The sequence below is a fragment of the Panthera tigris genome, chromosome X (genome assembly GCF_018350195.1).
Source record: "Panthera tigris isolate Pti1 chromosome X, P.tigris_Pti1_mat1.1, whole genome shotgun sequence".
NCBI lineage: Eukaryota > Metazoa > Chordata > Mammalia > Carnivora > Felidae > Panthera > Panthera tigris.
In genome coordinates this window covers 12,819,878-13,108,235 of record NC_056677.1, presented here as the reverse complement: position 1 = coordinate 13,108,235, position 288,358 = coordinate 12,819,878, and the positions used below count along the sequence as shown (strand labels likewise).

General features: G+C 42.6%; 6 protein-coding genes and 1 pseudogene across 14 annotated transcripts; 2 read left to right on the top strand and 5 right to left on the bottom strand.

Annotated features, from left to right (window-relative positions):
- Positions 1-3,424: 3,424 nt before the first annotated feature.
- Positions 3,425-27,445, top strand: RBBP7 (RB binding protein 7, chromatin remodeling factor). Of its 3 annotated transcripts, none has more exons than XM_042973754.1 (12): positions 3,425-3,741; positions 4,584-4,728; positions 10,502-10,647; positions 13,846-14,019; positions 15,030-15,145; positions 19,821-19,981; positions 20,730-20,856; positions 20,979-21,056; positions 21,675-21,751; positions 23,647-23,704; positions 26,158-26,268; positions 26,998-27,445. In XM_042973754.1, exons 1-12 carry the CDS (start codon positions 3,726-3,728, stop codon positions 27,064-27,066), a joined length of 1,278 nt encoding a protein of 425 aa, XP_042829688.1. In that variant the 5' UTR covers positions 3,425-3,725; the 3' UTR covers positions 27,067-27,445. The 3 variants fall into 3 exon arrangements, with proteins under 3 accessions (XP_042829688.1, XP_042829687.1, XP_042829686.1); XM_042973753.1 differs by lacking the exon at positions 3,425-3,741 and adding an exon at positions 4,137-4,299 and having other exon boundaries at positions 13,873-14,019; XM_042973752.1 differs by lacking the exon at positions 3,425-3,741 and adding an exon at positions 4,137-4,299.
- A 1,156-nt stretch (positions 27,446-28,601) lies between these two features.
- On the bottom strand, positions 28,602-81,104 carry TXLNG (taxilin gamma). 2 transcript variants are annotated; one of them, XM_042973751.1, is made up of 11 exons: positions 80,905-81,104; positions 56,170-56,473; positions 52,799-52,890; positions 48,034-48,204; positions 46,627-46,821; positions 42,602-42,721; positions 41,036-41,110; positions 35,104-35,196; positions 32,761-32,856; positions 31,286-31,606; positions 28,602-28,748 (listed from the first exon to the last, which is right to left on the bottom strand). In XM_042973751.1, exons 1-10 carry the CDS (start codon positions 81,007-81,009, stop codon positions 31,292-31,294), a joined length of 1,566 nt encoding a protein of 521 aa, XP_042829685.1. In that variant the 5' UTR covers positions 81,010-81,104; the 3' UTR covers positions 28,602-28,748; positions 31,286-31,291. The 2 variants fall into 2 exon arrangements, with proteins under 2 accessions (XP_042829685.1, XP_042829684.1); XM_042973750.1 differs by having other exon boundaries at positions 31,312-31,606.
- A 23,279-nt stretch (positions 81,105-104,383) lies between these two features.
- Positions 104,384-135,617, bottom strand: SYAP1 (synapse associated protein 1). The gene is made up of 9 exons (XM_042974378.1): positions 135,275-135,617; positions 125,955-126,073; positions 125,114-125,180; positions 121,360-121,433; positions 116,746-116,885; positions 110,434-110,582; positions 109,044-109,102; positions 108,489-108,636; positions 104,384-106,233 (listed from the first exon to the last, which is right to left on the bottom strand). Exons 1-9 carry the CDS (start codon positions 135,465-135,467, stop codon positions 106,106-106,108), a joined length of 1,077 nt encoding a protein of 358 aa, XP_042830312.1. The 5' UTR covers positions 135,468-135,617; the 3' UTR covers positions 104,384-106,105.
- A 138-nt stretch (positions 135,618-135,755) lies between these two features.
- On the top strand, positions 135,756-240,810 carry CTPS2 (CTP synthase 2). Of its 6 annotated transcripts, none has more exons than XM_042974433.1 (20): positions 135,756-135,774; positions 136,401-136,457; positions 146,129-146,333; positions 151,954-152,124; positions 153,658-153,758; positions 165,384-165,500; positions 165,997-166,080; positions 166,963-167,043; positions 169,929-170,080; positions 174,038-174,170; positions 175,735-175,823; positions 176,996-177,090; positions 178,674-178,736; positions 179,067-179,110; positions 203,885-203,981; positions 219,951-220,006; positions 222,880-222,976; positions 228,448-228,592; positions 239,409-239,519; positions 240,591-240,810. In XM_042974433.1, exons 3-19 carry the CDS (start codon positions 146,168-146,170, stop codon positions 239,476-239,478), a joined length of 1,761 nt encoding a protein of 586 aa, XP_042830367.1. In that variant the 5' UTR covers positions 135,756-135,774; positions 136,401-136,457; positions 146,129-146,167; the 3' UTR covers positions 239,479-239,519; positions 240,591-240,810. The 6 variants fall into 6 exon arrangements, with proteins under 6 accessions (XP_042830367.1, XP_042830368.1, XP_042830365.1 ...); XM_042974434.1 differs by lacking the exon at positions 135,756-135,774 and adding an exon at positions 135,788-136,087; XM_042974431.1 differs by lacking the exon at positions 135,756-135,774 and adding an exon at positions 135,788-136,221.
- LOC102970076 lies at positions 157,759-158,955 on the bottom strand (annotated as a pseudogene).
- On the bottom strand, positions 189,365-195,106 carry S100G (S100 calcium binding protein G). Its single transcript, XM_007092266.3, has 3 exons — positions 195,075-195,106; positions 194,535-194,678; positions 189,365-189,478 (listed from the first exon to the last, which is right to left on the bottom strand). The coding sequence occupies exons 2-3, from the start codon at positions 194,667-194,669 to the stop codon at positions 189,374-189,376; spliced, it is 240 nt and encodes a 79-aa protein (XP_007092328.1). The 5' UTR covers positions 194,670-194,678; positions 195,075-195,106; the 3' UTR covers positions 189,365-189,373.
- Positions 240,811-252,076: 11,266 nt separating the features above from the next.
- On the bottom strand, positions 252,077-253,297 carry LOC102966971 (E3 ubiquitin-protein ligase SIAH1-like). The gene has a single exon (XM_007092265.3). The coding sequence runs from the start codon at positions 253,120-253,122 to the stop codon at positions 252,277-252,279; it is 846 nt and encodes a 281-aa protein (XP_007092327.2). The 5' UTR covers positions 253,123-253,297; the 3' UTR covers positions 252,077-252,276.
- Positions 253,298-288,358: the final 35,061 nt, after the last annotated feature.

Here is a 288,358-nt window from a genome sequence, read left to right as displayed (position 1 = left end):
ACCAAGAGTCAGACGCAACCGACTGAGCCACCCAGGCGCCCCTGGAGAAGTTTTTAAAATAGAGCAATATATGAATAATAAAATAACCATCATTCAAAATACCAGTAACCAAGACATGATAGTTATTAATGTTTTCTGTATCTTCTTCTGCTCCTAACAATTTGGATGAAATCGGTATTCTTTATGCTCCCTTTTGCTCGTGTGATTTTCAGATTTTTCTGTGACGAGCTTTGTTTTTGTAATAAGAAAAAAAAACAATAAAAGAATGTATAAAATAGAAGGGATATATGTACAAAAATAAAGGAATACAGAGCAGGAGCTCTGTATGTCTTATTTCAGGTATCTTCAGTTCCCAGAACAATGCATGACACACAGTAGGTATTCCACAATTTTTTTGAATGGGTAAGATTTTCACCAAAAATGAGTGAAGATTGCTTATGAACACAGAATATCCAGGTATTATTTCCCTCTCTTGTTTCTTTTGGTAAACAGTTCATTCTATCACATAGGATCAATTTTGCTGTCTTAATATAAGGCCAATTGAATTCAAATTCCAAGTCCAACACTCACTAGCTATGTGACCTTGGCGAGAAACCACCATTCTCTGCCTGAGCTTCCTCACGTGGTAAGCACTGGTCCAGGTTGAGAATATAAAAAAACACAGATCCTGCAATTTATATTTTTTAGTGTAGGGGGAATAACATATGAACAAACATTTGTCAGGTGGTGATAAGCGCTATGAGAAAAAAGAAGATAAAGGGGTTAGAATGTGATTACCTGTGGGGGTGGATGAGGGCGTGTTGCTATTTTATAAAAGCCAGGGACTGGCTAAAGGTTTCAAAAATATCCAAGTGTCCCTGTTTTTCAAACTTCAAGTTGTGACTAAGTGCGATCACAAAAATCAATGTATAGGGTGATCTGTATATTTCTCCAACAAAAGAAAATATCAGATTATATCACACATAGTAAAGGTCAGTACGGTTCTGTGTAACTCATTTCAGTTTATACACAAGTATAATAGTCTGTAAAACACTGTAAGCATGGAGAAAGTGGCAGCTGACAATACAGCCACTTTGATGTCAACAGTCTTAGAGAAAGTTACCTAAACAGAGCATCTTCAGTGAGAGAGCATACTTTGTGCATGCACCTGTTGGTGCCTTACTCATTTAGCAGACCTAGTTGAGTGGGAGACAAAGTGGGAGAAAAGATTAGGACTGGAGCTAAAAAGTTGGGGTGAAAAACAAAAGCAAAACTGAACAGTTCAGCAATTTGAAGGGAAACATTAATTACTGAGGCAAAAAGATACCTGGCCAGAAAAACAAAAGACCAAAAAAATTAGAGAAACAGAATCGACAGATTCTACTTAACAACAACAAAAAATCCAGTTAATAAAATATGTTGTACATGATACTTTGGGATTAGGTGTATGATAGTGCCTGAATATTTTCAGAAACTCCCAAAATATCTGCTTCATACTCCCCTCTCTGACCCTCAGGTGGATGGTATAAAGATTTTAAAGCCATATGGTCTGGGAAGATTTCTTTCAACCCTCTACACATGTAATAGGTTTTGGAAATCATGCCTACCCATCAGATATAAGTAAAATAGATTAAAGGAAGACTGGAAATTGTCCGCCAAGCCTTCTCTTGCCGTGCACATGAGGATGTTCCCATTGAAGCAAAGCCATAAGACAATTATTCTAGAACAAGGTGGGCAAACTAGGGTCCTCTGGCTAAATATAACCTACCACCTGCTCTAGTATGACCCACGAGCTAAGAATGATTTTTCCATGTTGATGTAGTTGAAAAATAAATCAATATTTTGTGGCACGTGAAATTGATGTGAAAATTATTTATATGAAATTTCGGTGTCTATAAAGTTTTATTGGAATAGAGCCAGGTTCATCCATATTGGCTGGGGCTGCTTTCTCACTATAAGGTGGCAGAGCTGACTGAGTAGTTGCTTCCAACGCCTGAAATATTTACTCTCCTGGCCCCTTGCAGAAAAACTTTTGCCAACCACTGTTCTAGAATATGAAAACTGTACTATTTAAACACCCTTCCAACCCTCGTCCCTTTCCAGCCGCGGCCCCCCCCTCCCCCGCCCGGCCCTGCCCCAGCTTTAGTCTCTTAGGCCCAACACGAAGGGAGAGTGTTATAATAATGAATTGTAACCTACTGGAAAGCAGAGGCACCACACAATAAATTTCTATATAAGGTAATATTACTGGTTCTGCCATCGAGTAGAGTAACGTCTGAGTGTGTTTCCCAATCAGAAAAGTGGGCATCACAGGGGCAACTGAACAATTTCGCTTGAGAATCACCATGGTCGCACTTGGAAAATATAAAGGCAGCAAATGTTCCGGGGTGCTTTTGCAGGGGGAGCCTCTCCCAGAGTCTGGATGCACACTGAGGTTCCCTATGCACGTAGGCATCTCGGCCACCTACCCCTACCCCGTACCCTGTGCTCCTGGCCCATCTGGCCTTGCAGCCCACTTTCTCCTCACCCCCGCGCCCGAACGCACTCCTCCAGGGCTACCAAGTTCCAAGGTAGAGCAGGGCTCAAAGCAAGCCATCCCGGGTCAGCTTAGGGCAGCTCTCCCCAGCTTCGCCAATCGTGGAGAGGGGTTGCCCTGGGACCCCTGCAGGTGACAAGAATGACTCAGCAGGGTCCCGGCCTGGGACGGAGACAAGAACGCCGGGGTAGGGACAAAATTCTCTGCAGTTGGAGAGGCCGCAAATCATTTTAAAGACCCAAATACGCGAACAAACGAAAATGTAATTCAAGTCAACTTCGGGCCGTTGGCGGCCTGTGCCAGCACAGGCCGCAGGTTTAGCCTAACAGGGAGGCCCGGCGGCTTCAGCAGTCGAAAACGCCCGCGGCCTCTGTAAAAGATTCCCTTCGCCTCCAACGAACCCCACCTCCACTCGACCGGGCCCCAGGAAAAGTCAGTCGGCTGGAAAGGAAACCTTTCAGGGTGCACCGAATTGCATGCCCGTGATTATCGGGGAGACTTTGAGGGCACAGTAATCTCTCGAGACTAGAAACCATTTTCCTCTCTCGCTGTGAGATTTTGCTTGGCTAAGCGGCGGCAGTCTCCCTACCCCCCTCCCACCCCATCGCTTCGGCCTCTGCAAGCAGCCACGCCCCGTGGCCTCGGGGCTCGCGGCCCCCGCGCCGCTCGCACGCCGCGCCCCCATCCGCCCCACCCCCGCGCGCCCCCATCCGCCCCCGCGCCGGGCCCTGGGAGCGCTGGGCGAGTCCTCGCGCCTGCGCTTCGCCAACTTCCTGCCGCGGAACGCCCCGCCCACCCCCAGAAGCCCGCCTCCAAACGCCGCGTGAACCCGCCTGCCGCACCTCATTGGTCAAAACCATGGAGCCGTTGGCTCCCAGGCCCGCCTCTCCACCGCCTCTCACTTTTCCCAGGGCGGATGCGCCTGCGCTCAGCTGCCTGGGCGGGCTGGGAGGCGCGGGTTGAAAAGTCTCGTTCCAAGTTTGGAGAGAGAGAGAAGAGCGCCTCAGACCTCGGTACCCGCGAGCGGGGAGGAGGCAGGAGAGAAGGACGCAGCGTCTGGGGAGCACCCAGGCTGTAAGACGGAGCTCGCGCTTCGAGAGCTAGAAGTGTGTGACGCGCCTGGGCGAGGCAGGAACGCCTGTGGTTGGGCTGCTGTTGGCTAGCGAGGGGAGTCCGAGGCGGCGGCGAGGGGCGAACGACCCGACGCAAGATGGCGAGTAAAGAGAGTAAGAGGCCCTGCGGGGCGGCGCGCGCCGGGACCGCGGGGGGCGGCGGGCGCGCGAGGCCGCGGCACGCGCCGGCGAAAGGCGCGAATTGGCGTGAGGAGCAGGGGGCGGGGCCGGGCGCGAGGCTAGGCGCGCGCCTCGAGGGGCCTACGCTGGACGGGACCGCGGCGCGGAGGGCTCCGAGCACTTCCGGAGCCGGGCGCGGGGCCGCGGGTTGGGCCCCCTTCCCTCCCCCGCCCCCCCAACTCCCCTCCCCCCTCCGGCGGCGGCGCTCCCTCCGGCGCCCTTGGCTCTCGGGCGGAGGCGGCCTCCACCGCCGGAAAGCGGGCACGGCAGCTCTTTCCACGCGCGCGCGTCGATCTCTTCAGGGTCGCGGCCCTTGTCCGGGGGATTCTGGAACACGCCGGCCTATGGCTGCTGACGCGGGCTTCGTGGGAGCGGAGGCCGCTCCTGGTGGGGGATGGAGGGAGCGGGCCGAGGGGTTTCTGCTACACGTGGATTCGGCTCCCCGGGTGGGTCGTGGAGCCCCTGTACGTACGAGTCGTCATCTTAGAACAGGTGCGGACAGCTGTAACTGGCAAAACAGAATCGTTGTCCGTGTAATTACTCAATTCTGTACACACAAGCGGTATTGACTTCTAGGTGCAAAAAATAAGCTTCCTGGTGTTAATAAATATTTTCTCCGCGTTCTGGAAGAGCAGTTAGTTTGCGTCCAAATTAGATGTAAAGCTAAAGAGTAGGTTAGGTGTGGCCATCTCGAGGTGACCTCCAGTATCTGTGTACAGATTCTGACTTCGATTTCTCTCAGCCGCTTAATTGTATGGGCTTTCTCCAAATTTCAGTGTTTGAAGATACTGTGGAGGAGCGTGTCATCAATGAAGAGTATAAAATCTGGAAGAAGAATACGCCGTTTCTGTATGACCTGGTTATGACCCATGCTCTTCAGTGGCCGAGTCTTACCGTTCAGTGGCTTCCTGAAGTGACTAAGTAAGGGTTTCTGGCAACTTTTACTTTGCGTAAATTTAGCTATTGTCCTGAATTTCCAAGTTTCAGCATTTTACACATAGAACATGAGCGTGTAATCAATTTAGCCCTTGGATGAACTGGCAGGTGATTTTTATTCTCAAAACTTGAGTGATTAGTGGGATGATTTTTGACATGTAAGCGTGGGTGTAAAAGGGGGGTAAAGAATGTGTGCGTTTAATGATATTTGTAGAAAACACCTAACATATTGTTTCTTGGGTTTCAATACAGAGCAGCATTTTGGGGGGCCCTAGACTAATGGAGTTCTTTAAAACTTTATTGAAAAATAGAATATTTACAGGAAAAGTGCACAAATCGTAAGCATACGGCTTGATGGATTTTTACAAAGCGAGCACACTCATGTAATCAGTCCCCAATATGAATAGGTTTTAATGGACAAAGGGGAAAAGAATTTAGCAACAGTTCACTGAAGAAAAGAGGTTATTGGCTAATAGCGTGGAAAACACTTTGAGGTTGTTGTTGGTCTTCGTAAGAGTGTTCTTTTCGGCTGTTTCTTAAATTTCTCTGGTAATAATTGCTGTCATTATTGAACATTTAGAATAGGGTATGGTCCATGTGAAGAGTTTTGTGTCCTGCTAATTTGGTTTAATACTCAGAACAGTACTGTGATTTTATCCTCCTTTTACTGTGGTGGAAACTGGGATAGAGCTAAGTAACATCCCCAAGATCACACAACTGGTAAGTGGTGAAGTGGGATTCTGAGCCCAATCTGGGTGCCCCAAAGTTGAGGTAACTCCTGTACTAGACTACCTTTCTCATATGCTTGCACTTTTTCTAGTAGGAATTTGGCCATGAACTTTAAAACTATTCAATTTAGGTAATGTGAGTATATGACTTAATGAGGATTGACGACACTAGTCTATGAAGGGGATTTGGTGACAAGTTATGAAAATATGAGCAAGTTAATTGTATTTAATTTTTTTAAGTTTATTTTGAGAGAGGGGGGAAAAAACATGAGTGGGGGAGGAGCAGAGAGAGAAAACTCCAAAGCAGGCTCCACACCATCAGCACAGAGCCCAGTGCAGGGCTGGAACCCACGAAACTGTTAGACCATGAGCCGAGCCGAAATCAAGAGTCTGACACTCCACCGACTGAGCCACTGAGGCACTTCAAGACCCAGTTAATCTTATAAGATAAAATAAAGGTCAGACTTCCATATGCAAACATTGTCCTACATACAGGTAGGGGCTTCCATTGGGGTTCCCAAAAATCACAGTGTAAATATACAGATGTGGGAAGAGTAGCCAAGAAATAAATAATGGAGACTTCTAAGCATTGACATAACACTTGTGAGCATCAAATACCTGAAGGTATTCAGGTTCTCCTTTAGAGTACCATGTACATTTGACTCTGTGTATTTCTGTTAAGTAAATTAAAAACTTTAACAGCTTAATTTGTATTCTCTTGGATCTTTCTGACCTACCTGAACAGTAGAAAACAGTGGGGGTGGGTGAGACTGTAAGGTTAGAGACCTGAGTTCGAATCCTGCCCCCTACTTCTTAGTACCCAAATTAGGGCAGGTTGGTCAACATCCATTCCCAAGTCGTCTGATGTGTAAATGGAGGTGCTTGAGGTTCTGACTGCCTGTATTTGAGGGCATTAAATGAGATTAGGCACTGTTAAAGTGCTGGCACAAAGTACACAGTAAGTGGTGACTGATGCTGATTTTCCCACCCCATTGTTGAGAAATAATTTATTAGAGTGTAGTAACTTTCTCCATTTGGATTTCAGTGCAAACTGCTTACTCGAGTCTTTTAAAAATGTTATCTGTGATATGTTTTGTGTAACAATTTTAAAAATGATCTCTATGTTCTGAGCCCAGATACTGCTTTTTTTTTTAAGATTTTTATTTTCTTGGGTTTTTTTATAATATAGTTTGGGGGGAGGGGCAGAGAGAGAGGGAGAGAGAATATCAAGCAGGCTCTGGGACTTCGGCACAGAGCCTGATGTGGAGCTCCCTCCCACCAGCTGTGAGATCACGATCTGAGCCAAAATCAAGAGTCAGACGCTTAACCAACTGAGCCACCCAGGTGCCCCAAGATTTTTAAGTAATCTCTACACCCAATGTGAGGCTCGAACTTACAACTCCCAAGATCGAGAGTTGCATGTCCCACTGACTAAGCCAGCTAGGCATCCTCCCAGATACTGCTTGCATATGAACACTTAGGAACAGAACAGAAAATACCTTAAATTATCTATTCCATGGTATTCTTTGCATTACAAAGAAAAGTGGGGTCTGGTTGTGGGGTGTGCAGTGGCTCTGGGAATGCAAGAAAATGCAGCCAGCCTGCCTACATTCTTGGATGTTGAGGATAGCTGTGTGGTGCTTTGCAGGATTCTGTTTGGGTATAAGGGAATGTGACTATGTTTTGTTACTATATGGAACAGTGGAAATATTGGCTGCTCTTACTGCCTGGGTCTTTGAGGAACTAGACTCTGGTCAACCTCATAAGGAAGGCCTGCCTTCTAACTACATACTTCCCAGTAACTACTTGTACTTTCTAAGCTATTGTCCTTAAACTGAGTTTGTTAGTTGTCCACATAGTGGATTTGCCTTGTAAAAATTTTCATTTAGGTATCTTTAAGAAATAATTTTAGGGGCGCCTGGGTGGCTCAGTTGGTCGGGCATCCGACTTCAGCTCAGGTCATGATCTCAGTCTGTGGGTTTGAACCCCGCGTCGGGCTCTGTGCTGACAGCTCAGAGCCTGGAGCCTGCTTCAGATTATGTGTCTCCCTCTCCCTTTGCCCCTCCCCTGCTCATGCTCTATCTCTTTCTGTCTCAAAAGTAAATAAAAACATAAAAAAAATTTTAATAAAAGAAAATAATTTTATTCTGTATCTTTTATTCTTTTTAATTTTTTTTTTAAATATTTACTTATTTTGAGACAGAGGGGGAGACACAGAATCTGAAGCAGGCTCCAGGCTCTGAGCTGTCAGCACAGAGCCTGACACAGGCCTTGAACTCAAGAATTGCGAGATCATTCCCTGAGCCGAAGTCGGACACTTAACCGACTGAGCCACCCAGGCACCTCTAACCCATATCTTTTATTAGATAATTTCTTAAACATATTGAGACTAACTTAAGTCTTTACCTAAAACGCTTTGTAATCATTCAAATTCAGATGGTACGAAGTGCATAGAGTAAAAAAAATAAATCCCCTTTCCATGTCCCCTATTCTCTTGGTCTCATTACCCAGAGCAGAGACCGTCATTTTTTTTTTTTTTAACTCTTCCCTGCCAGAATAAAATACATTATACATATCTCCCCTCCATCTTTTTTATAAATTTTTTAAAATGTTTTTATTTATTTTTGAGACCCAGAGACAGAGCATGAGCAGGGGAGGGGCAGAGAGGGGGGGGGGGGGGAGACACAGAATCTGAAGCAGGCTCCAGGCTCTGAGCTGTCAGCACAGAGCCCGAACTCGCAGACTGTGAGATGACCTGAGCTGAAGTTGGACGCTTAACCGACTGAGCCACCCAGGTGCCTCTCCCCTCCATCTTTTTTAATGTAGCAAGTTATTCACTTGACTTTTCAATTGGTGGTTTACATGGGAGACTTTTTCCTATCAGCATGCTTAAATATACTCTTGGGTTTTGGTGGGTTTTTTTTAAGTTTGTTTCTTTTTGAGACAGGGAGTGAGAGCCTGTGGGGGGTAGAGAGAATCCCAAGCAGGCTCCGCATTGACAGCACAAGGAACCGAATGAGGGGCTTGAACCCACAAACCTGGGAGATCATGACCTGAGCCGAAATCAAGAGTCTGACACCTAACTGACCACCCTGGCTCCCCAATACACTCTCTTGTTTTAAGGCCTCCACAGAATTCCATTTATGGATATACTATAATTTATGTCACCAGTGCCTTATTGATGGATATTTAGGTTGTTGTCAGTCTTTTGCCGCTAAGACAGTGCTTCTGAGAATAATAACCTTGTGACAATCTGTTATTGTTAGAGAAATTTCTTAGCAGTGAAGTCAAAGTGATCAAAAGATGCTGGCGCTGCAGAAGGACAAGGTCTTTTAACATTAGTGCTTCTGTGGCTTTAGGTGCCTCCAGCCTTGGAGGGAAACCTTGTAATATTGATTGGTTCAGGAAAATAGGTTTGTATTTTAATGATGGAGATGAAAAGATTTACAGGAAAAAAGAAAAATCCTTATATGGTTATAGTGTTAGGGAAAACCCAAATTGAATTTAGAGTCGAGGAATTTTTCAGGTCCTCCATTCCATGTTGGGACCGTGCTCCTTAGAACCTGTTATTTCTGTTTAACCCTATGAAAAGTGACTTCCTTTTATGTCAGCCTTAACATTGCTCTTTGGTGCCTCCTTTCTCCCAAGCATTTCCATTTCTTTTCGAATGGTTCTACTGAGATCTGTTGAAGTTCCCTTTTGTTTTGAATTAGTATTCCCTGTACAGAACAGATTTCGTTTTGTCTAAGTCCTCCTAAAGTACAGTTGCTTTGAGTCTGTTTTCTAGGTATGTTTTTTTTTTCATTTAAACTTAAGTGGGTGAGTGCTCCCATGCATTGCCTCTCCCTCCCCATGTAAGTTCACCTAAGATGGAACTATCTTTTTTGATAGCCATATGCTGTTCTTGGGCACTGAACATACATCAACTAAGACTCTTGTCTTTTTTCAAACAAGCTGTTATTGCTTAACCATGGTTGCTTTGTTCTGGTTTTGGAGTTGTATATGTATTTATTGTTCTTTTTTATTTTCAGCCAAATCTTAGTAAAATCTCACCATTTTAAAATTAAAAAAAAATTTTTTTAATGTTTATTTTTGAGAGAGAGAGAGAGAGAAAGACAGTGTGAGCGGGGGAGGGCAGAGAGACACAGAATCCAAAGTAGGCTCCAGGCTCTGAGCTGTCAGCGCAGGGACAGACATGGGGCTCGAACTCAAACTGTGAGATAATGACCTGAGCTGAAGTCGGACACCTAACTGAGCCACCCGGGTGCCCCTCGCCTTGTAATTTTTAAGTTATTACTGGGGCGCCTGGGTGGCGCAGTCGGTTGAGCGTCCGACTTCGGCTCAGGTCATGATCTCGCAGTCTGTGAGTTTGAGCCCCGCATCGGGCTCTGTGCTGATGGCTCAGAGCCTGGAGCCTGCTTCAGATTCTGTGTCTCCCTCTCTCTCTCTCTGACCCTCCCCCGCTCATGCTCTGTCTCTCTCTCTCTCTGTCAAAAATAAATAAAACATTAAAAACAATTTAAAAAATTAAGTTATTACTAAATTACATTCATAGAAGCAACCCTCACACCTCTTTTAAAAACCACTAAATCCTTTCAACAACTAAAATTTAGGAACAAATATAAATAGCCTAACTTGTCTAGTGTTGGGGCCCAGAGCTGTACATCTTGGTCCTCCAACATTAAGCACCGTGAACGTCAATAAAGCGTTTTCTCATTATGCCATTTGCCCTCATAACCTGTTTTTTAGGTGAAGACACTGAGGCCCACAGGAAGTTGTGATTTAAGGAATTGCATATAGCTAATTTTAGTTTGATTCAGGATTTAAACCCAGTTTTTTGGACTCGATGCTTAAACTTAACATTCTATCTTGTCTCTTACTGGAAAATTAGGAATATCTAATGTACTAAGTTGGAAGATATTTTTTAAGTGAGAAGTCATGATCATGGGTATGGAGATTGGTGATGGATTGCATTTGTTAGTAACTGGTTTCCTGTAGGATTAGTGTGACTTATTTTCTTTCCTAAACAGACCGGAAGGAAAGGATTATGCCCTTCATTGGCTAGTGCTGGGGACTCACACGTCTGATGAGCAGAATCATCTTGTGGTTGCTCGAGTCCATATTCCGAACGATGATGCACAGTTTGATGCTTCCCACTGTGACAGTGAGAAGGGTGGTAGGTATACCATATATTCTATTGGTGTCTGAGGGAGTGTGCCTTTTTCTAGTTATAGGTTATTACAGTTTTCTACTAATCTCTTTTGGCTCAGCAGTTTAACTTTTAGGACTTTATTGCATAGAACTACTTGCTCACATGTGCACAAAGATTTCATGATATAACATTATTTGCAAGATGGAAAAATTAGGATCAATTTAGCAACCCAGATGTTAGTTCATAGGGAATTGGTTAAACACATTATGGTATGTTTGAAATACCGTGCAGCAATTGTTAAGAATGAGGTAAATCTGAAATTTTACATAGACTCACAAAGAATGAAGCAAGTCTATATGCTCTTGTATGGAAAGATGTCCAAGATAAATCGAGTAACTTCTGTGTGATTATAGTACCAATTTTGGTAAAAGGAATAATATGTGTTGCGTGTGCATAGGAAAAAGCAGGCATACATACCAAACAATTAACAGTGGTTTTTCTATGGAAGCTATTGACTTCCTTTTTTACCCTGTCAAACCTATATTCCCTTGATTTGGTATTCCCACCATCACCCAAGTTTGGTCATTGTGCTAGAGGGACTCACAATACTCCATAGCAAATTATACTCATGGCTAAAATTTGTTACAGTAAAGAATACAGAGGAGAAGCAACAGGAAAAAGATACGCATCAGGGAGTCTAGGGAGGTCTGGCACAAGTCTCGTCCAGGACCGCACACAATGTACTTTCTCTCTGGCAGCAGACGACAAGGACATGTGCGGAATCTCTCTCTCCTGCCCAGAGAAACCCATTTGAGTGTCTGGATGTGAGGCTGGGGTGGGGGGCGGTTCACAGGCACATCCTGCTGGCAGCCAGTTAAGACAGCTGAAACTCAGGACCCCAGTAATGAAACCAGGTGCATATCGTCAATCTTGATGTTTGTGCACAGCGACCCTGACAGACTGGTACAGCATGGTCTGTTGCTCCAGGTGTACACCACAGAACCATCAGTCCATCAGTAACGGAAAGAACATTCTGAGGTCTGTGTTCCCAGGACTCGGCCAGGGGTCATTCATGGTCCCAGTGTCCCTCAGAGCGGCGAGGGCTCAGCAGCCAGACCTGCTGGGTTAGTGCTTTCTGCACAGCCCTAAAAGGTTTCATCTTAACATTTTAAGGAATTTGCTTTAATTTTTTTCTTATTGAAAATAAAATATTTTATAGCTAAAGTCTTGCCACCCCATACCCCTTTCCTGACCCGCTTTCCTTGAAGACTTTATCACTGTGTCCTGAAAATCAGTGTGCCATTTTTAACTGTTATTACTCATACAGTAGTAAATATGAAGGGTTTTTTTTACAGCTTGTTTCATTCGATAATGTGTGTGTGTGCCATGTAGATGCCTGTCTTCTTTGAACTGCTGTTTGATGTTCCACTGTGATTAAACCTTACTTTATTCATTGTTCAACTGGGGGCAGTTGGATTACGTGTATGTGGTATTTTGCATTTACAAATGGTGCTTTGGTGAACATCCTTGCCATGTCCCCTTATACACATGTGGGAAGATTTATCTAGTGGAGTGGAATTGCTGAGTCGTATGGTGTATTCACTGTCCACTTAAAATAGTAGAAAACTATCTTCCAAAATGATTTACTCCATTTGCCACTCCCATAATTCACAGTCCGTTTCCCTATAACTTTATGCGTTATTTCTGTAAATATTGTTATAATCAGAAATTTCTAGTGGCTTTTAATCCTGAAGTATGTGTTTATTGGACCCTTGGCTTAAGAATTAGTCCCTCTGCATAACCTATGGATATATGAAGTTACTGAAGTCACTTGTTCAGTATATTCTAACAAGTGACTGAAGTAATTCAGTTAATACTTGTTTCTGTTTTCAGTTACAGTATTTTGTAATGGATACTAGTATTAAAATAGTGGGGTTTTTTTTCAAATTTTTAAGTTTGAGAAAACAAAGCCCTGTGTTCGAAGTAAATCTTACCTAGAAATCCATTTTTTTTTTTTTTAAAAAAGGAGAGCTGTTCAGGTTGTAATAAGTAAAGGAATTGGGGGACTTGAGTGTCTTTATATAGAAGTGTTAGAGCTGTTAGAGTCCACAAAGGGAGGGGGGTTGGGTGGTGGGTTGAAAATCAAAGTTGGGGCAGGTTTGGAACAGCGTCAGGATCAGGAGGGGTGGTCTTTGCTAGGGAACATTTCTCCCATTGACACGATGGAAAGGGAAGTGCTGAGAGGGAAAGAGGCGATTGTATATGGTTGTGTGGGAGTAGCTGTGGGGAATGAGAGATGATTTTCAGCCACACAGAGTAGTAAGCTCTGTTTGCCACGGAGAAGAATGGCTGAACACCGATACTAAACCATGGGAGCCAGTGTTCATTAAGCATTCCCATATAGCAAGAGCTGGCTGAAACAGAAATGGTTTGCTGCTTTCGGTTTGTTTCCTCCAGGCCCTGGCCAGTCTGTTTTACTTGTTACCTCCCTGGCTCCATTAGGCATTTGAGTTGTGATTCCCTAACCCGAGACACAGGGTGAACAAAAAAGGAATGGACAAAGAAGTAGCAATATAGGTCAGGAAGAAATGATACAGTTATAATGAGCCTCCCAACGTTTTAAGTGTCAGCAACTATTCAAGTTTTTAATCTATGGGCACAAAAAAGAAAATGTTCTCATTTGTCCTTATCTGCTTAGATGTTCTCTACTTGTATTCTTTCTGCTATCATCTTGCTGCTTTCTCAGAGGTTCTTCTACTTTTTATGTGACTTTGTTACTTTTCCAAGGCCTTTTTAATAACTACTCAACGCTATAGTCTTATTCACACGCCAGGTAGGTTAGCCCCCTCGTTTTAGCTTTGGCACTCCACTAGCAGTTGAATTAGGTATGCTGGTGGAGCCAGCATATTTGTGTCTTAGAGTTGAGTTGGGGGTTAGCTAGTATGGATTTCTGATTTTAGGAATAATTACATCCTCTTCACAACTGAAAGAGGCCAGTTTTTAATTATTCTAAATCCAAGGTGAAACTTGCAGAAAATAGCGTTACCATTTTCCAATCCAAATGGGCTTTGAGAATAAATTAATTTCAAAGTGGCAACTGAACCCCTATTTTTGTGTTCTCTGGTTATGTTGTATTCTGTTAAAATCTGTTGGGTGTATTAAACTAAATGACTGGTGAATTTTAATCGTAAGTGTATGTTTATTTCTTTCTTCTCACATTAGAATTTGGTGGCTTTGGTTCTGTAACAGGAAAAATCGAATGTGAAATTAAAATTAACCATGAAGGAGAAGTAAACCGTGCTCGTTACATGCCGCAGAACCCTCACATCATTGCTACAAAAACACCATCTTCTGATGTGCTGGTTTTTGACTATACAAAGCACCCTGCTAAGCCAGGTATGTAGTAATGAAATCAGGCCATTGCTCCAACATTTTTGAAACTAGTGTACTCTATGGTTTTTAAAGGTTTAAACATTTTGGGACTCTATTAACCGTCCTCAAAATTCAGTTGATTGAACAGAAGGACCTCCCGGCAGGTTATGCTCCTGGCTAGGGTTTATCACCGCAGAAGATACAGAGCAAAAAGCAGGAAGAAAAGATACATATCAGGCAGAGTCCAGAGAGGTCAGGCGCAGGCTTCTGAGTCCTTCCCCACCAGGGCCATACGGAACGTGCTTTTTCTCTAGCAGCAGACCACAGGGGCATGTGATAAATGTCTCTGCTCAGGGAATCCTGTTTGAGTCTCCGGATCTGGCGTTTTTTATAGAGGTCTGGTCACATAGGCACATCCTGCTCTGACCTGCCATGCTGAGGGAAACTCGGGACCCTAGCAGTGAAGCCAGGTACATCATGAATCGCCAAACAATCCTGCAAGTCTTGACAAGCTGCTGCCGCATGCCTCACTGCCCTGGGCGTACACAACTTCATGTCAGTGATGACGATTTTTGTGAGGGTCACATTCCTAGGGGGTGGCTAAGGGTCAGTCATGGTTGCGGGCTACCCTGGATACGTGCAGGGGCTGAGCAACCAGACCTGCCGTGTTAACTCTTTCCTCACAAGAAAGTTGTAAACAATTTGATCCGTGGGAGGGTCGCTGCCACTCACATTTGAGGGAACAGCTGTAGTTTTCAGGGTTTTGTGTCGGAGCTTGTACTAGGTTTTGCAGAGGAACTAGTCATTTTATGGTCATGAGTCTTGGTTTGCATTGAGTATTTGCAATGAAGCACAGAACAGCTTTTCAGGGTGGCTGGGGGTCAGACCAAGTCCTAAGTCGTCATTCATATGTGGTGTTTTCCAGGCATTATAATGAACGTTACGGCTCATTCAGTGAGGAATGAAAATCGCTTTTACTAGTTCTGATAAACAGAAAATCACTTAGTAGTTAATGTGTTTCTTTTTCTCTTTAGACCCAAGTGGAGAATGTAATCCCGATCTTCGGTTAAGAGGCCACCAAAAGGAAGGCTATGGTCTTTCCTGGAATTCTAATTTGAGTGGACATCTCCTGAGTGCATCAGACGACCATGTGAGAAACTTACTCTTCCCAATCTCCTGTCTTTAAAGACTGTCAGGGAGAGTTCTGCACTGCAGGAGGTGTTCTAAGATAGTGCTGCTGATTATTGTGATAACATTTTTACAGGATTTAGAGCAATGGTTATCATATCGCCCTGGTGGAGCCTTGGGATTCCACAGAGCTCTTTTGAAGCAGCCTTAGACTAGAAGGAAGGTGGGCAAAAGGTGTCCCATTATTTAAAAGTATATCTAATGGAAACAGTGAAGTGTGAGACCTGACAAATAGAAATTACATTGAAAAAACTTTTTTATTTAAGAGTACATTTCAGTGGGTTTTAGTACATTCACAAAGCTGTGCAATCTTCACTACTAACTCAAACATTTTCATCGAATGTCACAAAAAGAAACTCTTGACCCATTAAGTAGTCACTCCCCACTTCCCCCAGCTCCTGCCAACCACTAATTTACTTTCTCTATAGAGTTGTCTATTTTTTTATTTTTATAATTTTTTAAATGTGTATTTATTTTTGAGAGAGAGCGTGAACAGGGGAGAGGCAGAGAGAGAGAGAGGGAGACACAGAATCCAAAGCAGGCTCCAGGCTCCAGGCTCCAAGCTGTCAGCACAGAGCCTGATGGAGGGCAGGGCTCGAACTCCCAAACCTCGAGATCATGACCTTGAGCCGAAGTCAGACACTTAAGCCACCCAGACACTGAGCCACCCAGGCACCCCCAGAGTTGTCTATTCTTGATAATTCATATAAATGGAATATGTGCTTTTTTTCTGTCTGGTTTCTTTTTTTTAGCATAAGTTTTTCAAGGTTGATCCATGTTGAAGTATAGGTCAGTACGTCGCTCCTTTTCATGGCTGAACAACCAGTTCATCAGTTGATGGACATTTGGGTTGTTTCTACTTTGGGCTTTGTTTTTTTTGTTTGTTTGTTTTGCTTTGCTTTGGGGCTATTTTGAACGATGTTGGCTGTGAACATTTTTGTACAAGTTTTTGTGTGGATGTAGGTTTTCATTACCTAGGGGTGGAAATACTGGGTCATATGGTAATTCTGTGTTTAACTTTTTGAAAAACTGCCATGCTTTCCCACGGCAGCTGCATCACCTCACATTCCTACCAGCAGTGTGTACCCCAGGGTTCCAGTTTCTTCACATCTTCCTCAGCACTTGTTATTGTCTCTTTTTTCTTAGAGCCATCCTTGTTGGTGTGAAGTGGTATCTCCTTGTGGTTTTGATTTATATTTCTCTGATGGCTAATGATTTTGAGTATCTTTTTATGTTTTTATTGGCTATTTATAGATCTTCTTTGGAGAAGTATTGTATTCAAATTCCTTGTCGAATTTTAAATTTTGTGGTTTTGTTTCGCTTTGTTTTTTTTATTAGAGAGCACAAGCGGGGTAGGGGCAGGGAGAGAGAGGGGGAGACCCAGAATCTGAAGCAGGCTCCAGGCTCCAAGCTGTCAGTGCAGAGCCTGACGTGGGGCTCGAACCCACAGAATGTGAGATCATGACCTGAGCTGAAATTGGACGCTCAACTGACTGAGTCACCCCGTGCCCCTTAAATATCGGGTTTTTTCTTTTAGTGAGTTGTCAGAATTGTTTTTATTCTGGATACCAGTTCCTTTATCAGATGAGATTTGAAAAGATTTTCTCCCACTCTGTGGCTTGTCTTTTCACTTTTTTGGTGATGTCCTCCAAAGCACAGAAATAATTTTGAGTCCAGTTTAGTTTTTATTTTTGTTACTTGTGCTTTTGGTATCCTAAGAAACCATTACATATAATCAAACATCACATAGATTTACATCTATGTTTTCTTCTAAGAATTGCATACTTTTAAATCTTGCGTATAGGTGGGTCCTTTATCCATTTTGAGTTTAGTTTTGTGTGTGGGGTAGGGGTTCATGTTCCTTTTCTGCATGTGATTATCCTGTTTTTCTGGCACTGTTTGTTGAGGAGACTAATATTTACCTATTGAGTTGTCTTGGCATCCTTCATACAAGTATCTTAAAGGTACCACACAAATGCAAAGTGATCCTGTTATTATTGTAGATCAGTGTTTGTAGCATTCTTTTTTTAAAATTTTTTTTTAATTGTTTATTTTTGAGAGAGACAGAGCACATGAGAGGCAGAGGGGCAGAGAGAGAAGGAAACACAGAATCTGAAGCAGGCTTCAGGCTCTGAGCTGTCAGCACAGAGCCCGACATGGGGCTCAAACTCACCGCGAGATCATGATCTGAGCCGAAGTCGGTGGCTTACCCAACTGAGCCACCCAGGCGCCCCCAGTGTTTGTAGCATTCTTGCCACCTGCAGCTCCATACATTCCTTCATGGAACACATACTGTAAGCAAAACGTGTTTGCTATGACTCCCCCCAGAGTTGAGAGTAGACTTCTGGAGCTTTTGAAATCTTTTATAACTTGGCCACAGGTTCTTTGCCTTCTTCCTTAGTATATCCTCCTGCCTAGAACAGGACCTGTCACATCACAGACCTTCTTTATGTTTCTACTGGTCACAATTTCTGTTGATGTTTTTCTAAATATTTAAGGCAGATAATTGGCCCAGTCAAGATTCTTTAGCTGCAGGCAATTGAAACCAACTCTGGCTGATGCAGACAGAAGAGGAATTTATCAGGAGGACATTGGGCAGGGTAGCTCACAGAATTGCTGTAATGGCTAGAAAATGGTCCAGAACAGAGAGGAGAGGTCAGATCCACAACTCAGAGATCAGGCTGGTAGATGTTATACTCCACTCCCTCTTCCCCACGCTTGCAATCCTGACAACAGATTTCCCTGTTGATGGTCACAGTTCAAAATCCTTGTCAGACTGCTGGAGCCGACATCATGTCCCAGTCACAAGGGAGGCTGGGAAGCAAGGTCTCCCTTAGTTCTCCAAAGGGAGGCTTTCCTCCCCTTCCCTCAAAGTGGGTGTGATAGAGTCTCCAAAACAGGGAGGATGGGTTATACTCAGTAACTTAATTACTAGTGCCTTTTGAAGACACTAGGCTGGGAGTTGCTAGTCATAATAAAAGCTGACATTTCCCAAGGGCTCTGCATGTATGTGCCAGGCATCTTGCTAATCTTCCCAGGATCCTTCTGAAGTGAGCAGGGGAGGATGGCAAGAGCTCTGCATGTTCCTTTCTCTTCAGTGCTTGTAAATTTTGCATCTGAGTGTGTACGTATCAACAAAGGCTAAGGTGTGTGTATTATGTAAAACTCCTTTTTTGTTCATGGGTAAATAGCTGCTACTGGGAAATAGCTTTGTTGCAGAAACTCTTTCAGATAAGAAAGTGATTTTTTTTTTTAACTTTTTTTAATGTTTATTTTTAATGTTTAATTTTTTTTTAACATTCATTTTTTTGAGGGAGACCACGCAAGCGGGGGAGGAGCAGAGACAGACTGAGACACAGAATCTGAAGCAGTCTCCAGGTTCTGCGCTGTCCGCACAGAGCCTCATGCGGGGCTGGAACCCACAAATCGTGAGATCATGACCTGAGTCGAAGTCGGATGCTTAACCGACTAAGCCACCCAGGCGCCTCCTCGAAAGTGATTTTGAAAGAGATGAATCCCATGGCGCGCCTGGGTGGCTTAGTCAGTTAAGCGGCCGACTTTGGTTCAGGTCATGATCTCGTGGTCTGTGAGTTCGAGCCCCGCGTCGGGCTCTGTGCTGACAGCTCAGAGCCTGGAGCCTGTTTCAGATTCTGTGTCTCCCTCTCTCTGACCCTCCCCCATTCATGCTCTGTCTCTGTCTCAAAAATAAATAAACGTTAAAAAAAAGAGAGAGATGAATCCCATACCAGTGTCAGTGGTATTACTGCAAATATACCTTAATGGACTTACCTTTGTCTTAAATTGTTTGGATGATAATCATTGCCCTATATAGCTTACAATGTTTTTTTCATAAACAGTAAGTCTTTCCTCTTTGTGATGGTTGTCAATAGAAGACTCCACTCCCAGAGCCTGCTGATCTGTGATCTTTGAGGCCTGTGGCCTCTCCTTGGGTTCTGCTGATATTTTGAGGAGTACACTGTGGGGATCTGTCTGCAGGCCCTAAGGTTTGGCCCCTCAAAGTAGCTTAGTTGGGGTTTCTGGGCTATCCACCTGTCTCACTTTCTAATGTGCTGTAGTGGTTTCTGCTGTGAAGTGAGACTTAGCCTCTCTGCTTTTTTAAGAGGCATGTTTTAGTTTTAATTCCCAGTCTCCCAACCTTGCTTGAATTTTTAGGATGTGAATTTCTGTTCAGTAGATGTGGAATGTTGGGCTCTCAGTGTTGCATTGTGTAATCTAGATGAATTTTAGACACTTGACTTTTAGATACTTGACTGTATCTAGGTGGAAACTCAAATGTGATTGTCTCTTGCTGCCATCATGCTCGGTTTCCCCGTCCCTGTTACCGTTTCCTTTCCTTGCCCCTGCATCTCAGATCATGGAAGCTATACTACAACCATACACTCTTCTGTTTCTGAAGCTTTACTTTTATTTACATTTCCTCTCCCTTGTGTTTATTTCTACCTCTTATATAGTTAAATAGTTTTCTTAAAGTTTATTTAAATAATCTCTACACCCAGCGTGGGGCTCGAACTCATGACCGTGAGATCAAGAGTCGCATGTTCTTCCAACGGAGCCAGCCAGGCGCCTATAGTTAAATAATTTTTTAACGAAGGTTATTTGTTTTTTCCTTCCTTTAGACTGTCTGTCTGTGGGATATAAATGCAGGACCAAAGGAAGGCAAGATTGTGGACGCTAAAGCCATCTTTACTGGCCACTCAGCTGTCGTAGAGGATGTGGCCTGGCATCTGCTACACGAGTCATTATTTGGATCTGTTGCTGATGATCAGAAACTTATGATGTAAGGTGGAAGGTTCAGTGGGGTCTTCGTATATGGGTGTCCTGTATGAGACCATCAGTGATTCTGGTGGCATGTGGTTTGATTTTTTTTTTTTTTAAGCTCTATACTGGCGTTAAAAACTTGAGTGAGGTAGAATTGACATACAAGAAGCCATATAATGGCTGTTTTTGCATAAAAGTTACTGTGCTATATGAATGAACATAATTTTTATTTGAAAAAAGAAAATGTAAATGTGAAGAAACATGTTTGGTTAGTGGTAAATATCAAAATTGGGAGTCAAGGTGACTTTGAAGATGAGCGCTAAGAATGATTGCATCAGGTCACAGCACAGGGCTGCGCTCAGTCACCTGTCATGTGTTTTATCTCGTAAATTAATATCTGAGGCTAATATGGCCAGATAGTAAAATTTGACAAGGCTAGGTTGTAGGAATCAAATTATTACATCATTCTCTACGGAGTAGTTGGCATATGCTTGAAATAGTTGGTAATTAAGACAGGAATCTAATCAACACGAAACCAGGAATGATAGCCCTAGTTTATTTTCCGTAGGTTTAGAATATGTCCTTTAGTGGTTGGAAGTCCGATGGCAGCTCTGTATGTGGTTGGGTTGTGTCTAAAGGGGCGAGCATAGCGGAGATAGGGTGGTGTGGAGCAGTGTGGACCTGGAAACGAGTGTGAGCGTGTGACAAGCTGGGGAGGGTCGGGTGGCTTCCTCTTGTGCTGTGTGCCTCGTACCTTTGTGTTGTAGATGGGACACCAGGTCCAATACCACCTCCAAGCCGAGCCACCTCGTGGACGCTCACACTGCCGAGGTCAATTGTCTGTCGTTCAATCCCTACAGCGAGTTCATTCTCGCAACTGGCTCTGCGGATAAGGTTTCTAAGTTTTTGTATATTTGGTGTTTATGGACCCAGTTGCCTTGTTCTATAATCAGATACTCTAAAATTCTTCTGTGAAGTGGAGAAATGAATTCCTTTTCATTTATTTTTTTCTTCAGACTGTAGCTTTATGGGATCTGCGTAATTTAAAATTAAAACTCCATACCTTTGAATCTCATAAAGATGAAATTTTCCAGGTACGTGACAGTTTTCTGGTGTCTCTGTCAGGTTTTTACTAACTTTTGGATGGGGGATATTTAAAATTTTTTGCTTTTATAGCAGACATGGTATGTATATATATTTTTAAGTTCCTCTTCTAGGTTAACTAGTGGGAAGTACCTGGGAGCTCTGTGAGATTATTACTTTAGAAGTAGAAAAGACCTTGCAAAACAGGATCAGTTTAAAAATTGAAACCCAAGGATTCTTCAGTTAAGGTATCCAGTGTGGGTGGGTCCTCTAGTGGAAAAAAAAAAAAAAAAAACCAAAACCTTGTATGTGGTTTCAAATGGAGATTTGGATAGGCTTAAGATGCACTTCATTGAAAAGTTTACAAGATTCTGGGATGGTTATGGGGCCGAATAAGTTTATGGGGATTTCTAGCTGAGGTCCCCTGTATTGGGAAGTGTGGTCCTCCTCGGGGGGCAGGCTAGGGAGATGGGCCATTTAAGAGCACTTGAAAGGCTAGGACAAGGAAGGAGGGCCGCAGGCCACAGAGAGTATTGCAGAACAGAACATGGGAAAATCTCAAGGATTAGAAACTATCCACAAATGTAGGAACAGATGATTCTTTACACTTTCAAATCTGTATTACTTAGGTCCACTGGTCTCCACATAACGAAACTATTCTGGCTTCAAGTGGTACTGATCGCCGCCTGAACGTGTGGGATTTAAGGTAACTCACAATCTGGTGACGAGAAACTGCAGAAGTATGTTAATCTGGCAGATGATGTAATAATAAACTAGAGAGTAGTTTGCTAACCCCGGTTTAATAAGCCAAATATATTAAAGCAACTTTCATGTACCTTCCTTAAGAGTCTTTCTTCTGTGAAATAGAAATGAATCAGCAAATGGACTGCAAACTAGATTGATAAGATCAGTTTTTTTTCTGTTGATATTCAGGCATGAAGTTGGGGGAGTGTGTGGTTTTAATATCCAGATAATTGTATTGTGGACACTCTTGCTGTAGAAAGGGGGTGTGGATTAAGTTCTTCTGAGAGAGATAAAGAGCGAGCGGGGGAGGGGCAGAGAGATGCGGGGAGAGAGAATCCCAGGCAGGCTCCGTGCTGTCAGCGCAGAGATCATGACATGAGCCGAGATCAAGAGTTGGACTTTCAACTGAACCACCCAGGCTCTAGTTTCTCCCAGTGTTTAAAGTTCCTTGATTTTTGAGTAGCTATTCTAAGAATTTCAGATTCCTTTATTTTTTTTGTCTGAACCTTTAGACCCATTAATAAAGGTGTTCAGTTATATATATTTCTAAGATGTCCTTATCCTAAGTTTAAATCATTAAATTACCAAAAGATAACTTGTTTTCTACCTTCACTTAAATGTATTGCTTTGAAGTGGACTAAGTTTTTAGTTTATTAAAACTCAGGCCACCTTAATTACAGAGACAGGCAGGTCCTTCAGTGTAGAGGACATAAACACTGTGGAATACAGTGCTCGTATTCTAAACATCTAATGTTCTGTGTTCATGTGCAACAAACTCTGGCCATGATAGAATCTTGGAAATGTAGACGATCTTTAAAGCAGATATTTGACTATGTTCAGTTTTATTTGAAAACAATTTTAGTAGTAAAATTAGAAACTTAAAACTAGTGGTTGTATGGAGCGATGCAGCTGAATTGTCCCTATAGGTGCCCGTAATAAATTTGCAGGCATTATAAAATTTCTTCTTAAAATTCTTTCATGACTTGCATACTGTTAAAATTACATTAGATAAAATTATGGATTAAAATGGTCAGCGTTAGGGACACCTGGGTGGCTCAGTCGGTTGAGCGTCCGACTCTTGATTTCAGCTCGGGTCATGATTCTGGGGTCGTGAGATCGAGCCCCATATTGGGCTCTGCATTGTCAGCATGGAGCCTGCTTGGGATTCTCTCTCCTCTGTCTCTATCCCTTCCCTGTTCGTTCATTCTCTCTCTCATTTAAAACAAAACAAAACAAAAAAGGTCAGTGTTAGCGATTGGTACTCCTGACTGGAGGATAAACAGAATTGTCTAGCAGTCCCATGTGTTTGGTTTGAGTTTAATGGGAAGAAAAAGAAAGTATCACTTGGAAGGTTGTGTATTTCGGCTGCTTTGCAGCGGTTATTACTAGCTAAGTCCACGTTGGGGCTAGATACCAGGGCTGATATTTGGTGTGTAAAGAGATTTCACTGTTGGGCCTGCTGGCAAATTCTACAAATGGAATTTAAGAGAAGGAAAAAAAAAAAAACAAACAGCCTTCCCTTGACTGATGTGTTGTTTCACCTTTTAAATCCAATGCAGTAAACAACCACAGTTAAGACTAATGAATTGTATTTATTTGAATATTGAATTGTAAATTAACTTTTACTAGCCATTTCATTGTGGGGTCTTCAGTTACGAACAGCTCTTAAATCATTTACAGGAAGTAAGCATCCCATCCTTCCACCAGTAGTTAGTAGAGAAACCGTCATGGATACGGTATAGAAGTTGTTTCTAGCGTGTGTTTTAAGATGTGTTTTGTGGGCTGATGCTGGTTTTGCAAACATTCTTCCCATTACAAGAATTCCAATAACGAGAGCATTATATTCTTTCTTAATAGCAAAATTGGAGAAGAACAATCAGCAGAAGACGCAGAAGATGGGCCTCCAGAACTCCTGGTATGTTTTGGCTTTGTTATGCAAGATGAAATGTTATGTGCAGATTGGACAATTTGTTATTGATCCATGTATCTGGAAAATAAGTCAGAACTTCAAGCGCTAGCTCTTGAAGATGATTTCAAATTGGAGGTCTTAAAGGTTATTGTGATTGGGTTTTGACATTTATTGAAACTAGTAAATAGAGCACAGTAGGTTTTTACGAATGTTTCACTAAGAACCAGTTGGGTTCCTGGGAAATAGTGTAATTTCTCACTGATTCCCGATGGTAATATTTCTGAGGGTTTTTTTGGGGGGTGTGGGGGGGTAGGTATTGATACTCAGCAGTACTTCCCACCAACCATATAGACATGTTTTAGTGACCTGAGTTTTTGAGGTCCCTGCCCAGAAAATGAAGACATTCTCGATCTTGTTGGTGCCAACATGGTCTACCATCTCTCTCCTACTCCTAATTGAATCACTTACATCTCCTTGGCCCTTGGGAGGTTTCTGTGGTGTGTCTGTCTTGTCGGTCTTCGTCCTTTAAGTCCCTTTCCTACTAAGCATGGCCAGACTTCACAGTGGTTCGTCCTCGCTCTGAATCCACGTTCGTTTCCACCAGTTACTTGGCACATAGTCACTCATTCCTCTGTAACGTGTTTTTAGTTCCTAGGCCAGTACTCAGTTTTAGTATACTTGTGCTTTGCCCACCACTTTTAAAAGAAGATGCTCACTAAACCTCCATGTTGCACGGACGTCCAAGATCCCCTTACTCCTTGTCCGATGTGTTCCCATGCCCACCAGCAATGGCAGAAAGTGGCAAAGGGTATAAGGAGACTCTCACGTGCTAGCATGTTCTGTGTCCTGCTGATTAAAGGATAGCATTTCTTAACAAACTGTTGTCCTAGACAGATGATAACACCTAAATGGTTTATTCTGTATTGAGTGGCTTAATCTAAAGTCTGTCTTGGGATGCATGGCTTCGTGGTTTTAAAGTATTTTCTAGCTGAGTCGTTGCTACAAGATGTTTTCGCCCAGCTGTTTGTACTTAATTTTGGTAAAACCTTCATTGAGATACAGTTCACCTATTTAAACTGTGTAATTCAATGGTTTTTAGTATGTTCACAGAATCGTCCAACCATTGCCACAAATCAGTTTTAGATCATTTCCCTTTCAAAAAGGAACTCTGTCCACTCCCGGTCTGCTCCTTTCCTCAGCCCTTGGCAACCAGTGATCTACTTTGTGTCTCTAGATTTGCCTGTTCTGGACATTTCCTAGAAATGGAATATAACGTCTTTTGTGACTGATTCGTGCACTTAGTATGTTTTCAAGATTTCCAGCTATTTTTGGATACCCTGTATCTTCTGGTTCTAGAACAATTTTGTAGTTCTTGAGGAAATCACTAGGATTTTGCTCCTTTGACAAGAGAGCCTGAAATCAAGGGACATTTACTTGTGGTAAACTGGATACTATAATTTTAGTGTAACAGGATCTTGATTTGAGGACTCCTTCTGTATTCCAAGCCTGTGGTCTGAACATACTTTCTCTTATGTCCCCCTTAACGTGATTTTGAAAAGCTGTTTTTTTCCTATTGTTTTTAAACTGAAAAAATTATTAGGTAAAATAGTTACCTTGCTTGTAACCTCATTGTCAAACGAGTCAAATCAGACTTGTCGGGAACTGTGACTTCTTTGTTCAAAATCGTGTATTCGTACTGTCCTTGTGAGAATGGGTTCTTCTGATTCTTCTGAGGTAAGGAAAGCCCAGTACTCTCTCATGAGGCTGTGTCTTGTAGGAAGTGAGCCTCTGCCCCCTTCACTTCATAGCAAAGCTCTCTGCCTGGCCTTTCTGGGGCTTTGCTTTTAGAGCTCCCCCCCCTCCGGCCCGGGTTGTTGATGGTGGTGGTTCTTAATCCCCACCTTGAGTGATGCGCCATGGAAAGATTGAGGGTGGCTGGGAGGTGTGCCTTTCTTTTAGCAAGGGGAGAAGGGGCACCTGGGGGGACCTACAGAGAAGAACCAGGAGACTCCTCAGGTGGGCCAGTTTTAAGAATGTCTGTAATAGAACATTATGGAAATTTATCGCCTTAAATATTGGTACCTAACTACATACATTTGATAATGAGGCTGAATTAACGTTAGATGTATTAGGTATGGAAATGGCAGTGCAGTTGTGTAGGAAAATACCCTTACTTTTGGGTGATGTGTGGCGAATTATTTAGGGGTGGTTCAGCAGGTGCGTCTGTGTAGGGAAACACACGTATTAACATTAGTATTTGGGAAATGTAGGTGGAGGGTGTCCAGGCATTCACTGTTAGGTTCTGTCACCTTTTCTGAGGGTTTGGAAATTAGCAAAATAAGTGGAGGGTGGGTTTACTAAGCCTGTAAACCCCTCCCTCTAAACCTCCGTTGCAAGACTGATGCTCTGGAAACTTAAGATATGAAACAAAGGCTTTATTTTTCAACTCTTGTTAACAGTTTATTCATGGAGGACACACCGCCAAGATATCAGATTTTAGTTGGAACCCCAATGAACCTTGGGTCATTTGCTCGGTGTCCGAGGATAACATCATGCAGATATGGCAGATGGTGAGCTAAAATGTTTATTTTTCCTGAATGAAAAGGAGAGAGAAACTATTTACTCAAAGTATTTCTATTGTAAGTTGTGCATATCACACCAAATACAGAAAGGAAACAATCTTAAAAGACTTTTGTCCGTTTTAACAACAGTCTTTAGTTCAGTTATGTACCTGTCAGGTCAGGAGAAACCCGTGTGTGTGTCCCCCCCCCCCCCCCCCCCCCCCCCCCCCAGCTGTGGACACGGCATCTGGTCGCTCTGCACGACTGTTGCCCACTTCACCTGGGCTCTTGGCATCACTGCTGGATGTCCGATGTCTGCTGTCGTCATAGGCAGCATTTGCAGGGTACTGAGTTAGTTCTCTGGTGAGGAGTACTAAGTACCTGACCTTTCTAAGGCGCTGTTAACCAGCCAAATCTCTTAACTTCGGGGCTACTGCTTCATCCAAATGATGCTTGAAATACTTTTGGAAAACACTTGTTACGACAGGAATAAGCAGTACGTGGACAGCTAGGTATGGCGGTGCGATTTACACACTGGCGAATAAGAACACCACCTCAGCGTGTCCTCATTAAAGTGTGGGGGGAAAACCTCTAAATTAACCTTAAAACTTCCAACACTGAAACCCATTGACCGGCGAATCCTAAAGTGTAGACAGAATTATCTCATGCTGTTTTAGACAATTTTATAAAAACGATGAGGCGTTTTTACCTATGCTTTTATTTGGTTGTCCTCTCCAGGCTGAAAATATTTACAATGACGAAGAGTCAGATGTCACAACATCGGAACTGGAGGGGCAAGGATCTTAAAACCCAAAGTACAAGAAACGTTTCTATTGAATGTAATGCTACACAAATGCTTGGTTTATCAAGCGCCAAAAAGGCATTGTATAGTAGGACATGTAAGTGGGATGGCATACGGCGTTCTTTACCTTCTGATTCTAGCACTTTCAAGTGAGCTATTGCGTACTGTATCATATTGTAGCTTTTAGGGAAGAAAGTTAGGTTAAGAAAGAACATCACCGTTTTAAAATGCAAGTAGCAGGGTACTGCCTTTGATTCAACTATTTTAAGTCCTTGTTTTCTCAAACTAAGTGCTTGCTGTTCCCAGATATGCAAGAATAACTTTTACACTTTTTCCCTCCAACACTTGTTGATTGGCTTTGCAGAAATAAAGTTTTAAAATAAAGTCTGTTTTATTCTTTTAGAACCTGGGTAGGAGAGTATGTATGTGTGTGTCCGGTCTTGTGAGAAAGCTGGTACGTATGTGCCTTGAACTGACTTTCTCTCCAGGGTACGTGGACAATGTCCTACTGCAAAGGTAGGGAGAAGGTAGGTGTGTTCGTGGTCGATAGACTTGTAAACCCAGAACTACCCTGATCTTCCACGTCTCCCCACCCCCTCCCCCACGAAAGCTTGATTGCTTACATGGCAGGGGTCAGCAAAGCGGACAAACCCAGGTTCGCCCCCCAACCTGTTGTGTAAGACTTGCCAGCTAGGAATGGTTTTTACACCTCCTTTTTCTTAAATGTTTATTTTAGAGAGAGAGGGAGAGAGGGAGACACAGAATCCGAAGCAGGCTCCAGGTTCCGAGCTGTCAGCATAGAGCCCGACGTGGGGTCAAACCCACCAACCGTGAGATCATGACCCGAGCCGAAGTCGGACACTTAAGCAACTGGACCACCCAGCGCCCTACACTTAATTTTACAAGGTTGTTTAGAAGAACGAAAACTGACTTTTACAAAGACTTTGTGGCCCGTTAAGTCTAAAATAATTACTACACCTGACTTGTTTGCTGGCTCCTCTTCTCTCTGTATGTGCTTAAGTACTTTTTTGCTCGTCTTGATAAATTAGGTAGTTCCTGGGGCACCTGGGTGGCTCAGTCGGTTAAGCGTCTGACTTTGGCTCAGGTCATGATCTCACAGCTCGTGGGTTCAAGCCCCATGTCGGGCTCTGTGCCGACAGCTCAGAGCCTGCTTCGGCTTCTGTGTCTCCCTCTCTCTCTGCCCTTCTCCCGCTCATGCTGACTCTGTCAAAAATTCAAGTTCCTTCTCTGCCTGTTACACCTAATTCTCTTGTTCAAATAGGTACACCCTGGAATGTTCTAGGAGCAGTCAAGGCTTGGAGAAATGCACCGTTTTGTTTTTTTGGGGCTCAACAGCAGCTAAACTTCTAGGATTTTTCTAGAGTCAAAGCTAAGGTACACACGGAGGCCTGCCACACGAAGTGAGGCTTCCACCCAGTCTCCATCCCTCCCAAGGCCTGAGAAACCAACTATGTACAGCTGTCTTTGGAATTCTCAGACACATTGTTAGACACATGGGGAACAAAAGACAGAGAAGCCGTTAAATTTATCATACATATTTACTTCATCTATACAGAATCGAGTAGATAAAATCAGATTCACATTAGTGAAAAATCTCTACAAAATGTCTTTGAAAAGCAAAACAAGACTGCCTCTGAACAATTCGTATCCTCATGAAAGACGTGGGCTGTAAAAAATAAAGCAGTGTGTTTAGCACAAACTAGAAGATCTCTGCATCTTTTTTTTTTTCACAGTTATTTCCATCTACAGTCTGAAAGAGGTAGATTTTTCTGCAACACCTGAGAATTGAATTGTGATAACCAGGTGTAATAAAGGCAGTTGCATACATAACTAAAAAAACACTGGTCTCAAGACTAAGAAATGTACTCCTAACAAGTCTGAGGGTGAAATGGTCCATGATCCAAGTATTCTCTACTCCTTGGAGTCTACCGCCACTAGAAATAATACACAGCAAGATCCCAGGATGGTGCCACAGATGCAACTGAAGTGAATTCGACACTTAAACCTTTTCTGGACCAGCCTAAGAGCATTACAGTGTTCTAGAATATGGTGGACACAGGGTGTGCTACAAAGCCACAACACTGAGCTGGTGAGGTGACAGCTTGGGGGTGGGGAGGAGATCTCCTCAGAGGGTCCCATTTGTTTTGATTCACAGGGTAAGGGGGGGGGGGCAAGATTCTGAAAGGACACCTAGTGCATCCCAAGCAGAATCTACCTCCCTGAAATACCGTGATCGCATCTAGCTACAAATACATAGTAAGCCAAAAGCAGCAGGCCAAGTACTGTTAATCACATTGCTTTATAAAGCCCTTGAAAATATGCAACAGGTCCAAGATTTACATCTTCCACATAGGACAAGCACCACAAAGAAACGTGGTGGGCTACACAAATGGCTTCAACAGTAAGAGCTGTACATCCAGCAGAGTTCTTGTGAAACATCATTAGTACTAATTTCAAAGTAGATTATATTTGATATATACCTTCATTTCCTCTAGGGGAAACGAGTCCAACATTTCATCTAGTAGCAGAAAGGAGTATTTATAAGAAGAGGCCGTTGGAGGAGGGGTATTTGTTTTTGCTTCCGACTCCTTTTGACAGTAATGACAGAATGTGCTCTGTGCTTTTCTTTTCCTCCGCTGTCTGACCCCTTGATTTCGTATGACCGAGGGTGGAAGCTTCCTTTAGACAACTTTCGATTCTCTGAACCCAGTTTAGACTAGGACTGTGACAGGACTTTACAATTTTAAAGAGACAACCTTTTTAACTAGACAGAACAAACTTCATTCAGTCCAGTGAGCAATTTCAGTTTGATAGTTGTGCTCAGTGGAATGTGCTTAGAGCATCCATTCTAGTAGAGCCTTTTTATTTCATAAAGTATTTTCAATGCAAATCAGAGCAAAGTCCAAGCTTTCACGGTGCGACCCGACCTCTCATTTGCATAACTCAGCCACACTCAACATGATTAAGAACAAAGGAAAGCCGAACAAATTCAGAAGTGACATGCTTCAGAGGGCAAGTTCCCCCAGTCCAAGCCAATTGCAGAGACCTAGATTAATTAATACTGGCTTTTCTCTTAAAAGACAGTAAGAAAAGGGGGTGGTAGAGCCACACACCAAAAGCCTAAGTAATGGATCCTGACTACTTAAAACTCTGCCAAGTCTTCCCACAGTTAAAAATGGGAGTTCCAGTCTTTTCTGTTTTGGAAATAAAATGTTTCGGTCAGCATGATCCACAATTAAAATTCCCTTTTTAAAAACCTGGAGAACTGCTGTTGGGATTCACGCAACTAGCTGAACACCAAATTTCAAGTAGCCAGAAGGCAGCAGAGGAGGGGCTTCCGCTTGATGAAAGCTACACGCGAATTGAACCCTCCCCGGCTTAAAATGACAACTACCAGTGGCTGCTTTCTGCGGGAAGTGGAGGATGTGCACCCAAATCCCAAACAAAGCCAACAAACGACCATATTCCACGGCGGTCCAAGTGTCTAGGTGGTCCAAGTTCAAACACTGGTTCTAGTTCTAACCTGAAACCGAAGCAGTAGGATTGTTTTTAGTCACAAGATTAAGCCTGTTTGTCCGATGATTTGCCTGTATATACTATTTTAAAAGTGACCCCTTTATGTACATAATCTGCCGAAACTTTGAATAATTTGAGGCTTGCAGCCAGGTCAATTTGTCAAGTGATATAAATATTATCAAAAAGCTAATCTGAATCAAAGATGCTATGCTGGTTTCTGACCCAACCCTACTTTATTTTTACTTGGCATTTAAATGGACCGTTAAGACAAAGCTAATCGTCTTGATTTCTTTTTGAGTAATATTAATCGGGGGGCCAGGATGTTTAAATGAATATGGTTTTCACACCAAGGAACCATTATCAGAACAAAGTTCCCTTGTAATGATCGGTCCCATCTCGAGTGAAATGAGAGTAATTCTGTGCAAGGAATAGGGAAGATAGGACAAAGCAATGGTCACATGCGTTCCAATGGAGGGAAATGAGGCAGATGTGCAACACGGCTGAGGAAAACGTATCGAAGGAAAACTATTCAAAACTGCTAAGCAGCCTCCTGTACCACGTAAGTCCAGTAGTTCTAAGAAAATACAGATATGGTAGAAAAAGTAAGAAAATTTTCACCACAAAACCAATAGTTACTACTAACAGAAAGTTATACACAAAATATAGCTCTCGATACAGTGATCATACTTCATTTCAGTCGACGGACTCGATACCTGGCCCGGCGGACACGGCCGTTCTCTCCTTCGCCGCCTTGGGCGCGGCCTCCGGGGAGACTCCCGGGGCGCTTGCAGAAGCAGTGTTCGGCTCCTTGGGGGACACCGGGGCAGCGCAGGGCCGCGTCCCAGGCAGTGCTAGGTCCGCACCTGCAGCCCTCCCCGAGACCTGCTCCTTCAAGACTTCCACCTTCTCGTTGAGCTCGTTCCGTTCCGTTTGAAGAGCCCTGCACAGCTTCTCTAACCGGTCCAGTTTTATCTGAAAGGCCTTGTACTCTTTATCACGGACAGTTTTCTGTAAGGAAAAAGGATCCCTGTGACCTCGTGGAGTACAGTTTACGGGATACAAAATGTGAACAAATCGGGAGTCCCGTCAGAAACTACTTGTTTAATCCCCCTCTTGCACGGGCTCCATTTCCTCAAGCACCGCCTAACCGTCTAGCCAGCTTCACTACATACCTAGCTACACGCACCAAATGTATTTAACACGGTCAACGTTATCCTAGGGTCCCGAGATATCCAAAATCCACTTTTTACGACATTTTGCGGGGCGCCTGGTGTGTAGCTCAGTCGGTTGAGCATCAGGCTCCGGCTCCGGTCGTGATCTTGCTGTTCCCGAGTTCGAGCCCTGTGGCCGGCTCTGTGCTGACAACTCGGAGCCCGGAGCCCGTTTCGGATTCTGTGTCTCCCTCTCTCTCTCTCTCCCTCTCTCTGCCCCTCCCCCGCTCACGCTCTGTCTCTCAAAAATAAACACTGAAAAAATTTTAAAAAACAAAAAAACATTTTGTAGCGATCAACAATTAAGGGAATTCAAGATACTCCTCACAAAGCTAAAGATAAAAAAAGTTAAGGGCCTGATTAAAAACAGAAAATGACTCATTTCTACATACATTTCTTTTGTTAGATGAGAACAAGATTCAAGGTCGGAAAAAAAGCAGAAAGAAAGGCACTGGAGTTGTTCTCTGTACTCTACTCCCACACCAGGAGAACCGATCGGTGCTTCTGGAGGTGGGCCCTGCACCGGCAGCCTCAGGAGACTGGTTCGAAAGGCTGATTCCTTAAGCTAGTGAACCGAACTCTGGGTGGAACCCAGCCATCTTGGTCTTAAGACCAAGCTTGTTAACAAGCTGGAATCTGAGGCAAGTTCCAGTGTGAGAACTGACTCCCGTAGAAGAAAGCGAAATCCACATGCCTTCCGGCGATCTCCAGCAGAAGCCTGGACCGACTGAGCGGGTAGTAGGAAATCTGTTAAGGCCTCCCTCGGGCCCCCCACCTACAACCCCGAAAGATGCACTTGCAGATTTTGCGAAGCCGTCCCCCCGCCCCCGGTTCTGGCCAGAGCCCTCGACTCCGGCCGTGGTGTCCCCACACGCCCCCTGCCCTGTTAGGACTGAGCTCCACGAGTCCCCGTGACTACAAACACCCCTTACTCACGGGAAACCACCTCACCTCTTCAGCCATTTGCAGAAGCGCTTTGTTGTTGTTTTCCCATTTGGTGCGCCATATTATTGTTTCTTTTTCCAGTTTTTTAATTTTCTTTGTCATCTGGCAATCAACACAATTGCAAATGTAAATTCTAAGTTCCATTTCTCAGCCGTACACCCTGTCCCGCCACAGAAAAGTTTGTTCCGTTCCGCCCCGCCCCCGTCACTGCACCTGCCTTGCCCAGCTGACAGCTGTGCCTGTCCGTTGGCGGCAGAGCTGATCTCAGAAGCATCTAGGGCGGCAGCAGCGGGAACCAAAGTAGGGGTTTCACATTATGAGACAAACAAATCTAATCTCCTCGATTTCAGAGGCAGCAGCACATGGAGGAAGCGGTCAGACACCACACTGAATTCTCGGCTTAGGCTGGAGTGCGTCCCTCAATCCGGCTGAGAGACCTCCTCCCCAGACTGTACAAAAACATGTCCACGTTAGGAGTCTTCTGTTCATTAAACTAATTCATGATTCTTGGAAGCACAGGGGTTTCTACAGCTCCCCGCAAAGAAGAATTAGCGACGTACCGCAAGCCCCAAGACCGTATCAGTTTTGGAACTATCGGCAGCGTAACTTCGCGAGCACTCCAGTGAGAGAGAAGGATGAAAGTAGTTCATCCTTAGCTCTGAGCATCCTCACACCTCACGAGACTGTTCGACTTCAGGTTTTGCTAACAATAAAATGGCTCCAAAAACTAGAGGGACGTTTTTAAACTTGCACTACAAGAACCCAGTTTTCAGAAATTCACGAGAGTTATCTGCGCCTGTCAATGAGTCCCGTTTTCGAGATTCCTTCATGCCCTGTTGACCGTGCCCCAGCCCCGACCCCAGTGAGGCACTGAGCCAGGCGCCGTTAAGGGAAACGAGGGTACGACAGAGCCAATGCCCGGGGCGGTGGGTTGTCACCCACAAAACGAACACCACGCAGAGTGGGACAAAGGCCATGCGACGAGCTCGTGGAAGACCGGGGTCGAGTGCTGACCGACAGCGATCTCCAAGCCACGAGCGGCGAGGACAGCGACTGGAGAGCCCGTCTTAAACGGTTCTGCCCCAACAGCGTGCTCGGGCGCACGCTGTGCAGAAAGAGCACCCCTCAACTTGAGCCCCAGCTGGGAGGACTGGCAGGCAGAACTGATCCACCGCTCACCAAATTCCCTAGATTACCGGGTCTAAAAATACCCGAAGGCGGTAATTTGAGCGCTTAACATGGCCAAGTACTGTCGGAATTACTCGGCTTTACAGAGGATAGGGATTTTTGTTATTTTTAATGAGGAAGGCACAGCAAGGTTAAACCACCTGTCCAGTCACATTACACGGGACCGGGACGCTGCCTGGAGCACACACTCCCCGCCACTGCACACGGTCCAGTCACAGTCATGACACACCCACCGAATGCTCACAAAGTGCCAGGCGCCGCCGTACTTGTCTCCAACCCGCCACTCTTTTCTAAGGACCCATTTTAAGGGGAATATGCCACGAAAAAGGAGAATGAGTGGACAGATTTAGGGATATGTGTGTACATATTCTGGTTCTCAGCTTGGTATCAAGGATATCGCTTTCCTTAATGTGGGCAGGAAAATTAAACAGAAGCCGAAGACCGAAAGGGTTTGGACGAAGGAGAAAGAATTCATTGGGGGTATAGTTAAAAGAAAGCGAAAAGCTAAAAATGTAGAAAACACTGGGGCGCCTGGCCGGCTCAGCTGGTGGAGTGTGCGACTCTTGATGTTGGGGTTGTGAGTTCAAGCCTCATGTTGGGTGTGGAGATTACTTAAAATAGATAATTAAATTTTTTAAAAAGGTGGAAACACTGATATATATATATATATATATATTGATTACACACATATATATATAAATAAAAATATACATAAATGTGTTTGCCTCTCTGTGTATATATGTAAATAAAAAAATATATATAGATATAAAATCAACCAACCAAAATGTGTTCTGGGCTTGGATGTCTTTAAAAAATCTCCAAAAACACAGAGCTTTGTGAAGGAGGGGTGGGGTGTCACCTGAGTGAATAAAACAAGACGCAACAACAAAAAAAAGAAACCATTTATGTGTAATGACAAATTGTATTTGACAGAGGAATTCACTTTAATAAAGCTAGTACTTAAGAGCACAGAGCTCACTAGCTACACGGACTACCACTCCAAGGGCAAAACGACCACACAGGATGCCACTAGAGGATAAGAACAGGGCAAATGAAGACTGTACCAGAACAACATCAGCTCGTCCAGGCAGCGATCATGCTTAACATAGCTTCTTCTACTAATTCCCTTTTACGTAATATTCTACTAAAATACGCAAATACCTTTTCCATCTCCTGCCGGAAGGTTGTAAACAGTTCATTGCTTTTTGCCATGGTAGTCTGGAATTCTTCAAACTTATCCATATAAAGAGAAAGCTACAGAAAAAAAGTATGAAATATTCTGAGTTCCAGGTAAACCATTTGAAATCCCAAAAGACTTTCCAAAAGAACATTCTATGTTTAAGCATTACTTGTTATAAGTGACAGAAGGAAGAGCAGACACAAAGCAGCCCTCGGGTGCTGGACAGAGACAGCTCAAGTTCCATAACCCACTGAGATCCACTGAAACTTAGCAAGTTTCGTGGACTTAAACATCTTTAGAAGTAAATGTTTAAAATGTACAAATATTTACTAGCTCCAATCCACCAATTATAATAAAAACTCCTGTGGTTGGTAGAACTGCAAATTTCATACAACTAACTGTTCCCGAACTACTCCCTCTCCTTAGATTTGAAAAACTGTCCTGGGAAAAAGAGCATTCTTTTAGAACATCACCTGCACAGTTCTTACTGTGCTTGGGATCAATACAGTTCTTGGTATCAAGGACAGCTCTTTCCAGGGGCGCCTGGGTGGCTCAGCTGGTTAAGCAACCGACCCTCGGTTTCGGCGCAGGTCATGATCTCGTGGCTCTTGAGATCGAGTCCCGTGTGTGGCTCCACATTGACAGTACAGAGCCTGCTTGGGATCCTCTCTCCCTCTCTCTCTGCCCCTCCCCCGCTCATGCTCTCATTCTCTCAAAGTAAATAAATAAACGTTAAAAAAAAAAAAAAAGGTGGGCACCTGGGTGTCTCAGTCGGTTGAGTATCCGACTTCAGCTCAGGTCATGATCTCACCATTTGAGTTCAAGCCCCACATCGGGCTCACTGCTGTCAGCCTGTCAGCACAGAGCCCGCTTCTATCTGCCCCTCTCCCGCTTATGCTCTCCCCCCAAATAAATAAATATTAAAAAAAAAAAAAAAAAAGGGTAACTCTTTCCTTAACATATACAGGAAAATGAAACAGAAGGTGAAGCACTGGTTTGGTGGGGAAAGAAAGAATTCAGTGGGATGGGGTTTTTTGACTTACTTGATTTTGACCGGTTTGGGTCTTGAGGACCATGGCTCAAAGTACACTTTAAATACTAGAAACTACCCTGCTTGTAAGGACCATAATAATGTCCCTATTGCATTGTATAATCTCAAAAAGCTTAAAATGCATGTTCACAGCTTTTTTAAAATTCTATTTGGTTTTTTATTTTATTTTTATTTGAGAGAGAGAGAGAGAGGGAGGAAAAAGGGCAGAGGGAGGGGTGGGGGGGGTGGGAGGAGAGGGGAAGGGGGAGGGAGAGAATATCTTAAGCACACCCCATGCTCAGCACGGAGCCCAACGCAGGGCTCAATCCCCTGATCCTGAGATCACCACCTGAGCCAAAATCAAGAGTTGGGTGCTCAACCGATGCCACCCAAGCACCCCCACAGCCACTGTTACTGAAGATGCAACATCCAGGTAGACTGTCCCATCCGAGAGCTCAATGCTGGCCCACACTGGGTAGTTAGTAAGTGGCAACTACCATCACACCTGGCCTTACATGCCTGGATTACAGAACAATGGGTCAACAAACACCAATTCGACTCTATCCTCAACAAATGCTGGAAACTGACATGGTAAGAACACAGAATGAGACCAACTCTTGGAAAGGACAGCCACATTTAGGGACTAGGAAAAGGAAGACGTGACAGCAAAGGAAACTAATAATCAGATAACACGACCCAGGGTGACACAGACCGCAAACAGAAGTTACAATGAGAACAGTCCAACAGAATCAGAGCTGCCTGGGAGCTTCACAGAAGGGTCCTCTGGTGCTTTGCAGGGACTCCCACACTCAAGTCTATTTTCCAGGGGCGCCTGGATGGCTCACTCAGTTGAGCGTCTCACTTTGGCTCAGGTCACGATCTTGCAGTTCTAGAGTTCGAGCCATGAGTCAGGCTCTCTGCCATCAGTGCAAAGCCTGCTTTGGATCCTGTGTCCCTCTCTCTGCCCCTCCCCTGCTCGCTCGCTCTCTCTCTCTCTCTCCCTCAAAAACAAATATTAAAAAAAAATTTTCAAGTCTATTTTCCAAAGCTGTACACAGATAGACTTTATATACCTTTTTCATATCAATTCTCTTCTCCGCTTACATGGACAGCAGAGTTTATGGAGCTAATAAGGGGTTCAAATTTCCTAAAAGCAATCTACCACAATCCTAAGTTATAGTGGGAAGTTCAAAAGACTTCTTGAATTTTCACTCTAAAGTTAGTCTAACTTCATAGGAAATGAGTATCAATCACCACACTGTAAAACAGGCCCGAAGACAAAAAGCACTGAAAAAGAGGTGGTCATAAAGATTCACAGCAGTCTCAATGTATCAATGCATTTTGGAACTAATTTAGAGTCCTTACATTAAAACAGGTTTATTATATAATAAACTTTTAAAATAGGTAATACTTTTTTCAACTGAATATAATCTAGTTACTTGGAAAAGGGTGAACTACAGGTAAATACCTAATTTCACCTGTCCACATAAAGACACAGGAAGTCTTTTCTCTTTTCTTTGAGTGGGGAGGCAGCGTCTGCTAGCCTTACTCCACAGAAGACAAACACCAAGAAAGGTGTGCATTAGGACAAAACTAAGGGGTCTGGGTTGGAAAATAGGGAAGCAACATAGAAATGCCTCGGCCCACATGGTTTCATGGATGAATTCCACCAAACGCTTAAAGAAGAGCGAAGGCCAATTCTTCTCAAACTCTTCCAGAAAACGGAAGAAAAGGGACACTCCCCAACTTTTTTTTTATGTAAGGTCCGCATTTATCCTGAAATCAAAGCCAGATACGAATACTATAAGAAAACTACAGGCCAAAATCCCTGACGGATAAACTTGCAAAAATTCTCAACAATCAACAAAATACTAGCAAACCAAATCGAAAAGCACATTAAAAAGATCACATACCATAAATCAAATGGGATTCGTCCTAGTGATGATGCAAGGATGGCTCAACATACACAAATCAATAAACGTGGTATTTCACATTAACAGAATAAAGGAGAAAAACCATATGATCATCTCAATAGATACAGAGAAAACATCTCACGAAATACGACACCCACTGATGATATAAACAGTCAACAAATGGGGTACAGAACGAACATACTGCAACGTAATAAAGGCCATATGTGATAGACCCACAGCTAAAGGTTTAAAGCTTTCCTTCTAAGATCAGAATAAGACAAGGATGCCCACTCTCACCACTTCTATTTAACACAGTACTAGAATTCCTAGCCAAAGTAATTAGGCAAGAAAAATAAAAGGCATCCGAATCAGAAAGGAAGAAGTAAAATTATATGTTTTCTGATGACACAATCTTATGCACAGAAAATCCTGAAGACTCCACCAAAAAACTGTTACCAAAAAGAAAAAAAACAACCAGAACTCCTATTTACAATAGCATCAAAATCAAGAAAATACTTAGAAATAAATTTAACCAAGGATATGAAAGATCTACCTGCTGAAAACTAAGACACTGATGAAAAAACTTGAAGAACACAAAATGGAAAGATACCCTGTGTTCATGGATATGGATCAAAAGTCAGTATAATTAAAGTATCCATACTACCCAAAGCCATCTACATTTAATCCTTATCAAAATCACAATGGCATTTTTACAGAAATAGAAAAAATAATCCTAAAATTTGAATGGAACCACAAAAGAGCCAGAATAACCAAAGCAATCTTGAGAAACAACAAAGCTGGACAGAGAGGCATCACGCTCCCTGACTTCAAAGTATACTACAAGCTAAGTAATCAAAACAGTATGCTACTGGCATAAAATGAGAGACATAGACCAATGGAACAGAGCTGAAAGCCCAGAAATAAACCCATACAAATATGGTCAACTAATATTTGACAAGGGAGCCAAGAATACCCAATGGGGAAAGGACAGTCTCTTCAATAAATAGCATTGGGAAAACTGGACCCCTATCTTACACTACTCACAAAAATTAAGGACTTAAACATAAGACCCAAAACCATAAAACTCCTGGAAGAAAACATAGGTTGAAAAAACTCTTCAACAATAGTCTTGTAAATTTTGGTTATGATACCAAAAGCACAAGCAACACAAGGAAAAATTAGTAAGTGAAGACTACACTGAACTAAAAAAGCTTCTGCACAGCAAAAGAAACAATCAACAAAATGAAAAGGCAACCTATGGAATGGGAAAAAATATCTGCAAACCACATACCCAATAAGAGTTAGTATACAAAATAAGGGAATTCATATAACTTGATAGCAAAAAACAAATATAGTCCAATTTAAACATGGGCAGAGGGCCTGTATAGACATTTTTCCAAAGACGACACACAGATGGCCAACAGGAACATGAAAAGGTGCTCCAACATCACGATTCATCAGGGAAACGCACATCGACACCACAATGAGATGTCATCTCACACCCGTCAGGATGGCTATTATAAAACAGACAAGAGATAATAAACACTGGCGAGGGTATGAAGTAAAAGGGAATTCCTGTGCACTGCTGGTGGGGATGTAAATGGGTGCAGCCACCATTAAATCAGTACAGAGGTTCCTCAAAAAATTAAAAATACAACATATGACCTAGGAATCCTACATCCAGGTATACTGTATATCCAAAGGAGATGAAATCACTATCTCAAACAGATCTATGCACTGCCGTGTTCACTGCAGCATTATTCAAAATAGCCAAGATAAAGAAACAACCTAAGTGCCCACAAAGAGATGAATAAAGAAAACGTGGTACATATACACAATAGAGTATTAATCAGCCACTTAAAAAAAAGAAACGTTGCCATTTGTGATAATATGGATGGGCCTTCAGGGCATTATGCTAGGTGAAATAAGCCAGACGGAGAAAAAACACTGTATGATCTCAGTTACATACAGAATCTAAAAAAGCTGAACTCCAACAGAAAGTGGAATAGTGTTGTCAGGGGCTGACGGGAGGGGGATACCTGAATATGATGGTCAAAGGGCAAAAACTTTCAATTAGGAGATGAGTAAGTTCTGAGGATCTAATGTACAGCATGGTGACTCTGCTTAACAATAACGTTATCATATACTTGAAAAGAAAAAAGCAGGGGGGACCCGGGTGGCTCAGTCGGTTAAGCCTCCGACTTCAGCTCAGGTCATGATCTCGCCCTTCATGGGTTCAAGCCCTGTGTTGGGCTCTGTGCTGACAGCTCAGAGCCTGGAGCCTGCTTCTGAATCTGTGTCTCCTTCTGTCTCTGCCTCTCCCCTGCTCGTGCTCGCTCTCTCTCAAAAATAAACAAACAATAAAAAAGAAAAAGAAAAGAAAGAAAAGTAGGAAGGACCCCCATGAAAACCACCACCTCCACAGCTCTATCTAGGAGTAGAACTGTATGGTGGTTGACAGTTTTTAAAACTGCCTGTCACGTGCTCACTGCACAAAATTCTAAAGATTTTAGGTTCAACTATATGAAATTGCCATTTTTGTAGGTCAAAGAAGTACCAGCAATTTTGTATAATTCATCTTAATACAAAAGAGCTACAATCTGAAGATTTCTCAGGTTTTCTTTAGTTGGAAATCAGCAGACACACATGGGAACAGACTGGGAAAGGGAGGAAATACCTGGGCTACTGGAAAGGGGGCACTGCAGACAGCATCACCAATTGTCCCCGTCTGCCTGAGACCTAAGTGTTTCCAGGGACACGGGACTCTGAATGCTAAAACCAGGAAAGTCCTGGGCAAGTCAGGATGAGCTGGTCACCCTAAGCAAAGAGGAAAACTCCAGGAGGGACACGTGATCTACTCTCAGTTCTGGCTGGGAATAAGCACGAGCATCTTAGAGAAAATTCAAGATACGTATCAAATGAACCACAGATTTTTCTTACAAACGCCGCTACCCCCTGCTGTCAAGTTACCTGCTGTTTTAGTTGTACTTCTTGCTGTTTCATTTGTTCATATTTGTGCCTTGATTCTGTTGCTTCTTTTAATAACTAGAAAACAGAAACATTCTGGCAGAATACTAATAGTAATTACAAATATGACTATTATGTCAAATGATCAGAGTGTGGCTTAGTCCTTCCACTCATTTTTTTAGCAAAAACTACAAGCCTATAGATAAACTTTGTTACATCAACTGCTCATTACCTATCGTCTTCAATCTGTTCCCCTTGTTAACACTAAGGAATGTCGGAATCATCTTTTACTGCTTAGAAAGAGTACCGCTAGAGGCCTAATAATAGGTTTACAAAACTCAGGGTTAAATTGTTATGTTTCAGGTGAAAAGACAAGTCTGGTATTAGAAAACAGGGCTCAGAATCTTGACATTTATCTAAGTGACTTAGAAAACCACTGTACTCCTTGAGAACCAAGATGAAGCAGAGCGAAAGGGTATGGAGCAAAGCAGTGAAATCAGAGACCAGTTTCTGATCACTTTTTAAAAAGCAGGGGAGAAGTGGATGAGCGCTTTAATTTATATACTTGAGTTTTCAGGAAAATTATATAGCGAAGTTGCATAGTCAACAACTGTTGAAATTCAGTCCCTGAAGTAAAATGTCACACATAGTCCAAATAAGCCTGGAAAAGATATTAAACCAATTACAAAGTATAAACGTGCAACGTAGGCATGTGCGTGTGTGAATGTACAAAATTCATACTCCTGCTTTGGAAATGACAACCGTTTCTTCCATCACGCACAGGACAGCATTATCAGTTCACACAGAAGGACCGTGCTGTATGAAAAATCTCTCTCTCCTAAGCCTAGGCTCACACTCAACATGGTAAGTTCACACCATGAGGGGCACTGACGAACCAAGTCTTCAGAGTAGGCTCGCCTCAATGCCTACGGTACTTCCGCAGAAGCTGGATGGAACAGTCCTCACTGCCATAATCATCTCCCAGTTGGTTGGTTGGTTTGTTTTGGTTAAGCACATAGAGTCGAATTTGTGTGTGTTAAATGTACATACCCAGTGAGATTCCATGGTATTCATAATTACTGACGGGAAATATAGTCTGAACATACACTCTGGGAACGATGCGGAGTGATTAGGTAGAGAGAATTCTGTTAAAATTTTATCAGAATATTATGCCAGAATAAGTAGACAAATAGTTTCCCTACTTTCAAGTTATTTATTTAAAGACAAAATATAACAATATATGAGACTAGTGTTCGGTAAGCTTGATATTAAACTGAACCGCTAAATACTGGTATAATTCTGGAACTTGGTGACTATTATTCTAAGCATGGAAAAGTCAAATGAGTGCAGGTCTTTCCACTAGTTGGTCTAAACTCTTCAGTGTATCTTCTGTATAAAAAATGGAAATAAAAAGCCAAATGCGTTCTGAGACACACATGCCCTTCTCAATCTAGAACAAAAAACCAGTTAGCATGACCCGGGTGCCGTATTAAATGTCGAATAAGTTTCAATGCTTCAAATGGCTTTGGTCCAATTTCGACAAATTTTTTGTTAAGAAAGAGAACTTACAAACTCTCTCTCTCTTTGATGTTTTTCATCAGCTTCTTTTATTAGCTGTGTCGTCTGCTGAAGCTTGGCATCCACAAGCTGCTGCTGTAACTCCTTATGTTTGAACACTTTATCAATATGCTATGGGAGAAGTAAGATTTCTTCCATCACTTAATGAAACAGGAACACAACGATGGGGCAACAACACAAGTTACGATACCACGCTCACGATCACCCTGCTCTTCCACCACAGCTGAGGACACCGGGTCCACGCGCTTGGAGAAGCGTGTGCCTTACGTCACACTGCAGACCCTCCCACACTTGCAGGAAAGGTGCCTTCTGGCTACTACCCTGTACCCCTTCCCTTTTGGAGTTGGGCTGTCGAGGAGCCTCATCAGCCACACACCTGTACTTCCTATTTCTGCCCTACGATGAAAACGAGGCTCAAAGTGTATCAAGAAAAATACGGATAAAGAGATCAAACTGTTAACGCCGTGCATCGTACACATAATTCCTAGGTATTTTTCTCCGCAAATCTTAAATTTCCCCAAATTTCTCAGATGGAGGCAGCACGCTGTGACGCGGCCCCGGTCAAATTCTGGCTAGTGTGTGGCCCTGGACAAATCTCTCCGTTGCCGAATCTCTGTTCCCTCCTCTAAGCGGGGAGAACCACACTCTGCGGCAGAATTATAAGACCCGGTGCAATGGTTACACTACGTAAGGTGCTTGGTGCCTAGCACATACTAAAATTTGGTAAAAGGTTGCTATGGTTTCCAAATGAAATCGTCAGGTGGTTATTTATGTACAATAAAGTCATCAGAACATCCCTTCTCAGATGCAGAAAGAGTAACTCCTCCTGACCAAAGAACATCCGATTATATTCAAAATAAGGAAGTCTCACACATAATGTGATTTAAACATACAGAATTTTCAAGTGTTCTACATCTATAATGTGGCAGACTGTCATATTAAACAAAACTAAAAGAATAATTTTAAGAAAATTGAGGAGTTTATAATCTAATTCAAAATTTATTCTCTAAGACAAAAAAGTTCCTTCGATAAACCCCTTAAAAGGAAAAAGAGTTGGGGCGCCTGGGTGGCTCAGTCAGTTAAGCATTGGACTTTGGCTCAGGTCATGATCTCGCGGTTCTTGGGTTCGAGCCCCGCATCGGGCTCTGTGCTAACAACTCAGAGCCTGGAGTCTGCTTCTGATTTGGTCTCTCCGTCTCTCTCTCTGCTCCTCCCCCGCTTGCAGTCTGCCCCCCTCTCTCTCTCCCTCAAAAAATAAACATTAAAAAAAAATTTTTTTAAGTAAAAAAATTTTTACAAAAAGGAAAAAGAGTGAAAAGGAAATCTTCATGTTACAGACTTGAGACCTATCAACCAGTGAAACAGACTTTATTTAGACCTTGATTCAAATAGCTTAAAAGGGGGGCGCCTGGGTGGCTCGGTCGGTTAAGCGTCCGACTTTGGCTCAGGTCATGATCTCGCGGTCCGTGAGTTCGAGCCTCGCGTCGGGCTCTGTGCTGACAGCTCAGAGCCTGGAGCCTGTTTCAGATTCTGTGTCTCCCTTTCTCTGTGACCCTACCCCGTTCATGCTCTGTCTCTCTCTGTCTCAAAAATAAATAAACGTTTAAAAAAAAAAAAATTAAATAGCTTAAAAGGGGGGTGGGGGGCATGGGGGAACCACAGAAATTGAATAATGACTCAATATTAAATGTTAAGTAATTGTTTTAATTCTCTTAGGTATGAAAATGATATTGTGGTTGTGCTTGAAAAAAGCATCCCATGGGGCATCTGGCTGGCTCAGTCGGTTGAGCATCCGACTTCAACTCAGGTCACGATCTCACACTTGGTGGGTTTGAGCCCTGCTTTGGGCTCTATGCCGGCAGCTCAGAGCCTGGAGCCTGCTGTCTCCTCCTCTCTCTGCCCCTGCCCTGCTCGCAACTCTGTCTCTCTCAAAAATAAACAAACATTGGGGCGCCTGGGTGGCGCAGTCGGTTGAGCGTCCGACTTCAGCCAGGTCACGATCTCGCGGTCCGTGAGTTCGAGCCCCGCGTCAGGCTCTGGGCTGATGGCTCGGAGCCTGGAGCCTGTTTCCGATTCTGTGTCTCCCTCTCTCTCTGCCCCTCCCCCGTTCATGCTCTGTCTCTCTCTCTGTCCCAAAAATAAATAAAAAACGTTGAAAAAAAAATAAAAATAAATAAAAATAAAAAAATAAACAAACATTAAAAAAAATAAAAAAAAATAAAAAGCATCCCTTGTCTTTTTTGAGGTACACTGTCAAATACATATGAATGGAATAAACAGGACACCTTGAAGTTGTGTCAAAATAATCCAGGGCAAGGTGATGGGAATAAAGCTGAAACTATGGTTTCACCTGCTGAAACCAGGTAATATACTCTCTACCGTTAAGTGTGTAATTCTCCATTAACAACAACAACAACAACAACAACAAAAAGCAAAAGGCAGAGAGAGTGATTAAAAAGAAATTCTTTTAGGGGTGCCTGGGTGGCTCAGTAGGTTAAACATCTGACTTCGGCTCAGGTCGTGATCTCACATCTTGTGACCTTGAGCCCCACATCGGGCTCTGTGCTGTCACCACTGAGCCTGCGTTGGATCCTCTCTCTCTCTGCCTCTCCCCTGCTTGTACTCTCTCAAAAATAAACATTTAAAAAAGAAAAAAAAAAAAAAAAAACAGAAACAAAAATCTTTTAAATAACAGCTTCTGAAGGGCTGAAAGTAAGTTAATATGATCTAAAGTTTTGCCTTCAAAACTGGATAAAGTGACCCACAGAGGTGCTCATCTTATTGTTTAATGTTAATCAGCTATTTTAATCTACTTGTTTGTGTAGGGTTAGTTACAACACACACAGAAGCACATTTCCCTAACTTCAAAGGCTTTTCAAAGGCTTTTTAAAAGCCTGATGCCTCTAGTCCTGCCCATTTGACCTCCAAAAGTAAGGAACCTTAGAAAACAGGCCATCGCCTATTTGCTTTTAACACAGACAGCACCTCTGAACTTCCCGACTAGCTTGAAAAAGTCTTAGCTGGAGGCCAATGATCAAGATCGGCAGGCATGGATCCTTCCAGTCAATTTTTTACTTTAATGGGTAGGAGAGTTGAGAAATAGGTTCTTTCTTATCCTCTCACATAGTATAAAGCCCCCATTTGAAAAGAAATGTGAGCGGTGCCTGGGTGGCTCAGTGGGTTAAGCGTCCGACTTTGGCTCAGGTCATGGTCTCACAATTCATGGGTTCGAGCCCTACGTCGGGCTCTGTGCTGACAGCTCAGAGCCTGGAGCCGGCTTCAGATTCTGTCTGTCTCTCTCTCTGCCCCTCCCCCCTCACACTCTCTCCACAAGAATGTTAAAAAAATTTTTAATAAAATAGAATAAGTAAAATAAAAAGAAATGTGAGGGGCGCCTGGGTGGCTCAGTCAGTTGAGCGTCCGACTTTGGCTCAGGTCATGATCTCGTGGTCTGTGAATTCAAGCCCCGCGTCGGGCTCTGTGCTGACAGCTCAGGGCCTGGAGCTTGTTTTGGATTCTGTCTCCCTCTCTCTCTGCGCGTCCCCCGCTCACGCTCTCTCTCTCTCTCCCTTCAAAAATAAATAAAACATTAAAAAAAAAAAAAAAAGAAATGTGAAACACAGGTGTAATACGGTGGTAATATAGACTGTCCAGATTGTCACATTTATCTAAGTTACAGCATATTTGGAGGCCAAATATTTATTATTAGTCTAGATAAGGGGAAAAACCTGCATGCTAAAAACACAATCTTCTACTATTACATGGAAGTCAAGTAGTACTTAACACGTCTCCAAGAAATTGCCTCACCTCCCCGAATCCATGGACTCTCCACTATCTAAGTGATGGTCCCCAAGACTCCTGTTCCCATGGTGGTTGAGCTTCTCCCATGAAATGTCCGGCTCCCCCTATGCATACAGAAGTCCCTAAACCTCCTGTGATGGCAGTTTTCCTTCAGTCGTGAATGGTGAAAACTCCTTGCTGATAATGAGCTGTCTACACCCAGAAAATGGCTTTACCTCCTCTCTCAGTGCATACTGTTCAATGAGCTTCTTAAGCTTCTCTCCCAGTTCGATGTTTTCCTGGCGGAGCTTGGCGTTGTGTATGTCATGTTGTTCGAGCTGTGCTTGGATTTCATTTAAAGTAATTTGGAAGTGTGCGGTGGCTTCCTTACGTCTTTCTTCCTCCTCTCGTGCCTGCTGCATGTTTTCTTCCTTATTATCCAAAATAAGTTCTGTTAATGGTATAGACCTATAGAGAAGATGCTCATAAAAGAAGCTGCTGCCACGGGGGTTCATTTATTGCTACCCTGAAGTATTCCTTCCCTGTATTTGTGACCAGAATGTTCTCAAGTAATAAGCCAGCAGCTTTGCCTGAGTAGATAGAATAATTCGCTGTACTGAAAGGTAAGTAAGGAGCTGCTTCCCCACACAGCCAGCTCCCTCCACCCTCCCGGCCAGTTACACAGCAGTATCTGAAACCAGCCTGCCGAAAGACTCCTCCTTGCAGCTCACTTTCTTGGTTACACTACTCCCTAGAAGCCAAGGGACAAAAGAAACCTGTATCTTAAAAAGCTTACTTTCAACACTTGCTAAGATACAAGTGTTAAAAGACTTCTATATGTCTAAACAGCTATCAGTCCAATCAAAATGTTGATCTGCTACAAGAAAAACATACCTCCTTTAATGATTATGTAAATACAAGGATTCAAAGGCCAAAAAAACTAACAGCTCCCACAGTAGGTGAAGATCCATTTCCTGAGTGCAACTATATTCTAAGGCCTTGGGCATTTGCTGTGCTGGGGCAGTTTGATGAGAGATCGTGCTTAGTCAAAATCGTACCAAAGCTGTACATGAGGGCAGGCCTGCCTCTCCATGTCTCTGGCTCTTTTTCCTTCTTCCCCTGCTGGCACCAATTCATCTTTGGGTACCTGCTCCGTCTTCCTTTATATTCAGCCAAGATTTGAGCGCTATTCTAAAAGTACTTAGCAGCTGGGTGGGGGGGAAGCAAAGGTGGTTTGGCAATGTAGCTGATTAATAGCCCTTAAGGAGCTTGGCAGGTGTTTTCCCTTCCCAGGCTCAGTCTCTGCCTCAACTCTGTTTCTCCTCAGCTTCTCATTTCACTTCAACTTTTCATACGTGGTAATTAACTACATCAGTGCTCAGCAGAAAACTTGCAGCTCTGAGCTTCCTAGGCCAGGACTCCAGGCAGGAAAGCTGTCGTCTAAATATCAATCTCAATTAGATTCCCCATGACCAGGTATGAGGTTCATTAAGAAGCATCAGGCCAAGCAAAACAGTAGAATGTGGCTGGTATCTGTCTCCAGGCAGAGAGAAGCATTTATTTTAAATATGTACACAGTAATTATAAAGCAAGCTACGTCAGGGTCAGTACCCCTTGAAAAACAGAAAACTTAACCAACTAACCTTTAATGTCTTATTGTGACGCTGAAGTTCCCGGCAAAGAGACTCTAGTTTGCTTCTTGCCAAGATAGCCTTGCTGTGCTCACTCTGCAAATGAACTTTCTCTTTCACGATCTGGGCTTGTTTCTTCTGCAAAATCTTCATTTGCTTCTGAACATTCCTGCTTTCCTCCAGCTAAAATTAATAAGCACTTTACAATTAGGAAGTACAATGAAAACCTTTGATTTATGGCTGGAGGAAATACAGTAAGAACTATGGAACACATTTTCAAACACCAAATATTGTAGTACAAGATTTTCTTTAAATTATTTTTGTGTCATGCTACTCTGCCAACCTTGTCTCTCTTCCAGTTGTGATAGGAGAGTAAGCAAATAATTTAGGGTAGGGAAAAAAATACATCTTTTTTTTTTTTTTTTTAAGTAAACTCTCCCCCCAACATGGGGACTCAAAGTCACAACCCCGAGATCAAGAGTCTTAGGCTCCACCCACTGGGCCAGCCAGGCACCCCTTAATCTAATTTTATTAAAAATTTTTAAATGTTTTTGGAAAAACTTTAGAAACCAACACCATCGAGTTTTACTTTTCTGAAAAATACACACGAGCTACTCTACTGAAATGGTTACCCAAATTAGAACAAGCAGCACTCAGGATTTTTTGTGAGTGAGAGGGGAACTGCTGCAATTTTAGGTTTGGAGCAAATGAGTCTATTTCAAGGTTCAATCAACACTAACAGATAAGACAGCAGCCTTACGAACCTTTCACAGAAGGAAATAATGCAGTCAATTTCAAGAGCAAGAGCGACACCTTGTGGCCTATCAAAACATACCAAGCATCCTTACAGGCCATAGGCTTACAGCTATTAAAAACAACCTTAGAGAAATTCCTCCAGGAAAAATAATTTTCTTTTTGTAAAATACTTTTGCAAAGTAGATGGACTGTGGGCTGTGACAGTTCCAAGAAGCTTCCAGTCTGCACACACTATCTGTAACTCCACCGTGAGCTGGAAACTCCCCCTGCCCTCCCGGACTCAAGGTAATCACAATCCTGAATCCTGGGCTCACAATTCCTTTGCTCTCCCCTCTTTATCTCATCTGTGTGTGGTCCTTAAAGAATCGTTTTGACTTTGTTGTGGCTAGTACAACTGATGTGAATTTTTCATTTTCTTGAATTTAAATTAATTTAAGCTTAAATAGCTACACGTAGCTAATGGCTGCCCCATTTTGGGCAGCACAGCTGTAGATTAGATTGCTGGAACTCATCCAAATTGTCTGCCAGCTCAGGGAGCAGCAAACCTTTTCTGTAAATGGCCAAAAGTAAGTATTTTAGGCTTTGTGGGCCACATACTGTGTCTGTTGTGTCATTTTCTTTTTTTAAACACTTTAAAAATGTAAAACCATTCTTAGCTGTGGGCAGTACAAAAACCGGCCTTGCCAGATTTGGCCCACTGGTCACATTCCACTTAAAAATATACCACACACAACATATTCGATCCATTCTCAAGGCAATGGGCATTTGGGTTGTTTCCAGACTTTATTACTTACAATGATATGAACACTGCCCTATGTGTTTCCTGGTAGACACATGCAAGAATTTCTCTGGGTGCAAACCCAGGAGTGGGACTGCTAGGCAGTGATTAATGGTCTATTTCACAAGACAATGCCAAACTGTTTTCCAGAGTGGCTGGCAAATTTATTCTCCCATCAGCGATTTATAAGAGGTTCATGTAGATATAGATGCACATCCTCTCCAAAACTAAGTACAACCAGAATTCTTAAATTTATGCCACTACAATGGACATAAAATTGCATCTCACTGTGGTCCAGATTTGCATTTCCCTGATCACTAATAAAGTTGAACATCTCTTTATATGTTTATGTACCTTTATGTTAAGGCAGATCTTTGAATCTTCATGTTTTTCCATTTCTACAAAATGCCTCTTAAATGTCTCTTGCCCAGTTTTCCATCGGGTTATTTGTCCTTTTTGTATTCATTTGTAGGTATTCCTTAGATAGCCTTGAAACTACATATTCTGTTTGTTGGAAATATATTCTTCCCAATTTTTTAATGTCTTTTGCTGAACAGTAAGTTAATTTTAACACAGCCAATTTTTGCAATCCTGTCTCTGATAGTGCTTTTTGTAAGAAATCCTTCTGTTAACTCCAATTTAGAAAAATATTCGCTTATTATCTAAATAAATCTAAATATCTAAAATTATTCAAGCTTAATTTTTGGCATTTAAAATCCTTAACCCATTTGGAACTAATCATCGTGTATGGTGTCTAAGAACCTAATTTCTTTCCCATAAGAATATACACTTTTTTTTTAAGTAATCTCTATACCCAATGTGGGGCTCAAACTCACCGCTCCAAGATCAAGAGTCACATGCCCGATGGACTGAGCCAGCCAGGCAACCGAGGATATATACTTTTTAAATTCCATCTACTTCAGGAGGATGGCGATTCTCCCCCAAATGCACCAACAGATTCCATGAAATGCTCTTCAAAATCCCCAACTGGTGTTTCTTCCCCCAATTTTCCCCAATAAGTTGAACTTAGAATTTTATATAAAGAGCCAAGAGTAGCCAAGATACTTCTGGCAAAAAGAGTAATAAGAAGGATACATACAACACCTATGCCACCAGATATCAAGATTTATTATCCCACTATAATAATCTACACAAACTGACTAAGGAATGGGAAAGAACAGCACTATAACAAGTACTTAAGAAGCGTGTTGTAAGGGGCGCCTGGGTGGCTCAGTCGGTTAAGCGTCTGACTTCGGCTCAGGTCATGATCCCACAGTTCGTGAGTTCCAGCCCCGCATCGGGCTCTATGCTGACAGCTCAGAGCCTGGAGCCTGCTTCAGATCCTGTGTCTTCCTCTCTGTCTGTCTGTCTGTCTCTCTCTCAAAAAAAGAATCGTGTTACCAGCCTAAGGCTATCCACACTTAGCAAGTGAAATGTGAGGATTTCGTGAACCTATGCTATCTGGTAAATGTGGAGGCCACAAGGTCTCCCCAGTGGACAATATCGATTGCAGTGCAACACGCCACTCTACCTGCTCTGCCTTTTCTACTCATCCATGCCACGGGCACCAGTGATGGCAGATAATGCCACCCCCTAAAGGGCAGAGGACAGTGATGGCAAAAGGTAAGGTCTCTAAATAATCCTTAGGAAAAGGCTACTCCATTCACGGTCTCACTGCTATATAGCCTATATACCTTTTAAAAGAAATGAGTGTTGTTTCAACAAATAAAACTTCAGTACATTTTCTGTAAACAGTACACATCTCGTCCTTCATAAATTCAGCACAAATCTAAGTCAGGTTACTCACTAGGCCAATCTCCAATGTGTTACGCATCCTGAAATGAATGCAGCTATCATTACTGGTACTTACAAAAATAACCATACCCACCTCCACACACACAAAAGCCACAAATAAAAACACCATAGACCCCTGCTACTTGAAGTGTGATCTCAGGGTTAACGGCATTAACATCATCACCAGCTGGGAGTTTGTTAAAATACAGACTCTCAGGCCCAAACCTGGACCCAGTGAATCAGAATGTGCCTTTTAACAGAAGTTCCAATGACATGCGTGAATCTGAGAAGGACTGCCGTAGGCGACTATTTGTCCTTTCTTCTTCTAACTTATTCACAGCAATCTGCCATCGTCACAATACTGGGGCAAGTAGCTAACCCTCTACACTGCTTTTTCTCTTTTCCCTTTTTTGACCTTGTCTTCTTTTCCCATCACTTCTCGCAACCAACAGCGACTGTCTTCTGCAGACGGAAGCGTTCCTTTCCTGAAGCCAGCAATCTGAACACACTGTGTTTTCTGCCATCTTTGCATCTGTGACTGTTCTGGGCCATTTATACTGTCACACAAGGTTTCCTGTTGCTCTGAATAGAAGGTGCTAGGCTGCCGAATGCCAGCTACGTGGGGGAATACACACACCCCTTTATAAATCAAGGGAGAGTAACTAGAATTCTTTGAGTAATAAAACAATTCGTTTTTAGAGCTGGTCAATGACAAAAAGTACTATTTATGACATGTAACAACTGCTTTAACAACAGATGAAAATGCATAAAAACTGTCAACAGTTCACACTAGTTTTACAAAAGGCATTACTTTTAGCATTTATATTACAACTACTCACTCTAAAAGTTTCCCACAACCCTTACTTCAAAGGGTTCTGACTTCCCTATTCTTCAACTTAAACAGGATGGCAGGGTTTTCATGTTGAGACTTCTTTCAAAAATTTAAAAAAAGAACTAATGCTACTTGAAATAACATAGGCACAGAACAAATGAGGTCAGTGTCTTTCGAAGATGGAAAAAGAAATCTCTGGCACACAGATGTGAAATAAAGATTTCCTGAGACAGTATTGTTTTAGTAGACTATTTCATCTAATTCACAATTTCATTTACAATGGGTAGAGCCTTTATCTCTAGAATTCCCTTGGGAAAAGTTAAGTACAGGAACCACTACACCCCAACTAGCATCTAAAGCATCACAACACAGTGCTTCTAAGTCAGCCTTTTCATTCCTAAAACTGAGTTTTAAAAAATCTATGCTGTATCTTAGCATTACAATGTTCTATATGTATCACCTTATAAAATGAAGTCATACAAGCAACAAAAAGCCCCAAGAAACGACAGTCTCCTCTCCAATTTTGGAATACAATATGTTACATCTAAAGCTACATCAAGTACGTACATATTTTACTGTATTTCATATGAACCTTACTACCTTTATTTAATACTCACAAGATCAGCATATTTCTTACAGAGAGCTGCCAGTTTCTCTTCTGGAGTTGAAAGGGTGTTTAGGGCTTGCATCAATAATAAAACTTCTTTTCCTGATGATTAACAAGATAAGAAATAAGTCCCAGAAGAGTGAGATCAAACTTAACCTGTAAATTCTATGGAGCACTTCCTATGTTCTGATAGCCATAGTGAAATAATTTGTACCTACAACTAGAAGTAAGATTTACCAGCTAAATTAAGAAAGTTATTTTTAAGTTCTGGATTAGCACACAACCCCCACCTACCCCAAATTTCTTCATTCACTAATACCACTAGCTATTTTTAAGAACTCTTGCTGAAGGCTTAAAAATTCCCTTGCTTAACCATTGGTGTCCAAGTTAAGACAAAGGACAAGTTACAAAGGGCAGAATATTTTTAAAAGCTTCCTCACCAAGTACAAATATAGAAGCAAGTTCAAAAGAAATTTCAGTTGGTACCTTCTATCTCAGATGCACATAATCACTTGTGACATATCTTTTCCATGAGTAATTAAAATAACTTCTGATGATTTAGTAAAAGCACATTCCATGTGTTAACCAAGTTTAGTGTATATAAAAGAATGTCATCATAACTTCTTTTCCCCATGAGAGGCACTAAAAACAGTAATTTTAAAACTTTTTGGCAGGGAGAAGCAGGTGGCTGAGATAGAGGACAAATGGTCTTTCAAAATAAGTGGCAATGTTTTATTTTTAAAATCTTTTTTTTAATGTTTATTTATTTTTGAGAGAGAGAGAGACAGAGCATGAGTGGGAGAGGAGCAGAGAGAGAGGGAGACACAAAATCCAAAGCAGGGTCCAGGCTCTGAGCTGTCAGCACAGAGCCCGACACGGGGCTCGAACCCATGAACCATGAGATCATGACCTGAGCCGAAGTCGGATGCTTAACCGACTGACCCACCCAGGCTCCCCTGTAATGTTTTATTTTTTAAAAAACCATTCTTATTTTTAAAAATGTTTTCTCTTATATGTAGGATATTTCATTTAGAAATATATATGTGTGTGTGTTTTTTTTAAGTTCATTTTATTTGAGAGAGAGAGCGAGCAAGCGAGCGAGCATGTATATGTGCTCACGGGAGGAGCAGTAAGAGGGGGAGAGAGAGAATCCCAAGCAGTCTCTGCACTGTCAGCACAGAGCCCGATGTGGGGCTTCAACTCATGAACCATGAGATCATGACCTGAGCTGAAATCAAGAGTCCTATGCTTAACCAACTGAGCCACCCAGGAGCCCCTAGAAATATATATTAAAATGACTCTGTTATGTGGTACATAGACTGCTATGAAGAAAAAATGACTTTGGGGCACCTGGGTGGCTCAGTCGGTTGAGCGTCCAAGTTCAGCTCAGGTCATGATCTCACAGTCTGTGAGTTCAAACCCCACGTCAGGCTCTGTGCTGACAGCTCAGAGCCTGGAGCCTGCTTCAGAATCTGTGATTCCCTCTCTCTGTCCCTCCCCTGCTCACGGTCTGTCTCTCTCTCTCTCTCTCTCTCTCTCAGAAATAAACAAACATTAAAAAAAATTTTTTTTAAAGAAAAAATGACTTCAAAATGGAACACCTTCCTATCCACAATACCAAAACCTCTCCTTCACAGCCCAAGGCCAGTAAGAATTTTAAGAGATGGCTAAACATGATTATTAAATAGGATTAGAAGTAGCCATAATATAACCTGCAATTTTTAATCAAGATTTAAAAACCCATACTCCATCTGGGTTTTCTTATTTTTTGGTTTTTTTGAGATAAAATCCACATACCATAAAAACCACCCCTTTATTTTTTAAACCAATCTCTCCACTCAACATGAGGCTCAAACTCACAACAATGAGATCAAGAGTCACATGCTCTACCGACTGAGCCAGTCAGGCACCCCAAAATTCACCGTTTTAAAAGTGTACAACTGAGTGCATTCACAAAGTTGTGCAACCATCACCACTGCTTAATTCCAGAACATTTTCATCACCCCAAAAAGCAGCCCCATATCCATTAACAGTCATTCCCTCTCGCTCCCACTCTAAGACCCTGGCAACCACTATTCCACTTTCTGTCTCCACAGACTTGCCAATTTTGAACATTTCATATAAAATGGAAACCTATTATATGGACTTTTGTGTCCGGTTCCTTTCATTTAGCACATTTTCGAGATTCACCCATGTAGGATGTTATCAGTACTTCATTCCTTTTTAGAACTGAATAATATTCCCCTGTACAGATTCACATTTTGTTTATCCATTCATCAGCTGGTGGATAACGGTATTGTTTCAACTTTTTGGCTATTATGAAAAAAGCTGCCATGAATCCTCGTGTACACATTTTTGTATGGACATGTGCTTTCAACCTTTTTGGGTACATACTTAAATGTAGAATTCTGGGTCACATGGTAACATTATGTGTAACTTTTTAAGACTCCATCTGCTTTCACACAAATAATTGGGGCTGCCAATTTTGAAGAAATTTATTTGTAAGGAATTAAAATTATTTGTCTTTCTATAATAATTTTTAGGTTTTCCAAGTTGGCAGAAAATGGATTTAATAAGGATAATTCAGGGCACCTGGGTGGCTCAGTTGGTTAAGTGTCCAACTCTTGATTTCAGCTCAGGTCATGATCTCATGGTTTTTTGAGTTTGAGCCCTGGATAGGCTTCGTGCTGACAGTACAGAGCCTGCCTGAGATTCTCCCTTTTTCTCTGCCCCTCCCTCCCTCTCTCACTCTTTCTCTCTCTAAATAAATAAACTTAAAAAATATATAAGGATAATTCTATGGAGAAAACCATACAAATCTAACAGTATTAATCTTAGGTATAGTAAGTATAAAAAACTTAGGGGCAATAAGTAAAGCTAAAATAAAAGGGGATTTCGGATTTCCTAACAAGATTTGATGCATTACCTTTTTAGTCCTAAATCTCAAACACAGCAGGAAAAAGAAAACATACCCTTGAAAGCCAGTCTTAACCCACTTTCTGAACTCCAGACATTATGTTTTCTCTAAAGTTTTAGGAGGAGTTTTCAAACAAATCAAATAAATATACAGTTTTCACAGTAAATTCCAGTCAGACTCCATTACAGATGCAAAAAGGCAAGTCAAACACTACCTCTGTCAAGTTGGCCCCAAATTTTGTCAAGAAAGCCTATTCTTGATTATTTAGGGAAAACAACTTCCTGCTCTTTGTCTCCTACACAAAAGGCAGCAGATACAGACTGACTCCACTGCAGACAAGAGTTGTGTTAGCTAAACAACATGTGTCTCAACACCGGCCATGTTCAAGATCACCTGCACTGAAGAAAGCAGAAGTAAAAAGAGCAGCATGTGAAAATGCCCAATCACTGAGCACAGATTATTACCTAATGTTTTCTCTTTGTTTCTGTTGCATTCTGAATCTTGCTGACCGTCAGGGGGATCTGTTCGAGCCTCTCGCCCAGGAATTTCCTCCCTCGATTCTTGTGTACAGTATGCTGGGCTCATCAAACTCCTGTTCCTTGTAATAAAATCACTGCCTTCATCCTCTTCCAATGAATGCTTGTTACTCGTACCACCACAATTTGAGTCTTGATGTTGAAGAATATCATTTGATTGAGAGTTGCGCAACATGTCTGCTTTTATCCCTAACCCACACATTCCAGCTTCTTCCATTGTGCCAATCACAAACTAGACGGAAGGAGGAAAAAAGATGGAAGAGGGGTTATATCAAATGTAATCAATGTTTACATCTAACGACATACCATAGGTTGACAGCTTTTTTTGTTTCTTACTGATTTGTAAAACTGATATAAACATGGTAATTTCTTTTTTTAATTTTTTTTTTATGTTTATTTATTTTTGAGACAGAGAGAGACAGAGCATGAACGGGGGAGGGTCAGAGAGAGGGAGACACAGAATCTGAAACAGGCTCCAGGCTCTGAGCTGTCAGCACAGAGCCCGATGCGGGGCTCGAACTCACGGACTGCGAGACCATGACCTGAGCCGAAGTCAGCCGCTTAACCGGCTGAGCCACCCAGGCGCCCCAAACATGGTAATTTCTAAGTTTCATAGACAGGTGATGTAACTATAAAGTATAAGAAAATTAAAGTAAATCACACAACTAAGTGGTACCAAAAGAAGTGAGAAATGACATTTAGTTGTAAATCTAAACTTAGCTCCATATAAAAATTCACTACTTAAAATAATTAGCATCTTAGAAGTGAAATTCTCCCAAGTTAGTGACCATTAATTATCCTGGTCTTATCCTTGATGAGATGGTGCAGCAGAGATGGCTCACCAGCTATCCAGCAAACACCCATGCTCCTCCAATATCCTGTGGAGCTGGCACTACTAGACAAATGTCCGCCTGGGACTACGTTGCCCAGGCCCCCATATGTAAGTGGAACTCCCATGTGAAGTTCCCACCAATAGAATATAAGACCAAGTAAAGACTGTCCCTTCTGCAACAAGACTTTTATTCTTAGAAGCACACATTCTTTCCCCATCATCTCTTCCCCACTCTGGCTGAATGCAGAGGTCTCCTACGCCCTGACAGATGGCACAGCCATAGGATGAAATAAGTGACAGTCTAGGCCCCTAAGTCCCATGTACTTACAAGGGAAGGCTGCCCTTCTTACAAAGAACACCCACACTGGATTAGAGGAGCATAAAAATAAATTTCTCTCACATTAAGCCACAGAAATTTTGAGAATAATGTTTTAAGCAACTATCCCTGCCCTAACAAATATAGACAGTAGGCATGGGAGAGAAGGCAGTATTCTAGTATTTTATTCTCAAATCAGTAAAATTTACCTTACTCTCTCTTCTATCCTATTGTTAACCCCATTCATTTATGGGATTCTCCCTCACCCCTTAACACTACTTGGTCATATGATGTGGCACAAATTTGAATTCTATACATTTCCTCTCTGTATGAAGGAGGGCATCTTCCTTTTTTTGAATAATACAATTGAGGGGGTAGCTGTCTAGTGTGTTTCTCTTATCACAAGTGGACAAAGGTTTACCTTCCAGTTAACAGGAGAGCAGAGACTTGTTATTTCAAGTTACAATAGTATTTCCAACTGAACAATTAAAAACAATTTTTTTAAGTTTATGCATTTTGAGAGAGAGAGAGAAAATGTGTGCCCGTGGGGAGGGGCAGAGAGAGAGAGGGAGAGAATACCAAGCAGACTCCCCACTGTCAGCTGTCCACGTGGAGCTGACGGAAGGCTCAAACCCAGGAACCCTGAGATCACGACCTGAGCCGAAATCACGAGTCAGACACGTGACCAACTGAGCCATCCAGGCGCCCCTAAAAATAATTTTAAGTATCAAAGTAGCAGGGGATAGGGAGATTATGGGAACTAAATCTTTTGTAACGTTGATCAATCAGGTACTGTGCTTTTGGAAGAACAAATTGGTATAGTCACTTTGAAAAACTGGCAAAACGGGTACCTTTCAACCCAGTTAATTCTACTCCTAGGATTTTACCCAAGTGTGTACACGTGTGCAGCCAAAGGCCAAGAAAGTTTAAAACAGTGCTATTTGTAATTGCCTCAACATGGAATCAATCCAAATTTTTTATCAACAGAAGGGATACACTGTACTATGCTCACGCCATCCAGCACCAGAACTACTTCTAGATGCAGTGACACAGGTAAGTCGCGTAGACCGAATGCTGTGCAGAAATCCATACTATAGTAAACCGTTTATATATAAAGTTCAAAAACAGGCAAGGTTAATCATTTGTGCTGGAAATCAAGTGGTTACCTTTGGGAGTAAGCTCTTCTGCGGTGCTTGGTAATATTCTATTTCTTGATCCAGATGGGGTAACACAGATGTTCACTTTATGAAAATACATTACACCTAAACATTTACAATTTGTGTACTTTATTGAAGTGAAACATACCTTCAGAAAAGTTTATTTTAAAAGGTGCAATTTAGGGACACCTGGGTGGCTCAGTTGGCTAAGCATCCAACTTCGGCTCAGGTCATGATCTCACGGTTTGTGAGTTCAAGCCCCGCGTCGGACTCTGTGTTAATAGCTCAGAGCCTGGATCCTGCTTCTGATTCTGTGTATCTCCCCCCTCCTCTCTTTTTCTCTCTCTGTCCCTCTCCCACTCGAACTCTCTCTCTCTCTCTCTCAAAAATAAACATTTAAAAAAAAATTTTAGAAGTGCAATTTGTATACTGTTCAAGAGTTATGAAGAACCAAAACATTTTCCTCTTGACAAAAAGATTAGAAACGTGCTTTAATCAAAAAGAATGAAATCTTGCCATTTGCAACAACATGGATGGAACTAGAGGATATTATGCTAAGCGAAATTAGAGAAAGACAAATATCATAGGACTTCACTCATATGTGGAATTTAAGATGCAAAACAGATGAACATAAGGGAAGGGAAGCAAAAATAATATAAAAATGAGGACAAAAGATAAGAGACTCAAATACAGAGAACAAACTGAGGGTTGCTGGAGGGGTTGTGGGTGGGGGGATGTGCTAAATGGGTAAGGGGCATTAAGGAAGACACTTGTTGGGATAAGCACTGGGTATTTATTACACATAGGGAATCAATCACTGGAATCTACTCCTGAAATCATTATTGTACTATATGCTAACTAACTTGGATGTAAATTTAAAAACAAATAAATAAAATTGAAAAAAAAAGCAATGTGTTGCTTTCCATGATACTTTAAAAATAATGTACACATAATACTTTCATTTCTTAAAAAAAATTAATGCATTAAGGGGAAATGGGTTGTCTATTTTCAGAGTTATGGTTTGAAACCACACTCTAAGCCTAAATGCTTAGAAATACTGCAAAGACTCATATTCTTTTAAAAAAGGTTTAAAATTCACTTCCATGCATAATGCATTCTGGAGAATGACGTTTCTCAAGTGTAACCCATAGGTATTAAATTTAAACTTAGAAGACATTCATGAAGTTTCAAGAAACATCTTTTGTTAAATTTCATTACTGCAGAAACCTGTAAAGCCACAAATCTGCCCAAATAACATACTACAGAAGTATTACTATCAAACGGAAATGTAAAGTGTTCATTTTAATGACACATTATACATAGAACTACTATTTCCACCTCTACTTTATATCAAATACTGAATTGCCATATACTATTGGGCACATGGATAATGTTAACAGATACTCTCTACACAAAAGCAGTACAGAGGAAAAATGAGTGCTATTAATATCATCTTTCCCAACTTTTAAAAAATAATTTTAAACCTGAAAACTATTAGCGTAAGAATGGGTTCAAGAAATCACAATATTGGTTTTATTTATTTTTTTAATATATGAAATTTATTGTCAAATTGGTTTCCATACAACACCCAGTGCTCATCCCAAAAGATGCCCTCTTCAATACCCATCACCTACCTTCCCCTCCCTCCCACCCCCCGTCAACCCTCAGTTTGTTCTCAGTTTTTAAGAGTCTCTTATGCTTTGGCCACAATATTGGTTTTAAATACTGATGAAAGTCTGTTAAAAGATAACTAAAATAGGGGCGCCTGGGTGGCTCAGTTGGTTGAGTGTCCGACTTCGGCTCAGGTCATGATCTCACGGTTCGTGAGTTCGAGCCCCGCGTCAGGCTCTGTGCTGACAGCTCAGAGCCTGGAGCCTGCTTCAGATTCTGTGTCTCCCTCTCTCTCTGCCCCTCCCCGACTCATGCTCGCTCGCTCTGTCAAAAATGAATAAACGTTAAAAAAAAAAATGTGTAAAAGATAACTAAAATGGAAGACTGCTATATCTCTAACACGATAGAATTTCTCAGAAGTGTAATAATAATAAAATCCACATAGTACCAGAAAATGTTTTGTTAAGCCACACCAAAAATATGAGCAAGCAATTTGTTCAAAGAAGCGGGGGCAGGAATAATTTTCACCAAGGAAAACCTGAGGCCTCTTCTAGGATCAATTTTAATAAGGGTACCTGAGGAATGGAACTTGTCAATTTCTAGTGTTTCAGTCCTATTAGTGATTTTGCATAACCTTTATTGAGATATAATTCACATATATTTCACCAATTTAAAGTGTACAATTCACTGGTGTTTAGTATATTCATAGAGTTGTGCAACCATCACTACAATCAATCTTAGAATACTTTTGTCACCTCAAAAAGAAACCCTCCCATTACCCCCAGCCTTAGGCAACTAATGCATGGTGTCTCTACAGATGTGGTTATTCTGAACAGTTCACATAAATAGAATCACATAATATGTGACCTTTTGTGTCTGGCTTCTTTCACAAAGCATTTCAAGGTTCATCCATGTTGTAGTATGTTATCTCTACTTCATTTTTCTTCATTGCCAAATAATATTCCATATAGTTTGGATATTCCACATTTATCCATTCATCAGTTGACAGGACATCTGGATTATTTCCAACTCTTGGCTATTATGAATAATTCTGTTACGAACATTAATGTACAAGTCTTTATGTGGACATACGTTTACATTTCTCCAGGGTATATACCTGGGAGTGGAACTGCTAGGGTCATATGGTCACTCTGTTTAATCTTTTGAGGAACTGTGACACTTTTTCTAAGTGCACCATTTTATATTCCCACCAGCAGTGTGTAAGGGTTCCATTATTTCTACATCCTCGCCAACACTTGTTATTGTCTGTCCTTTTGACTATAGCCACTATAGTGTGAAGGTATCTCATCTAATGACTGATGTTGAGAATCTTCTCATGTAGTTATTGGCCATCTGTATACCTCCTTTAGACAAATGTTTATTCAGATCCTTCACCCATTTTTTTACCTGAGTTATCTGTAATTTTATTATTGAGTTGTAAGAGTTCTTTATATAGGAAAGACACAAGTCCCTTATCAGAGGTATGATTTGGAAGTATCTTCTATTACTGTTCTCTCGATTTTGGAGAAAAGGTGCAATATATTCACCAATTTCAAAATGTCATCAATGTAATTAAAAGTTACTCTGGCTTTCAGATTAAAAGCAATTACAACTATCAGAGACAGAAAAAGGTTTAAAGACTAGAAAGGCCAAAATGTTTACCTAACTCAAAATAATAGCCGGCGGCACTGAGCATAAATAAGGATGCAGATCTGCAGAGCACACAACCATCACATTCCACAGTGTCCTATTTCAACATTCTCTATTTTTAGTTAATACTACGTTGTTGTTTTTTTTGTTTTTCCAGACACGCCCCCTTCACCTCTCAACTGTCACACGTATTACATTATCACTTATTTGGTATGCATATCCTCCTGTAGACAGCAAAAGCTTATGCATAAAAGGTACTCAATTGCCAATTGATGGAGAGCACAAGGAGCCAAAATGGCTACTGAAAACAAGCCATGGAGAGTACCTAAACATTACTACACAGCTTAGAGAAAAATACCACTATTACTACTTTATCTTTAGAAGCAACACGGTATTACATGACAAAACTGGTGCAACTAATTTTGATATATTTTTCACATGTGCTAATGAAAGACTGACTTTGGCTCTAAAGATCTTTTTTGTTTATAAATAAGCCCAGGTCCAGCTGGACTCTTGAAATAGCAGGCCCCAATTTTTCTACCGTAAGGACTATTTGTTCAAGAACTTACTTGGGGTTCTGCACTAGGCCATGGTATGAAGCAAATTCTTAGGCCAACTACTTTATTTATATTGTAAATTATGTCTCAGCCCTCATCTGCTTAAGCAGAGACCTCTATACCATACAGCAAATACAAATTCCTACTCTGCTCTAATACCTATTCTGGATGCCTTTCCTTGAGTATCATCTCCTGTATAATCAATAGCAGCAGCAGCTAGTACTTATACAGCAAATACTACATCTTGGCACTACTGTAAGCACTTTCCTATATTAACTACCTTAATCCTCACAATAATGTCACAAGAGAAGTACTATTATCTCCATTTTACAAATGAGCAAACTGACATGATAAAGTATCGTGCCAAAGGTTACAATTAGTAAATAGCAGGGCAAAGATGTGAACCCTGGCAATCTGGTTTCTGAGCCCACGTGTTTAATCACAATGATATACTGCTTCATGACTACCCTATACAAACACCCTTATCCTGGCCTAGCCATCTTACAGAAATGTATTTAATAATGGGTAAAGATGCTCCCCAAATACTATGTATATAAAAAATTGCAAAACAGTACACACCAATTTTACATACATGCGTGTACATTTATGTATGTGTATACATACACAAAGAAAGTATTGGGAGGAGGAGCACCTGGCTGGCACAGTTAGTAGAGCATGCGACTCTTGATCTCAGGGTTTAAGTTCAAGCCTCATGTTGGGTGTAGAGATTACTTAAAAATAAAATTAAAAGAAAAAAAAAAGAAAGTGCCGGGAGGAAATACATCTATATATTAATAATGGTTATTTTTAAATAGTATAATTATGGGTAGTGCTTCTTTTTCCTTCACTATATTTTCTAGTATTACTACAGCCAATTTTTATTCCCATTGGAATTGAAAAAAATTCAAAAACTACTCATGCTAATAACATGGGAAGCATCACAGAACATATGTAAATGTTATTAAAACTTCTACACAAGTCATTTAAGATAAAAATTAATTTTGGGGGCGCATGGCTGACTTAGTCGGTTAAGTGTCCAACTTCAGCTCAGGTCATGATCTCATGGTTCACGGGTTCGAATCCTGCATCGGGCTCTACGCTGACAACACGTAGCCTGCTTCAGATCCTTTGCCTCCCTCTCTCTGCCCCTCCCCAGTTCATGCATGCATGTGTGCACTGTCTCTTTCAAAAATAGACATTGGGATGCCTGGGTGGCTCAGTAGGTTGAGCGTCCAACTTTGGCTCAGGTCAGGATCTCACACAGTTTGTGGGTTTGAGGCCCACGTCAGGCTCTGTGCCGACAGCTCAGAGTCCGCTGTGGATCCTCTGTCCAGCTCTCTCTATGCCCCTACCCCACTCTCTCTCTAAAAATAAATAAACTTTTAAAAATAAATAGGGGCGCCTGGTGGCTCAGTTGGTTTAAGCGTCCAACTTCAGCTCAGGTCATGAACTCGCGGTTCGGGAGATCAAGCCCTGCATCAGGCTCTGTGCTAAGAGCTCAAAGCCTGGAGCCTGCTTCGGATTCTGTGTCTCCCTCTCGCTCTGTTCCTCACCTGCTTGCACTCTGTCTCTCTCTCAAAAACAAAGATTAAAAAAAAAATTTTTTTAATAAACATTAAAAAAGTAATTTTTATTTAACACAAATGGATACTCAAAGAATGCTAAGACCCACAACCCAACAAAAATGGGCAAACAATATGAAGCAAAAAAATCACAGAAAAGAAAATACAAGTGGCTAGTAAACATATGCTTAGCTTTACTCACAATGAGAGAAGTACAACTTAAAACTATCAGATAATGGGGCGCCTGAGTGGCTCAATCAGTCAAGCGTCTGACACTTGATTTCAGCTCAGGTCACAATCTCACGGTTCATGGGATCGAGCCCCTCGTCAACTCTGCATGGACAGTGTGGAGCCTGCTAGAAATTATCTCTCTGTGCCTCCCCCACTCACACTTGCTCTCTCTCAAAATAAATACACATTTTTAAAAAATCTATCAGATGGCATTATTCACATCAAAAACATTGACCACACAATGTGGGAGAGGGTGTGGGGTACTGTCAAGCATTCCTGGTTGGGGGACAAACTGGTTTAACCACTAAGGAGTCCAATTCAGGGCAGGGATTGTGTGAGAAGGGGCACAAGGAAACTTTCTGGGGTGATGGGGATGCTCTATAACTTGACTAGGATTTGGGTTACAGAGTTGCATGCATTTGTTAAAACCCAGCATGTACACCCCTAACATGGCTTCATGGGTGAAGAGACCAATAGATGGATAGATAAATGAAAAAGCTAGTAAACTATCAATGGAAGAATCTAGATGGTGGCAATATGGTTGATAGCATCAAATTCTTTCAACTTTATGTTTGAAATTTTCCGTAATAAAATGTTGAGGAAAAACTTATGCCACATAGCTTTGACCCACCAAACTCATTTCTTCTCAATTTCTCCTATGGACAAACCAATACATCTGTGAAATAATATAAACTTACGTAGCAGTATTTATAGTAACCAAAAAAAATCAGAAATACCCTAAATGTCCATTAATAATGAACTGGACAGTAGTAACTTTGTATGGTGACAGATGGCAAACTGCAGTGGGCATTATGTAATGTACATAAATGCTGAATCACTACATGGCACAGCTGACACTAATATCGCATGTGAACTATACTTAAATCAATAGGGGCACCTGGGTGGCTCAGTTGGTTTAAGCATCTGCCTTCAGCTCAGGACATGATCTCACCATTGGTGAGTTCAAGCCCTGCATTGGGCTCTCTGCCATCAGTGTGGGACCCACTTCAGATTCTCTGTCCCCTCTCTTGATGCCCCTCCCCTGTTCACGTGTGTGTGCACGCTCTCTCTCAAATAAACTTTAAAAATAAAGTAAAATAAAATGAAATAAAGTAAAATAAGATAAAATGACTACATACACCCTACCAAAATAACGGACTGGATAGATCAATGCGGTACATCCATACAGCAGAGTACTATTGCATCTATTTAAAAAAACAATAAGGTAGTTACATAATTACTGATCTGTAAGGATAAGCTGAAAAGGGAAAAAGAAAAATGCCCTGTACTATGTACTGTATGCCACAATTTGGGTGTGGGGGGGGGGAGGGGTGGTGGTGGTGGTGGTGGTGGTGGTATAAGTTTATGATTGAGAATCATATACAATCTCTGGAAGGATACAAAGAAACATACTAATGGAGAGATGGCGAGAAACTGATGGGGTGGGGCTGGAGGGGAACACAAGGCTTTTACAGCAGGTCTATTTTTATCTTTCAAGTTAGGGATCATGAGTTACCTTCATAACAGTTTGTTGTTTTTTTTAAAAAAATACCAAGATGAATACAGTTCTCTAACATAGTACCTATCATTAAGAAAAATGAGGAGGAAATGTTTATTGAAATTCCAATCTCAAATGAAAATGAAACCAACAGTAAGTAGTTTCAAGATAAATTTCTATACGAACTTTTCCCTGAAAATCATCAAACATGAGCTATCACATTTTTGTTTTATGAGTCTACAGTCATAAGCAGCACACACAGCTCTTGCAGCTTGAAAGACACTTGAGAGAGCACGTCCATTCGGCCAGAGCAGTGTTTACTGGAGCCCTAAACCCTAGCAATCCTCCACCCCAGCCAGTCCCCTCCTGTCAAAGGATACATTTCTCAACCTTCCTTCCATTGTCTAAATACTTGGAGCTAAGATGACTCCTTAAGTGAAGAAGAGATGCCTTCAAAATGATAGCCACCAGTTCACCAATCATTAATTGTAGGAGCAAAGAATCGCTATTGCTAAAAATTTTTGCAAACATGCATACACTGTATTCATCTACTATGTGTAAAAGCTTTTTCCATCAATACATTTGAAACTGAGATCACATGGGAATTAAAAGCCTGAAGAAAAAAATATTTAAATAAATTTCTTTCCCTTATACTCTGTGAATAATAATAAAGAGAAAGGTGAACGATTTTCAAATTTAAAACTTTCAGTTATGCTCTTTCAAATATTGCTAAAGCTAAAGAACCAGATTTCTTTGGCTTATTTTGTTTCAAGCGCTTAAATGTTTTTTAGTAATGGCTGTTCTTTTAATAAGACTGGTCTAAATAAAAAACTAAAAAGCCAACACCCACATTCACTTCCTAATTATTTCAACTACCATTTGCTTAAATGAGATCGAATGCCTTCAACCAGTGCTAGGCATGTGCTGAAAGCAGAAATCACTCAGTCATTGCCACTGAGGGCTAGGGTGGCCCTTCAGAGGGAGCAGGTGGGAAAGACTGCACATGTATATATTTTCCTGAGGAGAGATCTTAGCTAGCTTCAAGTTCCCAAACAGTCGTGGAAAAATTTATCAAGTAGGCAAAGTGAACCTTCAGAACCTGCAAGCCCCTTACCCCCATTTAACCTTCCCCTCTGACAGGCGGGGCTTATTTTCCCCAATAAGGAAAATGAAACTTAGGGAGTTAAAGTAACTTGCCCACGATCATATTAAAGTCAATAAAAGGAGCTCACAAAATTCAAAACCAGGTCAAACTCAAGAGCCTATGTTTTCTCCATTACACAACTCCCCTCATTTCATACATTAGCCTTGAAAAATGAAAGGTCAAACACATCTCTCATGCAGTTTATAAAATAAGCCTAACAAATTAAATGGATGTCTAAAAATATATGGCATGTTAGATATACTAGGATGAATTTAGGAAAACACTGGGAAAAAGCTTTAAGATTTCTAGCAGTGATTAACTCTGGGACTTAGGGAGGGGACACAGGCCTAAGTCAGAGGTAGGGATATCTTTTTTTTTTTTTTTTTTTAATTTAATTTTTTAAAATTTACATCCAAATTAGTTAGCATATAGTGCAACAATGATTTCAGGAGTAGATTCCTTAGTGCCCCTTACCTATTTAGCCCATCCCCCCTCCCACACCCCCTCCAGTAACCCTCAGTTTGTTCTCAATGAGTCTCTTCTGTTTTGTCCCTCTCACTGTTTTTATATTATTTTTGTTTCCCTTCCCTTATGTTCATCTGTTTTGTCTCTTAAAGTCCTCACATGAAGTCATATTTTTGTCTTTCTCTAATTTCACTTAGCATAATACCCTCCAGTTCCATCCACGTAGTTGCAAATGGCAAGACTTCATTCTTTTTGATCGCCGAGTAATACTCCATTATATATATGTACCACATCTTCTTTATCCATTCATCCATCGATGGACATTTGGGCTCTTTCCATATTTTGGCTATTGCTGATAGTGCTGCTATAAACATGGGGATGCATGAGTCCCTTCGAAACAGCACACCTGTATCCCATGGATAAATGCCTAATAGTGCAATTGCTGGGTCGTTGGGTTCTATTTTTAGTTTTTTGAGGAACCTCCATACTGTTTTCCAGAGTGGCTGCACCAGCTTGCATTCCCAGGAGGTAAGGATATCTTTAAATAATTTTAAGTGATTATTTAAGGCATTAAGGTTTTTGTTATTTTACTTTTTTGTGTCTTAGGATAAACTAAATTATGTCTAAAAATCTCTTCAACCCTAGGTTTCTAATAATTTGCCCTAAGAGTGTCAACTGCCAAACAGGAATGTGAGGACAAGAGTACATACTTACCAGGCTCAGGGCAGGCCAGCAAAGGAAGGACTGCAGGAGGAAATCCAGAAACGTACCAAAGATACTCTGTATCTCTCCAGACATCCACTATCAGCCTTGGTTGGTTTTTAAAATATGAACCTCCTTCCTAAACATATCCATTCTGAGAAGCTTTTACATTTCCAAATACAAATTTTACAAACTTATTAAAAATGTACATTTTCATGTGCTTTTTAATTTTCTTAAATAGGTGGATGGAGTTGGTGGGGGTTTCATGTACTTTTCTAAATTAGAAAAGTGATTTTGGCTTTATATAAGTCATTTAAAATAGTTAATATAGTAAAGCTATTTTAGTCTTTAAAAGAATTATTCTGGATAGCAAACTTTTCCACACAGTTAACACTGTATCAATCATTCATCTCAAAATTCTGTTTCAATCATCTTGGACCAAAGCCTTTAAGATATGCATTAGATAACTCGATACCTCCTTTAGTAGATTTACTGTGTTAGAACAAAGAAATGAAATGAAAGAGTTTTAATTTTTAACAGATAAAAGGATATATTACCGTGTACTAGAATATAAGCATATTTTGGTGTACGTCTCTGTAGTATGCCTATATTCTTTAAGACGATAAACTCCTAATATGTCAAAATACAAACTCCCACAGATGAGTCCTTATTTTTATCTCAGGCATGAAATACTTGTCTGAGAATTCCTAATTATATAGCACTGTCTTCCAAAACAGACCATGCAGAACCATATGTGGGAATTCACTATATTTTTTTAAATGGTGTCATTTCAAATTGGTAAAGAAAATAAAATGATTGGGTTGCCTGGGTAGCTCAGTTAGTTAAGACCTCAGCTCAGGTCATGATCTCACCATTAGTGAAATCGAGTCCCGCTTTGGATCCTCTTATCCTCCTCTCTCTCTGCCCCTCCCCCCACTCTCTAGTGTGCATGTGCGCTCTCTCTTAAAAAATAAATAAATAAATAAATAAATAAAACAAACAAAACAAATTTCACCAATAAAATCACTTGAAAAGAAAGGAAAAGAAAAGAAAAGAAGTGATTTCCGATATTTTCCAAACCATTTGGGAGAAAAAGAATGATATCCTGTAGCATCCCTCCAGATGCACCAAGACTGAAAAAAATGAAAACCACAAAGCACTAGAAGTCCTAAGTGAAATTTTTTTCCATAATCTTGGCATGGGAAAGCCCTTTCTAAATAAATCAAGAAGCACAAAAGTTATTTTATTTTTTTAAAGGAGAGGAAGATCAATCTACTAAATAGTAACTGAAAACATTGGACCAGCCAAAAGGCCACATTTGTACAGGCTTCAAATGAGTCAGAGACCCAATTTGCAAGAGTTTGTGAACAAGCAGATCACAGTTAAAGAACATATTTAACCTCATTCAAGATCAAAGAAATGCAAATAAATAATCTTTAACCTACCACAAAACAAACCTTCACGTGGGCAAACATGTCCCTCAGTACAGTCCTGGGGAGTCTAAATTAGCAGAGTATTCATTTTGTAGGGGTATTTAGCAGTATCTACCAATGTCTGAGTACATATTCACTTTCACCTAGTGATTCCATGGCTAGTTTATTCAAGAGACATTCTCACTCAAAGGCAAAAAAGGCTATTCACCAAATTACTGACTCTTACCATGCAAAACCACCTGTCTACCAGTAAGGAATTGGTTAAATAAATAATGCTCATCCATACAAGGTAGAACTGCACAGCTTTTCAAAAGAAAAGGCAGATCCGCATCAATATGCACAGATCTTCAGGGGCGCCTGGGTGGCTCAGTTGGTTAAGCATCTGACTCTTGACTTTGTCTCAAGTCATGATCTCATGGTAATGAGACTGAGCCCCACGACTAGCTCCACGGAAGATTCTCTCTCTCCCTCTCTCTCATGCTCTAAAATAAAGGAGTAAGTAAATAAAATATGGACAGATCTCCAAGGTATAACTAAGGAAAAAGACAAACATCTAGTGCAGGATGAATGTCTCAGTATAAATTTAAGAAGTATTCATATACAAGCCAGTATATTGGTAAAAATTTTCTGAGGATATCCTCAAAATTGTTCACAATGGATGGGGGTTTAGAAGCTGGAAAAGAAGGAAGGCTTACTTTTAATTTTGTACTTTTTGGTTCTATTTTATTTTTTATTATGTGAATGTAGTAATTTCAGTAAAAAAAAAAAACAACTTTGAAGTTGACTGATTTAATTTTGATTAATTTTGGGGTGACATCACAGTATTATACCTATTATTCTACCAATACACCCCCAAGATTAGGTCTAAAGATGGCAAGAGTTCCTGTTTCATGTCATCTTTTCCCTTCACCCTGCTCTACACCTCTGGGTCTGTCCCATCTTTATACACACATCTTCTACTGGATTATAGAAGATCTACTAAGCATGAGGCTGGGTAGCAGTTCTCATTTACTTCCTTCTTAAAACAATTCTGAAAATTGGAATATCTCATTTAAACTTGGCCTCAATTTATAACTATGGCTAGGATATCTGCCAAATCACTTTATAAGTTAAAAAAAAAAAAAAAAAACTGAAGGGAGTGCCTGGGTGGTTCAGTCAGTTAAGCGTCCGACTTCAGCTCAGGTCATGATCTCACAGTTCGTGAGTTCGAGCCCCGTGTCAGGCTCTGCACTGAGCGCTCAGAGCCTGGAGCCTGCTTTGGATTCTGTGTCTCTCTCTCTCTCTCTGTCTCTGTCTCTCTCTGCCCTTCCCTTGCTCGTGCTCTCTCTCTCAAAAATAAACAAACATTTAAAAAATTAAAAAAAAAAAGTAGAACTACCATATGATCCAGCTATTTCACTTCTGTGTATTTATCTCAAGAAAATGAAAATACAAATTTGAAAAGATATATGCATCCCTATGTTCACTGCATTATTTACAATAGCCAAGATAAGTAAACAATCTAAGTGTCCATCAGTGGAGGAATGGATACAGAAGATGTGGTATATACACAATGCAGTTATTATTCAGCCATAAAAAAGAATGAAATCTTTCCATTTGCAACAACATGGATGGACCTAGAGGGTATTATGTTAAGTGAAATAAGTCAGAGAAAGACAAAAACCCTATGATTTCACTTATATGTGGAATCGAAAAAACAAAACTCATAGATACAGAGAACAGATCAGTGGTTATTAGAGAGGAAGGGAGTTGGAGGTGGGCAAAAGGGTAAAGGAGGTCAACTGTATGGTGACAGATGGTAAATAGATTTATTGTAACAATCACTTCGTAGTGTATGCAAATGCTGAATTATTACATTGTACATCTAAAACTAATATGTGATATTACCATTTTACCTCAATTAAAATAAACTGAAAAAATCTAAGTCTACTGTTTGAGATACATGAAATTTACAAAACAGGGTTAACATAATATACATAAGGCTAAGGAAAGAATAAACCTAACATTTACTAATTGTTATACGCTAGACATTTTAAGTACATTATTTACTTTAACCTTACAGTTCTAAGATAGTGAGAACATCACCCCATTATACAGATAAACTAGGGAGAAAAGTAGGAAGAGGGGAAAAGCCCGTTATTTGAGACCTGCATTTACTGAGCTTGGAAGTAATGCCTCTATGGGGGGTGTCCTAAAGAATCACATTTGAAGTTAAGAATCATGACGAATACCCAAGTGTTCACGGACAGATAAATGAAATGTGGCATATAATACATACATTAGAATATTATTTAGCCTTAAACAGGAAAATTTTGACACATGCTAGAACATGGATGAACCTTGAAAATACCATGTTAAGGCGGGGCACCTGGCTGCCTCAGGTGGAAGAGCATGCAACTCTTGATGTAGGTGTTAGGAGTTTGAGCCCCAAATTGGGTGTAGACATTACTTAAATAAACTTACAAAAAAAGAATCATCTTAAGTGAAAAAAAGCCAGACACAAAAAGACAAACACTGTATGATTCCATTTATATGACATACTGACAGTAGTCAAATACACAGAGAAAGAAAATAGAATAATGGTTGCCAGGGTCTGGGTCAGGGGGAATGGAATACAGAATTTCAGTTTGGGAAGATGAAAAAGTTCTGGAGATGGATGATTGTGTTGTTTGCACAACACCGTTAACGTAATTGATATAATTTATGCCACTGAACTGTATGGTTAAAATGGTAAATTTTAGGGGCGCCTGGGTGGCTCAGTCAGTTAAGCGTCCGACTCTTGCTTTCAGCTCAGGATCTCACCAGGATCTGGTTCATGAGATCCAGTCCCTGCTCTTGTCCCTACTCTTAGCGAGGAGCCTGCCTGGTGTTCTCGCGTGTGCACTCTCTCTCTCTCTCTCTCTCTGCCTCTCCCCCACATGCGCACACATGCACTCTCTCAAAATAAACATTAAAAAATGGTAAATTTTATGTTATGTATATTTTAGCCCCCCCCCCCCGCGCGTGCACACACACACTCACGAATCATGATGAATGTATTTTGGTTTAGAATGTTCTTTAAGCCTTTAGCAAATAAAACCTAACTTTATATTGGCCATTAGGAATTGTAAAAAAAAAAAATTCTGGTTGCTAAGGATTACTGAATTGCCCCCTTAGCAAGATAAAGCACTTGAGTCAGTAATAATTGGGATTCCACATTCCTAGAACAGGTCTTAGGAAAAGGCCCAGGAAAAATAAACCTATTCTCTTCTGACAGAATTGTCTTGGGAAACAACAAGGAAAAGCAGAGCCCACTTCCAATAAAACTCATGGACAGTGGTTCTCAAAGTATGGTCCCCATGAACCCTTCACGGTAGTGTGCAAGCTCAAACATAATTTTCATAGTAATATGGAGATATTATTTGTCTTTTGGTGTTAACATTTGCACTAATGGTACAAAAGCAGTAAATAATACCAGTGCTGCCTTCTTAGAACAAAGTCAACGTAGCGGCATCAAACTCTTAAGTCATCATTTTCTTCAACACCGTGTACTCAAAGTTGTGTGTGGGGGGGGGGGGGCGACTAAAAATGCCCTTGAGGAAACAGTAAAAATTACGAATTTTTATTAAATCTCAACCAATGGCTACACATCTTTTTATCTCTGTGTGGCAACACATAAAGTACACATAAAGCACTTCTGCTGCGCACCAAAGCATGAGTGGATCTTGAAGAAAACCACTAATGTGGTTGCTTGAATTATAAGCCCAACCAGCAGCTTTTTTCATCACCTTTTTTTTCAAAGATAACCAACCCGTGCTTGTTTATTCAGACTTGGGTATTTGGCAGATGTAGTCTCCAAAATATATACACTGAGCTTGTTACTTCAAGGCAAACAACTGACAGTATTTATTGCCAGTGATAACAATTGAGTTTTTAAGCAAAATTGAGAATTTCTGAAAACTATGTGCTACCATAAGTTTGACAGCTTCCCAATACTTAAGACTTTACTGTACAACATAGGGAATGTAGTCAATAATATTGTAGTAACACTGTACGGTGACATATGGAGGCTACACTTAAGGTCATAAGCACTAAGTAATGTATAGAATTATTAAATCACTATGCTGTACACCTGAAACTAATATAACATTGTTAAAAAAAGACTCTGCGGAGGACATCAGTGGTGATATTAACAGGATTTTGATATTATATAACAAAATGTGTCAACATTTGGAAAATCAACACAATTGGTAAACCAATTTTTTTTAATGTTTATTTTTGAGACAGAGAGAGACAAAGCATGAGTGGGGGAGGGGCAGAGAAGAATGCCATTCTTCTCACTTTAATTCCCTTGATCTATTTCACCCATTACCCCACCCACATCCCCTCTGGCAACACCAGTTTGTTCTCTGTATTTAGGAGTCTGTTCTTTTACTTTGGAAAATCAATAATTTTTAATTTTCAAAAAACATTAGGTTAATATGTGGTAGGCAGCTTCTGACATGGTTCCCAATGATCCCAGTGATCCTCCTCATATTCACAACCTTGTATAATCCCCTCCCCTCGAATGTGGCTAGACCTAGTGACTAACTTCTAATGAAGAATCTGGCAAAAGTGAGGGGATGTCACTTGTATGGTTATGTGACAAAAGACTGCAACTTCCTTCTCTTGTGCTGACATTCTTGCTCATTCTGATGAAACCAGCAGCCATGTTGTGAGATGCAGATGGAAAGGCCCATGTGGCAAGGAACCAAGGGAGGCCTCGATCCAACAGCTCATGAGGAATTGAATCCTGCCAACAATTACAATGAGTGAACTAGGACATGGATCCATCCCCATTAAGCCTTCAGATGACAATAGTCCACAAGATCCTAAAGCAGAGGACCCAGCTAAGCCACACCCACACCCCTGACCTATAGAAACAGTGAGATCATAAATGTTGTTTCAAGCACTAAGTTATACAACAATAGATAACTGGTACAACATTAGTTCATTTTAAATGAATAATAATTTAAAATTTGTTTTAGTATCTAATATGTGAAATACTAGCTGTAACCCACAAAAACAAAAGCACCTTGGGGTTCTCAAAAAAGATTCTGAAACCAAAAAGTTTGAGAACTGCTGTCCTGGCTGTGGCAGAACAGGAAGAGAGACAGACTAAAAGCCCAGCTTGGCCAAACCATGGTCTAAGGGAGGTCCTTATCTTGGCACCCTTAACCAAACAGATCCATCTCTAGAGAACATGGCCACAGGACCTAGTGTGAACAGGGAGAGGAGTGCCATTTCCTCTGGCTCATTCAGAAACCTCTCCAACAGTACTTGATACGCTTCACCTCATTTAATCCTCAGAACTGTCTTACAGGCAGGTATGATGAACAAATAGGCTCACTTGATAAGGCAATTTTAGCTAGTTTGTGTTCAGTCATGAACCTAGGGCTTGGAAAGCAGAGACTGAATTCTTAGTTTTCTCTGTATCATTCCAGAGAATACGTTCTTCCAAGGTTATATTAAAAAATAAACGTGGGGGGGGGGGGGCGCGCGCACCTGGGTGGCTCAGTAGGTTGAGTGTCCGACTTTGGCTCAGGTCATGACTCATGGTTCCTGAGTTCCAGCCCCACATGGGCTCCCTGCTGTCAGCGTGGGGCCTGCTTCGGATCCTCTGTCCCCCCCACTGCTCACACTCTCTCAAAAATAAATTTAAAAAACATTAAAACAAAAATTAATATGTTGAGGCACATGGGTGGTGCAGTCAGTTGAGCATCCAACTTTAGCTCAGGTCATGAGCTCATGGTTCATGAGTTCGAGCCCTGCGATGCTGTCAGCATGGAACCTGCTTCATATCCTCTGTCCCCCTCTCTGCCCCTCCCCTGCTTGCTCTCTCTCAAAAGTAAGTATTAAAAAAAAAAAGGGGGGGAAGACTTCCCAATTCAAAAAATAAAATAAATGTGGTGATGGTCACACAACTCTGTGAATACACTAAAAATCACTGAACTGTATCGTTTAAGTGGGTGAATTGTATGGTATGTGAGTTATACCTCAATAAAGTAGTTACCCAAATAATGAATAAATTAAAACATAAATAAAGCCAGAGAAATAAGAGTTCTGAGGAGGGATAAAAATTGGAGGTAGTAAGTGCTAGTTGTCCCAACTCCTAATTTTTGGCAGCAAAAGGCTCCAGGATGATCTGTTGCAATATGTTTGGAGGACGGAGAGCACATGGAGGCATTAATAGTAAATGAGAAAGAGGGAAACCAGTGCTGAAGTTAGGATGAGGGAACCTGATTTCCCCCACTGGTGAAGAAGCCAAGAGTGAGCAAACAGATCCGGAAAAGGTCTAAGTTGCGACACAGCTTCTGTAGCCTTATGGCCTCCCTGGCAGTAGTGTTACCATCTCCAGTGGTAGGTGCTAACATCTATATTAGAATGTGCACATCATTTGCCTTTTAAAACAAGGATGATGGCATTAGATTTCACGTGTAACTTCTATGGCTATTTATTTTATAAAAATAAAGGGTGCTAGACTCTGATTTGTAAAATCACTTCTAGCTCTAAAACTGTAACCCAATGATAATCTGCAATCTGAGAGATACCTGCATTAACTTAAACACCTATCTAGGAAGCTAAAGTATCAGGAAACCCAAAAATTTTAATGCCCAAAGCTACTGAAATATGCTTGGACTTGACCGATTTTGCAGAGGGGAAGGGCCTGGGTCACAAAATTAGCATCTTCAAGCCACAGACTCCTGAGATGTAAAATGATCTCCTACTTTTATGAGTTACCTAAATGGAACACCCCATCCCAATTTCATGAAGTCACACTTCACCAGCTCCACATTTACCAACTATGATGCACCTCTGAACATCAAGCTATTTCTTTTTTCCTGTCCTACTTACCCAGACCACTTTAGTTCTTTGTTAACACTGTGTTGTGTGGACTTTAAGACAGGTAATTTAGGGGAGCCTGGGTGGCTCAGTCAGTTAAGCACCAGACTCTTGATTTCGGCTCATGTCATGATCTCACAGTTTGTGAGATCTGCGCTGAGCACAGAGCCTGCTTGGGATTCTCTCTCCCTCCCTCTCTCTCTGCCACTCCCCTGCTCATGTGTGCGCAGTCATTCTCTTTCAAAATAAACATTAAAAAAAAAAAAAAAGATAGGTTTTTAAAAAAAGGACTTTCTAAACCCTCTTTTCATTTGTCCAAATTACATTTAGAGGTGTTTCTGCGGGGAATTAAAGCATTCTTTATCATTTATCTTAAAGTCGACCATGAAACAAAAGCTATGAAACCTGTAAGGCTCAAAACTCCCCTCAAAACTTCCTAGATTACAATAGCTTTTCTATACCCCCAAAGATCCGACCCACCCTTTATAATCTGTTTTCATTTAGCAAAAATTATTTCTCTTTTCACCCACCACCAAGTTTTGCTTACATTTAACAAGGTGGATGTTTGTATTGACCATCGAGAAATGCGCTGAAAACACAAGACACATGGCATATGAGTGATAATTAGTTTAAAACCAAGCAAAAAAGAATTGAGGGAAGGGAAAAGGACTGGGAAGGGGAGGAAAAGGTAAAGGAGTTTCTTTGGGATATTAGATTAAAACTTGCTAGGTAAGCAGAAACTGTCCATGCAGTAGGGCCTATCAGTTGCACAATTATATATCAACGCTGGGCCAACTTCACCAACTCTGTGCTATGTTATTTAGGCAAGTTTTTTTGTTTTTTGACTGAGCCTCAGATGTCGTATCTATACACCTGGGGATACCACCTACTCTGCAGACACTAGAATGGAAGCACATTTTAATTCCCAGCACACTGCAGGAAACAGTGAGGACTCAAATTTCTTTCCTTTGAAACACACCTCTCTGTAAAGTGTTAAAATCTGAACAGAACATCTATTGAAAAATCTATTTAGTGAATCCTTCTGTGAAGAATTCCACACAAAAGCAAATCATACACACCCTGTTTCATGACATCTAGATTTGACATATACATTCCTCCATAAAATTTCTCTAATCAACTGTATGGTGCTAGAGGGCATTATGGTAAGTGAAGTAAGTCAAAGACAAATACCATGACTTCATTGTATGTGGAATCTAAAAAAAAATAAATAAAAAGCACGAACATATCCATAAATACAGAGACCTGAGGACTGCCAGAGGGGAGGGGGGTGGGGATGGGCAAAATGGGTGAAGGGGAGTGAGAGGTACAAGCTTCTAGTTATGGAATGAATACGTCACCAGAATGAAAGGTACAGCATAAGGAATACAGTCAAAGGTATTATAACAGCACTGTATGGTGACAGAGGGTAGCTTCACTTGTGGTGAACACAACATCAAGTACAGACTTGCTGAATCACTAAGTTGTACACCTGAAACTAATGTAACATTGTGTGTCAACTATACTTCAATTGAGAAAAAAAATTCTCTAGTCATGACCGATATAAATGAAACACATAATATACAAAACATCTTCCAGTAACAGTAAACAAATGTGGCATATTAAGATCTAAAAACATGGTATTAGTAAAGGAATGTGTTATATCTGGTCTGCTCTCATTACTGCTGCCTCTTTGGTTCCCCTTGAAAACGAAATTTACCGAAGTTTGATGACAGACAACAATGTTGTCAATAGAAGATCACTTCGATTCTTATTATTTAATCTCTGTGCCAAAAGAGTGGATATTCAAATCCACAACTGGGGAGAAAAAACAAAATAGTGAAATGGTTTCTTCCTACCCCACACTCTTGCTACACCCTGACTGGACTTTTCCTCATTTCATCTATCACAGAGAGATTCTGGGAAGAGAGAAGAATACAAAGGTTGGAAGATGGATTTACAAAATTAATAGCACACTAAAAGCAAGAGGAATGGATCTTTCATATATTCTCCCTGCCAGATCAAATAAAATTCTACATGCCCAGTCCCAGGACTGTGCTGAACACTCTCCATCAACTGTTACTCTTCACAACAATCCTATATGGTAGGTGTTAGCATCATCATCACTTTACATATGATGCAATGGAGGCTCAGAAAGATTGAGAAACTCACCCAAGCTTGCACAGCTAGTAAATGGCAGAGTCAAGAGTCTTGACTCCAAAATCCATACTATTCACCTGATAGTACAGTACTTATTACCACAGTCTAGATGAAAGGGTATTGGGTTCCAGACTCGGCTTCATCCCTTGGGCAAATTATTAGACCTTGCTGAGTAGTTTGTCATCTTTAAATGAGGGCAACGACAGCTGCCCAGCCTTCTCCATAGCATCCAGTAATGCTGAAAGAGTTAACGTATGTGCAAATATGCTGTAAAAATTATGGGGCACTATGTAGGTGTAAGATTTTGCTAATTTGAGCCTTGGTTACCTATCTTTATCCTTCCAAATGGTTTACTGACCTAAAAATAAGTTTAACAGTAGTTAAATAATTTTTAATATTCCCAAGCAAAAATTTAGTACTGGGAAAAAAAAAAAAAAAACCTACCTTAGACATTCTGGAAAAATGCAAAACTACAGAGACAGTGAAAAGATCAGTGGCTGCCAGTAGTCTGGAGGGAATAGAGGGAGGGATAAACAGCGGATTTTCAGGGCAGTGAAAACTATTCCATAGAATACTATAATGGTAGATACATGACATTATACATTTGTCCAAACTCTCTGAATGTATAACCCGAAGAATGAACCCCAATGCAAATTATGGACTTTAGTTAATAGCGATGTATCAAAATTGACTCACCAATTCTAACAAAAGCACCATACTACTGCAAGATGTAAATAATAGGGGTAACGGGCTGTGTGAGGGAATGTATGGGAACTCTGTAATTTATGCTCGATTTTTCTGTAACCTAAAACTGCTCAAAAAGAGTATGAATTTTTTAAAAATTCAACCTTCTAAAACAAATACTATATAGAAATTTAGAAAGTAATGATCTTGGTGTTCTAAAAAATGCCTGGAGAAAACCGCCAGAAGACTAGCAGAATGGACTCTCCGGAGCCAAGCGTAGACAAGAGGCCCACGGAAGAGGGTAAAAAATGCCTGGAATACATGACCGCGTATATCCTATCTTTTCAGACCAATGCTGTCAAACACAATTTTATGCCATGATGTAAATATTTTTGATCTGCTCTAATACAGTAGCCACTAGCCACACTGGCTACTAAACACTTGAAATGTAGCTAGTATGGATGAGGAATGGAATATTTAATTTTATTCAATTTCAATTAATATTTAAACCACCACATGCAGCTAGTGACTATCATCATGTCAGACAGCACTTTAGACAATTCAAGAGATCCCTAGAAATGTACGAGTATTAACTTCAGAAGAAAAGAGTTACCTCAAGAGACTATTCAATGAATGTAGTTATGAAACAATGACACAATTAACTGAGCTGGTGAAGGACTAAGTAGATGGTTCAAACAACTAGGAACCAATAAAGCCCATCTGCGATTGTTTTTCACTTTAAGTCCCATAATGTAACCAAAGTGACCACTTTTCCTTTAATTCTTTCAATATTTTGAAAACATGCCAATTAGTTAAACATCATTTGTGCTTCCTGAAAATAGAGTACAAGTCAAGTTATAATTAGGAATATATTTTTCAAGTTGATAACCCAGAGAAAATAAAAAAAATTAAGGGTCATAAACAAGTGATTTTTGCAGACACAAGATAGTCACCTAGTTTTTTTTAAACGAAAATTCAAAAACTAATACTTAATCATGTATTTCAATTCCATGTCATAGTCAAGTGGAAATCAAAAGGAAAAATGATGCCCAGAAAAACATGAGCAAAAAAAAAAAAAAAAGGTACATGAGATAAGTAAACAAAAATGAGACAGTACAGACACACATGACTATTCATATCCAGCTGTAACCCAGAGTGCTGCCTCAAAGGGTCGTTACCTCTTATCTTGGTCATTTAAAATGCTAGTTGATTAAACCTCAGTTCCTAATTCAGACTTCTGGTCCTTATCCCAGTGGCATAAAAGGGAACTTATGTCCTCAACTGTAGTGGCTTTTTAATCGGAGTCCTCCCCTGGGAGGCCTATGAAATCAAACACTGAGATTGGCTCCCCACTCTCAGGGAATAAATGAAGTGTCCAAAGTGACAGTTCTGAATCCCTAGAGTACATTCGGTCCACAGCTTCTCTTTCATTCCTTCAAGTACTGGATCTTTATTTTACAGTACAAAGAGAGGGAGAGAAAAAGAAGTAACTGAGAAGTAGTAACACCCTTATGCAGAAAGACATGAAAATACCCGACCTTAGAAACAGGCCCCCCAAAGCCAATTCTTGACACTTTGCTCAGATGTAAACCAAACCTTTGTTCTTTTTCAAGATGGTAAATTCGCATTAGAAAAATATTTCGTAATTTCACACAGGGGTGATTTTTGAGAGTATTCAAACACATAACTAAGTAATATTAAACAGCCCCGAGTGATCAAGCAGGACGTCCAACAGGTTGAACGTTTCGATATGTTCCACTGTAAGGAAAAAGAGACAGGGTTTTCACCTTTCCAGCGCCTTACCCTGCGGATTTCCACTCCTGGGTCCTGAAAGCCCTGTACCCCATTTGTTGTGCAATCTTTTTCGAACTCCACCCACTGACTCCAGAACAAGTGGAATTCTCCCATTCTGAAGGTCTCGATTTTCCTGTATCCAGGGAGACACTGAAAACTCCTTGACGTGAGTCAAGTAAGGCAAGGGGAACGGTCCAGCCTGCCTCCCAGATTAACAGAGACCAAAGGCCAGGGTGGGGGAGGCGGTCAAGTTTCCGTTCACCCCCCCAAAAAAAAGAAAAAGAAAAAAAGGAAAGAAAAAAAAAAGGAGGGGAAATAAAGAGCAAGAAGGAGGAGGGAGGCTAAAATGGGAAGACCGGCTATCACGCGATGCTGCCCCCAACTCTGCGGGACCCAGGTCCTCCAGCATCGTCTTCCCATCGCCGGCCCCACGTGTAACCAGGCCGGTGGCGCCCAGAGATGAGCCCCAGGGCCGGGAGCCGAACGGTCCTCCCAGCCCCGCGGCGCTCGCCCGCCCGCGCAGTGGCGGGGAGCGCAGAGGGGGCGGGGGAAGGGGGGCGCAGTGCAACCCCGGCTCCCGCGCGGTTATCTTACTGCGCAACAGCCTCGCCCGCGCCGCCCCGGCGCACCCCGCAGCGCGCCCTGCGCACCTGCCCGGTAAGAGCAGGACCGGTCACTGACCCGGGCAGCCCCCCGACGGCGGCGCCCAGCGCGGGGAACACAGGGAGCACCGAGAACACGCCGAGGGCGGGGGCTGGGAGAAGGAACACCTGGCGACCGGGGCTCCCCGGCGCCGGCCGCACGTGGCTGTCACACCTGGTGCGCCCCCGCCTCGCACCCCCTCCCCCTCACACGGGGCTGCGCCCCCTGCCCTCTCCCCGCGTCTGCCACGCGTCTCGAAACCCCAACCGTCGCTTCCTCCCACCCCATCCATCCCGGTCCCAGTCCCCCCCCACCTGCTCCCACTGTCGTCACCCCCGGGAGGGAAAAGGGCCGGATGTTCGTCCCGTGGCTAAAGGTAACCGGAGAGAGCGAAGATGTGGACCCCGAAAGAGCTAGCCCGAGCATTTCCCCTGCCGGCAACAACGCGGACGCCTCCCACACTGACCTTCTGCCGCGGGCTGCGTCGCCGTCCGCCCCGTCCGGTTTCAATAGCCTCTTCGGCGCCGCCGCCTCTTCCCCGCGCTGCCTCCTCTACTCGCGTCGCCATGAGGTGACGGCAGCAGCCAAACAAGCGGCCCGACAAGGGGCACGGAACCTTTCAGGGCCCCCGCGCCCCGCCCCTGAACCCCCACGGCCAATCGCCGCATGAAAGCTTGCCACGTGACCGGAGGAGGTTGGCCCCCGAGGGGATGGAGCGGGATGGGGGTGGGGAGCATTGAAGCCTGGGCTGGGCTTTTGCAGGGCCGAAGGGCGAACACAGGCCGCGCGAGCCTGCGCAGACAGGGAGAGGGACTCTGAAGCGGACTGCAAGTCCCAGCAGGCCGCGCGGCCACGGCTCACAGACCCAGCTCAGGATTGGAGCATAAGGCGGCATTCTGAAACGGGGAGACTATCCTCTGAGCTGCACATGCAGCCTACTGGGACTTGTAGTTTTCTGGAATCGATGAATCGGTACCGGAAGGTACTCTTTATTATCCTGAGGGAAAAGTTTAGAAATATTGCAGTGTTTGGGAGGGAGCTGAGTGGGCATACGTTGTTGTGTTTTTATTTCTGTTGCTCCTCTTCGGAATTGATGCTAAATTATTTAGGGATAAGGGGAAATCGTGACCTTCGCGGCGGGAGAGATGGACTAGCTTTCAGAATTTGAGGTCTCTGGCTGGGACACCTGCCCCGAGTCCTGCTCTTCTACCAGAGCTGTTTACCTGTCCCGAGCTGCGGGGTGGGTGCTGTGTCCTATTCACCTTGACTGAACCGCCCGGTCTTCTAACACAGTTCTCCATACTTAATACATGTTGAATGTATCCTATTTTCTCCGCTAGTCGTTTCGTTACTGAAATTTTTAAACGGAGTTTGCGGAATCGATTTTATTTTCTTGACAGGATTGGGGCGGGAGGTGCAGTTTTGCTCAGAAATATTCCCTGTTTCCATCTGATGGAACCAGATCTCTAAGGACCGAGTCGCTGAAAGTCACAGACCTCATGAAATTCTGATAATTAACTCATTATGAAAATTTGTGTAAATCCTTTACCATTTTTTATTAGAGTTGAATACAAAACAGTGGTATCAGACGCTAAAAATTTAATAATAGACCTGAGAGTAAATTTCAATATTGTGGAAATTCCATCTATGAATTTTAATTATTTCTGTAAATTTGGGGAAAAGTACCTGTATTTTCTTTCATGGGCAGAACACCTCAGTCCAGCTTTGAGATTTCAAAACTAGAGCAGTAGATAATGAACTCATACCCAGATTCTATATAAAGCTGATGGTCTCAGCCACCATGCCTCACCTTCTTAAAGGTAAAATTCCCAGCAAGATGCATAATAAATGTGTGGGTAATGCTTTTTCAAACCTGTTCAGGGAATGGAATGTTAAAATGCACAGTAGTTAAATTATGGTACAATAGAACACCATGCAGCTACTAAGAATGATCAACATTTTTAAAATATGACCTAGAAAATATACATAGCATAGTGAGCTTTAAAAAAAAAAAAAAAAAAAAAAATTCCAGGAGCGCCTGGGTGGCTCAGTCAGTTAAGGTGCCAGCTCTTGATTTCCGTTCAGGTCGTGACCTCAAATTTCTTGAGATAGAGCTCTGCTTGGGATTCTTTCTCTCCCTCTTTCTGCCTCTCTCCTGCTTGCGCTGTCTCTAAATAAATAAACAAACTTAAAAAAATTATTTTTTAAAAATAAAATAAAAATTCCAGGGGCGCCTGGCTGGCTAAGTCAGTAGAACATGCAACTGTTGACCTCCAGATTGTGAGTTCAAACCCCATGTTGGCTGTAAAGCTTACTTAAAAAAAAAAAAAAAAAAAAAAAAAAAACCATTCCAGGGGTGCCTGGGTGGCTCAGTTGGTTAAGCATCTGACTCGTGATTTCGGCTCATGTCATGATCTCACAGTTTGTGGGGGCCAGCCCCACGTGGGGCTCTGCGATGACAGTGCAGAGCCTACTTGGGATTCTCTCTCTCCCTCTCTCTCTGCCCTTCCCCCTACTTGTGCACACACACTCTCTCTCTCTCTCTCTCAAATAAATAAACATTTTTTAAAATTCCATTTGGGAGGGATGGGAGATGGGCAAAAGGAGTGAAGGGGAGTGAGAGGTACAGGCTTTCAGTCGTGGAATGAATTAAGTCACAGGAATGAAAGGTACAGCATAGGAATATAGTCATTGGTATTGTAACAGCACTGTATGGTGACTTGTGGTGAGCATAGCATAAATGTATAGACTTGTCAAATCATTCTATTGTACACCTGAAACTAATATAACATTGTGTGTCAGTGATACTTCAATAAAAAAATCCATTTGTGTAGAATTGCCTGTATGTTTATAAACAGATATTTAGAAGGATATTGACCGAAATGTTAATAATGTGTTTCCCTGGGTGGTGAGATTTGGGAGTATGTTTACCTCATGGTTTTCCGTATTGTTTGAGTATAAGTATGTATGGGGGGAAAGTCAGTAATTATCTTTGTTAAGAAAACAAGGGGCACCTGGGTGGCTCAGTCAGTTAGGTGTCTGACCTCGGCTCAGGTCATGATCTCACAGTTCGGGAGTTCAAGCCCTACATCAGGTTCTCTGCTGTCAGCACAGAGCCTGCTAGGAATCTTCAGTCTCCCCCTCTCTGCCCCTCCCTGCCCCTCCCTCTCTCTCTCTCTCTCTCTCTCTTTCAAAAATAAATAAACATTAAAAAGAAAGAAAGAAAACAAAAGAACTAACTTACCTCAAGTCTTAAAAGATGAAAAATACTGTATTTATTTTATTTATACATGTTCTTATTTCAAAAGGGATTTAGGTTGCTTGTAAACATATACACCATATGCCACAACACACGTGTGTATGTAGATGTATAGATCTATATCATGTTATTCATTCATTCGTAAGTATAAAAGGGGGGGAGGGAAATGAGAGTGAAAGTAGGAAAGGAAAAAGAAGATGAAGTCATGGGTGACTTGAATCCATAGAACACATGCCTTGAGGTCTTGTACACAAGCTGGAGGTGAGCCAAATTTTTATTCTGAGCTTCTTGACAGCTGAAAAAAGAGGAAAACACAATTTACAGAGTGATTCACAACACTGTAACATAAAAACAAAGTGGTTGCTCAAGAGAAACATAGCTATTACTGCTCCTGAGAGAAATGTGAATTTTAGAGGACCTATAACATCTTTAATGTAGGCAATGGTGGTTTTTAAATCTGTTCACAGTTCTTTGATGCTCCTTTCTTCAAAAGGTGGAGTTTGATTCCCCTCCTCTTGGGTGTGGGCCAGGCTTAGTAAGTGGCTTCTAAGGAATATAGCATAGCAGAGGTGATGCATAGCTTTCAACACTGGTGAGACAAATAGCTTCTGCCTGGCCCTTTAGGTCTTGGATCGTTCTCATATTCCTTGGGTCAGACTAACCTGATTGTTTTTCATATACCCTTTCTTTGTTTTGATTTTTATCTTAAATGTCTTCCAAAGGGTCACTGGCAAGCCTTAGTCGAAAGCTCTATAAAGCACTTTGCTGGGATCCATTGTTGGGGTTATATTTTAGGTTTTCAGGGGCCATCATTTTTTTCTTTCTGAGTCTTAAAAAGATACCCCGTAGTCTGTCTTCATTAATTATTTTCACATTTGCTCAAGGAATTGTCATCTGTTAAGAATTGTGCCTACCTTTGGGCACCTGGGTGGCTCAGTCGGTTGGGTGTCCGACTTCAGCTCAGGTCGTGGTCTCACAGCTCACGAGTTCGAGCCCTGCATCGGGCTCTGTGCTGACAGCTCAGAGCCTGGAGCCTGTTTTGGATTCTGTATCTGCCTCTCTCTCTGCCCCTCCCCTGTTTGTGCTCTGTCTCTCTCTCTCTCTCTCTCTCTCTCTCTCTCTCTCTCTCTCAAAAATAAATAAACATTAAAAAAGAGAAGAAGAAGAATAGAAACCTAGAAAAGGGAGAGTCAGGAAAGCCTGGCTCATAAAACCATCTAGGCAATGTTTGGGGGGGAGAGAGAATCCTAGTCAAAAAAGAAAAGAGAACTTCAAAAATAATGGCCCTATTCACAAGCCTAACTCCTAGTGTGGGGATGGTGGCCCCATCATCCAAATGTCTTTGAACAGGGAAAACTGTGTTGATGTCTTGCCAAACAACTTTACCATTAGAATCTGGCTCCCTCTGTGGATCTGACTACAGAGAGTGAATGTAAATATGTGTGCATTTCCATTCACTGAACCACTTCCCTTGCTTATTGTTAATAAAGGGACATTTTGACTTTGTAAATCAGGCCCAAGAGCTGTGTTCTGGAAAGAACGTATTGCGAGTGGTCCCTCCGGGAAGCCTCTCTGGTGCCCAGAGTGTCTTAGATGCACCACGTTATCCATCCCTATCAGGCTGTACTACTCATCCCGAGTCAGCCCCACTCTGCGGTATAAAGGCTTAATTGACTCTTTCCCGCAACCAGGTGATAAATGAAGTGAGGGTGAGGACTGTGCCCATCAAACTCCTGTATTACCAGTGCCCAGTAGAATGTCACACTGAGAGAAAGCTCCCATTACATACTTGAGAAAAAGAGCCTCTGAATAGATAAAATGTCCTGATCCCTCATTTTTCTGAACCTGTACAGATGAAGACCAAACCCTCAATCCCCCAAAGTGGTATTCCTTTGTGCAACCTCTTGGGGAGTCTCCTGGTAGCAACACTTCCCCCACCGCCCACCACTACACTGAGAAGACGTCAGCAAGCCGCAGGACCAAGATCGGCCCAGAATAAACTTGGTGGCAATAGAAAGTTTTCATTCATCGAGTAAACATTTGAGCACCTACCACATTCTGAGCTCTTTATTAGACACTGGGCATACCACAGTTTAGGATAAGGGCTCCCAGGCCAATACTAGACAGTGACATACACAAATGATGTAATTCATAAGATACAGGTATTGCAAAGGAACTTCTTGAGGGTTATTTTCTACTGCTGGTGAAAAGATCTAAGGAAGGTTTAAGGTAACATCTAAGCTGTGTCTTAAAGGGTCAACGGGAGTTAAATTAACCATGCCAGTTTAACTAGTCCACCTCAGTATTTTCAGAGAAAGAAAAGCTCCTAGTAGCCTATAAAGCCACCAAGAGTATTACTTCATCAACAGTTAAATTTCTTGTGGCACCTGGGTGGCTCAGTTGGTTAAGCGTCCAACTTGGGCTCAGGTCATGATCTCATGGTTTGTGAGTTCGAGCCCCGCGTCGAGCTCTGTGCTGAGAGCTCAGAGCCTGGAGCCTGCTGTGGATTCTGTGTCTCCCTCTCTGTTCCTTCCCCGCTCACAGTCTGTCTGTCTCTCTCTCAAAAATAAATAAAGATTAAAAAAAAAAGAGTTAAATTTCATGTTTGTTGGATACTACTGGGGCTGGAGGCAGTGGAAGGAGTATCTGCCTTGTCATAGAACAGAGAGCTTATTGTTTAATTCGATTACCCAATAGCATCCTTGCGAGCTAACCCTGATTTTGGTGCTTATAGGAATTTGGCCAATTGCAGGATTTGCTATACACTTCCACATTGCTGGCAGACGCTAAAAGATTTAGGCAATGATTTTACTTTATACCCGGATTGCTCAAGCATATTGATGGCAGGTCACGGAGTGTACTATCAGACCGGCACACACTGGGGAGCCAGCTCCAGCAGGAGGTGGATACTTCCAAAATTCTTATCATGTCTGGAATATTGGGAGAGTACATGCGTTTCAAGAACTCAAATACGTATATTGCACATTTGAGTATAGGCATTCATGAATTTTTGTTCTGATTTCCCCAAGTCTGAGCTTTAATTATATACTTTCAAAGAAATGGAAACTATGTATATAAAGACAATAAAGAGCACAAAACATTCATGGGTTAGGCTCTATTAAAAGTCACCATATAGAGGAGCCCACTGGCTCGGTCAGTGGAGCGTGTGACTTTTGATCTCAGGATAGTAAGTTCAAGCCCCACATTGGGTATAGAGATTACTTAAGACAAAATCTTTTTAAAAATCCCTGTATAAATATCAACTTTTCCTTGAGAAAATATTCTACCTGAAATATTATCTCTTTTCAATGTTTTCCAGAGTTGGTCTAAGAGCCCCAATTTAAAATTTTCCTTGGATGATAAATTACATATTCCAGGTCTCCCTCCAAGATCTAATTTGGAGAAGAGTGGCATCTTTAGGAATATTTGTCTTTCCATGCATGAATACAGTATATCTTCCCATTTATTTAAGTGTTCTTTAATATCTCTTTACATCGCATATACGTCTTTTGTCAGATTTTTTCCTAGCTTCCTTATATTGTTTGTTGCTAAGTGGTAAAATAAAAGTAAATGAAATATTTCAGACATAACAACAAACTGTAAAGCAAATATCACTGTCTGCAGGTGATGCATCAGTCCTCTTTTGCCAAAAGAATGTAACAATGTAACCAAACCCAAGTTCACCTGCCGGATGCACAAAGAGTCACTGAGATATGGAGTGTGCAGCAAGGAAAGGGTTTGAGAGGTAGCCAAATGAGACAGGAGAGCAAGACTCAAATACACCTCCCTAAAGGAGAGTCAGGGGAATTTAAAGGGCAATGAAAAAGTTGCAGCTGTACTTTATTAAAAAAAACTTTTTAGTGTTCATTTAAGTAATCTCTACACCCAACATGGGGCTTGAACTTACAGCCCAGAGATCAAGAGTCGCACGCTCCAGCAACTGAGCCAGCCAAGTGACCCTCGATTGATGTCTTCAGAGCAGCTCTCCTGAATAGTAGTTTCAGGTTTGTCAGAGCCTTGCTGGTCCAAGCAGTGTTCTTTTTGGTGCTCTCCTTGCTGAGGGTGGAGGGAACCTGCGTGAGGAAGCCACAGCTTAATTCCCTTTAGTGTCACTCAAGAATGGGTGGTCAGCAGCACCTCATAAGGTCCTATCTAACGAGGTTGGAGCCGGTCCTCTGGGCACTTTCTCTTCCAGGTTTTTAATAGCACCAAGTCTCCAGGATTCAGGCAGTACAAGGGCCCATATGCGGGGCTCATCGACCTGCTGGAAGCAAACCTATTGAACATATCTGATATATATATATATATATATTTTTAGAGACAGAGAGTATGAGTGAGGAAGGGGGCAGAGGGAGAGAGAGAGAATCTTAAGCAGGCTGCATGCTCAGCACCGAGCCTGACACGGGGCTCAATCCCACAAGCCTGGGATCACAACCTGAGCCGGAATCAAGAGTCTGATGCTCAACTGACTGAGCCACCCAGGTGCTCCAGGATATATCTGATAGTATCCGATTCCCTAAGGTGAGCCCCATCGGGAACTCCTAAGTCATGAAAGGGGTGTAGAAACAGTCTTCTATGTAAAATTTCAGAGGAGCTTAAACCAAGCCGACTTCTACAGGCCACTCTTAGCTGGAGCAGAGCAGCGGGCAAGGCTTTTTCCCAATTTGAGTTGGTGTCCTGGCATCTTGACCAAAGTTCATTTTTGTTTTGTTTTGTTTTTCCAGTTGGTTGGGGTTTTTAGGAAGGATGTAATATCCACTGGGTGCCCCAGGCATTGGACATTGCTTGTGTGACTTGGGCCACAATTGCCACTCCATTGTCCCTCTCAACTATTAGCAGCAATCCAAACCTGGGAATGATTCTGCTTAACAGTGTTTGACAACTTCTGAGGCCTTCTCTGAACAGCAGCGAAAAGCTTTAACCCAACTTGTAAAGTTGTCTACAAACTCTAACAAATATAAAAATTACCTGTTTTGGGTGTGCCTGGCTGGCTCAGTCACTAGAACATGCAACTTGATCTCGGGGTCATGAGTTCAAGCCCCATGTTGGGCATAGAGTTTACTTTTAAACAAAATTACCTGTTTTTGGCATCATGGTCTAGTCTGTCAGTCTTCTCCAGGTTTGGTGCCTCTAAGTTATATACCTTTTAGAACTGGTGGGGGCCCAGTCTTAGGATTACTTTTAACATAAATGTCTTATTTCAGAATTGTTCTTTGAAGATTGGGACCCACCAAATACTTCTGGATCCACTGAAGAGTAGCATCTCACCCATGATGGGTTTTGGTGAATATGGCAACCAGGATAAGGATTCATTATATTTCCAGCTGTCTTTAGTGCCAGCATCGTATCCAAATCCCCATTCTTTAGCTCTCCTGAGATTCTCCCAGGAATATTGGGGCGGATACTTAATTAAGTCTCTGTCCAGTACTAACGCCATTATAGATGGTTTTGGAATCTTTGTACAGACTGCCAGGTTGGCGCATTGGTCTCCTTGATTATTCCCTTGAGCAGTCAAACAATTTGGGGTGTCCTTGGCATTGGACCATAGCTGATGGGTCACCACTCCATCTAGCTCTTTGTTGTCCCTAATCCATAAAACTGCTCCCATCCATGATTATCTCAAGGTCTGGAATTTCCAGTGGCGGACCCATCAAATCAGGACACAGGAATAAACTTGTTCCAGCGATCTGAGTGGCCCACGCAGCAACAGGCAAACATGGGCTAGTGTGACCATTTTCTCTGAAGTTTACCTCAAGTTTTCTAGCCTCAGTTTGCAGGTCTTCTGGAAAAAAGGGCTAGCTTAGTTCTCAATGATTTCAAGACAATGGGAGAAAATTAGAAACCTCAGTTTAATCAGAGACCTAATAAAGACAACACATACAAATTTTGTTTTTCTAGACAGATTAAAGATAATGGCCTTGGCTTACAATTCAGACAAATAATCTCAAAAAACTGTCATTTTAACAGAGAAGAAAACCAAATCCCAATCTCATACAGTGTACTGGATATTAAAACTCTTATTCCAAGATGAATTTTTAACAACTTTCTGCCATCTCTTTTTTCCCTCCGTGTCTCCTCCCATGTTGACACACAGTTACTTTGACGAGAATGTCCAGGGCACTGCATGGATCTGAGTTGTGGATGCTGTCAGGGACTGCCTTGGCTGAAGACTGCTGCCTCATGAAGGCCATGCCCTCTTCCCAGGTGGTCACATCCAATGACTGGAAGGCCATGGCTTCTTCTCAGGTGGTCACATCCAATGACTGGAAGGCCATGGCTTCTTCGCAGGTGGTCATATCCAATGACTGGAAGCCCAACCCTTTTGCCCCCATTTTGGATGGTTCTGAAGGGTAGTCCAACTTTTGCAACTGCTGAGAATCAGCTAAGCCTTCTGTTAATGTTTCATCACTGCTCAACTTTCACCTCATCTTGCCCTTTTACTCTCCCTTCTCTTCCCCAGGTGTTGATCACTCCCTAAGAAACTTTCCTCCATGCTCATTCTCTATAAGCTTAGTCCAAGCGGTGTACAAAATTCCTTACCAAAGATTCCCTTCTCACAAGCCTTCTACAACTTTCCTTTTTTATGTTTAGATTTTGCTCTAAGTTTTCCCTCTTTAACCAGTCTCACTTTCCTTTCATACAGAGTTGTTTCCCTTACTACTTCGTCTTAGATGACCCAAAAAACTTCATGAAGCAGTAGACACAAAGCTCTAAGTTTTTTTTTTTCCTTTTCTGACAAATTTTGCAATGGAGATAACATGAACTTTTACATTGATTTAAATTTTTTTTTTCTTATTTTAGAGAGAGAGGGATAGAGAGGGCAAGTAGGGGAGAGGGGCAGAGGGGAAAACAGAGAGAATTTTAAGCAGGCTCCATGCTCAGTGAGGAGCCAGAGGTGGGGCTCTATCCAACAATCCTGGGATCATGACCTGAACCAAAATCAAGAGTTGGACGCTCAAACGACTGAGCCACCCAGGCACCCCATGAACTTTTACATTTAATGCTGATAATTCTAAATATATGTCCATTTTAATTAAACTAACAACCTTAAATTAGCTTTAATGCCAAGTGTTTCCCAAGATCATGTGAACTTGAAAACTATCTGAGTTTTAAAATTCCCAATTCTTGGGGTGCCTGGGTGGCTCAGTCGGTTGAGCATCTGACTTTGACTCAGGTCATGATCTCATGGTCCATGGGTTTGAGCCCCGCATCAGGCTCTGTGCTGACAGCCCAGAGCCTGGAGCCTGCTTCAGATTCTGTGTCTCCCTCTCTCTCTCTGCCCCTCCCCTGCTCATGCTCACTCACACGTGCTCTCTCTCTCCTTCAAAAAATAAACATTAAAAAAATGTTTTTAAATTCCCAATTCTTACAAGTATTTGCCTTTAAACCAACTAAATAGAGCTCTTTTACAAATTAATTTTAGCGATACCATCAGGAGGTAGAGAAAAAGATCTCACATTTACGATATACATGGACACATATACGGATACACAAGATGCAAACAAAATCTTAAAGGCCCAATTTCTCAGTATCTCTCTCTTCCAAAACAAATCTAGTTGCAAGATGGTATTATAATTTATGGATCTGTTAATTGGTCATTTTTCTCCAGAGTCTAGCAAATATCTAGCCAAGCAGCATTGCAAAAAAACAAAAAAACAAAAAACAAAACAAAACAAAGCAAAACGGTTGCCCAATTTTGGAGAATGCAGCCCAAAGGGCTGCATGCAGGGATCAAATTGTCATTTCCCATTTTCCAATTACACCATGGCCAGTTTTATGCAAAGACACCAAAAGATGCAGCAAGAAACAAACCAAATAAAGTCCAGAGTAGCTCTATGAGCATTGGTTCCTCCCTGAAAAGTTGGCATGTCACTGAACCAAATGGCTTCCTCTCTAGCCTTAAAAAAATTTTTTTTAAATAAATGTTTATTTTTGAGAGTGAGAATGAGTTGGGGGGGGGGGGTGTGGGAGGGGCAGAGAGAGAGAGAGGGAAGCAGGTTCTGAGCTGTCAGCGTGGGGCCGGAACTCATGAACTGCGAGATCATGACCCGAGCCCAAGTCAGATGCTTAACCGATTGAGCCACCCAGGCGCCCCTCTAGCCTTTTTTTTAAGCATACAAGAAAAGGAGGCTAGGAGAATCAAACCCCTTATGTGGAGGCAAGCAAATGAGAGGAAGAAGACTGAGAGAGCCAAGCCAAACGGGAGGAAGAAGCTCCTGTCACACAAAGTACTCACCAAGAGAAGTCTGTCCAGACCAAACCTCAAAACCATTTCCAAACCGCAAGACTTAGATTAGGTGCTTCGGGTCAGCCGTGCTCAATCGGGGTGGGGCCCTGGGGACAGTCCCGAGGACAAAGATCTAGGCAGCTGCTGAGACTCTTCACCAGACTCCTGTTACCGGCGGGGGGCCCCGAGGAACCATGGGCACGGAACTCCCCACTGGCTTGCCAAATTTGTAACCAAACCCAAGCTCCTTTGCCTGACGCACAGCAAAGCCGATCAGAGACATTGAGTATGCAGCAGGAAAGGGGCTTATTCGAGAGCCGACCAAAGGACAAGAGAGTTAGCCTCAAATCCGCCTCCCTGACGGAGGAGACTCGGAAATTTAAAAGCAAAAGAGGGGTACAGTGGGTTAAGCGGCTGACTCTTGATTTTGGCTTGGGTCATGGTCTCGCAGTGAATTCGAGCCCCGGTCAGGCTCTGCGCTGGGATTCTCTCTCTCTCTCTGCCCCTCCCCTGCTCTCATGTGTGCCCACGCTCTCTCAGAAATAAATAAACTTAAAAAAAAATAAAGGCAAAGGAAAAAGTTCTGGGTAAAAAGCTGCACCTGTGCTTATTAGTCTGCAGCTGCAGTGCGTCCCATTAGCCACATTCGGTTACCAATTTCAACAAGACAGTTATGTCACAGATCAAATTTAATGTGAAGATGATTCATCCACATATTGGAGAGGGAAAAGGGAACCCTGAGGTCGCACTTGCCGGAAACAGCTATTGCTCCTAGGACTGGAGGAAACAGAGAAGTGGGAAGTACTGGGGTGACCAGCGTGGAGGGGGGTCCGCACCTCCGATGAGGGGGGCACTGTCGATACCGGGGTCTCTCAGGGAAAAGCTGCAAATGGGAATTAGCTGCTCCCGTTGAAACTAACGGCAGCCAGGTGAAATCGATGGGGACAAAGCTAGAAACAGGTCCTCTCTCCAGCACGCCCTGGAGGGGCGGGTGTGAAGTTCTGAGAGGGGAGCTTAAGGCTCAGCACAGGTCGTCAACTTCTGGCTGCCCGGGGTCCTGGAGGCCCTCGGCTCAAGGTGGCTATAGTGGTGTCAGTGGCTGGATCATGGGGAAGACTAGGGAGGGGAGTCCTGGCAGAGGGGTCTGAGTGACCCAAAGGGCAGAGGGACATATTCACAGTGTCATTATCAATGCTAAATTTCTTTTTCTTTTAACTTTTTAATGTTTATTTATTTTTGAGAGGAGAGAGCGAGTGAGCAGGGGAGGGGCAGAGACAGAGGAAGACACAGAATTCGAAGCAGGCTCCAGGCTCCAGCTGTCAGCACAGAGCCCGATGTGGGGTTTGAACTCGCAAACCGCGAGATCATGACCTGAAGTCAGATGCTTAACCGACTGAGCCACCCAGGCGCCCCATCAATGCTAAATTTCTAACAATTTTTCATCTAATCCAATGTCCAGTCCGTTTTCAAATTTACTGTCTCATTTTTTTTTAATTTTTTTAACGTTTATTTTTTATTTTTGAGACAGAGAGAGACAGAGCATGAACGGGGGAGGGTCATAGAGAGGGAGACACACAATCTGAAACGGGCTCCAGGCTCTGAGCTGTCAGCACAGAGCCCGACACGGGGCTCGAACTCACACTGTCTCATTTTAGATATATGATACACAATTAATATCTAATACACATATTAGATATAAAATACATACATAATGTATCTGCTATATATTTTTAAATTTATTGAGGTGAAATTTGTATAAAAGTAGCCATTTTATTATGATTTTTTTGTTTAAATTCAACTTAGTTAACATACAGTAGTCTTGGGTTTAGGAGTAGAACAAAAGTAGCCATTTTACAGTGAACAATTCAGTGGCATTTGATACATACACAACGTCATGTCACCACCACCTCTATCTAGTTCCAAAACATTCCCATCATCCCTGTAGTCATTAAGCAATTTCTCCCCATTCCCTCCCCCAATGAGCAATCCTTGTTCTGTCTCTATGGATTTACCTATTCTGAATATTTCATATAAATGCAATCACACATGGGGTGCCTAGTGGTCTCAGTGAGTTAAGCATCTGACTCTTGATTTTGGCTCAGGTCATGATCTCACGGTTTGTGGGTTTGAGCCCCGCATCGGTCTCTGTGCTGAGCAGCACCCGCTTGGGATTCTCTGTCTGCCTCTCTCTCTCTCTCTCTCAAAAATAAATGGATAAACATTAAAAATAAATAAATAAATAAATAAATGCAATCATACGTGACCTTTTGTCTGACTTCTTTCACTTAGCATGATGTTATATAGATATCTATACATCTATATATATCTCAATACCTTTAATACCCTGAAAGAAAATTTTTTCCCACCAAGAATCATATACCCAGCCAAAGCATAGATAGGGAATGAACTCAAGAGTGGCTATGTAACCTGCTTTGGCTATTGGAAAGTAGGTAGAATAGACAATATCACTTCTGAGCAGAAGCTTAAGGGTCATCTCTGGTTAGCTACATTGTCTTTTCCTCCAGTTTGACATTGATGTCCCAGCCAGGGGCCTCTCCATCCCCTTGGTCCTGGGAAGGAGAGGCACAGACCTACAGCCAACCCATGAGGGACACATAACACACCTGAGAAAGGTTTGTTGTTGAAGACCAGACAGGTGTTGGGATCATTTGTTACCAAAGCGTAACTTAACCTTGGGTAACATACAAAGGGGTAACTCAGAAAAAAGAAAAATATGAAATCCAGAAAAAGGGACCCGATCGAGCAAACCAGAGAAAGGAGGCCTTGACTGGAAAGAATGAACAGTCCAGATCAGAACAGAAGGGAGTAGGTTTCCTGGAGGGATGTCTCCTGAATCAGATAAAATGACTCAATTACCTGAGGTGTTATAATGTATTGAAAAGAGACTGCATTGAATGTATTCGTAGCAGAGACTCTAGAAGAGAACTGGGTCATAGAGGTATAGAAAATTAAGCACATAGGGGCGCCTGGGTGGCTCAGTCGGTTAAGCGTCCGACTTCGGCTCAGGTCACGATCTCACGGTATGTGAGTTCGAGCCCCGCGTCGGGCTCTGTGCTGACTGCTCAGAGCCTGGAGCCTGTTTCAGATTCTGTGTCTCCCTCTCTCTCTGACCCTCCCCTGTTCATGCTCTGTCTCTCTCTGTCTCAAAAATAAATAAATGTTAAAAAAAAAATTAAAAAAAAAAAAAGAAAATTAAGCACATAAAAACATAAGGCAATAGTTAACTCAGAGACAAAAAAAGTTGAAGAAAACTACTATTTCATAGGGCACTATATGACTAAGTTGTAAATAATATTCACATGGAAATAATGTAAAAAGGAGATTAACAAAATTAAAACACAGTTATGTTTTTATGGGGAAGTGCGTGTGCATGTGTGTGCTTCAAGTTTCTTTAATTGTTTCATAATCTTCTCTCCATTTTGTTTTCTCTTTCTGGACTTCCTCAAGCTAGAGGTTGTACATTCTGGAATGATCCCCTAATCTTTACCTTTTCTCTTCTATTTTTCTGCCACTTATTTTGCTCTGCTTTCTAGAAGATCATCTCAACTTTGTTTTCTAATACTTTAGTGAAGTTTTGACCTATGCCATCATATTTTAATTCTCTAGACCTATTTCCTGCTCTCTGAATGCTCTTTTTCTATAGCATACTGTTATTTTTTCATGGATGCAATACTTTCCAATATCTCATTTAAGATATGAGAGTTTCTGTTTGTTTTAGGTTCATTATAGTTTCCCATCAACCTTTCTTCTAATGGTTTCAGCATCATTGGTGATTATTAACTAAACCCTTACTTCATTTGGCACCTTTTGTATTTATTAGCTGGAGGGTTTTTTTTTTTTTTTTTTATAAAAGAGAACTTTCCCTCATCAATTCTTTGTGTCACTGACTCTTCTTCAAAACTCCATCTATGTCCTGAATATAGTAACCAAAGGGCAAAGAATAGCCAAGACAATTCTTGAAGAATAAATAGTTTGTCTAATCAAAAGAAACCTGGGCTCTTGGAGAATTGCCTGATTCTATATCTGAGTCAGGACATATAAAAGACGAGTATGAAACATCTTGTGTACGTGTGCATGCCTGTGTGTGGCTGTGCGTGTGTGTGAGTGTGTGTATCCAGCAAAACAATGAAGCTATATCAAAAGCTACTAACTTGAGTCAAAAGGGCTCCGGGGCCTACTCGTAGAAGCACCTATTGAACTAAGATAAGAATTTACAAATCAGCGAAGAGAAAAACTGTAATGAATAGACACACATCAAATATATTTAAACCCATAAGTTCATACGGATACTTAACTGACCCCTGGTCTAGAACCTCAATTATCCAAGTTGAGGTTTTTGTAATTCTTTGACTTTTCTTTCTTGGTCTCAAGGAGGTACCTGTAGCACCAGCCATCACATACAGGTTCCAGGGAGCAAGAAGGAAGAAAGAAGGAGGTTGATTCAACTTTTCTGAGGATTCCCCTAAAGACTTTTACTTGCTTCTCATTGGCCACTCTCACTGGCTAGGAATGCTGTTCTCCCATTTCTTTCTTTCTTTCTTTCTTTCTTTCTTTCTTTCTTTCTTTCTTTCTTTCTTTCTTTCTTTCTTTCCCCCAAAGCTTATTTATTTATTTTTGAGGGGGCGGGGTAGGGGCAGAGAGAGAGAGAGGGAGACAGAATCCCAAGCAGGCTCCACACTGATGTGGGGTTCAAACTCACCAGCTGTGAGATCATGACTTGAGCCAAATCAAGTCTAACTGACTGAGCCACCCAGGCATGCCCCTATCCCATTTCTAATTCCTAATATTATTTGTGCCTTCTTTTTCATCTTGATCAAATCTTTCAAAAAAATTGTTTAGCTTCTCTGATTCTTTGTCTTGTGCTCCTGCTGCTTATTATTCTTCCCTTCTAATTTCTTTGTCTTCGCTTATTATGAAATCATTTTATTTTTCTATTTTGTCTTACTATGCCCAACACAGACATTTCTGAAAATCTAGACAAAAACAGAGAGTTTTTAAAAAGGCACAACCAGCCTTAACATTTTGGTGTAAGAATCATTTTGGTGTAAGCATTTTTCTATGCACATACATGCGCAATGCACACATACACGTGCGTTTTGGGGGAAGAAAAAAATGTAACCTTATTAAATATATTTTTGTTATTTGCCTTTTATATTTCATCTAACATACTGTGAACATTCTTTCCTGTCAAATACAGACCTCCGACACCATTTTCTTAGGCAGTGAACAAAACGCTTTATCCCAGAGAAATCACACCCAGAGCCTCCATGAACAAACAGATGCAATAGGGTCTGGGCCGACTAGGGAGGGGGCCTTTCTCTGCCAAGCAGGCATCAGCCAATCTGGGGAGCGTTAATCTCCAGGGCGATGACTCAACTTTGATTTGCATCACCATAGTGCACCGCAGGCAATATATTTTCCAGTTAAAAGCCAAAGGTTTCCTTTAAACCTATTATTTCAAAGAATGAGACTTTTCTTTACCCAAATGGCAGGAAGAGCTGCTGCGGGCTCTCGAGCTGGTTTTAACTTCACCCTCAGAGCACCAGGAGTGACAGCACCTGGCAATCCTCTCTCTAATGGTGCCGCTCTACTCCTGCTTCTCTTCCGATAGTACAAATCTTTTGACTTTCGTTAAATATCTCTGTGGATTGGAAACAAGCTTGAGTATCGATCTTTTTTGAGCCCTTGTACGTGCTGGGCTGATATTTGTGTATAATGGTCGATCTTGTAGCCACGTACTTTTTACGCGGTTGTGATTTCCTATCTTTCTTTTTCTGTCTCTCCTAAATTGTGAGAGGGCCCTCATTTTTCTAGTTCTGTAGTATCTGATTTTCATGGTGGTTGTCTTTGTTGTTGTTTTTTACTGTTTACTGTGTTTCAAGATTATGCAGACGAAGTCATTCTGCTCTTTTGGGTCTTGCTTTTTCTGCTCAAACATTTTGAGATTCATGGATTCGTTCACATTCCCAGGTGTAGCTGTTATTTATTCATGTTCTTTGCTGTGGACTCTGGTGTATATTTCCATTCTGTGTTGATGGTCCTTTGGGTTGAGGGCAGCCTGAGGCTCCTAGAACAAACACTATTATGGGTATTTTGGCACATGTCACATTGGATATATCCTGCCATTTATCTTCCATTTTACTAAGTAATGGTAACTTTCTTCACAAGTAGTTATATCATTTTATACTCCCCGGGAGGGGACTTGCTGGTCAAAGAGAAGTGCGTATTCAACTTTGCATTTAAGTAATGCCAAGTTTTGCTTTCCCTCAAAGAGATTGTACCAGTGGACACGCTCGCCAGCAGTATATCGACCGTCCAGTTGTTTGACACGCTCCCCAACTTGCTATTTTAAGACTTATACATTTTTGAGCATCTGGTGGGTGTGAAATCCATCACTTAAAATGTTTGCACATCGTTCCATTATATGGATGAGCCGTCACTTGTTCAAACGAAGATTCTGATGTAGAACATATAGGTAGTTTCCAATTTTCCTCTTTTATAGCCAAAGCAGCACTTGTCCAATTTGTCAGGATAAATTCCAAGAGTGAAAATGCTGGACTAAATGTTCTGCACTTTTAACATTTTGATCCATATCATCCAACTGCCATTCTGACGGATTTTACAATTTTGCATTCTCATCTACAGTATTTGCATTCCTTTCTCCCCATACCCTGGTCAAAAGTGGCTTTAAAAAAAAGATCAGGGGGGCCTGCGTGACTCAGTCCGTTGAGCGTCCAACTCCGGCTCAGGTCACGATCTCACGATCTCACAGTTCGTGAGTTCGAGCCCCCGCATCGAGCCCTGCACTGACAGCTCAGAGCCTGGAGCCTGCTTCAGGTTCTGTGTCTCCCACTCTCTCTGCCCCTCCCCCCGCTTACGCTCTGTTTCTCAAAAATAACTAAAACATTGAAAAAAAACTTCTCTTTATAATCTAATCTTAATTTTAGAAGTCAAATGATAAAGGCTTTCAGGACAGCAGACCCCTGACTTGCCCTTCCCTATCCCCACTTCCCAGGAGTCATCATTTTTTTTTCCATTTATTTGTTTTCCCCCAGGGGCCATCATTTTAAACCCTTAGCAGTTTCATCTGTTTGCTTCTGTAGCTCATAATATGCTCATACCACCCTTTCTTGATTTTTCAGTTGTAAATTGTGGGAAAGGTCTCTCTAGTCGCCTATGCCGATACCAATTTTCCCTGTCTTTAGAGGGGGCACACCGTTGGGAATTCTGAGCCTTTCAGGGTTCTGAAACATCAGAATGTCTTCCTCATCATCTGGTTACTGTTGCCTGCTTTCCTGTTTTTGTTACTATGAATTTATACCTTTTCTTTTTACTGCGTTACTGTCATTTAGTGGGATTTGTGGATGGGGTGGAGCTAAACGCATATACTTAGTCTACCATATTCAATCTCAAAGCCCAAGATATCGTAGATTTCAGAAAACTAAAAACCACTTTGAAAACAGAATTAAAATCGTATCTATTTTACAAAGGGTAAAAATAGGGTAACATTTAGGACACGGGATGGACTTTGAAAACCATTCCATGGCTGGCTCTGTCAGTAGAGCATGTGACTCTTGATCTCAGGGTTGTTAAGTTTGAGCCCCACACTGGGTGCAGAGATTTCTTTAAAAAATGAAAAAACAAAAACCAAACAAAAACAGGAAACAGGCAATTCTACCCTTTCATTTTTCTAAGGAAGTAACTCAGCGCCCCCCTGGTTATTTTGCCCGAGCAAATCTTTTTCCCCCTAGGCCCAGAGCTTTGCAAATCGGGCTGCTCATCGGAAAGACTCAGGGAGTTCATTAAAACAAAACAAAACAAAACAAAACAAAACAAAACAAAACAAAACACCTACGCCCAGGCTACATCCGGAACCAGTTAGTCTCTCTGGGGGTGGAGGTTGGGCATCAGCATTTTTCAAGCTCCCAGGTAGTTCTCAAGTTCAGGGTCACTGCCCTAGGCCAATAAATCTACTGGCTCAGCCGGTTCTAAAAGTGTGGTACTTCGGACTCTTAAGACGTGCATCCCAGGTTCTTGTTAGGAAATTACTTTGTGTGTTGTCAGATTTAATAGTGTCTCTTTTCATGCCTTAATTTCACAAGCACGTGTTCTGTTAGTTCAATTACCAAAGGACACTAATCTTTCTGGTGGCATTTTTTTTTTTTTTTTTTTAAGTAAACTCTACACCCAATGTGGGGCTTGAACTCACGATGCCGAGATCAAGGGCCACATGCTCCAACTGAGCCAGCCAGGCAGGTGCCCTAATGTATCTTCTGCCACACTCTTTCGGTAGTGGGGTACGCAGTTCTCACATCACATTTATAGCCTACAGTGTCTTCATGAAAGAGTTAATATTGTTGAATGATGTGGCCATTTTGCTGCATCTGGATTTTTGCGCTAAGTGATGGCAGAGAATAATATTATGTTCTTAATGGCTATTTTCATGATTATCATGTGGATGCATCAGTAGTAGTCACCAAAATCCTCTATTACGTTGAACTGATCTGTTCTATTAGGTCACAGGCTTTTTTATTTTCTTTTTTAAGTAAGCTCTAGGGCCAAAGTGGGAAGCGAACTCATGACCCCAAGAGTCGCATGCTCTCCCCGACTGAGCCCGCTGGATGCCCCTGTTAGGTCACGGGCTTAATTTTTTCCCTCAGCTTTTTTAAAAAAAAAAATTTTTTTTAACGTTTATTTATTTTTGAGACAGAGAGAGACAGAGCATGAACAGGGGAGGGGCAGAGAGAGAGGGAGACACAGAATCTGAAACAGGCTCCAGGCTCTGAGCTGTCAGCACAGAGCCCGACGCGGGGCTCGAACTCACGGACTGTGAGATCATGACCTGAGCCGAAGTCAGACACTCAACCGACTAAGCCACCCAGGCACCCCAAGATCTGAGTGGGTTAGAATGATTTTTTATTATGAAGGACAACCCACTGCACTTGAGTAGAAGTCTACAGTGAAAGCAAAATGTGTTCTTAAAACTCAGTACTTTCTCAAGGAAGTTTTAATTTTTTTTCCTAATGTTTATTTTGGAGAGGGAGATGAGGGCGTGCGGCAGAGAGGGAGGGAGACACAGAATCCAAAGCAGGCTCCAGGCTGTTGGCACAGAGCTTGATGCTGGGCTTGAACTCACGAACCATGAGATCATGATCTGAGCTGAAGTCGGACTTTTAACCGACTGAGCCACCCAGGCGCCCCGTAGCAGTTTTAATCCTAACACAAGCTTACGTACCAGATAACTTTGAAATAACCGCATGTGATTAAAGCTTCATGAATATATATTTGTCATCTGTCATGACTCATTAGTTTTCTAAGCACCATCTTTTTCGGGTATTGTAACATGCATTTTGTAATTTTATTTTCCTATCAACATAGTCTGGAGATAATCATTTATTAAAAAGGACTGTTTCCCCCTCAATAAAACTGATTATATAAACGGTACCCAAATTTCTGCCACTTATATTTTTAAAAGCTGAAAAATAAATTTGCTAAAATTAAATGCACCTAATTTTCACAGGTGAAAAAGGTTTATCTTTACTTTAAAATGGAGGGAAAAATCTCACTATTACTGGAAAGAACTCCATAAAATTATTTAAATTATATTGGGGCACCTGGGTGGCTCAGTCGGTTGGGCGGCCGACTTCGGCTCAGGTCATGATCTCGCGGTCCGTGAGTTCCAGCCCTGCATTGGGCTCTGTGCTGACAGCTCAGAGCCTGGAGCCTGTTTCAGATTCTGTGTCTCCCTCTCTCTGACCCTCCCCCATTCATGCTCCGTCTCTCTCTGTCTCAAAAATAAATAAACGTAAAAAAAAAAATAAAAAAAAAATTATAGCAGCACATTCACAGTCCTGATTTTTATACCAAAGCTGTCAAGGAGGGAAATGAAATACTGCAAGGTAGATGTGATCATGAGGGGTTTTTGTTGTTGTTTTGTAAACCTTTAAAATGTCCTAAAAATCCTATTTGTAATAGTTTGAGCATGAAAAACCATCTTGGTTACTGCAGGGCATCTGAAAGCACTGTGAGTCACAAGTATAATTGCTGCTTTATTTCCTAAAAGATAAGGTTCTTTGGTTTAACTTTTCAAAAATTACAAATGGAGATTTCCCACTTTGTAGAAGTTACCACTCTTGCACAAATGGAGTTCCGACCTTGTAACTGAGTTGGCTGCGGCAACGGTTTTCACCCGCTTGCCATAAACTGCTGGGACTACAAATAAACACAGTGCAAATTTCTACACAGTAACACTCATGTACCGAAAATTGGCTTTAAAGACATAGGTTGATACTCTACTACCCTTTCGACTATTTTTACTTGATTTCATGTGCATAAACATGCCATACACGGCGCCACCCATCATCCTTTTTAGCCTTCAGGGGACATGAGCCCTCTGATATCGCTCAAGAACCTCAGAGAAAACTCATCAACGTGTGAAACAGTTCGCAGAGAGCCCGATCTCTGCACTTTGTAGTGTTGTCATTTTCCTCTGGAATGTGTGATATTAGAGATATCTGACTGGACAGGAGTAGTCCTGGTCCCCCTGGAAACCTGGAACAGCAGAGGGGTCTGTAACACCAGCTAGAAAGATACCATCATCCAAGGACACTAGTGGAAAGGGAAAAGTAAAAAGCACCAACAACCTTGGCTGCCCTGAGTGCCTTAGTACGTTAGTCCAATGTGCCTCAAACTGTAAAGTTCATCCTTTTTCTCCCCAAAGACTTATTTTTAAGTAATCTCTACACTCAGTGTGGGGCTGGAACTCACAACCCTGAGATCAAGAGTCGCACGCCCCACTGACTGAAATAGCCAGGCGCCCCTGTAAAGCCCATTCTAATCCCTGAGGATCTTGGTAACGTGCAACCTGGGGCAGCAAATCTGTGGCCGGGCCCGAGACCCTGCAATCCTAGCAAACTCCCAGGGCAGGCCACTGCTGGCTCCTGAGCCGCACTCTGAGTAGTGAGGTATAATCCCCACGAAGAAGTAGGTTTCCATGTCAGCGTTCTAAGAAGCTTGCGTGTTCTTATGCTCAGTATGGCTTGTTGGCTACCCCCAAGGCATGCAATAAATACAAATCTTTCACTAAACACAGTTACAAATTATTTCTCCCTTTAAAAGAATATACTTCAGGGGCACCTGGGTGGCTCAGTCGGTTGAGCGTCCGACTTCAGCTCAGATCATGATCTCACGGTTCCTGAGTTCGAGCCCCACATCAGGCTCGCTGCTGTCAGCACAGAGCCTGCTTGGGATCCTCTCTCCCCCTCTCTCTGCTCCTCCCCCGCAAGCACTCTCTCAAAAATATTAAAAAAAAAAAAAAAAAAAAAGGAATACACTTCAGTTACCTGTGTCATTTATAAAAGCATAAGTTTACTCCTATTTGAATCATAAAAATAGAGCATAACTGTATTTTTATGCTGTGTATAAAATCATTTTATCCTTTTATTTTCATAGAGCAGTGGTAGTTAGGTTGTTTTTAAATGCAATAAGAGTATAATGTAAAGTTGACAGTAATAACTGTAACATGTCTATTGTCATTTTAAGTTTTTTTTACTTTCTCTGAAAGCTTTTTTTCTGTTTATTCAACAATATGAATTCTAGTGCATATAAGAGCTAAGTGCTATCATATTCTGATCTGCTTACATCCAGGATTTTTAGCTACTTAAAGGCATTTTACATGTTTCTTGCCCTCCAGAAAACTTGATTAAAAACAAACAAACCAAATTTTCCCCTCAATAGGGTTATTTTAGAAGTTGCCAATCACAGTCTCTGAACCCGAACTCAGTAATCAGCAACTGTGACACCGCAGTGGAAATCCCTCGATAGTGGGGTCAGTGGTTTCGTAGAGTACATGCGTCTATTGCTATAATCCAAGGGATCCTACCGAGACAGTCTGGTTCACTCACAAGCGTGTACACCAAGCTCCAAACAAGAGCAAAGCTCTTGGACCCAGTTCTCTCATTGACTATATCTTTGCCAGAGGACCAGGGACTAATTTTTATGGTGTCCACAATATAAATATGTACACTTTTCCTATAAAGGATTGTCATAATCCTCTTCCCTTGTATGAAATAAAGGTTCCTTGCAAAATATAAAAGTTTCAGGAAGTAAATGCCTTGGAAGTGTTGTGACATTAAGCCACCTTGTTCTTTTAAAATAACCATATTCTATGAACACGGGCCTGCTGGTGTGCTGGGATTGAGCAGTGAAGTTCCCTAAGTTGTACTCAGAGGAACACACTTTTATAAAGACTGACAGTTTAATTAAGACAAACAAAGCTGAAACATTTATATGTGGTGATGATTTTCACAAAAACAAGAGACTGTAAGGTGAATGGGCTTCTTGAAGATCATTAATATAAAAAGGACGAAATGCCCCGCTTTCTACAAAAACCGTGATGTGAAATTTAGGAAAGCAAAAATATTAAGTGTGGTATAGTTAAACAAACAAACAAACAATACAATAAGAAAGAAAGAAAAGGCCCCAGAGGGAAAAAAAAAATGTTTTTGCACAGTATTTCTCAATGTCAAATTGTGTGATGTTTATACCGTTAAAATTAACAATTATCTTATCCTTAGGTTTCTAGATGGAATTTTAGAAAATAGCAAGAAAATAGTCTTGAAAGTGCTTCTTTTTAAGTTCTTTGGTACAATTTGGTCATTTTGATAGTTATCAATCCGTTAAGTACTGTAACATACATGTAGCAATGAAAATGCAACAAGAAGTACAAATGTTTAGAAAACCACAATTGAAGAATAAATTATAATTCTGACCTCACGGAAAAGCGTTTCTGTGGCAAAGATACCATCCTGACTACATGAACATCTCTAACTAGATTTATATTAAAGAAATATTACATAAAACATCTTTTTGAATATTAGAATAACTGTCCTATGTTTTTTTTTAAAAGCAGAAAAGGCAAATTTCAGCTTGAAAAAAGAATAATTTTGAATTTCATAAAGTTATACCAATCTTCTCTGCCTTCTAATTCAGTGAGCGTCATCATCTAGAATTTAATGTCAGTTACAGAATGTTAAGGATTATTCTTTTATTTCAGGAAAGAGCTAATTTTCCTCCTGCAGCATTTTCTCTATTTCCTTATCCCAGTTTTCATCTCGTTTCTCTGATTCTGTCACCACTTCATATTCTTGCAATTCCTGTTGTAGTTCTTTTTCCCAATCTGCAGACTCCTCTGAAAGAAACAATTGAGAAGGTAAAGATTCATAAGGCCAGTTTTAACAATTCGGTCGCGTATAATTACCTGTGGAAGTCCCTGCCATGGTAACGTTTAACGTCTCAGGTTTCCTCACTGCGTGTGCTCAGAAAAGTGGACCAAATTTTAACAATAACCAAAGGGAAATAGGATTAGAAAGATAAACTTGTTAAGAGCCCTAAGTTCAGGTGTTATTTTGCTTTACTAAAACCTCTGCTTTTCCTTATATTTAAGTGGATAATTGATAATTAATATGCGGTTGCAAATTGAGTTTTACTGCTATCAATGACGACGATGGCAGAAAAAACAGCTAATGTTTCTTGAGCACTCAGGGCCAGGCACTGTACTAACTGCTTTCTACATACCACTTTTTTTCTTTCACCCTGAGAACAATCCAGGGACTAGATATACTGCTGCACATTTTACATGGTGGAAAACAGAGGCTTAGAGAGGTTAAGTGGCTTGCCTAAGAACACACAGTTTGATAGCAACAGACATACAGACGGAGGCAGATCCGGAGGCTTCAGTCTCTGTGAAAGCACGTTAGCAGTGGTCTCCCTAGATCGGCAACAATTACCAGAACCTGAAGTCAGGAGGTCTCCTGCTGAAGCCTGGCCCCTCACACTGGGTTTACTCCTCTTCCGAGCCAACATTCAGAACTGCAACTTTCTGCTTGGACATTCAGTATAGGTGTAGGGGTGTGTGGGTGTGTGTGTGTGTGTGTGTGTGTGTGTGTGTGTGTACGTACATGCATGTATGTATGTAGACGAGAAGGCATCTGCTATGTTGTGTTAAAAAACAGAAAACAAACCAGCTATTTAAAAAGCAAGGCTAAAATTGATTTCATTTTTAAGTGATCTCCTATGGCCAACATGGAGCTTGAACTCACAACCCTGAGATCAAGGGTCACATGCTCCAGTGACTGAGCCAGCCAGGTGCCCCCATTTTTATTTTTTAAAAACAAACCTTAAACTTAGTAGCTATAGGGAAAAGAAAAACCAAAACCAAATTTTTAATTTTTTTGGCAGCAGGACCTCAAGGGAAAGGACACAGTATGCTGCTTACCGGGTGCCAGACTCCATGTTGGTGGGGTACCGTGGGGATAACAAGAACAAGGTGTAACTCCCTTGAAGAACTTACAGTTTAGGTGCGGGGGCAAGATAATGAATATGTATAAGAATATTACGTGGTCCAAATTAAAAGTCGGGCAGGAATTCAGTGAAAGAACAGATTGCTCACAGCAGCCAGCCAGCACCTAATGAATCCTGCTGCAGGGAGACTTCCAGTTTCCTGTGGGGCCTCTGCTACCAGCCATCGCCGGCAAAAAGGGAAGCGGTGCACAGCCTGCCCTGGGACTGCCTACAACACGCGGGGCTCGTGGGGCTCTTGCGCCTGTCCTTGTGAGGGGTCCGGCAGCCAGCTTTATCAGAAAACAGATGGGGGTGGGAGGGGTCTGAGGCACCTAGTGAGCCCGAGTTTTCACTTCCCCTCTGGCCTTCTCTTTCCCCCAGAAGCTCTTCCCTCCTCCTCCCTTCCCAAGCCTCTCCCCCAGAGTCCCTCCGTGGTGCGCAAACAGGGTTCCAGTTCACCTCTGGGAGGCTACTTTTCTCACGGGTGCTCTCTGTACAACCGGGTGAATAGCTGACTCTCTGGGTGCATTTGAAACCTCAGAAGGCTTCATAAACACTCTTAATGTGATGATGATTAACCTGAGCCTTTGCTTTTCATCCAGTAGAAAGCCAGTCGTTCGCCCTGATGTGCCAAAGAAAGCAGCCTCCCCTCCTTCTACTTGTACTTTGTCTCGAAATTCTTTTTGTTTTTTGAAAGCAGCCTGCTCCTTCCCAGAAGCAATGCTCTTGTGGCACACAGCAGTGAGGAAAAGAATCTTCTATATGTAAGTATAAGCCCAAGCAGAAGGCTGGAGGGCAGTGTCTCTAAGTGAAAGGGCATGCACTGTCGCCTGTTGCTGTCCCCATGTTCTTGGGGCTCAGGTGCCTTGGACCAATCATATAACCTCTCTGGGCTCAGTTTCTCCTCTCTACACTCCGGTGCATGCTTCAGGCAGGGGAATGTGAGGTCTGGTCACACTTGCCAGAAGCTACCTTCTAACGGCAAACAGAGAAGCAATTCTGATGCAGAAGTTACAGTATGTCTGTAGATCTGCTTCAGAATGACATTTTCTACAACCAGCTTTGGAACTGGAAAAGAGCACAGCTATTTGCTTTGTTTGGTACCTTCTACTACGGCTGTCTCCTCCTCTTTTTTGTCAAGAACCAGTTGCTCCATTTCCTTCCTTAGATCCTCCTGATTTAAGTTACAGCTATCAAAGGCATCGCTGACAAACTCAGAAACCCCTGGGCTGGTAGAAATCTCCTCTTCATCCTGAAATGCAACAAACGAGCTTAGAATGGTTTTCTACGTGGCATTTAGCACAACATCACTTTCATGTCCTTCCTCCACTAGTCGGATGCTCGCTGTTCTCCGGCCTTCTACCCTACACGGCTGCGTGGGCACCAGATGAGCTACCACCTGAATCCACTGTGCTCTCCCTCAGTTCGGGCCACTCCAGTCATTAGGTCCAATTCCTGAGAGCACATCTAGAATGACTGATGCCAAGGAACCGCCTTCGGTCTCAGCTACATGTCCCTAACTGTACAACTGCTGGAACCCTCTTCAAAACAGCTAAGACCCGTATTCATAAGTAGTTTCAAATGGGATCTGAGACAGTTAACACAGAGTTACTTCACTTCCAGACATCAACTACTAGGTACAATGTAAAACTGTATTACCTCTTGAGTTTTAAGCTGAGATTTGATTACGACAGGCGGTGTTTTGGGCCGTACTGCCTCTAAGAAGTGAGAATAAAAGAGATAAAAATGGCTTGATTCAATTCTGAATACATATTATAGTAACAACTAAAGTAGCCACAAATATGACGATACTAAATAATTTTCATAAATGAGCTTTTATGTTATGCTTTTAAGAAAAAGCTAGGTGACACCATCTCAACCTCTTTCTTTTGGGGATATTTTTACAGGTCATCCTATTTGATGCACCTCTTTTAAGATTTCCAAGCAAGAAATAAATTTTGACCTCAGTGTTAGCCGAAGTCAAATTCAGGAAGAGTTATACTTCTTCTTTTAGGATAATGAGAATTCAGTCATTTATCAGATTTTCCTTTTGTCATGAATGCTAGAAAGCACAAAGCAAAGTGCAATGCTCAGTCACAGCATTTTCTACCTTGTGAACCTTACTAGGTGTATAGTCTTTATCGAACCCTGTCTTAAGCCTGTTTTGTTACACAGGCAGTATTTGGTTACATGGCATTTCCCAATAAAATTAGTGAAAACAAAAAGCAAAGAATAATACACAACTGGGATTCTTTATATGCAAAATGCCAAATTGTGCTGTGTAGAGCAACCTCATTCCATTTCCCTGACCCTAAATGCAGTGTCAAGTTCTTTTCTAGTGGTCTGTACAGCCTGTGCCTTAGGATACATGGTTTTGCTTAATTATTTAAAATTCTATGAACAGGTAAGTCTCTAGTTGTAATTAGCACCTATACACAGGTGTTCATTAAACGTGACAAATGTGACATAAAATACCATTCTTATTTTAATTGCTATTACAGATCTTCAATTGTTGCTAATATTTTAAAACACTTCCCCAGCAATGAGGGGTCAATTGTCCCAAGAGTGCAATGTGCAACGGGATGGTTCCTCGGTCTGAGTCAGACACTGGCAACCTGGAGTGGAATGGAGCTCTACAGATTACAGTACTAGGAGAACACCAGCTTGAACAGAAGGCAGAAAAACCAAGAAAAGCGATGGCCTGAATCGGTGGAGGACACAGGGTATGAAATGCTATGCGGTAAAGGGCCAAGAAAGAGATGGAAAGAGGACTAGTGACTAAGGGAGAAATAAAAAGGAAGAGATAAAAAACCCGAAGAACAAGAAAAAGAAAGCGAAGGAAAGGAGAGCTTGGGGGAAGACGTAGGAGCAGGGTCAGAGAGAGGGCAAGGAGAATGACTCTTTCCTCGGGAAAGGAAAGAATTTTCCAGAAGATGACAATGACATTTTTGGTATACACAAGATGACAAGCTCATGAGAGTCTCTGAGTTAAAAATATTTTTACAGTAACTCTTTGTTTTACACCGAGTCAAGTCTTCTCCCAGCATACCTGTCATTGGCAAGTCTTCGTCTCTGCCGTGGCTCTTCTCCTCCTTCCCGGCGGCCTGCTGCTGGGCGGCCAGGGCGGTGAGCTGGGCTGACTGCTTTATCAGGGAGACGCGGTAAAAGTAGTTCCTCCAAAACACTTCTTCCCTCACGCTTTTCAAGACAGACAATGACACATTTGAGAATGCACGCAACACATACAAACACATGCAGGGGATATTTGTTTCAGCAGAGGTGGGAAGAGATGTTTAGGGGCGTTACTTGTCTGCATGTGAAAATCACCTGGCAGGGGGTGCTGGTGACCAAGTCTTGTAAGGTAAGGGTCCACGTGGGGGTGGCATGGAATGGGGAGTGACAGCCTGAGCTGGGAGAGGAGTATGTCTGAGCAGGGAAGGGGGTGGTGGTGAAAATGGAAGACTGGTTACACGCAGGGGGTTGATCAATTAAGTAAAAATATTAAGGATAGTCGGAACCAAGTTTCTCACAGTCAGGAAAGGGAATGAGAAACATTGAAAGAGAAAGTTCTAGAGTGATCCCTGTTGTGAGGTAGCACTATGAATACACAGTTTTCATTTAGTAGAGATGCAAATGAGTATATGTGTATATACATGAGCACACAAATATTCCCCAGCTCTGTCCACTGAGTGAACCAAGGAGTAGTGACACCTCAATAGAAATGAGCATGCCTAAGTGCTCAGATCTTGGTGTCTATACACCATTTTCCACTAAAATGAATCAGAGTTTTTTGGGTAAATAGCCAATTCCAGGGTTACAGCAGGGAAAGAACAAGATGAGCCTAGACTACTTCATACCAGAAAGTAAGAAAGCACTCAAAAAATGAGGATGAGTCAAAAAGACACAGAAACCAACTTGAATGGGCTCCCACTGGCCAAGTTGGTGATAATTTGAGCATCAAAATAAATAATGATAGCAACAGATTATATCCATTGCATAAAACAGGACCATGAGTCTATATAGATACAAATAAATACATGAATACATTCAAAGTCTGATGAGGAATGCAGTATTTTTAAAGAGTTTCAAAGTACCTCCCCAGAAAATACTTAGTGATTTCAAAGAGGAAAGAAATAACTTTATAGTCAAGAAGTCTGGCAGAAACCACCTTCATCTAGTGACCAAAGTGTAGACAGTAATGGGACAAAATGGCAGCGTGCACCACTTGATAGGATGCAATAGATTGAAGGAGACCAATGAGACATGAAAACTAAATGCAACAAGTGAGCCTGTACTAGATCCTTTTGCTAGTACAGAGGACACTGGGACAAATGGTAAAACTTGAATGCAGTTGGGTGCCTGGCTGGCTCAGTCGGTAGAGCATGTGACTCTTGGTCTTGGGGCTGTGAGTCCGAGCCCCATGCTGGGTGTGGAAATTACTTAAAAAAAAAAAAAGAAAAGAAAAGAAAAAGGTAGATGGTGCCTGGGTGGCTCAGTTGGTTAAGCACCCGAATCTTGATTTTGGCTCAGGTTGCTGTCTCACGCTTGTGGGATGGAGCCCCGCGTTGGGCTGTGCACTAGGCATGGAGCCTGCTTGGGATTCTCTCTCTCCCTCTCCCCCTTCCCTGCTCACTCTTTCTCTCAAAAAATACCCCCCAAAGCAAAAAAAAACAACCCCATGAAACTTGAAAGGGGTCTGAGAATCAGAAGGTAATAATGCATAAGTGACCATTTCCTGATTCAGGTGGTTACAAGGTGTTTATGCAGGAGAAGCCTTATTCGTAGGAAACAGACATTAAAGCATTCAGGAGTGATGGAGCATTAGGTCTCAAATGAGTGAGAAAAAAGTTTTCATGTTATACATCCAACCTTTCTATATAAAGGTGTGATTGTTTAAATAAAATAATAATAAACATTGATGAGTATGCTTATCTCAGAGCAATTAAAGATCTCGAGGGTGGAAGGCAGAACAAAACTCAACAAAAAAACATAAAATGCACTCCCCTCCCCACCAGGTCACTGAACCAGCAACGGCTTTGGTGACCCACGGAGTTGTGCAGGGGCACATGTACTGGAGGAGTCACGCATTTTGTGTTCCCAGAACATGTTGCTACAAGTCATAAGAGGGTGGGAGAATGTGTCTCTATCTCCCGGTTTACTAGAAGGGATGGATGCAGGGTCTTAGAATGGGGAGAAACCTGAGGAAGAAAGTATAACTGAAAAAGATTTTGAAGGAGGAGAAGAGTATCAATGAGAACTAAGAAAATTCTGAGACCCAGGCTTACGGATGAGGACAGGACCTGCCTTAGGGTTGCCACATCTGTGACTGGTGAAGCTGGGCCAGGAGACGAGCTTTTTCAGTGACTGGGGCAAAATACAAGATTGGCGACACGAGCTGGGCTAGATAAGAAGCTGACGTGCTGCTAGACGCAGCCCATCTTTTCTTTCATTAATTCCACCAATGTTCACCGAGTGCCACAGGCATCAGACCCCGTGCCAGGTGATTCAGGGACGAATAAGCCAGATTATCTGCCAACACAGATGGTCACAGGAATAATGACCTCTTACTTGTTAAGTTCCTACTCGATGCCAAGTTAGCATGTCCCAACCTCGTGTGGTCTCACAACTCTCTTTTTCTTAGAACATCTCCTGGAAGTAGTTTGGCGGGAGGGAGACCTAGCTTAACAGCAGTTGGCGCGGGGTTACAGTCAAGCACAAGTTTACCTGAGCAAACAACAGTATGCTGCAGCCGTGAGAATAGCTAACAGAACCTTAGGTGGCACTACAGAGCGACCCAAGGTACACTCTAGTGTGCTCTACTGCAGGCAGACAGCACTTTACATTCCTTTCGGAGGACTCACTTTTGGACCGGTAAGCACCTGCATGTTGCGGGGATACAGAGATGAAGACACCTGGGGAACAAAGAAAACAACTGGGGCTCTTTACCCAGTTAAGTTAAAAAATCTTCAACTGTTAACATCACGTTGAGACAGAAGGGAGCTTAGCTACCCAGGAGGTAGTGAGCTCCCTGAATATCTTCAAGGTCACTCTTAATTCTGACCTCTATGAAAAGTCCAAAATGAAACAGGTATGCCGGCAATCTACAACAGATTACGGGCAATCTTCGTTCTCTCAATAAAGCTAAGCATCTGGACTGTTTTCTTTCCCAGACCCTCTCCCTCTTGATGGACGAGGAAGTGGTCACGGAGGCACACTATAGAAACACTACGTGACCCTCTGGAGAGTCACAATGCAGATGACATATAAAGGTTCTGAGAAGCTCTGTGATAAACAAAACCACGGGAGTTAGCAACTCCCAAATGTCCACTATCTGATCACTTAGGCTTTCATGAACTATTTTCAGGCACTAGTATGCTGTGAATACCCTCTGGGAAACAATGAGCATAGGTCACAGTCCAAGGCCGGAAAGGACTTGTGATTTCTCTGCTTTGTCAGAGTAAAGACCTCAGAGGGCGTCTGTGATGCAAGAGCAGGGCTCGTCTCATGCCAGCCCTGCTGTCACAGGGAAGCGTTAACACACTAGGAGGCATTTTGAAATACAGAGCAAGTTTGTTTTGATTTGTTTTCTAAATTGTTCCCCGGTTAGTGATGGCTTCTGCTTAGAAAAAGTGTCTCAAAGGACCAAAGCAGGAGTCCTAGATTTGTGTGTGATGGCTCATGTGTTTTATTATGGAAATTTGAACAAAAACAAAAGTGGAGAGACTAGGACAAAGAAGGCCCCTGTACCTGTGACCTAACCAGCAATCACCAGCATTTTGCCAATCACACCTCATGTCTGTCCCTCTCTTTTCCACGCATGCCCTTCTCTGGGTATGGGTTGGAATATTTTAAGGCAATGCCAGATATCACATCCTTCCATCCACAAATATTTCAGTAAGCATTTCTAACGGGTAAAGACTTATAAAAAATGATAACCCTAATTTCTAAATGATCCCTAACAGAATTAGCAATAGGAAACTGGAATTATATTACTCAATAGACCATTTAACTAGCTAGCAACAAACCAGAAATACTACTTGCCAAATACCAATTCTCCCAATCTTTTCAAGACTCTAAAATTACTGTCAGCAGTAAGAAGACATCCAGAATTGTCACTAAGCAATGCTGTGGACACCTAGCCACATGCCTGCCATGCGTAACCCTGGGCCACATGCCCCACTGCCTCGGGGTCTCGGGACTGTCCTGAGAGCATTGGCAGAGAGCCCGCTGTGTGACCTAAGGTGATTTGAATGGTCTTCAAGTTGATGGAGCCTTCAGGTACAAAGCCCACCCAAACCCCAGAGCTTTGCTACTCTTCTCTCAGAAAGAGGCAGTTATTCAGAATAGGTACAACCTCGGGGTGCCTGGGTGGCTCAGTCGGTTAAGCGTCCGACTTCAGCTCAGGTCAGGATCTCGTGGTCCGTGGGTTCGAGCCCCGCATCAGGCTCTGGGCTGATGGCTCAGAGCCTGGAGCCTGCTTCCGATTCTGTGTCTCCCTCTCTCTCTGCCCCTCCCCCGTTCATGCTCTGTCTCTGTCTGTCTCAAAAATAAATGTTAAAAAAAAAAAAAAAAAGAATAGGTACAACCTCAAATTCCAAGATGAAAGAGCTTCTATCAGATATATACACATGAACAGTTCAAAAGCCAACTCTCAGGGTTTTGTGAGCATAATAGTGAAAAAAAGATCAGTTGATAATTTTTTTTATATATTCTTCACTAAAAATAGCTACTTTATCTATCCACCTATCTACCTATTTATTTTCAAGTCATCTCTACACCCAACATGGGGCTTGAACTCACAACCCAGAGATTAAGAGTCATGCCAGCCAGGTGCCCCCAAAATAGCTATTTTGGACACAGTCTAAGGATTAGATTTGTAATGAGATTTGAGCCATTCTAAAATAATAGAAAAGGAATTAAGTAAATCAAACCCCCCAGGACAGAGAGAACTGGCGAGGAAAGCACAGTGGAAGGGGAAAGGCCGATGGGCCAGCAGCAATCTACTCTGTAGACCGGAGAAAGCTGTGGTAAGCCGCCTGCAGGAAGGGCGGCTGGCGAGAACGGGCCGGTTCACCCGGGGTGCGCTCGGACAGAGCCAGGGACGGGAGGCACAGGCATCTCTGAAGGCCGGGTTCGAGACAGGAGGCATGGTGGTGAGGCCCCAGAGGAGCAGCGAGCTGGCTGACACCCTCACCGCCCCTTCCAGCTGGGGACTGTGCTTCCATGTGACAGAGAGCCACAGTTCACTGTGAGCTGAGCCACTCCACACTAAGGCAGCTGGCGTGGCTGAGACTGGTCAGGCAGGAGGTGGAGTCCTCTCAGGGAAGCCACCCTGTCCGAAAGGCCTGTGGGAACACACAGCTCTAAGTGCCCTTTCCGCAGGGTGCCTTCAGATACGAAGAAGGACGGATAAGGAAAGCCTGCAACATGAATCACAGAGCCCAAAACAAACACAAAAATTCAAGAAAAGCACCGAGACAAAAGGGTATTTCAAGAAAACTAGGTTCTCAGAGACCAGGAAGATACTGTACCCATCCAAAAAGAATAGAGTGCTATAATAATGGAAAGCTCACGGAGTAAGAAAGACCATGGACTAAAAATGCAATAGATTCAAAACAAGGAATTGGAATTAAAAAAGGTGAGCAAGAGCCCATGATGGCAGAGGGGAAGGGAGGAGACCCACCCACCGTGGGGGGCCTCTGCTGATCCCGGTCAGGGCTGTGTCCCTGAAGACATTATGCTTGCACGGGAACTGAAGGACAAGCAAGACTTTCGGAGGAGAACAAGGCCTGCGGGCAGAGGAAAACTTTGGGTGGGAAGGAGAACAAGAACACTGTTGCTAGAGAGCAGAGCCAGAGTGTAAAAAGGTGGTGGGCCAGGTCCTAATGAGCCCCGGGGACCTTAATTTTATTTGGTAGACACGGCACGTTGGTTGTTTCTATCGGAAACTGTGTTTTAGCTTCTAACTGGGGATAAAACAGCGCATCTTATCTCCACCCCAAATTTCCTGTTAGGCCCACTCTCAGTTTCGATTCTATGGCTGTGTGTGTGTGTGTGTGTGTGTGTGTGTGTGTGTGTGAGAAAGAGAGAGAGAGAGAGAGAGAGAGAGAGAGAGAGAGAGAGAGAGAGAGAGAGAGAAAGAGAGAAAGAGAGAAAGAGAGAAAGAAAGAGACAGAGAGCGCATGCACACCAGCTGAAGGGCCACAGAGCCTATTTTCATGAAGACGGAACAGGAAACTGCTCTGGCCCCCACTCCAGGATTCTGCCCCGACACTCTGCATATGACCAAGGCCACTAGAAAATGCCAATATGTGCTGTGTGAGCAGCGTAGCTCTGGCTCAGGAACACACTGCTTACTTACAGTTTAGGAACAAGGGCAAATCTCATCCTACTCAGCAGCTCGTCCTCTTGGAGCATGATCAGGGCAACAGGGTACATCTGATCAAAGTCAAAATTAAACTGCACTCCAGCTGGAGGGTCACGAAGGAAATTCCTCTTGTCCTTTGATGAAAAGGGGAAAAACATGGGGAAAAATGTAGACAGCAATTAATATGTAACAGTGCATCACCAGTTTGACAAATATTCAATTCTCCTAAAGATTTCAGCCACAAAATCCACTGAAGTATCATTAACCTGTCTGCTTGAGAGTGGAGAATGACCAATCCTGTCATGTATTTATTATTTATTTTTTAAAGTTTATTTGAGAGAGCAAGTGCACACACAGGTGCACACATGTGCACGAGAGGGAGGAGGGGTAGAGAGAGAAGGAGAGAGAATCCCAAGCAGGCTCTGCCCTGTCAGCATGGAGCCCCTGAGATCATGACCTGAGCTGAAACCAGGAGTGGGACACTTAACTGAGCCACCCAGGTGTCCCCTGTCATGTATTTTTTTAACAGTCTCCACTGAAGAGAGCCTTGTGGGAGGCCAGGAAGTTCAATCATGCAGTTAGTTGAAATTACAGAGTTTCAAATCATATGAATGTACATTTGTTCCAGCGAGTATCTTTATGTGAAAACTACTGTAAAATAATCTTAGAAAATTGGCTGCTTAAATAATCTTAGAAACTGGCTACTATCGGGGCACCTGGGTGGCTCAGTTGGTTAAGCGTCCGACTTCAGCTCAGGTCACGATCTCGTGGTCCGTGAGTTCGAGCCCCGCGTCAGGCTCTGGGCTGATGGCTCAGAGCCTGGAGCCTGCTTCCGATTCTGTGTCTCCCTCTCTCCCTGCCCCTCCCCCGTTCACGCTCTGTCTCTCTCTGTCTCAAAAATAAATAAACGTTAAAAATTAAAAAAAAAAAAAAGAAACTGGCTACTATAAGCATCAGTTTCATCATATCTTGCCCGTGTTAGATTTTAACCATATTTTTGGTTTTTGAGATGCCTACATCAATAAAGAACAAATCTGAACTTAAATAGGGTTTAGTTATTTTACCTTCTCATGTAAAAATTTCAAAGTCTAAAAAAATTGCCATATCACGTTTCACCTGGATTTCTACAGTAGCCGCTGAAGGGGCAAGTATCTCCAGTCCCATTTCTCCCACCCAGAGCAAGCAACTTTCTACCCTGTCCCAAGGAAAACATGTTTTACTGGTCACTAAAACCCTTAAATGACTCGTTTGTCGCCTTTGAGATGAAACCTAAACTTACCAGAATGGTACAGAAAGGTCTTCATGATCTGGCTCCATATCCACACCTGCACCTGCACCATGCAGTCCAGTCATATCCGAATGCTTACAAAACCCCCTACCTGAATGTCAAGCCCTGCCCCACATCCCCCAAACATCCTCACACCCTCCTCCCAAGACTTATGACTCTACTCCAACGTCATCACTTCTGGGAAGCTGCCCTGAGATCATCCTCTTCCCTCTTCAAAATCAGGGACATGCCGCTTCCCTTGGTGCTTGGGTGGGTGTCCCGCACGACAGTGTTCAGCATGGGGGCGATGCTATGTGTGACTCCACTAGCAGATGTCCAGTAAGCCTTCGGGCTCTGGAGGGCAGGTCTCAGCCACCTCCAGGCCCAGGACTAGGCTGGCCCAGGGGAGGTTCTAAACACAATTTTCTGAATTGCATTCTCACAACTACCTAATGACAGCTGTACTATCAATTTCTTTTTTATGCATGATGCCCTGAGGGGTGCCCCAGCACGAGAAACTTAAAGGTCTACTCTGCTATAGGCTCTGAATTGTCCCAACTAGTGCTTGGCAAGTAGGAGAATGTAGCAACTCTGATGGAGAGACTGCTAATCATCTCCCAGTATCCCTTCCTCCCTCCCTTCCAGGATCACAACTCTTGAGTTCCAGCTGGGCATGTGGCCACCCAGCCAGAGACTGGATTTCCCAGGCTCCCCAGCATTAGAAGTGGCCATGTGTCTAAGTTGCCAAAGGGATGTAGGCCTGAGGGATAGGTGCAATTTCTGAGTCTCATCTTCCAAATGGTCTGGTGTACCCACCATCCTCTTTCCCAGTTCCCACAGGCTGGAACACAGGCACGGTCATGAGAGCTGACTTAACCGCAGAGAAGGCAGACAACAGTCTAGGGGCTGGCATAGGATAAGATTAAGACAGGAAATACTTGGGTCTATAGATGAGTTCGTGGGAAAAGCACACCTACGTGGACCATCTACCTCTAGACTCTTACATGAGGGGGGAAGAGGGAGGGAAAGTCACAGCTTGTTTAACCTACTGTATTTTTTTATTTCTTCACTATAGCAATTTAGTCTATCTCTTAAAACATTCAGAAGCCACCATAAAGGATGTACTGAAGATGGTTCAAAGCCTCTGGGTCATGCTGGTATCTTGAGTGCTCTCTTGCAGGCATGTCTGTGTGCAATGTTCACTGCATCATCCATTCAGCAGATGCCCACTGAGTACCTGCTGTGCCCCAGGCACCGTGCCACCTGCTCAGCAGGGCACAGCACAAATGGAGTCCCTCCCTGCCTGCACAGCGTTTCCATTCCACTTGTGGGGTGGGGGAGTGGGAAGAGACAGACAAGGGTTTAGACTGCTAAGGCTATGAGATGGGGTGCCTAGTAGAGGGCTGAAAGGGTGGCGAGGGAGGTGACCTTTGAGATGAGATCTTGTGGAATGGTGTAGGGTGGGCTTCTAGGAAGAGTGGACAGCAAGCACCAGGCACTGAAGCAGGACAAAGCTTGGCTCACTTGTGTTCCAGAAAAAAACAGTGGCTGGAACACTGGGACCCAGGGCAGTGGGGCACGAGGGAGGTGAGGGATGCAAAGCCAAGGGCCTTCGAAGCCAGTGGAAGGGGTTTAGATCCTAGCCCACGCGAGACAAGATGCCATTAGAAGGCTCTATGTGGGAGAGTGACACGAAGGGATTTACATCATAAATGGGACCCCTGTGGCTGCTGTGAGCTTGTAGGGAAAGGGGTAAGGATAGGACGGCGGCTGGGACGCTGAAGGCAGGAGATGATGGCATTGGGACCGCTGTGGTGGCAGCAGCAGTGGAGAAGTGGTGTAGAGGTATATCAGGAACATAGCGTTGTCAGGTTGCAGCAGGCCCAGGCGGGGTGGGGGTGGGGTGTGACTGAAGGAAGACTCTTGGGTTAGTGACTAGAACAAACTGGTGGATGACTGGAGTCTTATTTTGAGATGGAGAAGATGAGGACAGGAACAGGTCTGGGGGACAGAGGAGCTATGAGGACTTACTTGACTGTGAGTATCTGATGTCTGCCCTCAAATGACAGTCTCACTGTCCCAATTCTCTTCTGGAGATAAGCATTATGTGATGTCAGCATCAAGTTTGGCCATAACACAGTAAACAAAACACATGGTGTTCATGCTGAACTTGTAATGGATGCTCAGGCCTTTAAAGGGCTTACTAATGGAGGGGCACCTGGGTGGCTCGGTAGGTTAAGCATCTGACTCTTGGTTTCCGCTCAGGTCATGATCTCACAGTTCATGGGATCAAGCCCCATGTGAGGCTCTGTGCTGACAGCGTGGAGCCTGCTTGGAGTCTCTGTCTCTATCTCTCTCTGTGCCCCTCCCCTGCTTGCACTTGCTCTCTCTCTCTCAAAATAAATAAACAAACTTAAAAAAAATCTTTTAAGGGGTTTACTAATGAAAAAGAAAAAATCTTAAAAATGCCCTGGGGGAGGACAATGGAAGCAAAGTAAAGCCCAGCTCTATGTCTGTTTTCTAGACTGAAGTTCCATTTATGACTTTGGTTAAAAAAAAAAAAAAAAAAAAAAAAAAAAAGAGTAGATTAAAAACAAAGCTTGAAAACCACTGATACAGTCAAAGCCCTATTTGCTGAGTCCCCTGCCAGGCAGGTTGCTAGGTGCTGAGGACAGAGATCAAAGCCAGTCTCTCCACCCACTAAGAATCCACAGCCCAGTGGAGACACATGTAAGGAGTGAGTGTCACATTTGGGAGTCACAGTCATCACGCCTGCACGACGGCAATAAAAGGCCCTACCTACCTCATAAACGTACAGTGAGGCTTAAAGGAGATAATGGGTAAGAAAGTTCTTTCTGAAAGTGTCAGGTACTGTACAACTGTTAACTGGTATCACTATGTTCCCTCTGAAATCCCAAGAGAAATCTTTGTAGGCCAGCAAAGAAAAGTTTATTTCTTTCAATTTCATTTTAAAATACATATGATAGTTAAGGAGAAAATTTAGAATACAATCTTTTCACTCAGATAAACTAGAATGATATCTAGAAACTTTGTATGATAGCATATCTCAAAAGATTATCTTAATAACATAAAAGAATCCTTTTAAGGCTGAAATAATTATTTTGTGCAACAGATCATACTTTTCTGTTAAGAAAAAAGAACTTAAGGAGAAGTTAAAACTTGGTGGGAGGGGGAACTTAGGGGGAAAAACCAGCGAAAGTTGATGTGTACAGTTCTAGTATCTCAAAACATTTTAAATACTATATAGAAGAAAAACATTCTATGGATAAAGTCATGATAGGAAGAAAGTATCTCTATACAGGGAATCACGAGGTACTTACAGCAGATAAGGCCAAGATTTGCTGTTGAATTGTTTCTTCATCATTACTATCAACCCATGGTGGCACTGCTGCTTCTAAAGGTTTTAATAATAAAGAAAAAAAGAGAAAAACATGTTACAAAGGTTACACTGCAATCGTGGTTTGAAAGAATAAGTTGCCACATAATCAATGTGGCAATTTATTAGTGAGCTCCAAGTATGAACATTCATCATAATTCCTAGACTTAAGATATGAATCTAAAGCATGTACGCATTTGGTAAAAAATTACTTGAGTTATATGGTAGAGAAATTGGACAACACCTTGACCAAGTGACCCAAATGATCATCACCAATGAAAAAGAGATGGTCATCGTAGGCCTCCAGATGGGCTATCCTGAGAAGGACACAACATCATCTATGTAGTATTCTGGCCAAGAATGCATAATCTGAATCTAATCATGAGGAAATATCAGCCAAAGCCCAACTAGGAAAGGTCTATTTAAAAAAAAAAAAGAGGAGGCCAAGGGGGCGGGGGCAGAATATCCTTTGAAAACATTAATGTCCTAAAAGACAAAGGTCCTGGATTGGTGCAGATTAAAAGAGGCTAAGACACATGAGGAAAGCTATGCTGCATGCTGTATTGAGGGAGAAAACATACAAAGGACATTACTGGGTCAATGGACAAAATTAGAATATGCACATCGTATCAGTGTTCTTTTCCTAAAGCTGGTAACTGTCTGGTCGGTGATTATGTAAGAGAATACCCCTAATTCTTAGGAAACACACATTGAGTGGAACAAAAAGACACACACATAGGGAGAAAGGGTGTAAAGGACAAGGCAGTTGGACTAAAACCAACAATCTAGGGAGAGGGGGTATGGGTGTTCTCAGTACTCTTTTTTTTTTTTTTTTAATATATGAAATTTATTGTCAAATTGGTTTCCATACAACACCCAGTGCTCATCCCAAAAGGTGCCCTCCTTAATACCCATCCCCCACCCTCCCCTCCCTCCCACCCCCCATCAACCCTCAGTTTGTTCTCAGTTTTTAACAGTCTCTTATGCTTTGGCTCTCTCCCACTCTAACCTCTTTTTTTTTTTTTCCTTCCCCTCCCCCATGGGTTTCTGTTAAGTTTCTCAGGATCCACATACGAGTGAAACCATATGGTATCTGTCTTTCTCTGTATGGCTTATTTCACTTAGCATCACACTCTCCAGTTCCATCCACGTTGCTACAGAAGGCCAGATTTCATTCTTTCTCATTGCCACGTACTCAGTACTCCCTTTATACTCGCAACTGCTCTGTAAATTGAAATTATTTCCAAATAAAAAGTTCTTTTGAAAAAGTCACTGTACTTGATTCATGACAAAAGGTGATAAGCAGTTAGGAACTGAGAAGAGGGTTGTCAGGAGTGAAAGCAAATAAACGGGCAAATCAGGAAGTAAACAACAGGGCTGGGATCTACAACAGACATGTTGTCTTTGGTGCTCACAAGAAGAAGGGGATTACAACTCATCAGGCTTATACTGTTGGGTGACAAATGCAGCCACTGAGAGGTGAGTCCCAGGGGTCTTCTGCAGAGACCTGGGAGGTGATCTTGGTCTAGGAGGAGTTCAGTGCTGGGTGTGTGTAGGGGGTGTTCAGAGGGAGCAGCAAGTAGGAAATAGTGGAGACAAAGCCAGTGAGCATCCGAACTGGGGCTACCATCTGAGCTGGGGCTGTGGAGGTGGGAGGTCAGCACAAAAGATACATGCAGGGGGTCCTAGTATTTTCAACAAAACACCCCTGCCCTTTTCTGTCATGCGGCAAAAGTCCAATGGAAGAGACATCCTATTGTGTACCAACTGATAGAAAAGTTATGTGTATGTGTGGATAGACATATGGACAGACAGACACCTGGCTCATTCTTAGGCTCATCTTAAACAAGCAAATGGTGGCAATTATAATCCAAACCCTGTTAAATATAAGATAAAATAAGCATATTTTCATACTTAAAAAAATTGGGGTAAAGCCCCTTGAAAACACTATTTGCTTTAATATTCTGGCCTCCAATTTAAGTCTATTCACCTTGGGTGGCCTCTCCTGGTACTACTTAACTCTCAGATGAGGTCCTCTCAAGGCTCAACCTACCGGTATGGATGAGACACTCCCTGCCTCCCTGTTCCTCTGAAACTGCTCTTTTTAGGGTGACCAGTAACCTCCCGGTTGTCCAACCCACGGACAGTGCTTAGTTCTTTTCTCTCTAGGCCCAGTTTCCTTCTTTGTGAAAGGGAGATAAGAGTAAGTACTTCTGAGTTTCTGTGACCGTTAAATGAACAAATGCACAAGGAACACTCACATGGTGCCTTTCCTCATGGTCCTTGTAAATGGACTTCTTAGCCGACCTAACTCTCCTTGAAATTCTCCCCTCTCTGGGCTTCTATTGCTTCTCTCTCCTAGCTGTTGTCTCTTGGTAAGTAAACGGGCACTGGTTTTGATGGCAGATTTGTTTCATCACTTACCAGCTGAGCAACCTGCAGCGAATTAACCTTGTTGACCCTACCTTTTAGTAAAGAAGATGTTGCATGTAAACATCAGGCACTCAGGAACTGTCAATTTCTCCCATTCCTTCCTTCCTGCCAACACTGTTAGATCTCTGCTCAGCTCTCTTCATGCTCAACACACTTCTCACTGAGCTCACCTACTCTCATGGTTTTTACACAAATTGACTTCTAATCTGTATCAGTAGATGGAATTCTTCATGCATGCTTCACACAGGAATCAACTGCTCCTGTTGGACCCCGTTCAGTTAATTTAGAGCAGTGCCGACCAACAGAACTTTCTGCACTGATGGAAATGTTCTAGGTTTGCACTGTCCAATATGGAAGCCACTAGCCCCTTGTGGCTATTGGGCCTTTGAAATATGACTTGTGCAACCGAGGAATGGAATTTTCCTGCATTCCCTTCCCTGCCTTTGTACATGTTCCTCTCACCTGGGGTCTAATGGGTGTCTCAAAACTGAAAGTGCCTCTGAGCCTTTCCCCTGCTCACTCAAAGTTCCTATCTCAGAGGCCCTGACCAGCTCCTACCCCAAGTCTCCAAGCCAGGATCACTTTCTCTGCTATCCTAAGGTAGGCTAATTTGTATAGATTTTTTGTCCCCAAAGCTGCTTTCCACTTTGAGTTGCCTGACCTGCCACAGGACTAACTAGCTCTTTTTGAATTTGTGGCACTGCTCAAACTGATGGAATTGTTTTACCCTTTTGCCAAATTCAAAGACAAGAGGCCGGTTTTGTGTTTGAGTACATCCAAACAGTAAAAGTAGACATTTTGAGATCCTGTAACTGCAAACATTTAAACAAGCATTTGTCAGTAATGAAATGCACTAACTTCCTCAAACACTCCATGACTTTTCATGGCCCTCTGTCACTCCTCTAGAAAGCTCTTTCGTTTTTATCTCCTGAAGAGAATGGGAAGGGAGCCAACTTCTGCTAAGTGCCAATTATGTGTATATCACACAGTGTGTTGGCCATGTTATAAAATGAGAAATGAATGCTCACTCTGTCACAGCCAGCTCCCCAGAGGGGCTGTCACCAGTTCCGTGGGAACAATTTCCTCCCTTCCTTTAAACCCCAAAGGTTTATGAGCTTGACTTCCCCACTAGTCTTTGTGCTACCTGAAGGATGGGGGCTGTTACACATTTTTGTATTCTCAGCGCCTCAGTGTGGTGTCTGGCACATTAATAGGTGCTCAATAAAATTTGGTAGGTGAGTCATGTATAAAAACCGATATCATACCTGACTTTTTGGTATGCTGTTCCTCAACAAATTTTTTCTGTTCCTTCTGAAAATCTCCTATAATGGTCTGTTAAAAAATATATAAAGAGTCAAATTACTTCGAGAAGGTTATTACATGTAAGATTTGTGAAGTCATTTGAGACATTTTATTAATTTTATTCAAATAAAAAGGTTAAAAAAGTGATACTTCACCCCTTCTCCACCAAAAGGGAAAAGCAATTCAATAGTTTTGAATTTTAAGTATACAACCTTTTTTATGATGGATTATCTTTTCAAATGCAAAGATAAAATGAGTCAAAAATTGAATTTTTGTTTTATCCCAAAAAACAATAAAAGCCAGGTCAAATCTCATCCTAACATGTAGTACACACAGCAAAGCAGCTAAATAACAAGCTATCTGAAGTTTAATTGATGGCCTCCTTAGTTCAAATAATTACCAACATAAATGAAATTCCCCAGGCCTACACCCTACCACTGCAGGAAATGAACAAACTCATTCCTTAGAGTCTGAAAATGTAATTCCTAATGGGACTTTAAAAACTTAAGTGAATGATGCCAAGGCATAAATATTTGGAAACAGTTACAGTTTAAAATTAAACTCACAATATAAAAAGTTCAGTATTATGCAAAAGTATCAGTGTATTTCAGAATATATTAAAATTAAAACCAAGGTTATTTAAATCATTGCTACTTCTTATACAAAAAGAAGAAAAAAACCTCCAAGAGTCTCAACAATTAATATTTTTATCAGAATATGATATCCAACTTGGATTAATGACGTTCATAAAAAGGGATAATTATATTTAGCTGCTAATCAATTTGAAAAGATGTTGAAATGTACCTTATCAATGATGTCATCTATCTTTCCTTCTTCTACTGATTTCTTTATTGTTTGTGCTGTTTCAGCAACTGATTCAGTTATCTTTTTTGTAGCAGCAGTTGCAAAGCTAAATAGATAGTCTGTAAAGAATAAAAGACAGTCTATGCTCCATTCAAGTACAATGGTTATTATATTTGTGATTCTTCCCTTAAAGAGCTCTCATGAGAATCTTCAACCATAGGGCATGTTTCTTGTTAACTAGGACGTGAAACGAGAACCACTGACAGTACCCCACCTTCTGGGTGGACCCGCCGGCCATCCATACCCGGCCTTTAATTCATCTCTTGCAAGGAGCGTTAAGCATACGCCTCCCTTCTCCCCCAGTAGTCTCTAGTTCTAACTTATCTCAGCAAGTAATCTCCCTTCCAACTTCACAAATAAGATCAAGGCTCCTTTTCACTTTCCTTCCTTTCTAGACCCTAAATATCCTATTTTATTTTCTCCTTCCCTCTTGTTCAAAGAAAAAATGTCCCTCCCTCCCTAGATTAACCCATCTCGTGATAAATCTGGGGGAATTTTTAATAAATAGAAATCTTGGCAAGCCCTAATATAAATATAAGTCCTTCTTAACTAATAATAATGAGCAAATACGTAGAATAAAATTAAAACCGGAACATATAAACTTTCACCTTTACAAAAGCACAAAATTAATGTTTCTAAAGACCCGAAAAGACATTATGTATCAAAGCTCTATTGCAACCGCAACATAAAGGCCTGTATGTAAACAAATATCATTTCGAAGTCCACAATGTATACAACATAGGCTGCGGGAAGCAACCTCAGGCAGGTCCTGAAGCTGGACCCGCTGGGGGATGCTCCTGGGCCACTGCCTTCCAATCTCATCTAGTGGGAGATACTCTCTAAGTTAGGGCACTCTTGCCTCTGCTACTTGCACGTGAGGAGGGGCAGGTGGGTTGACTCTTACAACACTCAGGGAGAAAACCCAGATAAGAATGGCAAAGGGAGCTTGGCACACCAGATTAAATCCTCACTGGTGGCTGGTATCACTTCCAGAGAATCAGGTAACTTGTACCACTACCTGGGAGCAGCAGTACTATCTCCCCATCTGAATGACCTTCTCTTCCACTTTCCATAGCCTTTACCATAAAGAGTCTACTTTCTCCCATTGCGTCTGGTGGCATTCACCTGTCCATGATGTCAACACCCCATTGTGACTATAAAACGGGACACTACTTGCCTATGGTCTCCTTCTCACCATTCTTCCCCCTCCTATTCTACATTCATATGATCCCAAGAAATTCTTGAGTATCTCCAAGGAGGTTTCAGATACATTATTCCTAGGTTTGAAACACCTTTATCTTCCCTCCTTTTATCTGGCTTAACTCTGCATATACCGTGCATCTCCACTTACATATCGCTTCTCAGGAAATGTTCCCTGGCTCCTTGACTGGAGTAGGAGCTCCTGAGATGTGTTCCCTCAGCACCTGTGTTGCCCAACCAACAATATTCATGACACTCTATTGATTACTTGGTGGATCTGTCTTCCCAGACAGACTCAGGGCCCATCCTAAGTTCCACTGGGGCAGGGACCAAGGCTGTCTGATTCACCACCGTATCCCCAGTGAGTGACCAATAAGTCCTTGTTGAATGGACAAATGGGGGGCAACATAGTAAGTTTTAGGGAAGGGTTTTAGGGAAGTCCCTCATTTCTGTTTGGTTATGATTAGTCTATTTACAATAAATTGGGTAGACAGCCAGATTATTTTGTAATAATATTCTTTGCAGAGAGTCAAAGAAATCTGAAGTTCTAAAAGAGCAGGGTTCCTTTTAAGATTTTCTCTCAGGAAAATGTTAAAAAAATTTTTTTGATGTTTATTTTGGAGAGAGAAATAGACAAAGCGCAAAGCGGGAGGGGCAGAGATAGAGGGAGACCAGAATCTGAAGCAGACTCCAGGCTCTGAGCTGTCAGCACAGAGACCAACACGGGGCTCGAACCTGTGAACCCCAAGATCATGACCCGAACCGAAGTTGGACACTCAACCGACTGAGCCACTTAGGCGGCCCTGAGCCACCTAGGCAGCCCTCAGGAAAATGTTTTTAATTAGAATCATCATTTTTATGGGGCGCCTGGGTGGCTCAGTCAGTTGAGCTTTCGATTCTTGGTTTCGACTTAGGTCATGATCTCATGATTCATGAGTTTGAGCCCAACATCCCGGCATCAGGCTCTGCATTGACAGTGCAGAGACTGCTTTGGATTCTCCCTCCCTCTCTCTCTGCCCCTCTCCAACACAGACATTCTCTTGCTCTCTCTCTCAAAATAAATAAAACTTAAAAAAAAAAAAAAGAATAATCATTTCTATTCCAAGGAGTACTGCCATTTAAAAACTGGTATTTTAGGGGCGCCTGGGTGGCTCAGTCGGTTAAGTGTCCAACTTCGGCTCAGGTCATGATCTCATGGTCCGTGAGTTCAAGCCCCACGTCGGGCACTGTGCTAACTGCTCAGAGCCTGGAGCCTGCTTTGGATTCTGTGTCTCCCTCTCTCTGACCCTTCCCCAGTCAGGCTCTGTCTCAAAAAATAAATCAACACTAAAAAAAAAAAAAAAAAAAAAAAAAAAAAAATTAAAAAAATAAATAAATAAATAAAAACTGGTATTTTAGGGGCACCTGGGTGGCTCAGTCGGTTGAGTGTTTGACTTCGGCTCGGGTTGTGACCTTGTGGTTCGCGAGTTTTGAGGCCTGCATTGGGCTCGCTGCTGTCAGTGCAGAGCCTGCTTCAGATCCTCTCTCGCCTTCTCTCTGTTCCTCCCCTGCTTGCTCTTTCCAAAATAAACATTTAAAATACATAAATAAATAAAATCTGGTATTTTAGCATAAATATCTCAATTCTCAGATTTTAATGAGGTACAGTACACTGAACACAGAGAACACTGGAGAAAGTATAGTTCTCGCCCTCAAGGAATGCCCATTTCCAACCAAATAAAAGACTCAAAGACAAGCGGAGCAAGAATAATCATTAAACAGAAGCACTCAGAGAAGGGAGTAATTAGAGAGTGGTCTGGATTGTGAAGTCAGAGGGAGGGGGGGCATGGGAAAGCATGATAGGAGATTTTCAGGTAAGAAAGCTCATGAAGATGAGAAGTGGCTTATTAGTTTTGCAAATTAACCTATCGGCTGACACCAAGTTAAAGGCAGTTTTAACTACATGGTTAGAAAAAATTGAGACTAAGATAAGAGTTAACAGGAAGTAATAGGAGTACAATGTCCATTTCGAGAACACAGGCATAAAGAGAAGGTCTCAAGTGAAGCAGCAACCAAAGAAAAGGAAGACTAAATAAAATGTGTCCAGTGAGCAAGACTAAGCAACCTTATGAAAGGAGGGGGCAAATTTCAAACACTGAAAGCAGTCATTTTACCTTCATTTTAGACTCATAATCATCCTGGGAAGAATAGGTGTAATCTGCCCAGTTTACAGATAGGTAAGCCAAGGCTCACAGAGGATAAATGATTTGCCCATTAAGATAGTGGCAGACTCTGCTGATGGCCTAGCCAATGCCTATTCCCTTCCTCCTTGGCAAAACAACCCCAGTTTGGTGGGAGCTTATCAAAGCTGGGGGTGGTCTTGGGGACTTCCGACACAATCAAGGTGGTTTTATTAAGCCTCTGTTAGATTTTCCGTAATTTGCAGCTGACTTTTCTGTAATTTGCAACTGATATCACAATAAAGACAATAGTACAGAAAACTCAAACACAGGCTATCTGCTTCTAACTGGCAAGCTTGTGCCCCAAATCCCACACTGCCTCATGTCAGATGAGCAAGTGACAAGGGCTTGAAGAACTAAATGGAATGATAAAGTGGGGGGCGCGGAGTGGCTCAATTGGTTAAACGTCCAACTTTGGCTCAGGTCATGATCTCACAATTTGTGAGTTCAAGCCCCACATCAGGCTCTATGCTGATAGCTCAGAGCCTGGAGCCTTCTTCAGATTTGTGTCTCCCTCTCTCTCTGCCCCTCCCCTGCTCGCATTCTGTCTCTCCCTCTCAAAAATAAATAAACATAAAAAAAAAAAAAGATAAAGTGGGAAGGTTCTCAAAGGTTAGAAAAAGCATTAAAATTATCAGAAGAAAGAGAAGAAGGTAGAGTTTGCTTGCTGCTAGAACAGGAAAGAAAATGAGCAGATAGTGATTTCTAAGGCAAAGCTTTAGAAAATTAATATTCTTAAGGCACAAAATACTGTATTTCATAAAATTTTAGAACCTTCATGTTGGAGGACTTTAGAGGTTACCTAATTGAACCTCTTATCCACGTAGCCCCACTTCTAGGGATAGGGAGCATGTGACTTCAACGGGTAGCCAATTATTACTGTTATCCCCTCTAATTAGGAAATCTTTTCATTTGCCTTGTCATTCCTACCTTTCAGACTTAGATCTGTCCTTTTAACTAACATAAAATGACTTTTCTATGAAAAAAAACTTTCAGAATTTTGAGCAATGCCCTTAAGTTTCTTCTTCAAGCCAAAATCCCCAGTTCTGTTTAGTATTGATCATAAGCCATGGGATCCAAGCTCTTGACCATTTGTACTGTCCTCTTCATGGTAAGCCAGAGTTTGTCATCAGCACTGAATTGGTTATTTTACTTCTGTATCAAAGCAGACGTATATTTTCCTATATACACACTAATTTTTGGAGCCCTTTTAGTCGTACACTAAGCAAGTTAGGCACCTAGAACTTAAAATGCACTTTCCCTACAGAAAAAGAGGATAGCCTAATTAACATAGTTCCACTGCAAATATTAATAGCATTTTTCTTTTTTTAAAAAAAATTTATTTACTTTTGAGAGAGAGAGAGAGAGAGAGAGATTGAGAACAGGGGAGGGGTGGAGAAAGAATCCCAAGCAGGCTCTGCGCTGTCAGTGCAGAGCCTAATGCAGGGCTCAAACTCACCAAATGAACCATGACATCATGACCTGAGCCAAAATGGAGTCAGATGCTTAACTGACTGAGCCACCCAGGCACCCCCTACTAATAGTACTTTTCAAAGGAGAAGAGACGATGGCCCTTCCTCCATTTCTGGGCATGGACTGACCTTAGGGATGGTTTTGAAAAACCCAAAGCTCATTTTTGGCCACTCTCCCACTTGTTTAAACTATGCAAACGACTCACGTATTGAACGTTCTCAGAGGTATGGACTTTTCTTTAAAAAAAAAAAAAAAAGTACAGGGGCGCCGGGGTGGCTCAGTGGGTTGGGCTTCCGACTTCGGTTCAGGTCATGATCTCATGGTTCGTGAGTTCGGGCCCCACGTCGGGCTCTGTGCTGACAGCTCGGAGCCTAGAGGCTGCTTCTGATTCTATCTCCTTCTCTCTCTGCCCTTCCCCTGCTCTCACTGTGTCTCTTTCTCAAAAATAAAATAAAAACATAAAAAAAATTTCTTAAAAAAAAAAAGTATAGATAAACCTTCAATTTGGTCGACTTCAACAAAAACCAAACAACCAGTTTGCACTGAATAATAAGTTACTTTGAGGCATGAGGCCTTCAGGGAGGTTGGGAGGCACTTTTCAGTGAGTTCCCTTATCAACTGTCTCCTTCTGAAGCAGGTGATCCTAGGAGGCTGGAGTTTATCAGGAGGGAGGACCAAGGATGGGAACGTTTGGTTTTAGGTGACGGAATGGAATGTAGGCCTGGGTGTCCACCACTTGTAACTGGTGAGTTGCCTACATTTACAAATAGATCACCATGAACCAGAAGTATTTAGAGTCCAGCCCTGAAGGCAGGCACTCAACAAATGTTTACAGAACAAATGGGGCTCCCAGGAGAGTCCGTGTAGATTTTAAAAGGCTAAAGAAATGAATCTATTCAGTGGTTGTCAGGCTGAGAGGTGTTTAACTTCAGGTTTTTTAAATTTTATTTTATTTTATTTTATTTTATTTTATTTTATTTTATTTATTTTTAAAAATACTTTTATTTTATTTTTGAGAGACAGAGCACAAGTGGGGGAGGGACAGATAGAGAGGGAGACACAGAATCCAAAGCAGGCTCCAGGCTCTGAGCTGTCAGCACGGAGCCCGATGCGGGGCTTGAACCCACGAACCATGAGATCATGACCAGAGCCGAAGTCGGATGCTCAACCGACTGAGCCACCCAGCCGCCCCATAACTTCAGGTTTTTTTAAAAAAAAAGTTTATTTATTTGAGAGAGAAAGACAGAAGGAGAGAGTGGGAGGGGGCAGAGAGAGGGAGAGAAAATCCCAAGCAGACTCTTCGCTGGATCCCATGAACCTGGAGATCATGACCTGAGCTGAAATAAAGAGTCTGACACTTAATGGACTGAGCCACCCAGGTGCCCCTAATTTCAGTTTTTAAAAAATGAGTCTTTTTAAAGACAACATACCTTTTAGGATCAGTACGTAGAAATAAGAAAATATCTGATCATCTCTCTTATCTTTCTGAAGGTTTGTGTGTAAACAAGAACCTTTACATCTTTTTAAAATCACATAAATTTCAGAACCAAAAGAGCTCTCTTATTTGGAAACGACATTTGCAATGTGCCTGTGGGTGGGGAAGTTGGGATTCTCTGTCTTCCTCGTTCTCTGCCCCTCCCCTACTCTTTCCCTCTCAAAATAAATAAACTTAAAAAAAACCCAAACAAACATGAAATTAAAACATCTCTGAGCCTGACTCCCACTTGGGTAGATTCATGGTAGTACTTCCAGCTAACCTTAGCTTCCCCAAACACCAAGAGTCTGGTGAGGAAAGAAAGAGGTGGGAGCATTAGGCTCCAAAGTAGACATCCATATTGAAAATAAATCTATTTTAGAATATTCAGGACTTTGTTACTAAATACAAACATGAAGTTTCAAGTTGATGATAAAGTCCTCACTGTTTTTAATATAATTTATTGTCAAATTGACTTCCATACAACAGCCAGTGCTCATCCCAACAAGTGCCCTCCTCAACGCCCATCACCCATTTTCCCCTCTCCCCCGCTTCCCATCATTCCTGTTTGTTCTCTGTATTTCAGAGTCTCTTATGGTTTGCCTCCCTCCCTCTCTGATTGTAACTATTTTTTCCCCTTCCCCTCCCCCACAGTCTTAAGTTTCTCAAGATCCACATAGGAGTGAAAACATATGGTATCTGTCTTTCTCTGTATGACTTACTTCACTTAGCATAACACTCTCCAGTTCCATCCACGTTGCTACAAAGGGCCAGATTCCATTCTTTCTCATTGCCACGTAGTACTGCATTGTGTATGTAAACCACAATTTCTTTATCCATTCATCAGTTGATGGACATTTAGGCTCTTTCCATCATTCGGCTATTGTTGAAAGTGCTGCTATAAACATTGGGGTACATGTGCCCCTATGCATCAGCATTCCTGTATCCCTTGGGTACAAGAGTCAGACGCTTAACCAACTGAACCACCCAGGCGCTCCCAGCATGTGACTCTTGATCTCAGAGTTGAGAGTTTAAGCCCCAAGTTGGGTGTAGAGATTACTTAAAAAAAAAAAAAAAAGTGACTTTTAAAAAAATGTTTATTTATTTTTGAGAGAGAGCATGTGGGGGAAGAGCAGAGAGAGAGGGAGACAGGATTCAAAGCTAGCTCTGCGCTGCAGCAGAGAACTCGATGTGGGGCTCGAACTCACAAACCATGAGATCATGACCTGAGCCCAAGTCGGAGGCTTAACCAACTGAGCCACCCAGACACCCCAGAAGCGACTTTTGCTAGTTCCCTGAAGATCAACGAAAATGGCTCTCTATGTTGTATGAAATGGAGTAAACACCCATACCCTGCTTTTCCTAACATGGTCCCACTTGTATCCATCTCAACTACCTAACATAGCCTTTCTAGTTCTAGTCCAATTCATCTGACATCTTTTGAAAATGGCAAATTTGTTTCTCCTCAATTTTCTACACAGGAAACAGTTATTCCCTCTTTAGAGATTTTGTTGTACAGCACTTGGTTTTATTTCTTTTGTGCACTGTTTGGGGGCCTTGAGCTGAGGTTCTGTACTGCCATGATTTTACATTAGATCTATTTTCCCTGCCCCTTCCCCCAAACTTTTTGAATGTTACAGCCTTTCTTTCTTCTTTTAATGTTCATGTATTAATTTATGAGAAAGAAAGAGAGAGAACAAGAGAGGGTAAGCATGAGCCGGGGAAGGGGAGAGAGAGAGAGAGAGAGAGAGAGAGAGAGAGAGAGAGAGAGAGAGAGAGAGAGAGAGAGAATCCCAAGTAGGCTCCTTCCTGTCAGCAAAGAGCCTGACTCGGGGCTTGAACTCACAAACTATGAGGTCAGGACCTGAGCTGAAATCAAGACGCTTACCCAGGTGGCCGGTTTAGCGCCTTTCTTATTCTAACATGTGTTTCTCCACTTTCAGACTCCAGCCTCCCCTATGCTCTTCTTGCCTTTTAGCAGATTCTTTAAAAATGCTTGCTAAATTTACTATCTACCTTTGCCACAGTTCTCTCGCTTGTAGTGCCACCTGCTTTAGGACTCACCTTCTCAAGGATGTTTTCTTTGATCATTTAAGCCCGCCAAGGTCTCCAGAATCAGAATTACCAGAGTGATGTGTTTATTTTTCAAGCCTACTACTTTCACTGTCCTCCCTAACTAGACTGTGGCTCGCAAAGGGTACGGCCTTTCAAATGAGACAGACCTGGGTTCAAATTCCACTTCTACCATTTGCCATAGCTTTGAGCCAGTAACTGTAGGCTTGTTCTCCCAACTCACAGAGGTGTTTAACAGATTAAATGAGAAATCGTCCACAAGCCATCCGGTACTGAAACCTGCATCCCAGACAATAATCCACAAGTACTTTCCCGCCTTAAAAAAAAATTCCGCTGCACCTAAACCAGCCTGAGGGACGCCTTCGGTAACTCTTCCCGCAATTTACTTCAGACAACACACTCGGCGCTACAGACGCAAAAGGGCACTTTTCCAACCGACTTAAACTCCCCAACGCCCCCCGTCCTGGGGGTGGGGGGTGTGGAGGTGAAAGCTCAAGAAATGAATAAAAAAGATTCCCTGTCAAACCTAAAGACGTCGAGCCACACCGCTTTGCGGAGGCCCTGGCTCCCAATATTTACACACCTCGTAAGGCGGTGACCTGTCACCAGGAACTTGCCCACAATCTGACTGCTGGATGAAGCTCCAGCCTTGCCCAGATCCTCACCAACCTTTCCCGTCCCAAGAGGACGCACAGACACACCTTCCTCCCATTCCACCCTCTCCACACCCCCCAAGCAGTCGGGCCTGCGCCCCGGGCGTCAAGAGGAGGGAGCGGGCATCCCCCTACACTCTCTGGTCCCGAGGGCTGGAAGAGACTCACTGCCGAGGCCTTTCGCCTGGTGAAGGAGCTCCTGGTCCCCCGCTTGCTGCGGCTCCCCCTCCACCGACTCGGTCACCGCTTCGGAGCAGTTCTGGGGTGGAGCGTCTCCCTCCAGCTGCCTGTCTCCCTCAGATTGCCGGCCACCCGCCGCCGGCTGCTCCAAGCCAAACCAACTGCTCAAACTCCGGAACATCCCGCCCGCGGTGCCGCTACCGCGGTCCGGGTCACCGGAGACCCTAACTACACCGCCGGCTAGCGACTCCACAACGCTTGTCTCCCGGGGAGATGGCCAGAAATGCGACCCGCGAGCAGCCTGTCTATCCGTCTCCCAGTCTCTATGGCAGCTCCGCCGCCGGCCGCGCGTGCGTCACTTCCACCAAAGGCCCCGCCCCCGTGGGCTGTTTATTTCAGTAACTTTATGACGTGCGTGGAAAGCGGACAAAGGTTTTTCCCAGCGTAGTCCCGCCCTGTCGTCTCTCCTCCTTCCCCAGCGTTTCTAGGTGACTGACCCTGCCGTGTAAACGGGTCTTTGTCACTCTAAGCAGCTTGGCTGCTGGCTCAGCCTCGCTTTGTCAGGCCACGCTGGGCCGTCCACGCAGAAATGGAGGTCTTTAGACCCTTTCTGAGTCCGAATCAAAATTGGCCCCGGGCCTCTAGGTCCAACGACCAATTTACAGGGAATACAGCAGACTAAGGAAAGCGTTAGAGGACCCCGTGGGATGCGGGCAGCAGAATCTAAGCTGTGAGAAACCACAGGACAAACGACCTTGTTTCTTCAAATAAATTGCAACAGAGGGGAAGGGGAAGCTATAGGTTAGAAATGAATTTAGAGACATAACCCATGACAACCAGTGGATTTTATTTGGATACTAATTCAAGCAAACATTGGGAGAAAAAGTATGACGTTTATAAGAATTGGAAATTTGAGCAATGGATAGTTGATGAAAGTAAGGAATCGTCACATTAAAATTTTAATTGTAGAATACACATAAAATGTATCATCTTAACCATTTTTAAGTGTACAGTTTAGTAGCGTTAAGTGCATTCACATTGTTGTGCAACTATCTCCAGAGCTCTGTGAGTTGCAAAATGCATTAAACAACTCCCCATTCTTTCCTCCCACCAGCCCCTGGCACACCAATTTATTTGTCTCTTATGAGTGTGACTACTCCAGGAACTTCATGTAAGTAGAATTATACCGTATTTGTCTTTTTTGTGACTGCCTTATTTCAGTTAGCAAATACCCTTGAGGTCATCCATGTTGTGGCATGTGTCAGAATTGTCTTAAAATTCTGCCTTGGGGCGCCTGGGTGGCGCAGTCGGTTGAGCGTCCGACTTCAGCCAGGTCACGATCTCGCGGTCCGTGAGTTCGAGCCCCGCGTCAGGCTCTGGGCTGATGGCTCGGAGCCTGGAGCCTGTTTCCGATTCTGTGTCTCCCTCTCTCTCTGCCCCTCCCCCGTTCATGCTCTGTCTCTCTCTGTCCCAAAAATAAATAAAAAACGTTGAAAAAAAAATTAAAAAAAAAATTCTGCCTTAACAAAAGGCTGTGTTAAAAAAGGCTGAATATTTCTTTGAGAAAGAGAGGGAGAAAGAGAAAAAGAATCCCAAGCAGGCTCTGCATTGTCAGCATGGAGCCTGATGTGGGGCTCCAACCCATGAACCATAAGATCATGACCTGAGCAGAAATCAAGAGTCCGATGCTTAACGGACTGAGCCACCCAGGTGCCCCATACCACTGTTTGTTTATCCATTTATGTGTTGATGGACATAGGGATTGTTAATCTTTAAATTGTGGTGGTAGTATTGTGTGTATTTAAAGGAGTTCTTATATTTTAGAGAGTTGTACTGAGATATTTACCAATGAAATGATAGGATGTCTGGCATTTGCTTCAAATTAATACAGGATGGGGGGAAATGGGTAGGGATATAGGTGAAACAAGCCTGTCCAGGGGTTGACAGTTGTCCAAGCTGGTAGTTATACTTTATGTCTGCTGCTCTATACTTTTATTTTTTCCCATAATAACATGTAAATAAACAAAAAAACGAGTCAAGTAAACAACTACCCCTCCAAACAATTCATGAACATATTTCACAAGCACAGTCTCAAGCAATCCGTTGGCAAAGGACACCCATGATTCCTCCTCCCACCATTTTGAAAAGAGTAACTTAGTTCCAGTGACTTGTGTGAATACTTGGGGACAGATTGTGATAGATTATGATTCTGATTTCCCTGCTCTCCAGTTTTCCAGCCTGAGGTATATTTACAATTCAGGTCCAGGACTTTAGCTTAATAAACCCAAACAGCTTTATTGAGATATAATTCACATACTACGTAATTAATGTGTTTAAAGTGTACAATTCAATGGTTTTTGGTATATTACTCTTAATTTTTTAAATAGTAATAAAATATATATTAAAAAATCTGCCCTTTTAACTATTTTCAAAGGTACAATTCAGTGGCATTAATGACATTCCTGCCTGTTTTTAGAGTCAGACCTCTTAGGACCAATGTTTTCTAGGATTTGTGTCAGTGAGAACCTGAAGGTGGTCAACACTTTATTGAGAAGGGATATTTGGTTCAAGTATGATAGAAATGAGCCTAGAATTTCAGTCAGGAGCTTACAGGAATGAAGATTCTAACTTCACCATCTACTAAATGAATAACCTTGACTTGTTATTTGTCCTTTCTGCCCTTCAAGTTTCTTCACCTGCAAAAATATACAGCCAGGGCCTGGGGGGGGGGGGGTTGGGCTTTCAGTAAGCAGAGGTAGGGCCCAGCCTATTCCACTTTACTTTTGCTTTATCTCCAGGAGCACCCAAAACCACAGTGAAGGCTGTGTCTCCCAGGGAACAGACAGTTTTACAATTGTTCTGAAAGGTAGAATTCTTCAAAATAAAAAGACTGTAAAAGAGCATGAGCCATCTACTTAATGGCAGACTTCTTTATCATCTCTTTTTTATCCTTATTGCTATGCTGGTAGTAGGCCATTAATAAACACTTGTTGAATGAGGATATTCTTGTCCCACCCAAATCAGTCAATCTGAATCCTCTTATCAAATCTGTTTTTCTGCTAGATCCACTCCCCCCCCCAACAATTTTGGATTAATAATACAATAGTTATCATAGTAATCCCTTTGTATTCACAAAATATCTTTTATCTGTTAGCTACATAGATGAATAGACTAAGATAAGGATAAGACCCCACATCTTGTGGTGAAGAATCTGGCTTTGGGGGTAAATGTTTTACAGTGACTTTGCCACTCATATTAACTAATGTACCTTTGGTGAGGAAACTTCACATCTCTAAGCCTCAGGTTATTCATTATAGAAAGGGGATCATAGTAATTGTCCTGGTTATAAAAAGGGAATGAAGTATTGAAATGTGGAAGGAAGTCTTACATATGTGGCAGGTAAGTATCACCATTGATGTCAACCCATTTCATAAATGTTCTTTCCACAGGATCCTCTGGGAGACTTGTTTCATAACAAACCTCTCCATGCCTCCAGCCTTCAAAGGTGTTTCCTCCTTTTCAAAAAATGTATTTATTGGCTTTCATGAAGACTTTGGGCTTCCATACAGTTCCTACTGAGTGGAGCCTCTGTTTATTTTTCCAGAAGGTGACATCACCGTCCCTAGCTCCTTCCTGCTTCTTCCTTGACACTACTCTGTCATCCTTGGTGGAGAGAAACTCCCCTTTGCTTTGAAACTCATCTAATTTTTGCCATACAACCCTCCAACCATCCTTGTTGCTGTTATCTATTAGCTTTGGGATCACTCATCCACATTCGCTGAAGATTTGGTTTCTTGGCCTCCATTGGCTCATCCAAGTTCAAAGCCCTCACTGTCCCGCGCACCGGCCTGGTGGGTGCTAGGTCCAATTTCAGTGGTGCCCATCTCATTTGACTCTGTTTTAGCTGTCAGACCCTAAACTGTATCATCTCCTGGAATTACTTACCCTTTGAAGTCTCCAATGCCAACCCCACACTCTGGTGACAATGTGCCAGCTCCCTTATTCCCATAGTCCCTTTGTCTTTAGTTCTCTTTTCTTTCTTCTAGTCTGTCAGCTCCACATTGCTGTCAGTCCTTCCCTGCGTGGACTAGACTCTTAGTGCATTACCATAATCAGATTCTCTCAGGCCCTTAACTGCCTCACTCTTTTTCCCTCTACTCAGCCCACAAACTGCTTTAATCATAAATATCCATATTTATAGATCTACCTATATAGCTGGCAAAATCATAGCTGGCCACCGTTATGCAACAGTGGTTATGACTCCTCTAGGTCTTCAATGACACTTGTCTCACTTGGCACTCTAGTGACTCTCGCTGATTATTCACAATTTTCACCACTTTCCTAACTCTTCTATCTCAATTCCCATCCCTTCTATTGTCTAGTTAGATCCTTTCTCCTTCAGCGGTTTGTGTTCCTCCCTTTGCCTTAAAAACGTGTGTCCTCTCCCAGCCCCAGCCAGCCTCCAAACACTTTTTAAAAAATATTTTTTATGTTTATTTTTGAGAGAGAGAGAGAGAGAGAGAGAGAGAGAGACAGAGCACAAGTGGGGGAGGGGCAGACAGAGAGGGAGACATAGAATCCAAAGCAGGATCCAGGCTCTGAGCTGTCAGCACAGAGCCTGATGCAGAGCTCGAACCCATGGACCTCGAGACCATGACCTGAGCCCAAGTCTGAAGCTCAACCGACTGAGCCACTCAGGCGCCAGAAATCCTCCAAATACTCTTAAACAGTCTGGAAGCCCTGATTGTCCTTTCCCAACCCAGCTTCGCCCCCTCTCCCCTTCACTATAGTGTTTGAGGAACTTTACTGATTTGTTTTATTAAATATTTTATTTAAAACTTTAAAAAATGTTTATTATTTTTGAGAGAGAGAGACAGAGGGCGAGTGGGGGTGGGGCAGAGAGAGAGTGATACTCAGAATCCCAACCAGGCTCCAGGCTCTGAGCAGTCAGCCCAGAGCCTTGTGCAGGGCTCGAACTCAGGATTGTGAGTTCATGACCTGAGCGGAAGTCCCACGCTTAACCACTGAGACACTCAGGAGTCCCCAAAATTGTATTCTTAAGTAATCGCAACACGCAACATGGGGCTGGGACCTACAATCCCCAGATCGGGAGTCGCAGGCTCCACCCAGCCTGGCGCCCCAAGGAACTTTAATGATTTCAATAGACGTGTCGAGCTGCCTCCAGACTGCAAGCCCCTCAAAGGCAGGAATCGAGTTTTATTTGCGTCCTCTTCTTAGCGTTCCTGCAGTTCCTGGAGTGCAGTAAGGGTTCCACAAACGTTTGTGACAGCGTGAAGCTCTTTACAGTGGTGAGAACTGGACGGGAGGACCCAAGCCAGGGTGAGCCTTGCCTGGAGGCAGGGGCTCGCCGGGAACGTGGCGTTCACCCGCGCTTCCGAAGTGCCTCTGCTAAGTGAGCCACGGAGGGGAGGAGCAGTCCCCGGGCTGAACGAGGCCTGGGGCCAAGTGCATCCAGGGCGGAGGGTGGCGGGAAGCTGTCTGTGCCTGAGGAGTCACTTTTTAGGTGCTTGTTTTGGAACACTGCACAAACGCGGGTGCAAACCCCAAGCTCACCAGCGTGAGTCAGCGGGGCCGGCAGCAGCAGGAGAGGGAAAGGTGGGCGAGGAGGGCGCCGCGCACCCCGAGGCCCGCGCGGGCAGCGGGAAGGACCCGGTGGCTACAAGCGACACCCCTAGCGGCGGCCCCTTCCCCAGCCCTACAGGTGAGCGCGGGCCCGCCGCGGGGCGGAGCGCGCCGTCCCTACTGGCCACCCTCCCGGCGCCACCACCACCGCCGCAGGTAACCCCCCTCCCGGACCTTCCCCGGACCCCCAGGGCCTCCGAGCCCCCAGCCCCGGCGCGCACGTGGGGCCGGGCGCCTTTGTCCGCTCGCCGATGGCGCCCGCGCCGAGTCGAGAGGGGCCGGCAGCCGGGCGCGTCCCCGCACCCCGCGCACGCAGACTGCCGGCGGACGGCGGACGGGCGGGGGCCGGGGCTGCCCTGCCCGCGCCCAGTGCCGTCGGAACCTGCCGTGCGGCGGCCCCGCGATCCGGCCTCCCGAGCGTCGCGTCCCCTGGGTGCGCTTCTCCCCGCACGGGCCTCGGAAGGGGGCGCAGGGGCAGGCTGCGCCCCGGGCTCCATTTCTCCCTGGCCTCGGGAGCCGGGAGAGCCCCGAGATGGCGTTGGCGGAAGTGAAGCCCCGCGTGGAGTGAAATGGCCTTTCTGTCCCCTCCCCCGCCTGGTGCACTCCTTAAACAACGACCCTAGCATTTTCCCCAGAATAGCTGCTAAGGGCGCGCTGTGGCTAAGTACGCAGCTGTTACAAAATAGCTTTCTTTTTGCAGCAGTTTTTACGGATTTGATGTGTAATTTACATGCAACGAAATGCACCCATTTTAAGGGTGCAGATCAGGGATTTGACAAATTATACACCCGTGTGATCGCTACCCCAACTTTGACGTACACCATTTACATCACCCCGGAAAGTTCCCTCGTGCCCCTTTCCAGTCAATCCACCCCTCCCCAACCTGCCTGATTTCTATAATAGCTTAGTTTTGCCTGCTTTAGAACTTAATAAAATGGGATCATTCAGGAAGTACTCTTGTTTGTGACTAATACGTTTTAAATGGCTGTCACTGAGAAGGTGTGTCTTGGTGCTTCTGACATTTTTAATTGCTCAAGGCCCGCAGCTGTCCAGTGTGGCAGCCACTGGCCACGTGTGGCTCTTGAGCGTTGGAAATATGGAGAGTCTGAATTGAGATGTGCTCGAAGTACCAAATTTTGAAGACTAGTACAAAAAAAAAAAAAAAAGGGTTGTAAAATACCTCACTAATGAATTCTGATATTGATTATATGTTAAAATGATACTATTTTGGATACATTGGGTTAAGTAAGATATTGTTAAATTAACTTCATCTATTTCTTTTACTTTTTAAATCGGCTACTACTACTAAATTTAAAGTTACACCGGTGGTTCCTGTAATGTTTTTATTGGACAGCAGACAGAGCAGCTCTACACACTCCTGTTTTACAAACTGTTTTACAAACAGTTCCGTTCACTGCATATTAAAAAAAAAAGAGTAAATGAAAACTTTAATCTTCAAATGGGGAAGAACATATAGATTCAGGGAAGTAGCCTAAAGAGCCTGATTTTTCTTACAGTTTTAAAACTTTGCTTCAAACTTACTGCCTTGCTTACAAGTCGAAAGGAGTAGGTGTCTCTTCGATATTAAGTTACATTTTCAAGAACATTGTAAAATATCTGATGTGCTTAAAAAAGGTTATCTTGTGCCTTTGAAAATATAAAAAAGTAGTAATTGCCAACAGCCCAACCACCTAAGTATTAAAATTTAGCTTTTTGAGGTACTTTTGATAAGTTTTCATTAAAAAATATAATTGAGATCATGTATTCGATTTTATATCCTTGTATATAAGGGAATTTTTTATGAAAAATTCTTAGGCTTTTTGACAACCACATAATGAGACTTCACATGAATGCACTCTTGTTTTCAATGGCATTTTTTGATTTTGCTAACTTTCACAAATAGGAAGTCATTTATTTTTATTTTTATTTAAAAATATTTTAATGTTTATTTAGTTTTGAGAGAGACAGAGCGCAAGCGGGGGAGGGGCAGACAGAGAGGGAGACACAGAGTCTGAAGCAGGCTCCAAGCTGTCAGCACAGAGCCCCACACGGGGCTGGAACCCAGGAACCACCAGTTCATGACCTGAGCCCTGAACTACAGAGGGACCCCAGGAAGTCATTTTAATAGTGTCACAGTGCAAGTATAAGTTACAGTTACAGCAGTGCTCATTTTGTACCGGAACCAAATGAGACTTTGTTCAACCCATGCCCAGCAAGCCAATAAAAACTGACACTGAGCTTTTTGCAGTAAAGGAAGATAGGCTATTTATTGGTGTGATGCTACCTAGGAGAACAGGGAGCTAATCCTCTAAAGTTCCTAACTCCCTAATGGTTTGCAAGTGAGGGATTTTAAGGGCAAGATTTGGGGCAGGGATCTCCTGAGAAGGTGGATGCCATGAGATCATGCTAACAGGTGCTCGGGTGCTCCTTCCTCTGACTTTGTGTTTATGTTGGAGATTTCATTAGGTACACCTGGTAATTACCTCTTTACTTGTAAGCGAATGGAGTTGCAATCCTACGGGTTCCTTGGATTGCTGTTCCTAGTCCAGCTGCGGCTCGGGGCGATATGACCTCTAGTATTCATTCTTTCCTCTCAACTGACAAAACGCACGCTGGCTTCAATTTGCCCCTTAATCCCATAGGAAAGGTGAAGTCCAAGAGGGCAGGGGTCTTGCCTTTTTGTTCATCCCCATAGCCCCAGGACCTGGGAGCATGTCAAGCATAATAGACATTTAATAAACACTTGTGAGCTGATTGAATGGTGAGCAGAGTGCTGTGAAAAATGCTAACAGCTAACTTTCATTGAGCACTTGGGCACTCTCTTTGTAAATGCCCACATGCCCGTATACCGCGGGCGCTATTATTATGTCTGTGGACTGCACAGGTAGGGAAATTCAAGGTTTAGAAAAGCTGAAAAAGTTGCCCAGGGTCAGAGTTGTAAATAACAGAGTGAACATTTGAACCCAGGCTGTCTGACTCTAGAGGAGGGGCACTTATCAAAACAGAAGAAATCAACAGAGGAGTGGGTAAGGGAGAGCTGTGAAGAAATTACCCCTATAATGACCACCTGGGCCAGTGGGAGTGGAAAGAGGCGAATATTCAGATGTATTGTGGATCCACAGGAGGACCATTCTGGGTTTGGACTGATTGTGAATCTTTTATGCTAAATTTAGCTGCAGTCAATGGAATGCCAGCTGGCTAGGGAAGGGGAACAATGGCACTGGATGTGATCACCTGTAGTGTGTAGACAAAGGTAGGTCCAGGGACTTAGGGAAGCCATTTGGGATGGGACATATGTGTATAAAAGTATATACTTATATGTATGTGTATATCTATATATCTATATCTGTATACTTTTTTAAAGTTTATTTATTTATTTGGGGCAGGGAAGGAGAAGTGGGGGAGGGAGAGAGAGAATCCCAAGCAGGCTCCACACCATCAGCACAGACTCTGATGCAGGGCTCCAACTCATGAACCGTGAGATCATGACCTGAGCCGAAATCAAGAGTCAGATGCTTAACCGACTGAGCCACCTGGGCTCAGTGTATTTTGTATGGCTTCATGTGTATTTTGGATGGCTTCAGTTTACTTGCCTTGACCATGGTCGACTAGTTTAAATTGAACTCAGAGCTCTGAAGTGAGGTATAACCTTATACACCTTCAAATCATGATAGTTTGTTTTGAAAGTAAATTACAAAATCAGAATGGGCATCAGCTGACCTCTAATCTATAGCTCATTCAATCCTCACAACCACCTATGAGATTTTTTAAAATTTTGGCTTATTTGAATATTGATTTTTTTAAGAAAACAGACTTCGTGTTTTTGAGCAATTTTAGGTTCATAGCAAAACTGAGCGGTAAGCACTGAGTTCTCATATATCCCCTGCCCCCACAGGCACAGCCTTCCCCACTGTCAACATCTGGAACCAGAGTGGTTCATTTGTTACAACTGATGAACCTACATTGATACATTATTATCATCCAAAGTCCATTAGACTACATTGGCGTTTGCTTTTGGTGTTTTACATTCTGTGGGTTTGGACAAATCCATAATGATGTGTATCCACCATTTAGAATATCACACAGAACAGTTTCACTGCCCTAAAGATCCTCTGTGCTCTGCTTATTCATCCTTCCCTCCCCCTAAACTCTGGCAACCACTGATATTTTTATTGTCTCCATAGTTTTGCCCTTTCCAGAATGTCAAATAGTTGGAATCATACAGGATGCATGTAACGTTTTCAGATTGGCTTCTTTCGCTTGGTAATATGCATGGCAGTTTCCCCCATGTATTTTCATGGCATGATAGTTCATTCCTTTTTAGTGCTGAATAATGCTCCAAGGAACTGCTATTTTTTTTTAAGTTTATTTATTTATTTGTGGGGGTGGGGGGAGTGGAGAGAGAGGGAGAGAGCATCCCAAGCAGCCTCCATGCTGTCAGTGCAGAGCCTGATGTGGGGCTCGATCTCACGAAAACGTGAGATCATGACTTGAGCTGAAGCCAAGAATTGGATGCTTAACTGACTGAGCCACTCGGGCGCCCTGGGACTGGTATCTTTTATCCTATTTCACAGATAAAGAAACAGGCACAGAGGGGATTAGTAACTTGCCCAGATACAATCAGTACAGATCAGTTTGATTATAGGTCCTTGTCTCTTCTGGGGCAGGTGGGTGGCTCAGTTGGTTAATTGTCCGACTTTGGCTCAGGTCATGATCTCGTGGTTCATGAGCTTGAGCCCTGCGTCAGGCTGTGTGCTGACAGCTCAAGGCCTGGAACCTGCTTTGGATTCTGTGTCTCCCTCTCTTTGCTTTCCCCTTCCCCTCCCACTCCGTGTCTCTCTCTCTCTCTCTCTCTCTCTCTCTGAAAAATAAATAAACATTAAGCAAAAATTTTACCATGCCTCTGAATTCCATGAAAATTTGGTTTCTCGTGATGAAAAGCAAGAGTTTTTCACGTGACAGAGTTGGGGTAAATGGAAAATCGGGGCAATGGAGCCAGCCACTTTGCTTGCAGAAAGTTTCCACAGCTTCCTGCATATCGACGAAAATGGAAAACCTAGAAAATAAGATTTTGTTTCAAAAATTTACTTTATATGGAAAAATGCTGTCTGCTTTTGAAATTCTGGTTTAACCCCCTCCTGCTTCACTGGTTTGAGAATATGTTTCTCTTCCCTGACCCTTAATTTTATTATCTTTCAGATTATATCTGGGTGCTGGCACCTAGCCACTCCTCTCCCAATGAAGTACATTCTGGTCACTGGAGGGGTCATCTCAGGCATTGGTAAAGGGATCATCGCGAGCAGCATTGGAACGATTCTCAAATCATGTGGACTCCGAGTCACTGCCATCAAAATTGACCCTTATATTAACATCGATGCAGGCACTTTTTCACCTTATGAGCACGGTATGAGAGAATAATTTCCCCGTCTTATAAAGCATGGGGTTAAATTGCAGTTCTTTCTTGTATTTTGGGTAATTTCTTTAGGATAGAGTTCCAGAAGTAGAGTTGCTGGATCATACATTATGAACATGTGTATGAGGATACCATTTTGATTGTACCTTTTGCAGTACAAATTATGTTTTTTATTTTACAATAAAGGTAATATACTTCTCTTAACATTTCATTGTTAAGAGAAGTCAGACAATATAGATCATATTGACAGTTATAGTCACAATATAGACTGTCATGAAGAAAATAAAAATCATCCATTTCCCACCACTTGGGGCAACTATTAGTAATGTTGACATTTGAGTATATATGCCAATTACTTTTTAAAAGATATTAGCACTTACATACTTTATTTTTTTTTTTTACTATTTATTTATTTTTGGGAGATAGCGCACACGAGCAGGGGAGGGGCAGAGAGGGCGACAGGGGATCCAAAGCCGGCTCTGTGCTGACAGCAGAGAGCCCTATGTGGGGCTCAAACTCGCAAACTGGGAGATCATGACCTGGGCCAAAGTCGGCTGCTTAACCGACTGAGCCACCCAGGAGCCTCTAGATACTTTCTTTTTAAACTTTTTACATGCAAGCAGGAAAGTGCATAGATCGTAAGTGTACCACTTGATAAGATGAACATACTGTGTAGCTGGCCCCCAGATCAAGAAACAGAAACCCCTCTTTGCTCCTTCCATCTTTCCCCACCAGAAACCACCAAGGTGACTGCTATCCTGTCTTCTAACACCATAGATTACTTTTGCTTATTCTTTTTAGCTTTATTCTTTTTTTACTTTTTCATCTTATTTTTATTATGTATTACATAATACACTGTGTGCTGCATAACCTACTAGTAGGGATAGATGAGCATTAACAGAGTTATTTTTCAACAATTAGGAAAATGCTTCCTTAATGTTCTCTAAACTTTTTGACACATCGTAAAGATTAACTCCAGACATTACTTTTGCTTTTTTTTTGAACTTTAAATGAATTGGATCTTATAGTCACACTAGTTTTTAATCTAATTTTTACAACAATGTAATGTGGACATTTATATATATTTTATACTCTTAAAGGCTGCACACAATCTGTACAATAATAGGAAATAATTTCCAGTGTATCGATATTATAAATAACACTGTGATGGAAATCTTGAAGTCTTATTTTTTTAAACATAAATGCCTGTGTGCAGAATTTTTGATGTCACATATGCTTTTCAGGCTTTTGGCGTATGATATATATTACCAAAGGTTTTTAGGCTCATGATCCCTTATCTATAACTCTAAAATCAAAAAAGTTCTGAAAACTTAGAATTCTTCATAAGTTTGTGGTTATTTATAGTCTTTTTTCAAAAGTTTTGAAAATTGAAAAATCTTCATAAAGGTGTGGCTATTTCTAGTCTTTATTCTACTTGGAATATGTTTTGATTCTTTTTTTAAAAAAATAAGGTTTATTTATTTATTTTGAGAGAGAGAGAGAGAGAGAGAGAGAGAGAGAGAGAGAGAGAGAGAGAATGAATCACAAGCAGGTTCCACGCTGTTAGCACAAAGCCTGATGCAGGGCTCGAACTCATGAACTGTAAGATCATGACCTGACCTGAAATCAAGGGTCAGATGCTTAACTGGCTGAGCCATCCAGGTGCCCCTGGAATGTGTTTGATTCTTTATTTCACTTGGAATGTGTTTGCATTTGAAGTGTTTTCTAATATATGGAGAGTTTTCTATAGTACCTTTCCATAATCTGAAAAACTTCAAATTTCAACTTCCATCTTGTTTCCAAGAATTTTCTGATAAAGGCTGTGTATCTGCACCAATTTATATATACATCAACTGCATAAGAAGACCTGTATTTTTATATCCCTGCTGAATATTATTCTTTTTAAACTTTACTAACCAGAGAGAAAACCAAAACACAAAACAAAACAAAAAGTACCTCATTGTTCTAATTTGGATTTCTTTGATTTTCATTTTGTCTGTGGAATGACTTATTGAAGTCAATGGTAGATTATATTTTTGTTTGAAACCATTACACAACTTCCTTCTGTGGAGTAAATTTCCTTGTCCCATTGACTTTGGACTTTGGTCATGTACAGTGGTTCAATCGTCCAGGTCTGTTTGGAATTTTCGTGGTTTTGAAACTGAAAGTCCAAACCCTGGGAACCCTATTAGTCCTGGGTAAACCCGAGAGATTGGTCACCTTATTTGGCCACGTGATTAGTTTTTCCCTAGGAGACATTAGTGAATGTGACATCTGCCTTGTTGAAGCAGAAATTTTCGGTACCGTGGCATGATCTGGCTCTGTCTCTTTGGTGCTTCTGCTCTCCTCCCTGAGAACTGCCTGCCCCGTGTAGGTCTGGGTCCTGGAATGAGATGGAGTAGACACACAACTGCCCCACAGCCCCCATGTAACTCAAGGGAGAAATCAATAAGCATTTTGTAAGTCACTAAAATTTTAGGGTTGTTTGGTGTGCAGCAAAATTGGCTAATGCCATGTGCTATGCCAATTTTCCTTTGGATTTTTTAAAATGATTTTCAAGAATACTTTATGTAAAGTGTATTAACATATATATATGTATATATATATATATATATGGTTTTACTCTATTTGAAATTTGCTTTAACATTACCTCTGTTTGTCACTGATGAATTTCAACTTGCCATTTATGTGATTAAATATATCAACTGTTTCCTTTATGGTTTCTGCCTTTGATGTCACTTTAGGCTTCTCTGCCACAGGAATATTTAAATACTCATCTATATTTTCTTATGGATCTATATTTATAGTTTCATTTCCTTTTGCTTTAACATTGATAACACATCTGGAATGTATGAAGATGTAACATAATTTTTTTTCTTTTTTCTTTTTCTTTTTTTTTTTTTTTTTTTTGTTTTGATTAGCCAACTATTCCTAATGGCATTTCTCAAAGATTTCATCCTTTTTGTGCTGCCTGGAAATGCCACCTTTTATTATATACTACATTTTTGTCTCTACTTAGGTCTATCTTTGTCCTCTGTTCTGTTCCGGATTTCTGTGTTTATTCCTGCCTATCATCTTAATAGCTGCAGCTTTTTATTATCAAGTAGGTCAGAGCTCTCCATATTCCTTTCTTCTTCCTTTGTTTTTTTTTTCTGAACTCCAAAATGTTTGTTGTGTACAGAATTAACTTAGGAACCATTGTGTTCAACTTTACAAGAAGTTGCGTCGGAGTTTTTGACAAAAAGTTCTTTAAATTTATGCATTAATTTGGGGAAGAATTGAACACCGAAAATATTGACTGACCCATTCAGGAGCTTTAGAAGCAGCTTTCCTTATTTTTATGCCTTCTTTATTTGTCTCTGAAGTAAGGTTTTTAAGTTTCCTAAATATAGACCCTGTGTTTCTTTGAAGTTTATTTCTGAGTGGTTTATTTACTTTGATTTTGTGATGCTGCTCTTAGGTTTATTATTATTATTATTTTCAGGTCCTATATTAAATTCTTTTATGTAGTAGGGATCTTTTGGATATTTTGATTCTGTACATTTGTGGATGCTATCTTATTCCATCTTTATATATATTGGAATATAGGTATGCATATGTATTTCGATCTTCCTTTACTCGCTGTTATTCATTACAAGGGCTTTTTATTATTTTTTGTGTGCTTTGTTTTGGTGATCACCTGTTTTTCTTTTTTTTTTTTTTTAATTTTTTTTTTAACATTTATTTATTTTTGAGACAGGGAGAGACAGCATGAACGGGGGAGGGTCAGAGAGAGAGGGAGACACAGAATCTGAAACAGGTTCCAGGCTCTGAGGGTCAGCACAGAGCCCGAAGCGGGGCTCAAACTCACGGACTGCAAGATCATAACCTGAGCCGAAGTCGGCCGCTTAACCGACTGAGCCAGCCAGGTGCCCCAATCACCCGGTTTTCTAGCAAATTAACTTTAGGGTCACCCTCAAGTTGAAAAAATATGTTGGAATTTTTATTATAACTACACTAAATCTAAGAACCTGTTTTGTTTATTTATTTTTAAATTATTATTTTTTAATGTTTATTTATTTTTGAGAGAGACACAGACAGAGCACAAGCTGGGGAGAGGCAGAAAGAGAGGGAGACACAGAATCCAAAGCAGGCTCCAGGCTCTGAGCTGTCAGCACAGAGCCAGACTCAGGGCTTGAACTCACCAACTGTGAGATCATGACCTGAGCCGGAGTTGGATGCTCAACCAACTGAGCCACCCAGGCTCCCCAGAACCTGTTTTAAAGACTTGTCATTCACATTTTCTCTTTCTCTCCTAGGAATATAGTGTGTATGTACTTTTAAATTTTTAGGAATTTAAAATTTCAGGACTTTACGGTTAAGCGTCCGACTTCAGCCGGGTCACGATCTCGCGGTCCGTGAGTTCGAGCCCCGCGTCAGGCTCTGGGCTGATGGCTCGGAGCCTGGAGCCTGTTTCCGATTCTGTGTCTCCCTCTCTCTCTGCCCCTCCCCCGTTCATGCTCTGTCTCTCTCTGTCCCAAAAATAAATAAAAAATGTTGAAAAAATAAAATAAAATTTCAGGACTTTAAAAATTCAACTGGGTTTGGCCTGAATCAACTAAAGAGATTTCAGAGATCTTCCCTTATGTGTCAGAAGTTAAGATGCTCAAAGTAAAAAGACTCCTATAGATTGGTGATTCCTCATTAACATGAGACAGTGGAATTTGGAGTGGAAATGAAATCTGGGGAATGTGAAAATAGTGCTATTTCATTAGTTTGGTCTTTTGTTCTTTAAGTTAGAGATCTTCCTGACCTCACGTAGGTACTTTCTAAGGTAGACATGAATGAAGGTATAAAAGGTTTCTGAGGAGTGCCTGGGTGGCTCAGTCGGTTAAGCATCCGACTCTTGACTTCGGCTCAGGTCATGAGCTCACAGTTCGTGAGTTCGAGCCCCGCATACGGCTCTGCAGTGCAGAGCCTGCTTGGGATTCTTTTTCTCTCTCTGCTATTCCTCTACTTGTGCACTATCTCTCTCTCAAATTAAATAAACTTAAAAAAAAAAAGGTTTCTGTTTCTGTTTATAAGCTAACCAACCTTCTTTTTTTGGTGTGAACATCTTGAAATCGGAGTAAATGATACAATTTCCTTGATCAGGGAGAGGTTCAATTCTTACAAGGTGGTTTTTGAACACTGGACTCCCAATCAGTGCCCTCAAGCAACAACGGAGACCTGGAGACATGCGCAATAGTTAGCACAATCATCCTTGTGTGATTAAGTCTTTATCTCTGTCCTTTTTCAGGTGCCGTTGTGCAGGTGGCTGGTTGCACACACTGGCTTTTTTGCCTGACTTTAACTAAGTTGCCCTGTTGGCCTGCTGGGGCCCCGCTTTCCATGTATTGTCTGTTTAATTGTGGCTTAAGATTCCTGAGATGGGAATTAAAACGTTCTTGTGCCAATTCCAGAATCCAGGACACTCATGCTTTGAAGTAAATTGCTATTTACCTAATGTGGGGCTCGAACTCACCACCCTGAGATCAAGAGTCGCACGTTCCACCAACTGAGCCAGCCCGCCGCCCCAAAAGCAAATTTGTAATATTTACATTGCCCCCTTTTTTTTTTTTTTTTATCTTAGGTGAGGTATTTGTCTTAAATGATGGTGGAGAAGTTGATTTAGACCTTGGAAATTATGAACGGTTCTTGGATATTAACCTTTATAGAGACAACAACATCACCACTGGGAAGATATATCAGCATGTGATCAATAAAGAGAGGCGTGGTGATTACCTGGGGAAAACAGTACAAGGTATTCTTTTCCATAAAGGTTAGCGAGACCTGTGTGCTGAGCACCTGCTCAAAATAGATGTGAAGATGAGAAGGTCCCTGAACTCTACAAGTACCAATCCTTTTCATATCTCTGCTTTCTTTTCCTCTTTGTTTTATTCAGAGGTGTCTACTTCACCCTCCATGTTCTTGATTGTATTTTCATCAGTCTTTTTGTTTATTACTAATGTCATTGTTTTTCCTAGTCCATATATCTGTCTTTAGCTTTTATGTATAAAATCCATGGAGAACCATATTCATCACTTTTACCTGATTGAGATGCAGATTTTTTTGGTTTGTTTTTATTTTGTCTGTCTCCTTTGTTCTTGTATCTTTGCATGGATCATACTTACTCCACTTTGAAGGACAGCGTTGGGGATGTACTGGGGGATTGAACTGGATTTCAATGGCTGGTTGGAGTGGCTGGTAGTATGGTCTGACCCTTTTTTCACCAAGCCTTTTCCTGAGTGGTAGGATTCTCTTTTGTCTTAAGAGAGACACCCTGTCCTCCCTTCTCTCCCTCCCATCCCCACCAACTCTAGTACTCATACGTTCCCACATGGTAAAGGTGATAGTTCCCCATCTCCTTTAAATCACTTACACGTTGGAACCAGCTGAGAAGTAGACATGGGGGTTGGATGGATGGACATCAAAAGATCAGCCGTGTTATTACTGAAACTGGATGGTGTGGCTTAGGTGTCAGCTACGCTTGTGGTTTCTAAGTTTTCCCCCTGAGTGTAGATCTTGGGAGGACCCATGGGAGGGAGCGTTGCTGCATGTATGTGGGTTGTTCCAGATGTACCGGTTGGTGACGACTTCCTGCCACCTCGAGGGAGCAGCAGGTGTGAGGTAGAGCAGGCAGCAGATCCTTCCTTGCCTCAGCTTCCCAGAGGGCGACGTTCCTGCTTCGTGTAGCCCATTAAGTTAGTTGGCTGTACCCGAGAGGATGTCGCCTTTCTGTCTCTTCAGCAGAGATCACTAGCTGCAGTCCTGCTCACCACCTAAGGGACCTCTGGGCCTCAAATCCTTGCTGGGCCGTCACCTTTTGTCCTCTTCACCTGACGTGAGCAGCCACAGGCCCCTGGTCAACATGAAGGTCTCATCTACACCCTGAGCAGACCCGTCCCCACTGGCTGGTGGGCTGTTGGGCCGGACCACTCTGTGTCTTTCTTCCCCGTGGGGTCCAGCATACAGTACCCTTGACAGCCCTCCCTGCAGGTTTTAGTTGACATTATGGATGTTTCTAGTTGAATCAAACACAGCATTTCTCTTTTCTGTTTCTTGTTCTCCGTGGTCGGTCAGTTTCAATAGAAATGACATACATTTAAGTGATTAAATCTATATTGTGCCTATAATATTCATTTCAGTGAGATGGATAATAACATGAGAAATGTAATTTGTCTCATTTGCCAAGTGGCTTTCAGGTTATTTGGGAGGTCTAAAGACACAAATACGTTCCTTTCTCCTTGATAACCATGAAATAAGCTTTTGTGCTAATTATTCCTTCTTTCTACAGTTGTCCCTCACATTACTGATGCTGTCCAGGAGTGGGTTATGAATCAAGCTATGGTGCCTGTGGATGGTCATAAGGAAGAGCCCCAAATATGCGTTATTGAGGCAAGCATAGAAATTTTTGTTTTGTAAACTTATATCCTGCTGGGTTTTTAAGCATCTAGCCTTCATTCATTCAGCACATATGTATAGACGGCCTCCCATGTGCTAGACACTGTGCTAGGAGGTGGGATTACAGCAGGGAATGACATGGATGGTCCCTGCCCTGGTGGTCCCAGATCAGTGGGCAAGATGAGCACTGAACATGGTGAGTACTCTTGGGATCGGTGCGCAGCCACCTGCATGTGGAGAGAAATTAGTTGCATGATGCATTCTGGTGAGTGCTCTTTGAGTACCGTCGACTCTTGAACAACTTGGGGATTAAGGTCGCTGACTTCTCCCCTCACCCCCAGTTGAAAATATCCCTGTATATCCATGTGTAACTTTGACTTCCCCCAAACTTAACCACTAACAGTGTACTGTTGACCAGAAGCCTTACCAATAACATACACAGTCAATTAACGCATACTTCGTATATGTATTATGTACTATGTTCTTATAATAAAGTAAGCTAGAGAGAAGAAAATGTTATTAAGAAAATCACAAGGAAGAGAAAATGTGTTTACAGTACTCTGCTGTATTTATTTTAAAAAGCCATGTATCAGTGAACCCACACCATCCAAACCCATGTTGTTCAAAGGTCATCTGTATTTACAAAGTGCTCTGGAAGTAGAGAGAGACGGAGTTAGGGAAATCTGATGGTGGTGGCGATCTGGAAGTGAGAAGTGAGTATTAGCTGCTTAAAGAAAGAATACAGTATTTGAAACCTATTATTTGTTTACTGTTTCCCTTCCTCTCCCATCCAAGTACTAACCAGGCCCGACCCTGCTTAGCTTCCGAGATCAGACGAGATCGGGCGCGTTCAGAGTGGTATGGCCGTAGACTCCCTTCCTCTCAATGAATGGGAACGTGCATATACTCCTTCTCTAAACGTCAGTTGACCCAATTGCTAGGCAGGACAGCAGAATAATGAACCATTTAGTTCCTATGGACCGCCTGCACAAATTCAGATTTCTGTTGTGACTTCCGAGTAGTATATAGCTCAGTGGTTAAGAATCTGGACCCAGGTGGCTTGGGTTCATAGCCAAGCAGCGCCACTTACCAGCTGGATGACCTTGGACAAGTGTGCTTCTGTGTGCCTCAGTTTACTCATCTGCTAAATAGGGATAATGTTTTGAGGCTTAAATAAGACACTTAGTAGTTAGAATGGTGTCAGATCTATAGTACGTACTCAAAAATTACTGGCCACTATTAAGATGCCTGTGTGACTTTTGGCAAATTATTTCTCAAAGCTTCAATGTACTCATCTATAACATGATAATTATGTAATATTGTAATACAAACCAGATGATATTAACAGGGTTGTTGGGAGGATTAAGTGCAATTATATAAAACACTTGGCATGTCAGGTGTTCACATTTTGTTAACAGAGCTGATAAACTTAACATAAATGTGCCGTGCTATCATTTATTAACCATAGATCATACTACCGTAGTAGCATACGATTAAGTATGTTAAACTTCATATAAATGTATAAGTGTGCTATGCAAAAGTTTCTCTCCCTTGCTATTTCTTCCTTCACAATTGATGAGGAAAAGAGAGGGTGCTTTCTTTAGAATTTTTTTAAAATTGGAGTATCAGACACAGACACAGGAAAGTGCAGATATCATAGGAATATAGCTTGATGAAGTTGTATAAACTGAACATACCTGCATAACTAGGCTGGCTTCTCTTAAAACGTATTTCTTTTTTTTTTTTAATTTTTTTAAATTTACATTTATTTATTTTTGAAAGACAGAATGAGACAGAGCATGAGCAGAGGAGGGACAGGGACAGGAGACACAGAATCTGAAGCAGGCTCCGAGCTGTCAGCACAGAGCCTGATGTGGGGCTCGAACCCACAAACTATGAGATCGTGACTTGAGCCGAAGTCAGACACGTAACTGACTGAGCCATCCAGGTGCCCCAAAACATATTTCATATCTAATACAGTGAATAGTTTGCAAACAGATTGAGGCAATGATAAAGGCAGAGTGTAAGACAAGGGAAAGGCAGATAAAAGCTCCAGGAAGAATAGCATCTGATATGAGAACTGGGACATAGCGTGACTCTTCAGTGAAGGAGACTTACGCAGTCAGTCTGTTATATGAATTTTCAGGTTTTAGAATCGATCCCCATGATGCATCAGAGAAGGCTTCAAAGCAGGGATGTAAATGTCATCAGCTTTGAAAAGAGGATTTGTGAGGTGGAGACGTGGCGGGTGCTGGAGAGGGAGGGAGGGAGAGAGGGAGATAAGAACCTCATTTTCCATTGTGAGGCAGCTGCAGATAACTGGTAGTGGTTGGCAAAAAAAAAAAAAAAAAAAAAAAATAGACGCAAAAGTGTCTCAGGTTAGGAAAGTAGCCAATAGAAGTAACGATTGAGATTGCCGCCTGGGGATGGGGCGGCAGAGAGCTTCGGCCTCATCCGTCACAGGAGGAAGTCGATTTGTGTTTTTATAGAAGGTGTCTGAAATGGGCAAGTTAAGAAAGAGTCAAGCGAGATGGTGTTTAGAGATGTGGAAGAAACCAGCAGAAGAAATCGTGAACGAAGGAGTTAAAGCGCTTGCCTTGGAGAATCTGGATTTGGGAGAGGAAGAGGTGGGGCACAGGACTCCCGCTTTTTATTGTATGCTCTTTCGAACAATTTGATTTTGTTGGGGCACAAGAATTCCTGTTCCCTTCGAGGTCCTTGTGGCTGAACTAAGAATCAAATTGGCATGAGACAGAAGAAAACCAAATTTAATAGCGTACACGTGGGCAATCCGCATAGACATGGCAATTCCAAGAGGAGTCCGACACAATGAAGTATATATGTCATCCTGAACTGAGGAGAAGGGGGTAGGTGTCTGGGTCTGCAAAGGGAAGGAATGTAACCTTCAAGAAGATGGAAAAGAGAAAATGCTGGGTTAACAAATGTTTACATTTGTTACACTCAGAAACAGCGAGACACAGAGAGGAATTTGATCAGACTTTGCTGAGTTCCTCCCTGTCTACCATAGTTCGTATCAGGATATAGTTATCTATGGTGATAGCTCTCTTCCTGGAGCAGGTCCTCTATCACAGTTCTACATAGGGTTGGTAAGGTAGGGTTGTAGGGTAGGTAAAGAGCTTTTTCTGAATCTACTGGGTCTTGATTGCTTTTAACTTAAAATAATCTTTATGTCAGACTGGCCCATCTTGGGGTGGCCTGCCTTTGGCCCCTACAATTTTTTTTAAGTAATCTCTTTGACCAACATGGGGCTTGAAGTCACAACCCCTAGATCAAGAGTTGCATGCTCTACTGACTGAGCCAGCCATGCACCCCAGACCCCTACAATTTTTAACCACGTGCATGACTTTTGACTTTTAAAAAACTACTTATTAATGTCAGCTTGAAGATGCCATTTAGCAATTTCAGTATCTTAAAGTTCAGCCCAAGGATGATTTCATTCAAGCCTGGAAGAAGGTAGGACAAGTCCTCACACCTCTGGTTTGTGCAGGTTACCTCGTTGTCTCCAATATGGTGGCTGCTCGCCCCATGAGGCTGTTCAGCACGTGAAATGTGGCCCATCCTAATTGAGATGTGCTGTGAGTTTTAAATACACACTGAGCTTCAAAGACAGCATAAAAAGAAGAATGTAAAATACCTAATAACTTGGGGGTGCCTGGATGAGTCAGTTGGTTGAGTGTTTGCCTCTTGATTTTGGCTTGGGTCATGATCCTGGGGTTGTGGGATCGAACCCTACCTCGGGCTCCATGCTGAGCATGGAGCCTGCGTAAGATTCTCTCTCTCTCAGGGTGCCTGGGTGGCTCAGTCAGCTAAGCGTCTGATTTCAGCTCAGGTCATGACCTCATGGCTTGTGGATTCAAGCCCTGCATCAGGCTCACTGCTGTCAGCCCAAGAGCCCGCTTCGGATCCTCTGTCCCCCTCTCTCTCTCTGCCCCTCCACTGCTCATGCTCTCTGTCTCTCAAAAATAAATAAACATTAAAAACAAAAGAAAAAGAAAAATGTTGACCACGAGTCAGTGATCAGGATCAATACTTTCCCCCTCCATCACTTATACTGGACATGCTACACATCCCTCCCATTTTGTTCACTCTCAGAGATGCACAGCTTCCACTTTGGTAGTAGCTGCTGTTCGCTGCTGCTTGGCTGCCTATGCAATGCTTGATTGGAAATCGCTGGAATTTTCCAGTAAAACTTGGTCATATCCAGTCATGTTGCTCTGGCCACCATGGCCACCTCCACAACCACCACTTAGCCACTGACTGGCCAGGCCACCGTAACTGGACTGGTTTGACAAGCCCATGCCTCCCATCGTTTGGCTACCATAAGCCCCCACCGCTTGCTCCCGCTGTAGAATTCAAGAAGAGTTCTACATATCTGTGTTGCGTATTTGCTTTGTCTTTTGACGTAGCTGCCACAACATCTTCACGAGTTGCAAACTCGACACCTGCTTCACCAGCGACTTTGCCATCAGAACCAGCTTCAGTACGTACTCTCACAGGGTTGAGTGGTGAAAAACAATCATAAATGTCGTTCTCAGTAGCTGTGTAAGATAATCCCCGCGTGTGTACACAATGTCCCGTTGTGCTCTGGAAAGTAGAGCCACCCCTCCATTATCTCTGATCAGACATTCCTGAAAAACAATAATTGAGGTCTCTTCCAAATCCGTCTGACCCAAATCCATAGCCATCATTATAGCCATTATTTAAAAAAATTTTTTTTATGTTTATTTACTTTTGAGAGTGAGAGAGAGAGAGCACAAGCAGGAGAGGGACAGAGAGAGAGGGAGACACAGAATCCGAAGCAGGCTCCAAGCTCTGACCTGTCAGCACAGAACCCGACGTGGGCCTCAAATCCACGGACCGTGAGACCATGACCTGAGCCGAAGTCGGACACTTAACCGACTTGAGCCACCCAGCTGCCCCCATCATTATGGCCATTATAATCATCATAGCCTCCGCAGCGTCCACCGTAAGCCCCTCACCTCATCTGTTTACAGCCAGCTCCCCTGCCAATGCCATGATAGCCTCTGCCAGCTCCAGGTCTGTGGTAGGGATCTGGCTGCTGCATGGCCACAAGCCTTTGTGGTGGGTCATAGTGAGTTCTAACTTCAGCTCGACTGCTCTTTAAGATTTTGATACACCTGTGCCCCATTCTTTCCTTATGTTTCTTTAGAGCCTTTTCAGCTATGAAATAACATTTTGGATATATTGGGCTACATAAAATATAATGTTAAAATTAATTTCTCCTGCTTACTTTTGTTTGCTCTTTTGAATGTGGCAGCTAAAAACGTTAAAACATTGGGCGCCTGGGTGGCTCAGTTGGTTAAGCTTCTGACTTCGGCTCAGGTCATGATTCATGGTTTGTGAGCTCGAGCCCTGCTTCGGGTGAACTCGAGCCCCACTTTAGGTAAAAACGTGAGCCCCTCCTCTTCGGGTGAGCCCTGCTTCTCTTTCTCTCTCTCTCTAGCTCTTTCTGCCTCATCCCTTGCTTGCACCCTCTCTCTCTCAAAAAATAAAAATAAAAAAACCAAATTTTAAATATTTTAATTTTTATTGGAGAGTGCTGGTCTAGCAGTTTCACTAGATTCTGCTGTTCTAGCAACAGGAAAGGCAAAAAATAGCCTTTTTTTTTTTTAAGACTATTAACCTTAATCACAGGAAAATTTCCAAATGGTCATGTGTATGCATGTTTTTGCCTCTGCTCTTTTTAAAAAAATAAATTATCATCACAGAAAAGGAGAAGGGGTAAATCTATTTTTTTAATGTAATTGAACTGCCTTTGAACATCATTAACATATAAGCCCAATTTGACCTTGAGAAGAGCCTTCTTAACCCTTCTTTTTCATTTTGTCTGTTTTTTAGCTATTGCTTAAAAACAATTTTTTTTTAATTTTTTAATGTTTATTTATTTTTGAGAGAGAGAGTCGGAGTGCAAGTGGGGAGGGTCAGAGAGAGGGAGACACAGAATCTGAAGCAGGCTTCAGGCTCTTGTCAGCTAGGAGCCTGACGTGGGGCTTGAACTCACGAACCACGAGCTCATGACCCGAACCGAAGTCAGACGCCCAACAGACTGAGCCACTTGGGCGCCCCTAAAAAAATTTTTTTTAATGTTTATTTATTATTTTTGAGAGAGAGAGACAGAGTGCGAGTGGGGAAGGGGCAGAAAGAGAGGGAGACACAGAATCCAAAGCAGGCTCCAGGCTCTGAGCTGTCAGCACAGAGCCCAACACAGGGCTCAAACTCACAAACCGTGAGATCATGACCTGAGCTAAAGTCGGACTAAGCCACGCAGACGCCCCTTAGCTATTGTTTTTTGAGAATCATCCTTGAAGAAAGCTTTTCTGTTTCCTTCTGGGGCCAGCACACCTGATTCTCTTTGTCATCATTTTACAAAGTTGCATACTACAGATTTAGACTCTAATTGTTGAAGATTCCACTTGTACAGTAAAATCAAGAATTCTCAATGACATTTCAAACTAAACTGAAATTTCCATCCCATCAAACAACAAGCAAACATTTTAGGCCTGTACTTGCATATTGTTCTTTTTTTATGCCTTTGTTCTTTTTATTAATTTTTATCCTGTTCTTGAATTGATTGGTTTGGCTTAAAAAACATTAATTTGGTGCTTAATGGGCACTGGTCCCAATGCTAGCTGCTAACCATAGGAAGGCAAATATGACCTGAGCCCTGCTCTTCAGGACTCCTCGTCTTCGTTTTTAATTTCTTGGAAACAGAGAAACTGTGACAAGTTTTCCCCAGCAAAGCTCCTTCTTCATATAACCCTGACATTCATATATTTGCTTAATGGACACTAGATCAGGCAGCCTTTTGGGCTCGTTTTAAGTTGTGCTCAACATTTGTGTTTGTGCACTATTTAAGCTTTTGATAAAAAGACCACCAGGCTGATTTTCAGTTTTAAGCGTGTAGAAGCTGTTAAAATGTCTCCAAAGCCTTTTGGTGAGGCTCTTACTTCTCAGACCCGTGGAGCTGACAAGCTTTATTTGTATTAGTCCAGGTTATCTCCACATACACCTGAAATAATTTATGCCTGGCTTAAAGGAATAAAAGGCTTCTTTCTTTCTCTCTCTCTTTCTTTCAAAAAAGAAAATCCTTTCCTTAAAGGCAAAACAGACATTGCACATCTCATAAATTTGCTGTTGCTTTGATTTCAACTTTGGATAAGTCTTAAAACATTGTTATGGGTGATATTTTCCTTGTTGTGTGGGGGAAATAATGAACTTAGGAGTATTCTAGTAATAATACAGAAGGTTTCTGATGACAATGATGGTAATCGGGAGCCAGAGGAGTGGTCATGGGATCTTCCAAATTGGCTGAGACTGTGCAGTACCACTGTAAGCCATGTGAGGGCAGAAGTGTATAATGTTTAAAGCTTTTTGCCTCCGTTTTCAGATTGCGCTTAAATTACCAGAGTACACCTATGAAAAAACAGATGTCCCTATATGGTTTAGTTTCAGTGCAGACCTTTTTTTTCCCTAAAATATTTTCCCATTAGATTCTGGTACCTTGCAGTTGGTGAGCACTTAAACCCCTCACCCCCTGCCAATTTCCTGATTGCATGTGATATTTCTAGGATTTTCATAATTAAGTTTGTCATTCTCCTACAGAAAGGTCGTATATTTCTATCTGTGCCACACCCAGAAAGCTTGAATTTTAATTGCGTTTTGTTATCTGACTTAAAATTAATAAAGAATCATTTTCTTTTCTGTAACAATGTAGTCTCGAGATTTCTTAGTTTGATTCCATTGCAGTTATGGTAACAGGTACTAGAATGCTGTTACCTAGGGCTTATATTGAATTTTGAGACCCTTCTGCCCTGAGATGACTGCTAAGCTAAACCCTGTTGGAGAGGGAAAATTTTACTGTTCCCCTTCAATGTTCTTCTGGTTGGTCTAAGAATCCAATTGACATGAAACAGATTAACTGGAGAAAATCAAAGGCTGTATTACATACGTACAGAAAATCCATATAAACATGAGAGATTCCCAAGCAATCAGGCAAAATGAGGCTTATATGACACCCTGAACCAAGGAGAGGAGTAGAGGCCTAGGGGATACAAAGGGAGGAAGGCCATTTGCAGGGAGACAGAGAGGATGTTTGGAAAACGGACTACCCTGTTATGCAGCTAAGTTTCTCAGGTAAAGGGGATCTCTGGGAATAACTTTCTTCCCGGTACAGGGATCCCGCGCTACCCAATGTAAATTTAGGCAGTTGAGGGGGAGGTAAAGAACTTTTCCTGAATCTGCTGGGTTTTGATTGCTTTTAATTCAAAATAATCATGGCAAGGTGGCATATTTCTGGGAGACCTGTCCTGAACCCCTTCAACCCCAGTGCTGTGTGCAGGGAGCTGGGCTTATGCCAGAGATAGGGTAGGGAGCAGGGCAGGTATGTTCCTACTCTCCTGGGGCTTATAGCTAGTGGCAGGAAACAAGTGCGCACGCGAAATAACAGCACCTGGTGCTGGGTTAGTAGGAAGGGCACAGACAGTGCTCTGACAGGGAGCAGTGGGAAGGAGGCTACTCTAGGTGGGTGGCAAGGTCTGGCTTTCTGAGGAAGACATAGCCTTTCAGGCTGAAGGATAAAGAAGAGATAGGTGTAGATAAATAAAGAAGGAGGGTAAGAGAGCTTAAGGGGCAGGAAGGAAGAGAGCGGCCCATCTGAGGACCTGAGAAGCCAGTGGGGCTGATGCACAGGCAGGGTGTGTGGGGAGTGGGGGGGCGGGGGGAGGGCGGCGAGCAGGGGCGTGAGATGAGATTAGAACCCTAAGCAAAGGCCAGATCATGTAAGGTTTTTGTTGGCTGCCTAAAGGAATTTAGATTTTATTTTGTGAAGCAGTGAGCTACTGAGGGTATAAGCACAAAAGAGATATATTGTGAGGTTTTGTTTTGTTTTAATATTCTGAGTTTTTATAAGGTCACTCTGCTGGTGTGTGACAGATGATTTAATTGTAGGATAGGAGAGGGGAGAAGCTAGGAGACCATTTGGAGGGGGAGGGGGGGCAGTCAGCCAACTTTTTCTATAAAGGGCCAGATAGTAGATATGTTTACCTTTGAGGGTCAGAGAGTCAACTCTGCCATTGTAGTGTGAAAGCAGCTACAGACAGTATATAAATAAATGGGCATACCTTTGGCCAATCAATAAAACTTTATATATAAAAGCAAGCAGTGGGGCTGTAGTTTACCACCCCCTAGTTTAGATTATTGCAATAATCCTGGCAAAAGGTGGTGTTGGCATGAGTGTCTAAGGTGGTAACGGTGGGCATAGAGAGCAGGGGAGAGATTTTCAAGAGGTTTTACAGGTATGACCCACTGGACTCAGTTGGATGAGGAAAAGTGGAGATCAAGGATGATTTCCAGACAGCTGGCTTGAACCAGTTAGTGGGAAGAGACGCTTTTGCTGAGATGAGGAGACATGCGGAGAAACAGGCCAAGGGGTGGGGGGAGTTCGGTTTGGGACACGGTAAGTTTGAGTAATTGTTGAGCCATCCGGGATGTCAAGGACTTGTTGGCTCCAAAACCCAGTTGCGCTGGGAAGACAGGCCAGGGCTCGTAGTAGATTTCAGACCTAGTCAGGTAGCTGAAGCCAGACAAGATGGTGGGTTCTGGGACTGGGCCCACCATGATCTCTTTCCTCCTCAGCGTCCGGATCATTCCAGTTAGTGTCTAAGTTTTACTCTTGATTATTGTTCTTTACCTCTGCTAGATTTTTGTCGCTAAATTCTGAGCTCCTGAAGAGCACATTGTCTTAAATTCTTCTCAGCACCTCATTTATAGTGTTGAGCATGCAGTAGATTGTCACATGCTAAAGAAATAATTTTAAAATCCAGGTGATCTCTTTAAGTATTTAAATATGGTGAGGATGCGTAGGTTAAGGCAAATTTTATCCTAAAGTAAATGCTTACTTTAAAATGCCTTACTTGTTGGAAGCACATTGTAAATTAAGCTAACATTTATCAAAGGATTACACTGTCAGGAATATTCTTTCGGCACTACCTGATTCAGAAAGCCAGCATGTTTTAATAGCAGTTGTTTAATTCTAGTAATATCACCATCGCAAAAAGAAATGTTCAGCTGCATGCAGGGGTGTGTGTGTGTACGTGTGTGTGCATGCGTGCGCGCGCGCGCGTGTGTGTGTGTGTGTGTGTGTGTATACACATGAAAAGGGGGAGAGAGAGTGAGAGAGAAAGAGAGAGAGAGCACAAGGTATTTCACCCCTAGGAACTAGCTGATCTCACTCTTCAGTGGCCTATATTGTGGATCTTTTTATCTGCTTATGCATTCCCTTTTCTTAAAGCCTTCTTTTTTTTTTTTTTTTTTGGTAAACATTTAAAAAAAATTTTAAACTTTTTTTTCAGTCTTGGTGAGATGAAGCGTTGACAGCTTTATAATGGTTCCCCATTTTTTTGAATGGGGGGATTTACTATCTGTAAAGTGAATCAGTAATAGCAGAATTCATTTACTTAACTTAGTCCCTGTCTCCACACAACAGGATCTTATAACATGGGAATCAGGTCATTCTTTATTCTTTTACATGTTTTATTTTTTTATTTTTGAGAGAGAGCACATGAGCAGGGGAGGGGCAGAGAGAAGGGGACAAAGGATCTGAAGCAGTGATCTGTCTACGCTGTCTACGCTGACAGCAGTGAGTCTGATGTGGGGCTCAAACCCACGAACTGGGAGATCATGACCTGACCTGAAGTCGGATGCTCAACTGACTGAGCCACCTAGGCACCCCAGGAGTCAGTTCATTCTTAGAGCCCTCCTTGACCTCGCTTTCTTCCTCCCCCCTTCCTTTTTTTAATTTGAGAGAGAGAGAGGCGGGGGGAGAGAGAGAGAGAGCAAGCCTGGGCAAGGGATAGAGGGAGAGAGAGAATCTCAGGCAGGCTCCACACCTAGTGCAGAATGGGATGTGGGGATCGATCATGAACTGAACTGAAACCAATAGTTGGGTGCTCAACGAACTGAGCCACTCAGGCGCTCCATTTTCTTTTCCCTTCCTGATGTTCTCTGCTTATTCTCTTACCTGTTTACCTGGTTATGTTACACTGTATCCTTTCTTCTTAGTTTACCTTCTAGTTTCCATTTTCTCTTTCTTTTGTTTCATCTCCTTCTTAAATGTACGGCGCTTTTCCTTTTCATATCAAACAATTTTAGTGAGGCTTAATTTATATATCATAAATTTCACTTGCTTTAAGTATACAATTCAATGATTTTTGGTATATGTATAAACCTCTGTTTTTGTGCTGTTTATTTTTTTTAAGTTTATTTATTTATTTTGAGAGAGAGAGAGAGCGCGTGCGAGTGAGTGGGGAGGGGCGGGGGGGGGAGAGGGGCAGAGAGAGAGAGAGAGAGAGAGAGAGAGAATCCCAAGCAGGCTCCATGCTGTCATCGCAGAGCTCAACCCAGGGCTCAAACCCACGAACCGTGAAATCATGACCTGAGCCAAAATCAAGAGTCGGATGCTTAACCGAGTGAGCCACCTTGGCGTGCCCTGTCTTGTGCTCTGTTTATTAATAATGTTTCTGTTAGTCTATATACTGTGGAAGATCACATGTGTTTTTGGTTTTTTTCCCCCATTCCTAGTTGGGTGGCACCATTGGAGACATTGAAGGGATGCCGTTTGTGGAAGCATTCAGACAATTCCAGTTTAAAGCAAAAAGAGAGAATTTCTGCAATATCCATGTTAGCCTAGTTCCACAGGTGAGCTTTCCAGATAAGTATATAGACAGCAAATTCTTTCTTTTTTCTTTCTTTCATCTTTTTTTTTTTTTTTTTTTTTTAATTTTCTGATAGAGAAAGAGAGCGTGCACATGTGTGGGGCAGGAGCAGAGAGAGAGGGACAGAGAGAATCCCAAACAGGCTCCACGCTGCCAGCACAAAGCCTGCCTCCGGGCTCAATCTCACAGTTTGTGAGATCATGACTTGAGCTGAAATCAAGAGTTGAACGCTTAACCAACTGAGCCACCCAGGCAGCCCTGTGGACAGCAACTTCTAAAAGTCTTCCTATGATATTCTATTTGTTCCACATTTTTAAAAAGGAGATAGAAGTTTATTGAATACACTGCAAGGGAGCAGTGGGCAGGACAGCAAAAGAGAAACTCTCTGCCTGTTTATTCCATATTTTAAGCTAGGGAGCCATTCATTATCCAGAAGAGCTAAATATCCAATATACTGACAGTGACCCATCTCTTTTCAGCCCAGTGCTACTGGAGAACAAAAAACCAAACCCACACAAAACAGTGTCCGTGCGCTGAGAGGGTTAGGCCTGTCTCCTGATCTGGTGAGTTAAGGAGAGTGAGTAAATTTCTTGGAATAGGACCTCCGTTTTTTGATCTATAGCATCATCTAAGTCCTTTCTATCTCTCAAATGGTTCCTTCGACATTGAACTTCGTGTCTCTGGGGGCCAGGGGAGGGACAGTCCCATATCCTTGAGGGTAGCTTCACACATTTCTAAACTGGTGCTCTGTTCTCTTCAGGGTCCTCATGCGATTGGCCACATTGACAGCTGGGCAAGTGCAACGTCTTGTCATTTTTATGGTCCTTAGGTCTTTTAGAGTGAGGTGGGACCTTTGAGATTTTCCTGAGGCCCACTAGGGTGGGCTGTCACTGCTCTTACTTATAACAGGTCATCCAGTTATCACCAGAATAGTCTAGATCAGAGGTTAGCAAATAAGGGCCTGCAGGCCTCCTGCCCATAAATAAAGTTTTATTGGAACATGGTATCATCTGTTGCTTACATTTGTCCACAGCTGCCTTCGTACTGCACTGCTACAACTGAGTAGTCAGGACAGTCACTTCTTGACTTGCAAAACCTAAAATGTTTACTCTCTAGCCGTTTAGAGAAAAAGTTTGCCAACCCCTGGTCAAGCTCTGTTCTTATACCTAAAGAAGCAACATTTGTGAGCCTTCCCTCTTGTTTACTAGAGACGCCTGGACGTTTTGAGTTCTTACTGGTAGATTTGTGTTGAGTTTGATTATACTGGCTTATATCAGTGCTCAGGTATTTCTACGAGTCCGGTGGAATACCCAGAATGAACAGGTACATACTTGGTCAGGTTTCTGGTTGAAAGAAGAGATTAATATAGCATCCTCCTGAAAACTAATGGTGGGACGAACAGCTGGGTTCCTGCTTGCTGACCTGTGCAAAACTGACTTTGACAGATTGTCTGCCGGAGTTCAACGCCTATCGAAATGGCCGTGAAGGAAAAGATTTCAATGTTTTGTCATGTGAACCCTGAACAGGTTAGTGCTGCTCTTTCGATTTTATTGCTTTGCAGGCACTTCTGCTGATGCTAATGTTTTGCATCTCTTCAATTATCATATTACTTTTCATGGCATTTATGAAAGCTTTGGGAGATTCATATCCGGCCACAGCTCCCTTGCCCTGAAGTGAACAATGTGAGAGACTCCTGATTCCTTAGGTAGATCACATGTTTCTTTGCATAATCACTCCTCAAGTTACAGGTACAAAGCCAGGTGGGCTTTTTAACTTACAGTCAAACCTCTGGAGAGAGAACCATGTGAAGCCTGCTTATCGTCTGTTTATCTTGTCTTTCCGGGACACTTATTGCTTTCACTGCGATTTCTCCTTTGTATGTGTTACAGCTCGCTCCATCCAGACCACACGTTACATTGACATTCACACTATCACTTCTGATTACATCAGTGGTCTCAGTTCAATTCATTGCTACAGAAACTGTACGGTGATTTGGGCTCACGTCCTCTGTCCTGCAGGACTTTCCATTTGGGTATCTGAGAGCTTTTTCTTTTTTCTTTCATTCTCTTATCTGTCTCTTGTTTGCAACGAGGCTTAGGTGTAAGGGATCAGAGTTGGCTATAGTTTACAAAGTGATATGAATGGCACTCAGGAAAAAGGTGAGGTTTGGCAGGAACCTTTTGTTTTCTTCAGATTAGCTCTGGGTTCTTTGAAGCCTAAAACCCTCTAATTGGATTTCTGTATCTCTGGAGGCAGTCTCGTGCACAGCCTCCTGTCTAATGCTTCAGGGTCAGCACACATGTCTGAACTATTTTGAAAAATGTGATGGCAGGTTTGAAGGACTCTCCTGTATTTGTATGTCATCAAGCCACTTTGGTTTTGTTCTGTTGTTTTTTGTATCCTTCCTATTGGTACATAGTACTTTGTGTCTGTGTCGTATAAATACAACTTGGTTACTGAAATGGAAGGAGGATACAGTTTTCAGAGTTGGGTTACTGAGAGCTTTGAGAACAGAAGAATGCAAATTTCTGACCACACAGAGCCTGTTTTCTACAGGACTATAGATTCTGAAGAATGCCCTATCCTATCAGTCCACAGGCTAGTTTATTGGCCATTTTTCAGCACGTTATTATTTTCTGATGTGAGTTAACACTCCCATTTCTTTGTTCCAAGTGAGGCCCAAAAGTCCTCTAAGTACCAAGTTGGTGATGTCCAAACAGCTTAGGAACCCTTGGGTGGATTTGGCAATGGATTTGGGGAGACTGAACACACAGAGTTAGAAGAACATTTCTTTGGCATTGACTTAGAATGTGGCAGACCCTTAAATGCCTGCCAGCAGCCCCTCACATGTACTTAAGAGGGGGATGAAAGTTCGTTAGGATAGATGTGAAAAACAACCATAGCACCTGACATTTAAAGGAGCCATTCTCCTCTAACAGGTGTAATTAATTTGACTGGGTTCAATATGTACTTGGAAATGTATCCAAATGAAGGGAGTAGACAAAAGCACTACACCAGCAGCAACAGCAACAAACGAATGCACAAGCGAACCACATACCCACATTTAGAAGACACAGTGTACGTGTTCAGTGTTACTACTTTAGCCTAGACTTAGAAGGTGATGCTTTGGGCCAGATGTCTTAGATATTGACACATAAAGCATCCGTGTTCCAACACCAATTCTCTGACACCAGCTGGGGTCCTGCACTTCAACTCTGACACTAACTACCTGGAGTGAGCATCAGACTCCACAGATTTGAGGGCTGAGGTTTTTTTTTGTTTGTTTTTTTAAAAAAATTTTTTTAATGTTTATTTTTGAGAGACAGAGCACAAGCAGGGAAGGGGCAGAGAGAGAGAGGGAGACACAGAAACAGAAGCAGGCTCCAGGCTCTGAGCTGTCAGCACAGAGCCCGAAGCGGGGCTCGAACTCACGAGCTGTGAGATCATGACCTGAGCCAAAGTCAGACGTTTAACCGACTGAGCCATCCAGGTGCCCTGGGGGCTGAATTCTTTACAAGACTTCCCCCCCCCCCCCCCGACTTCAGACACCAAAGTTTCCAGTGTCCCCAAGCCACCTCCACTCCTGCCTGGTTGACTGCTAATTTGGGGCTTTCCATAACCCCTTCAGGTTCGATAATTCTCATGGAACTCAGGAAAATGCTATACTTACTATTGTCATTTTATTATAAAGAGTGCAAATGAACGGCCAGATGAAGAGATACGTAGGGCAAGGCCTAGGAGGATCCCAAGTGCAGAAACTTTTGTCCCCATGGAGTCAGGCTGTGCCACCATCCTGGTACATCTGTACGTGTACCAACCGGGACAGCCCCCTGAGTCTTGGTGTCCAGAATTTTTTTAATAGGGGTTTCATGAGATAGGCTTGGTTGAGTAAACCATTGGTCACATGACTGAACTCATGCTCCAGCCCCCTTGCTGTCCTCGGAAGTCAAGTGGCTGAAAGTTCTAGCCTAACTTGGTTGGGTTTTCTGGTGACCAACTCCCATCCTGAAGCCATCTAGGGGCCACCAGGAGTCACTTCATTAGCATAACAAAGATAACCCTACCCCTGTCAGGAAATTCCAAAGGTTTTTAAAGCTTTGTGCCAGAAATTGAGAGCAAAGTCTATATGTATATATATATGTATATATATATATATATATATATACATATATATATACATACACATACTACCACAGCATCCATGTTTCCCAATTTAGAATAAGGAGTTCAAAGAGTTTCATGATTAGATCAAAGTAAGCTTGTATTAATTCTGCCTCTTGTTTGGGTCACTGGGCTCTTGCTTTTCCTCAATCAATATAAATGAACTACCATGTCTCTTGAGTTTTGGCTCATTCTTGAGGCATATTTGAGGTGTTCCATTTAAATATGGTGTTTTATCATCATTAATCAGGTCATATGTATCCATGATGTTTCTTCTACATATCGAGTACCTGTGCTTTTGGAGGAACAAGGCATTGTCAAATATTTTAAAGAGAGATTGGATCTGCCCATTGGTGATTCTGCAAGTAATTTGCTTTTCAAGTGGAGAAATATGGCTGACAGGTACGTGAAAGGAATTACTAATGTAATCTTGAATAATTCTTGGGTTTCGGGGTAGGACTGAGACATAGCTTGAAGGATATCTATGTCACATTCCGCTTTCTGTCTGTATATGTTTTGGTCTGGAGTTATCTAAAGCTTCAACACATTGTTAGAGTGTTTTGCTATATTCTTTGAAGATTTCTGGGGCTTTTGATTTTTTTCTACTTAAATGAAAGTGAATTGAAAGAATTTGGATTCTGGAATGATTTTTTGTTGTTGTTGTTAATTCTGGAAGTATTTGGATTTATTAGTTTATTTCTTAGTTTTCTGAATACATATTTTATATTTTTAAACTTTTTTCCTTTTTTAAAAATTTATTTATTTTAAGAGAGAGAGAGCATGAGCAGGGGGGCAGAGAGAGGGAGAGAAAGAATCCCAAGCAGGCTCCATGCTGCCAGCACAGAGCCCAACGTGGGGCACGAACTCACGAACCATGAGATCATGACCTGAGCCGAAATCAAGAGTCAGACATTTAACCTCTGAGCCACCCAGGCACCCAGTTTCTGAATACATATATTTTTTCATCCCTGCCGCCCCGTTTCTGAATATTTTAAACAGGTTTAAATATCACAGGTTTTTGTTATTGTTGTTTGTTTTGCTTTGTTTTTTAAGTTTATTTATTTTTTAGTAATCTCTACCCCCACTGTGGGCCTCGAACTTAGAGCCCCGAGATCAAGAATTGCATGCTCTTCTGACTGAGCCAGCGAGGCACCCCAAAAATCCCTTTGAATGAGAAGTTTAGGCTATATCATTATTGTTCCCTCCTGCAGTTATTAACTATCAGCATTGTTATCAAAACCTCAGATAGATAGGTTCTAGCTTTAAGACAACGGTATTCATTTCAGCAAGGTTTGTCTCATTTGAAGCCATATGGAAATTAAATCCCTATCACCTGTTTGTTTTACTAGATGTAGACAAGGCCTAACTCTGTGAAGTCCTGACTGCTGGATTTTTGTGCAACTTAGGTAGAGGCAACAGGTGCAACAGTGACAAACACACATACACAAATATTGAATCATTATGTTGTATACCTGAAACCAATATAATGTTATATGTCACTTATATCTCAATAAGAAAATGTAAGCTCTGGCATCAGGCACTCTGCATTCAGGCCCCAACTTTTCCTCTCACTAGCTGCGTGAGTTTGGGTGGATTACTCAACCTCTCTGGACCTGCTTTTGCATCCATATATAACAGGGGGATACTAGTACCCACATTGAGATAATTATGAGAGAAAACACATTAGACCTTAATCTCGCATTGGGCCCTGGGTATTGGTTCCTCGGTGTTACTTAGGTTGGTAACAATAACTAAAATGGTTTGATGGTGACAAAATGACTGCCTTTGGTACATGACCAGTAGTTTGAAGTTCTCTTGCCCTCTCACTTAAAACTTTAAAAAGAGTTTTAGAATTGCTGGGGCAAGTAAAATCAGGAATAAAGTGCAGTTTTGGAACTCAGGTGCTCTACTGAATGACGATACAGTTAAGGAATCAGTCGCTTTACAGGAATTTTCTGAGTAGCTTGGGGCTGATCCTCTTTAAGCACTAGAAATTTGAATGTTTAACTCTTTTTATTGGAAATAACTCTAAATTACTCTATGCTGCTGTGCTTTTTAAAGCCAGGGTTTGGTTTTCCTATTAGTTTCCTGTGGCTGCTGAAACAAATTACCACAAACTGGGCCGCATAAAATATGAGAAATTCATTCTCTCACAGTTGTGGAAGTCAGAAATTCACAATCAAGGCTTCAGCAGGGTTGGTTTCTTCTGGAGGCACTGAGGGAGAAACTGTTCCAGCTTCTGGGGCTGCCGGGAATCCCTGGTGTCCCTTGGCTCATGGCCACGTCACCCCAGTTTCCGGCTCTGTCATTGCATGGCCTTCTCTGTGTCTCTCCTCTCCTTCTCCACTTCCTCCTCTTCCTCTTCCTCCTCCTTCTTTTTCCCCTCCTCCTCTCTGCTTGCATAAGGATGCTTGTCTTTGGATTTAGGGCCCATCCTAATCCAGGATGATCTCATCTCGAGATCCTTGACGTAATTGTATCCATAAAGACCCTTCTTCCAAACATGGACACTTCCACAGGTTCTGGGGGACATATGTCTTTGGAGGCCACCATTCAGCTCACTGCGGTCTTTAAGCAAAAGGGATACTGAGCATCGGTCCCTTGTGGTGCTGTTGGTTTATTGGTAATGGTGGTATGTAGACAGCTATAAGAAAGCAAATCGAGGTCACAGGGCAGGCTCATTCATGGAAGTCCAGTGCTGCTCAGAGGCCAGGGGTCCCTGGCTGAACTGGATGGCAGAGCTCGCCTGGGACCTCCGCCCAAATTGGAGGTGGCTTCGCCTCCCCGGGGACCTGCCTGTGGGGTGAGCCTACGGACTGGCTCATGGCAGCCTCTGTGGCTGGCCTCTCACACCTAGTTAATGGCCGAGTGGAGAGCATGTGGGAGCTGGGCTGGTCTGGACAGGGCTCCGGGATCCTCGTCTGCAGCCCCAAGAGGGAAAGAGTATGAGGGGAGTGGGCTCAGGATACATATCCTTTCCCAATGGCAGCCCTTCTCCCTGGGACAGGTGGCCCAGTGGACTTCCTGTCTCACCCAGCTGCCGAGTGACTCCTCCTCCCCCGGATAGACCAGACTGAGTGACTAGAAGGAGGAGCTGGTAGTGTTGACCCCAGTCCTGCTTCCTTCCCGGGACCGGAGCCAATGTCCCTCCTTCAATAGAGGGGTGAGACCCAAGGGTAAGGGCTCAGCCCGGCCGCTGTGCTCTGATGGGGTCACGATCGCCAGTTCCCTGGGGCCAAATCTGGCGCGGGAAGCGCTTTCCTCTGACTTGGTATCGGAATCTTGCCTCGATGCCACTTGCTTTGTCACCTGTGTCCTTTCTGCAGCGATGGGGTGAAGCCCGGGCAGCCACGCAATCTCCAGAGCGACATAAAATTCAGGAGCGAGCTAAAGATTTAGTAGGCTTTTCCCAGGTGCTTCAGTCACCTTCCCAGAAAGCCACCTTTACTGTCAGTTTTGACTCCTTAGCTTCTTAGGCATTTTTCTCCTCCTCACCTGCCTGCGATCACATTTCTCTGGCACACTTAGCAGATGTTGGTAGGAAAGAGGGCTACTCCCGCTCATGGCAACCTTTCTCTTCTAAGGTGTTTGGGGATCACCCTAATCATCTTCAGCCCCTAGATGACATTTCTACGTACGTAGTACCAGACCAAACAATTTTCAGGTTCGTTGAACAGATTTTGTAACAAAAGCAACAGTAAACGTCATGTCTTTAATGGTAAAATGTGATTGAGCATCTTATGTAGAATGGCATTTTCTCATAAAACTGATCTAAATGGCTTGTAATATTTTAAAGAGTTCTCTTAGTGCCATTCTTCAGGCATGCCACGAATAACCTGGCTTTTGTGGGCCAGCTGGGACTGTAACCATTTTTAACATTAGACAGTTTGAACGCATTTTCTTATATAATGTCACCTTACAAAGTTAATATTGAAATGTTTCCTGTTGACATTCACAATGCATTTTCTTATACAGTGTCACCTTATAAACGAATTTAAGGACAGCTCATGTTTATGAGATGGGGAGAGCTTTTTTATTTTTAATGCTTTTAGCTTTTTCTCTGATACTCTTTCCTTGGATTTATATCTGTGCCAGCTTATGTGGGCCAATATTGGGGTTTCTTATGATTTTGCAATCTGTTGGCACACAGATTTTCATTCATTGGGGGTGGGGTGGGGATTTGAGTCAAGTACATCCAGTTCGAGGCTCATCTGCCCTTAAGGTTTTTAAAAAGTGCCTTGGGAAAAAAAAAAAAAAAAAAAAAAAAAAAAAGTGCCTTGGGAAAAGAACAGTGGCTGTCATTGTGTTTGTGATGTTATATTACATGCATATAACCTTTAAACTTGTCTTTCATCTCAGGTATGAACGATTGCAGAAAACGTGCTCCATAGCCCTGGTTGGCAAATACACCAAGCTCAGGGACTGCTACGCCTCTGTGTTCAAAGCCCTAGAACATTCTGCTTTGGCCATCAACCACAAGTTGAATCTGATGGTGAGCCCCAGCTGGTCTTCCATATATTTCAGTCATTCGCTGTGACATCTCGTGTTTCAGAGGCCCGTTGTGTCGAAGGATCCCCAAGACAGCCTCCAGGATTGATGTCACCACGAGGACTCACAGTACTCAGCACATAGCTGGACTTGTGGCTAAGATTTAATACAGTGGAAGGAGAGAGAGCAAAGTCAGCAAAGGGAAAAGATGTATGGGAGGTCTGGGGGAATTCATATTTGCAGCTTGAGTATATTCTTTGTCTTTGTTAGATATGGAAATTGTACATGCTTAGTGTAGGAAATTTAAATAAAGCGTCGTATGAAAGGCAGAAAGTAGAAGGTCCTTCCTTCCTGAAATCCTACTTCTCTCTTGTACCTGTCATTACCAGTTTAATGCATATCTTTCTAGACAAATACACACATATGTGTATATTTTTCTAGATAAATACACACATACATATATATGCATATATATGTATGTATGTGTATCTATCTATCTATATATATATATGTTATACTTAATGATATTCTATACAGTTATACTGTGGTTTAAGCAAGCATTATCTTGATTTAAATGGTGAACCTTTATATAATGACCAAAAAGATACATTTATACATCTGAGAAATTTCATAACTTCCAACTAAGGACCTATGTGACTTTTCTGTCACCTGTCTAGCCCCTTCCTTTCATGATCACTTTTGATTTGTGGTTTTCCAAGGAATACTTACTTCTCTTCTTGCTCTTCCTGCTCATCCAAGTCCCCCACCCCCTCGTAGAAAAAAGAAAACAGCAAGAGAAAAATTGTTAGACAGCAAACTTTATAAAGCCTTTAAAATTTTGTATGTTAAGATATATTCAGATAGTAATTTTTACAGAATAAATACTAGAATAGTATAGGTCTCTAGGGACTGTTATGTACCTAGGAGTAGTTTGTACGTGATTTCTCAGTTGACAGAATTTGTTGACATTCGCTTCTGCGAAGTACCGTTTGAATCATGGTCTTGCCATATTCTTTTCAGACCACTTTGCTTCTGTGTTTACCTTGCCTGGCTTCCCGACGGGTTTGCCGTTTTCCCTCCATTTTCCACATTGTAGCACAGTGATCCTTCTAAAATCCCTCTCTGTTCTCTGTGTTCCTTAAGACCTTCCAATGGCTTCAAGTGTCAACTTCTCCTCTCCCTCAGTGCAGTGTCTTTTGAGGGCCCCAGAGTGACCACCCCTTTCTGTCTTTACTCTGAGGTTTCATACAAGCTGTTCCACCCCCACCCCACCTCCCCGTGTCTCCCACACACCTTCCTGATGGCCTCCCAAATTGTCTGCGCATGCTCATCCTCCAGGGCTGAGCTTCTTGGACATCAGCCCCCTAGAGACTTTCCCGATGGTGCTCCTTCCCATCTTTCCTGCAGTGTCTGGGTCTAGATTAAGTGCGGCTTCCAGTTATTTCCACAGCATTCTCTTTTGCATAAAAAGTAGTTATTGAATAATTGGGTCACAATGTTAGATGCCTCTAGTATTTTTGAGTATCACTTTTCTTAAATGTTCTTTTAATCTGTTGGATGTTTTTTAGTACATAGACTCCTTTGATCTGGAGCAGACCACCGAAACCGAGGACCCGGTGAAATTCCATGAAGCTTGGCAGAAGCTATGCAAAGCTGAGTGAGTGCTGAGGACTGTCCAGGACCAGTTAGCAGAATGCCATTGTGCTTTTTCCATAATGATTGGATTTACCTCAATTCCTAATTTTGGTGCAGTTTTTTAATTAAAAAAAATTTGTTAATGTTTATTTTTGAGAGTGAGAGAGAGAGAGAGAGAGACAGAGGGAGCAGGGGAGGGGCAGAGAGAGAGGGAGACACAGAATCTGAAGCAGGCTCCAGACTCCGAGCTGTCAGCACAGAGCTCGATGTGGGGCTCGAACTCATGAACCCCGAGATCACGACCTGAGCCGAAGTCAGATGCTTAACCAGCTGAGCCACCCAGATGCCCCTAGATTTTATTTTATAAGTAATCAACAGAACTTTGGGGGGCAGCACTGTATTGTGAGGGTAGCATGACCGTCCCAACTATCTCTTGAATTCTTGTCTCCTCAAATGAGTGTTTGCCTAGAAGGTTTCTAAAATATCTCCTGGCCAGGAAATTTTCATGTGCCACTATTTAATTAGCAGTTGAAATCTTGAGCTGATTTTACCGGTTTAGCGGTAAAAGATGCAAGAGATCTTCACATTTTTATAATAGTACTTTTTTTTTTTATTTTTTTTTTAACGTTTTATTTATTTTTGAGACAGGGAGAGACAGAGCATGAACGGGGGAGGGTCAGAGAGAGGGAGACACAGAATCTGAAACAGGCTCCAGGCTCTGAGCTGTCAGCACAGAGCCCGACGCGGGGCTCGAACTCACGGACCGTGAGATCATGACCTGAGCCGAAGTCGGCCGCTTAACCGACTGAGCCACCCAGGCGCCCCTATAATAGTACTTTTAAAAGAACCTTAACCTATTTTTATTCAGACAATTCTCTCAGTGGCATTTTAAAGCGAATTGAGTTTTCTCAGTCACTATGTATGCTCACAGACCACCAAGACCTATCAGAAAATATAGATTGAAGTCAGTTGTGAAAAGTTATTCCATCTTCTTCATAACATTGGGAGGATTTCAAGAAGAAAGTTCAGGACATGATGAAATCATGTCATCAATTCTGAAAATAGACCTCAAGCATATTCTCTAGCAACCATGGCAAGTGTTGGACTTGGGATCAGTAAACACAAGTGGCTGAGAATAAGAGTTTTAAAAATAAAGACAATGTCAAATTCACCCTCGTCTTGTATCGATTGCAGTGGCGTTCTTGTGCCAGGAGGCTTCGGAATCCGAGGAACGTTGGGAAAACTCCAGGCAATCTCTTGGGCACGGACAAAGAAGATCCCTTTCCTGGGTAAAACTCGTGTTTATGGATCCTAACTACGAGTTTATTAGGTTGTTGATATCTAGTAGGGCTAACATTTCATAGGGTTTGTTCACGTGAAGGGTGTGAACTCGGATTTGAACATTCAAGTAGCAAATAGTCGGCCACAGGGCCCAAATCCGTGTTTTCACTGCTTGAAACTAGAAAAGATAATACAGTCAGACCATCCAACGTCACAGGAAGAGCTCTGCTAAAATTTGGTAGAGCGAGCGAGGTCTTTTTAATGCCTTTGCTCAAATTGCAAAGCGTGGCTTCTGGACCAGTGAACCCAGATGAATTGGCCCCTCGATGGGGTAATGGCAGCCGTGCAGCTGGGAAATCAAATCGGGCAGGGGCTAGGGGTTGTGGGAAGGAAAGTGGGGACAGGCTGTGTTTCACCCCGTGCTTGGCTGTACTGGTGGGTTTGTGACCGTGTGGACTGGCTTCGGTGCCTTTTATATCAGCACATTGTTCATTTTCCCCACTGCCTCCTGTCCTTTGAGTGGCTTCCTAGATGCTCTCCACTTGCAATCCGTTTTCAAAAGAGAAGCCAGGAGTAGTCAGATACCCTGATACCTTGCTCTGTTGGCCCAGTCTGAGCTCATGTGGGCCACTGTTTTCTTCTGAAGTCATCTTGTTCGGTTTTTGTCCAAACGTGTTTAGTGTTATTCAGATTTCACTGCATAGAATAGTTTGCAACTCTTTAGCTTTCTCTTTACCACAGTGTCTCTTTATGTCTTAGCCATATGGAACTTTCTGAAGTCCCCCCCCCCCAATGCACCCAGCTGTTTTATGCCCACCAACTTTCATTCTGGTGTGCCAAGTATGTGGATTGCTCTTCTCTGATGAGTCCCTTGTATACCTTAGATGTGTCTATAATGACATCTGGAGTGTTCCTTGGCATTCGTTTAGCGGACAGAATTGGTGGATGCGGAGACAGGTGAAGGGCCCATCCATGTGACAGCTTGGAGCTACACAGGTGTCTGTTTTTCTCCTCATCGAGCTCTCTTGGCTTCCATTGTGGATCTCCCTTCCCTGCTCTCCACTATGTTCCAGCGCGCCTGGAGATGCCGGTGTTCGGCGGGGAGGTTATAGGGCTGTTCTGGGCCCAGCAGCCTGACACAGGCTTCCCACTCCTCAGATCCCTGCCCGCTGGCCAGCCTGAGGCTGCCCTCCAAGAAGAGGGAGTGTGAAGTCTCCCTCTTGAGTCGGGGTGTTGTTAGATATTCTCGGAAGGAATCAGGTGCTCTGGCACAGCTGTGCAGCCCACACCTATGCCTCTATTTAGAGGCCTCTGGAAGGAGGCAGATTTGCCTTTGGACCTTGCCCTGTTTTCCCTTGCCCTTTTCTGACCTTGAATTCCTTCTTCCTCAAGTCCAAGTCGTCTAATCCCCCTTCCTGCCTCTGCCACAGTTGTTCTGAGTGCCGAGGGTACAGTAGTGAACCCGGCAGGCAGTCTTGCTCTCTCGACCCTGCATTCTAGATGGAGGAGACTGACAGTAAGCAAATGAATGGGAAATATGAAGCAATACAAAATATGTTCATCTGTTTTATATATATGCTTTTTCAAATAGGGATTTGCCTCGGGATGCAACTAGCAGTGATAGAGTTTGCAAGAAACTGCCTTAACTTGAAAGGTAAGCCTGCTGTTTGCTAATAACCGTAAAAATTTTTTTTAGTGTTTATTTATTTTTGACAGAGAGACAGAGCATGAGTGGGGGAGGGGCAGAGAGAGATAGAGACACAGAATCTGAAGCAGGCTCCAGGCTCTGAGCTGTCAGCACAGAGCCGGACTTGGGGCTTGAACCCACGGATTGCAAGATCATGACCTCAGCAGAAGTCGGACGCTTAACCGACTGAGCTACCCAAGTGCCCTGCTAATAACTTTTATTAAAAAAAAAATCTTACTACTTAAACTGTTTTTCAGCAATATTAGTGAATTATTGAACTCATTTCTTAATCTTCAGATGCTGATTCCACAGAATTTGAGCCAAATGCCCGTGTTCCTGTGGTAAGTGCCTTGTTTATCTTTCTGGGTTGGGTCACCGTCATTTTGTTTCCAGCTCTGACCTAAATTCACAAGGGGCTATTATTATTATTTCTTCCTTACAACATCAGGACATTTTAAGTTAGATACGATTTTATTATTATTATTATTACTACTGCTACTATTATTTTTGTATCAACCTGCTTTGTTCTCAATAGTCCCTCTTGTCAGCTGTGCCTTGAAGAAAGACACAGTCCTGGACTGATCTCTCTTTGCGTCTGTTTTCAAGCTTAATGTTTAGGAAACGATGAAATCGACTGTGACAACAATTTATAACAGCTAATATAAATAAATGGGCTGTCCTGTCTCTGGACTCCTCGCCCGTCTGTCTAGTCTCCACATTGGCAGTCATCGGTCTTTCTGAGGCAAACGTGACAATGTTTTTGCACTGCTCCTCATCTTCCACGGATTCCTTTTCCTAGGAAATATTCAGTCCAAGGTTCTTGGCTGGGACTGAAGGCCACTGCGCTGTGTCTCCTGCGGCTTTGCTATAGCAGTCCCCCCTTATCTATGGGGGACACGTGCCACGGCCGCCAGGGGCTGCCTGAAACTGCAGACAGTCCCAGCCCTGTATATGCTTTATGTTTTCCTATCCATCCATACCTGTGATAGTTTATAAATTGGGCGCAATAAGAGATGAACAACAACAATAATAAAATGGAACGATGATAACAAGGTACCGTAATGAAAGTTACGCAAATGTGGTTTCTCTGGCTCTCAAAATGTCTTACTGTGCCGTACTCACCCTCCTTCCTGTGAGGATGTGAGCTGCTAAAATGTGTATGTGAGGCGATGAGGTTAGGTGACTGACGCAGGTGCTGCGATGTAGCTATACTGACCCCTGACAATACGAAACCATGGATAAGGGGGTGCTGTAATTCACGTCTGGTGTCCCCATCCCTTCTGCACTTGGGGGTTTATGTTTGGACAATCTAAATGATTTTTTTTAGATGTATTCCCTATACCTGAGATGTCCCCCTTCCTGCAACCTCCCTTCCCATGGGATCTCACTAAAACCAATGAAAAATTTAATTAGAAAAGTAAACCAAACCTGATGACTGACAACTTCCTATTCATCCTGGGAAGTGTATCCTGACCTCCTTTCTTTCCTTGCCTCTGCCTTCTGTGCCTCGTACCCACCTCTGTGAGAGTGCATACCTGACCATTGTGATCGCTTTTTTTTTTTAAGTTTATTTATTATTTATTTTTAGTAATCTCTACATCCAACATGGGGCTTGAACTGATGACCCTGAGATCAAGAGTTGCATACTCTTCCTACCGAGCCAGCCAGGTGCCCGTGATTGCTGTTTTCAACAGTGTTGCTGAGATACAGTTTATATACCGTAAAATTTAGCCGTTTGAAGTGTATGACTCAGTGGCTTTTATCATATGCACAGATCTGTGCAACCATCACCACAGTCAATTTTGGACCATTCTCATTACCTCACAAGAAACCTCATACCACTTAGCTGACACCCCCAGGCTACTATCACCCCTAGCCCTTGGCAGCCATTAATCTATTTTCTGTCTCTATGGATTTGCCTCTTCTGGATACTTCATGTGAATGGAATCATACAATATGTGGCGTTTTGTGACTGGCTTCTTCCACTTAGTATAATGTTGTCAAGGTCTGTCTGTGTTATAGCATCTATCAGTACTTTGTTTCTTTTTAGTGCAGAATAATATTCCATTATATGGACATAACACATTTTATTAATCCATTCACTCATTGATGGCCGTTTGGGTTGTTTCTACTTTTTGACTATTGTGAGTAATGTTGCTATGACCATCGGTGTACAAGTTATTGTGTGGATGCATGTTTTCATTTCACTTGGGTATATACACGTAGGAGTGGAATTGTAGGTCATACAGTGACTATATGTTGAAGCTTTTTTTTTTTTTAATGTTTATTTATTTTTGAGAGAGACAGAGACAGAATGAGAGTGGGTTAGGCAGAGAGAGAGGGAGACAAAGACTCTGAAGCAGGCTCCAGGCTCTGAGCTGTCAGCACAGAGCCCGACGTGGGGCTCGAACTCCTGAACCATGAGATCATGACCTGAGCCAAAGTCAGACGCTCAACCGACTGAGCCACCCAGGCGCCCCAATATATGTTGAAGCTTTTGAGGAACTGTCCCACTGTTTTCTAAAGTGGCTGCAATAATTTACATTCCCACCAGCAGTGTCTAAGGGTTCCAATTTCTTCACAGCCTCAACACTTGTTATTGTCTGTCTTTTTTTAAAAAAAGATTTTATTTTTAAGTAATTTCTACACCTCACATGGGGCTTAAACTTACAACCCAAGATAAAAAGTTGCGTGCTACCAATTGAGCCAGCCAAGCACCCCATTACTATCTGTCTTTTTGATTATAACCATCCTGTGAGTGTAAAGTTGTATCTTGTGGCTTTGATTTGCATTTCCCTGATGGCTAAGGATATTGAGCATCTTTTCAGGTGCTTATTGGCCACTTGTATATCATCTTTGGAGAAACGTGTATTGAAGTCCTTTGCTTGTTTTCAAGTTGGGTTATTTGTCTTTGTATTATTATTATTAAAAAAATGTTTTTAATGTTTATTTCTGAGAGAGAGACAGACAGAGTGTGAGTGGGGGAGGGGCAGAGAGAGAGGGAGACACAGAATCCGAAGCAGGCTCCAGGCTCTGAGCTGTCAGCACAAAGCCCGACGCAGGGTTTGAACTTACGAACCGTGAGATCATGACCTGAGCCCAAGTCAGACGCTTAACTGACTGAGCCACCCAGGCACCCCTTGTCTTTGTATTATTAAGTTGTGAGAGTTCTTTATGTATTTTAAATACAAGTTCCTTATTAGATATATAATTTGCACTATTGACATTTTGGGCTGGGTTATGCTTTGTTGTGGCGACGGGTGGGGGGGGGCGCTGTCCTGTGCACTGTAGGATGTTCAGGAGCATTCAGGGCCTGTACCCACTAGATGTCAGTACTACACTCATCCCAACTCCCAGCTGAGACACTAAAAATTCCTCCAGACCTTTCCAAACATCTCCTGGGGACACAGGCAAAATAGCCCCCATTGAGAACCACTGATTTTGAGAAATCCACTTCTGTTCCTCTCTCCTCCATCCCATTCCTTCCCTTCCTTTATGGTAGTCATTAATTTTTTTTAAACATGTTTTCTTTTCATTTACAAAATACAAGCAAACCTATATGTCTACTTGTAACCCCCTCTCCTTCTTGGATCAATGGTAGCATACTCTGCCCAATTTTTTGTATCTTGCGTTTTTCACTTAACGCTATATGCCAGAGATCACTCCACGGAAGGATATAGAGATATTCTTCACTCCTTTTTATAGCTTGCAATTCAGACCATAATGAACCATAACTTCCCAGCCAGATGGTACTTTTAAGTCTTATGCTCAGAAGACCTAATACTAGCGAAGAGTTCCTTATGAAGCTTTATTACAAACATATTTCCTGGCTAATGGCTGAAATGGCTGTGCAGGCAAATCATGGGTTTTCTTTCCTAAGGTAATACTTTGGGACAGGAAGTGATCTTACCAGTAGGTGCCACTATTACATAGCTTTGGCAAGGTTAATTCTTTGTCGACTATTCTTTGCACCGTGTGTGTGTGTGTGTGTGTGTGAGTGTGTGTGTGTGAGCACATATCCCCATATACCCACACACGTATACGGTTATGTGCTTCCTTTTCAACAAATCCATTGGCTAGCATGCTTGAGCCACTGTTCCCCCTTGCTTTTTGTACTGATCACTCCACATCAGTGCACAGGGAACTTCCACATGCTTGCCCTGCTATATGCGTCTTTTATTTAACCAGTCTCATATTGAATATTTAGGTTGTGTCCATTATTTTGCTACCCTAAATCATATTGCAAATTAGGATCCGTGTACATACGTCCTTGCACCACACATGCACACTTCTATGGGATGAGTTCCTAGAAGGAGAATTACTAAGTCTGACGATCTGTGCATTTTGCATTTTGATAGCTTCTATACTCATAAGTGAGATGGGAACAATAAAACCTAATTGCTACTGAACATCTTTACGGCCAGCAATCAGTTTGTTGGAGAAAAATAGCCTTAAGAGCCAGCATTTGTGATGATGGTGAGAAGTCCTATTAAAGAAAAAGGCTAGGGTAATAGAATCACCAGGCGGCAGACACCAGGAAGCCTGGGGAAATCACTGAAACTTGAGCAAATAACAATGACTTACAGTGGGTAATGGTCATTCTGGCCCTTCTGGCTGAAAAAGTAAATAATTTGGAAGCCAGGAGCCTTCTCTGGGGTGTATTTGCTGCTAAAATCTGTTTCATAGGTGTGGAGGAGGAAAAATAATTTTTACTCCTCTCTTCTAGGTTCTTGGCTGAGGCCTCCCTGTAATAAAAGATTAACAGGACAAAAGCAAAGAAAGCTTCAGAACATGTATGCTTCCTGTATACATGGGAGAGACCCAGGAAAACTGAGTAACTCCCCCAAATGGCCCAAGCCATCATATTAAATAACTTCTCCAGCTAAAGACAGATGTTGGGAGTGGGAAGCCGGTAATGGGGGGTTACCCTGAAAAACACATTAAACAAGAGCATGATTGTTATGCAGATTTAAATCCATGCTTTCTCCATTCATATGAGTTTCTGGAGATTCAGTCGTCCTCTTCCTGGTGTGGAGTGGAAGACACCCTTACAGATGGAGATTTCCCTTATGCATGTAAATGTCTCTTACCTAGTAGAGACACTGGCACCCAGGAGAGATATTTAAGAGGAGGTATCTGTTACACACATAAAAGGAGAAGTAGATTTTTCTCTAAGAACGAAGGTAGACTCTGAGAGTACCAGGAGAGAGCGGATAAAATTTATTTTATTGTGTCATCTCTCTGCTTAATCCACAAGGTAAGCCGGAAGGCTATGTGAATTTGCAGAATATTTAGGATTCTATAGCAAGTCTGATTTTTGGCTGCTTGCTGACACCCTTGACCTTGAATTTGGCTTTGGATCTCTCCAGTTCACGGCATTGTGTACTTTTTATATTTAGAATATTTTTGGTTTTTGAGACATATATGAGAAGAAGGATCTCATTCCAATATTTAGGTATGTGGATATGCTTACGTTTTAGCATTTCTTTTCTGCTTATTGAAAATAGTAACTAAAACAAACCTGAATTTACAGAAGATGTAACATTCTGAAAACAAATCCATGTTCCTCCTTCGAACGTATCAGTGAACATATGTACACCTGGACAATGGTATTGGTAAGGGAAAGGGAGAAATTTGAAGCATTTGAAGCAGATGCAAATGGACGTTTGCGACTGTGGTGTCTGATATATTTCAATTTTAGTTATCATGTATACGACCTATTTTACCCTTGTTTGATCCAAGGATTTTCAAAGTCGAAATGAATTTCACATCTGGCACAGTGGATTTGTGGAATAGTTATACATAATTAAAAGTCGATTCAGGTGAAGGGTCGTTTGTGTTGTACATTAAGCATAATTAATGCATAACATTTTCCTACCTCTAGATGAAGCCCTCCCTGTTCGAGATATTTTTTTTTCTTCCATGTTATTTTTCAACAACTTTACATGGAAAGCAAATTAAGAAACATTAAAAAAAAAAAAATCCAGCCAGCCACCGAGAGAAACCTTTCAGGCCACTTTTTATTACTTCGAAGACTGCTTGGCATTTAGAACACTGAGTGAGTGTCTCCCAGCTAACAAAATCGCCTTACAGAAGTCATTTGGAGCTTAGTTTGGGCTAACGAACTTTTCTTGCCATCAAAGCAGCTGTCAAGAAGGCAGCTATACTGTGGGTAAAATAGCCCTTTATGGACCAGTCTGATAGCCTAATAGTCATTTAATCCAGTCTCTGTGGGGGCAGTAGGTTCAGAGTTGATATTAGGCTGTTAGCCATAGAAACTGCTTTCTATTGGGAAAGAAAAATTCTTCTAGGCATGATGGCTGCCGTCCAATGGGAAGGGCATCTTCTTCACCCGACCCTCCCCCGTACTCAGGCCTATTTCCTGAAAGGAGACAGTGTGGGTGCTTGGAATGAGCCCCCATTTGTGAATCACCAAGTTAGTCTATAATTTTAACAATAAATGGCTAAATGAGTACTTCAAAGCTAATGCGTTTGAGAGCTTTTGTACGTTGAGCTCAATGGGAAATGCTTTAGGAATAAGTATTTCAACCACTTAAAAGATTTTTCTGCAGTAGAAATAACTGGATGCTAGTGGAAAGAGATTATTAAAAAGAAAAAAAGTCATTGTGCATTTGGAGCTTGTCCGCTGAAGTGCAGTCCCAAATATAGTGTATTGCAAGCTTAGCTGGGGCTTCAAGACATAGACTGGCAAAACAGATAACCAAACATACGGGCAGTGTGTGCGTTAATGCTAGCAAATGCTGTCGACTAGAACTTTCTGCCATGGTAGAATGCTCTGGGTTTGTGCCATCCAATATGATAGATGGCCACTAGCCACGTGGGGGCTGTGGAGCACTTGAAATGTTGCTAGTGTGGCCCAGGAACTGAACTTTAAACTTCATTGAATTTTAATTGATTTAAATGTCCGTGGCCACGTGATCTAATTGTTACAGTATTGCACAGCACAGGTAGACCTTAGATACTTAAGAATTCAGAGTCAGGGGAAAAATACTGTGGGTTATAGTAAGAAGAGATGGTTGTCAAAGGCTTGGAGACTTTATAGAGAGGAGGGGAAGGTTAGGCTAGGCCGGAATGTCCAAGATTTGCCTATAAAATACCGAGTGGGTTGGCTGAAGCATATGGCTCCCATAGGGAAGTGGTGGGAAGTAGGGGAGATTGGTGCGGATTTGTGGGGGTCCTTGAGTATCAGTGTCAAAATTAATCCTGAAGGCAATAGGGAACCAGTAACATAATACCTGTCAACTTTGACATAGTATGCAAATACCGTACTCGTAGCTGAAGGCTTTCCAATAGAACGAGTGCTTGAGAAAGATTCAACTGTTGAGAGAGAGACAGACAGACAGACAGACAGAGATATGAGAGGGGAGAGAAGACTCCAGACACAGTACCTGGTTGAATGTTAAGGCAGCCTCAGTCTGCGATCCAAGGAGCTGGGTTGGAGCAGGAGTTAGAGTAGAAAGGTCTGGCTGGCAGAGCAGCTTTATGGAATGAATCAATGAGATTTAGTGACTGGATACTCAGGAAACATTCATTCAGCAAATAGCTATTGAACCTGTCCCACATGCCAGGCTCTGAGCTAGACTTGGGGATACCTCAGTGAAAGAACAGATAAAAATCCTTGCCCTGGTGGAGCCTACAGTCTAGTGAAGATTGATGTTTTGTGGTTGACAAGCTGGTACTATTGATTCAAGAGGAAATTTAGGGACACCTGGGTGGCTCAGTTGGTTAGGCGTCTGACTTTGGCCCAGGTTATGATCCCGTGCTTCATGGGTTCAAGCCCCGCATAGGGCTCTGTGCTGACAGCTCAGGGCCTGGAGCCTGCTTCCGATTCTGTGTCTCCCTCTCTCTCTGCCCCTCCCCTGCTTGCACTTTGTCTCTCTGTCTCCCCAAAATAAATAAATATTAAAAAAAAAAAAAAAAAGAGGAAATTCAGGTGAATCCTGTTGGATGTGGGAGATGAGCTCACTGTTGGAAACCGGGCCAAGGAAGCCAATGAAATAGACATGTACACCCATGCTACATACAACCCTTCATGCTTTTTCACCCTTCTTGAAGACTGTCAGACGATAATTTGTCCAAGTCAGTAAATCTTAGCCAGGTAGAGAAGGTATCTCTACCTTGCGTTTCCTGTGCATTGCCACCGGGAGGCCTTCCCAGCTTGCCCCATCTGCCCTGGAGGCCTCCTGCCCAGCCCCAGCTTCCACCCTGCTGACACCCCCCCACCCCTTGCAACCTCTTTCTTGCTGCCACCTCATCTTCCTAAAGCACATTCACATCACTTTATGCCTCCTACACCCTTCCTCTCCCTTTCTTCTGACCTTAGTTTATCATGGCAACCAAGGACTCTCATGATCTAAAGCCCTCGTGTCCTCTAATTCCTCGTAGCTGGCTTTGCACCCAAAATGTAGTATGTGTGTTTCTGAAACTGCCTTGAACTTGCACATGATGTGTTTACTTGGGGTGTTTTCTCTCTTTTTGAAGCCCAGTGCTGCCGCTTCCCCTCAAGGCTCTTCCTGCAAATTCCAGCTGGAAATACTACCTTCTCGATTAAGCCTTTCCCTGACCTGATCCCAGACTTATGGACTTAGGATCTCAGAGGGCTAGAAGTTTATTTCTCTGGCATCTTGTGTAATGTCCTGTCCGTAGTAGTTGCTTTATATATGTTGGAGTTGAAAGAGATTACGTACATATATTCTGTGAGGGACAGATTGAGAGCCACAATTCAGGCTAAAATGGGAAGCTGGCATGACCTTGATATTAGAAGTCAACAAAGCACCGCTAACAAAAAATAAAACCCCGAACTATAGACTAATGTTGGCTATTAATAAAGATGTGAAAATCTGAAATAAAATACGAGAGTGCCCAATTTAACAGTATTACAGAATAATTGAGCATTTTTAACTTGGGGGTTGAATTGGTTAATGTATTATATTGATCAGACAAAACAGAGAACCCCCATGTCTCCATAGATGCTCGGTAGGCAATCTATAGAACCCAAACCTTCCTGCTCACAATCTCTTAACAAACTAGGAAGAGAAGGGGACTTTTTTTTTTTTTTTTTTTTTTAAGTAGGCTTCATGCCCAGCACAGAGCCCAATGTGGGGCTTGAACTCACAATCCTGAGATCAAGCAAGAGCTGAGCTGAGATCAAGAGTCGGATGCCACCCAGGCGAGCCACCCACTGTACTCTCCAGGGTGGCACCCTACTGAGCCACCCAGGCGTCCTGAGAAGGGGACTTCTTAAACAAGAGAAAGATTATCTTTTACAAACCCATATCCAGCAGTAAAGTCAATGGGGATCCCTCTGAAAACTAGAAATGAGTAGAAGATGTGCACTATGGTGACTAATGAAGTTGTTAAAATGAGACCAACTAATGCTGTCTGGAGATTGAAGCTGGCGTTCTCCTACCTGTTTGTAGATTTCCGAATCAATACAACCTTTTGGAAAATCAATTAAGTGGTCTATTTCACAAACCATAAAAATATTCATACGCTGTAACTCAGACATTTACTTCTCAGAAATTCTCCTAAGGAGGGAAATATGGTGTGTTGACAGAGGTATGAACAGTTACTCATTAGTATAGCATTGTTTAGAAGAATCAGAAATGACAACAGTCGAAGTGTCCCACAATGGGGAAATAGGTGAGACTATTATGGGGTATCCCTGCAGTGGAATATAATTAGTCATTAGAAATGTTTGAAGTTTTTGGTGCAATGAGAGTGCTCTTGTATTGAATTAGAATGATACAAATTGTATTTAAACATTTCCTCACTGTGTATAAAAATCTGCCTTGTTTCTTGGTAAGGTTAGAAGTCATTTTTCTTTTCTTTGGTTAAATTCCCCAGCAACACTCCCCCCCCACCCCCCACCTCCACCGCCTTCCCCCAAGCTGTTTCTCAGATCCTGAGAGTCCCGGCAGCACGGGATGCCAGAGCTGGGAGGGCCCTCTGTCTTCCTGTGCCTTTTATTTTACACATTACATACCAGAACCAAGGCCGCCCCCTCGGTGATGGAGCAGAACTGACTCTTGGTCCTGTAATGCTTCTGCTCCCGGAGAGGGTCATTGATTCAAAAACCACAGCAAGCGCCAGAGGTGACTTTAAGACAAGTATGTGTTTTTTGAAGTCTGCTCCGCACTAGCTATTGACTAGAGTGAAATAGGGGTTGGAACTGGAAATGATGTGAGCCCTGAGTGGCTGGGGAGGGAGAGCAGGAAAAGGGTCCTTCTGGTGGAAGACTGGAGTAAGGGCCCTGGTTTGGCACGTCAGAGTTCTTTCCAAGCCTCCGATGCCGTGTTTGTAGTCTTCGTGAAGATCGTGGAACTCTTCTCAGCCTTTAAAAAAAAATCTATATAATTATATGCATTAGACTAAGGTTATTTCAAATCTATTAAGCCATGGGGGTCAGGACTTGACAAGGAGAGACATGTGTAAGAATTTCTTTATTAACAGTAATTGGCCTTCACAGCCAAACCGTTATAATTGCAAAGAATTGACCAGAGACATTAGTGATTCCATATAGAATAGGGCCACATCCCAGGCGCTCTTCTTTTGGAATGATACATTGTCTTGTTTTTTTTCCTTCACTGGGATATCTTCTTGACTAACACCTGGAATTCTTCAAAACTAACTTCTCCGTCTCCATTCTTGTCCAGTTCTTGAAACAGGTCATCTAGGGTGCTGGGGCCCTGGTTTTAGACAAGAAGGATGGGATAGGGAGAGGAGAGAAAATAAATCAGTTACTGCTACACATTTTCTGAAATGAGAGACACTGGGTCTGTGTCCCAAGAAGGCAGCTAAAGTTTCAATTACACGGTTGGAGGTGGAAAGACCAACTTTAGCTGCAGTCATGCTCCCTGTCACTGAACTGGCTATCTTTTTATTTTTTTTCCTATATCACACATTTATTATTTTAATATTGATAATGTGCATTTTAATATACAGTTGACCCTTGAACGATGCAGAGGTTGGGGCACCAACCCCCCACACATTCGAAAATCTGAGGATAACTTTTGCCTCCCCGCAAGACTGAATTACTAATAGCCTACTGTTGACTGGAATCCTTACTGATAACATATACAGTTGATTAACACATATTTTGTATGTTACATGTATTAAATACTGTATCTTACAATAAAGGAAGCTAGAGAAAAGAAAAGTGTTATTAAGGAAGTCACAAGGGAGAAAAAATACATTTATAGTACTGTACTGTAAAAAATCCTCGCAGTTTGTACCCATGTTGTACAAGGATCCACTGTAATTGGTTTTCTGTGCGATCTATTTTTCTTTCTGCCTCTAAAAACATTCCTTTGAGAAGGAATCTGCGGCTTCGCTGGACTGCCAAGGAGCCCACGGCCCACAAACACTGGAGGGTTCGTGCCCCAAGTTTTCCTGGGAGCCAGTTCTGTGTCTGGCTCCCAGGGCTGGGCCAGCATATAACCTAGACAGCACTGTGCCGGGTCTTTCTGTAGCTTGTTAAGTGCTCCCCAACCGCCCCCTGGAGGAGATCCACTTTACAGATGAGGAAACTGGCGCTCTGAGACAGTTGCTGATTTGTTCTACAGCTTGTAAGTAAAGAGAGGGTTTGAGGCTCAAACATTGACCCTAGAGCTTAACCTCTTAACTGCGAATCACACCAGTTTTTCCCAAGCCCTGGGCTGCGGCCCACCTCTACGCTGTGCAGGATGACTGGAGCAGTGGTTCTCGCACTTTGGCGTGCATCAGAGTCGCCAGATGGGCTTGCTGACCTTAGTAAACACAGATGGACAAGTTCTCACTCCCAGAATTTCTGATTCACTAGGCCTGGGGTGGGGCCTGAGAATCTGTATTTCCAACAGGCTCCCAGGTGATATTGATGCTGCTGGTCCAGGACCCATCACGTTTGGAGAACCACTGCTTGAGATGTTACAAGAGATCATGTTAAGCCTGACTCCTTTTTGACTACTGGCTCTGTAGTGTCTTCTTTTTTTTTTAATATTTTAAAAATATTCGTTTATTTATTTATTTAAAAAAAAATTTTTTTTTTTAACGTTTATTTATTTTTGAGACAGAGAGAGACAGAGCATGAATGGGGGAGGGGCAGAGAGAGAGGGAGGCACAGAATCGGAAGCAGGCTCCAGGCTCTGAGCCATCAGCCCAGAGCCCGACGCGGGACTCGAACTCACGGACCGCGAGATCGTGACCTGAGCTGAAGTCGGACGCTCAACCGACTGAGCCACCCAGGCGCCCAAAAATATTCGTTTATTTTTGAGAGAGAGAGAGACAGAGTGTGGGCAGGGGAGGGGCAGAGAGAGGGAGACACAGAATCCAAAGCAGGTTCCTGGCTCTGAGCTGTCAGCACAGAACCCGATGCGGGGCTCAAACCCACAAACTGTGAGATCATGACCTGGGCTGAAGGCAGAAGCTCAACCGACTGAGCCACCCTGGTGCCCCCTGACTCTGAAGTGTCTTATGCAGACTTAATTTTTGTCTCTGCCCTAAAACTCCAATCTTAAGGCCATTATATTTCTGCCTTTCAGGTAGGAGTTTATCTGTGGCAAAATAGTACCAAGGAAACTCATTGAAATAACAGTTTAGTTTATAAATCAGCTTCAAAAAAATTTTTTAATGTTTTTTTTGAGGGAGAGAGAGAGACAGAGAAAGAGAGAGAATGGATGGATGCACACGGGGAAGAGGCAGAGAGAGAGAGAGGGACAGAAGATCTGAAGTGGGCTCTGTGCTGATAGCAGAGAGCCCAACGCGGGCCTTGGACTCATGAATTGTGAGATCATGACCTGAACCAAAGTCAGGCACTTAACCGACTCAGCCACCCAGGCGACCCCCGTCCCCTCAATTTTTTTTAAATTGTGGTAAAAAACACACAACATTTACCATCTTAACTATTTTTTTTAATGTTTATTTATTTTTGAGAGAGAGAGAGCACCAGCAGGGTAGGAGCAGAGAAAAAGAGAGGGAGACACAGAATCCAGAGCAGGCTCCAGGTTCTGGTTCTGAGCTGTCAGCACAGAGCCTGACATGGTGCTTGAACTCACGGACCGTGAGATCATGACCTGAGCTGAAATCAAGAATTGGACGCTTAACCAACTAAGCCACCCAGGCACCCCTATCTTAACTTTTTTTTTTTTTAATTTTTAAATGTTTATTTATTTTAGAGAGAGAGACCGAATGTGAGCAGGGGAGGGGCAGAGAGAGAGGGAGACACAGAATCCGAAGCAGGCTCCAGGCTCCGAGCTGTCAGCAGAGAACCCGATGCAGGGCTTGAACCCATGAACCGTGAGATCATGACCTGAGCTGAAGCCAGATGCTTAACTGACTGAGCCACCCAGCCGCCCCCCTATCTTAACTATTTTTAAGTGAACAGTTCACTACTCTTAAGTATGTTGACATTGTTGTACAACTGATCGCCACATCAAAATATGTTTTAACCCCTAAGATTCCTATAGACATTTGGTACTTTGCTGCCATCAGAAGACTAAACTAAGTTAGTTACTCAGCATTTGTTGTATAAATACCAAACGCTTTTCCTGAGGCATTTACTAGATTCTAAACCATGCAAGGTGATGATGGAAAGACTGTAGCTTGGAAAACCTTAGTAATCGCTATGAAAATATAATCAGGTACATGACTTGGTAAGCAGATTCCTACCTTTATCAAAATTGTAAGTCATGTGCTTTTTGTAGTAAAAACATAAACCATAGGAAAATATAGAAAAATCCCCTGCTCTTACCTTTTATTTTTTTATAACTGTTTATTCATTTTTGAGAGAGAGAGAGAGAGAGTGAGCGAGTGGGGCAGAAGCAGAGAGGGGGACAGAGAACCCAAAACAGTCTCTGCTGACAGCAGAGACCCTGACACAGGGCTTGAACTCGGAAACCGTGAGATCATGACCTGAGCTGAAGGTGGACACTCAACCGACTGAGCCACCTGGGCATCTCCCTCCTCAGTCTTAACTTTTAAAACCACTTATTTGAGTAGGTTGCCTAGGCTTTCCTGATTATTATTTTTCTTTTATTATTATTCCTTCCTATTACAATTTTTCTTCCTTTTGGAAAAACTTCAGAGTGTTTTTTAGAATTTAGTCTTTCTCAGGGCGCCTGTGTGGCTCAGTCAGTTGAGCATCTGTCTTCAGCTCACGTCATGATTTTGAAGTTCATAATCTCCGGGTTCGTGAGTTCAAGGTGGGCGTTGGGCTCGTTGCTGACAGCTAGGAGCCTGGAGCCTGCTTCAGACTCTATGTCTCCCTTTCTCTCTGCTCCTCCCCCGCTCTCTCTCTCTCTCTCTCTCTCAAAAATAAATAAACATTAGGAAAAGGATTTTAATCTTTCTCAAAGACCTTTGTTTTATTTTTTTAAGGTTTATTTTTATTTTTGAGAGAGAGAGATCTTGAGAAGGGGAGTTGGAGAAAGAGGGAGACAGAGAATCTGAAGCAGCCTCCAGGCTCTGAGCTGTCAGCACGGGGCCCGACATGGGGCTCGAACCCATGAACCATGAGATCATGAGATCATGGCCTGAGCTGAAGTCGGACGCTTAACCAGCTGAGCCACCCAAGCGCCCCTGTTTTAATTTTTAATTAAAAAGTCTCCTTTACTGGGGCACCTGGCTGACTTGGTAGAGCATCTGACTCTGGATCTCAGGGTTGTGAATTCAAGGCCTGCGTTGGGCGTAGAGCCTACTTAAAAATAAATAAATAAAATAAAAATCCAGAAAGTTAAAAAAAAATCCCCTTTTCTGCTAACACTTTTAACTGTTTCTGAAAGTTACTTTATATTTTAACTGTAAGAAAATGAGGCAAGATTGGATTATAAGGTCATTGAATTCAGCCACTCTTTAGTACTAAAAACAGAAACCTCAGCAACTACAGTGAGAACCTTCTCACACGTCATACTGGCAGAAGGGACAAAATCTGGGCAGCAAATGGTTTCTTCTGAAGTTACAGCTAAATAGTAACCAAGTCAGATGAAACAGTTGTGCTTCCATTTTGAAGATCCCTTTTAGTTGCGAAGGAAAGAAAGTATTTTGGAGCAATGAGAATCAGCCTGCCTCTCTTCTTTATTGCCCCAAGATGCACTTTGATTTTGACAACTCTGCAACAGTTTTGACAAGAAACTGTAGGGCTAAAGAGATTTAATCCCTTCCTGGAAGTTGTTTAGCAATGCATGGCTGCCTCATTAACACAGATTTAGGTGCTTAACACAAATTAACACAAATTTAAATGCTTTTGAAATATAAATGGGTGTCGCCAGATGGCAATTTGTCAGCGCAAAGTGGGTTTTCTTTTCAGATTGCCAAATAAGCATTGGTCTTCTTGACAGATCCTACCTATAACAATGAAGCACGTCCAAGGCCAACCAATGATGTTTTTGCAGACCTCTTTGTTTTCCTGAAGCCTGGCACAGAGGTGCTGAACCCAGGGTGACATGGGGGTCCTGTAGGTCTAACTTCATGAAAATGCGATTATTGCTTCCTTTTACTCTGGCTGGTCATGGAGAGTTCTGTGCCAGGCTGTGGGGCATAGAAGGCTTGGAACCTGCTTTCCAGGTACTTGCCTTCTGAAATGTGGTCTGCCATCAGGGAGGGAAACACGTTCAAGTGCCCTTGCTCAACAGATGCCCGCACCTTGTCTGCTGTGTGCTCTGGCCTAGACCCAGCTCGGATGGGTATTGCATTCCTCAGCCTCTCCCCTCCCCTGTCCTCCCTTGTCACCATCAGAGTCCCCGTTCATGGGCTCTGTGGTTGTGCACTCACTTTCAGCAAACTGGGGAATTCAGTCTGAATCAATAGCTTCAACTCCTCCTTCGACAGCTGGTCTGGATCACCTTCTTTGGCTGCGTATTTTGCAAAAATGCTCTTCAGTTCTTCAGGAGACTTTTTTGCACTCATTTTGGTGTCCTGTAAATCGGGAAAGGAATGAGCTCACCAGAAAGCTGAGCTGGAGTTTTATACCGATGATTGCCAACACTTCAGTGCCTTTGGGCTCTTTCCTTGGTGTAGTAAAAATAATCATCTTAGTATGTTCAGTGTGTATTCTTAGAGTACATCTGTTACGAGATAGTCCCTGGAGCCTTACACTTTGATTAGTAGTTGTGACATTCTCCACATTTTATGTACCTGGTCTGTGCTCTGTAGGCTGTGGCCTTGAAGAAACCTGACCACAGCTTTTAGCCTCTAAGTTACTGGTAATATCTTTAGATGGCACAAACCCACTTTCTCTCCTGACCTGTATCTTTGACAACCATTCTGAAAAGAAGCAGAAAGAGCTCCAGGAAGTACTAAAATCACACTTACCTGGTTGCCCAGCAGCAAGGCAGCTAGAAGAATCAAATAGGAGTGCGAAGAGTTGAGCAGGATCGTGACTTTTATAGTCTTTACGGACTCACCACCCTGATTATGAAATTTTCCTTTTGTTTGCCATTTAAGGGTAATTATTAATGGTTTTTGAAACCCAAGCTTGAGACTGCATGAACCTCATAATTAAGGGCAAGATCCAATAAATGGCCACCTTAACAGTTGCTTCATGGTTCAGAGTCCCAAGAGTAAACTTGGATTTTTTTCCCCCCTTACATTGTATTTTCCCTCCAATGTGGCATTAGTGTATTTGCTGAGTGTTCACATTTTGGAAAGCTTAACTATGGAGAGTTGTATATTTTTCAATTTGGCTGCATATTTAGGCTCGAAAAAGTAACTTTCTTCATATGCAGAAAAAAACGCTATCGTGGGTGGTCAATACTATATAGTCTAAGAAATTGCAGCGTTGCTGTGGAAGTCCCTGTGGTGTTTTGTACAGATTAGGTCCTTAAATACTTGAACAACTGAATGAATGAGTGGACAGAAGTATCACTGAGAAGCAGACTTCAGAAACAAGGAGAAGATAACACAGTAACTTGTGGTTTTATTTGGCAAAGCAAGGTTACCAAGTCGCATGATCATTTTTCAACTCTTCTATTATTTATTGGTCTCGTATCTGCTTTTTTTCTCATTACTTCTTTCCTTACCATATATACAAAGTTTTTTTTTTTTAATCGAAGCACAGTTGACACGCAATTTTACATTAGTTTCAGGTGAATAACTATTTTTCCCCCAATATATTTTGTTAATCATTCTAAAAACTTGTGAAAATACTTGACTTACTTTTATTCAGTTGGAAATACTTCAAACTTGTGGAACTGCCAGGATTTAAAATTGGAGACTAAATTTATTTCTACTGGAAAGAGTTCTATGAAAGAACAAGGACGTTTCCAAAGGGCATTAATCTAATACTGATTATAACTCGCAATACAGGGTTTCAGATTGACTTTAGGAGTCCTCATCAGGTTTTAAATACTTGCACACTTCCACGCTTGTATAATTTTCTCTGACCCTTCATTATATCATGTATAAATTGAGCATTGAGCTATTGGACTGTATTTTTCTCTGACACTTTTCAGTTCTTAAACTTCTAGGGCCTTATTTACCTTGGAGAACAAATGTGAAATCTTATAGTTTCTTAAGAACTTCCCAGCAGTCCTGAGCACTTATCACTCTATGTGCCTTCACTGTCCTTGTAGATGTTATTCTTGTTTTTATTACAGATTCTTTGACTTTGGTACCCACTGGTATTGAATATATATGAACTCACTTCTTGGAGTAAAGATAAGCATTTTGGTTTTAGTTGTAAGATTTTATGCAAAAATATTCTGATTTTGGCAATGCATTTTAATGAAGATTTTAGAGAATTTCTAGTGTTTTTATGCTTATGCTCTGTTTTACTTGGGAGGAAGTCAGCTTTTGTTGAACAATCACAGCAAAAAAAAATATCTTTTTCTTCCAATAACTTAAAAAAAAATTTCAAATCTACAGAAAAGTTGCAAGAGTGGTCAGTGAACACCCAACCTACCTTTTGCCCAGATTCATTTGAGAATCAGTTGCAGACCGATTTCTCCTCTAAATACTTCAGCAATCTTGTCTCGTAAGGACAAGGAGATTCTTCTACACAACCACAATGCCATTATCACAGGCCAAATTCAAATCTCTCCAAATGTGGTAAAGACATCTTAAATCATCGGTTTTCTTAAATTACCGCCTGTGAGCTAAAATCAACGTGGCGATTGTCATATTTCTTGAGTCCATATCAAAGAAATGATTTTAATAACTATATGATATACAACTATATAATTTTAATAACTGCATATTGTATGACAGATATATGTTATGTACAGCACATGGCATATGTTGTATATATAGGGTGTGTGCATATGAAATTAACCCTAAGAGAGACATTTGGAACAGTGTTGGTTAACAGTCTTTCAGGCTACGCATCTATAGTTTCAAGGGAGGATTTCTTTCTTTTTTTTTTTTTTTTTAATTTTTTTTTTTTAATGTTTATTTATTTTTGAGACAGAGGGAGACAGAGCATGAATGGGGGAGGGTCAGAGAGAGGGAGACACAGAATCTGAAACAGGCTCCAGGCTCTGAGCTGGCAGCACAGACCCTGACGCGGGGCTCGAACTCACGGACCGCGAGATCATGACCTGAGCCGAAGTCGGACGCTCAACCGACTGAGCCACCCAGGCGCCCCCAAGGGAGGATTTCTGATTAACAGAGGCCCAGTGCTGGGATGCCTGGCTGGCTCAGTCGGTAGAGCATGCAACTCTTGATCTCAGGGTTATGGGTTTGAGCCCCACGTTGGGTGTGGAGATTACTTAAAAATAAAATCTTTAAAAAAATAATAAGCGAGGCCCAATGCTGTTTGTTGTCAGAACTTATGCTTGTAGTAAACACTAACAGAACTTGAAAAACAACCCATAGGTCTGAAATGTTCACTTGTTCCGCTCTGCCAGGCCCATCTCTCGTCTCTTATGTTTCTCTTTACCTGTGTTCTCAAGTGTGAGGATAAACCCGCAGTGAGAAACATGAAATCCGCCACTAGATATTCTCATGAAACATTAACTAAAAATACATGGAGACGGGCGATAAACACAGGGTGTGTTCAAAAGAGTGCATTTTGAAACTAGAGAAGGGGAAAAAATGACAAGGCACAAGATTGGTAATGGAAAAATGGAGAGGCAAAGGTTATTTATCACCTCACCATTCAATTGCTTGATCTTTGGACAGACTTAAGTGTTTCCTAGGGATGCCAAGAGTAACTTATTTTAAAAGCCCCCGTACCATAGGCTTCCTTAGCTGTGTTATTCGACTTGAAGCCCACAGCAGGTAGTGCCTCGAAAAGCACCTCTGGGAGGAGAGTCAGTGTCGGGCCCTGCAAAACAAAATGGGCAGGCAGTGCTATCCTGGGTTCGTGTTGTCTTTGATCCTGAGGGTTTGAAAAGAGTCTGACCAGCAAAGCACAGCTTTGCCTCGCCAGCCTACTTGGTGCACTGCCGCAGAGTTCACGTCCTTTTCCACTTCCGACCTTTGCCTGGGCCCTGCGTCTCCCCGGTTTGGGGCCCGCCTGTGCTGAGGTCACAGAGGCCTCCTGATCACATAGCCCACGCTTAGCGAGGGCTGGTCCTTCCTGTGGCTGAGTGCTGCCCTTGGCCGACCCTGGCCCTTTACCTCGATCAATCCTCACAGCACTCCCGTGAACTGGATACCGCTGTTACCTGCAGTCTCCAGAGACGTTCAAGGACCAGCTAAAGGTCGCAGCACTGGGCAGTACTAGAGCTGGGATTCTGGCCCAGGCCGAGGCTGCCCCCTCAGCCGCCGTGCTGCCTGCCCTCCTCAGGAGGAGGGCTTCTGTGAGGAGAGCTGGTCGACGTTAGTGTGAGGCCCAGAGGCAGGACTTATGTGTTATGTTCACACCTGAAGGTATAAGAATGTTTTCTTTCTGATGGAAGTAACACAGGTCTTCTTTTACTGGTGGAAAATGAGTTGAAAACACTGGAAAATATAAACGTACTTATGGGACTGCTCCGTGCCTTCACCCTGGTGGATTCCATCGTCCCGCTGCTGGTGATGAGGCAGGCTAGGGAGACAGACAGGGCAATGTAACAGTCCTGCATTGGGTAAGAGGTGTGCTTGGGCTCAGGGGTGCCCTGCTTCAGAGCGGGGCACTGTTCCTCCCCTCCCTATGCTGAAACCATCCATCTGCGGCTCAGGACCGAGACCCTTCCGTTGCTCTTAGGCTGCCCACTAGCCCCTTCGTCTGCTCTGCTCGTTTCTGATAGAAATCCAGGGAGATTTCACTGTGGAGCCATCAGTTGGAATCTGACACTGTGTCGGACTCTGCTGGAGACAGAGAAGAAGCTCCAGTCCTTGTGCTTGATGAGCCTACCCTTTAGCCTATGAGAGGAGGCAGGTAAGGAAATGATGGAGGAGGCTAAGGTTGTATACAACGAAGGACCGTATTAGTATCCTATGGCTTCTGTAACAAATTACTGCAAACTTAGTGGCTTAAAACAACACAATTAAAAAAAAACACCCCCCCCAAAAGCCCCCACAGGTTGTTTTCTTACAGGTCTGGAGAAGTATAAAGTGGGTAGGCAGGCAGGGCTGCCATTCCTTCTGGAAACTCTAGGGGAGGATCTGTTTCTTTGCCTTTCCAGCTTCTAGAGGTTGCCCGCTCATGGTGCCTTCTTCCATCTTCAAAGCCGGCAGTGTAGCGTCTTCCAGCCTCTCTCTCTCTCTCTCTTTTCTGTCTGACTGCCACTGTCATCTATCTCCTTCTCTGATTCTGACCCTCCTGCCTCTCTTTTATAAAGACCCTGTTGTTACATCGAACCCACCCAGATAATCCAGGACAGCCTTGCCGTTTCAAGAGGCTTAATATACGCATGTCTGCAAAGTCTCTTTTGCCACGTATTATTTATTTGGTAGGGTTAGCATAATAACATGGCGTTAATCATGGGTCAGTAAGGAGAACTGGAGGGTGCCCGAAAGCATGGGCCCATGTGGAATGGGGGGGCAAGGCATTTTAGGAAAAGTAATGAAGAGGTGATATAGGTGTAGAGCAGTGGTGGGGAGGGGAGCAGAGGAGCCATCAGCAATGGACCTGTCCATCCAAGGTAGAAACCACAGGTTAGGACGCTTTGGGAGAGCTTAGCCAGACTGGGTTCCCGAGTGAGGTGGGACCTGAGTGCCACGTGCAGAAGAGTATAGATTTGAACATCACTTTGTTCATACTTTGTGCACAACTTGAACATGAGTCATCAAGAATCGAAATCAGAAGCAGGCTTGAAAAAAAAAATGATCAGGAAAAACTAATGGACGGGAGGAAGGGAATGGGTTGGGGAAATCCTTGTAAAGAATACTTGCGGAATATAGTAGAAAGTCTGAGAAAAATCACTGTGTGTTGCCTGAGAGACTGGAAACAGCTGGCTTGGGAGAGTAGGCTCCTTCAGCGTCCCCAAATGAAATGTCCAAAGGCAAGGGACGTGAGGGAAACTGACCTAACCAGGGCTCTGTTGGGTCAGTCAGTGTGTACTACCTCGTATGCTGGAATTTCATCTTTGATAAGAGACCATAACTTCCCTAGACTCTGTTGTTAAGGCATCTGGGACACATGAACCCAGTCTTGAACCCATTACACTTTTATCGTGGGCTGCGGAAACTTCGGTAAAGGTTAATCAGGGCTGTATTTATCCTTATGTGGTACTTTTACATCTAAAGCTTTATCACCACCGATATTCGTTACTTATTGATCCTTTTTTATTTTTCTTATGCTATATGGCTGGCTCAGTTCCAAGAAAGGACAGCTCTGTAGTGGGGATCAGACAACAGCCAGTATTTCGGCAAAATCAGAGCAGGCCAAGGCAGTCCTTTCGCAGTGGAAGAGGCATTTTCCTCTTAGATGCAAATGTAGGGTATTTTGGAAATGTTGGGATTAAAACTAACGCATATTTGAGTTTGTTTTTTTTTTAACTACTCCAGTCACGATAAAGGATATGTTTTGAAACTGATGTCTCTCAGGCTTTTTGTGGAGGGAAATACCAGGCACAGAGACGTTTTCCCGAATTTTGTTGCTGAATCAGGCTGCTTATAACCCAAGAGGCAGTCCTACTGGCAACTTTCGAGCTCATCGGAGGCGACTGTAACTGAAGGCAGCTGGTTGGGCCTGGCTTGTCCAGAACTGCCGTGTATTCTCTACCCTCCCCAACCTTCCCCTTGGTGTGTTTGGATTCCACTGGCTTGTGCCTGGCTTCCATCAGAAGACTGAGTGTCTGATGAGAATCCCCAGATGTGGCCTTCTGAGCCAGCCCAGAGACAACAGCGACTCCCCTGTCAGTTCTTGCTGTGCTTTTCTCCTTTCACTGCCGTTCGGGGCATTGTTCGCCATTGGAAAGCTACTTCCACCTGCACCCCCATCTTTTCTCTAACCTTTTCTGTGCCTTCTCCTCTGGTTTCTGTGCTAGCGTGTTTTAATCAGAGGATCACTGTGGCTGCTGTACCTTGGGATTTCTTTCTGTGCTATCATGTTCGGAGACGGTTGTAGTTATTGCTTCTGAAAACAGCAGGGATAATGTGAACTAACACCCTAGTGGAAGGTCTAAATGATAGATTGCACTGTTTGGGCTTTAAATTTGTGTTTTCATTAAAAATAATACTACGTACAAACTTTTAAAAGCCAACTCGTTCCAAAAGGCCTATAATGAAAATATTCAGTAATCCTTACCCCCTCTCTGCCACCCTCAAGTCTTCCAGCTGGTTCTCCTGATATTTACCTCCAAACTTTTATTATTTTATTATTTTTATGTATGTATGTACTTAAGTAAACTCTACCCCCAACGTGGGGCTCAAACTCAAGACCTCAAGATCAAGAGTCATGTGCTCTACCAACTGAGCCACCCGGGTGCCCCTACCCCCATGTTTTTAAATAATATTCTTATATTGCTCTGTTAGGGATTTCCAGACTTCCCTTTACGTTGGAGGAATATTTAACACCCTTAGGCAGCCCCTGTGCCCACTGTATTTTTCTTCTGGAGATATGATGTGGTCTTGTGTCTGTCAAGATCATCTCAAGTAAGCAGTAAGGCAGGTTTCCTGTTCTCAGGTGGGTCATTTGACTTTTCTCAGTGGTTCATAGCGGAACATTTCTTGAAAACCAAACACGCCAATAACTACACAAACTACGTTAAAACACTCTTCCTGGGCTGAAGAACCCAATACAGGAAGTAAGAGTGGATCGAACAACCAGAATACACCTCTAAGAAGCGGGGGTGGGGGGCGTTAGGGGGGTCATCGCTGTGCTCTTCCTACATGGTTCAGGTTGTCTTGAACTGCAGTGAAAATTGAGGCTGTGGTGGATAGCGCAATCTTATCTGCCTTTTCCTAGAAAATACATAAGGGGCTGGGCATTTATAAGCAGCTCAGCTTTGAGAACTGGAACCTAATGCCCTCTCTCACCTCACTCCAGTAATACTTAATCTAGCCATAATTAGCCAACCAGAGAAGATAGGAAAGAGATGTCAAGGTCTAGAGCACTTCAGAACTGAGCACTCCATCCAACAAGGGGAGTAATCAAGTTTTTTCTCCACCCCTTCCCCTCGGTGACTCTTGGAGTGCACTTGGGACGCAGGGTTCAGATGGCTCGGAAAGTTCTGGGGCGCTGATAAGATCATACAAGTTCTGGGAAAATTTTTACCTCAGGAAATTCTAGTTGTCCAGGTTTTCTATAGAGCACTACATGGCATTTAATGTGTGGGGGGAAAAACTGAAAGGTTTTATGAGAGGGAAACCTGAGCAGTTTCATGAGAACACGTTAACTTGCCCGACTGTAGTCTGTTCTAACAGCTTAACAAAACAATAGATGAAACAAAACCACGAGATCGTAGCAAACAGAACGGAAAAAACAGAGCAATGACTAACAAGAACAGTCTTTTCATAAAAATCATGTTTTGGAATTTCTATGAAGTAATCATAAAGATAAATCTGAAATTATTTGGTCTGAGTTCATTCATTTATTCATTCATTCATGCATGCATTCATTTAGTATATACCATGCGCCAGTCCCATATACGCAAGGGGCCGGGAATGCAATGTAAGGAGAGATAGCACTGCCCCAGCCCTCAAGGCTGTATAGTCTCACAGGCAAAGCACTCTACAGACATGAACAAGGGAAGTGCAGGGGTGGGGAGGGCAGAGATGGGGGTCCTCACTAGGCTATGGTGCCTGAGAATATAAACTCCTGTAGGAGTTCATGTTGGATAGTTGACCTAAGGTCTCAAGGTTGAGGATGGTTTCATTTAGGAAAAGAGGGTAGGGGAATGGGAGATGTTCTGGGCAGAGGAAACAGCATGTGCAGAGTTCTCATGGCAGGAGGGAAGAAGATGCACTGGAGGAAATGGAGGAAGGCCACCATGACCAGAGCTCAGGGTGTGAGGGGAAGGTCATGGGACATGGGGCTGGAGGGCGAGGCTGCACTGATATCATGCAGTCAAGGATTTCAAGCAGGAGAAATACCACAACTGCTTTGCCTGTAGTGTGCAGGGTGGACTGGGGTCACGTGAATGTGGAGCTCTGGCTATAGCCTGGGTTGAGGGGCTGTGGTTTGGGTGATGGTTGGAGCCATGGATGGATGCAGGAAGTCTGGAAGGGGTTAAATTGATAGGACTTGACAAATGAGAGATGAGGCATGAGGAAGAGGGAGAGATCCAGGGTGGTGCTCAAGTTTATGGCACAGAGAATGTGCTAGAATGGATAACGTTACCTTTTTTTTTTTTAAAGGAATCCTAAGGTTTTCTAGAAAAAAGTCTTTTTGGTGTACTTCTCCGTAAGGATGGACAGATTTGCTTATGGAGGATCTTTAGGGAATGAAATGGGCGGTAGGGGAGGGATGCAAATACCAAAGTGAGTGGCCCTAGAAGTCCAGAACTTGAAGTGTGAACATTGCTTGGAATTGACATCTTGAGTAAGGACAGGTGGAAGGTCATAAAGACGGTCCTGACACATTTTGTACAAGTAATTTGAATGAAAGATTAGAACAGAGACGAAAAGGAAGCCTACTGTGAGGAGTGTGTAAAGCATGGCTGTATTTGAATAAGAAAATTGGAAGGAATTATCAGGTTTTATTGTCTAGGGAACATCCTTACCCAACCAACGATCGTTACTTTAAAAGTAAAGCTTGAAATTTGGGAAATTACATTTGTATAAATGGCAAAACCGGACTTGTTTTGTTTTCTAAGGTGATTGATATGCCCGAACACAACCCTGGCAATTTGGGAGGAACAATGAGACTGGGAATCAGAAGAACTGTTTTCAAAACTGAAAATTCAATATTAAGTAAGTGTCTACGATCGTTTGTTCTCTCAGAGGTCGGGGCGGGTGGTTCGCGTGGCTCTGTGCAGACACAGCCGCAGTCAGAGTCCTCTGGAGCCCACACCGCCCCTTCCACCTCTCCAGCTTCCCTTCCAGTAGCTCCAGGTGCTGTGACTCTTTATCCCACCTGTCCCATTTGCCTTTGCTGCTCCTCCTGCTTTCCCCCTAGTCTCCCCGGAAGGCTTGGTAGAAAGCCTGTGAAGGCCCCTTCTTATTTGACCGCCACGACACCGGGCCCAGCGGGCTGCTCTGTGATTTACCGATGCTCCTGGAGATGACCTTGCACGGGGAGAGCCCTGATTCACCCACTTCTTTCCAAGCCACAGTTTTCTCCACTACAATGAAACCAGCTCCCTGTTTACTTCTTTGATGTCTGACTGGTGTCAGCTACTAATTTACAAACTTCTTAAGGAGTAGAGCAATTAAGTCTGAGAAGTATATTTCTCTGTTCCCCCAGCAGCTTTAGGTCGGGGAGAGGAAAATATGATGTGGCTTGCCATCTGATATTTGCTCATCTTTCACTCCCGATAAGGTTACTCTAATTTCTGTGGAACTTATTTTCATAGATTAACACATTATATGAGACTAACATAAAGCAAGAAAAACCCCAGAGCCCTGAATTCAGTTTAATAAAGACATCTTGAGTGCCTACTCTGTGCCATATGCACTGTGCTAGATTCTGCAGATACAGTAGTGCCCAGGACAAATATCAGCCCTGTCCTCCCCCAGGGCCTCAAAACAAGTGAAAAGAGTGTCATGAAAGGGAACATGAAAGGTGCTGAAAGGGCCGGAAGCAGGGGAAGGGAACCCAGGTATCTTGGGTGTCCAGCATCATTCCCATGAAGTTATAAGCATATCTTAGAAAAATGACTTCTTAACGAAGAATAAGACCAGAAATAGGAGTTCCTCCTTTATGGATGATAAACAGCTTCTTTTAATTTTTTTAAGTTTATTTTTTTTATAAAAAAATTTTTTTTCAACGTTTTTTATTTAGTTTTGGGACAGAGAGAGACATAGCATGAACGGGGGAGGGGCAGAGAGAGAGGGAGACACAGAATCGGAAACAGGCTTCAGGCTCCGAGCCATCAGCCCAGAGCCTGACACGGGGCTCGAACTCACGGACCGCGAGATCGTGACCTGGCTGAAGTCGGACGCTTAACCGACTGCGCCACCCAGGCGCCCCTAAGTTTATTTTTTTATTTGGGGGGGAAGGGGCACGGAGAGAGGGAGAGAGAGACTCCTAATCTGCACCGACACAGGACTTGATCCCATGAACCCGTGAGATCATGATCTGAGCCGAAATTAGGAGTCCCGCACTTAACCGACTGAGCCACCCAGGTGCCCCAGTGATAAACAGCTTCTAAGGAATATAAAGCTTCCTAGTAAGTATGAAATTTAAAAAAGAAAAGTTTCAAGGCACATTTCTTTACTCTCTCTGGATAAGAAACCATTGTTCTCTAAGTGACTTTTTTCTTTAAGAATATAAGAATTTTTTCTCTCTGTGGATATTAGTAGTGATTCTTCAGCTTTCAAATGTTTTCAAATACTTTGAAACTTTGTTCAAATAATTGCCTAAGAGACAAACAATGGTTAGTGAGAAAGTTAATGTTTTAGAATTGTATCTGTTTTATGTAAAAGATTCACTGCTAATTGTACTAAGCTTCTAAAAGAGAGCATTGTCTTCAAAATATTTTAAATTTTGATCTGTCTTGATAGAAATAAGACTGATTTAGGATTTGTTTTTCTTTACAGTAGGCATAAAAGTAATGTCGATGATTTTTATGAATCTTGAATACAACAAAGCTTTACAAAAGTAATGGGCTGACTAGAGAACAAAAATCCTTGCTTTTAATTAATATCTTTTGCCTACTTTGAAAAAAAATTGTAATAGCTTTATTGAGATATAATTTACATACCATACAATTCAACTACTAAAAGTATGTAGTTCACTGTTTTTTATTATATTCACAGAGTTGTACAACTACCACGACAGTCAATTTCTGAACATCTTTGTCACTTCAAAAAGAATCCCTGTTTCCTTTTAGCTATGGACCGGCCCCCCTCAGTCCTAAGCAACCATTAATCTACTGTCTCTACAGATTTGCCTGTTAGGAACACTTCATATAAGTGGAACCATATGACATATGACATTTTGTGTTTGGCTTATTTCATTTAGCATAATGTTTTAAGGTATATGTACATTGTAGCACGTATCAGCACTTCATTCCTTTTTAGGGCTGAACACTATTTCATTGTATGGTTAGACTACATTTTGTTGATATGTTCATCAGTTGATGGACATTTGGGTTGTTTCCGTGCCTGCCTTAACTTTTTTTTAAAAGTCTATTTTATTTATTTTGGAAGAGGGAGAGAGAGAGTGCAAGAGCAGGGGAGGGGCACAGAGAGAAAGGGAGAGAGAATCCCAGGGAGGCTTCTCGCTGTCAGCGCAGAGCTGGACGCAGGGCTCAAACTCATCAACCATGAGATCATGGCCTGAGCCGAAATCAAGAGTCCAACGCTTAACTGACTGAGCCACCCAGGCGCCCCAGGCCTGCCCTTAAATTTAAACTGTGCTTCATAGTTTGCAAATGTCATATGAGTGTGTGAACCTGTGAGCCTCAGGATGCATAAGGTTTTGCCCTTGCACTTGTGTCGTGTTGGAGATGAGAGATACGAATACGACCACTGGCCATGGCTGTATTGAGTGTCATAAAAATATAAAAACAAATAGCACCATAGTATCTTGTGGATTTCTTCCCCCTAATTGGCATATTTCTTTTGCAGCATTTTTTCTCTAGTCAGCCCATTACTTTTGTAAGGCTCCCCCCACAGCCCCCTCATCAGCATATTTCTGCAAAATGGAACAAAATACATTTGCTTACATTGCTTCTGAAAATAATTTATAGTTTTGATGGAAAGCATTTGATGCTATTCATTCATTATTTAAATTTGATTTATGGGCCTGTGATTGCAGTGCTCTGGGTCGAATGGAAAAACAGAAAAGTAAAGGTTTATTTTTGTTGTTGTTGTTTTGTTTTGTTTTGTTTTGTTTTGTTTTTTAGTAAAAGAGAATACTTTGGAATAGGACCAGAGCCTAAAGATATTGGTGGACACAAAGGCTGGATTACTAAAGTGATTCTGATTTTTATATTCATCAGGAACAAATTCCTTTTTTTTCTTAGAGTCCTTAGTTCCCTAAGGTTCATGAAAACTAGGAATTTGATTTTTCTTTTTTCTTTTTTTTTAACCACTTTATTGAGGCATGATTGACATACAAACAGCCATACATATTTCATGTATGCAGCGAGATGAGTTGAATTTGAGTTTTTGGAAGTGGAGACTATAGGTATAAATTGATTTGGACCAAAGTACTACTAATCATCATTTGCTCTATTTGTAAGAATTGTGTTCCCAGAGGTTCACTCCTGTCCTGCGTTCTGTATGTGTGTGTTGTCCTTGTCTACAAAGGCTTTTGCTTATTAAAGGACTAATGACAGTGTGGGGGGAAATTATCAAAGCTGGTTCAAAGGTCTTCACAAACAAGATATTTTTCTAGACTGCATTTCTCTAACACTTCACCTAAGTATTAATTGCATATTCATGATCTTTTCTTTTCTTTAAATGTTTATTTATCTTGAGAGAGAGAGAGCACGTGCAAGCAGGGGAGGAACAGAGGGAGAGGGAGAGAGAGAGTCCTAAGCAGGCTCTATGCTGTCAGCACTGAGCCCGATGTGGAGATCGAACCCATGAACCGTGAGATGATGATCTGAGCTGAAATCAAGAGTCAGATGCTTAACTGACTGAGCCACCCAGGTGCCCCTACTGATTCATTTCTTATTTCTAAACACTTCAGGATGTTTCCAGCATTTTGTTAGAAAAAATGGTAATGTGTACATCTTGACACAGTGTTTATGTTCTTTTGATTGTTTCCTTAGAATAGATTTCCAGGACTCGGACTATTAGGTCAAAGAGTGTGAACACATTTATGACTGATAATTCTGCCAGATTGTTTGATGGAAGAGGTGAACCAGTTCATAATGATGTGAACTACACTGTACTGTTCTTGCTTTCTCTAATCGCTTTGCTAGTGTTTTTATCATTTGTCTTTTTGCTTTATTAGCAGAACAAAAAGGACCCTTTATTATTGTACTTTATGTTGCATTTCTTTTCATTACTACATTTCTTTTCATTTTCTTTCCATTACTACATTACTGCATTTCTTTCCACTACAAAGTGGAAAGTTCCCCCACCCCAAAATGTTGGTTTATTTGTGTATATGCTGTCCGTGTTCCCATCAACACTTAAACATGGGAAGGGAGAGATCTACGAGCCCAAAGTCTATTACCTAAATGGTCTAAACCAGAGGTTAATAAACTTTTTCTGTTAAAGCCCAGAGAGTAAATATTTTCAGCTTTGGGGTCACACGATCTTTGATGTAACTGCTCAACTCTGCCATTGTAGTGTAAAAGCAGCCAGAGGCACATATGTAAAGGAACAAGTGTGGCTGTGTGCCAGCATACCTTTATTTATGGGGGCTGAAATGTGAATTTCATGTAATTTTAATGCGTCATGAAATATTCTTTCGATTTTTTTCTTCCACGCATTTGAAAATGTAAAAACCATTCTTCATTCGAGGGTTGAACATAGTCAGGGGATTCCTGGTTTGCCTCGGAGTTGCCATGGCTTGCCAAATCCTAGTCTATACCAAGAAGCACAGGCCGAACGTGGTGTAAGGCCCAGGCAGTAAGGCTGTTACCCTCCTGGAAAGTACTCAGGGTATCTCCCCACTTGTCTGCTTGCCTGCCTAAATATACCACGTAGTGACAGGATAAGGCTCATGGTCAGTGGGTGGTCAGAACAGGCCTGGACCACTCTTCTCACATAGTTTCTAGTCTTCTACTGGAATGGGTGGCCCTGACCTCACAGCCCACCACTATAATCACTCTCCAAAATGCAACTCCTAAAGCATGCATTTTAGGGTGCCCGGGTGGCTCAGTCACTTGAGCGTTGGACTCTTGATTTGGGCTCAGATCATGATCTCACAGTTTGTGAGATTGAGCCCTGCGTCCGGCTCTGCGCTGACAGCTCGAAGCCTGCTTGGGATTCTCTCTCTCCCTCTTTCTCTGCTCCTCACTCACTCACTCTCTCTCTCTCTCTCTCTCTAAATAAATAAGTAAACTTAAAAAAATGTTTAAAAAAACATGCATCTTACCACTGGTGAATTCATTAAACAGCTCTACTTACCCTTCAGATCTGTAGATTTCATTGCATGTAAATTACATACCCTCAATTTTTCTTTTTTTTAAATTTTTTTAACGTTTATTTATTATTGAGAGACAGAGAGACACAGAGTGTGAGCAGGGGAGGGGTAGAGAGAGGGGGAGACACGGAATCCGAAGTGGGCTCCAGGCTTCAAGCTGTCAGCACAGAGCCCGACGCGGGGCTCGAACTCACAAACCACGACCCGAGCCGAAGTCGGACGCTTAGCCAACTGAGCCACCCAGGCGCCTCACACCCTCAATTTTTCAAAACCACATTTTGTCTCAATACATAGATGGCAGGACTTGTCTCACAGTGACATGCTTACTTGGTTGATTAACTCATTAGATGACACCTGAAAAGCAGGGCGAGATGGTGCAGAGCAGGTTAAGTATTAAGTGGAGTGCTTTGAAGAGTGAGAAATCAAAAATGAGGCATGACTGGAGATGGAGTGGGTCAGGCTCAGGTGAGAGAGGAACCAGGGAAAGCACCAGGGAACTTTTTTATGAGAGGGTTTTAAGACTCCAAAAATAAACTTTATCGTTTTGCTTGTGGCTCTCAACTGAGTGTGAGAGATGGGGACGTAGTAAAATACAAAGCAATTCAGACAAGGTTCAGAGCTCATTAAGGGGACGGCTGACAACTTGTTTGATGGTTATAGTTTCCAAAATATTACCGTCCCCAGGCTTCATTTTTTTAGCCAGGTCCCAGATATGTTGCTGAGGCATCCAGGAAAGGGAGCATGTCTTTGTGCTAAGTGTGTTCTTCAAACCAAACTGCCACCTACCAGAAAGAACGTGCTTTTCGGACCGTGCAGGTAGCATGTTTTAATACTGCACAATCTGGGGGGCGTCCGGGTGGCTCAATCCGTTGAGCATCCAACTCTTGGTTTCAGCTCAGGTCAGGCTCTCACAGTTCGTGGGATGGAGCCCCGCATCGGGCTCCGAGCTGACAAGGAGCCTGCTTGGGATTCTATCACCCCACCCCACCCCTCACTCTCTGTCCCCCTCCCCCACTCTCTCTCAAAATAAATAAATAAACTTTAAAAACTACTGCACAATCTGGTGTGTGTATGCACTGGTGGGGATGCTAGAGTAGACTCAGTTTAAAGCAATCCCGTATTTGATGTGCAATTTGAGAAACTCTGTTCTCCAAACCAACACCCAAATGGTCAGGGAGCCCTTGGTTTTAGAAACAGGAATGCTGTAGGGGTGGAAGGGTGCAGAGCAGACCTGAGCACTTGAGGTGGGGTGGGGGGTGCGGGCAGAGGAGGGAAAGGGCCACCCCATGAGCACAGTGCTGGTCGTTGGGGTCGTTAAAAGCAAGTGGATGATGGGGTGCCTGGGTGGCTCAGTCGTTTAAGCGTCCGACTTCTGCTTAGGTCATGATCTCACAGTTCGTGGGTTCGAGCCCCACATCGGGCTGTGTGCTGACAGCTCAGAGCCTGGAGCCTGCTCAGATTGTGTCTCCCTCTCTCTCCGCCCCTCCCCCACTCACGCTCTGTCTCTCTTTCTCTCTCTCTCTCTCTCAAAAATAAATAAACATTAAAAACGTTTTTTAAAAAGCCAGTGGCTGCCATTTTGCCCTGTAGGGGTGTCCAGTGCAGTGGAGAATGTGGCACATTTTGAGAGGAATTAGAAGCCCTCTGCAGTGCAGTCTATCCAGCTGGAGACCAGGTCCTGGTGATTTCCCATCACAATTCTGAGAAGATGACCCTCATCGTCAGGGCAGATGACAAGGGATGGTGAGACTTGACACAGCTGTGTCAAGCTCCTGAGCATGATGTTGGCAGCAAGTGGAAATTGAGTGCTTTAGGAACAGACTCACTTCCTTTTGGGGATCTTCTTTGCATTTCGTCAGGATGAGGAGGAGGGCTTGACTAAAATGCTTGGCCCTGCTTCACTCTGAGGGAAAAAAAGGTTTTGTTCGGAGAGAACAGGCAACAGGCCAACCAGGAAGTGTTGAGTGAGTGCCCGCATTAAGGATCTGGGCTAAATACGTGGCCTTGAAGATACAGAGTGGTCAATCTCCAATTTGAAAGCACTGAAAGGCAAGGGGATAAGGTGGAACAAATTTTCACCGGCTAGACAAATTGCTTTTGCTTTCTTATCTCTTATCAAGGCATTGATAGAGAAAAACAGCTTCTAGTTCCTGGTGTGGTTAGATTGTTAGGAGGTTTAGGAAAATAATCACGCCATACAAAAAGCTTTGGCTCGGTTAATGAGGTGATTTACAAAACAATCTAAAAGAAGTCACCCGGGATTTAGGGACGTTGCAAGTCCATGGCACGGTAATTTGTCGTGCTGAGACCAATGGGAGCATGCCAGCTGGTGAGCCTCGCTGCCTCCCTGCTGGTGGTCCACGCTGCCGGGTAGCTCTCTCCCCTGCTCCTTCCTGCCTTTTGCTGGGGAAACCATTCACTAGCGTGTTTGTGGATATGGGGACTCACAGGTCTGGGACACAACAACAGAAGGCATTTATGTGACCCTTACTGGACTGGCTCTGTGCCCAGCACTTCACCCATGGGAACCAGTGGAGAGGCTAACAGCCCCGCTGCAGGAGCCACACTGCCCCATCGGAGGCCCCCCCAGCCCCAGCTCTCAGTACCTGGCTGTGTAGGTGCTTACACTACAGTTTCTGCATCTGCAAAACGGACATCAGAATGCCTCCTGCCTCAGGGGGTTCTTCTGAGGGTTAAATCAGTTATGCATGTGGGTCCTTCAGTGCCCGGCACAGAAAAGGCGCTATTTCAGTGTGGCTGTTAGGATCGTTAACGTGAAGGGGGTATTGTCAATATAAGACCTGCATGTCTCTCAAAGTTCTGGATATGACCTAATATATATTTTTTAATGTTTATTTATTTTGAGAGGAGGGGACAGAAAGAGAGAGAGAGACAGAGAGACAGAGAGACAGTGTGATTGGGGGAAGGGCAGAGAGAGACACACACACAGAATCCGAAGCAGGCTGCAGGCTCTGAGCTGTCAGCTGAGAGTCAGAGGCTTAACCGACTGAGCCACCCAGGCACCCCTGGGTATGACCCAGTATTAAGAATGGGGGGCCCCACTACTGGTATAGCCACTGTGGGAAACAGTATGGACATTCCTCAAAAAAAATTAAAAATAGAAATACTATATGATCTAGTAATTCCACTACTGGGAATTTACCCAAGGAAAATGAAAACACTAATTCAAAAAAATATATATACACCCCTATGTTTCTTGCAGCATTATTTACAATAGCCAAGATATGGAAGCAACCTAAGTGTCCATCAACGGATGAATGCCAAAAGAAGCTGTGGTACATTTACACAGTGGAATATTACTCAGCCGTAAAAAGGATGAGATCTTGTCGTTTGCAGCAATATGGATGGACCTAGAGGGCATTATGCTAAGTGAGATAAGTCAGACTGAAAAAGACAAATACCATATGATTTCACTCACAATGTGGAATCTAAAAAAACCCAAAACAAATGAATAAACAAATGAAAAGCAGAATCCAGACCTATAAATACAGAGAACAAACTGATGGTTGCCAGAGAGGATGGGGTGAGGGGTTGGGGAAAATGGGTGAAGGGGAGTGGGAGATACTGGCTTCCAGTTATGGAGTAAGTAAGTTATGGGAATAAAAAGTATAGGGCATATATATATAGTCAATGGTGAGTGAGTCAATGTGGTGAGCACAGCATAACATAGAGATACTGAATCATTATGTTGTACACCTGAAACGAATATAACTCGTATTTCAACTATACTCCAATTAAAAAAAATTTTTAATGAATATACAAAAAAAAAAAAAAAAAGAATGGGGTCCCGCGATGGCAGTGGGAGGGGAGAAGCAGTGAGCCTAGGGTGAGGACGAGCAGACCTCCCCGTCGTTCTAGTCTCTCTGCTTCCCACCTGCTAATATGGACTAGCAGAAGCATAAAGAAAAATCTAAGAAAAGAGATGTTAAAAATAGGATAAGAATACTAAGTCGGGTGGAGGGGAAGAGATTGGAGCAAGGAAAAAACTGTAGAGTTAAAGGCAAGGAATCACATTTCAAAAATAGAAAATTAGCATTTTTATAGTAGCAAATTGAGGTAAAAGATCATGAAAAACAAAACTAGGGAAAGAGGAGGAGTTTAGATACTTAAAAGAAATGAGATGTTTTATAAAAACTAAGGAAGCGGTGTAGTAAAATCTAAAAGTAATAAGTAAAGAAGGACAAAGATAGTAGCTGGCCCTAACTGCACACTTTCTAAGCATCAGTAATTAGGACGTCATGCGCATGATTTCAGTTATTTGTTTCAACACCCCTAGGACCCAGGCGAATTTTGCACGAGAGAGAAAGGCATCTTAGCCAGGTTATTTGTTAGAAAGTCACTCAGCTGATTTCTGAGCCTGAGCTCTTGACCACCTCACTATACCAAATGGCTGGACCTTAATTAAAGGGGGAATAGAAACACCCAAACAGCTTGCGGAGCTGAAAGCTGCCTTGTGCTGAGAGACCCAGGACAGGATTCCACAGCTTTCCGGAGTGTCTTGTGAAAGGAGAGCAGGGAGAGCAGGAAATGTAGACCCCACTCTGGCTTCTGAAAGCCAGTCTGAAACCACACGCTTGGCTTGAGGAGGGACACACACACTGAATCAACATAGGGCTGAGCAGCTGGGCCAGTAGAACTGGGCTGGGAATGTAAATGAGTCAAACAGCCAGGTATAAGAGATGCCACAGCTTAAGCTCAACAATCAGTGGCAGCTAAATCAGGCCTTAGAGTCAGAGAGGCAGTAGGGAGTGGTGGGGACTGGGGCAAATTGACAAGGACTTGATCCATCAAAGGAGTAACTGCTAAAACTGATAGTCACATGAAGGACTGTGCATTCACTGTTGCCAGTCGTCTAAATTTTCAACAGAATCTGGAAATCTGGAGTTTCATGAGAAATCTCATGGTTTCTAAATGTTGGCAACGTATTTAAAGTTTTAAAACACCGTGTGTCCGCCAACACTATGCAAGCCAAACACACCACATATCCACACCCTGAACAACCTCTTCGTTGGACAAATACCAGCAAACACTTGCACGTATACAGAGAGTTCTAGCTCCTGGTAGTGCCTAATTAGCACAGGGCATGGTTCTGGGCAGTCTTCGAAGTGACTTGAATTAAGACACTCATGCAGCAGTTAAAAGCTATTTGTGCAAAGGCAAGGCAGTACTGTCAAGAGGAAAGAGGTAACAAAACCCATCAGGTAGCGATTTTACCTTTTGTCCATGCCATGGGTGATTTCCTCTAGCCCCCTGGAAATAGGAGCTGTGGAGCCCAGGTGAAAGGGAAGGATCAGAAGGTACAGAATGCGGGTCAACAGCATATGGGTGATGGCTTTTAGGAGTGAAAGTGGGGGAAGAAGGGAGGGTACAGCTCTGGGCAGGTGTCTCCAGTTGAGGATAAACAGCTAGTAAACGGGGCCAGCAGAAGGCACAGAGGAACAGAGGTCACAGATGGGGAAAGGGGGAGTTACTGTGGTCCCAACTGAAGACAGATCTGCTGGGTTTTTGAGAGCAGTTCAGTAAGATAGGTTGCAAACAATGCGGATGGGAGGTTTGGATAAAGGGGAAGTTAGGGGAAGAGGAAATGGTGGGGGCAAGAATGGGGCTGTATAAATTTCAGTTTTAAAAATTTTAATTGTGGGGGTACCTGGGTGGCTCAGTCAGTTAAGCGTCCGAGTCTTGATTTTGGCTCAGGTCACGGTCTCGAGGTTCCTGGGATCGAGCCCCAAGTTGGGCTCTGCTCTGACAATGTGGAACCTGCTTGGGATTCTCTCCCTCTGTCTCCTTCCCCTGCTTGTGATCCTTCTGTCCCTCTTGCTCTGTCTCAAAATAAATAAACTTAAAAAATACTTTAATTGTGGTAAAATACGTGTAACATAAAATTTACCATCTTAACATTTTTACGTGTGCAGTTCAATAGTATTAAGGATATTTACATTACTGTGCATCCAATCTCCAGAACTTTTTTATCTTGCAAAACTGAAACTCTGTACCCATTTAACAACTTCCTATTCCCCCTGCCTGCAGCCCTTAGCAACCACGGTTCTACTTTCTGTCTCCATGAATTTGACTACTCTAGGGACCTCGTATAAGTGGAATCATCCAGAATTTGTCTTTCTGTGGCTGGCTTATTTCACTTGGTGTAATAGCCTCAAGGTTTATCCATGTTGTAGCATGGTCAGAAATTCCTTCCTGTTTAAGGCTGAATGATATTGCATTGTATGTATGGACCGTTTTTGTGTATCCATTTTTCTGGCCATAGACATTTGGTTTCCTTCACCTTTTGGCTTTATATAGCTTTTTGGAAGGGGGAAATTTTGGCTCTGAAAAGGAGCGAAAAATAACTCAGGTTCAGTTGCTAGGATTACTAACACGAGAGCGGGAGTGGGCAGGATCATGCATCGATTAAGAATATATTTTGGGGGCACCTGGACGGCTCAGTTGGTTAAGCCACTGACTTTAGCTCAGGTCATGATCTCGTGGTTTGTGAGTTTGAGCCCCACGTCGGGCTCTGTGCTGACAGATTGGAGCCTGGAGCCTGCTTCGAGTTCTGTGTCTCCCTCTCTCTCTGCCCCTCCCCTGCTCACACTCTGTCTCTGTCTCTGTCTCTCTCTCAAAAATAAATAAACATTTTAAAAAATTAAAAAAAAAGAATATATTATGTATCGGGGCGCCTGGGTGGCTCAGTCACTTAAGCGTCGGACTGTTGGTTTTGGCTCAGGTCATGATCTCAATGTTTGTGAGTTTGAGGGCAGAGACTGCTTGGGATTTTCTCTCTCCCTGTCTCACTGTCTCTCCCCTGCTCGTGCACCCTCTCTCTCTCAAGAAAGAAGGAAAGAAAGAGAGAAAAAATAATAGCTTGTACTTATTATTGGTGTCTTGCTGCCTATGTTGGGAGCATTTTATGGGTTTTAAGACTTTTATCAGTTGCTTTTCTCTAAAGCTTTGCTGGCACTTGGTTCCTTAAAAAAATTTTTTTTAATGTTTATTTTTGAGAGAGAGACAGAGCATGAGTGGGGGATGGGCAGAGTGAGAGGGGGTACCCAGAATCAGGCTCCAGGCTCTGAACTGTCAGCACAGAGCCTGACATGGGGCTCAGACTCAAGAGCCACAAGATCATGACCTGAGCCGAAGTTGGACGCTCAACAGACTGAGCCACCCAGGCGCCTAACTTCTTAAGTGAACCTTAACCTTATGTGCACTTAATCTCTGTTGCATTTGATTTTTTTAATGTGTATGTTATTTTTGAGAGAGCGAGAGCGAGCATGAGCTGGGGAGGGGCAGAGAGGAGACAGAGGATCCAAAGCAGGCTCTGCACTGACAGCACAGAGCCCAATGTGGGGCCCGAACACATGAATCACAAGACCATGACCTCAGGTCAAGTCAGATGCTTAACCGACTGAGCCACCCAGGTGCTCCTGTGTTGCATTTGATTTTGTCTCCAGAAAGACTAGAATTGACAGGAAGGCTGTTGTTTTGTGGAGGGTTTCCCCTGTGGCCAAGATCATGCCATGGTGTGTGTGCACTTGATAAATCCATCTGGAGAACCGCTCTTCATAACATGGTGTCTCTACCCCTCAGTCTTTTCACTCCACACCTAGATACCCTCCACATTCAGCAGCAGCTGGCATCTTGCCTTGTCATTGACTGTCCTCCTACAGCACTTTCAGTGACAGTGTGGATCAGTGGTTCCTAGCCCAGAACGCACAGGGAGGAGGCACTTTGTAAAAACCCATATGCCCAGGCACTCTCCTGAGAGTAACCAAATCAGAATCCCTGGGGCGGGGCCCCAGAATGAGCATTCTTGGTTTGATTTTGTTTTTAAGGTGTTTTCTTTCTTTCTTTCTTTCTTTCTTTCTTTCTTTCTTTCTTTCAAGATTTTATGTTAAGTAATCTCTACACCCAATGTGGGGCTGGAACTCACAACCCAGAGATCAAGAGTCCTATGCTCCACTGACTGAGTCAGCCTGTGCCCTGTAAGGTTTCAAATAGAATTGGACTGCTAAGATCCTGAGCTGATACTCAACATATAGTTTTAAAGGAAATTTTAATTTTTTTCATGGATATGGCAAAGGATTAGTTTTGTTAATTCGTTCTTGACAGATTTGTAAGCCACTGGGAAAGAATTTGAATGCAAAAAACAGTATTTCCAAAGTTCTGAAACCATATTTCATCATATCGCCTGTATATATATTTCTCCCCTATATATATATATATATATATATATATATATATATGAGAGAGAGAAAGAATGCTTCATTCATTAAACAAATATTTATTGGTTACCTGCTTATGTGCTAGACACTGGTTATAAGAATTGAAGGGACAAGTCCCCATCATGTCCATCATCTTCCTGCTTGGATTTCCTAGTCTAGAGATAACAATAGCAATCACATGATTTACTTACAACAGCCCTATGAAATAGGACTATTGTAATTCCCATTTTACAGATGAGGAAGCTGGGGCAGAGAGGTGAAATAATTTGCCCAAGCCACACATGCATTAAATGGCGTAGAGGACTGGTGCAGTCTCTGTTGCAACTATTCCACGCTGCCATTCTAGAGGGAGAGCAAGCCTAGACAATACATAAATGAAGGGGTGTGGCTTTCCCAATAAAACTTTATTTATAAAAGCATATATATAAATATATATAATGCCTTATGTCGTAATGTGGAGATTTTTGCCATTTTCCTCACCATCTGTCAATATTGGCAGGCTCTGTTATTGGACTTCTAGGTCATCTGTTGTAATGGAGAAAGCAGAGAGGAAATTTTGGCCCACAGGAGGAAAAGATCGATCACAAAGTCAGAGGTCATAAGGGAATCAGGATCCTTTCAAAGTTAGGTCCAGAGCATTCAAATGGTTTCTCTTGTAACTTCACAATGATACATACGCTTCTTCTTCTTTTTTTTCCCCCCAACTGGGCATTATTGTGCTATTAGTTTCCATTTTTCGTTTCATTTTTATGAACCGATAGTTTGAGTACAAAGGCTCTGTCGTGAACGAGCCCCCTCTCGGTGGCATGTTGGAGCTCTCTCAAAGTAGCACCCTGTGCGCACCTATTTCCGATTTTTCTAAAACACATGTGGTAAATATTCACTATCGTTAACATCATCACCAGGGAGCTGCATCTATAGGGACAAAATCGCAAATAGAAGTTCAGTCGTGATAAATGATCATATATCAGTCATGCGAGAATACAACTGATGTGCGCTTTATCTGAGTCAAAAATCTCAAAGGAGGCACGAGGCATTTGGTCTGTCTTGGTGGGAACACCCTGCCCGCAGCCTCGTGACGTCTTGGAGAGTCTGGTGACCCCCTGCCTGTTGAACTGAGCACTGCCGGCCATTCTGTTGTAGTTGGACGATGTGCTCCAGCACCATTGGCGGGTCTTCTCTGTGTGCCGGGGGTCTGCGTCATGATGGCTGGCGCTGAGGGGGTGGCTCTTGGCCTCTCCCGCTGCTCCAGTGTTAAAACCCGCTTGGTGCCAGTGCCGTCCTGCTTCTGCACATGATCCACGGGGGCCCGTTCTTGAGAGGGGTCTGGTGACGGATGCCACTGCTATCCACCTGACACTGCCGTCACTGGGCATCCCCCCGGTCACTGTGACCATTGCCAGATTGGTCATGCCCCACATGCTGCCCTGGGCTGCAGCACCTGCAGTGACATGGGCATGTTTTAGCAGCCCCACATGTGATCGTGAGCCATGCACTCCTGGTTAAGAATTGTTGACTCTTGGTTTCAGCTCACGTCATGATCTCTCCGTTCATGAGTTCCAGCCCCGTGATGGGCTCCACGCTGACAGTGAGGAGCCTGTTTGTGATTCTCTCTCCCTCTCCCTGTCTCTCTGCCCCTCACCTGCTTGGGCTCTCTCTCTCAAAATAATAAATAAATAAATTCTTTAAAAAACTTTAAAAAACCCAGAATTGTTGGTATAGATGTGCTCTCATTTAATCCAGCAGTCCTCTATTCCTGACTCTGGGCTTGTTTCCAATTGTCCGCTGGTAAATAATGAAGCAGTGCACATCTTCATGGTGAACTCTCTTTGTTTCTATTTTCCGGGGTAAATTCTTACAGGTCAAATGTTAGAGTCGAAGGACAGGCTTATTTTTAAGGCAGAGTGCAAACCAATTTGGCCACTACACTGAGGTGGCTGGTGTGGTGGAGAAAGCATGGACCAGGTGCGGGGGGGCCTGGGCTCAAGGCAGAACTGTGCTGCCAGCGGGGTGGGGCCTTGGGCAAGTCCTTCAGTTTCATTTCCGTTCCTTTGGTTTTGTTTTGTTCTTTTGTAAAATGAGCCCTGTTATGAATCTGCACAGGAGGGATGGTGCAGACGTTACTCCCCCTCTCAGTACTGCAGGTAGGTGTATAAAAGGAGGGCACATCTCTTGGACTCCACGGTGAACTTGTCTAACAGAGAGCTTCCCTTTATGCAATGGTGATGGCGTACTTGAGAATTGTTTTAGGGTTTTGAAGCTATTCCTATTCTGTACTGTAAGAGAAGAAAATCTAGATTACTATCTGGAGTCCAGTTAATTCTTGGGCCTCTAACCTATGGATAGAGATCAAAGAGATGTCCCCCATACATATGCTATCGATGTGATTCCAAAACTGATTACTTTGATTTTAATTTCATTCTTGTATCTTTATAGGGAAACTTTATGGTGATGTTCCTTTTATAGAAGAAAGGCACAGACATCGGTATGAGGTATGGCCCACACACTAAATTACTATGGAATGTAGATGCTTAGTTAAAGGAACTCCGGTGATTACAAGCAGACCTCTGGAAAAGGTGTCCAGCTCTGTGGTATCCATTGGGCTCAGCCCTTCTTGGCTTTTCAAAGGCAAAATCTTTAAGTATCTGCACAAGGGACATTATCAGGGTTCTATGTTACCCTAACTTTTGTCTCCTAGACCAAGGTAAGGTCATCATTTTTATCCTTAACCTCCTGCCCTTTATTTTGGAAGGTTTGGGTAAAGGGAACTTACATCTTCTGAACCGTATGTCTCTCAGGTTAGGGTTGCATCTCTGGGTATCACATAATGAGTTCTTGGTTTGGGAACCTCTTTGGAAATCTACATTGAGCAAGAGCCTTAGTGTCACATGATTACTAAGAGTGACTGTTGAGATTGTCACATGAGAAGCATAGGTTCCCCAAGGTGCAGACTATCTATACCAGGATTAATTGGTGTATCAATTGTGATGCTTTTGGCTGGGAAGAATCAAAATCCCTGCTTGTTATTTACTCAAACCAACCTCAACAGTAAAGAAACTAGTTATATCAGATAATAGGTAGTTCAGAGGCTGGGCAGGCTCCAGGCATGGTATAATCAGGGCTTCTACTATCCCTGGGATTCTGGGTGTTTACCTTGTCCTAGGCTGGTTTCCCTCATAGGTGCAAGATGGCTACCAGCTGCAGCTGAGGCAACACGCATCTCTCCTAGACATGGAAGTTTTTCTTCAGTCTGATTGGATCAATACAGATCACTTGCCCACCTCTGAACTAGTAACCATTCCAAAGGCAAAGCTAAACCAGGTTTAAACCTGAGTTCTTGGATCATTCATTAGCCAAGAGGGATAGGCTTATCATGTTGGCTTAGACCAGTCAGGACCAACTTTTAGAATGGGGGAGATGGAATCCCATGGGTCATGTGGGGGTAGAGTAGATGCCAGGAAAAGTCCACGGTTCTGTTTTGAGGGAAGACCGCTGGGACTCGATGCCGGGTAGGCTATCAACAGGGTCACTACGATTAGGGAACACTTTGCTGAGTATAGGCCATTTTTGGTCTTATTTCCATTGGGAACTGGCCTAACTGGTGGGACAAAAACTATTGAGCTGCTTTGCCTAAGTGGTAGCTAGAAGGTGTGAGAATTACTGTGCACACAATACTGTGGCCATCCATTCCTCCATTCTTCTTGTGCCTCTGATATGCACTGGAGATGGGAGGGGGAAGCACACACACGGTCTCTCTCCTGATAGGGAGCTTACATTCCAATGGACAGGATTAAAAAAAGATAACAGAAAATATATATCAGACAAGGTCCTTATATCTAGAATATATGAAGGATTCTTAGAACTGGATAATAAATAATGGCAAGGATTTTGATTAGATATTTCTCCAAAACAGATATACTAATGGCCAATAAGCAAATGAAAAGATGTTCAACATCATTAATCATCAGGGAAGTGCAAATCAAAACCACAAAGAAATACCACTAGGTATGGCTATAGTCAAAAAAGATGGATAATAACAAGTGGTGGTGAGGAGACACTGTTGGTAGGAATGTAAAATGGTGCAGCCACTTTGGAAAATCATCAGGCAGTTCCTCAAAAAGTTAAATGCAGAGTTACCATATGACCCGGTAATTCCATCCTTAGATATATAACCCAAGAGAAATGAAAACATACATGCACAAAACTCATATACAAATGCTCAAAGCAGCATTATCCATAAGAGCTAAAAAAAAAAAAAAAAAAAAAAAAAAGGAACAACCAACATCCACCAACTGATGAATGGATAAGTAAGACGTGGTATATCCATACAATGGAATTATTTGACAATGAAAAGAAATGAAATATTGATGCATGCTACTACCTAGACGAATCTAAAAATGTTATGCTAAGGAAAGAAGCCAAGAAGCCAGTCACAAAAGACTACATACTGTATGGTTCCATTAACATGACAAATCTAAAGAGACAATATGGATCAGTGGTTGCCTAGGGCTGGTGGGGAGGTGATGAGGGTATTAGGGGATGATGGTTAGAGGGGATAAGGTATATTCTTGAATCAATTGTGGTCATAGCTGAAATCCTCTGTGAATATGTTAAAAATCATTGAATTGTACACTTTTAGTGGGTGAATTGTATGGTATGTGGATCGTATGTCAATAAAGCTGTTAGAAAAAGGAAAAATAATTACAAATTATGAGAACTAACCTAATGTTAGAAAAATAACATAAAAGCCTATGGGGTTAAGATTGAGGACGATAGGTGGGACCCCACTTTGATTTTAGGTGAGCAAGTGCTTTCTGTGGAGAGGCTGAAAAGTTTCGGGAAGGACTAGGGATGAGATGAACGAGGAAAGGGGGTGTGTGCGCCAGGTCATCAACCTGTCATCTGTAACCAAAATTCTAGCAGAAAAATTGCTCTAAGCTTCTCCTTAGAGTTTTTATGTAACTATACGTAGAGAAAGCATTGGGGTGAGTCTCAAGGGAAATAAGATAGTTTTAATCTTCAAGCAGATTTGTGATTTGAGGAGAGATACTTAATTACACATAACTCGAAGAAGCAAATATGGTGACAGCTATAAATAGCTAATCTCAAGGCTCCAAGTCAGAAATCTGCATCACAGTCCTTTTTGAATCTCGTCTTTGAGCAACAGAAGGTGGGCTTCTCAGATTTAGGGGCTATGATTAGCCTGTTTCTCAGGTTCATCATGAGTTTAAAAATAGGCTTTGGGAGCTGGGTGTAGAAATGAGCTACTAGTTAAGAGCATCACTGAAATGGATGGACATTTTCATAAGCTGATACTTCTGTATGGCCCTGCTGCCCAAAGACAATTAATTTCTTGTTTTTCCAGGTGAACCCAAGCCTGATCAGTCAGTTTGAGCAGAAGGACTTAAGTTTTGTAGGTCAGGATGTCGATGGGGAGAGGATGGAAATCATTGAACTGGCAAGTAAGTGGGCTTTTTGTTTTTAAAAATTCTCATGGTAAACTAATGTCTATTTGTTGTTATATAGGAAGATACAATTTGATGTTGTATGTGAAGATATAAGTTGAGATTTATTTTCTTTGCCGTCCTTCTTTTCCCCTCTCCTTGGAAATAAATACACAACTAAGCATAAATAATATGACTAAATATAAATTACATGAGAAAACAGACCATGTATAGTCCTAATCATTTTGGGGCCCAGTAGTCTGAATCGACCATAAAATGATACATTGTTCTGAGTCTACCAGTTCCACTAGCAGTATGCTTCCTTAACCATCCCTGCCCCCTTTCTGGGCCTTCTCCGGTTGCTAGCCTTTAGGTCAGTTGCTCTGGGAAAGGCAGGCAGCTTGTTATTGAGTAACACTTTGCTTTCTTCCTCCTTTGAGGAAGAATGACCCAGCGCCCTCCTCACTACTGGTGACTGGTGTTGACGTCTGTTGTGTTTGGGACGTGGGCCCCTCGTTGTACCTGGAGTCTGCCTTTCTATATTGCTCTCTGTGGTCAAATGTGGGCCAGTCATTTGACTTTTGAACACTAGTCGCTGTATCCACGGAAGTTCTTAGTAAGACCAAACAGCACAGAGGGATTAGACTTTCGTTGAGGGAGATCACTGAAGAAGTTGTTTGTGTGTGGCCTGGGACACCCTCGAGAGCATAGGCACAAACCATACACCATTAATGATGAGACAGAGGACAGTGTTCTCATTCAGAGCTGCAAAGATATAGTAAGCCCATGCTTACAGCTGATCCCTACTCTTTCTCTAAGGTTACTTACTACCTGGCCCTTTACAGAAATGTTTGCCAACCCCTGTTCGGGACTCACACGTATATACTTCACTTAACTAACTTGAACCTAACATGTTCAGTTGCCTGCTTGACCTGTTTATCTATCTGGATATTCTCCTAGGACTTCTAATTCAACTTATTTAAAATTAACTTTACATGCTTCCAAACTAGTTCTTCCTCCTGACTATTTCTGTTATCATCAATCTCCTTGTCCAGTGTTTCTCTCCCTTGCCACCATTGACATTGGGAGTGGGATCGTTCTTTGTGGTGGGGGCCATCCTGTGCACTCTATGATATGTGGCAGCATCCCTGGCCTCTACCCACTGGCTGCCAGCAGTATCATCCTCACCTCCGAAAGTTGCAACACCCCAAACCATCTGCAGACATTGCCAAATGTCCCTGAGGGACACACCCGCCCCGATTGGGAACCACTGTCCTAGACTATCAGGCTTAAAATTGGATGCATTTAGTTTTTCTTCCCTTTTATACTCCCAACTTGTAATCAGCTATCAAGTCCTGTAGATTGCGTCTCGAGAAAGAAAGACCGAGTTTGGGATTTCATTCCCATCCCTCCCACCCTGGGCCCAGTGCGTGGTGACTCCAACCCAGAGTGGTCCTAAAGCTTCTCCCTGCCTCCAGGCTCTTCCCTCTGCAACACCTCCTACCGAGGACAGGGCTGTGACTGTGCAGTGCGTGTGACACTAATTTGTTGGATAAACCAGTCTCATTTATCAAATGCTTAGTTGGTACAGGATACTCTGAAAATGGTAACATGACATTCTAGAACCTATCGTTTCAACCTATCAACTTAAAAAAAATATTTTTTATGTTTATTTATTTCTGAGACAGAGAGAGACAGAGCATGAGTGGGGGAGGGGCAGAGAGCGAGGGAGACACAGACTCCGAAGCAGGCTCCAGGCTCCCGGCTCCCAGCTGTCAGCACAGAGCCCGACTCGGGGCTCGAGCTCACAAACCGTGAGATCATGACCTGAGCTGAAGTCGGTCGCTCAACCGACTGAGCCGCCCAGGCGCCCCCCAACCTATCTACTTTAGGCTACAAATATTCGGGACTACTTACTCTTCTAAATGTCCTACTTCTTTTAGCATCTTAGCCCACGTCACATTCCTCTATTTCAAATTCCTTCTCTCTCTCCCTTTCCTTTTCTGTCTCTAATCTGTTCAGGTATTTCAGGAGTCCTGGGCAGGGAGGAGAATTAAAGTTGGCGAAGGCTTCTTTGAATACAGTAACATGTTACCTGGACCTCAAAGAGGGAAAGCAGTGGACACTGCATGCACACTCACTAGATGCTTCTCACTCGACCCCTTGCTAGGGACTCTGCGTGCCTTATTTAAGTGACAAGGCAGGTGATGTTATTCCCACTTTTCAGAGAAGGAGGTTGGAGTGCAGAGAGGATAAATAACTTGCCCAGGGCCATCCAGGTAGTCACAGGCACGGCTGGAGCCCAACCACGGCCTGTGACCACCTCTGTGGATTTTATTGTTCCTCTTGTTTTCATTGGACATTCCACTTAAGATTATCAGTCCGTGCCTGAAGTTTTGAATTAGGGTATGGGGATGTATTTCCTGTAGTCTTTCTGATGGAAATGCCTATCATTTAGAATTTTTATAGGGTGGATCACTCTTTGGGGTTGAATTCTCTTAAATCTTTCTGGCATGTGAGAGGGCAGAGAATTTCTTAAGCAGATAACTATTTGTTTACTTCATTCAAGTACGTACTTTCTTTTAATTCTCCTGGCTCTCATTATTGTCAGCAAATTCTTAGATGCCTCTTTTATCGCCTGGATTTAGATTCCTGTTGATACTTGCAAATCTCGTGCGTGTTGGAAAGGAAATGAGAGACGCTGTGAAATCCTGCAATTTTTAAAAGTTGATTGCAAAGAAATTTATCTTATTAAGGAAAATTCCCCCCAAAGATTCTGATCTTAGCTACCCCTTAGAATCATATCCATGAATCTCAACATTCCTAAAGGGGTTCTAAAAGGAAAAACAAAGCTTGAGATTAGTATAACGTCAGAATGTGATTCAAAGCAATTAAGAGCACTATTTAACAGATATTTTACCTGACTGATATAGAGCATCATGAAAATAAAAACTTTTTAGGTTCTTTCCTCATTTTGGCATAGGGGATTTTTTTTTTTTTTTTTTTTTTTTTTTGAGAAAGTGATTCAGAACAGTGGTCCATTCATTCAAATATTTTGTCCCTGGCTATGACAGACTCATTGCTTGGCTTCTGTGTGTAGTTGTACAAAAAGCACAATTACTGTCTGCTTCTTTCAAAGACATCCCTACATGCTGTGCTGTAAGAGTCATTGCATATTAAATTTAAAGCTACATTGCTTAGTTTCTTTTCTAAGAATGGATGGTTTCTTCTTTTCTTGAGGGGACACATTCCTGGGAGAAGGTAGCATTCTCCTCACCAAGCTTTCTTACCTGAATGTCTCTGTAATTCAAGGAGGCTTCTTCCTAGATGTGATGTAGAGGATTTCTACACTGGATTTTTCTGGACTCAGAGCTGTCCAATTAAACTTGCTGCCATGGTGGCCTATTCTGCCCTGTTCAGTATGGTAGCCACTAGCCATGTGTGGCTATTGAACATTTGAGATGTGCTCAATTAATTTGAATGGATTTAAATAGCCACATGTGGCTGGGAGCTGCCATGTTGTATAGCAAAGCTTTAAATGATAACCTTACAAGAGTGGGCATTTCTGTTCCATCATCATTCCTCACTGGTGTAACTTTGGGTCTCCGGTGGTAAGTGATGGAGATTTGTGATTTTGAATTCCATACTAGATTTTTATTTATTTTTTATTTAAAAAATTTTTTTAATGTTTGTTTATTGATTGATTGATTGAGAGAGAGAGAGAGAGAGAGAGAGAGAGAGGCAGAGAGGCAGAGAGAAAGGGAGACACAGAATCTAAAGCAGGCTCCAGGCTCCAAGCTGTCAGTGCAGAGCCTGATGCAGGGCTCAAACTCACGAACTGTGAGATCATGACCTGAGCCGACTGAGCCACCCAGGTGCTCCTAATGTTTATTTATTTTTGAGAGAGAACGCGACAGAGCATGAGCAGGGGAAAGTCACAGAGAGAGGGAGACACAGAATCCCAAGCAGGGTCCAGGCTCTGAGCTGTCAGCACATAGCCTGATGTGGGGCTCAAACTCATGGACCATGAGATCACGACCTGAGCTGAAGTCGGACGCTTAACTGACTGATCCACCCAGGCATCCCAGATTTCCATACTAGAATTTTAGTTCATTTGATAAAGCATCTTGTTGAAAGCTTTAAAGTTATATTTACTTCCCCCTATAAAACTTATATTCTGGCATCTTCGGTTTGATATATATAGCAATTAAAATAATTAAAAATTATTTTTAATGCTTATTTATTTTTTTTGAGAGAGAGAGAGTGTGAGCAGGGGACGTGCAGAGAGGGAGACACATAATCTGAAGCAGGCTCCAGGCTCCAAGCTGTCAGCACAGAGCCTGATGTGCGGCTTGAACTCAAGTGCTGTGAAATCATGACCTGAGCCAAAGTCAGGTGCTCAACTGACTGAGCCACCCAGTTGCCCAAGTTAAAATAATTTTTAAAGTAGGGAATATAGCACTGACCATGTTCTGTACTCTAGTGATTATGGGATCAGAGGGTTGCTGGATTTCTAGAGAGTTGCTTGATTAGGAACTGCTTCCTAATCGGGGGAAAAAACATAGTTTTTGAGAATTCTGATAGGGGAAGGAATTTGCAATTCTGTACAATTTCTACCGAGATTTGGAAATGTTGCCCATTTAATTTTTTCCATTCTAAAACAAGATTCGTGTATTTAAAAGTAGCTGGTAAAGCTACTTTTCTCTTCCTATTACATCTAAGAGAACTTGAATTGTTCGTGTAGGAGATTTGACAACCCTTGATATGAAAATCACTTAATTTCCCCTCCACCGCCCCTCCCAATGATGTAAGGAACATATGCTCATGGAAAAGTTTCACATGATAGGGAAAAGTATAAGGAAGAAAATAAAAATATCTTGACCTCTTACCACCTTGAGCCGTTACCACCATTAACACGTTGAAAGGCCATCCTTTTATCACTCTGAGACTCATAGTCGCAGGAGATAAGTTGGCATAGGCTAAAGTAGGAGTGTCAGTTCAGTTTCATGGTGCCATCTCTGATTAATACCCGCAAGTACTTGCTGCATTCCCTCACCCCCCCCCCCCCCCACTCTTCCCTTGGGAACGGTAAAGACCTTGTAGGAAATGGCCTGAAGCCAGCTAAGAGACAGAATGACCTACAAATAGCCTAGAGCGAGAGGGATTCCATTGAAATGGAGCCAAGGTAAGTCTATGAAGTGCCTTCAAAAAGCAAGCAGACTTTGGGCAAGCAGGATTCATCATTCAAAAGTTTGGCTTGATTTTGCTCATGCTAGCACCTTGCACAGATAAAATGCCAGATCTCTTATTAAGTGAGATGTGTTTTGCCGTGTGAAATTCTGCTGTGAAGATGACTCATGAAAGTCACTGGCAATGATAGCAGGTTAATTGTCTCACTGTTTGATGTGTTTTCTTGTGAAAAGATAAGACCTTGAAAGCAGCTCTCGTGTTTTTCTGCTTCAATTGCATCATGATTATTCTCATTTCAGATCACCCCTATTTTGTTGGTGTCCAATTCCATCCTGAGTTTTCTTCTAGGCCGATGAAGCCTTCCCCTCCATACCTGGGACTATTACTTGCAGCAACTGGGAACCTACATACCTACCTGCAAGAGGGCTGCAAACTGTCTCCTAGGTAACCAGCTTACTACTCCTAGCCCCATCCCAAGCTGTGCTTACCAATGTCTTGGGCTTCTTCTTCGTCTTTTTTTTTTTTTTTTTAGGTTTCTCATGAAATTTAATATCATTACAGGATTTTTTTTTAAAGTGACGAGTAATTTTTTCTTTCTTAACGATCATAATTTTTTTCTCTGAATGAAAATGATTTCTTCACATCTACAATGGTAGCATGTCAGCTTTCCAAATCATGCTGATGCTGGGTATTATTTTAGAAATTTGTGTCATTTTGATAAGTGAAAAATGGGGTTTTCTTGTGTTGACTCTTTGATTAATGAATATATAAAAATGTTTTGTGTTTATTTGCTTTTTTAGGAATAGCCTGTTCATATCCTCTGCTCTATTTTTTCCTTTTGCTATTATATCCTTTTTCTTACTGATTGGTAAGCTCATTATATATAAAGGACATTAATCCTTTCTTAGGTTGCAAATATTTTTTCAAAGTGGGTTTGTTTGACTTTTAAATTGTTAATGGTAGTTTTCATTTTCCCTAAGGAGTATTCAATTAGGACTTTATATAGTCTTTATTTGTGTGTGTGTTTTTTTAAGATCCTATTTTTCGGGGTGCCTGGGTGGCTCAGTTGGTTAAGCGTCTGACTCTTGATTTTTGGTCAGATCATGGTGTCATGGTTCATGGGATTGAGCCCCATGTTAGGCTCTGTGCTGACAGCATGGAACCTGCTTAGAATTCTCTCTCTCTCTCTCTCTCTCTCTGTCGCTCTCTCTACCCCTCCCCTGCTCATGTGCTTGTGCATGGGCTCTCTTCCTCTCTCAAAATTAAAAAAAAAAAAAAAAAGATTTTATTTTTCAGTAAGCTCTACACCCAACATTGGGCTGGAACTTATAACCTTGAGATCAAGAATCACAGGCTCTACCGACTGAGCCAGCCAGGTGCCCTTACTTACATATTTTTAAAATTTATGTAATCAAATCTTTAACTTTTATGGATTCTGCCTTTAGTATCATGCCTAAAATCTTCCTTTCCCTATCAAAAATATTATATAAATAATGGCCCATTTGTTTTCCACTGGTATTCTTATGCTTTCAATTTTATAGTTTAAATCTATAATCTATATGTACTTTATTATTGGTGTATTACTTAAGGTAGTATCTGCACCCCACCCCCATGGTTAGTAAGCTGAGTAGTTCAGATTTGTTGCAGAGATTTCTGTTTTGTTCCATTGATGATTTCATCTCTTATTTCTGAACCCTTACCACCCTCTTCATTATCATAGCATTATTGTAAATCAAGCCCTTATCTACCCTACACCCGTTATTCTTTAACATTTTAAAAAATATATTTTGCCATTCTCCCAGATGAATTATACAATGATTTTGAAAATGAGGTTCAAATAAAAAAAAAATACGTTAGGGATTTTCATGAAAATTTCTTTACATGTAAATATTAGTTTGGGGACAATTCATATCTTTACTCCTTCTCATGCAAGAATATTGGATACAATAACTTTATGGACCTGGCCAGAATCAGAGAGCGGTTAGGTAGAGTTAGTACCACAGTAGCTGGATATGTGTTGTTTAGAAGATTACTGTCACTGACCCTCATCGTGGCAAATAACCCTCGTGATGTTGCAGTTTAGAGTGCCAGGATCAGTGTCCGACGTGTGTGTGTGTGCCCGTGTTACCCAAGCCTGCTTCTTTGGGACATCACCTACTAGGAGAAGCTCACGGCTCTCTATCATTTCTTTTACCCACATTTTGAAATGGGAACAGCTTTACGTATTTCCATGTTGGGTGTCTTACTGACTTAATGATCATTCCTCATACTCTGGAGCCGGCACACTGGCTTTCATACTGTGCCCTGTGGAGCTGGATATGGGCTGCTGCGAGGAGCAGGCTGAGGGGGCTCCAGAAGCTTCTCTGCTCCAGCTGAGCAGCTGCACTTGATCAGGCTCATGTGATATGGTTCCGTGTGAGATCGTGCATGGAGAGAGCGTCCTGTGTTCTGATACCGCATGGCTTATGTAGCAGATTGGAAATGCCAGTGTGGTCCCATGTCACATGTGCGCTGTGACCCTTCTCAGCCACTTTATAGTCTCCATTATTTCAGGTGCCCACATGTAAAAGGAGAGTGACAGTGGAGGAAGTTACATGGCTGAGAGAAATAATTCACGCAAAACTGGTTGTTTGCAAGCAGTGGCTAGAAATAAATGCTACCTAATTTGTGGGGACTGCCCACCTATGTGTTGGATGGCCTGCCGATTCCCGCATGGGGGATGGTGGTCTCTGAGTAAAGCTTACCAGCAGTTTCTGAGAAAAATGGTTCCTTGCTAGCAACTTCTGAGCAAGATTCAGTATGTCTCAAGGAGAAGGAAAGACTTCTTAATATAACTCTGATGCTGGTGTTGGAATTACAGCTGACCAGCGTGCTTCCATGGTAGTCAGACAATTCCTACATATCAGCCATAAATCGGTACGTTTCTCTCTCTCTCTTTTAGTTTGTTTGTTTTGAGAGAGAGAGAGAGCGCGGGATAGGGGCAGAGAAAGAGGGAGAGAGAATCTCAAGCAGCCTCCACACTGTCAGTGCAGAGCCCAGTGTGGGACTCGAACTCATGGACTGCGAGACCATGACCTGAGCCGAAATCAAGAGTTAGTCCCTTAACCGACTGAGCCGCCCAGGCTCCCCAACCAGTGCATTTCTTAAGGGCGGCGAGCATCTTATTTATCTTTACCTCCCTGGCTTCCCAGCAGACGAGGTTGTTTAGTACAACCTTGTTTGCTAAAGTAACAATTCTAGGTAGCACCGGAGGATGGCTACAGTGTAGTCTAATTCTGACACCTAAGGGGGTTTTCTGACTAAGAATGGCACCCGTGAGTTAACCCAGTGACAGACACCAGGATTCCAGAAGAACCTTCAACTTCAACTTCTCTCTGCCCAGCTCCATGGTGTCAGTGAACATTGAAAAGCAGACAGCTGCTTTGACGGCCAGGCTCTAATGTGAGCTGAGTTGGGACTGTATTTCTGTCAAAAAAGATTACCGACTGTAATCAACCATAAACAACCATAACAAGGAATATGAACACTGGAATAATGACTTCCTTTCCCAGAAATTGGCTGACGGTATGTAATTACATGGCACATGTGCAGCTGACATCTTTAAAGCCCAGAATGTAAAAAAATTTTTGGCTTTGTGCACGTACACCTGAGCTATAACCTCTGCATTCTGCCCTGTGGAGAAGAGTTCTCTTTTAGTGCCTAGGAAGTTGCAGTGAGAATATTATTTGGGGATCTAGAGCTAGTGTGCTAAGTTTTTGGCCACTCTGTTATCTGTAGAGTGGCAGCAGTTATGAGGACCAGTTCCACCTGGTTTTCAACTTGGAGTCTTTTGTTCAAGAGGCATAACAGCTGTAGGATAGTGTTTTTTCAGGTTTCTTAAATTTAAGTTTGATTTTTATTTATTTTGAGAGAGAGAGCAGTCAGCAGAGGGGCAGAGAGAGAGGGAGACAGAATCCCAAGAAGGCTCCACACGGTCAGTGCAGAGCCCCATGTGGGACTCAAACTCACGAATTGTGAGATCATGACCTGAGCCGAAATCAAGAGTTGGAAGCTTAATTGACTGAGCCATCCAGGTGCCCCTTTTCAAGTTTTTATAAGCTACTCAAAAGTACATGCAAAATCAAACTCAAAGTCTTTGTTTTAGCCCTAAGACAACCCACAGGTGTGATGATTCACTAGAAGGAAATCTGAATACAGTTGTACTCATGGTTGAAATTCACTACAGTGACAGAGTAAGTTTGCACAGCTGGATCAGTAAGAGGAAAAGATATAAGTGGAGTCTGGAGAAATCGATTTGTAGGTTTCCTGTGCCCTCTCCCTCCCGTGAAAGGTCACACACAGCTCACCTTCCCCCTGCAGCAATGTGTGTGGTGTTTATGCCCATTTGAGACTCAGAGCTTAGGGTTTTTATTGGGGCTGGTCACATAGGCATTCTCTACCTAGTAGCCACTCAGATTCCAGACTCTCAGAAGGAAAGCAAGCATTCACCGTAAATCACATTGCTTGTACGTACAGCCTGCACCAAGTGAAACCGGCATTATCAGTTAGTAACGGATAAAACATTCTGAAAGCCAAGTTCCTGAGTTCCCTGGCAAGCAGGACCCTCCTCTTTTTTTTTTAATGTTTATTTATTTTTGAGAGACACAGAGAGAGAGAGAGAGAGAGAGAGAGAGAGAGAGGGGCAGAGAGGGAGAGGGAGAAACAGAATCTGAAACAGGCTCCAGGCTCTGAGCTGTCAGCACAGAGCTCGATGCAGGTCTCGAATGCCACTGATCATGACCTCAGCCGAAGTCGGACGCTGAACCGACTGAGCCACCCGGGCTAAATGTAAAGCACTTAACACAGTGTCTGGTCTATGGTGGGAAATTAAATGGGATTTTTTTTTTTTTTTAAGTAAGCTCTATGCCCAACATGGGGCTTGAGCTCACAAACCCCGAGATCAAGAGTCACACACTCTACCGACTGAGCTAGCTAGATGCCCCTAAATGAGAATTATTAATTTTACCTTAGTTCTGCTCTCCTTCATCTCTTGCCTACTACAACGCTTCCTACCTGGTGTCTATACCTCCAGCTTTCCTCTTTTCAGTCCATCTTCCTACATTATTTTGGAGTTTAAAACTCTCAGTGGCTTCTCGACTTCTAGAATAAAATGCACACAAATCCTTAGGGAACAGCTTGCAGTCCCTCGATCTCCCCAGAAGATTTCAATGCTTTTGCTTCAGCTCACACCACTTTTGTGGCTCTTGATATACATTCCTAAACCGCTTAGTGAGAGGTGAGTCTGTATCCTGCCAATCTGTATCCTGTTAGGATGCTAGTTGGAGGAAAATCATTGCTGACCGGTGGTGGGGGCATTGGAGGTGGGTGTGGCCTCTCTGATGTACATTTTCTAGCACTATTTTAAACTTGGAATCGTCTTGCCTATTTTTTTTTTAAATTTCGGGCTGCACGGTTAGTGTGGCCAAGGGCCATTCTTACAATATATGGTGTGTAGGAGCCAAGGGCAGGCCACCGCAAGATGGGCCACTTTGGCATAAAGATTATTTCGAGTTTGAAGGGGTTTGGGACAAGTTCCCTCAAAGTATGCCACTTTGGCACATGGACTATTTTTTGTTTAATGTTTATTTATTTATTTATTTTTAAATTAAATCTATTTATCTATTAAAATTTTCATTTATTTATTTGTGTGAGAGAGAGAGACAGAGCACGAGAATGAGTGAGGGACAGAGAGAGAATCCCAGGAGGTGTAGAGAGACGGGGAGAGAGACTGTGGAGCTCCGAGCAGGGCTCGAGTTTACCAGTCGGGGCTCAAACTCACCAACCATGAAATCATGACCTGAGCCTAAGTTGGATGCTTAACTGACTGAGCCACCCAGGCACCGCATTAAGTGTTTATTTTTGAGAGAGAGAGAGAGAGAAAGAGAGCAAGTGTGGGAGAGGCACAGAGAGAGGGGGGGACAGAGGATCCGAGGCGGGCTCTGTGCAGACAGCAGAGAGCCCAATGTGGGGCTTAAACTCACAAACGGTGACATCAAGACCTGAGCTGAAGTCCGTCGCTTAAACGATTGAGCCACCCAGGCGCCCCTGGCGCATGGACTGTTTTTGAGCTGAACGCGATCAAGACCCTGCAGGCTCAAGAGAAACTTTTGCCTCTTCAATTTTCCCCTATTAATCTGTCTAACGTCACTTTGATTCTTAGTCCAGCTAGAAATACCTTAGAGGGGACAGGTGCAAATAGTTTGTTTCTTTGGGGACAATGTGGATGCATAGAGCAGGTGCTATGGATTTGACTTCTGGGTTTGCTACCTACGGGGTACTTTTTTCCAAGCCTACTCCTAAATCTCACGGTCTACATCCTTTCCGGCTACTGCTATCAAGAGGTACTTTTTCCCCTTTATTACATTTCAAGGAAAAGTGACCTGGAAAAAAAATGATTCTTTTTAAGCAGTTTTTAAAACACCTTTTAAAACAGCGCCCCCTTCCCTGCCCCGCAGTTTGTCACCAACTCCATACCTTGAGACTTTTTTTGGTAAAGTACTATGAATAAACCACATTTGAGTACACCTTCCCTTAGGGATTGAATGTTGATTGAAAGGTGCTCTTTTATTGATGGTGGTTCACTGCAGTGCTGATGGTACGGGTGCCACCAGGAATGGAGTTCCTAGTACTAGAGACTACTGTGCTTTTAATGCCCTGCCTGGCTTGTAGTCCACCATTTACTATTCAATGCAAAAGTCATTCACAGCATACCAAGTTTTCATTCCATTGCTCTTATATTTTATGGCTTCCAGGGGCTCTCTGAAAAGGAAGTAAGTGTAGCAGTAACAATGCTTTGGAGAAAACCGTGTGCCTGGCAACCTGTTTTAAAACATGCTTGTTCCACACAGAATGGATTTTGATCTAAAGTATTGTGGGAACTCATGTAGGCTGGGAATCCTCAGTATGCCGTCAAAAAAAAAGGTTTTTTGAAATTCCAACCACCTCTTTCTATTAATGGAGAAGAAACGGTTTAACGGCTGCCCCTGGGGTAGCATAAAAGGTGGGATATATGAGGCATCGTATATCTTGTCCTGGAGCCTTGGAATATATGTTTTCTTACATTGGGAATTTATTAGGAACCAGGAATCTTTGACAAATGATTATGACAAGCCTTTTATTTGTCAAAAAACCACACATAGACTGCTGCAGTCAAGTCTGGTAAGTCAAGCCAGTGTTGTTAGGATAGAGACTCCCATGAGTCGTTGCTGGTGATTTTCATTTTGTCTTGTAAAAAATAACATAGGGGCACCTGGCCAGCTCAGTCGGTAGATCATGTGACTCTTGACCTCAGGGTTGTGGGTTCAGGCCTCACCCTGGGCTTGGAGCCTACTTAAAAAGAATATAGTAAAAAACTTTTTTGAAAAAGAGTGCTTCCGTTATTTGGGGGCATATGCATGCACGAGAGACATTTGCCATGATTTTCATTAACTGTAGATAGCCAGGTCTTAAAAAACATTTTTTTTTTTTTTTTAGGGAGTGACAAGGAGATGATCATATTTTTTTAAATCATTATTCATTTGTTTTAAAATAAGTGCTATCCAATAGAACTTTCTGCAATGCAATGATGGAAATGATGGAAATGTTCTATAATCTGCACTGCCCAATATGACAGCCACCAGTCACACATGACTTTTTGTTAGGTAGTTAGTTAAGTGAGAGGGAGGAGGCATAAAGCCGATGCTGGCCACACCCTCAGAGCCATTCCCCAGGGTTAACGGCCACACTTTCAGAGCCACCTCTGAGAGCTAAGGGAACAGGAAAGGCCTAGCCCCACAGCTGGCTCAAAAGCCACAAGGCGACTTCCAAGAGCTGAGCATGTGCCCACAAGGTGCAGCTTGCCCTTAAGGTCACAGCAAAAGCTCATTAGAAACTCATAAATATATAATACACAAATAAATACAATTATAACAGGTGCATCATGGGTAGGCACTTGCGCAGAAGCCAAAATGCACTATAACCACCAGCTGTCAATCAAAGCCAAATTTGCATATGCAGAAAACAGGTTTAAAAGGGTGCAGCTAGAGCTTCTTGGGGCCATTACCACTTTTGCTCCAGCAGTGGCCCCCTTTCTTTCTTGAAAGTGTACTATACTTATCTAGTTAATAAACTCTATCTCCCCATTCTGGTCTCAGGTCTCCAATTCTTTGGTGCATCTGGGATAAGAACCAAGTGACCCGGTAACATAGTGAACACTTGAAGTGAGTGAGGAATGGAATTTTCAGTTCAATTTGATTTTAATTGATTGAAATTTAGATAGTTTCTGTGGCTTGTGGCTTCTATATTGGGCAGTACAGGTTTAAAATTTCCCCTCCACAAGTGGCGCCTGGGTGGCTCAGGCCGTTAAACCTCCAACTCTTGATTTTATCTCAGGTAATGATCTCAGGATTCATGAGTTAGAGCCCCCAGTTGGGCTTTGTGCTGGCAGCACTGAGGAGCCTACTGTGGATTCTCTCTCTCTCTCTCTCTCTCTCTCTCTCTCTCTCTCTTGTCCCTTCCCCTGCTTGCTTGTGCGTGCTCACTCTCTCTCAAAATAAATAAACTTAAAAAAAAAAAAAAACTTCCCCTCATCAAATATATCAAGATACACACAAATGAGTCCATATTCTGTGACATTTCGTAGAATTTAACATGTAAGACCTGAATGTCTAATAATTTTCCCTCCTGAGAAACATGTGCATGGGTACAGAGAAGATTATTTAAAAAGATGGGTTAGCCTTAAGATAGAGCTGTGATGTCTCGAATTAAGTGCAAATGTACCCAAATAAGTATATCTTATGACTTCTTTAAGTTTGTTCTGTGTGAAGGCAAAAAGAACCCCTAAGTCATATACGGCACAGAGTAGCACCCGCATTTTATGGAATGTGCGGGAGCCATTGCTATTCTGCGTGTGGTGATGATCTACGTTTTATTTCTAGCACTTGCTTTTTGCTGGCACGTGAATGCCCTAAAATCAGCACGTTTCACAGCAATGCCCATTTTGATGATTCTGTTCTTGAGGGCCATGGCTTATTTCATCGTCCTACTTCTGGCCAGCGACACAGGTGAAAGAAAATGAGTGAACCCACTCATTTGCCTGGGACGTGAATAAACTCAAGCTGAGTCTCGCTTTGTTAGGCTCAGCCTATGCCATTTTGTTGTGTGGTCAGAGTTTGGTGTAGCCAGCCATCAGATAGAAATGAGAGCCATTAGCTTACAAACAGATCCACCCAAGTCTGCTGGCTAACGTGAGCGGGGAATTACTCGGTACAAGAAACAATTCTGAAAATCATGCACTCGGCAGTTTTTATGACCTTATATTTCCACGACTTGTTGAGAGCTATCATGTTATAAATATGTAAATCCCATAAACAGCAATCACTTCTATTTTTATACAGTCTCCAGAGCACATGTATGCATTCTCTTTCGGCCCTCATAACATTTTGGTGAGGTTGTAGGTATTGTTACTACTTTTTCCCAGACTCTCAGGAGTCAAGTGGTCAGTCCAAAAGTATGTGGCTAATAAATATTACAACCAGGGGTGTGAGGGGGAAGATGTGGGCCCACCTTACTCTTCCCTGGGCTCAGAAGTAGGGAAGGAAGCAGGTATAAAATCTGATGCCTTCTCACTTGTGGAGTCAGAGGACATGTGACTGCTGGCACATTGTAGCAGTTTAGACTTGAGCTTGTGACCTGGGTTAGCATGATGGGGATTCTGGCCCCACCTTGAATGAGCTGTGTGCCAGATGAATCACTGCAACACCCTGACCTTCATTTCTTCTCCCAGAGAAAGTCGAGTGCAACTTCCAAATCCCTTTTTGTTGCACAGAACCAGGAAAGAGTCTACATTTGTGTAGTGAGATTGCATAGATAAGGAAGGGGCAGTTTCTGAAAAAACGTTCTTCAGTTATTCCTGTGTTTTCTTTACTGGAAACCCTCTTGTAACAGTAGAACTGATTTTCCTGATTTAAAATCTAAGTAGGAGTTTTCTTCTATTTGGTTAAGGATATGTTCATTAAATGTTTCTCTAACATGTCTTGTATCCAATTCTTTTTTTTTTTAAGTTTATTTATTTTCAAAGACAGAGAGAGTGAGGGAAGGACAGAGAGAGAGGGAGAGAGAATCCCAAGTAGGCTCCACGCTGTCAGCGCAGAGCCCATCTCAGGACTCCATCTCATGAACTGTGAGATCGTAACCTGAGCTGAAATTGAGAATTGGAAGCTTAAGCGACTGAGCCACCCAGGCTGCTGTCTTCTGCCAGTTCTTAATCTTTTATCTCCCGTCCATACTCTAGCCCCGCCCCTGCAGCCTTTCCAGTATTTTGTTCAAAAGTCATGGAGGAGAGTGGGCTTGTCTTTCACATTTTTGTTTATGTATTTATTGATACTTGCTCAATATATTTAGAGTAAATCTTTGTTTCCTAACCTGTCAGCATAGGGTTTCTTCAGTTGTTCCCTTTCCTCCTTAAACAAACAAACAAAAAGTGGATTTTCACCTGTTATGGAATTGAGATTTCTATTGCTATAAGTCAGCAAAAAAAGTTGGTCAAGGTCAGGATTGGGTCACACATAAAATACTTCCTGGCAACGTCATCTCCATAGATCAGTAGAACTCTTGTGGAGTTGATCTACTTGCTGACTTATTTGGAACCGAACAAGAGGAACCCCACCCTGAGCTCATGGCTCAAAACAGAACTACAATTTCAGGGCTATCTCCTGGAGAAGGTGCACTTCTGAGGGAACCCAACACGGCAACATCTATGTCAGTAATTGGTCCTGTTTTGAATCCTACATGTGATTCGAGGGAGTAGGAACATGCCATAAAGTTTCTAATATGAAAATAGCATAATTGTGCAAATTATTTCTCAAATCCTTGGATGTCTGAGAATGTTGGAATGGAAAACTTTCATGCTACTGATCTTTATTAGCAGTCTTCAGAAGGTTATGAATGGTAATCTAAGTTGAAATGATTTTATCAATTTTCTGAATAAGTTACTTCCAACTTAAGATGAAAGCAGGAGATCAGCTCATCTGACAAAAGGAGATCACCGTGTGCAGTTGAACTAACCTCTTTCTGTAGTGCCTAGAAAGTGACGGTAGAATATTTCTTAGCATTTTCTCTGAATGGGGATTAATTATGGAAAGTGTTCAGAATTGGAAGTAGAATAATGGTCCAGGGTTGTTTTTTGTTTTGTTTTGTTTTGTTTTTTTTACATCTTGCTAAATTAGTTCCTCTTTTGATCTAGTGATAGATACAGCGATGCCAGTGATGACAGCTTTTCAGAGCCAAGAATAGCTGAGTTGGAAATAAGCTGAAACTAATACATGACCTGGAATGATCAGGACTTCCTGAGAGGGTAAGATGGAATCCTCAAGTATTATCTGTTGGTCTTACAGATAAGCTGTTGTCCCGTGGAGAAAGTAGCATCGTAGGACTTGCCTTGTAGGATTTTGCTCTCTCAGGATGCTCTTATTTGACTAACATAGGTAGCAAACAGGAGCATCTCAGGGCATAGTTAGGATAGGCCTAACAGCCGATCATGCTTTGGGGAAACTGGGATGCACCAGAGAAAGCTCTGGTGAAAATGGTTAGCAGGGAGAAAACGGAATGCACCTGGGGCCAGGAACAAATATGTAAGTGCACTTACAAATGTGTGTCTGGGGGCGATAGTGGTTAGAGTAGTAATAAGTCAGCAAACTTGTTCTGTAAAAGGCCAGATAGTAAATATTTTAGGATTTGCGGGCCGTGCAGTCTCTGTTGCAACTATTCCACGCTGCCATTCTAGAGGGAGAGCAAGCCTAGACAATACATAAATGAAGGGGTGTGGCTTTCCCAATAAAACTTTATTTATAAAAACAGTTTGCTGATCCCTCGTTTAGGTCCTTCAGGGAAAAGCAGATTTCCTTGGATTTGTATAAAATAAAATTGTATTTTATTTCTTTGTAGGAAGATGCCAGAGACCGGGTTGGCTTCTGAGGACAGCTTATTTTCTCCATGGCTCTTTTAGGCTTTATTAGGGAGGATCGCAGTCTGGATAGCTTTATTAAACTCAAGCTCAGAGGCAGATATTGCCTGGGACAAGTCTAGTGTTATGGCAGGCCTTGAAGTGAATGAGCAGCTTTCCTTAGCAGGACAGAAGCTTCTGAAAAGATTATAAAGAGTTAATTGCTCTAGTATGAGCTCTCTTCATATTTCACTTTGGGGTGGAATATTCATGTTCACTAGGGAAAGCATATCTCTCTCTGTTTAGGTTTACCTCAAACATGGAGACCTTTAGTAGCAAACCAAAATGGTACAAAGGCTAGTTGGAGGTATTTTAAGACTTACGTTATTCAGTTTCTGATGTTGCTAATACTTATATTCTTTCTTTCTTTCTTTCTTTCTTTCTTTCTTTCTTTCTTTCTTTCTTTCTTTCTTTCTTTTTTAGGCTCTGATGTAATTGAAGCCAGGATGAACGAACTCTCTGAGGAAATCACCATACTCTTAAAGATTTGCTCTGTTTTCCACCAAACATGGATGTAAAGCCTCAAAGGGGATCTAATTATAGATGAACCAGAACCAAAGGGCTAGTTTCCATTTCACTCCAGAGGCAGCCTTTGGTTCTCACAAATTTCTGTAAGCCAATTAAACTTTTCCCAATGACCTCATGGGGGAGAAAGTGTGTTTGTGTTTTGTCTGGCGAGTGGTGCTGTTCTGGCAGGGAGCAAGGATCCAGGTAACCCGGCCTTCACTGTGATGTATGAGAAGGCTGACAGGGCACATGCGATAGTGATTTTCGAGTAAAAATGGAGTCATTCTGTGAACTGGAACTCAACCACAAGTTTGGGTGCGGCCCAAGTTTCTTTCAGTTTGTCACCCTGCTTATTTTTAGTTACAAATAAAATTAAACAAGTCCAAGACTAGGGATGGCAAGTAAGGCAGGCGGGCAGAATTTAAGGGGGAATAAAAAATATATATGTATAGATTAATTGAGCTGAAATTCACATAACCTAGAATTTACCAATTTAAAGTGAACAGTTGAAGGGTATCAAGTATGCTCCTGTTCGATGTCCTTGAGAGGACAGCTGTTGCGCACTGGAGCTTTCTGATACTGATTTAAATATTTTAACTGCTCAGTTAACTTTCCTTGTGTGTGGTTGTCTTTGGCCCTTTAACTTTTTCCTCTTAGTGCTGTGAGATGTTACAGCGTTATTTTGTAAGACACTACAGAAAATTCATCCTGCAAACACAGGCAGAAGTGAAAGGAGTAATTCTGGTAAATAAAAATATTAAAGAGCTTTAGGGCTCCACTTGTGAAAATTACAGCTTGAAGATCACAAGAGGCTCCAAATGAAAAGCCCACAAGGTAGGTTTAAAAGCCGGAATGGGCCTCATAGAAAGCGGGACTTAAGCACGGGGGTGGGGGGCAGACTTTAACATCACAAAGGGGCGGGTAGTCTGGCTTAAATGGAAGTTTTCAATTGTGATGATTATGATTTCTAAAGTCACTTATCACTGAGTGCTCTCACTGGGGGTTAATGATGCATGTAAATAGGACCGGAAGAAGGGCGCTTAAAAACCATAAACTAGTCTTTCTGTCGTTGCTCCGTGAGGTTTTTCTCTTTTGGAGACACTCCTTGAACCTGGAATCCGTTGAAGGCTTGGTGGTAGGTAGTAGTAGCGGAGCAGTTGTGGGACCTGAACACATAGGAAGTTATTATAAATCGTTCATTTAAGAAATCTGTCTTGAACCCCCAGCATGAGCCACACGTGGTGTCAGGTGCTGGGGGAAATGAAGGCGAGCAGAATTTGCCCCTGTAGGGGCCCAGGGCAGGCTGCCCCAAGATGGGCCACTTTGGCATAAAGATTATTTCTAGTGGAAAGTAATCCAAACCCAGCAGATGTGGGAAAAGCTCTCTGCTTCCCCTCAACTGCCAAAATTCACATTGGACAGAAGAGCGCTGTTAACAGAGACCCCCTTTTACCTAAAAACCTTATCTGCATAATAGGGCAACCTTGTTTTTCAAAACATCTCCTTTTCCTTCCCGCTAATGGTCTTTCTCCCCTTTGTGTCCTCAGGCCCCTCCTCCTTTCCTTAGCTAAACTTCAAGTTGCCTCCTTATCTTTGGAATTTCCATGTCTGTGTGGATTCTTCTTACGTATGCCATTAAATTTGATTTATTCCTGTCAGTCTGTCTCATGTCAGTTCGATTGTTAGTCTGGCTAGAAGGACCTTGAAGGGCACAGGAAGGTCTTCCTCCCCAACACCCCCAAAATATGTCTCATTGGTATAAGGATTATTTTAGGCTGATTTTAAAGAAACAGCAGACATAGGAAAAGCTCTGAAAACTGAGTAGTAGTTATCTTTTGTGTACTGGAGGTATACAATGTTAGTAAACTGTTTTTCTCCTATTAATCTGTCTTTTATTACAGGGGCTGTCTTCCAAACCAGGCCTTGATGGAAATAGAACTTGAACTGGGTGAATTGCTTTTTGCCACCCAGCTTTAGTTTTTAAGGTTCATGTCCACGAAGACCTCTAAAACATGGTGGCAAATCTATGGATGCCATTCCGTTTTCTCTCTTCCGAATGGGGCTCCCTTTCCATCCTGGTAGCTTCCTTGGTACTACCTTCTCCTCTGAGAAGAATACTGGTGACAAGTTGGGGAATCCAGGTGGCACTGTGTGGTGATGTAGTGCCTTATTGTCAAGTTTGAAACTTCTTATCTTTTCCTTGAACAAGAAATTGTCTTGAAAATAGATGTATTGCTTTGATTCGTTTTCCCTGGGAGGGACTATGCTTTCAGTTAATACTCTGGGAGCATTTCGATATTGAGAGTAAGGTAAAAACCTAGAACATGGGAGCCCCTGGGTGGCTCAGTCGGTTAAGCATCTGACTCTTGGTCCCAGCTCAGGTCACGAACTCGCAGTTTGTGAGTTTAAGTCGCACTTTGGGCTCCGCGCTGACAGCACAGAGCCTGCTTGGATTTCTCTCGCTCTCTCTCTCTGCCTCTCCTCTGCTCACTCTCTCTGTCTTTCTCTCTCAAAATAAGTAAATAAACTCAAAAAAAATTTTTTTTAATTAAAAAAAAAAAGAATGAAGAAGGAAAAAGCATGATGGCACTTTCTTTGTTGTTCAAAGGAAGCACTATCTAAAGCAGGGGGTGGCAAACTATAGGTATAGGCTAAATCCCAATCTATTTTTGTCAATAAAGTTTTATTGGCACATAGCTGCGCACACTTTTTTTTTTTAACTGTTGTCTGTGGCTGTTTTCCTGCTACAGTGACAGAGCTGAGTAGTTGTCGGAAACCCGTAAAGCCTAAAACATTTACTATCTGCTGCTTCACAGAACCAATTTGTTGACTGTTATCTAAAAGGAGTGCTGTGAGAAAACTTCTTTACAAGTCTCTGATGGAGTCGCAGCTTTCAAAATCTTTTTTCTGTATAGTGAAGATACGTTCTTTCAAACATTTTAAAAGAATTCCTGACATGAAGTTCCACGTTGAAACACTACAGAAGAATCTCTTAAACTTCCGTCTTCAGCCACCTTGTTCCCTTCCCTAGAGGCTATTGTATCAAATGGTTCTGGGTCCTTCCTGCTACATACCATGCAGAGAGGATTGTTTCACCATAATGTTTAAACAGCATTCTTATTTCAGAGGAAACTATATTTCTCTATTCAGTGGAGAAAGAATAATTATGAAATACCAAGAAACGTACAAGGGAAAGGTCCGTACTCGGTTCAGCTTGTGACAGGTATTGTGCACGCACTGTGGGCCCAGCCCTGAACTGATGCAGCAGACAATATGGAAGACCTATAAGATGTTGTCCAGCTGGGCAAGGGCCTAATACAGTGCTTGAACCGAATCCTGAAGAGAGAGTAGGAGTTGACCAGGTGCATCTTTGTTATCAACATTAGCGGGACCAATCATTGGCTACCCCAAACATTTCCTAAGGATGCTCCTGAGTCACAGTGTGAGCCCACTTCCTCAAATAACACTGCTCAGATTTGGAGCATCCTGAAAATTGTGAGTCATTGTGAGGCCACTAACAGGGCAGAGATGCTTTGGTGGTGAGAGACCCAGCTTCCCACCCCAGGTTTTAGAAGAACTCCACGACCTTTTTTCTCTTCCCTTCTCTACTCCAGCTGCCTATAGACCAGCGCTATCCCAAAAATAAAACATGAAAAAATAAAATAAAATAAAATGCGAGCCACATGTATTATTTGAAATTTCCTAGTAGCCATATTCAAAAGTAGAAGCAAGTGAAATTAATTTTAGTTGCACAATATTATATAAACTTTAGTAGTATATTATATTATACTACTAAATATATTAATTACACAGCACAGCTCTAGATTCTATATAAAGAGGATGTACAGATCTACCACTCACTCATGGCAGAATCCCTGGGTATATGTCACAGAGCACAAGTATATATATTAATATCTCAATGCATCTCGTGTTGGGTTATGCATATTTTTGTTTGGGGTGCAAAGGGGTTCAGGAAGGCTCCCCCAGAATGTGCCACTTTGGCCCGTGGATTATTTTGAACTGAAGTCACTTGAGACCCTACAGACTCCAGAGGAACGTTTGTCCCTCCCTTAACTACACAGAATAATCTAAATTGGGGGGGAGGCCTTTCCCAGAATAAGGGTTATTAACAGAGATAAGTTTTATCTGAGTGACCCAGGTGTCTGGCAGGGCAAACATCTAATTAGCAAACATCTGCTCTTATTGCCCTGTGAAGTGCATTCCTTTCCTCTGAAGTCTCAGAACCCTACCTCTTCTCCTTAGTTTAGGGTCACATACAGACCTCATTTTGTTTGACTGTCTTTAGCAATTTCCATGTCTATGTGGGTTCCCTGAATGTATGTCTATTAAGTTTGGTTTTCTCCTGTTAATTTGACTTATGTCAATTTGATTCTTAGTCCAGCCAGAAGGACCTTTGAGGGGACAGGAATTCCTGCTCCCCAACAAGGTGAAATTCGTAGTTGCGTAACATCTGATTCTTTCAAGTGCTTCAATGGAGAGATAGAATAATGTCATGGCATCTTATTGGGGAGGTGATGACATGCATGTAAGGCTTTCTATGTTACTGAGACAAGCTGGCCACACATGTGGATGTGTACAAGAATGATTTGCTCTAACCTAGAATAGAGTTGGGAAGATTTATGGAATTGTGACATGTTTTATGAAGGGATTCCATAATAGCAATAATGGGACTTTCAGCTGTTGGATGAACAGCAGGAAATGCAATCATGCTGTGCAGATGGGAATTTAGTAAATTCGCAAATTGCACTAGACTCCCTTTCCACAGCTCTCCTGATTCCTGCCTGCTTCCGGCTTGATAATAAATAATTGTGGGGCACCTGGGCGGCTCAATTGGTTAAGTGTCTGACTTGGGCTCAGGTTGTGATCTTATAGTTCATGAGTTTGAGCCCCATATCAAGCTCTCTGCTGACAGTGCACAGCCTGCTTCGGATCCTCTGTCTCCCTCTTTTTCTGTCCCTCCCCCAATTGCGCTCCTTCTCTCTCCCCCCAAATAAATAAGCATTAAAAAAATAAATAATTTTATATTAGTACAGTTCTTTTCTAATCTAAAAGCCATCATGAAAAATGGCTTGTAGCCGGTGGGGAGCCCCTAATGCTAATGACAAATCAAAGTGGTTTTAAAATGTCAGTTAACAAAGGCAAACCATAACAGTATGGGAGAAAATCCTTTAAGTGGCTATGTAAAGGATGCCTTTCTAATGGCTATGTAAATGATGTTTTTCTTAATTTGGAAGTGAGATTTAATGTTTATTGGACATTTGTTTCAAATCTAGCATTTCGTCTAGTCTGTTGATCTCAACAAGTACATTTCAATTCAGACTAACCCCGTTTTAAGTGCTCAGTAGTGGTTCTCTCTGGCATGCCAGACTCTGTGGGTGGGGGCACAGAAGTAGGAAGCTTGGTGTCCAGAATACATCCTTAGTAAAAGTGTATATATGTTACTTCTGTCTTTAGCAATGAGAGGAATATGAGGACAAGACTAACCTTAACTTACTATTTGTATCTTGCAAAACTAGGACTCGCCAAAGAGTCAAAGTCCCCTTCATGGAGAAGGCACACCTTTTTATTCAAGAGAAAATGGAGCTGAATTCTCAGAGTAAACTGCCTGGCCAGGGGTGGTCTCCCTGAAAAACTACTGAGCTGAATTAGAAGGCACCTTCCACTATCACAGCAACTTCTTGATCAGAGTGTGGTAGGGTTTTTCTGAATCCATTTTCTCTCTGTTTAATCTGGAGCCAGACAGTATGGACTGGCTAGTTTTGGAATAGCAGTTATTTGCTCTTGGCATCTTTCCAGTCTTGTAGAAAAAGGCCAGCTTAAACTCAATTCAACTCAGGCAGAAAGAATTCAGAAAACAAAGGAAAAATAACATATAGCCTAGAACATCACATGGAAATACAGCACAAGTCAGGTAAATGCTTGAAGTATTTTTATTTTGTTTTATCTTGTTTTCTTTGTTTTGAATTTTTAAAAAATATTTATTTATTTTTGAGAGAGGGAGAGACAGAGTGTGAGCAGGGAGGGTTAGAGAGACCTGGAGACACAGAATCTGAAGCAGGTTCCAGGCTCTGAGCTGTCAGGACAGAGCCCAACGCAGGGCTCGAACTCAACTGTGAGATCATGACCTGAGCTGAAGTTGGATGCTTAACCAACTGAGCCACCCAGGCGCCCCTAATTTCTTTTATTTTTTTAAGAGTTGTCCATAACAAGTCAGTACAACATTTCATTTTTGTTATTTATGTAATTAAAAAAATTTCTGACACTGAGATCTGTGTCATTATGCACCTCCACTGGTGGCTCACTATCTTCCATGTCATCAAGGCACCTGATTTTTTTAGACCTCACTCCAAAAATGTTCTTAAAAAGGTATAACAAATCCCTGAAACATTGGCAGTGCTGTTTTGTGTGTGTGTTTGTGCCAAATTTATACAATTGGCATTGTACTGCAATTCTTTAAAAAAAAAATTTTTTTTTTTAATGTTTATTTTGAGAGAGAGAGAGAGAGAGACAGAACATGAGCAGGGGAGGGGCAGAGAGAGAGGGAGACACACAGTCTGAGGCAGGCTCCAGGCCCTGAGCTGTCAGCACAGAGCTGGACGCGGGGCTCAAACTCACCAACCATGAGATCATGACCTGAGCCGAAGTCGGACGCTTAACCGACTGAGCCACCCAGACGTCTCTCTGCAATTCTTATTCTATAGTTCACTGGTTTTGTTCAACACCATGTTTTTAAAAGTCTATCCCCACTGCTGTATGTACATTTAGTTCATTGCTTTGGGTTTCTGAGTAGTATTCTTTCCTCTGCATCCTTCACATTTACTTATGTATTTCTTCGGTTGCATCCACCTTCCGGCTACCACAAACAATGCTGCACAGAATGCCCTTGAACATGTACCCTAATGGAGCTATATGGACATTTTTCTGGAACGCACATATCCAGGAGTGGAATTGCTGGGCATTAGTGAATAGGCACGCTTAATTTAGCCAAAACTGGCCAGGTTGCTTTTCTGGAAAGTGGCTGTAGCAGCGTGTCCACATTCCCATGGGCAGGTGAGGATTGTGCTAGGTCCCACTGTATTTGTCAAGTATTATTCACTTTTCTACGTTTTGCCCATTTGCTGGGTGCAAAGTGGTATCTCATTGTTCTTTTGACATTTTCCTGATTATTTGTGATGGTAAACCGTTCTGATTTCCACCTTTGTGGATTGTCTCTTTTTAATCTGTTTTTTTTCCTTTGATATATATATATATATATATATATATATATATATATATATATATATTTGAGATAACATTTGTATACCATAAACTTTACCCAATTAAAAGCATTCATTGGCTTTTAGTATAGTCACAGTATTGTGCAACCATTACCACAATCCTTTTTAGAACTTTTTCATTGGCCTGAAAAGTGGCTATTCCTTTAGCTCAAGGAGAACGTTTAGGTTGGGCACTCCCTGTGACCTTGCTGGTTGTACAGGCCTGGACAAGAGGTCCGTGGACTCTGACTGTGCCAAGGCCCTGGTTTCTGCCTTATACAGCATGGCTCAACTTCCTTTGAAGTATGTGAACTTCCTCAGTGTCCTTCCCACGAATTCTTCTACAGCCCACGCCCTCACTTCGTGCTCGTTGTCAACATTGGTTTCTGTTTGCTTGCAATCAAAAGAACCTAAACTAAGTCAGAAATTTAGGGTTTGCAAGCAACAGACCCTAGAATGTGGAACTGATTGAGTTGTAGTGAATGGCAGAGCCCTTCCTCTTTTCTATAATAAAGGGCAGCATGGGGCACCTGGGTGGCTCAGTCAGTTAAGGATCTGACCTTTGGCTCAGGTCATGATCTCATAGTCCATGAGTTCGAGCCCTGCGTCGGGCTCTGTGCTGACAGCTCGGAGCCTGGAGCCTGCTTCGGATTCTGTGTCTCCCTCTCTCTCTGCCCCTCCCCCACTTGTGCTCTGTCTCTTTCTCTCTCAAAAAGAAAGAAACATTAAAAAAATATAATAAAGGGCAGCAAAACTGTTGATCAGATTATGATTCGTTTCCTCCTGGGACTGTGTATCTACTTGTAAAATGTCTAGATGTTTCCCAGGGTGAGCTACTTTTCTGCTTTCTTGAGGTACTTTGAGAGGGAGAGCTAAGCTTTGCTTCAAGATGATCCAGCTGAAAGTAGAGAACAGAGCTGGTGCACAGCTTCATGAAGAAAGCGTACGCCCTGGCCAATGATCTGATACGTCACAGGTCTGTCTGCCAGGCTCCCCTAGGAAGTGGGCCGCTATGATGGTATTGTGCTCAGCAGGGGAATCCTCTTACTGCCCTTTCTTGCATGGGGTCTGGAAGACACTGGGCAAAGGAAATCCAAAGGGCACCACCTCAGTTATTCAAGGACCTCTTTTCACTGCTGGAGAAGCAAATCAACAAGTGGACATTTACAAAAGATGATCCAGGAAGATCATGTCCATGCTTGAGATGTTGCTTTTCTTTTTTCCTTTTTATTAAATATTTTTGGTCTCTCTCTTCTCATGTAGTATATCAGATATCATGCAGGCCACAGATTGCAAGACCATAAGACACCACATCTCATCTTGCCTGAGCCATGGACATCACCAAGAGATACTTGACTTGGTAGCTCAGGGGGAAGACTAGCTTTAATTTTTAATTGTCTTCTAATGGGGAAGGGGGGTTTCAGTTCATTTTTGGTTTTATGTGGAGTAACTGTATTAAGTTAGGTGGTACCATTTAAAAAATGTGTGTACAAGAATAAAGGTGTGTGTGTGTGTGTGTGTGTGTGTGTGTGCATATAAACTATCAAAGATAGACTGTGGTATACATTTATTATTTTGTCTTCCCAGAGCAGGGAAGAAGACTGCATCAGTCAGGTTTCTGCTGTGATAATGCTACATAACAACTACCCGCCCCATCCCAACGGCTTATAAAAACATGTACTTATTTCTTACTCACGGGGCAGCCCTTGGCTTCTAGCTGCGGGTTGGTTTCTGGCCTGCTCCATGTATCACCAGTGGCTACTCAAGGCACGTTCTTGCCATTGCCAGTTGCAAAAGTGCAAAAGAGGCCAAGCCAAACCCTGTGAGCACAATGAAAGCCTCTGTTTCAGTTCCATTAGCTAAATCATTGAGGGTTGCAATTTATTCTCTGCCCACAGTAAAACCCTAGTAGAGGAGGGGAAGACAGGAAGAATTGAGGACAAATAATTCATTCTACCACATTCCCTTTTTTTCTGAGAAGTAAACCGTGTGGCCTAAATGTGTTTTTGCTCTCATCCAAAAATAATGGATACGTTTATTATCTATTCAGTTGCTCATGTTAGAAGCCTGAGCCATAAGAGAAGGTCCAGATTGGGAAGGGAGGAGCATTTGCTTAACTTCAGATATATTGAGTTTGAGGTGATTATGGGATAGTCAGAGAAATGACAAGACTGTTGGCTATATAGATCCAGAGCCAAACCATTCTGGTTGTCTACATTCCTACTCAAGCTCCTCCAGGTTTTATAAGTGGGGCTGCTGATGAGTGTTAAGAGTTTCTTAGAGTCCTCTCCACTAAGGTGTCCTTATGATGTAACTCTCATGGAGTTATTCTGGATTTTGAGCCAAGATTGGTCCCATTGCCTTTCATAAATAACTCTGTGAGTTACTAAATAGCAACATCAGGGTCCTCTCTGTGAAATTCCCGTGCAGATTTTTATTACTTCAGAGAAGTTTTATGACTGAAGGGCTTTGGCAAGTAATATTTTTCAATCTAGACCTGCTTTAGTCCACCATTTGTAAAGATGCTCCGGAAAAAGAAGTTTCAGTCATCATATCTTGTTCAAATTGTCTGTATTGATTAATGGTCTCTTGTTTGCTTCCTTTTGCTTGTTGTATTTATAGCTCACATTACTTATAATTGTTGGACAACATAATACGGACCAGATGGCTTCATTATTCTATGTTTCACATTTTGAATTTTAAATGTTGTGTTGAACTGCCTGTCTGTGGCCAGCTGTGTCCTGGAGGAGATATGGGGCCAAACCATAGTTCAAAGATCCCAGGCCGGATATCATGGACAATAAGTGCTGTTGAGGTGTTAGCATTTGAGGTTTCCTCTGATCCCTCTGCCCTTGGAAATTCAGACTGGAAGGCCAGGGGGAGAGAGAGACTGCATCAAAGGCCTTCTGAATCACTCAGCCGGCCTATGATTGCATTGTGTTTGAAAAGGCTCTTGGGGCACCTGGGTGGCTCAGGTTCAGCATTTGACTTCGGCTCGGGTCATGATCTCACAGTTCGTGAGTTCGAGCCCTGTGTCAGGCTGTCTGCTGTCAGCACAGAGCCTGGTTCAGATCCTCTGTCCCCCCTCTCTCGGCACCTCCTCTGTTTATGCTCTCTCTCAAAAATAAATAAACATTAAAAAAAAAAAGAAAAGAAAAGGCTCTTTACCAGTAAGCTCACAAAATTTATTATGCGTTAGGAATTTTAAGTATAGTTACTAATATTTTAAGATAAGAATATCAGTCAGGGACTGAGCAGGAAACAGATGATACACTCAAATAGGATAACTGAAGAATGGTTCCATAAAGGACTATCTACAATAGTATGGGTTAAGGAAAAGAAGGTACAGTGAAGTAACAACAGTCTTTTCTGGCCTCAAATTCAGGCTAAAACATTGGCTCTTCTTGGGTTATGAGCCTACTGGCTTTTGTAGTGGAACTTACCTCATCAGCTCTCCTGGATCTCAGGTCTTCAGACTCAGACTAGAACTATACATTAGCTTTCCTGGGTCTCCACCTTCTCCAGCTTGTTGACTCATCCTGCGAATCTTAGGACTTAGTCTCCATAATTGTATGAGCCAATTCCTTATAATAAAGTGCTCTCTCTCTTTCTCTCTCTCACTTGGTCTCTTCCTCCCCCCCCCCCCCACGCATGCACGTGTGCACGCGCACATGCACACAAAGTTTGGGGGCACACACACAAAACAAAAACCTGGTATTTTTCAACAGTACGCTCAGTCTACAACACAAATTCAGAATGATTTTACAATGCTTCCTTTCTTAATACAAAAGATGCCTATCTTGGGGCGCCTGGGTGGCTCAGTCAGTTAAGTGTCTGATTTTGGCTTAGGTCATAACCGGTCATGACCTCACAGTTGGAGCTCTTGGGCTCTGTGCTGACAGCTCCAGATTCTGTGTCTGGAATCTGCTTGGATTCTGTGTCTTCCTCTCTCCCTCTCTGCCCCTCCCCCCACTCACACTGTGTGTGTGTGTGTGTGTGTGTGTGTGTGTGTCTCAAAAAATAAAATGTTCAAAAAAAACCCACAAAAGATGCCCATCTTGGGTGTGTATATATATATATATATACACATATACATATATATATTTATTTATTTCATTGGTTTACTGTTGACTTATTTTTAAATATGTTAGTGTTACTACATTCAACTGTTTCCTGTGTTTAACAGCCTTTCCTTTTATTCATCTTCATGTGTCTAGCTTCCACCCACCAAAGTTTCAGGTCCGCAGGCAGATGGGTGACTTTATTCTATGTGAAACTGAATGCAGTGGTTTTAAACGCTGTCCAGAAAATGTTTGATTGCCATTTCAACACATGAAAATAGTTACATTGATGCCTAAATTGTCATTTTCTGCAAAAAGCTGTGCAGTGCTGGTGTTAAAGACTAGGCAGTCGCTCTTCCCAATGGCTGTTGCAATTTTCTCATCAATAGATCTCGGAGTCGCTTCCCAAGCCAATTGCCGCCTATCACCATTTAGTTCAAATCTATAAGCAAAATTTTCAGCTTGCTTGCGTGTTCCTATCAGCTGTGCGATTGCAAAGAACTGCTGGTGACCGTCGTAGTTTTCCTCTTTCTCCAAGACCAACAAGAAGTGAAAACCAAAACAGGACTGCAGCATCACCCAGTCAACAGCACCGGGAAGATTAATTTGTGTAGCAAGGAAAACGACTTCTTCTCCCTCTAGGGTTATAATGGTCTCATGGTGATGCATCAGATGGGGCGTTACAGTATCCAGAGAGCCTTGCCATTTACAGGAAGTACCAGGGCACGGGCACGGATAAGGCCTATACTTACAGAGGTCTTCGTGGTCTGCTTTTGCAGTGTGTCTCAGAGTTTCCTCACATCCAGAAGAGGCATATTTACAAGGGAATAGCAAGGAATCGCCCACTTTCTCCAGAGCCAAGTTGCGAAAGGATCCCAACTGGCTCAGGCAGATTGGACAACGTGTGAGCTTTGGGCGACAACTGCCACAAACAAGATGGCCACCCTGACACTGAAGAATGGGTGGTAACACAACGTCAAAGCATTCCTCACACTCAAAAAGACTCATCAACTCATTATTGGTTGCGGTTGTGCCAGCCAGGGCAGGCACCTTCTTGGGCGGTGAAGAAGGCGAGGCTCCAGTAGGCGTAGGTGCAGCCCTGCGGCTCATTTCCGTCGGCAGAGAGTGCGCCTCGGACCCCCGGTCCTGGCTCAAACGCGCTCCATCGCCGCCGCGAACTCCCGCCACCGCGGGCAGCGCCACCGCCTCTTCCCAGTGCCGGCACCGACGGGACGCCCCGGGCCGCCGCTCGAGAGCGCGCCCCGCAACGACTGGCTCCCCACGGGCCGCCGCAGCCGTCGTCGTCGAGGCGCGTTCTCGAGCACGCCGCCGCGTTCAGGCGCGTTCTCGAATCTGCCGCATTCTCTAACCACCACGCACTGCGGTGGCCGCCGTGAGGAGGCGCGGCCCCGCGCCCGCAGCCCGGGAGTGGGGTGGGGGGGCTGTTTTTGGAAGAATTGACCCTTGTCTTCCATCCCAGAAACATGTTCTAACTTTCCATACATTCAGGACACCTTCCCCCGCCCCCCCATAAGTATAGATAACAAAAGCCGCCTGCAGTTATGTTCAGTATTCTATGCCTTTTATTTGAATATCTGGAAGTAATATTCACTTTATTATGCGACTTAAGCAGCAAATAGTGCTCATTTAATCACTTAGTAGTCTAAACGTTTGCAACATTCCAAATGTCTGGTTTTGAATACGGAAATTCTTTTTGCTCTGCTCTGAGAATTACTGAAAACCTCTGATTCATAATTAGGTTGAAGAGAAGGAAAAGTATTAAAATTAGATTAATCAATTTTATATATAACTTACATAACAGACAGTCATGTGTAACTTTTGCATTTGATACGTACCATTGTCGCTTTGACAGAAGCCCCCTCCCAGCTTTTGATTTCATCATGTAGCAAAGACTTGGAGGGGATGGGTTTGAGATTTGAATCAAATTGCCTTCATAATTTCTGGGTGAGTCAGGATTATATGTTCAATCCAGAGTTACTCAACAATCAGTAATGAAGCTGCTTGGATATCTAATATCCTCCAGCACCATTCCCCCACAACCACCACCTCAATGCTTAGAGAGGAAGAAGACTACTTTCAAATAGTAAGACTCCCAATGAATAAGAATGATCAAAAGATGTTATCAACATTCTTTGTTGTTGTTGTTGTTGTTGCTGTTTTTCATGTTTTAATGAGATTTTGGTCCAGTGGCGTAAGATAGCAGATGCCATTCCAATTTATTACTTGGGTTCCCCTACAGAAATGGTTCTGGAAACACCAACAGGTTTGTACCGTTACATGAGGCAGAGGATGTTTGGAGATGAATCTTGCAAGTGAGAGACAGGGAAGGAGAGAGCACTGATTAGTTTTCTGTCTTCAGTCTGGGTCAGCAGTCACCTGCTCCTTTGCTTTGTTTTAACCTCTCCTCTCTCTTGCCAAGGGCAAATCTGGTTTTATTTAGAGAAGCCGTGTCCAAACCAGAAACTACATAGCTGCGAAAGATGCCTATTTGGGGGAATTATTTTTCTTGATACCTTTATCTAAAATGAAGCAGATGTGAGAATGTGAAGAGAAAGTCTCAATGTGATATGTTTGGGGGAAGGGATGACAGGGTTAATTTTCAGTATATTTTAATTTAAACAAGATGTGAGTTGGCTCTAGTCACATAGGTGGAATGGGGCTCCTTTGTGGCAGTGGGTATCAACCCAGGCTACACATTAGAATCACCTGGGGTGGTGTGGAAAATGCTAGTGCTTCAGCCCAACCCTCAAGAAGTTCTTACTCAATTGGTTTGGGACTGAGCCTGGGCTTTTTTTTTTTTTTTTTTTTTTTTTTTTAATTTGAGAGAGAGAGAGAGAGACAGAGAGAGAGACAGAGAGTATGAGCAGGGGAGAGGGGCAGAGGGAGAAAGAGAGAGAATCTTAAGCGGGCTCCACACTCAGCACAGAGCCTGATGTGGGGCTCAATCCCACGATCCTGGGATCATGACCTAAGTGGAAATCAAGAGTCGGATGCTCAACCGCCTGCGCCACCCAGGCGCCCCAGGCCTGGGTCTTTTTAAAAGCTTCTAGTGATTCCTTAGGGCAGCCAGTGTTGTGAACACTGTTTGGGGGAGATCACCAAGGGTCTAGGGGGATCAGATTTTTTAACAACGTGTGAAGCAAAATCAGCAAGATTTGGCAAGGGATTGCAAAATTGTGTGTCACTAGTAGACATTTATTTTAATATTTTTTTAATTAAAAAAATTTTTTTAATGTTTATTTATTTTTTAAGAGACAGAGAGACAGCATGTGAGTGGGGAAGGGGCAGAGAGAGAGACGGAGATACAGAATCCAAAGCGGGCTCCAGGCTCTGAGCTGTCAGCACAGAGCCTGATGCGGGGCTCGAACCCATCAGCGGTGAGATCATGAGCTAAACTGAAGTCAGACGCTTAACCGACTGAGCCACCCAGGCACCTCAGTAGACGTTTATTTTAAATCATCTTGTTAGGTAACACCCAGTGTCCAACTAGTTGTTTGTGGGGTTAGTTTTTTTCTAAACTGACTTTTTCATCCTGAAATAATGTTTCCATTAAGTGAAGTAGAGTGTCATTATCTCGCATGTGTTTTATTTAAAGTCCCATCTTGACCTTCCGAAATACAACTGTTTAGAAAGACCTGACACAGCACGGTCAGCTTTCAGATTGTGCAGCTATGCTTGCCTGCCACTGTTATCAGGTGATTACTGCAAAACGTGATCTGAAAAATAGTCATTTTTGGGCCTTCTTTCCTTCCTAAAACATACATGACCATGTTAGTTGTTTCATGAAAAAATTGTTGGCTCTTATTTCAGCCTTAAAGTTATAATTTATGTTGGAAAACAAAGGTCATTAAACCTTTTGGGACTTATTCAGTTGTTCATTCATAGGGTACAGGGGATTACAGATATTTCCAGGGCCTGCTAGGCCTCTCATTTTCCCCAGCTTCCAAAACAGTTCTGCTTAAACATGTGCAGATTAAGCCAAGATTAAACTCATGCTTCTGATTATTCTTTATTATTGTTTTTTAACTGACAAGTATTACATTGGCTATGTTTTTGTCACTTTCCTCTGATGTTCCAATTACCCAGTCATCAAAGATCATAATGAAATAAAAAGAAAGGACAACGTTAAAAAATGATTTCTATCACACTAGGGTGTTGACATATGGTGATAAAACTAGTGTTCCAACCTGGGAATGAGCCTACATGATTCATAGGTCCTTCTTTCCTATGAGAATTGAGTCAAATTAAAAAAAAAAAAAAAAAAAAAAAAGGAAGGGGTTGTGCCCAGCTGGCTCAGTCAGTAGAATATGCAACTCTTGATCTTGGGGTTGTAAATTCGAGCCCCATGTTGGATGTAGAGAGTACTTAAAAATAAAATCTAAAAAAAAAAAAAAAAAAAAAAAAAAGGATGATGCATCAGTTGGGATTAGTTTGACTGTAACAGAAGCTCCCAATAGAGCTTTGTGCTTCTCACTTTAAAGCACTAGAGGTGGTCCTTCCAGGGCTTATGTGGTGGTTCTGTTCCACAAAGTCCTCAGAGGCCCAGGCTATCTCCAACTCTCTCCTCTGCTATCTTTGAGGTCTGACCCTTATCCTAATGGTTCAAGATGGAACTAGAGCCATCACATCAACATGTTAAGCAGCAGAGTGAAGGAAGAGGTGATGGGAGGCAGGGTAGGGGAAAGAAGGAGCAAAGGTGAGCTCTTGCTCTTAGGAAAGATCCTCAGATAAGATCATACAATGAGATCACATTTATAACTCATTGGCTAGAACTTAGTCATATGGCCAACCTAGCTGAACAGGAGTCTGGGAAATGGAGACTTTAACTGATGACTGTGCGCTCAGGTGAAAATCAGCAGTTATAAGACTCAGAGAATGGACATTAGAATTGGATCAACAGTCTATGCCTTAGGTGGCTTAAGTTGGATTGGATCGTCTCTAGGCAGTTATTTTCTGAGGTTGAATTCTGCTCTACAAACTTTTAGTTTTTCTCGGAGACTCCCCTGTACACACAATTACTATTCAATAACTTTTCAGGATTTCTTCTCTATCTGCTTTCCTGTGGGACCACCATGGAATAAACAAATAGAAGTTCATAGAAATCAAATTTAGAAGACACCATCCTGCAGAGAAGTGTATTTTCATTCCAACCTATCTTTTCTTCACATAGACAGTTTATTCAGTTGTCTCATGATATGTATTTTTTAAAGATTTATTTAATTTTGACAGGGAGAGCACAAGCAGGGAAAGGGCAGAGAGAGAAGGGGACAGAAGATCCGAAGCGGGCCCTGTGCTGACAGCAGTGAGCTTGATGCAGGGATCGAACTCAGAAGCTGTGAGAGCCGAAGTTGGACGCCCAACAGACTAAGCCACCCAGGTGGCCCCTGTCTCATGATATTTTTATGAGAATCTTTCTGGGACTGATATCACAAGATGGACAAGGTGGTAACCCAAATGGAGGGATTTGAGAAATGTCACTAAAGGCCTTCCTACAAAAAAATAATCCTACAGCTTTCCCAACACATCACCTAAGATCACACCATTAATAACACATTGCTTTCTAAAATACAAAGTCTTTTGGGGGAATTATAAAGCATTAAGCTTTTTAGCTATTGATACTTTAATATGAATTAGTTCATAATATACATGAGATCCAGCTGGAATAGGAGATTTGAGACGTGATACGGAGGGAGATATAAATTAGGAACATGACAGGAAGACCTGGGTGAGGCCACAAATCTCTTCATATCTCCTAAGTATCCCCCATTCCAATGTATACCATTGCTTTCTACTGAAATACAAGGACACTGGTGGGAATGTTAAAGGGGATTGCCAAAAGAATGGGAGATGGCAGAGCAAAAAAGACAAATATCACCACTTCAGGCTCCAGTTGAAAAAGATGTTGCATACTTAGTTTTACTTGGTGGAAATCATGATTTCATGATCTAACACTCATATACACTTAAATAAGAGTAAATCACGTTTTGAGACCAAGATTTTGTGAAAAAAAAATCATACTGCATTACTGGAGACTCTCACTTTGCCTGAAGCCAAGGTATCTGAATTCAATATCACTTTCACAGACATTTCCTTTCCTGATATTGGATTTTTCCTTTACTTCTGTTGATCAATGGGAACTTGTTTGTTAGCCCAGACTGAAAGTGATAAAGTTCATTGAGATAAGTAAGCTGTCAAAATGGAGGGAAGAAGCATTGGAATTAAATGTCATCTACTATGTCAGCAAGTAGTGATACATATCACTTGCATTTCACTGGCATGTTTATTCTTTGCCTTCTCTGCTTATGTTCATTAGGTTATAAGGATCCTTCTGAAACCGTTCCCAGAGAACAGAAGAAGCCAAATCAACCATGCTGGGTGATTTGAGAGCAAGTTAGTTGTCCTATGCCAGGTGGATATTATAGAGGACTAGCACCACCAGGGGCTAGTGCAGAACAGTGTGGGCTGGAGAGGTCTAGGTTATTTGTCATAGCAGATGAAGTTAGTGCACCCCCTACACCCCTAGGCACTCCCCATTCCGGTACCCACCAGTGCTAATGACTTCTTAGCAGGAGCAGGTTTGTGCTTTAGCCCTGTGCAAGGCAGGTCAGAAGTGGCAGGGACCGAAGGCCCCTGTGAGCTACCCGCAACCAGTGATGAATGGGGTTGATGGATACATGTCTCAGCTTCCCCATCTGTTAAGAGGCCTGTTCAATATCATCTCCCTGAGATCCTCAGTAGGATTAAGCCTTTTTTGCTCACAGTAATAAGCTGCTCATGAAGGCATTCTATTTTGTTTTCCTTCCCTTTTCCCTTTTATGTTCCCACTACCCCACCCGAGCTTCCTAGGATCACCTCCCAAATTAGCTACTCGCATTCAAATCCCTGTCTCAGTGCTTCCTTCTGCTGGATCCCCACCTGAGGCTTAGGCAAGATAAGTAAGTGATAGAAAGCTGAAGAAGACATACAGCATATCAGTGGTAGAAGCTTGACTTTAGCATGTAGAAACCAGGCGATGCTTTACATAACTTACTCCTCAGGAACTTCAGTGAAGGATTGTGAGAACAGTAGTAGGAGACATGTACTCTAAGTTCAGTTAGATCGATGGACTTAGAGATAATTTTAGGCATCAAAGTTCTTCACAAGAGCACTATGGTTGTTTGGAAGTCTTGCTTGTGGTAGTCACTGAGACTACTGTCCATGGAGATTACTGTACATGGGAGAAGGAGATAGAGAGAAAGAGAGAGAATGTTCTACATGACTAGGTTGAAATTCGGAGCCAGAGAGTGGGGAGATGATCCATTCAGGATGAAGAAGAGACAATCACACATGTGCACAGGAGAGAGAGGAAGAGATCGGGGAGATGGGAGAAGTCTTTGCATTCTCATGTATGACCTCTTCTTGCAAGCTCTTCAACCTTGAAAACATTATATTAATCCCCCAAAGTGCTCAGGATGAGTGGATGCCTTGTAGGAAGTGGTGACGGGACTATGCATCCGGGGAGACTTGGGACAGACCAGAAGTGGTACAGCTGAACATTGCAGCCTGAACGTAGAAATGCCAACTCTGGGAATAAGCCGAGACCACGGGGAGAATTTAGGACTGTTCAGGCAATGACATTGGCTGGGGTTCGTGCTCCTCTCTCTCTGGCCTCCTAGGTGCCAGGGGGCCACAGCTGACATCTTTGAGATGAGTTGAGCATCAGAAAGGGGAACTCGGGAGGTGGCAGGAGTTCCTCCAAAAACCTTCAGCATTTTTCTTTTGAGTCAGTTAACTATTGTTCCTTCCTGGAACAGATAATCGGTTTAAATGGTTTTTGGAATTTCCTCTGGCTTAATTTATGACTCTGTGAAAGGAACCTGAAGTTGTACAGTTTTTGGTGACTTGGAAGTTTTTATTGAAAAATTCTAAAGAAATAGGTTTTAGCTGACTTGGGGTTCTGTTTTTAGCATTTCATCCAACAACTGTCTAATTCTATTTTATCTTCCGTATAATTGTTAAATATTCATTTTCTTCCTGTATCTGAAATTCACGCGTCATATTCTTTTCTGCATTTTCCAAGATTGATTCTTATTTTCAGCCTGAAGCGTCTTTTTCTTTCCTGTTTTTCCTTTCCCAAGAGCCTTCTTAGCACTCAAGTTTTCTCCACCCCTGAGATCCCAACAATCTGCGTGGGTCCTCTAAGACCATGGCTATAGGACTCTGCGGTGTTCCCGGTGGGCACGGTCGCTGTCCCAGAGCCCGGTTTTTCCGCTCGCGCTGTCAATCAGACACCGCCCACCACGTGGTCAGTAGGCAGATGCTCCTCCTTCTGACGCATCCTCCAAGGGGCGGGGCCGTATAGCCTGACGCTGCGTCGCGTCGCCCACCGTCCCTCACCGCGCGTCGTTTCATCACGCAGGCGCATTGCAGCACCTCACCTCATCGTAAGAGGCGGAAGAAGGGTGAGTACGGTACAGTAACACATTTTGAGAGAGAGCGAGAGCAACAGACCATAGTCGCATAACTTTTGTTACAGTACATTGTTGTAATTGTTCGATTTTATCATTAATTACTGTTGTTCATCTCTTACTGGGCCTCATTTATAAATTAAACTCTATCATAGGTATGTATGGATAGGAAAATCATAGTATATATAGGGTTGGGTGCTGTCCACGGTTTCAGACGTCCCCTGGGGATCTTGACACGTATCCCCCACGGATAAAGGGGAGACTGCTGTATTGTTTCTACTTGATTTGATTCTGGACTCCAAAAAAAAAGCATTTCTGTTCAGAAATGTAGAGATTTCCTGATGCCGCCTCCTCGCTGGTTTTCTTCTGACACAGAGTCCGGAAAGTCTCAGGTGCTCCGTCCTGGGGACGCTGTGCCCCTCACCTCCCTCATAGTTGCAGAGAGCAAGCTTTTCCCAGAGCTCCCTCCGTCTCATAACCCTAACCCTTTCTCAGTCCTGGCTGTGGGCTGCCTCAGAAATTGAGCTGGGATGTATAGTGGGGGTAAAAAAGGAAAAACCTGCGAGCTCACTTCCAGGTCATCCCTTAAGACCTGGGTTCCTTACCCAGTCCCCTTGCTCTTTATTCACTGTAGTAAGTGAAATAATGTCTCCTCCGCACCCCCCCCCCCCCCCCCGCCAAGATGTCCACCTTCAAAGACTTGGAATCTGTGAATACGTTACCTCACACGGCAGAAACGACTTTGCAAACCTGATTAAGTTAATGATCTTGTGATGGGGAGATTATCCTGTCTTATCTGGGTGGGTCTAATGTAATCACAAGGGTCCTTGTCTGAGGGAGGCAGGAGAGTTGGAGTCAGAGGGGATGTGATGACAAAAGCAAAAGTCAGAGTGATGTGAGGAAGAGACCATGAGCCAAGGGATTCAGGCAGCCCCTAGAAGCTGGAAAGGGAAGGAAAAAGATTCTCCTCCAGAGCCTCCAGAAGGAACACAGCTTTGCAGACCCATTTTAGGTTTCTGACCTCTAGGACTATAAGATAATATGTTTGTGTTGTTCTGAACCACTAAATTTATGATAATTCATTTCAGCAGCAGAAGACAGCTTGCTGAATCTTGCAGAATCCACCTTGCAGAATCTTCTGGTAGTTGCTTTATGTATCATGTCTAGAGTTTTTTTTTTTTTTTTTTTTTTTTTTTTTTTTTTGTTATAATCAAAGAGAGAGATAGACTGGAGTGTCCTTCATCTTGAGTGGAACCAGAGGCTGTTATTCTTTTTTTTTTTTTTTTTTAATTTGTTTAATGTTTATTTATTTTTGAGACAGAGAGAGACAGAGCATGAACAGGGGAGGGTCAGAGAGAGGGAGACACAGAATCTGAAACAGGCTCCAGGCTCTGAGCTGTCAGCACAGAGCCCGACGCGGGGCTCGAACTCACGGACCGCGAGATCATGACCTGAGCTGAAGTCGGCCGCTTAACTGACTGAGCCACCCAGGCACCCCCAGAGGCTGTTATTCTTAATTTTCAAAATTTTATGTCTGTGGACAATAGGAGCTAACTTCTGTGTCTTGTGGACCCCACCTATTAATCTTTGAAAACTTCCCTGCTTTTTGATTTGCCATGTTGTCTTGTCACTTTCCTGCTTCAGACCTGGAACAGCCATTTCTCTGAGGAAAGGTTTAAATTAGTGAAAAAAGTATTAAGATGTGTTATTGAATTCTTAAAAAATCTTCATTGAAGCCCAGCGCTGTCCTGGTTCCCTTCTTACAACCACAGGGCAACATGGGGTTCCACCATTCACATCGCCGAGCCACCTGCTTCGAGGGACCTCCCTCCCTCCCTCTACATACCAGCTGAGGGACTTCTGGGGTTTTTCCCTCAACAGCCACCGCCACCCTAGGTGGATGCCTACCTACTCCGTGAGGCTCAGTGAAAGCTCAGTTGGGTAGAAGTACCCAGCGTGGGAGACAGGGACAAAGCCTGTCCCCAGTCGCCCAGCATCCCTCTGACTCAGCACAATGTTTTGCCCACAGAAAGGGCTAAATGCACAGGTATCTAATCAAAGCTGACTGATGTTCACAACCAGCTATTCAAAAATACACAGATGTTGCAGAGTGGAGTCTGAGGATGAATACATTTAAGTAAACAGAAAGACTTTGTTTTTTTTTAATTTTTTTAAAAAATATTTATTTATTTTTGAGAGAGACAGAGACAGAATGCGAGTGGGTTAGGGGCAGAGACAGAGGGAGACACAGAATCCAAAGCAGGCTCCAGGCTCTGAGTTGTCAGCACAGAGCCCGACACGGGACTCAAACTCAGGAGCCTTGAGATCATGACCTAAGCCCAAGTCAGACGCTCAACCGACTGAACCACCCAAGCGCCCCTAAACAGAAAGACTTTGAAAGAACAAGCCCCAGTCAACAATCATGGTAGACACACAGCTCTTACAACACATCACTTCTGCAGACCCTGCCCAGCGAGGTATTATCAAGCCTGTGTACTGGGAGATGCAAGGAATGTTGGCAACTGGTTTAGCGAAGGCAGGCAGCCTTTTTCACATTCTGTGGCATGGGGTGTGGAATTTGTCTTGGGGAAAGACTACTTTTGTTTGGGAGAACATTTTGAGGGGCTTTTTGGTTATGCAAATGAAAAGACCTAGAGGTGGGTCTGGTGAGAGAGTTTGAGAAAATGGGGAGCTAGATTGCTCCTTAGAAGTCTGTCTCCTTAAGGAAAGGCATGTGTCCGTGAAAAACATTTTTTTGTTTTCGTTTGAAAGAATTTTTTGTGAAACATGGAATACTTAGGGGGCTGAAACTAGGGATGAGGAGACATGGGGAAAGATGTTATGTCCCGAGCGGGTAGGAGTATGAAGGCAGTTCAGAGTGACGGCCAGGACATATACACATTCCCTGAGAATAGTTAGAAGTATTCTGGAGATACCTGGATCTCCTTTGCCGGAAGGAAAAGTGCTAAATTCTCCAGCTCCGGCATGCCCTCAATGTAAAGGTGGAGAAGGAAAATGGTGATGGAGGAGTAATGGCAGCACTTATCTGAGTGCTGACGAAGAGAAATAGAATGTGAGCTGCATACGTATTTTTATATTTTCTATCACTCTCACTAAAAAAAGTAAAAGGAAACAGGTGAAATAAAATTTAGTACTATATTTTATTTAACCCAATCTATCCAAATGGTTATTTCAACATTTAATGAACATAAAATATTATTAATAAGACATTTTACATTTTTCTGATATTACATCTTTGAAATCCAGTCTGTGTGTTACATTTAAAGCACATCTCAACCCAGACTAGCCCCATTTAAAGTACTAACTAGCCTTGTGTGGTGAGTACTATAGTGGACAGTGCAGTTCTAACTCTTTATACTCTGTGATTACTAAAGTAATTTCAAAGCCTTTAAAAAAAACCAAACAAGCAGAACTTGCTGTAAGAGCCTGCTTATCTCAGTGACTACATTTACCTTTGCCATAAAAACAAAAACAAAAATCTATTATAGCAAACACAGTCTCTTTATTTCAGAACACGGTCTTTACAAAAGGCTCATGAATTGCTTATGACCATGGGTGACTTCTGAGTGGGTGGACAGAATTAAGCCCATAGAGGGATGAAAAATGGATTGATGTAATCACAAGTGCATTGAAAAATAAAAATATTACAGCCACGTCAGTATAATGGTTACTTAGGTGATAAGTCTCTGTAGGAGCTAGCTTAAAAAATGCACCTCCTACTTAATTCATTTTCAGAAGTCTTCTGAGAAAATGCCATGTTGTAAGAAAGGAGGTATTAATTTATTGGAATGAAAGCAAAAAGTACTTTTTTCGTTGAGGAGAATGGCTATATGACTCACCAGCCTCTTTGTCTCTGCTGTTTATATAACTCAAGCATCTCAGCCACATTAACCTGGAGTTTGAATAGGTCAGGGCAACAGCGACAAAACTCATACACCTTGTATAATTCAAAACCTATGTAATTCAGGTGAATATTCTAATAGGAACATTATTCTGTTTTTAAGTTTATTTATTTTTGAGAGAGAGATTGAGCACGAGCAGGGGAAGGGCAGAGGGAGGCGGAGAGACAGAATCCTAAGCAGGCTCTGCACTGTCAGTGCAGAGCCCAACTCGGGGCTCGAACTCACCAACCATGAGATCATGACCTGAGCTGAAACCAAGAGTCGGACGCTTAACCTACTGAACCACCCAGGCGCCCCATTATTTCTGTTTAATAGCTAACATGGCTGTGCCATGTGAAAATAGGATCAACTCAATATGAAATTCACTTGGTCATGCAGCTTTGGAATTATGAGATTCTTGAATTAAAATCATGGTTGAATTATTCACATTTCACATATAAAGTTAGACTTCATTAATCTTTTCACACTGTAACATTACAAATCTGCTTAATACAAATTGACAGAAAATGAGAACACACTTATAGTCCCAGGCTCTGCTTACACCTTCAGCACTCTGTAGGAACTCAGGTCTCTCAAATTTTTTCCAGATAGTCTTGACAGGCTCAAAGAAGTATCTCATGAAGACTCCAGAAACTAATTCCCTTGACTTCCCTGTGACACCATGTTATTTATTTGTTTGTTTATTTGTTTGCTTGTTTGTTTATAGTTATCTCTGCACCTAACATGGGGCTCGAACTCACAACCCTGAGATCAAGAGTCACATGCTGTCCTCAGCCAGCCAGGTACCCCATGTGACATCCATGTTTATCTCCTCCTCTGCTCTTTACCTTTATAGGAAAGTCTCTTTACATTGCTAATGCCCAAGATGGCAGCTGGTTCTCTATTGATGGTGTCCAGAGGTGAAGGCCAAAGCTGATGTTTGTCCTGAAGCTGCACAAGTCCCATGCTGAGGGCACTGATGTCTGCTTGGAAGGCACAGTTTCCCTTTGCTGCAAGAGCTGTGGGCAGTGGGTTCTGTTGCCCATGAATGGAACTGCCACAGTTGACACCTGGGGGTTCAGTTCTTGTGGGTTTTGCTTGCTTTTTTGCTTCAGGTCCCTGGTTCTAGGACTGTATCATCAATCCAGACAATCTGAAGACCAGTCTCTTTCTTTGACCTTGTCCACTGTTCTGGTGCTGAAATTATTCCTTATGGTGCTCTTCCCTTAAAATGAGTTTCTTTGAAAAGTACATTTCCATAAATGATCGGAGATTTTTTAGTCTGCTGTCCAAGCCCCTAACTAAACCTGATTTCTGTGGTGAACCAAATTTACATTCAAGCTCAGTTCCCTGCTATACTGAAGGAGAATATTCAAAATTACATTTTCCCCTCTATTTTGTCCTCCGTAATAGAGTGGTAAGTTACCCAATGAATAGCATCAATTTTAATTTAATAATGAGCTCCTTGAAGAAGGTCTGGCACAGAATAGGTATTCAGTGAATATTTGTTGAGTGAATAAGAGTTTTTATTTGCAAGGAAATCTTCATTTTGAGAACAAGGCTGAGTCTTTTTTCTTGGTTTCCTAATCAAGGTCAAATTTGAACCTTTGTTCCTTTTGGTATTTGTGTCAGATGTCTAAACAGGGACAAGGAGAAGCTAACATAGCAGAATAGTTACAGTTAGGCAGACCTAAAGCTGCATAATGATTGGAGAAGTTAGTTAATCTTTCTAATTCTCTTTCCTTACCATGTAAAGGGAATAATATCTAAGCATAGTATTGTGTGAGGATTAAATGAAACAGCACGGCTTTAGCATTATACCTGTCACATAATATTTGCCAACAGATGGTAGCTATTAAAAGTATTATTGATAGTTTTAGACAAGGAAAAAGAATCCCAAGAGTTTAAATATCATTTGAGTTTGTCACTGCTGTCTCTGAAACCGTGAAACTTCAAATCTTATGCAAAGGCAGTGAAAACGTTCCCCAAATTGAGCACCCTTCATATATTTGGATAGGAATAATATTGCAGCAAAATAGTTCGTAGCTCATTGTATAAGAGGGGTTGGTGTTTTCTTTGAGTCCTCAGTGTTTCTGTTTATGTTATTATTATCTATCTGTCTTCCTGGGGGCAGAAGCTATTTAGTTTTCTTGATCTTTATACCATGTGTATGTATATAGTGCCAGGAACTTAATAAATATCCGAGCAATGATGACAGCAAGGAACTCCATTTCTGAGATCCTGTTTTGCCTATTAATTGTAGATGAGGAACAAATAGAAGTCACTGCAAAATTATTGTTCAGGAGAAACAATAGTTTGGCAGTTGTACTATATAAAAACTGCTCAGCAATAAAGTCTGTAATTTTTTGAAAGTATTTACACTAATATTTGAGTGTCAAAAAACTACATTTTTAAAAACACTTTATTTTTAAGTAATTTCTACTCCCAATGTGGGGCTTGAACTCAACAACTCTGAGATCAAGGGTCGCATGCTGCACCAACTGAGCCAGCCAGGTGCCCCTGAAAAGCTACATTTAAAAAAAATTTATGTATTTTGAGAGAAAGAGTGCACACATGCAAACGGGGAGGGGGCAAAAAGAGAGGGGGAGAGAGAATCCCAAGCCGGCTCTACAGTGACAGTGCAGAACCTGATGTGGGGCTTGAATACATGAACTGTGAGATCATGACCTGAGCTGAAATTAAGAGGGCTCAACCGACTGAACCATCCAGGCGCCCCCCAAGAGCTACATTTGTAAGTACATTGTATGTAGAGTTAAAATAACCAGAAGAACTGACGTTATTGTTGTACCAGATTAATGAGTTGGTTCAATAAATTTTCCAGATTGCCAATCTCTCATATAATTGACTGTGCAACCCAGTACCTACTCTTGACTTTCCCTTAGATGCACAGCTATTTTGAAGGTAGAGAAATATTGTTTGGACCAAACCCAGTGTGAGTAAGTTTTGTTTTATTCTTCAGACAAATATTACAATTGAAGAAAGTGTAGAAATAGTATGGAATAGAAAGCACAGAATAACAGGTCAGAAATAAACTCAAATAATGGTGTTTCTGCCATAATATATGTGCATGAAATATCTTACCTTCTGTGAAAGCAGACATTAGAAATTAGATAGTTTAAGGGGAAAATAAGGCAAAGAAAGATTATAATATTTTGCCATGGACTACAATAGCCTATAATACCCAACCAGAGAAAATTATGGAGGGACGTGAAAAGATCGCATAAACATATAATTGCTTAAATTCGCGTGGCACGCTATCTTTAATAAAACTAGCTTGGTCTTAATCAAATATCTGATGGCTTGTTGTTCATGCCATTCCACTTACCTCTATTAATATATATAATGACAGCATTATATATATTCACAGCATTGTAGCCAACGTGGCATGGGCAGGGTGGAGGGAGGAGTAAGAACTCAGAGAACCAAATTACTCATGAGTCTTCCCCCAATCCCCACCGTGAGTGTGTGTGTGTGTGTGTGTGTGTGTGTGTGTGTGTGTGTGTGTTCAGCTTTATTGTGATATAATTGACAGCCAAAATGATAATATACGTTTTTTTTTTTTTCTTTTTGATGGGGGCACATCCCCAAGTTCATCTTATTTGAAATGCAAGCATAGGGAAGAACTTCAGGGAGATTGGAAGCAATTTCAGATGTTTCTGTGAGATCGGCCATTTCAGAAAGTTCGTGTGCACTTTTCATGTTGAGACAAGGGAATGAGGATGCGTGTTTGCTTCAGGAAAACAGACAGAATGGTGTTACAGTTAATAAAAAAGAAACATTTTGGAGAAAATACAAGAGTGAGCATGGTTTTGATCTGAGGTGGTGTTCAAAAAAACCTTTTTGGTACCTTGCTGTTTTATTAGGTGGCCGTGCAGGGGCAACTCCAAGGGAGTACGAGCCTGTGATGATGGGCCACAGCCTCAGGGACCAGATGGGCACTGGGCATTTGTCCACTGGGTGGCAATACTGCCCAATGGAGTGGCATCTTCCCAGCTGAGGACTGGGCCTTCTCTGGCTGGGAGGACACATAAAGATGGACACTGGTACATGGGGGTTGTTGGTGGGCCAGCTGGAAGGCTACTGGGCACCGAGTGTCTGGGCAACACCCACTTGGGGCTCTCCAGACCTGGGGTGCTTCAGTCAGTGTGAGAGGGAGGACTCAATGGGCTTGGGGAAGCAGGTATTTGCCAGTTGGCATGGGAACATCTCTGAATTTAACAACCCGGTTTCAATATCTTGGTAGTAAAATTTTTTTTTTGGTGAAATTCCTAATTTCTGTAGGGAGAAATCTATAACAACGAACAAAGAAATTGATGAATAGGAGGGCAAGGGGATTATAAGTCAGTAGCTAATACATGGAGTTAATCACAGAGGTAGAGCCCAAAGCACTTCCTGCAGATGGCAACTTCCTCCAGCGCTTCTCATAGTCCCTTTGTCCTTGAATTACTTTACATTGGTTTCTTTGGTTCTTTTCATTTCTTTTCTTTGTTGACAGTTTGACATACCTCCTCACTCTCAAGTTGCTTTGCTCCTACAGAAGATTAAAATGCTTTCCCAGAGAGCAAAAATGCCCACTAACCAGGATGAATTGTAGTTGCAAGCCTAAGTGTGTCTCATTTAGTGTTAGCCTTCAAGGTGGGGGTAGTGGTGTGCATGAAAAATCGTCTGCAAAATTAATTTATGTAAAGAGATAAATTCCTTGCGGCTGATTATGTTTTCAGAGATAACACTTTGGAAAATGAGATCATGATTTTGTGAATGCTCAGTGAAAGATATTTTACTCCCAACAAAATGTATTGCTGCAAAAGAGTTCCTACTTCAGACAGGCAATGAAAAGTAGTGCTTCTTATCATATACTGTGAAATTGGCTAATTTATATGGTAGAATGGATTTGGATTTGAGCTTTCCAAGTCTTTTTTTTTTTTTTTTTTTTGACATGGAATTGTCTGCCCCCTGAAGTTTCTGTCAGCTGAGCAATTATTTATGTTGGCAAGACATCACAGTTGAACTTAGCTCCAAGATTCGTGCCATAATGTGGGACACACAAATGAGCCCTAGACTGAGAGCCATAACCCTCGGCTTCTAGGCCCAGCTCAGCCACTAGGTAATTGTGGGTGTTTGTGACCTTTGTGTTTCAGTAAGAATTCAGATGACCTTGTACACCTAGTACACATGCTCTCTTGACCTGCCTGGGCTTTTCTGATTGATATAGCATGGGATTTCCAAGTTAAAAGTCTACAAAATATTTGATGTAGGAAATCACCACATACATGTCTTCAGAATTCATGGGGGAGATTAGCATGTGTCAAACTTGCCAGCCTTGTCAAATTATAATTTCCTCTCAGTATGTACAGAGATACCAGGTGGTAGGGAATCATAAAATTCAGTGGATTGCATTTAAATGTCCATTTTTAAAATGTTTATTTATTTATTTAGAGGGGTGGGGAGGGGCAGAGAGAGAGAGAGAGAGAGAGGATCCCAAGCAGGCTCTGCACTGTCAGCACAGAGCCTGATATGGGGCTTGGTCTCATGAACTGTGAGATCATGACCTGACCCAGGTGCCCCTAAATGTCTATTTATTGGAACATTATGGGCCCCAATACCATGTCTGTAAAAGATTTCACTGCCCAGTGCAGAGTTATCCAAACAATTGTTTTCAAAATAAATTGATGTTGATGAATCTAAATAGTAATTTGTAACTCTAGAGCAAGAACACAGCAATAAAAAACTCTCACCAGCCTTGAGACACTCTGATAATATACCAAAACAAAGTATCCTTCCTCAAAACTGGGGGGATGTCATCAGCCTGTACATGTGTGCAAAGGGATTTGCTGTGTTCCTGGGGGTGAAGACAAGGCCTTTGCAGGAGAGATTACAAGTTGCCACGAAACTCAGGTAAAGGAGGAGGATTAGGGTATGAACACCAGATTTTAGTAACCTTATCAAGGTTGCCAGTAAACAAATAGCCTTTCATTTAAATGAAAGAATGAAGTCTTTGGAGTCACTCTTTCTTCTTCTTTGTTTTTTAATGTTTATTTATTTTTGAGAGAGAGAGAGACAGAGCATGAGCAGGGAAGGAGCAGAGAGAGAGGGAGACACAGAATCCGAAGCAGGTTCCAGGCTCTGAGCTGTCAGCACAGAGCCCGACGTGGGGCTCGAACCCACGAACCACGAGATCATGACCTGAGCCAAAGTAGGATGCGTAACTGGCTGAGCCACCCAGGTGCCCCTCTCTTCTTTAAGAATGGAATAAATGATTGCATTTCTGCAGCAGTGCTTTTCTCATCTCTGGGTTTTTCTAATCATTTATGTGTGAAGCTCAGAAAACCATTTTACATGTATTGCCTCTTTACCCCTCATAGCCACCCAGTGAAGTAGATGCCACTCACATCCCTATTTTAGAAACGAGGAAATGGAGGCTCAGAGGTGTTAAATAACTTGTCCAAGGTAAACATATCAGGGAAGGATGCTTCTCAGGCAGTCTCATTCCCAAGCTCATGTTTCTGACTTCTAGGCAACACAGCCTTCAGAGGCTCCTGGGCCACACTTTGATAACCACTGGCTTCAGTAAAATTTGTAGGGATGACTGTAAGGGTTGGAAATGGTTGACCTGAGTCTGGAAGACTGGATGGTAGGTGAGGGATCTGAAGCACCATCTGCTGGGATCAAATCCCAGCAGGCTCTGCCCACTTTCCTCCTAAGTAAGCCACTTCCATGGTCTTGACACCATCTGGAAGCAATCTTTTTTTAAAGGCTTAAGCTTCATTATCCCTCCTGTGAACACAATCTCCTGGCCTGCCTAATCTTACATTCCTTTTTTCCTAGAACGTATGCTCTGCCGTCTCATTGGCCACATCCCTTTACCGTTCCTTTTCCTGGACTCCCTTCCTTTCCTCTCCAGTGTAGACTTCATAGCACATCACTTCAACATCTTCCTACCACTATCTTCAATGCCATCTTCCCCTTGTCTTTCTATCTTGGCCTGCCCTACAAAGCCCAGACTAGGATAAATGCAGCCCTTGTTCTCCATCTGTCCACCTCAGTTGTTGAGGGCTCCTGAAGAAAATCCTCTAACTCTGCAGATTTGCACCATGAAGGAACCACTAGAATACCAGCGGTAAGGCCTCAAGGCTCATCCCACCTCGCTACAGTATTGGTTAAAAAGGCATAATTTCAGAACTGAACTGGAAATAAGAAAGGGAAGTTACCAGATGTCAGAAAGAAAGAAAGAAAGAAAGCAAGAAAGAAAAGAAAAGAAAGAAAGGAAGGGAACTCAAAGCATCCAAGCTTTTGTTCTGGTGGCCCAAAAGACTGATATAAACCCAGCTCTAGGGGTTAAAGTTTAACATCCACAACATAGGAAAAGATTCAGGTTCCTAAGCCCTTGTTGCCATCACAAAGAATGTAGACAACCCTATGCTAGGGCCACAGAAGGCTAGGACTGTCCACCAAAAAGAGGTGTCCTTGGGTCTGTGTGAGGTGGGGAGCTGGAATTAGAATCCTAGACTACATCTGTCCCCTAGGAAAGGCTGCACCTGTGTGTAAACTAGAAGCTTCTGCCCATGGGTCTAGGAAAGAAGCAGTCTTGTCCCAGGTGTGGTCTAGGGTGAGGAAAAATAAATCTCCTGGAGAAATTAAAACCCCAAACCTGTATCAGAAAGGTGTGGAGCCTGAATTTATAGTCTCTGCATGGTGTAGGAATGCCTGGCCAAAGAATTAATGTAAGCCCAGCAGTAGCCAATGGTGTAAGGCAAATAAATGAGAGGCACAACTTTTATAAAGGAAGAAATGAAACTTATTACTTACAGGTTCCATGATTGTGGATCTAGAAAATCCAAAAGAATCCCCAAACTATTAGGATTAATAAATGAGTTTAGTGAGATCACTGTATATGTATATGCAAAAACAAAAAATGGAAACAAAACTAAAATCTTTGACTCATGCCTCAAACCCACTGTCCACCCCATCACTCAGCAATGATCTTGTCTTGTACTACATAGAGAAAAATGAGGCTCTGAGGTTTGAGCTTCAACAGTTGCCCAATCTTGTGACCTCAAACTTTCCTGTCAGTCCCACACTTGTCTCCTTTCTATATTCATAGGGAGCACCCCTTTCCTTTCTCATTTTACAAACACTTTTCTCTGCTTTTATAAGTACCATCCCTCATATCTCCCCTGGAATAAAGATAAGCCTTTCTCCAATATTTCTTTGTCTTAGGGCATCAGCCTGGCTCTTTCCCTGTAGCCTTTAAAGATACTCAGATTGCTGTCATCTTAAAAAAACAAGCTTGGGCAGAGCCTCAACCCCCCAAACCATCTCTAGGCTATCACGTTTTCAAAAGAACAGACTAAACTTCTGTATCCCTTTCCCACTTCTTAAAAGACTGTTGTTTCGATCAGATTTCCCTTTCTATTACTGCTCTGAAATGTTTTTTAAGTTTATTTATTTATTTTGAGAGAAAGAGAGAGAGCAGAGAGAGAGGGAGAGAGGATCCCAAGCAGGCTCTGCACTACTAGTGGAGAGCCTGATGCGGGGCTCGAACTCATGAACCGTGAGACCATGACCTGAGCTGAAACCAAGAGTCAGATGCTTAACCTACTGAGCCACCTAGGCCCTGAAATGTTTTTCTTTTATCAAAATGACCAAATGGACTTCCTAACTGCTCAATCCAATGGATACTTTCTAGTCTTCTGGCAGCCACCACTGGATTGCTCATTTACCCTACCTGCACTTTGGCTATGAACTTCTGGGTGCTGGTATAGATCTGATTGGTTCCTTGACTCTGTCCTTTATACTCACACAGTCTTGCTTCAGCTCTTGTGGTCCTAGTCTAGGGTTGTTGTCTACATTCCTCATGGTGGCAACAAGGGCTTAGGAATTTAGATATTTTACTAGGTGAAAGTGTGGAGTCAGAGCAGGCAAAGGTCTGAGATGTCACATTGAAATCAGAACAAGACTATGGCACTGTCATTGAGACAGCCTCTAGGGGCAAGGGAGTTTTTTCTGGCTCTTATTATTCACTGATGAATAGGAGGCAGGAAGTAATTGTAACTCATAGGTCATTGGACTTTTCAGCTGTAACCACTGCAGACAAGTGATTGATGACTGATTTGGTTGTAAAATGTCCCAACCCACGAGGAAGGGAGGGGAGATGGGCACAAATGATTAAGACTGGATTTACTGCCAGCCAGGAGGAACTAGGGCTCAGAGTCCTATTTAGGTTGACTTAAAGACAATAAAGAAATGGGAGTTTTCTTGCACAGTTAAATTTGTTAGCTGAGATCCACACCTGTTTCCTATTAAAAATGTCTAGTAATTGGTAGCTTTTAGTGTAGGGAATATCCATAATTCTAGTGTAGGAACTAATTCTAGTTCCCTGAATTTGGCACACTGTGGGACTCAGCTGTTGAAGCAGAAATGGTCTGATGCACAGATTTCCAGGATCGATATGGCTACTTCCTGCTGCAGAGCAAGCAGAGAAATAAAGATAGTTGTGTTGAAGAGGTGCACTTGTAGGGTTATTTTACCTAAAGAAGGGCACTTGAGGGACTTGTGATTTTGTGATGGGTAGAGGCTGAGAAAGACATTTGGCTGTTAGAAGCCCTGAAATTTATTTATTTATTCTAAGCAGCATTTCTGCCCAAGTGCATTAACTAATGCAAGGACAAAATTTGAAATTTTACCTCATTATCATTCCAGTTTTGGGAGCATAATTTTCCCTGAGGCTTTTAATTCTTTCCTTGGAGTCTTCTATATTAACTTTGAATCTTCGATGTGTTTTCAAATGTTGACTTAAAGCATCACAGGTTGTTATTTTATTTAAGTGAATAAATTGGCCATCTAGATGTATCCTATTTAATATACGAATGCACACTTTCATGCAAGTAAAACAACTTCCATAGGAAACTGTTTTTGTTATCAGGTGTCATAGGAAAGTCATGCATATTTATTTACTCTCAGAGTCCTGGCTTTTTGATTATGTTATTGTTAAATCATTTATTTATACTATACTATTACCTTGTTAGTAGTGGGACTAGATGTCCTGAAGCATTTCTTTTCTTATTTTCCTTATACCCTGTATCACACACAAACAAATCTTTAAAAGAAAATCCTGGGGCGCCTGGGTGGCTCAGTTGGTTAAGCGTCTGACTTTGGCTCAGGTCATGATCTCACGGTTCGTGAGTTCGAGCCCCGCATCGGGCTCTGTGCTGACAGCTCAGAGCCTGGAGCCTGTTTGGGATTCTGTGTCTCCCTTTCTCTCTCTGACCCTCCCCCATTCATGCTCTGTCTGTCTCAAAAGTAAATAAACATTAAAAAAAAAAAAATTAAAAAAAAAAAAAGAAAATCCTGTTGATGTACAGACAGGAAGCATTTTTCTAGCCCTAATGATCCCAGTGGCAAAGTATCCTCTTCTATACTTTTATTCCACCCATCTCAGTCTTGTGACTTCTGAATTTCTTAGCACTGGACCATTGAACCTTTATTATATTGTAAACAACCTTCCTCTGTTTTCAGTCAATGACAAAATTGAAAGTCTAGAAGGTACTTTTAGAGCATTACTACTCCAAGTGTGGATCACTTTGCCCCGTGTCTGTTAATGTTCAATCTCCGTCTCTAGTGGGAATCAGCTGTGCCCTAAGTGTGCTGGGTATGAGTTTGCAGTAGCTTTTTGGATATCTCTGTAGATGTCAGCTAGTCTATGAGAGTCAACATGCTTAAAACCCAAATACATGCAGACACATGACCACAGTCAACTCACGATTACCCCCTTCATGTGCAACCTTTTCTTTACTGTTCTTTTCATTAATGACATTACCATTTCCCTGGTCATCTCAACTGGACATGGAAAGAGCCTTATAACATTTCTGTCTCTTTCTCAATATTACCCCTCAATTTAATTAGCCCATAAATGCTGTTGATTTAATTCCTATCAGGCTGTGGGCATAGATCCTTTCTTCCCCAGTCATCATTACTGTTCTAATTTACATTTTCATGGTCTCTTGCCTTGCCTAAGGCCAATTCTCACTTATCTCTCTGCCTTCTCCAGTCTCTCTTCCCTCTAAGCCATTTGCATTATCTATTTGTGCATAACATATTACCTCAAAATTTAAGGGGTTAAAATGATTAACTCACAGTTTCTACAGGTCACAAGCCCGGGAGCTGTTTCGTTGAGTGGTTCTAGGTCAGAAGCTCTCTTGAAGCTGCGGTCAAGGTGTTATTCAGGGCTGCAGTCAACCGAGATTCGGCTGCCTCCACGCTCCCTTCACAGGATTTTATAGCATGCTGTTTCTCACCACTTGGGCCTCTCCACCAGGCTGCCTGAGCAAGAAGAAGCTGGCTTCTCCCACAGAGATTGATCTGAGAATGAGAGAGACTGAATGCTCTGCCCAGATGGAAGTTGCAGTCTTTTTATAGCCTAACCTTGAAAGCAACATCCATAACTTCTGCCATATTTAATTCATTAGAGGAGAGTCACTAAGAGCAGTACACAGTCAAGGGAAGAGGAATTGAGTTCCATCTCTTGAGAGGAGGAATATCAAAGAATTTGTGGTTGGATCTTTAAAGCCGCCACAATTTGTCCTCTGGCCACAAATTATTTCTCTTTCTCCCACATGCAAAATCCATATCAAAGACTTTGTAGACATATCTTTAAAATTACCACCCCAGGGGCACCTGGGTGGCTCAGTCAGTTAAGCGTCTGACTTCCACTCAGGTCATGATCTCACAGTTCCTGGGTTCGCGCCCCGCGTCGGGCTCTGTGCTGACAGCTGGGAGCCTGGAGCCTGCTTCGGATTCTGTCTCCCTCTCACTCTGCCCTTCCCCTGCTGACACACTGTCTCTCTGTCTCTCTCATAAATAAAATAAGCATTAAAAAAAATAAAAAAAAATTAAATTACCACACCACCTTACACTTCGCAGAAACCGGGATCTTGAGACACGTCCTTGTTCTGAATATTTTTATGGACTCCACTTTACATATACAGGAGCACCTATGCTTCCCAGGTCTTCCACCATCTGGTCCTAATTACATATTTTCCATCACTTGCTTATGAATCCTGCATGTAGTCAAGCCAAATGATTCACCATTTCCTAATCACACCCTACATCTATCATTCTCTGTACCTTTATGAATGCTGTTGCCTTGGCTGGAAGGTACTCCCTTACCTCTTTCTTTTCAAATTCTCTGCAAAAGCCCTAGTCTTACTTTCATACATTACTTCTTTCATAGAGTGTGACAGCTGCCCCCAGATAGAATATATCCACTCTATTTGATTGTAAATCCCTAGAAGACAAAAACTGTACCTTGTTTGTTTCTAGATCCCTCAAAACAGGAAGATTTCATTTGCATCCAACAGATGTTCTACAAAGGATGAGTTAAATTATACGAAGACAGCACTTCTGCAACTTAGGCAGAGCAAATACTTTGAGCTGTTTGTGTCCACGTGGTACACTGTCACCATGATAGCATTTTCTTTGTTGCATACAATCTGTCTTTGAAAGACACAATGCCAAAATTGCTCTGTGCGGTTGCACCGCGACAGAATTGGTAGAATTTCCAAATTATATCAACATCTTCAAAGTGATGGGGTTTTGGGGTGCTGGTGGGGTTCGGAGCCAATGGCCAAGAAAGAATTCTTGAAGATGTCTTTGGTGCAAAAAGGTGATTTTATTAAAGCACAGGGACAGGACCCGTGGGCAGAAGGAGCTGCACTGGGGTTGTGAAGAGTGAATGATTATATATATACCTTCAGGTTGGGAGGTGGTTAGGGACAGCGTAAGTCTCTAAGGAGTTTTGGAAGCAAGGTTTCCAGGACCTGGAGGGGCTAGCTGTTGTTAGGAAAACGTCATTTATTACTGTCTAGTAAAACCTCAGTTATGACACCCTTCAGATGTGTATCAGGGGCCATATACTTGGAGTTTAATTGCCAACATATACTTGGTGGTTAAAGATAAAGAAGGTTTGGAAAGGAGTTTTTATGTGTTTAAGGAAACTCACAGGATCCTGGCTTGGGGGGGGGGGGGTGTCAGGATAATGTTAAGCCAAGATTCCCTTTTGCCCCTAGCAAAGTGTCATCATCGAGGCAGCTGAGCTCCTAGAGGGAAGTCACTCTGCCTGTTTCAAGGACTCGTCACTGGGCTGTAGGCAGTCAGGGAATTTCATTTTTCATTTGCCTTTGTTTCCCACGTCACCATGGCAAGCACTTAAAAACCCCTTCCATCTTGATGAGGGTGATATTAATGATGAGGTTTTGGGGGTGAGGGGGGGTGTTCAGAGCTGACAGCCAAGAAAGAATTCTTGAAGATGTCTTTGGTGCAAAGGGGTGATTTTTTGTTTTTGTTTTTGATTTAACTTTAGTTTTTATTTTTTAAAATTTGCATCCAAATTAGTTAGTATATAATGAAGCAATGATTTCAGTAGATTCCTTAAAGCCCCTTACCCATTTAGCCCATCCCCCCTCCCACACCCCCTCCAGCAACCCTCAGTTCTCCATATTTATGAGTCTCTTCTGTTTTGTCTCCCTCCCTGTTTTTATATTGTTTCCCTTCCCTTATGTTCATCTGTTTTGTCTCTTCAAGTCCTCATATGAGTGAAGTCCTAGGAATTTTGTCTTTCTCTGACTGACTAATTTCACTTAGCATAATAGCCTCCAGTTCCATCTGCGTAGTTGCAAATGGCAAGATTTCATTCTTTTTGATTGCCAAGTAATACTCCATTGTACATATATATACACCATATCTTCTTTATCTATTCTTCCATCGATGGACATTTGGGCTCTTTCCATACTTTGGCTATTGCTGATAGTGCTGCTATAAACATGGGGGTGCATGTGTCCCTTCGAAACAGCACACCTGTATCCCGTGGGTAGATGCCTAGTAGCGCAATTGCTGGGTCATAGGGTAGTTCTATTTACTTTTTTGAGGAACCTCCATGTTGTTTTCCAGAGCGGCTGCACCAGCTTGCATTCCCACCAACAATGCAAAAGAGATCCTCTTTGTCCACATCCTTGCCAACATCTGTTGTTGCCTGAGTTGTTAACAGGTGTGAGGTGGTATTTCATTGTGGTTTTGATTTGTATTTCCCTGATGATCAGTGATGTTGAGCATTTTTTCATGTGTCGGTTGACCATCTGGATGTCTTCTTTGGAGAAGTGTCTATTCATGTCTTTTGCTCATTTCTTCCCTGGATTATTTGTTTTTTGGGTGTTGAGTTTAATAAGTTCTTTGTAGATTTTGGATACTAACCCTTTATCTGAGATGTCATTTGCAAATATCTTCTCCCATTCTGTTGGTTGCCTTTTAGTTTTGCTGATTGTTTCCTTCGCTGTGCAGAAGATTTTTATTTTGATGAGGTCCCAGTAGTTCATTTTTGCTTTTGTTTCCCTTGCCTCTGGAGGTAAGAAGTTGCTGTGGCTGAGGTCAAAGAGGTTTTTGCCTGCTTTCTCCTCGAGGATTTTGATGGCTTCCTGTCTTACATTGAGGTCTTTCATCCACTTTGAGTTTATTTTTGTGTATGGTATAAGAAAGTGGTCCAGGTTCATTCTTCTGCATGTCGCTGTCCAGTTTTCCCAGCACCACTTGCTGAAGAGACTGTCTTTATTCCTTTGGATATTCTTTCAAGCTTTGTCAAAGATAAGTTGGCCATACGTTTGTGGGTCCAATTCCGGGTTCTCTATTCTGTTCCATTGATCTGAGTGTCTGTTCTTATGCCAATACCATACTGTCTTGATGATTACAGCTTTGTAGTATAGCTTGAAGTCTGGGATTGTGATGCCTCCTGCTTTGGTTTTCTTTTTCAAGGTTGCTTTGGCTATTCGGGGTCTTTTCTGGTTCCATACAAATTTTAGGATTATTTGTTTTAGCACTGTGAAGAATGCTGGTGTTACTTTGATAGGGATCGCATTGAATATGTAGATTGCTTTGGGTAGTATTGACATTTTAACAATATTTGTTCTTCCTGTCCAGGAGCATGGAATCTTTTTCTATTTCTTTGTGTCTTAAAAAGGTGATTTTATTAAAGCACGGGGACAGGACCTGTGGGCAGGAAGAGCTGCCCAGGACCCTGAAGAGAGACTGATTGTATACTTGGGGGTCAGGGGAGGTAAAGTCAAGAGGAAGTTTCCAAAGAGATTTTCATATGCTAAAGAAGACTCACAGGATACTGGAGGCCTAGTCAAGGTTGTTTTTCGCTCTGGTAAAGCATTACTATTAAGACAGTGGGCAGTTCCTGGAGAAATGTTTTACTCTGTCTGCCTCAAGTATCTGTCAATGGGATGCAGGTTATAAGAAAATTTAATTCTGCCATTTCCTTCTACCTTTGTTTCCCACATCACTGGGGCTCTAGGAAACAGAGTCCATAGGTTTGTGGAGATTAGGCTATGGATACGATTACCTTTTTCTTACAGTTTACAAACTGATCCCTAAACTCAAGGAGACTCCTGTCCTGCATGACTGTGATCTCTATCAGTCAACCATTTGTTTTCTTTCCTTTCCTTTGTTCTCGGGCAGCCAGGAGTGTCCGAGGAATATCACCTGTATCCCCGCGGTGGTGGTGGTGTAAGCCTGTACTTTGCCCTCAGCTTACCCTGTTACAGCAAATACTTGGCGCCTAAGAAGAGACAAGCGACAAGCACTCTAGGGATCAGAAAAGACTGTTTATTTCGCCCCAGTGCGGGCCCAGCAGAGTCACCTCCAAAGGCTGAGCATTTGGTTCAGGTTTTACTAGTCTTTTATACCTATGTGCTTCTGGGTTGGGTGGGACTAGTATAGTCAAGCTTCTGGTTCCTGGCTGCTGGCCAATGCAAGAGGCAAGCAAGATTGCAGAAGCCAAAAGCATGCAAGGGGAGTATTTGGCCTTGGACATCTGGCTGGTGTTTACCAGCTTTCTTTCTCAGTCCCACTCTTCCCCATCCAAAGTACCAGCCTTCTGCTGCTGTTTGGAAGGCCAAGAAAAGTTCACTTACCAACATGTTGCTGTGCCGTGTGGATCCCACAACATGGGGATTGTGTTGCTGTGCAGCTTGGCTGCCTTTAGCTATGCTATAGGAGGACATCTCCTGGTTCCTTCCTTTCTTTCTTTCTTTCTTAAATTCTTTTTTAATATTTATTTATTTGAGAGAGAGAGAGAGCGAGCGAGCATGAGTGGGGGAGGGGCAGAGAGAGAGAGGGAGATACAGAATCTGAAGCAGTTCCAGGCTCTGAGTTGTCAGCACCGAGCCTCACACGGGCCTTGAACTCATGAACCGCGAGATCATGTCCTGAGCCGAAGTCAGTCTTTTTTTTTTTTAAATTTTTTTTTTTTTTTCAACGTTTATTTTATTTTTGGGACAGAGAGAGACAGAGCATGAACGGGGGAGGGACAGAGAGAGAGGGAGACACAGAATCGGAAACAGGCTCCAGGCTCCGAGCCATCAGCCCAGAGCCCGACGCGGGGCTCGAACTCACGGACCGTGAGATCGGACCTGGCTGAAGTCGGACGCTTAACCGACTGCGCCACCCAGGTGCCCCAGCCGAAGTCAGTCTTAACTGACTGAGCCACCCAGGTGCTCAGTCTCTTGTTTAATTTCTGAGCTCTTGTCTCCCTCCCCCTCCTTTCTCCCCTCCTTCCTTCCCTTGCTTCACTCTTTCCTTTCTTCTGTTCTTCCTGCTTTTCTGCCTTTATTTCTTCCTTTCGTTGTCCACATCACTTTCTCATCTGACCTGTCCTTGTTATTTTCTCCCAACACTCTGGATGTGGGATGGGATTACTGTCCTTGAAATTTAGTCAAATGGAAGTGCTCTCTTTGTTAACAGCTTTATTGAGGCATAATTTACACACCATTAAAGTCACTCATTTTGGGTGTACAAGTGAATGATTTTTAGTAAATTTACAGAGTTGTGCAACATCACCACAATCCAGTTTTAGAACATTTCCATCACCCCAAGAGGATCTCCTGTGCTAACTGAATTAAAAACAATTTTTGTGCCTTTTTTCTCTTCATAAAAACAATACAAAATCACTTCAGACAATTTAGAAAATATATCAAAGCAAAAAGCAGAAAATAAAGATTATGTTCAGTCCACAACCACAGTAATCATTGCTATTTAATCCCTGTTTCTATTTACATATTTATTCATATCTTAGAAAAGAAGGTGCTATTTAGGGGATGCTGAGAGGTTGATTAGCTCTGGGGACACAGCAGCTACATATGAATAATTTAAAAATAGCAGGGAAGATCTCTTCTTATCTTACTGATTTTAAAGAACTTCACTGAATTTTTGACTTTTGAACTACCACATTACATATCTGTCTACGTGTGAGGGTGAGAAGCCAATTAAGGCAATGCTCAGGCCAGCCTGTGGTGGGATTGCAATGCGGTTTTCCTTTCCCTGTGTGTGTCGGGGCGTGGGGATGGTGAAGGGAGAAGGGGATACAGTGATTATGTCACTGGCTGGACCCCAAGACCTGGCCTTTACTGCCAATTGTTTGTACTCGTTAATCTTTGTCTTACATTTTCCCCCTAAGCTCTTCCAGCTTTCCTCCTGACTCAGGCAAATGAAACCCTAAACCACCCCCAGGTGACTACCTCCTGCAGGCCCAGACCACCCAGACCTTTTGAGCTAAACCCATATTTTGCACTTGTGCAGATGGACTGTGGAATGACCGCTGGAATGACTTACAAGCACCTTTATCTCATAATAATACTAGAATTTCCGCTCAAGGATGAGCCTCAGCCTCATTTCATACCTTCCAACCTATGTATAGACATGTTTCCTTAGGTACACGTGTGACATTATGTCCGCCTCTACATCTGATGACAGGGCTTCCCTACCTAATATTCATCCTAACCCTAAACAAAAGGAACCCTCTCTCAGAGCCTTGGCTTTGGAAGCCATTCCCTGCCATCTCCTTATTTGCTGCAAATAAGTTTTCTTTCTGTGACAGCTCCACCTGGTGCAGTTTCTGACTCACCAAGAGTGAACTTGTGTTGATTGGGTTACACTTACAGCGCAGAGGTATCATGGAAGACCCGAAATGCCGCAGTCGTGAGGTGGGGTGGTGGGAGGCTTGTTAGCATGAGAAAATTGGAAGAAATTTTGTAAGGAAAACATAAGTTGGCCTTCAAGGGTCTGCTCCCAAACTAAGGGTTCTTGGGGAGTCCCCAAAATTCCTTTGAAATGGGAAAATGGGGAGAAAGTTGAATTTAAACAGGAACTATCTGTGATGATGCAGTAGGGAATTAGCATGTCAAGGGGTTTCTGATTAGCTTAGTTTAGTGCCTTTCCCCGAGTAAGTGTCAAGGAGCTTAGCAGTAAATGAGGACTGTGAGTAACAGTGCCCATGATGAAGTTTGAGAGGTGAGGGTGGGGTTCGGAGCCAACATCCAAGAAAATTCTTGAAGGTAGCTTTGGTACGAAAAGGATGATTTTATTAAAGCACAGGGACAGGACCCGTGGGCAGAAGGAACTGCACTGAGGTTGTGACGGGTAACTGGCTATATACTCTCAGGTTGGGAGAGGAACAGGGACAGCGTAAGTCTCTAAGGAATTTTGGAAGCAAGGTTTCCAGGACCTTGAGGGGCTAGATGTTGTTAGGAAAATGTCATTTATTACCGTTTAGTAACACCTCAGTCATGAGACTCTTCAGATGTATATCAGGGGCCATATGCTTGGAGTTTAATTGCCAACATATACTTGGTGGTTAAAGATAAAGAAGGTTTGGAAAGGAGTTTTTATGTGTCTAAGGAAACTCACAGGATCCTGGCGTGGGGGGGGGGGCGGTCAGGATAATGTTAAGCCAAGATTCCCTTTTGCCCCTAGCAAAGTGTCATCATCGAGGCAGCTGAGCTCCTAGAGGGAAGTCACTCTGCCTGTTTCAAGGACTCGTCACTGGGCTGTAGGCAGTCAGGGAATTTCATTTTTCATTTGCCTTTGTTTCCCACGTCACCATTGCAAGCACTTAAACCCCCTTCCATCTTGATGAGGGTGATTATTAGGGCTCCAGGAAACGGAGTCTATAGGTTTCTGGACATTAGGCTTTGGGTAAGATTTACCTTTTTCTTGCAGTTTACTAAGTGATCCGTACACTGAAGGAGACTCCTGTCCTGCAGGACTGTGATCCCTATCAGTCAACCATTTGCTTTCTTTCCTTTCCTCTGTTCTTGGGCAGCCAGGAGTGTCCAAGGAATATCACACATGTCCCACCTGGTGGGGGTGGATATCACACATACCCCACCTGGGAGGGGAGAATATCATACATACCCCACCTGAGTGGGGGGTTGCTTTTAGCCTGTACTTTGCCCTCAGCTTGCCCCATGCTCCCTCATGACTAAGATTTGGAATTGGATGATCAAGATGGGTGTAGGGCTGTGGGGATTCTTTAGTCCTGGCTGGGGAAATTGGCAGTTTGTTTTGTGTTAGCAAAGAAGTTGGTTAAATTGTTGTCCATGGCATCTTGGTGATGAGGCACCTACCATAAGGCAAGCAGAGGGCCAAGCATAAGCTAGCACACCCATCCCCAAGGTGGGATATGTGTGATATTCCTTAAGCACTCCTGACTGCCCAAGAACAAAGGAAAGGAAAGAAAACCAATGGTTAACTGAGAGAGATCACAGTCATGCAGGACATGAGTCTCCATCAGTTTACAAATGTCTTAGTAAATTACAAGAAAAAGGCAATCCTACCAATAGCCTAATCTCCAGAACCCTATAAGACTCTGTTTCCTGGAGCCCCAACATCACCCTCCCCTCCATAGTGAAGTGGGGAACTAAGGCAACAAGGGAATGGCAGGTAAAATTAAATTTCTTTCTTTTTTTTTTAAATTTAAATTTAAATTTTTTTAAATTTACATCCAAATTAGTTAGCATATAGTGAAACAATGATTTCAGGAGTAGATTCCTTAATGCCCCTTCCCCATTTAGCCCATCCCCCCTCCCGCACCCCCTCCAGTAACCCTCAGTTTGTTCTCCATATTTATGAGTCTCTTCTGTTTTGTCTCCCTCCCTGTTTTTATATTATTTTTGTTTCCCTTCCCTTATGTTCATCTGTTTTGTCTCTTCAAGTCCTCATATGAGTGAAGTCCTAGGATTTTTGTCTTTCTCTGACTGACTAATTTCACTTAGCATAATAGCCTCCAGTTCCATCTGCGTAGTTGCAAATGGCAAGATTTCATTCTTTTTGATTGCCGAGTCATACTCCATTGTATATATATACCCCATCTTCTTTATGCATTCATCCATCGATGGACATTTGGGCTCTTTCCATACTCTGGCTATTGTTGATAGTGCTGCTATAAACATGGGGGTGCCTGTGACCCTTCGAAACAGCACACCTGTATCCCGTGGATAGATGCCTAGTAGTGCAATTGCTGGGTTGTAGAGTAGTTCTATTTTTAGTTTTTTGAGGAACCTCCATGTTGTTTTCCAGAGTGGCTGCACCAGCTTACATTCCCAAAATTAAATTTCTTTATAACCTGCAGCCCATTGACAAATACTTGAGGCAAATACAGAGTATAACCTTTCTCCAGGAATTCCCAACTGTCCTTTGTTAATGCCTTACTAGAGGGAAAACAACTTTAACTTGACAATAGCAAAGTCTCTGGTATCTTTGAGTCCTCTTTAGCATATCAAAGTCCTTCTAGAGGCCTCCCATTTGGCTTTGCCTCCCCCAACTCCACAGTATATAATCAGTCACTCTTCACAACCCCAGTACAGTTCTTTCTGCCCATAGGTCCTGCCCCCCTGCTTTAAAAAAATACCTTTGTGCACCAAAGACTTCCTCAAGAATTCTTTCTTGGCCTTTGGCTCCAGACCCCCACAGCCCCCACTCCAAAACCTCATCATTGGGACTTAGACCTTATAGGTACTGAGGCTAAAGCTTTGGGGGAATTGATAAGAAAACAAGTCAGGGTGTTAGAATATGCTGGTGACGTTCTGTGGCCTCCAATAGTTCTTACAAGAAAGAGAAAAGAATCTCAATTTGGGGCTATTTCAAGACTTTACTAGCTTTCTGCTAGTAATCCACATTGTCTGAGAAGATATCATGACCCATGCAGGATTGGAAAAGGCGAATTCTTTATTAGAGGCTAAAAAATAAGAGAGGCAGGAAACATGGAAGGTAGTGAAATTGAGTCTGGGAAATTCTCCATGTTGCTGCTCCTTCTGGCCACCTTCTGCAGTGTGTTTCCTGCCTGATAAAGATTTAGAACATGCAGCCCGGAGTACCTGTGCCTCCTAATTCTGCTACTGTTTCGCATTTCTCTGAATCAGATGTCAAGATGGACACCATGAAACTGAAGGCTGGAGGCTAGGCAGAGCACTAAGACAGCAATTTTTAGGTCAGGGTCTAAATTCATGGAGTGTGACTTGACAGGATCTCTGACTTTGGTTGTTAGCTCAGAAAATTGACCAAATGCATATAAGCAAAAGACTTCTTAAGCTTTTAAGAAGGCTGTGTTGCAAGAGAAACCCTACATCTGGTGGGCAAAGGTTTGTGGTCTCCTGTTTAACCGAGAAGGTTATTTTCAGTCTCCCAAACCTGCAACAATGGGAGCCAAGCTGCTAAAAGGTACAGCCCCCTAAGAGGGGATTGATTCTCCCACCAGTGCCCATCTCAGATGCAGATGCACACAAGACAGCGATTAAGGGGGCTTCTGTCAGAGAACAAAACAAGAGGCAGCTGGGTTTCTACAGCAGGGTGTTGTTGATATTCCTCTCAAGTAGGATATACTGCTCATGATCATTGTGTTTTTTTCCTCTTTCCTGTTTTTTCTTCAAATGGGAATTGTTTTTCTAATAGTGTCCTGTTTTCCACTCTCTTCTCCCCCCAGCTTTTGTATACTGGGCCTGTTGGGGTGGTTAAATATTCTATCCATAGATGTCCAGGCAACAAGGAACTGTACACTTGTCTGGGAGATAGCACACAGATATCTTAAGTAGAATAACTTCATGAGAGTTAGTATTGGAGTATATCCTTTTGGGAAGCAGGCAAGTGCAATTTTGGTGGTATACTGAATAGTTGCATAATGTTGGGAAGATACATTTTTATTTATTAATTATTTTTTTAATAATTCTTTTTAACGTTATTTATTTTGAGAGACACAGAGACAGCGTGGGTGGAGTGGGCACAGAGAGGGGGAGAGAGAGAATCCCAGGCAGGCTCCGCACTGTCAGCGCAGAGCCCAGTGTGGGGCTGAAACTTACAAACCATGAGATCATGACCTGAGCCAAAACTGAGAGACTAAGAGAAAAATTACCAGGTGTACTCACAACTGCAAAGAAAAGACCCCCCCCCCCCATTCCCGGAACCAGCCAGGGCGTGCCCAGTTGTGGTCTGACCTAAAGGCGGGAACCAATCAAGTTCTGCTGAGTGGTTTGAAAAAAAAAGGCGGGAACCAATCAAGTTCTGCTGAGTGGTTTGAAAAAAAAGGCGGGAACCAATCAAGTTCTGCTGAGTGTTCAAATTTAAATGTCAACCAATAACAGCTCTGTAACCGCAAAAAATCCCTAACTTGTTTGTGCCTGTCTATAAAAGAAGCTGTAAGATCCTCACTCAGGGCCTCTTAGCGTCACCGGCAATGAGTGCGCGGAGGACCGGGTTCGAACCTGCAATAAACGACCCTTGCCGCTTGGCTTTGACTCTGGACTCTGGTGGTTTGTTTTCGGGGGGTCTCTCGAATCGGGGCATATCAAAACCAAGAGTCAGACACGTAACCGACTGAGCCACCCAGGTGCCCCAGGAGGATGCATTTTTAAAACTATACCTAAAGAAAGGTTTAGGGGGCGCTTGACTGGCTCAATCAGGAAACCATATGACTCTTGATCTTGGGGTTGTGAGTTCTAGCCCGAGGTTGGGCACAGAGCCTACTCAAAAAAAAAAAAAAAAAAAAATCAAGAAAGGTTTATAGATGTTTGGAAGTCAAGGCATGGACTGTAGTGAGCCCTGATGCCATTGTTTGACACAACTGTGACTGAAACTAGTTTTCAATTAATGAAACCAATAATTTCTCTTTTTATTATAAATGAGTTTGAGTTGGTTTTATTATCACTTGCAACCAGAAATGTCCTGACGCGGGGCACCTGGGTGGCTCAATCGGTTGGGCGGCCGACTTCGGCTCAGGTCATGATCTCGCAGTCTGTGGGTTCGAGCCCCGCGTCGGGCTCTGTGCTGACAGCTCAGAGCCTGGAGCCTGTTTCAGATTCTGTGTCTCCCTCTCTCTGACCCTCCCCCATTCATGCTCTGTCTCTCTCTGTCTCAAAAATAAATAAATGTTAAAAAAAAAAATTTAAAAAAAAAAAAAAAAAAGAAATGTCCTGACGGAAAACATATATATTGAATACATATTGTCTTATAGGGAAGAAAAAAATGATTTTTCCTCTGCCCTCTAGGTTCTTGGCTGAGACGCCCTGCAATAAAAGACAAATTAACAGGAGAAAAACAAATAAGTTTAATAACCATGTATACCTTGTATACTTGGGAAAGACTCCAGAAAACTGAGTACCTCCTGGAGATGGCCCAGGTCAGCATGTTAAATAAATACCATCTTCATCTAAATACAAAAGAAAATGTTGGGGTTGGGGAGTTAGTTATGAGAGGTTACTGGGTGAAGCACAGTAGACAGGGGTAAGGTTGTGATGCAGATTTGAGTCCTGCCTTCTCCATTGGTAGGAGTTTCTAGAGAATTAGGGTCATCTCCTCCTTTCAGGTACTGAAGGAGATACCCCTACAAATGCAGATTTCCCTTATAGATGTAAATGTCTTTTTATAGAAGGATTAACTTCTACTCAGTTTTTGGAGCTTCACCTTCGGTTTTCAAAGTCTGCTGTTTCTTAAAAATAAGCAGACCCAGGGGCGCCTGGGTGGCTCAGTCGGTTAAGCGGCCGACTTCGGCTCAGGTCATGATCTCACAGTCTGTGGGTTCGAGCCCCGCGTCGGGCTCTGTGCTGACAGCTCAGAGCCTGGAGCCTGCTTCTGATTCTG

Coding starts and splice junctions, on each gene's coding strand:
- CTPS2 (XM_042974433.1), top strand. CDS start 146,168: ATGAAGTACATTCTGGTCACTGGAGGGGTCATCTCAGGCATTGGTAAA. Junction 153,759..165,383: donor CCCAAATATGCGTTATTGAG/GCAAGCATAGAA, acceptor CCCCATTCCTAG/TTGGGTGGCACCATTGGAGA. Junction 167,044..169,928: donor GTCATGTGAACCCTGAACAG/GTTAGTGCTGCT, acceptor ATCATTAATCAG/GTCATATGTATCCATGATGT.
- LOC102966971 (XM_007092265.3), bottom strand. CDS start 253,122: ATGAGCCGCAGGGCTGCACCTACGCCTACTGGAGCCTCGCCTTCTTCA.
- RBBP7 (XM_042973752.1), top strand. CDS start 4,152: ATGGCTGCTGACGCGGGCTTCGTGGGAGCGGAGGCCGCTCCTGGTGGG. Junction 14,020..15,029: donor AAAGCACCCTGCTAAGCCAG/GTATGTAGTAAT, acceptor TTTTCTCTTTAG/ACCCAAGTGGAGAATGTAAT. Junction 20,857..20,978: donor CAACTGGCTCTGCGGATAAG/GTTTCTAAGTTT, acceptor TTTTTTCTTCAG/ACTGTAGCTTTATGGGATCT.
- TXLNG (XM_042973750.1), bottom strand. CDS start 81,009: ATGGGAGAATTCCACTTGTTCTGGAGTCAGTGGGTGGAGTTCGAAAAA. Junction 41,111..42,601: donor ATCAAAGAGAGAGAGAGTTT/GTAAGTTCTCTT, acceptor TCTGTTTTCTAG/TTATTAAAAGAAGCAACAGA. Junction 32,857..35,103: donor TCCGGCAGGAGATGGAAAAG/GTATTTGCGTAT, acceptor GTTGATTGCCAG/ATGACAAAGAAAATTAAAAA.
- SYAP1 (XM_042974378.1), bottom strand. CDS start 135,467: ATGTTCCGGAGTTTGAGCAGTTGGTTTGGCTTGGAGCAGCCGGCGGCG. Junction 121,434..125,113: donor ACAGCATACCAAAAAGTCAG/GTATGATATCGG, acceptor TAAAACCTTTAG/AAGCAGCAGTGCCACCATGG. Junction 116,886..121,359: donor AAATCTTGGCCTTATCTGCT/GTAAGTACCTCG, acceptor TTTTCATCAAAG/GACAAGAGGAATTTCCTTCG.
- S100G (XM_007092266.3), bottom strand. CDS start 194,669: ATGAGTGCAAAAAAGTCTCCTGAAGAACTGAAGAGCATTTTTGCAAAA. Junction 189,479..194,534: donor AATTCCCCAGTTTGCTGAAA/GTGAGTGCACAA, acceptor GTCTAAAACCAG/GGCCCCAGCACCCTAGATGA.